The sequence below is a fragment of the Pyrus communis genome, chromosome 15, assembly GCF_041283825.1.
Source record: "Pyrus communis isolate YQ-2024b chromosome 15, ASM4128382v1, whole genome shotgun sequence".
NCBI lineage: Eukaryota > Viridiplantae > Streptophyta > Magnoliopsida > Rosales > Rosaceae > Pyrus > Pyrus communis.
Genome location: NC_142579.1, coordinates 35652501 through 35892500, shown reverse-complemented (window position 1 = coordinate 35892500; position 240000 = coordinate 35652501). Strand labels below are relative to the sequence as shown.

At 36.4% G+C, this 240000-nt stretch overlaps 19 protein-coding genes, 1 non-coding gene and 7 pseudogenes across 31 annotated transcripts in view; 16 read left to right on the top strand and 11 right to left on the bottom strand.

Moving 5' to 3' along the window:
- Positions 1 to 12393: 12393 nt before the first annotated feature.
- LOC137717690 (putative indole-3-pyruvate monooxygenase YUCCA4) lies at positions 12394 to 15403 on the bottom strand. Its single transcript, XM_068457134.2, has 4 exons — positions 14184 to 15403; positions 13799 to 14047; positions 13591 to 13713; positions 12394 to 12877 (listed from the first exon to the last, which is right to left on the bottom strand). The coding sequence occupies exons 1-4, from the start codon at positions 14823 to 14825 to the stop codon at positions 12656 to 12658; spliced, it is 1236 nt and encodes a 411-aa protein (XP_068313235.2). The 5' UTR covers positions 14826 to 15403; the 3' UTR covers positions 12394 to 12655.
- A 26682-nt stretch (positions 15404 to 42085) lies between these two features.
- Positions 42086 to 45101, bottom strand: LOC137717561 (cysteine-rich receptor-like protein kinase 29). Its single transcript, XM_088686605.1, is given in 9 exon segments — positions 42086 to 42503; positions 42657 to 42807; positions 42989 to 43128; positions 43130 to 43227; positions 43325 to 43535; positions 43620 to 43738; positions 43877 to 44005; positions 44278 to 45080; positions 45082 to 45101. Coding segments are annotated over 9 exon segments (1959 nt in total). The 3' UTR covers positions 42086 to 42215.
- A 5133-nt stretch (positions 45102 to 50234) lies between these two features.
- Positions 50235 to 50306, top strand: TRNAE-UUC (transfer RNA glutamic acid (anticodon UUC)). The gene has a single exon. It is a non-coding gene; the product is annotated as a tRNA-Glu (tRNA).
- Positions 50307 to 57736: 7430 nt separating this feature from the next.
- On the bottom strand, positions 57737 to 58471 carry LOC137719901 (protein CHLOROPLAST VESICULATION-like). Its single transcript, XM_088686594.1, has 2 exons — positions 58276 to 58471; positions 57737 to 58163 (listed from the first exon to the last, which is right to left on the bottom strand). The coding sequence occupies exons 1-2, from the start codon at positions 58377 to 58379 to the stop codon at positions 57818 to 57820; spliced, it is 450 nt and encodes a 149-aa protein (XP_088542720.1). The 5' UTR covers positions 58380 to 58471; the 3' UTR covers positions 57737 to 57817.
- A 1765-nt stretch (positions 58472 to 60236) lies between these two features.
- LOC137712736 (putative protein phosphatase 2C 22) lies at positions 60237 to 63170 on the top strand. The gene is made up of 4 exons (XM_068451886.2): positions 60237 to 60968; positions 61219 to 61425; positions 61668 to 61879; positions 62389 to 63170. The coding sequence occupies exons 1-4, from the start codon at positions 60816 to 60818 to the stop codon at positions 62951 to 62953; spliced, it is 1137 nt and encodes a 378-aa protein (XP_068307987.2). The 5' UTR covers positions 60237 to 60815; the 3' UTR covers positions 62954 to 63170.
- A 1171-nt stretch (positions 63171 to 64341) lies between these two features.
- On the bottom strand, positions 64342 to 72020 carry LOC137746617 (pleiotropic drug resistance protein 1-like). Of its 2 annotated transcripts, XM_068486628.2 has the most exons (23): positions 71444 to 72020; positions 70778 to 70898; positions 70566 to 70654; positions 70404 to 70488; positions 70149 to 70308; positions 69971 to 70047; positions 69772 to 69825; positions 69498 to 69588; positions 69129 to 69430; positions 68741 to 69022; positions 68200 to 68516; positions 67951 to 68111; positions 67757 to 67860; positions 67495 to 67651; positions 67211 to 67422; positions 66764 to 67096; positions 66326 to 66616; positions 66152 to 66235; positions 65933 to 66066; positions 65543 to 65770; positions 65263 to 65434; positions 64765 to 65019; positions 64342 to 64660 (listed from the first exon to the last, which is right to left on the bottom strand). In XM_068486628.2, the coding sequence occupies exons 1-23, from the start codon at positions 71749 to 71751 to the stop codon at positions 64403 to 64405; spliced, it is 4275 nt and encodes a 1424-aa protein (XP_068342729.2). In that variant the 5' UTR covers positions 71752 to 72020; the 3' UTR covers positions 64342 to 64402. The 2 variants fall into 2 exon arrangements, with proteins under 2 accessions (XP_068342729.2, XP_088542403.1); XM_088686277.1 differs by having other exon boundaries at positions 70566 to 70898; positions 71444 to 71872.
- Positions 72021 to 76892: 4872 nt separating this feature from the next.
- Positions 76893 to 84366, bottom strand: LOC137744887 (pleiotropic drug resistance protein 1-like). The gene is made up of 24 exons (XM_068484701.2): positions 83898 to 84366; positions 83500 to 83620; positions 83324 to 83412; positions 83153 to 83237; positions 82904 to 83063; positions 82735 to 82811; positions 82570 to 82623; positions 82381 to 82471; positions 81989 to 82290; positions 81596 to 81877; positions 81124 to 81440; positions 80877 to 81037; positions 80682 to 80785; positions 80455 to 80611; positions 80270 to 80377; positions 80021 to 80184; positions 79493 to 79825; positions 79105 to 79395; positions 78933 to 79016; positions 78681 to 78814; positions 78323 to 78550; positions 78060 to 78231; positions 77561 to 77815; positions 76893 to 77456 (listed from the first exon to the last, which is right to left on the bottom strand). The coding sequence occupies exons 1-24, from the start codon at positions 84224 to 84226 to the stop codon at positions 77199 to 77201; spliced, it is 4356 nt and encodes a 1451-aa protein (XP_068340802.2). The 5' UTR covers positions 84227 to 84366; the 3' UTR covers positions 76893 to 77198.
- Positions 84367 to 99323: 14957 nt separating this feature from the next.
- LOC137739833 (V-type proton ATPase subunit c''2) lies at positions 99324 to 101213 on the top strand. Its single transcript, XM_068479557.2, has 4 exons — positions 99324 to 99609; positions 99708 to 99785; positions 100534 to 100704; positions 100798 to 101213. The coding sequence occupies exons 1-4, from the start codon at positions 99479 to 99481 to the stop codon at positions 100961 to 100963; spliced, it is 546 nt and encodes a 181-aa protein (XP_068335658.2). The 5' UTR covers positions 99324 to 99478; the 3' UTR covers positions 100964 to 101213.
- A 15-nt stretch (positions 101214 to 101228) lies between these two features.
- On the bottom strand, positions 101229 to 103018 carry LOC137739826 (FAD/NAD(P)-binding oxidoreductase family protein). Its single transcript, XM_068479547.2, has 3 exons — positions 102659 to 103018; positions 102205 to 102509; positions 101229 to 102109 (listed from the first exon to the last, which is right to left on the bottom strand). Exons 1-3 carry the CDS (start codon positions 102938 to 102940, stop codon positions 101398 to 101400), a joined length of 1299 nt encoding a protein of 432 aa, XP_068335648.2. The 5' UTR covers positions 102941 to 103018; the 3' UTR covers positions 101229 to 101397.
- A 752-nt stretch (positions 103019 to 103770) lies between these two features.
- On the top strand, positions 103771 to 106370 carry LOC137708653 (Acyl-CoA N-acyltransferases (NAT) superfamily protein). The gene is made up of 3 exons (XM_068447777.2): positions 103771 to 104025; positions 105450 to 105572; positions 105946 to 106370. Exons 1-3 carry the CDS (start codon positions 103872 to 103874, stop codon positions 106155 to 106157), a joined length of 489 nt encoding a protein of 162 aa, XP_068303878.1. The 5' UTR covers positions 103771 to 103871; the 3' UTR covers positions 106158 to 106370.
- Positions 106371 to 110953: 4583 nt separating this feature from the next.
- Positions 110954 to 116600, top strand: LOC137740618 (DNAse I-like superfamily protein). Its single transcript, XM_068480459.2, has 15 exons — positions 110954 to 111196; positions 111282 to 111666; positions 111748 to 111914; positions 112062 to 112127; positions 112700 to 112752; positions 113123 to 113204; positions 113339 to 113385; positions 113585 to 113666; positions 113871 to 113963; positions 114064 to 114096; positions 114173 to 114261; positions 114351 to 115335; positions 115434 to 115519; positions 115736 to 115820; positions 116029 to 116600. Exons 1-15 carry the CDS (start codon positions 111110 to 111112, stop codon positions 116098 to 116100), a joined length of 2412 nt encoding a protein of 803 aa, XP_068336560.2. The 5' UTR covers positions 110954 to 111109; the 3' UTR covers positions 116101 to 116600.
- Positions 116601 to 118181: 1581 nt separating this feature from the next.
- Positions 118182 to 120589, top strand: LOC137744045 (3-ketoacyl-CoA synthase 11). Its single transcript, XM_068483910.2, has 2 exons — positions 118182 to 118357; positions 118527 to 120589. Exon 2 carries the CDS (start codon positions 118807 to 118809, stop codon positions 120352 to 120354), a length of 1548 nt encoding a protein of 515 aa, XP_068340011.2. The 5' UTR covers positions 118182 to 118357; positions 118527 to 118806; the 3' UTR covers positions 120355 to 120589.
- A 4947-nt stretch (positions 120590 to 125536) lies between these two features.
- LOC137712711 (putative histone H2A variant 3) lies at positions 125537 to 128029 on the bottom strand. The gene is made up of 2 exons (XM_068451849.2): positions 127478 to 128029; positions 125537 to 126058 (listed from the first exon to the last, which is right to left on the bottom strand). Exons 1-2 carry the CDS (start codon positions 127592 to 127594, stop codon positions 125762 to 125764), a joined length of 414 nt encoding a protein of 137 aa, XP_068307950.1. The 5' UTR covers positions 127595 to 128029; the 3' UTR covers positions 125537 to 125761.
- A 577-nt stretch (positions 128030 to 128606) lies between these two features.
- Positions 128607 to 132028, bottom strand: LOC137729061 (EG45-like domain containing protein). 2 transcript variants are annotated; one of them, XM_068467886.2, is made up of 4 exons: positions 131874 to 132028; positions 130798 to 130920; positions 130034 to 130334; positions 128607 to 128850 (listed from the first exon to the last, which is right to left on the bottom strand). In XM_068467886.2, exons 2-4 carry the CDS (start codon positions 130916 to 130918, stop codon positions 128844 to 128846), a joined length of 429 nt encoding a protein of 142 aa, XP_068323987.1. In that variant the 5' UTR covers positions 130919 to 130920; positions 131874 to 132028; the 3' UTR covers positions 128607 to 128843. The 2 variants fall into 2 exon arrangements, with proteins under 2 accessions (XP_068323987.1, XP_088541954.1); XM_088685828.1 differs by having other exon boundaries at positions 131749 to 131877.
- Positions 132029 to 134174: 2146 nt separating this feature from the next.
- DXPS3 (1-deoxy-D-xylulose 5-phosphate synthase 3) lies at positions 134175 to 139358 on the top strand. 3 transcript variants are annotated; one of them, XM_068477755.2, is made up of 10 exons: positions 134175 to 134666; positions 135408 to 135527; positions 135616 to 135780; positions 136012 to 136162; positions 136455 to 136723; positions 137058 to 137325; positions 137605 to 137897; positions 138000 to 138278; positions 138447 to 138731; positions 138864 to 139358. In XM_068477755.2, the coding sequence occupies exons 1-10, from the start codon at positions 134499 to 134501 to the stop codon at positions 139011 to 139013; spliced, it is 2148 nt and encodes a 715-aa protein (XP_068333856.2). In that variant the 5' UTR covers positions 134175 to 134498; the 3' UTR covers positions 139014 to 139358. The 3 variants fall into 3 exon arrangements, with proteins under 3 accessions (XP_068333856.2, XP_068333863.2, XP_088542292.1); XM_068477762.2 differs by having other exon boundaries at positions 134177 to 134666; positions 136464 to 136723; XM_088686166.1 differs by lacking the exon at positions 134175 to 134666 and having other exon boundaries at positions 135415 to 135527; positions 135611 to 135780.
- Positions 139359 to 151414: 12056 nt separating this feature from the next.
- On the top strand, positions 151415 to 155757 carry LOC137709728 (putative boron transporter 6). Of its 7 annotated transcripts, none has more exons than XM_088686466.1 (13): positions 151415 to 151725; positions 152254 to 152359; positions 152480 to 152562; positions 152683 to 152875; positions 152986 to 153124; positions 153213 to 153378; positions 153482 to 153648; positions 153771 to 153944; positions 154038 to 154256; positions 154329 to 154636; positions 154737 to 154992; positions 155073 to 155210; positions 155320 to 155757. In XM_088686466.1, exons 2-13 carry the CDS (start codon positions 152256 to 152258, stop codon positions 155347 to 155349), a joined length of 1977 nt encoding a protein of 658 aa, XP_088542592.1. In that variant the 5' UTR covers positions 151415 to 151725; positions 152254 to 152255; the 3' UTR covers positions 155350 to 155757. The 7 variants fall into 7 exon arrangements, with proteins under 7 accessions (XP_088542592.1, XP_068304816.1, XP_088542593.1 ...); XM_068448715.2 differs by having other exon boundaries at positions 152251 to 152359; XM_088686467.1 differs by having other exon boundaries at positions 151516 to 151725; positions 152251 to 152359; positions 152461 to 152562.
- A 57-nt stretch (positions 155758 to 155814) lies between these two features.
- Positions 155815 to 160607, bottom strand: LOC137716807 (potassium channel AKT1-like; annotated as a pseudogene). The gene is made up of 12 exons (XR_015957053.1): positions 160252 to 160607; positions 159444 to 159808; positions 159197 to 159254; positions 158770 to 159087; positions 158352 to 158597; positions 158118 to 158216; positions 157950 to 157982; positions 157669 to 157854; positions 157360 to 157554; positions 157168 to 157243; positions 156468 to 157046; positions 155815 to 156222 (listed from the first exon to the last, which is right to left on the bottom strand). The product of XR_015957053.1 is annotated as a potassium channel AKT1-like (transcript).
- A 17221-nt stretch (positions 160608 to 177828) lies between these two features.
- On the top strand, positions 177829 to 179146 carry LOC137733272 (UPF0481 protein At3g47200-like; annotated as a pseudogene).
- Positions 179147 to 202202: 23056 nt separating this feature from the next.
- On the bottom strand, positions 202203 to 202763 carry LOC137733360 (uncharacterized). The gene has a single exon (XM_088685050.1). The coding sequence runs from the start codon at positions 202761 to 202763 to the stop codon at positions 202203 to 202205; it is 561 nt and encodes a 186-aa protein (XP_088541176.1).
- A 1232-nt stretch (positions 202764 to 203995) lies between these two features.
- Positions 203996 to 205501, top strand: LOC137733453 (UPF0481 protein At3g47200-like; annotated as a pseudogene).
- Positions 205502 to 208344: 2843 nt separating this feature from the next.
- LOC137733540 (UPF0481 protein At3g47200-like) lies at positions 208345 to 209740 on the top strand (annotated as a pseudogene).
- Positions 209741 to 211930: 2190 nt separating this feature from the next.
- Positions 211931 to 213429, top strand: LOC137732910 (UPF0481 protein At3g47200-like; annotated as a pseudogene).
- A 2092-nt stretch (positions 213430 to 215521) lies between these two features.
- LOC137731776 (UPF0481 protein At3g47200-like) lies at positions 215522 to 216873 on the top strand (annotated as a pseudogene).
- Positions 216874 to 219090: 2217 nt separating this feature from the next.
- On the top strand, positions 219091 to 220369 carry LOC137731767 (UPF0481 protein At3g47200-like; annotated as a pseudogene).
- A 364-nt stretch (positions 220370 to 220733) lies between these two features.
- Positions 220734 to 221628, bottom strand: LOC148690933 (putative defensin-like protein 25). The gene is made up of 2 exons (XM_088685606.1): positions 221534 to 221628; positions 220734 to 221049 (listed from the first exon to the last, which is right to left on the bottom strand). Exons 1-2 carry the CDS (start codon positions 221592 to 221594, stop codon positions 220886 to 220888), a joined length of 225 nt encoding a protein of 74 aa, XP_088541732.1. The 5' UTR covers positions 221595 to 221628; the 3' UTR covers positions 220734 to 220885.
- Positions 221629 to 225182: 3554 nt separating this feature from the next.
- Positions 225183 to 226853, top strand: LOC137743328 (cytochrome b-c1 complex subunit 7-2, mitochondrial). The gene is made up of 4 exons (XM_068483201.2): positions 225183 to 225344; positions 225477 to 225634; positions 226067 to 226114; positions 226556 to 226853. Exons 1-4 carry the CDS (start codon positions 225251 to 225253, stop codon positions 226622 to 226624), a joined length of 369 nt encoding a protein of 122 aa, XP_068339302.1. The 5' UTR covers positions 225183 to 225250; the 3' UTR covers positions 226625 to 226853.
- An 8471-nt stretch (positions 226854 to 235324) lies between these two features.
- The window catches only part of LOC137738325 (BIIDXI-like protein At5g11420), a 4818-nt gene continuing 142 nt past the window's right edge, over positions 235325 to 240000 (top strand). The window contains exons 1-3 of the mRNA XM_068477966.2: positions 235325 to 235758; positions 237649 to 238146; positions 239281 to 240000. The exon at positions 239281 to 240000 is cut by the window's right edge and continues 142 nt beyond it. Of these exons, the coding sequence (XP_068334067.2) occupies positions 235686 to 235758; positions 237649 to 238146; positions 239281 to 239807 (1098 nt within the window). The 5' untranslated portion in view covers positions 235325 to 235685 and the 3' untranslated portion in view covers positions 239808 to 240000. The remainder of the gene's footprint in view (positions 235759 to 237648; positions 238147 to 239280) is intronic.

Genomic DNA, 240000 nt, shown 5'->3' with positions numbered 1-240000 from the left:
ACTTAAACTGCAGTCTAATGATTTATCTACATTTGTAAGTGAGAGGTTTTAAATTCGATTCTCACCAAAGGCCAATTTGAACCATATTTTTGCTAGCTCATTGTGAGGCTTAACTAACTCACTCACCTCTTAGCCCTTAAGGTAGATAATATCATTTGAACAAAAATAAAAATAAATATAAATTATATATTATGTTATGATGTTAAAAAATGCATTACATGTTATAAGATTAAAAATAATAAGTCATTCGAGAAATGGATTTTCCTAAGCTTTGATCATTTTGATTCTTCCTCCAAACTTTATAGATTTCTGTACACTGATCTCATCATGTTTGGTGGCTTGCCTAACTCTAACTTGATTATATATTAAGCTAAAAAATATTGGTGACCTCAAAAAATTGATGGTCATTGGGGTTAGAATATATTGCATATAATTGAAGATAATGGTAGCTTGATATTATCCAAATGGGTAATCCTAGATTCCAAGTTCCTAAACAACCTTATAATTTTCAATCTTGTGTCAAATCTCATGATTGAAGAGATATCTTCAAAAGCCTACATCTTTTAAGTATAAACGTGTATACGATTTTCTTAATAAAAATTCAAGTACTTTTTGAAAAAACACATATTAAGTGTTCTTTCAAAAAAAAGTAATGTTTTCATATTCATTTTTTCAAGCATATCTAAAAACGTTTTTATAGTCATAAAACACTTTTAACCATTTCAAAAACAGTCTAAAACCGGTCTTGTAGTAAAGACAAGTAATATATATATATATATATATATATATATATATATATATATTCAAAACACATATTAAGTGTTCTTTCAAAAAAAAGTAATGTTTTCATATTCATTTTTTCAAGCATATCTAAAAACGTTTTTATAGTCATAAAACACTTTTAACCATTTCAAAAACAGTCTAAAACCGGTCTTGTAGTAAAGACAAGTAATATATATATATATATAGACACACTAAAGAAGTCAGCTGCACTACTCAAACTTCAGTTTCAATCTACTTGTAAAATATATAAAAAGTAGGGGAAACAAAATGAGAAGGGCTTTGGATGAGATTGCAAGGTGGCTTTTGAATCAAGACATTCAATTGTTTGATAATATGATATAAGCCAATTACTTTTTAAAGGCTTCACGCATTAGATTTAGATCAGATGAACTTTAACTGAAAACTAATTAAGTTAAAATTTGACGTTTCAGAATCAATGTAAGACAGAAAGAAAAGGATAAGCACATGAACTTTTGGTACATTAACAGCATGCAAGACCAACTCATCTCATCTTATCTCATTCCATTAGTACCGTTTTGTTTTGACCTTTTTCATGGGACAAAGTAATTTTTGCAAATTTTCAAAGGTTTGAGAATGCTTCGTTGGATGTGTGAACACATAATAATAGATCAAATTAAGAGGAAAGTGGTATTGACACTCCAAAAATCGCATTATACACTCCTCATAAGTGTATTTTTCTTTCCTAATATAGAAAGTTTGGAGTGTAAAATGAGATTTTTAGAGTGCTAATAACAATTCCCAATTAAGAATGAAGATATCTTAAGCAAGAGTAAATTGTAGCAATGGTCCCTCAATTTTAATCTCTCAACTAAAAACTATTACCACTGGTCTCTCAACTCATCAAAACGTGCAACTATGATTATTTTCATCAACTCCGTTGGAACTTCCATTAAAATGAGTCACGAGCTATGCACGTGAGGCTAAATCAGTGAGCAAATATGAAAAATCAAATTAGAACAATTGTGTCAATGGTCCATCAACTTTAATTTAACTAGAGAAATGGTCCTCAACTTTAACCCAATTGGAGCAATAGTCCCTTAACTTTAACCCATTTTGATAGAATTTTGACAGAGTTGACGAAAATGACAATAGCTACATGTTTGATGAGTTGAGGGACCAATGGTAATGAATTTTTAGTTAAGGGACCATTGCTACAATTTACACTTAAAGCAAAGTAAGAGTAGCCGTCATTGAAGATAAAATACTATTAAAAAAAATAATAGTGATAAAGTTAATCCTCATGCATGTTTATGAAAGGGATGTGCTATACACACATCCCATTTTATTTCTCACACCCTTGATAATTTATGTCCGTTGATCTTCTTCAATTTATCCAATTCGATGGTCGAAAATTAAAAAAGTATGTGAGAAGTAAAATAGGGTGTGTGGATATCACATCCCTTATGAAATCTCTACGAAGGGAGGAATTACAAGATTGCTTTTCACGTCACTTGGAAAAACATTCATTGCAATTTATGTCTAGATTGCCCACATTATAAAATAAAATTTAAGAAAAAATACACTTTTTATGTTAAAAAAAAATAAAAAAAAATCAATATAAGGGAATTTGTGATTCAAGAGAGTCAAAAATAGAAAAGAAAAGGAATGAAAAGGGGATCGATAGTCTTATTTTTAATTTTTCAAGTATTGGATTACAGTGAGCACAAAAAAAAAAAACAATCATAATGTTCTGATGAATTGAAATAATTCTAATTTCATTTCTGAAATCTCCAACCATCTAGTTGTATTCTCAAAAACATAATTCAGTGAACAAAACCTGCTGCCCTTTTGATATAATTTATTGGGATATTCACATATAAACTCCCAACAACATCACATTTTAGAAAAAGTACTTCAAACTCAATACTAAAGGAACATCCAATTTACTTTGCAACACCAAACTAATTTCATATCACAAGTGGATACATGAGAGATTTTTTTTTCTAATTTGTCACTTGAAGTGTTTTTCTGTAAAGCATTGTTTCTCAAAGTGTTTTTCTAATTTATTTATTAATGTACGGAGAAGAAAAGGCTCAAACAAAAATATTATGAAGTTTTAACGAAACACTCATAAGATAGGGTATTTTCATTAGTTTTCCTAAGATATTACCGTAGTAATGTTAGCTATGTGCTTTGATACTTTGACAAAAGAAAACATGTGACTCAGCCAAGAAAAACACACCAAAGCAAACAGCTTCGGTTTATTCTCCTCGTCAAAAGAATTCAAACTTAGACTGCCAAAGAGAAAAGACTTCAATTATAGACTCGAAAAAAAGAACTATGAAGAAACTACCATTTTTGTTACAATGATCGATACATTTACATTACAGAGATGAAGAATAAATTAGTCATAAACTCGTATTTTAAGAGTATCAAACATAAAATTTTTTACTCACAAGTGAAAAGAACTACAACTAGACCTAAATAACGAGAAAACAACCTCCTATAATCTTATAGTATGACAAAATCGCCTCAATTCATTATGAACTTTCACTGGTTTTTTTTTTTTTTTAAGAAATGAATGGTTTTTACATATGAATCTTCTAATAACATTGCACTCTGAAAATATAACTCAAACTTATCAATAGAAACCAAAGAATTTTACAATAAAAAATCAATTAAAATATGACAAGTGCATCAAGTCTATAGATAAAGAATTTCTTTCTCCAATTCTTATTGAAATGGTTTTTCTTTTTTTCTTTTTTTAGAGTTTTTCATTTGTGGAGATCAAGGGCATGACCAAAAAAATAAAAAAATAAAAAACAAACAAACAAACAAACAAACTAGAAAGGCCCCAAGGGTGCTACAAAGTGCACACAACTTTGGATCCTTGCTGAAGAAAATAAAATGGCTGGTTGGGTCATCATTGGGTTTTGGGATAGCTGGGCTTTCAACCAAGCTTGTTGGCGGGCCCGAACAATTGAGCAATTTCCTTTTGAAATTTAGCCAATTTTTTGCCCTCGCATAGGTCCAAGAGACGACCAGAACCCGTCGTTTACAAATGACGTATCAAACAACCCTAATCACAAAAGCAAACAAAAGAACCCAAATACAAATAGAACAAGTACAGTCAACTACAAGTACACAAACACCTTATGTCTTTTAAATTCAAATTTGAATGTTTTAGCATATCCTCTTAGTAAAGATTAATATATAATATCGCTGGTAATAAAATAAAAAAACTCATAGAAATTGTTATTTCAGTTTGAAAATTGCTAGGAATACCATCTTTTCAGAACATATGTTATAAACCACATGATGTAGCGATTTATAGTTAGACTCTTTTTTTAATGGTTTAAAGAAAATTGAAAAGGAATTAGGTAAGTAGAATGATCATGATAAATTAGGTTTTTTTTTTTTTTTTTTTTTTTTTTTTTGGTCGAAGGAGTCGGAGACTCGGAATTCATTAAAGATAAAACATATTACAAAGCCAACCAACGGCCCAAGATAAAAACAGTGGGAGGCCCAATCCACACCGACAAAAGCCTAGAACAGCAAACAAACGATAAAAGCAGACACAATAGCCCCGCCCCCCCCCCCGGGGGGGAGGAGGGCCAAAGGACTGTGTAAATAACCCTTACTACGACGGAGGCCGCATAACACTTCACCCAAATTTTCCGGCATGCCGGTAAAACAAGGGGTAGTGGCTTAGAGATCTACATCCCAAATCGAGTCCAAAACTCGAAGATCAGATTTTTGGTAGGAATAAAGGGGAAGTAATGGAGAGGTTGAAGGTGGAGGTGCCAGGGGAAGGAAGGGGTAATCGGAGAAATGGATGTGAGAGAAAACGACTGAAGAATTGAAATTTGGGTTTGAAAAGAGGGCAAGATGGAGGAGGAAATGAAAGAAGAGCTGGTAAACGGCGAAGGACGCCGGAAAAATAGGTCTTGACCTCACAATCCGACAGCCATAGATAGTGGAAGGGCAGGTCATAAACATAATGAACGGAAAAGAGAAAGAAAAGGAAGAAGAGAAATGAGGACTGCTTGCCAGCCCCAACCAAAGGAAGGAGTCGGCGGCGAAGAGCGGGGGAATTTGGGTGATCTCTGCGAGAGAGAGATAGTGTGGGTATTTATTGCTAAAAGACTATCTTAAATATCAACTTGTAGCCAACTCATATTACATGACCATATTAGTACGATTTGTATTAGTATTATAATCAATCAAGCATGAGGATCCCAAGATCTCTCTGTGAGGATCTTGGAAATCATTATATTGTGTCCGTTAATCGTACATCGTATGATCAGTTTTCGTTAAGTATTGTTTATGTTTAATTTTAAATAAAATATTTTAAAATAATTTTTGACCGCACGATGTATGATAAATAGACACGATGTAAGAATCTTCAGAATCCTCGTTCATCAATCAATATGATACAATAGTATTTCACATAAAGAGTATAAGCTTAAACAAAAAGAATTAGGTAAGCCATTGGAGATCTGTCCCTTACCCCCATAACATTCCTTTGGTCGTCAGCAAAACAAGAAAAAGGGCAAAAGAGTAAAAAATCAGAGTACTGATATGCATAAAGTAATTAACAGAATTAACCATATCATAAAAAGTTGGAATAAATATGATATTGTTATGGTAGTATTATCCAAATACCCATTTTACTTTATCACACACACCCTTTTAATTTTAAGATCTTTGAATCGATAAATTGAAGAAGATTAATGAACAAAAATCAATAAAAATATATGGAAGGTGAAAAAAAAAATATGAATAGCATCACCTTATTGTTATTTCAATTTGTTAAAAGAGAATGAATTATTAGGGTATGACAAGGAACAAGTCAAGGAGGTTGGTCGCTGAGAGGTCCTTCTCTTCCAACGTTACGATGTGCATTCCCGTATAGCTCCTACTGTGTTCTTGTATATATCTGTAATGTGCGTGTCAGCTTGAGCTAAGCTGCTGCAAAAGCAACATGCCACTGAGATCAAGTGGGCCCCAATCCATCAAATGCAGAAGAGATTTCTCTCTGATATTTTGATCATCTGGGGAACTTTTTGTTTTTTTCGTGTGTATACGAAGACTTGATCATGGTACATATGAATACAGTACAGTATATATAGGTTAGTATATATATTGATTCTTAATTTTATAAGTTTTCTTAAATTAGACAAATTCAAAATCATTAAGACATTCATATATAATAAAAAGAGGGGATGAATAGGGCTTTGCAAAGATAAACAATTGGATTTGATTTTGATAATTTTGTAGATTATCTTTGAAAAAAAATACCTAAAAAATAAACAGTGATATTGTACTTAAAATATATTATACTTTAGACCCTGAAAAAAGTATGTTTAAAAATGTGTCACACATGTGTGTGTGTGTTCAGAAGTGAGAACAGTATAAATGGCATGGCAGAGCTTGAACATATTTGAAGATCTATAGCTTGTAGTTTGTTTTTGTGCTTACATATATACATATATATATATATACACAGTGGAAACTGTTGCATGGGGTAAGCTAATGGGGATGGCATGCATGCACAACCACCAGCTCCTGATTCAGTACATTTGCATGCCATGTAATGCCAACCTATACTTTCATAGATATGCCCAGCATCTAACTCTGAGTCGTCTTATTTACAACCCTAAATTTCCCATACCCAGAGCCTGCAAAATATACATACATATATATCTTGTATATATTTTTTTATACATGTGATATACATGGACCCGGTACCAAGTTCTGACATTACATTTGCATGTACATATATAGTACACATATATATACCTTTCGGTCTTACATATGTACAAGCCTCGTTTGGTGTTTAAGATTGGATTAAAATGAATAATTTACAATATTTAAGGTCTATTAGATGGAAGAAATGAAAAAATTGTATCTAAAGTGGAGGTAGAAGATGATGGATCACTAAGAGAACTTATCCATTTCAATTTAAGAAAAAGAAAGAAAAAAGAAGAAGATAGAATTAGAAAATAAGTTTCTTACATGTATTCAATCCCTTAAAAATGAAAAACAATTCACAACTACTTTCAATGTATCCAACCCTAAGTAAAAAACGTATGTGGCCATGTATTGTTACGAAGATATGTAGCAGGAAGGTTCTCTATGCATGACGTCCGGAGCACGGGGTCAGTCTCCCCGCCGGTTGCATTGTTACGTGCTAGTTTTATCGACAGGCAACGAGTTTCTCATGATTGTTTTGCTAGTTTTGATCCATTTCGCAACATGATGGTATGTTTAGGGTTATATAATTACTCATACATGTTAGGTTTTAGGGTTTAGTAATACAGTCCATTTTCAAACCCTAAGAGTAACCTAATCAATGAACGTATGTCGGAGGGGACTGGCCTAAAACACAGACAATATTTGTTCGGTTTTAAAGCTTTGTTATACTTTCGATCAAAAAAGAATTTAGTTTTATATTCCAAATCTCAGAGAGTCAAAAGTAACTTAATCAATGAATGCATGCAAGATGACTGATTTAAAAAAACTTTCATTGTTTGGATCGGTCGCTTATGTTTGCATAAACAAATTTAATTGTTAATACAATAGTTTTAAATATGTTTTTCACATGTATGAAACTAAAAGAATTATTTACATATATAAACAACTAACTGTAATATAATTCCATTCGCAAATTGTTCAATGAGAGAACAAGGTTCTTGCAATTTGCCAATCATCATGTGTAGAGACAATAAATTCTTCTTAGGTTTTTTTTTTTTTTTTTTCTTTCTTTTTCCAGAGGGTAAGTGAGGAGTAAAAAGGCCGAAGGGGTGGTGGGAGGGGTCTCATCAGGTGTGGAATGCAAAGCGGTAAGAAATGAATCTAACAAGAGATCAGATTCTGAGAGAGAGAGAATAGGAGGAGAGAGAGTGTGTGTTCAATCAACCATGCAATCTGCCTTTCAGTCCTGCTCTCTTTGCAGAATGGGCCAGTAGCAGTACAGAAGAGAGAGAGAGAGAGAGAGAGAGAGAGAGAGAGAGAGAGAGAGAGGAGCTAGAGAGAGAGAGGTAAGCATGACGTAAGTTTCTGTCACTGTAACGCGTGCATGGAAGCGTGTGAAGCGGATTTGGAATTCAATACACACAGAGCGCTAGGCGCTAGCTAGCTTTTAACTCTCTCCTTGGACCTTTTCTTTTCCATTCCCCGCCCCCTCCCCCCACACCCCCCCCCCCTCTCCCCCTCTCTCCCCCACAAAAATCTATATCTGTCTTTCACTCACCATGCATTGTCTTATATATGGCGGCAGGGAGAGAGTTAATGCAAAAATATAAATACTCCAAGCATTTTACATGTCGGAGTTTTTAAATATTGGATATTAATCAGTGTATGATTTGGCCATGTTTTAATGATTAAAATCCGAGAGTATATATACGTATTTGCTATTTTTTGTAATTTTATAATTGGAAAATGGCCATGCATGCATGGCTTACATCAGCAAGAGAGGAGAGAGGGGAGAAAGAGATGGATGGAAATGGAGGAGAGCTGTCATACTGGTTTTCTGAGAGCTTCGTACGATCATGTATATGCAATATGGGAAGAGGGGTCAGAGCCCCATCATTGTCTCAATTATCAGGTCCTGAGTAGTACGCGAGAGAGAGAGAGAGAGAGAGATTGTTAAATTGCAATATTTCCTTACCTCACCGACGTAATTACCTACACAGGCCTTTTACCTCTGCTGCGTATCCTATGTATTATCTTATTGATGCAAACTGCTGTGACTAAGGTCGTCTACTGCAACTTGCCTGACCTCATCGATCCTCACCAAAATATTACGTGTATTATTTCTCGAGAAGGAAAGTGGGAGGGTGGGTAAATGAATTAGGACGATTCCTTCCAATGTAATTTTTTACTTGATTAGGATTGTTGAATGTGAATTATTATTGTTACTCTAAAAATCTTATTTTACATTCTACATTTTTTATAATTAGTAAGAAATATAAATTTATTAGAAATGTGGAATAAGATTTTTGAAATGATAATAACAGTTCTTTTGTTGAATCCCTATTTAAAAGTGCATAATATTGTTCTCCGATCATGCTGATCAGCAAATTCAGTAATATGTTTTTAGTCCAACATATCAAGGTGCAAATCATGGAGATATGGACATGGAGACAACAGAAAAATATAAATGAAACACTTGATTAATTATGAAATATAAAATAGTCTCAAAACTCTCCGTCCTAGTATATCGTAGCTGCCAATATATGCCACAGGGGATTAGGGCTATCGTCACATATATCATGAATTCAAGGCAGATATTAAGGTAAGGAAAAGGATCATCAAAAGAGCAAGTCTGAATGTAATTTGCTCCTCCTAGACTGCTGGCACGTAACCTTTTCTTAGAAACAAAACGAGAAATCTTGATACTTTTGTAAAAATATTAGAATTTTAATCGATTTTATTCAACAGGCTACAGCTCCTATGAATTGCAGATATTATTGGAATTCTGGTTTGGAAGACCGAGGAGCTCCTTTGATGATGGGACTGTGATGCAAAGCTGGCAGCACAGGAAGCATGAAAATAGCTGCAGTATGTTTTGGTGTAATAAATTGTTATAAAAAAATAGCTGCAGAATTATCTGCAGGTAAACGAAAAGATTTTTTTTTTTCTGGTCCTCAAGAAAAGTTTTTTGAAATCTTCCAATTTTGTTTAAATGACCAACTGAAGGGGCACCCACTTCTTTTTACCACATTCAACATTCATGTATTGGGCAATTATTATGTCCACACTCCACAATTTATCAAATTAGTGGGCTTATTAACAGTTCAATTTTTTGAAAATAAAATTTTTTTATAAAGGTATTTCAGTCTTCTCTAACTGTAACCATATAATTCATCAGTATCAGAAATCGAACATAAAACGTGTTTTGTGAAGTACGGGCATGAATGCTACGTATAAGTGAAGCTAAAACATGTATTTGTCCTCCAAAGCCCTAAAACTTGAGGAAGTGATCTATGAAAGTAAAAGGGCAAATTTTTGTTTGGTGAAAGAGAAAATCGATCGAGCGAGTTATCATTCATTCAGTCACCAAACTTGTACTACACGTTTAGGGACTGCCAAAAATGGACAAAGGAGATATAAATATGAGAAAACGTGAATGAGAATTGTGGAAGTGTAGGTAAACAGAGAGTGGCATGCATTCCCACTACATGTTTGTAAGATGGATATGACCCTCGTTAATCAATGACAACACTTATTCAGTTCAGCATATGTAAACGGATCAATTTGACCTGCATTTAATATTCAAAACCCTAAAATCTATTTTTAATTCACTTAGTAATTAGGTTTAAAATCTAAATCATTGTTCTTATCTGCTTAGTTTCAAAATATGTCCGGATGGATAAGGTTTTCTTTTTCAATTCACTGCATTATTAGCTCAAACACTTTCCTTTCCCACTTGGGGTAAATTAGAATAGTACTATCATTTGTATTTATAAAAATGTAAAGCATCAACTAGCTATTTGTTGGGTGATTCTAAAGATTTCAAAACCGACTGGTAAGGTTCACCTTACGAATTAAGTTGGAAGAATGATCTTATGGCCACCCATTTTTCATAATTTTCCATCCACCTTACAACTAAAATACACAGAACAAACAATATTAAGGTGAATGAAAAAAAATATGATAGGTAGATTGACATAGTAGCACTCAAGTTAAAGTCTTGTTGATTTTTAAAAATTTTACAAATGAAGAGGATGTATTAGAAAATACAAAGAAATTCTTTACACATTTATAAACAAAACTAGATAATAGGAATATATTTATTTTAGGAAGGTGATTTTACTCAACTCTTTTTAGCTTCATTTACCGTAAACAACAGATAAAGTCAGACATAAATACGTGCGAGAGAGAAAGGGGTATGTATTTATCATGTCCCTTTCATTTACAATAAAATGTGCCTATTTCTAAACAACTACATTAGAGTTAGCCTAACAATAAACATTCAAATATAACAGCACGAGTGGCATATAACTTGTATGTTCATAGAAATTTATTAACAATCAAAGATGCATGACTAGTGAGTCGTGACATAACTTGTCTGCTAATAGAAATTTAAAAACTCAAAGATACATGATAAGTGACATAACTCCATCAGATTTTCTATGTCGTTTTAATAGAATTAAAAATGTAATTTCTAATTAGCTGAATGTTCGGCGTTTATGTGTAATAGAACAGTTGCATCTTGTTCAAAGTGGTAGATGTCAAAGTTGAAAAATCAAGCCAAAATATTATAGGTCACACATCATACATGTAAATGTAGCCAGTGTAGGAATTGGTGATTTAAATTAGGAAATTTTAACGAAAAACTCTCTAGATTGTTCACTTTAAAGAAAAACCATATTTTTACACTAAAAAGTCAATCCTAGTACTATTCACTTTACCTTTTATTTTATACTTATTGTTAAAACTCAAGGTGTTCAAATTATTTTCATTAATTTTTCTTTAAAATTAGGATATAGACACTTAAACATTAGTTGTATGGGTGGTGTGTAGAGTTCTTACTTATATGACGTGGCACGAAGCTAACAAGGATTACAAACATAAATCTTCATGAACAAATGTTTTTGGAATCTACTAAAGATAGGGATACCCAAAAAGTTGTTTGATTAATTTTGAATTGATGAGTTGCATTGGGAACCGAAAGGTTTTAAAACGACATAAATACAACATGGGGAAAGCTCAGTGCCCTTAGAAAGATTAAACAACGTAATTTTGGACAAAAATTGAAAAGCCCGATATTTATTACAAATTTTATTTTATGGTTTTGGAAGTTGAAACGATTTTAGATGACCTTAAACATGAAGGGCTCATCTCATAACCATGAGGTTTGTTCTGCTCACGATTCTCTTTAAAAAAGATATATTATACACCTAATTATGATACCAAAATATTTCTTGTTGCCTCTTATATCATGATATCAATTGAATCCAATATTCCTCAACTTTAATTTCTTCTTTTTCAAAAGTTGCAAAATTTATTTTCTTCATCTTTCTTCGTTGGAATTAACGCATATCTTGTCCTACATCACTAGACTAGAAAAAAAAAATTACAACAATTTTATGCATGGGCGATACAATTCCCTACTAGCTCTACACATTGTAATCTATGTTCCTCATTGAGCCATTATTCAGTTTCCTATTGTTTCCTTGATATTTGAACCTTGTCATCTTTGATTCAAATATGATTTCTTTAGTTTCATTGTTTAAAGTATTCAGAATCGAACACTAAATCGCATTGCAGCTTGTGATAAATTCAGACCGTTTGATTTACTTTTTTAGTGAAGACGTCATGACCTTAATAGTTGATGGATTTCCAAATTGCCATGAGATACCAAGTTTGATGTCCAAATTGCCATGCAGAAGTAAAATTTCATGCTATATTTTGTTGGCTCGGAAAAGGAGTAGTCCAACCTTTTCTTGGTTAAACTTAACAATTATCGAGTTAAGATCATGATTGGCCTGCATTCCAACTTTGGCTCCTCCATTGTCAAAACATTCACTTATTACCATATGGCAAAGTTCAAAGAAATTACGAAGGAGACGGAGACCGCATTGTCAAAACTAGCAAACCTTAACCGTTTGAAAGATAAGAATTTGCGTGAACAATGAATAATGGAGCTAAAAGTACCTTCTATTTCTGAAATTGTATGTACAAACTACAAAGCTAAGGAAGATACACGAGACGGAAAAGAAATCTAAGCCCCCAAGCAAAATTGTTACATATACAAACCCAAAAAGATTAAACAAAGCCTTGCTAACTAAGGTGAAATTAAAATCATTATCCCCTGTAAATACTCCTAATTCAGAGAACAATCTAACAACTCCCCTATTTTTTTTTTCTCCCCTTCATTTTATACAACTCAAATTTGTAGAGATTATTTTAGTAGGATAACATGGGAATTACAAGAATTATTATTCCTGCAGTCTTTGTTTGTCTTCCAAAGCTGAGTAATATCCTTGGCTATCGCAACAGCGTCAGAAGCCGTTCCAAGAAGCCCCTTTCTTGTGAATCCAACCGTGTAGAGTCCATCACTTCCTTTCCAGCAGTTGGGGAAGGGTGCTTTTGGCATCCCATCTTTGGTGAAAAAGTCACAACCCTAAGATACCAAAATTAAAAAAAATATATATATGTTAATATTTTCTGAATAGTAACCATCATACGTGAAAGCCCACAAGGGCATATAACTTGTAAACATACAAAAAGGTATAATACAAAAGGGAATGTAACTGCAGAAGAAAAGAGATTCTGCCATGTTATTGGATTCGGATGGATATACTCGTGCGTCCCTACTTCTTGTAGGGTAACAAGTGTATACATTCAATAAATACTATGTCACTAAATGTATACACTCGTATTGCTTCTCGTTTTTCATAGCGTATTAATGTATACATCCGGTGACACTATACTCGTGCGTCCCTACTTCTTGTAGGGTAACAAGTGTATACATTCAATAAATACTATGTCACTAAATGTATACACTCGTATTGCTTCTCGTTTTTCATAGCGTATTAATGTATACATCCGGTGACACTCGGGATTTTCTTGTAGAAGAGGCCAAACAAAAAGCCCAAGTATTTTTTCTGGGGTCAGAAACAAGAAAAACCCCAAATTGTTTTATTCTTTTTTTCCATGGAGAAAAGAAGGGGTTTGTAGGTATGTGGAACTATGTGGCCCATAGTTAGTTTCCCAAAAAAAATAAAAAAACTATGTGGCCTATAGTTTGTGAATATGTCCAAGAGAGAGAGTGACACGTGAGTGCATAATAAGATAGAAGTAAAAACTAAAAGAGGGCAAGCTGGTCATGTTTACCTTGAGCCACGTAGGCACATTGCTTTTGTACCCAGTTGCTAAGATTATAGAATCAAACTCCTTCTCCTGTCCATTCATAAATCTTGCTCCATTTCTTGTTATCTCCTTCACCCCTTCCATCACCTGCAAAAAAATCCCAACAATTTAGCCAAAACCCTACTCAAAAAATCCAAAAAAAATCATATAAAAAGGGGAAGCTTCCAAGTACCTTTATTTTGCCAGATTTAATTTGTGACAATGCTCCAACATCAAGAACTGGGGTTTTTCCAGTGACATTCTTGAGCTCAATAGGGCCAGTTTTGGGCCTTTTGAGCCCTAATTGGTCTGTGTTGCCTAGGATTAAATTGGCCACTAGCAATAGGACCCTGTCTACAAGCTTCAATGGCAGACATTTGAGAAGTGCCATTGCAATCCCAAATGTTGAGAACCCAAACATCTCTCTTGGTAAAACATGAACCTGTAAAATAAAACACCCTTAATTTAATCCATAGATTAACAAAACCCAGAAACCAAAACTAAAAATAAGTCAAGATTATATATATTTAGAGAGAGAGAGAGAGAGAGAGAGAGAGAGAGAGGAGAGAGAGGCTTACAGTGTTTCTAACAACCATATGAGGGATGGCATTGTATCTACAGAGGTCAAGGCTGACTTCCATGCCAGAATTTCCACACCCAACAACCAAAACCCTTTGGTTTCTGAAATCAGAGCCAGACTTGTACAGACTGGTGTGAAGAACAGGGCCTTGAAACTTATCCATCCCAACAATCTCCGGTACGACGGGCTCAGCATTCTCTCCTGTGGCAACAATGAGCCACTTGGAAATGTACTCTGAATCCTGAGTCTTCACCCTCCAAAACCCAGAAACGGAATCGAATTCCGCGGTCTGGACGGCCTGGTTGAACTTGGGGTGGATTGAGAAGTGGGAGGCATAGGACTCCATGTATGAAATGAACTGGGATTTTGTAGGGTACCTTGGGAAATCTTCAGGGAACCCCATGAGAGGAAGCTCACAGAATTGCTTGGGGAGGTGGAGTTTGAGACGGTCGTATGTTTTCTGCTGCCATAGAGAAGCTATGCAGTTGGATTTCTCGAGAATCAGAGAAGGGACGCCATTGTTGGAGAGGCAAGCTGCTGCTGCGAGGCCAGATGGTCCTGCGCCTACAATGATAGGGCCTTGAAGAATCCCGGAATTGGATTCTGGGTTTTCTTGTTGAGGTTTTTTGAACGAACCCATCTCGGAAAATCCCAAGAAAGTGAAAAGATTTAGATAGAGAGAGAGAGAGAGAGAGAGGGAGAGAGAAACCTTTGTGGGTTTCTTTTTACGTGCTCTGTTTAGAAGGGACTGTTAGGGTGGTGTTTCTTTCGCTCTGTTTTTCTGAGGAAAATCTTGGGGAGGTGGGAATGAATTTAAAGAGGCTGGTGGGGAGAGGGGCTTGTACTTTGAGCAAGTGGGAATGAAGGGTTTTATGGAGATTTTATAGGGAAGTCTCAATACAAAGCGAATCAGGAGCGTGAGGTTTCTGAGCGACTGATGAGGACTTTTAATGCATAGAAAACAGAGTAAGAAATGAAAAAAAAACAACAGAGTTATTATTAGAAGTGAGAGGTAGAGAGAGAAAGTGAGCAGAGAGATAGAGATAGCGAGAGAGAGGAGGAAGGAAGGGGGTTGGGGGAGGTAATGGAGGCGTGAAGGTTAAGGAAAGGATTTGGTTTTCTCTATCTCAAGGCTCTTTCTTCCTTCTCAGTTTTCTTCTGTGTGCAGAGTGGAGTTTTTGGGAGGATTAAGTAGTATTAGGAGGAGGAGGAGGAGGCAATGGGGTAAAAGGGGGAATGACATAAATATATTTATGTGGGATTTTAATGATTGAGGTCGTTATTTTTGGGAGGAATGGCACGTCCCACTCACACTTCACAACATTGGTTTAGTAATCTCTTTTAGGTACTTCTTGTGTGTTTCTTGTCTACATTCCTTTCACATTATAATGAAACTCATTTAGTTGTCAATGGGATTATACTACTTCTTCGACTATATGAGATTTGGATTGGATCAACTCGCTAGAATATTGTCTTAAAATGCAGTATGGAATTGGATATAATGAAAATTAAAATCGAGACAGACCAATTTCAATTCTATATCAAATATTACAGCAGTTTCAATCAATCTAACGAGGCTTAACGAGAGCGGACGATGTAAATGAATTTGGAACATTTGTCCCATGTGGTCTTAGGTACGGAACTCCAAGGCATGGACTTATCTAGGAATTGCTAGTGTTTCCTACTACAAATTGTGGAGTTCATCAATAGGCACTAGTTTTAGAGATTGTATGAGTGAAAGTTAACACAGAGTCATGGATTATTGAAAAGAGAATTGAACCATTCGACTATATGATTAAAAAATGGAAGACTCGCCGGAGGCGCTTGCCGTGAATCCTCCCAGGAGTAGGTGGGCCATATGGGAAGATATGCCGTTACGTGGATGCCATGTCAGCAGGGGAGTAGTTGTTGCACCGCAGGAAGCAGCGGTGAGAATTGTTGCTTCTGTCAACTGCCGTCCGTTGGAGTGCTATTGTCTTTCTCTTGCCACGTGGTGTAGTTGCTGCCGGCCTCTGCCGGGAAAATTAACAACTCGAATGGTATTTCAACATTTGATGTGGACTGCATTTTGCTATTTAATTTATGGAGTTTTAATAAAACACTTTTGGTATTGCTTACTTTTAATGATCACATTTATACATTTTTCTGTTACTATTCACTATACTTTTAAAAAAGACTTTTCATTATAAGGAAATTTTTTTTAAATTTTTCGTTAATTTTCCTTTTAATTTAAGTAACACTTTGTTCCGTGGATGAGTCCACCCTTCGATAATGATTTTTAAACCAAGTGCATTTGGGTCAAATATGATTTTTCAATGTACATTTGTGTACTTGTTCATCATTTTTTAGTACTTTCTTTGATATCACATTAATTATTGTTTCTTCGTTTTGATTTTTAGGTTTCAACTTTACCTTTCTACTGTAATGAATTTTTAATAAGATTACATCGTTTTTGCGTTGAAAAGATGTTATAATATCATTCTAAGTTTATAAATCTTTCAGGATTTTATTATATATATACATATATTTTTTTTTGGTCAAAATTTTCAACTTTTTTAATACATTAATAGTCGTCGACCAAAAAATATAAAAAACTTTAATAGTTGATCTTAAAATGTATATGATTTCTTGTAATACTTGCATTTTCTCTTAGGAATGAGCTCTCATTCGCAAATGTAATATATTTTAATAGTATAAATTTTATAATCGAAATTATTCTATTTCTTAATTTTTATTTAAAGCTCATCCTTACAAAAAAAAAAATCATTCAAATTCAAAATCGTTTACTAGTCCAAATGTATCAAATAAATGAACAATTTATATGAATATGTTATTTGATACCTACACTATTGATTTATTGGTACATGTACATCACTCAACTAGCTCCAATTCAAATGAATTTTTTGAAAGAAACTTTAAAGAGTTAAGTACAAAAAACTACTTCAACTATGGGTCAAATGACACTTTCATACCTCATCTTTTAAAATTGACAATGTCATACCTCATCTTACGAATTTGTGTCAATGTTATACCTTCCGTTAGCTTGGCCATTTATTTCTCAGTTAAATGTTGACGTGGCTTGATCCGGGACCCATTTTTATTAAAAAAATTAATAAAAAATTATTAAAAACAAAAAAAATCATTTAATATTATTTAAATATTAAAATAATAAAGAAAAGTTATTTAAAATAAAAAATAAAAAAAAAACCAACGTCAATTCGTCCCTTCCCCCCCCCCCCCTCTTTCCCTTCTCCCCATCTTCATCTTCTTCCCCTTTCTGCAACTACAACCCAGAAAAACAGAAGAGAAAAAAAAAAAAAAAAAAACCAATTTGTTTTCCCTGCTCCTCACCCCCTCTTCTCCCCACACCCACGCACCCAACCTCCCCACCTTCGCACCCCACCCTCTGCACCCAACCTCGCACCCACTACCTACAACCCAAAAAAAAAAAAAAAAAAAAAAACCCAGAAAAAAAACCCATTCTCCTGGGCGAGGAGAAAATGGGCGGCGGGGGCCCCGGGGGGGGGGGGGTGGGGTGGGGTGGGGGAATGGGTGTGGAGGGGAGAGGGTGGGTGCGAGGGGGTTGGACGAACTGGGTTTTTTTTTTTTTTTTTTCCTTCTCTCTTCTTCTTCTTTTGCAAGTTGGGTGGGTGGGTGAAGGGTTTCCCGTTGTGTTTTTTTTTTTTTTTTTTTTTTTTTCTTCTTTCTTCTTCTGCTTCCCTCCTCCTCTTCTTCTTCTTCTGCAGGTTAGGTGGGTAGAGGGGACGGGTTTGCTGCTGTTTTTTTTTTTTTTTTTTTCTTCTCTCTTCTTTTGCTTCCTCCTTCTTCTTCTTCTTCTTCTTCTTCTGCGGGTTAGGTGGGTGGGGGGGGGGGGTGGGGTTGGGTGGGAGGGGACGGGTTTGCTGCTGTTTTTTTTTCCCTTCTCTCTTCTTCTTCTTCTTCTGCAGGGGGGACGAACTGGGTTTCCCATTTTTTTTTTTTTTTTTTTTTTTTTCCTTCTTCTTCCTCCTCCTTTCTAGGTTTGCAGGGGGTTGGGTTTGTGGTGGGGGGGAGGGGGGATGAACTGGGTTTGGTTTGGTTTGGGTTTTTTTTTTTTTCTTCTCCTTCTTCTTTTCTGGGTTGCATGAAGATGATGGGGAAGAGAGAGGGGGGAGATGCACGAAAGGAGAGGGAAGATGATGGCTAATGTTTTTTATTTTTTTATGTACTTTTTTATTATTATTTTAATATTTAAATAATATTAAATGATTTTTTTTGTTTTTAATAAATTTTTTATTAATATTTTAATAAAAATGGGTCCCGGATCAAGCCACGTCAGCATTTAATTGAGAAATAAACGGCTAAACTAACGGAAGGTATAACATTGACACAAATTCGTAAGATAAGGTATGACATTGTCAATTTTAAAAGATGAGGTATGAAAGTGTCATTTGACTCATAGTTAAGGTAGTTTTTTGTACTTAACTCAACTTTAAATAATAATTTACAAATTGAATGGTTCCGATTATGATTATTTATTTATTTATTTATTAATATACGTTATTTGCAACTAGGGAATGACCATCAATACACTTGTTTATCTCTACACCCACTCCCCCATTTTCCCCGGTGAACCCAAAACACATCTCCTCGAGTCATCGACGGCCACCATCCTCCACTTTTTTATTTCTCTTTCTCCTCCCTCTTCTCTCTTTCCTCTTGAGCCGAATGGGAACTGCAATGCTTCGCAGGCTTCGCTGTCAACAATGACTTCGCTCTATGTTCCTCCGTTTACTCTCCTTTCCTCACTGATTCTCTCTCTTTCCCCGTCGGTTGGGACCCGTAGCTTCCATTTTCATACCCTCATTAGTCATTGCTTAAACCCCAAGCTTCCCATTTTTGACGTTTAATCCTACTTGTTTGATAATAAAAAGAAAATACTATTTCAAATTGACCCAATTACCTAATAGTAGGCACCGGAATAACTTAACCTCAAGAACAAGAAAGAGATGAGAGCTGCAATGGTCAACTGCGTTTAGGTTTGGATTCACCGGGAAAATGGGAAGTGGGTATAGAAATAAATGGTTGATGGCTTTTGTTTTCTAATATTTATTTTTTATATTTTCATTCACATAAGGGCAAATTTGGTAGTTTGTTAGGAAAGATTTATGAGTTGGGTGTGAAGATACATAAACTGGGTTCATATAAAATTTTCCTGATTATATGTATCATGTCAAATTTTTGTCACGTAAATGTAGCAAGCTTGTTTCTGGATCATACATAGAACCTGGAAAAGTTCAGGAGTTCCTCATACAGATAAAGATGTATGGAATGGAGCCAACAAATCCACAATAATTTACATTTTTTTAAATAATTATTAAAAGGAAGAGGAGGATTGGAAACTATAAGTCAATAAGTTAGGAAAAGAGGAGTTTCAAACTCATAACGCATATAGATAGAAACTCAACCCAACATCCTACCCACAAGAATAAACATTTTACATCATCTCTTTCGGAGGCCGAAAGATACACATGCTATGTTTTGTTCCCTATCCTCTTGCTCTTTTGCTGCCTACTATAGCATGCCAGCCCTTGGTAATCACAATTAAATTAATAGTTGACTAAAACTCTTTGTAATGTAGTTACTTTGATGTTATTATATTTTCATATATTTGGAATACTAAGATAGGGAGTTGGGGTAGCTGATATTTAGGTAGTTGTTCTTTTATCAATTAGTTGCCAATTGGCATACTGTTAACCTAGACAACTAAACTAAAACATCACGTAATAAGATAAGTAGAGGGAGATTTTATTAGCACTCTAAAAAAATCTTTTTGCACTCCTGAAAAATAAATTATTTTAGGTGCTTCTATATTTTCATCCAACATAAATGTTCTTACTATAAACAAAAATACGATCTTAATTTCTATATTTCATAATGAATGAAATGACCCAGATAAAATATCACTTCCTTTTTACTAAACCACGGGGAGCCTTGGAGTAGTTTACATGGCAAATTTAGTTGTCGTGGCTATATCTTTCTTAATTCTCCAGAGGCCTTCAAGTTGAGGACCTTCGTCAAATTCAATTTCTATGGTTAAACAAAACCTTGAGTGATTCTTCAATCAACCCAATTATTTTTCAGCACAAATATCTACTTACTCTTCAGCCAAAACCCCTTAACTCTTCAGCTACATTCTCAAAGCCCTCTTTTTTCAATGTAAATATTGCCTACAATCCCTAAGATCTAGATTTTTTACAGCTCTGACACCTTGTGGTTTGATTCGATTGATGTGTCATTCCAACCACCTTGATTTTCTCTCTGAGGCATATGTTTTGTACTAAGTCCAATCCCGATGCCAGTGATCTCGGTGGAGTTCTTAGCATTATGTTGTTCTTCATGGCCTGAATCTTGGTAAAGTTTTGCTACTTTGTTTACATTTTTCAGTCACTTTTCATTTTTAGTCATCTAGCTTGGCCCTTCGGCCTAGATTTTGCTTTTATAAATGTTTGTAATCTTGACTTTATTATGAAATGATTACACTCTGTTTCTCGCTTTATTTTCCATTTCACTTTCATTTACTTTTTAAGCAAGCACACACGAAGTTACATTGAACTTTAAGTCCGGTTCACTTGACGTACAAAAAAAAAAAAAAATTTAACCAAACCAATGTCTTACTCGGTCCACAATCATTTTGGTTAAGAAATTAGATTTATGCGCAACTTTCATGCTCACTAAAAACCTAAACACTGTCTATTGATAGCCTCCAACATTGGCACGCATATTCTCTCTTTCTCTTGAGTCTTGAGCCATCTCATGAGGCTGAGACTGAAAGCAACACTACGAGAAAATACATGTTGAACTCCGTCTTGACTCCGTCCAAGTTCTGACACCAACTAACTCTTGAAATCATTGAATGCAGTAATTACAATGTCCTCTTACTCATATTATGACGGTAAGAACAATAATCATTGAAATTTAATTTGGGTATAGAAACAATAAACACATGACAATTGCACTATCCTAGCTACCACCATATCTAATTAAGACAATGTTGATCTGTACTCGTCGAAAGCTACCAAGACACCAAAGGGACAACAAGAACGAAGCGTAATGCATTAGGGGTCAATGAGGATATAATATCCCAACGACCTCAATGCATGATGGTGTTTGGAAAAGAGGATCTAGGGAGCTAGAAATGGACTAAAAGGACATACACAATCTAGATTAGGCAAATAAAATCTAAGGCATATTTTTATTCTTCATGGAATATACACTTAGTTGGAGCGCAATTCAGCTCTAGGGCATGACCTACTATCTTTTCATATTAATTTGTAGTCTTTCTTCAACTTTTACACCTGTTGATTTCTAAAAGTTCCAGGTTTGGAAGGCAGCCTTGCTGCCACTCCATAATATTATACATGATTCTCCAAAAATGGCGACAAGTTGCTGACCTGAGGTGAATCCATATAAATATTAGTTCTTTAAGTTCGACCTAATCTTGTGGCCAGAAGGTTCAACCAAGATAAATTAATCATTACATAATCCAAACTACTCAAGGCTGATGAATGAAAATCTAATCACAATTTAACTTATTTTAAACCTTAATCTAATTATATAGAAACACTTTCTACATCATTAAGCATGAAATACATCTTGACGTTCCTGTAAAGTTAGATTCTTGTCTACAAAATTATGATGACAATTAAGAATCTATTATTAGAACTCTCATGACACTTATATTCTTGGTTCAAGAAAGTGCTTGAATTTTTTTTTATTTAAGTTGATATGTGAACATTTAATAGCTTTTATTTTCAAAATTATTCTATTTCATGACATGGCACTCCAGATATTGTCTTTAGACAACGTGTTGTGCTTAAATGAAATTATTCTACCAGATCAATAGACTATCGAACAATATAATTGCCATTTAAAGTCATGAGCACTGGTAAGAATTTGCAACTCTGACATATAAACTTTGTTGATTATACAGTTTAAATACATAGAAAGCAGCACGATCCCGTGTTTGATTTATTCTTAGAAAAGAGATAAGTTAAAAAAATAATTCAGAATGTATACAAATATACAAGTATTTTTGCGTTTTTGTTTTCTTCTGTGGTATATATGTTTTATGAAGAACGGATTGTAAATATAGGCATGGTGTTTATAAGTCGTGGATAAAATATTTCAATAGCTAGCAAATGTATCGATGTGTCATTTGTTGACATTATCAATACCAAATTTATTATGGATGTCGTGTAAAGAATTAGAACTATATTATATATGATAATAACTATAAAATCTTGGTAGGTTAGCTATAGGTGTTGCGGTCGTGTTGCATTTCAAAGCTCTCGATGACAACCCGTACACACCATGCATACACAAACTCATAAAACCTACTTTACAATAGATGGTCCCAGTACAAAGTTCAGAGGCCTTCCTTGTTAAGTTCATGCAATGACCATATCTCTGTCATTGAAGCATAAAATCCTGAGCAATTTAGATATAGGTCCCCCACACCGTACTACTCTCTCTGCTTGGCAGTCGGGGTTGGCAGCAAAGAATGCCGATGACGATCAACGAGCCCCACACTATACAGCTTTGAAACTTCAACGTTATAAGTTGATCATTTTTAGGACCAGTCCATGATCTGCAGCGCTCTCTTGATATGTATCATTCAATTTCTGGACAGCTCCTTCATGAGTTAATGAAGTTAATTTTGTAATAAACTTCTGGGGAAGTTGTTTTCAAAGGAACGTGCCTGCTTGCCCTTCACATGTCCCAATTCACGAAGTTGTAGAAGGAACTGTCAATTAGTTGATGAGGCACTTTTCCAGTTTCCATGAATATTAATTTTAGTTTGATAAGATTGTGTTTGAGGAAGATTGTTAAAGTAAATCTAATAAGAAACTTATTCAATTTCCAGGGACATTTGATATATTAACATTCTCTCTCGTATTCATCTTATATTTTGAGTCGTTTTCATTTGTTTATAGGAAAAATTATCTAGGTGGGTTAACATTCAGGCATCTAATTAACATATGAGGTTAGATATATATATATATATATATATATATGTATATGTATAATTGAGATTCACCATAAAATCAATTGATACTATAGGGAGTAACTCAACTACATAAGCACATGCAACGTCGTTTTTCTCCCAGTGCGGGATTCATATTTTCAATACGATCTAACACATGTGGCAAATTTTTATGCTTAATTAACAGGCTATTGTTAATCCGGAAGCAGACATGTCAACGACCTCGCATTGAACAAATACATAGAAAGGGATGAAATGCAAGGAACCCTTTCCTACACTGAAAATTATATTGCTTATAAAAGAAAATAACCTAGAGCTTTAAATGAAAATAAATAAGGAAATAATCTAATAGAATTAGGACCAAAGAATGCATGAAATTTTTATATTTCTATAAGTTTTGCTTATTTACATCAAAGGTAAAATGGGTAAACGAAACAGTCAGTAAACCTATGTCTGATAAAAATAAATAAAAAATAGACATAATTAATAGCAGGCTAAGTGTTTGAGTCGAAATCTAAATATAAAAAAATATCAAAGTATCGTACATATGCACAATATTTTGAAGAACATATATAAAATCTTTTGTTCTTGAAACAAGGTTTATTTGACTCTAACAGACATTCTGCATTCTATCTAGTGAAGAAAACAGGGAATTACCTTTATGGTTTGCTAATAACAATTTTGTTTTATAAAAAAAACAGAATTTAGATTTTTTTTTTTTTAAGAATTGGTTAATTCTTTTCTCTTATTTTTTGTTTAATTCAATTTGCATGCACGATAATGGAGTTATAATGGAGCAAATGTACTTGTGAAATCATCCTTTGCCTTAAATAGTCCCGGAGAACAAGAAGAATGCTAGTACGATATACTGTAGAAATTTTTTAGTGTATTGAAAACATGATTTAATAAGTTAAATATAATAATATAATTAGATAAAAAATTTTAAAAAATTCAAATAAATTATATTATTACATTTTATATGTAAGGCACTTAAAAATTTCCGGCATCGTGGGTGCCCGGAGTCAGGTTTGCGTCACGTGGGGTTAGTAACTTGGTAGTCCGGAGTCCCGTCCCAGACGGCAAAGCTGATGTCACGTGACCTATACTTACTGTCAGCCCTAGCACTCACGTGCCACTTGGACTGTAAAATCTCATATGCAAACGTTGGTCATCCCTGACCGAAAAGACAAAAACCACCCTGACACCATTGTGCACACTGATATGATAGCAGATTAGCAATGCCTCAGAGAAAACGTTAATGGCTGAAGTGACCTCCAGTGTGTATAAGGATCAGTGCGCTTTGATTTGATGGTGGAGGCCAGAATCGTCATTAAGTCTGTTCACCGACCCCGCCCCCCCCCCCCCCCCCCCTCCTCTCTCCCTCTTTTGGAAGGATTTGACTGAAGTTTTATATGCTTCAGCTTGGATCTTTGTGTGGAGCCACGCTTGAATCCGGTCCGTCTGATGGGTCTCGGTAGGTGCATCACACGGGGTCCAAAGTCAATCTGACGGTTGGGAGTTGATCAAGACGTACTATTGACTTGTAATTTTAACTGACAGATGCTTGATTGCTTTCGTTAATCAAACAGTCTCCAGTATTAATGAGATGGATTTTGGAGTTGGATTTCTTTTCTGTTACATGACATCAGGATGAATGAATATGACCTTTTCATTGAAAATGTAATGTAAGGTTGTGTATATTTATAATGCTACGAAACGTGAATAAAATTTACAAATTAAATGATATGTTAATGAACACGTTTATCAATGTTTAAGTAATAATTCAATTATCAATTTTTATGTTATTTAGTTTACAAAATTTTATCTACAAATTTAATATTCCAAGCATTACTCTTATTCTATTTCTGTTTTTTTACACAATAAATACATTTATATTATAAGGGACACGTACATAAATTTGTATTGAGCTGGCTATTCAAAAAATTTGAATATAAGCCATATATTAATGACAAATTTTTATTTTGGACTTAATCAATGATATATTTTTATTAATTAGACATAGGTCAATGATGAATACCACATAGGATTTAAGTCATTATAAATAGTTAGAATTTGACTATTCCATCATTCCATCATTCCCTCTCTCTTTCTCTTTTATAAATTTTATATGAGCTTAAGCTATTATAAATAGGGAACTTTAATGAAAAACTCTCAGTACTGTTTACTTTAACGAAAAACCACATTTTTACACTAAAAAGTCAATCATGGTACTATTAACTTTATCCTTTATTTTGTCCTTATCGTTAAAACTCAAAGTTTTTAAGCCCTTTTTATTAGTTTTCTTTTATAAATATGGATTTAGATAATCTCCGGATCAATTTGTGAAGATCCTCTGAGCCGATGGATCTTATCCTTTGATACAAATCCAATGGCCAAAATCTCTTATCCTTCCTTTTTTTCCCCTCAACTCTTCTCTTTCTCCCTCACTTCTAAGCTCTCAACCTCGAACCACCAACTCCTCAAATTCCAAATTAAATTCAACCCCACCTCAAAATCAACCATAACACTGCCACAACCCACAACCCACAACCACCAATTGCAAGTCCATCACCTTACCCTCTCTAAAATCAGCCCCACCACCACCACTTCCTTCAGTTGCAAGTTCCTTGACCTTAAAATCTCAGCTGATGTTAATGAAACAACAAAGAGAAGGGTCGTGCAAACCAATGTCTTTTGTTTGTAGAGATTTTTTCATAACTATGGAAGAACTAGAGTGAGAAAAATCTCAAAGATGAAGAAGAAGAAGAAGAAGGAGATGACAAATAAAAAACTAAAACAGTAAGGATAGTGAAAAAATAAATCAGACTTATAGCACAGGTGGCCTGCAATTGAATTTAAGGTTTGTTAACAACGGTGGAGTGTGGGGGTGCGAGGGAGAAATAAGAGTTGAGGGGGAAGAGAGGCGGGGGAAGAGGATTTGGCCGTTAGATTTCTATTCCTATAGAACTGATCTTGAGAAGATCTAAATCCAATAAATAGTTAGAATATGTATATTCTAACACTCTCTTTTGCCCTATGTTTACATGAAGGAGTTTACTCAAGTAAAAAAAAAAAAAAAAAAAAAAAAAAGGGAACCATGAAATGAACATTACATTGCAATGTTCGAATCCAAATGTAAAAAGCTGAACCAAGAAATGCAGTGTTCGAATCCAATTGTAATAAAAAAAAAAAAAAACAAAAAAGGAACCAGGAAACGGACACTGCATTACGTGTCTGAATCTAAATATAAAAAAAGGAGCTAGGAAACGAACATTGCATTACAGTGTTTGAATCTAAATGTAAAATCAGGAGTTGCATGAGGTGTGAAGTGTAGGAGACGTATGAGTAATGGAAGAAATATAATCAGGAAATGAAGACTGTAATGCAGCGTCTGAATCCAAAAGTGAAAAATAGAACCAGGAAATGGACACTGCATTGTAGTATCTGAATCCAAATGTACAAGGGAACATGTAGAAGGCGTGTGAGTGATGGAAAAAAATGAAACCAATAAACAAACACTGCAACTCAGTGTCTGAATCCAAATGTAAAAAATAAAATCAGGAAACAAACACTGCATTGCAATGTCTGATCTATATTGACTTATTCCAAATATAAAACTATAAGAAAAAAAGTGTTAATTGAAATGGATGCTAGTTGTACTTGTAAATTTTATAATTTTTGTTTATTTTAAATGCATTTAAGTATCACAATACATGATTGAACCATTTATAATTAACATAAATATTGTTGATTTATTGTTAATATTGTAACTTTTTATTGATTTTTCACAAAATCAACCATAATCCTAATCCTTATCCATCAAAACGCCGCCACCACCGAAACCGTTTCATCGACAACCACATGAGCATCTAGGGATGGTTCGGGATGGGATCCCGAACCGAAACTCATAACCCGAATCCCGAACCAATCTATTTCGGGATGAGATTCCAAAAATTGAAACCGAACCGAAAGTTTGGGATTCCCGAATTTTTTTTGGGATTTCAGTATAGTTTAGGATTGGCCATTTTTCGTGCAAAGATTTCCCACGACGCTGACATAGGTGGAGAATAAGGGAGGATGAGAGATTGAGAGATAAAGAATCAACAAGTTGAGTCGTGGTGGTTGCGCAACATGGTGGCTGTGCGACGTGGTAATGCAAATGTGGTGGTTGCGCCACGAAGTCATTTGGTGGTGGTGTGTGGTGGCTGCATTGGCTGGACGACGGAGAAATCAGAGAGAACTCAGATGAGGGAGGGAGGGAGGGAGAGAGAGAGAGAGAAAGAATATCAGGGTTATGTATGAAAGCCATGTTGGTTTTGTATTGTGAAGGCGAAGTTGTCTTTGCTTTATGTTTGAAAGTCAATATGCCTAGGGTCTAAGTTCTAGCAAAGAGGTGGAAGTCATTATGGCTTTAGACATAAATAGGTGGAAGTCATTATAGCTAATATGTGGGAAGCTTTATGGAAGTGAGATGATAGATGGGAGAGTTTGAAGACTATGAGGAAGTGAGGTGACAGAGAGTAACGAACGGTTGAGATTGAACCTCAACTAAATCCAATGGCCATTCTTAATTCAAATATATATAAAATTATATTAAAATATTGATCGGTTCGGTTCGAGAATACGAACGAGGCCATATGAGATCCCAATTCCATACCAAACTTTTAGGGATCAGGTATCAAATGGTTCAGAATTTTCTGTTTGGCAAGTTTTCAGTTTAGTTTCGAGATTATTTCGGTACGATTTGGGTTTTTTTGGGGTCCTAAGAGCATCTGTCCTAAGAAAACCAGCTCCGCGTTGAATTCGATGGAGGTATTGCAACAAAAAAATTGAACCCGCAATAGGGAAATTTCGCTACCAAAATCGTCACACCGGATAATAGCCATCAAATTAGAACCACCATTGCATGCCCTTGCAATTAGAATAACAAAAACAAAACAAAAAGAAGAAGGAATGAGCTAATGGGGCATCTAAAACACCCTCGTTTTAGGCAAAGTTGCAATATGCTTAGCCTCAATTTTTTAGGTGTGTTGGTCGGGTTCGGAGCAGTGGAGGGAGAGTTTAGATCTCGTGTCGCTCTTGACTTTGATCAACCAAGGAAGGGATGGAATGTGAAAAGGATGAGCAAATGAATAAGATAGAAAATGATAGATGTTGAGGGTTTAAGGATAGTGGTTGTAGGATGAGGATTAGGGTTGTCAAGGACACAATACGGTGAAAAACATTGAAAATCGACTAAGACCGCCGGCAAAATGGAAAAGGATGCCAAGGATAAAAGTCGTAACCTCACAATCCGACACCATAAGGCTTAAGCGGTGAAAGCGCAGGACACATGCATAGCTACAAGAGCATTAAAAAAAGGGGATTCCACCAACCTTAATAAAAGGAAGGAGTCGGCGACAAAGTGCAGGAAGTTTTGGTTTAGATTCTTCACGAGAGAGAAAAGGGGAAGCGGCTTGGGTTTGTGTTTCTTGTGTTGGAGTTTGAGATCCTCTTGTCCCACATTGGTCAATAGTATTTTTTCACAAGCCTTTATATAGGCTTATTCCCTTTTCTTAGTAATTAGAACTTGGACCATTTGGAAATAGATTGAAGGTTTGGGGCTTATGGTTGTGTGGATTAGGCTTGAATATAATATAACCTAAATACAATTAATATTAAGTTATTTTCGGATTAAGTTTTTTAATTAATTTTTAATTAAAAAACGTTTTGATTAAAAGACACAGCTATTAGAAAGAGTTGTGTGCTTTCAAATACACTGAACATGCATTTGAAAGGGTGTGAAACAACTTATATATTTACAATCACAGTATCCAAGTGAGAATCATCTTTTCTTCCTCCTTATCTTCTGTACAAAATTTCCAGAGAGTAAACACACAAAGCAATTCGCTAGAGTTCTATAATCCAGTGCGGGTTGTAGAATTTGGTAGTTGTATCCTGGTCGAGCAGACGTTGTAGAACCACAAGCACAAGAGTGGGACGAAAATACTGTTCGAAGGACATAGCTTTTACGCTAGCCTCTACCTTCTGTGATCAAGTTAGTATCATTGTATTTTTATATTAGTTTATGTATTTATTGTATAATTTCATTCTGCACATCAAGTATATTTGGTAAATAAAATATTAGAATTTCAAGTTCTGTTTATTTCTGTTATTTTTGTTTATTTCTGAATTGTTCTCCAACATATTGAAGAGTAGTACACATTCTAAACTCAACTCATGTACCATTGAATCGGCGAACAACCGAACCCTTGGGATTTTTTTCAACCCCTGGATATGATGAGTCAACATCGAGGTGCCAAATGACTCCATCGATAAGAGCTTTTGGGAGTCATCAGGCTGTTATCCCTGGGATCCGTCGAGCGAAAGCCCTTCCATATGGGACTCCAGGATCACTATGGTTAACTTTCGTCTTTATTTGACCAGTAGGTCTCACAATCAAGCAGGCTTATACCATTATGCTCAACAACAGAATCTTAGCTTGAGCCTACCTTTTCTACCTTGGCAAATGTAATAGCCATCATATCAACAGATATGTAAGTGTGACAAGCACAAGAAATAGAAAAACATAGCACCCAACACTCCAAAACCCAAATTAATTCTGAAATAGCTAAAAATTCAAGCATTTCATGATCCGAGACATGAGAAATCACAAGTCCGTTTAAATACTAGATAAATATTATGTGTTCTAGTATTGGGTGAAATTTCTTTCGATTGAAATAATTGTGTGAATTCACTAGGATCCTTTATAGAAAATTGCTTTATTATCCATTTTATGTAATTCTTTTTTCTTTATCAAAATTTTATTTAGAGTTTATTCACACCTATAGTAATTTAAGATGGACATCTATTGGTGGCACACAAGAATCCGGAAGCACATTGCATGTAATATATGGAAGGAGATCTTCTCCGGATCTCTTTCACCAAGGTCACCGGATCAAGTGATCCGGACCTTTGAAATTTCATCAAACGACAAAAAATTATTATAGCTTTTAAGGGATCAAAACAAGTGAGCCGTTGGATGAAATTTCAAAAGCTTGGATCACTTGATCTGTTAACCTTAGTGGAAGAGATCCGAAGAGAATCCCTTTCCATAATAAATCGATTCGATGATTTGATATGACAAAACTAATCATGCACAGAAACTGTATAACAATCAATTTAATTCAATACTATTAAATAAGTACTTCACTGCAAAACAAAATATTAATTTTACTAAACAAAAGACTACGGGCTTGTTAGTTGAGCAATTCATTTTTTTAGTTTTAGTTTCCATCTATGCTTGAAGATATGAGAAAAGTAAATCAGAGAAAAGATGAATGAAGTGACATGATGTAGGGAAAGAAACAAAAAAAAAAAAAAAAAAAAAATTTAGAAGTGAAGCCAACTTAGTAATAGAGTTCGTTTAAATGTGTTTTTAAAATGATTGAAATCGTTTTTTGTGAAAATATTTTTAGAAAGAATTCTTTGTAAAAATGTTATTAAATCCTGGAAAAATACTTAAGGTGCTTTTTGGAAGAAGCACTGTGACATACCACATCGCCTAGAGAAGTGATCCTTAAATGTATATTTTCATCCCTACCTAGCACGAGGCCTTTTGGGAGCTCACTGGCTTTGGGTTCCTTGGGAACTTCGAAGTTAAGCGAGTAGCGCATGAGAGCAATCCTATGATGGGTGACCCACTGGGAAGTTGCTCGTGAGTTCCCAAAAACAAAACCGTGAGGGCTTTGGTAAGCCCAAAGCGCACAATACCGTGCTACGGTGGTGGAGCGGGCCCAGGAAGTAATCCGTCCCGGGTGGGGATGTGACAATTTGGTATCAGAGCCTAACCCTGGTCGTGGTGTGCCGATGAGGACGTCGGGCCCCTAAGGGGGGTGGATTGTGACATCCCACATCGCCTAGAGGAGTGATCCTTAAATGTATATTTCCATCTCTACCTAGCACGAGGATTTTTGGGAGCTCACTGGCTTCGGGTTCCATGGGAACTTCGAAGTTAAGCGAGTAGCGCACGAGAGCAATCCCATGATGGGTGATCCACTGGGAAGTTGCTCGTGAGTTCCCAAAAACAAAACCGTGAGGGAATGGTAAGCCCAAAGCGGACAATATCGTGCTACGGTGGTGGAGCGGGCCCAGGAAGTAATCTACCCCCGGGCCGGGATGTGACAAACACATAATTGATGCTTCTTGTAGAAAGCACTTAAAATGTTTTTGGAACCAAAAATTATTTTCTCTAAAAGCACTTTCTATCATTTTAAAAACACATCAAAACAAGCCAATAGTATTCCTTAAAAAAACAAAAAAAAACTTAATAATAATATTTTATTTAAGTTTTCATTTTATGTACATTTTCTAATATTTATTTTACATCTCTCCTACCATCTTTCATTTACTCCTCTATATATGTTAGTCCTCTCGTGTATTCCACTTTATTTTCTGTATTTCTAAAATAAATCTGAGAAAAAAAAAAAAAAACTCCAAACAAATGTACATTGTTACTATTTCTATAACACCAAGGTAACATATTTCAAATTTTCAACTAGGGGTGTGATATTCACACACCCTTTTTTACTTCTCACACATTCTTTTAATTTTCAGCCGTCGTGTAATAACCCGTCTCTAATTTCACGAGTTCATTAATTTTAAAAGAGTGAATTGACGAAAATGCTCCTGGAGGCGAGATTTCTAACTTTCGTTGACCGTTAACTTTTTGTAAATTTTGCCAGGGACCCTTTTTAGCGTATTTTGACGCCCTGATTTCAAATGTGCACTAAGTTTTCCCAAATTTAATTGTTTTAGTGGAGTTTTACTAATGGTCTTAATATTATGCTTATGTGCGGTTACTATCAGAGACTCCGATTTTCCTAGTTCGAACGGCTACAACTTTGCAAGTATATGTGGGTGTGTCTTTTCTTTTATACAGTATATATATTATTTGAGTTTTCAGACATAGATTAATAATGCATTTTCTAAGTGATGCCATAATTAAATTGACGTTATAAGAATTGTCGCGTTGATGAAAATTGTGAGATTATTATGAATCCACGGGATGCATAGGTATGCATATTATTACGGATACCTATTCATATATACGGCAATAAATAGTATTATGTCGACGTGAATTATTGATTTACCGTTGTATGATTTTATTTACGTTATTTGCTCATCGTTGCTGCACCGGTGTTAGTACTTGCCCAGGCTAGGGCCAGTCTTTCACGTGTATGTTCACATCGCACCGTATGCTCATTTTGGATCTATTGTAGGTGTTAGTCATGTCCTAGATTGCTATAGGCAATTAGGACTCGTATGTGATGCACTTGGCACCAGTTCACGTGATTGTAGTACTAGAGCGTAAATCACTATTACACCCAGTCCTGTTCATGTCAGAATACCTCTGCATGAACTCATATGTCAGCATATGTCGATGAGCACTCAATATGATATGTTTGTTTATGTAAGATTATGTGACCGTCGAACGTTAGATGATTATTTACGAAATATATTGTGACATATTGAATTCTTGAGATATTGCAGGCTACGATAAATACTTTCATACTATACGTAGTATGTATATTTTGGAAACTATACTTGTTTTATAGCGAGAGGTTATTATGTTTTCGAAAAGGTTTTTACAAAACTTTACTTTTAGGCCCATTCACCCTTGTTTTTTGCCCCCTCCAGGTTTAGTAGCTGAGCTTTCTTGTCGACGATGACTTTTGGAAAATCTTGGTATAGGTGACTATCTTGGATGGTATAATTCTCATTCTACTTTTACTGTACTTTACTTATGTTCTGACATCACGTATGAAATGAGTTTGTTCCCGCTTACATGCGCACTCTTGCATTTTGTCACTTTTAGGTTTGAATTTATTCACATTTCCACATCACTACACTTTATGGCTTCGTCATCTTCCAGTGTTGGCCAGCACAGCTTGATTCGGAGTCCAGGTGGACCTTCCGGATCGGGGTGTGTCACGTCGGATTGGATGAATTGAAGAATATCAACGAACATAAATTAACAAGGAATGTGTGAGAAGTAAAAAGGAGTGTGTGAATAGCACACCCCTTTCAACTATTAAAGTTTTGAGTTCCCATAAAGCCAGGTGATTACATACGTATTGTACATAGGGGTGTGATATCCACACACCCCATTTTATTTCTCACACACCTTTTTAGTTTTTGGTCATCGGATCGGATGAATTGAAGAAGATCAACGGACATGAATTATCAAGGGGTGTGTGGAAGTAAAATGGGGTGTGTGGATAGCACACCCCTTGTACATAATGCAACGCGACGAAAAGAAGAATAGCCATCGTATTCTTGAAAGAAAAAAAAAAAAAAAGGAGAAAATCTCAAAGTTTAATTCTAATTTATTAAAAGATAACAAATTAAAGCCAAAAGGACCTATTCATAATCTAACTTAATTCTAGAGTTCATAGCAATCCTAACAAGAAATTAATGACTTTTTAGTTAAAATGGTCCCTGATATTTGCATAACTCCTCACTTTTGTCTCTGAGATTTGAAATCAATAGAATTGGTCATTGAGTTTGTACACCATCAATCATTTTGGTCATTCCTTGAAAAATCTCCATTAAATAAGAATAGAATGATCAAAATACCCTCAAATTTTGTCAAATCATTTTGGGCCATTGTTTATTAAATTGAGGGTATATTTGTCATTTTGATCCGTATTTAACATAATTTTGCATGGAATGACCAAAATGATTGATGGTTGACAATCTCAGAGACCACTTCTATAGATTTCAAATCTTAAGAACCAAAGTGATGTGTTATGCAAATATCAGGGACCATTTTGGCTAAAAAGTCGAAATTAATTAAACAAATAGCAAAATACTAAAAATGTCCTAAAATTTTAAAATCCCGTTTTGGGCTAGCAAATGATAGAATTCGGCCGAAAGGACCATATGTCATGGCAAAGTAATGTGTTTGACTCACGTTGCCGTTCTCTTCGAAATGACGGCTCATAAAACCAAATTGAATATTGTGTTGAAAAATAAAAAGGAAAGTATTTTAGGGATTTTATTTAATTAGTGATTTTATATAATTTGATTTGGTCTAGGTTTCATTGTCTTGTAGGCAAAGGATTGTATTGATTTATTTCCTCGTATTACTCCTTTGTAATCTTATAAATACCTCCTTATGGAAAAGAATAAAGGAATTAAAGTTGTATTCAAGTTTGTGAGATTGTTGAGAATTCTTATATTTGTCATAAACTCTTAATTTCAACTTGGTGTTAGAGCTGGTTGTCTCACGTGTGAAGTCAAACGGCCACATGCACTCTACGTCACCTCGTTATGTTGTTTATGTGTTAGGCTTGAAAGTTCGTTACATGAGGGGGCGTGTTGAGAATGAATTCCACATGAATGGAAGGAAAGATCATGCATGAGCTTATAAGTAAGATGGGTACTCCCCATATTACCAATTAATTTTATGGTAAAACCTTAACTTTCTTCGCACAAGAGTTTAAATATGCAATGCTTTGTTCGTTTGGCCCGATATGCGCCTTTCGACTTGATCATTAAACCGCCATTTGATCTACGTGAGAATATCACTAACTTCGACATGCATGGTATGAGAGTTGTTGTAACATAATACAATAATTTTTCGTCTCGTGTTTTATCAATCGACCTCATACTAAACATTGATTTTCTGTTGGATGCTTTAAGTTCAACAAATTCAATAGAGTGAAAAAATATTCTAACGAACAACATGAACAAATTTCATACGCCAATTTTGAATTTGTACGTAGTTTTAGCCTAGTAAGGAACCGATCTATTTTTGTTGAGTTAGAGTGAGTGGACAAAATCCAGTGTTCTTGGTTTTCATGTTCTTACTACCAATCATATATCCATCCGACGACAATAACTAAAAGCAAGTTGTAATGGACTGCGTTTGCCTCTAGATATCAGATAGGCTGCAAGTCCTGCAGCGTATAACCTTTGGTTCGTCAGGACGATCATGGCCGCGTGAATAATATTACTATACATCTACATGCGTTCCTCAAACCTTATGGACCCATCTCCACTGTTTTCCAAGCAAGAAAATCATGAGAGACTGACTTTAATATTATTGAAATGAGAGGAATATACTGTGTCTCTCTCTCTCTAGCTTTAGGGTTTGGGGAGTTGAAGGGCTATGCATCGTATGCCACAGAACTGTACAGTAGGTCCATAATTCCATCATTTAGATATTGGACACAGTAGGCCAGAATATTATATATCATTGCGCCTTCAGTTAATATCTATATATTCATCATGGCCCTCTCTTCTTGCAATCATCCATTTGCTAAACTGGGAACCTGGGATCTTGCTTTATAAGAAAGATCTACTGCATGTCTGCAACATGCATATGCATTGGAGGAGATTTGCTTTGCTTTATTAAGTCATTCTTACCAATTCCATTTTTGTGGAGAATCCTTTATGTGTATCGGAATCATGTATGATTATTTCATGTGTTATAATAAGGATGAGCGATAAAGTTGATACGTTTCACTTTTATATTATGTTTTTGTCTGCGGTACGTTTATTAATTAAAATAATATGTGTTAATTTCAATACAATAGTAATATTACATAGCCTTGTTATGGGAGAAATTTTTCATTGTGATCGGAACACGGGTGGTACACCACGTGTATTTATACAAGTGTTGGAAAACTTTATTTTTTAAGTTACTAACTTTTTAACACACACATCTCACAATTTATATAGTGACATGTGATGTACCACTCTGTGTTCCCGTCACAAAAAAAAAAAAATCTCTTTTGTTACAGATACACGCTTTTTATTTTTTTATTTTATATATATATATATATATATATATATATATATATATATATATGAAAACAGGAGATACAAAAGATACTTTCAAAAAGTAAATGAAAATTATTTGTGCTATCAAGATTGTCATCATGCAGTCAATGACTTTATACTAGGGGTGGGCAAACGGGCCCTGTGCCTACTAGTAGGGGAGGGTAATAGCAGTTCGGGGCGGGTACGGGGCGGGTACGAGGCGGGTCCATATTGTTTATATACAAAACGGGACGGGGCGGATCCAGTATTTTGAAAAATCGGGCCCCCGCCCCAAACCATATCTAATAAACAGGCCCAGCTCAGTGCCGTGCCACTCTAATCTCACACACACTCTCAAGTCTCACACTCAAATCTGACCCTGTCACTTTCTCGAAGACTCTCCCAGACTCTCCTCAGTCCTCCCTCTCGATCTCTCTCTCCTATAGTCCTCTCTTTTGATCTCTCCCTCCCATTCTCAGTCTCTTTTTTTGTTGAACTCTTATCCCTCTCGATTCTCAATCTCTTTCTTAGTCGAACTCGAGGGGACGAACAACGAAGTCAAACAACTTGAAACGACGAATTAGTCATCTCCTCCGTCTGATTGAGATTTGCATGGAAGCCGAGCTCTGCTGACGGTCGCATGGCAAAGATGATCAAGAAGGACAAGGACAACACCGCATCTCTCAATGGCCTCACGGAGAAAGAGATTGGTGTCTTCCATTGGTGCTATCTCTCTGGTTTGTTTCTTGATTTCAAGCTGTTTGTGGGGGATTCTAAGTAATTAAAAAAAGGGATCCAGAGAAGGAATTTGTTATTTTTTCTGATGCATGCAATCACTGCTTGGAGCTAAAGCTATGGTAAATTGTTAAATTTTGGATTTTGATCAATTGGGTTATATTGCAATGCAATCTTAGGAAATTAGTCATCTGGGATTATGGGTGTCTAAAATTCAATTTAAAAAAAAAAAAAAATTAAAAGTTTGTTGCTTTGAAGGTTTTTCCTAAGGAGATCAACTGGGTGTATAAACTATGATTGAATTTTGAGATTTTTACTGAATGGTTGTACAGGAAAATTTGATAGGGAGGGAATTGGAAATGTACCTGTGAGGCGTTGAGGACCTGGCCCGTTTCAAACAGGCTGGATTAGGTCCGGTTCCTCTTTCAATTTTTGCAGGATCCGCCCCGTCCCGCCCCGCCTCGTTGTATTTTCAAGCGGGTCCAGTCCGGTGCCTCCAATTTTAGGCCCAGTCCAGCTCGTGTCCACCCCTACTTTATACATATTGAGGTTGATTGAGTCATTGAGGTAGCGAGGGATGTGGGTTGAGGGTTAGAATGGGGTGGTGGCTTACAACATTTTTAATGGGAATGTTAAAAGATAAATGTCAAATGTTAATTTCATAGTTGACGTGGTAATGTCAGATTTTTTTCTTTAACTAATCGATATGTTTTTTTTGTTACAAATGATATTTGTATAACTCATTTTAAAAATAAATCAATTAAAATAAATTTTCAAGATCTATAATTGATGCATTAATGAGACTCACACAATAAAATAATTAAAAATTATTTGACATCACCTTTTCTTATATGTCAAATTTGACATATGAAAACGCATATGTCAATCCACATAGGATTGACATATCGGTTGAAACTTACTCCTACCTTCAAATTTACATGACATTTCACTTAGAATTTGACATCTTATTTAGAGATGATCTTAGAATTGATACATTTTCTCTAAATTAAGGTGGGCTACAACTCATGGGTTTCGTTGGTAGTTCCGTCCCCTGCATACGGTATAGGAGTACTAATAATAACCACCCTTAAAATCGCTCGTAGTTCCATCACCTGCTACACTCTTTAATGAAAACACTTTTTTTATCACATGAAATTCAAAATCTCTTTTCACGAGTACTTTCAAGGAGAATAATTTACATGCAATGTGAAAAGTGAAAGGTTCAGAATACTGTCGTCTTTGTGTTTCCGTTTTATATTAGTCTTTCTCATTTTAAGGTACATGTTAAACTCTGATGCATATAATCTAGCTTGCAATGAAGATAAAATGAATATGTTCTAGCTTGCAATGTTGTTAGTAATATCAATTTTGTAGCTCTTACTGAATCATATAAACCTTGCAAGAGGAAGTCATCGTCCGAAGTGGTAAATTACAAAGACCTTGATATATCAATTAATTGGGCAGCTAGATCTGAGTTGAAGCCATGAAAGAAACAAACCGAAGCCTAGCTACTACCTAAACCTCGTAATATTGTGTAATTTTTCTACAACAAAATGATAGGGATATGCATGCAGCTAGAGCTAGCTAGCCTATGAATGATATATTGGATGATCATGTTTATATTTCAGGAGTAGGATTTTTTTTCTCTCTTTTTTTTCCTCTCTTTCCCTCCCTTTCTATTTGAACGATCACGGTTAAACCATGTTAACATCTTATATTAATTTTTCTTAGAAAGAGAAAGACAAAAAAGAGAATGTGAGAATAGAAGATGGAAGGGGAGAGAATCCTAGTCTTATATTTCAACCCAATGCTGATGTGATCTCAAAGTTTTCTGCGTGGACTAGTGGCGCCTCTCCTTGTTCTTGCAATGGAATCGATCATTGCCTACTCTCTCTATCTCGAAAAATATTGAACCATCGCATGTGGTACCATAGACAAGTTTGGGCCAGCTCAAGCTTGCCCAACTGAACCCCAAGACAATTAAGACCCAAAAGTTGTTTGGTTTTTTAAGTTACAATAAAAAGTTTATTTGACTTATTACACATAAAAAGTCATTTCTCATTCAACGGTGATGAAACATTAATTGACCATACAAATGTTCTAACCTAATCAACACTTTTTGTACTCTTTATAACCACAAAATATCATGTTTAGAAGAATTCATTCGATTTGGTGACCAGAAAAGCATTTCTATAAATGTAATAGGTTGAAAATTAATTAAGGATTGGAAGTTTTACATCAAGCCTTAATCATTTAATTTAGGTATTTGATTGAAGTTGTCAACATTTGAATTTAGTATTGATTATGTTCCGAGTACCGTTATTGAGTTGTATGCGGATGCAAGTGGGTCCAGGTTGAGTTGCGCAAACTCAATTTTAACTCTCACAAAAAAGGATTTAAAAGATGTGGTTTTAGGTCACTAAATACGTTCATATTTCAGCATAAGTTAATAATCAATAAATGTTTACCCTTCATTTGTACCATAGAATCGACTCAAAGATCAAAACAACGAAAGAGTGAGCATAATTACTAAGAAAAGTTTCCATCAAAGCTAATTGAGTTTATGGCATTCATCTTGTTCATTTTACAGTGAATATATGGCTCCAGAATATATATGCGTGCATGAGCGGATCTATAGAGGAACCCGGTTGGTCCCAATAATTTTTTTTTTAAAGGACCTATGAGGACCTCTTGGTTCTCTTGGAAGGTGGTGGTGCGGAGGTGGTCGGGACCTCTTCGGTTCCATAGATGTGGAGAGGCTGATATGCAGAGAAGCTGTGATGTCGGTGGTGACGCCTTGCAACCATCGTTGTTTGTAGCAAATTTGCAGAGAAGCTGGGAAGAAGATGAGACGAGCTGCCCAATTTTTCTAACAAAACGACTGTGTTTTGCTTAATTAAAACGTTGCGTTTTATTAAATACACTCACTAAAATGTAAAAAGAAATAAAAATAGGGATGTAATATCCACACACCTTATTTTACTTGCCACACACCTTCTTAATGTTCGACCGTCGAATTGGATGAATTAAAGAAGATAAATGGACAGAAATTATCAAAAATGTGTGAAAAGTAAAATAAGATGTGTAGATAACACATCCCTAAAAATAGAACCCATATACTACAGTATTTCAAAAAGTGAGCCCACTCGTCGGTTTTTAGTTCTCCTTCTACTACAAACTCAGTCTCTCATACACCCTACTATGTTTCGGTTTTTAGTTCTCCTTCTACTACAAACTCAGTCTCTCATACACCCTACTATGTTTCAGACCAAAAGGAAAATTTGGTTGCCCACCCCTTCGGTTTTTAGTTCTGTTTCTGTCTCAAAAAGTCTTGGATTGTGTACATTAGGACCACTCGAAGTTAAAATTCTAAATCCGCCATTATATGTATGGGCACTTTTCTGAAAAATCTAATGTTTATAGGTTTGCTATGTTAGTTTTGGAGATATATGATGGTGAACAAAAGATTAGTTCTTTTCGCCACGCATGACGAGAATGATGATCCTCTAATCTATGTAAGCAAAATATTTGATACATATTAGTGAATGTGCAACCAAAGAATGAACTAAAAATCATCTATAATATTTATCTAGCCTATAGCCCATCATATAATATTTATCCTAATAAAAACCAATGAATAGGATCCAACTAAACAACTTACCAAATTAAGTTTGTGTGTCAGTTTTTATATTTTTAAGATCCCTAATGTACCCCCATCTAAACCAGTATGGAAAGTTCTTGTAATTTTGTTTTAATTGATCACGTGCATTGAATTTGGCAAGGTCTTGTAGCCATGAAATATGGTTCTAGATGGAGGAATTAATTTGGATTTTTTTTTTTTTTAAATTTTGACAATAAATTTCAATTGGAATATACCTAACTTAGTGCTTTTTTTTTTGATCGAACCTAACTTAGTGTTTAATTTCAACAATATCTATTGTTTAATTTTATGAAAATAATTTACCTAAGGGTATACTTACATGAAAATAATTTACCTACTATGAAAATAACTTACCTAACTTACCTACTATGAAAATAACTTACCTACTGTTTAATTGACCTATTTTTTCATTTTTTACAAAACTAATGTGCCTACATTTTAAATTTGTAACAAAATCAATTTACCTACTTCTTTTTATGGTATTAGTACACATAAATGCAGAATATATGTCCGTATATATTTGATCTAATTAGGTTTTGGATTGGAGGAGTTCACACAAAATTAAAATATATCAAACAAATTAAATGTCTTAAAGAAACGTATAAGAGATATAGTGGCATGATTTTGTAAATAAACACAAATTCATGGACATCTTTTATCCAACATGACATCGTATTCAAAATTTGGATTTTATTTAGAAGTTATAATATATGTGGGTTTTTATCTTAGAGTTTAACAGTTGCAAGGGCTTAAATCTAAAAATTCAAAAAAAAATTTCGGGGACATTAAACACAAATGATGCAGGCATGGAAAACTTGGAAAGGCAACTTCGAATCTAATCGATCCCACTTTAATTTGAGAACTGGTTCCTGGAGTGAAATAATGAGATGCATTCAAATTGGATTACTGTGTGTGCAACAAAATATTGGTGAAATCACGTACTTTTATAATACTCATGAGGTATATTTTCTGATTACTCTGTATATATTTAATTTTTTGTGATAAGTTTCATCTTTATTTTATGATGGTACTATGATGCCTCAAACATGAGCACGAGACAAGAGGTCATCTCTCTCATTAATTCGCTCTGGTGTGATTTAAAAACACTGTTTTTGGGTCAATGGAAGAGGAAGGGATATCCATTATCTATTTGTCCTTTACAGTTATCCTTGTTTTTGTTTGGTTTTAATATAAATTGAATTTTGTTAGGTGGTCTGCCAACAAGGATTGGGAAGTTTGCGAGCAGAGCAATGATTTTGGGTGGATACAGATAGCTGAACCAGTTACGAAACTCTATACAGAAGCCACTGATGGTTCTAGCATTGAAACCAAGGAGAGTGCCTTTGTTCGGCACCATCAAGATGGAGATCTTGGTTTTGGATCCAGCCAGGCTAAAGAGTTACTAGACCATTTAGAAAGTGTGCTAGCAAATGAACCAGTCTGCTGGTAGTGGTCAATACGTCGCAGATCAAGTGAAGCCACATATAGTGTCAGTAAAGGCGTGGCTGCAAAAAAGACCTTCACATCATGCACGTGGGGAAGCAGGCTGACTTAGTACTATCGAAGGAAGCCTCGGTTTTTTAAGAAAATTGTGGGACGAGGACGAGGAGATGTCGAAGTAGGACGAGGAGATGCCATCTCTAAGGAGTTGCATTGTTACGGGAAGACGAACTTTTGCAAGGAACTCTTCAGGCATTTGGAACCTACTCACAGAATGCATTACATCATTTAAAATAAAACGGATCAAAGTGGTGCTGAATTACACTGCAAACATCTCACAATGGAGTGCCCATCAACAAGCTCTAGCGAGGAGATAGTTCCGTAATTGAAACCTCATTTACTGATTGTTTGATAAAGCTGCTTCGATATTGATCTAACCCTTCAACTGCTGTCATGTCTGATCGAACCATAAAAAATGCTGGCTGTGAGGGTTCCGGAAGAGAAAGAGAGTTGCTAGTAAGCATAAGAATAACGGAAGCCATTGTCGGCCTATCAATATGGATGCATCTCAATATTTCACCTCTTGAACCAGCAATCCATGTAGGGTCTATTATATTCGAAGTTGTCTCTTCTCGCCAGTTTTTCCATACCTGCATAATTGGCGAATGAGCATATATATATATATATATACACACACACAAAATAAGACACTTTTTCCTTCATTTTTTGTGTATTTAACTGCAGCAATATAGTCCCAAATCTTTAAAGACACATGCAAATGCCTACTATTTTGTGGTACTTACATAGCTTAGAAGATCCTCCATATTGCCTTCATGGTGGAAAGAACTATTTTTCTGGCCAGTTACCATCTCCAAAACTAACACACAAAAGCTATAGACATCGGATTTAACTGAAAATTGTCCACGCATTACATATTCTGGAACCATATATCCGCTGCACATATATAAGAGAAGAAGGTCAATTTTACCTTGGATGGAAATGTTCACTATTCTTCTTAAGATTATCCTATTGCTTGTTCTTTACTTGTGTTGCATTTCATAGGAGCTTTCTTTACATGCACTTCAAAATTATAGGTACACTACCATAACATTGTATCTTTGAGTCTAATACTTACTAGGTTCCCACAATTCGATTGGTTTCGCCTTGCACTTGGTCAAGCACAAACAACCTTGCCAACCCAAAATCAGCAATTTTGGGGTTCATTTCTGCATCTAGCAATACGTTGCTAGCTTTTAGATCACGGTGAATAATTGCTGAGACGAGAATCTTCGTGAAGGTAAAGGAGCCCTCGTCCAATGCCTACTATAATTTTGTAGCGACTATCCCAATTCAAGTTTGCACGCTTGACTGCATCTACATATTCATGTAAAAATAAAATTATGCAATATTTGTGCTCATTTGTAGCACGAACTGCACACAAATAAACTTTTGAAGTAAAAGCAGACCTTACCAAATATGAATTTATCAAGGCTTCCATTAGGGACAAACTCATAGACAAGAAGCCTTTCATTTCCTTCCAGGCAAAAACCTAAGAGCCTAACCAAATTCCGATGTTGAAGCTTTGCCACTAACGAGACCTCGTTTTTAAATTCCAAGTCTCCTTGTGCAGAATCTCTAGAAAGCCTTTTCACTGCTATATCTTCATCACTCGCAAGCCTACCCTGCATTCAATCAATTTTTCAAGTTAACATATATCTCACTTTGGCGCACATCCAACATTATTATTCGTACAACAAGACATTCACATCCTTGTAAACGGCACCAAATCCACCTCGTCCAAGCTTATTTGCCTCGGAAAAGTTATTTGTGGCAACTCTAATGGAGTCAAAGTCGAATTGCAAGGCTTCTGCACTTGTAATTTGATCTGCATTTGTAATTTATTCTGCAAGCATTAGGAAATATTTAAGAAAACAAGTTTATTATTTGTTTTACATATTTGCATATAGGAGTTTTTATTTAGTGGATCAAGTAATTAAAGAAAAACTAATTATTCTGAATGTACCTTCAGTAAGTCCGTTCTTTCTCTTCTTCGCTCTCAGATACATGCAGATGGATATAACTAGTACCGAAGCTTCAGCAGTCGCCACAATAGGTATAATGATAACCCAAGGTGTATGAGTACTCTTCTTTCCTACAAAAACCCGAAATTCTCTGTTTCCGTGGCTGAAATTTCATTTAATTCAAACCTAGACTTCTTAAAAAGTAATAACAAGTAATATCTGATCTTCTATTGAAGTTGAGGACCCCCAACAGAATCTGCAGGTGGAATTAGAATTTTTCCTAATTTCCAGTTCACATCATTAACTAAACCACATATTTTGCTACCTTGAAAGTATACTATCAAATGACACACACACACACACACACACACACACACACACACACACACACACATATATATACCTGATGGTGGAGAAGTTGGGGCTGGTGCCAGTGATCCCGATGATCCGATCGCCGGATCAAAGAAGAGGTAAGCCTCATACCTTAAATTACAGCTAGGTTTAACAAACCTCACAGAATCCTTCCCATAAAAACTGTTATTAATAAACTCCAAACCACCCTTTAAGCAATGGTTGCAGTCCAAGGTGGACAAATCTGGAGTGCACTGCGCAAGGCCAAACATCGTCCGATTAGAATCTGTTACGCTTTTGTTTCCTACTGCATACTTCCTAAGCGAACCACCTCCCGAAGCTTCATTTGTTAGACTTTCCAACAGTGTCATGAGCTGTTGGTTGAACTCATCAACCACCAACGATGATGACGAAACGTTTTCTGAATTCGATTGATAAAAAGCAGGAAGAACTTCAAGGATTCCATATAACGTGCGGTTTGAGTAGCGCAACATGCAGTTTTCGTTCCATATAGTTGCCTCCATCTGATTAGGGCAACTCTGTGTGAGAATATTGGTAGAGTTACCAAGGCAAGCACTGCAAGCATCGGCTATAAGATCTCCTCTACAAAGTCCGATAGTGTAAACTTGGTCGGAGTTTTCACCGAAAGAGTAATTGTAGAAGTCATAGCCGTTGCTGTTGACATTGCTGAGGAGGAGAGAAGGCAGAAGACGATTGAGGTTGGTCTGGTAGACACTACTGTTGGTGTAGTTGCCTTTGTTGTAAGAACATGCCACACGTAGAAAAGGTTGCTGACGATCAAGGGATTGAGTACTGGTATTGGCGATTAGTAACAGAATTATGAGAGAGAAAAAATGGAGAGGTTGAGGAAATCATTGTATATTTGTCTTGTGTGAACCAATGGCTCTGCAAATTATGTATGAACATTATCTCCTACCATGTGCCTGGTGATTTGACCACTGTTTTGTTGTTTTTGATAATTATCAAATTTGTATCAATTAGTAGTGTGTTTTGCGACAAATTGCTAGTCAGAAATGTATGCGATGTTGAAAATTATTCTTTGGTTACCTTTGAAATTTCAGCTCGGAGAGAAAATAAGCTGAGGTAAAATGAAGTTAATTAAGCACATGTTTTGGATGTCTAATTAGCTCATAAACTTTGTAATTCTAGTTTTGATCTTATGATAAAAGAATAATTGGAGGGACGTAAAGTAGGCAGCGAGGATTGTAGATTTTGGCTCGTTTGTTCGCTTTGGGCTATGACCCGCCGTTTCAGAGAGAACCATGTGACGAACCAAACATTTACAATCTCAACCTCTCTCACTAGAACTCTTCTCTTCTTCTTCTACTCCCTATCCGCCCTCCACCTTCTCTTTCAAATCCATTTACAGTGGCTACAATGTAGCACCCCTTATTTTTTTCGCACGACAGCAGCCCCAATTATAGTATGAGAAACAGACCAAGCATCAGAACCATGGTAGATATACCCTCAAATGTGGTAGATATACCCTCGAATCTGCGGAGGAAGGACAAAAAGAAGTGAAAGAAAAAGTGGAGAAGAATTCATGGTAGGACTGTTCATCTTCTTTGCTCATGAAAAGAAATCATAGGGGGAGGGTTGGATTGTTGATGACATTTTGTATTTATACTTCCCACCCTCAAATCCATCAAAATCCTTCATTTATAAAAATCCTAGCAAATCTTTGGCATTCCCACTATACCTAGATTTGTATGGATTTTTTAAAATTTTAATTGACTACTCATGTATTTGGATGTATTCTTCAAATCACCTCAAATCATAATTTGACTACATCATGATTTTCAAATCTTTTAAAATCCTCTTTCAAACTCTTAATTGATTACACTCTGATTTTAAAGTCTATTAAAATACTATCAAATCCTAATTTGATTACAATCCCTTTAGTGCTTTGCCTTGACGTAGAGGCATTTTTGGGAAAATGTCGTTAATATACTAGCCCAAAAATGGAATTTCAAGATTTTAGGACCTTTAAGGTTTTTAGTTATGTTTAATTTGTTTCCTATTTGTATCCCCAGATAATCGAGGGTTAATAGACGCTATATAAGCAACTTATAGGGTGTTAGGATTGTAATCTTTAGTACCATTCAATAGTAAACTTTGAGGCTTTTCTAAATTACCCATATATTCTAGCTTAGGGTATTTCGTTCGATCGATTTCCTGTTCATTATGTCACGCTACATCAAATTTGGTCACAAGAGGTAAAAATTGAAATTCTCGAGACACCACTGTGACTCCACACTTCCATATCATACAAGTTGCTATATTTCAAAGCGCCCTCTTATTTTTTGTATAATAAGAACAATTTTGTTATGTTAAAGAAAAATAAAGTTGCTATTCTGTGGATGGCCTTTAAGAATAATATCGAATGAAGAATTTGATGGATGTTAATAGCCTAATAGGGAAAGGGAGATATTTAGAGGACAATTGATTCAGAAAAAAGAACATTATCGGAGTTGATTGCATATCATTTTATACTAAACAGGACGATGAAATTCTTACATAAATAACAATTTTTTCCCCATCTTGTGCGGTGATTATTTATGGCTTGAGGAGGAATAAGGGATAAAGAATGAAAGAACATCACCTAAAACAAAATTGGACCAAAATGGTGCTGATTTACAGCATTAGCACTTTACATATACAGTTTCCAACTTTCCATCATCAAGCACTAGCTAGCGGTAGTGGGGATCCAGTAACTGAAACCTTGTTTTTGCAGTGGTGGATTATCCTGGGGCATACAACCGCTTTCTCTTTTACCCACTTCGTCTCAATTCAAGCTCTTTTCCTCCTTGTAGTTGAATTTAGGGTAGATTATGTACCGGTTTTTTTTTTTTTTTTTTTGGGTCAAAGAAAATTTTATTACAAAAACCACATTTTATAACAAAGGCCCAACACACACTTTAACTACAACCAAAAAGGCCTAAAGCTAAAGGAAACAAAAACAGAAAGGCCTAAACTACACAGCTTCTGCCAAAAGCTTCCACCGCCATCTCCACCCTTTGAAATAGGTCTAACGGCCAATTCCCCTCCTCCGTCTAGTACGCCTCCATAGATGCTACCTCCAACGACAAGTTGCTACAAGAGCATAGCCATAAACAAGGGATAATCGGCAGCCAAGTGAGCGAAGCCAACTATCAGAATGAAGTTTGTGGATATCCACGAACGACATTGTCGAAACCAATAGATTACAAGGAGAAAGTGGTGGTGGTTGTACCACCCGAGTCGGAGCAACCGCCGAAACTTGACACACAATCTTAGAAAGAAAGATGGTTGACAATCGGATTGAAGAGTGTAACAACCCGTCCCGGGATTTACAGAACAAAAATGGTATTTTTGTATTTTCATTAAGTTTCGGGATATTTTCCTTTTAAAAATGATTTTTTGGGTCTTAATTGGTGAGCCCAAGAGGCCCACCTTCTGATTTATCCCCCGGTTCCCTTCCCTTTTCTTTTATTTTTCTGAAAAGTCTCTATCTCTCTTCTCTCTCGGTTTTCTCTTCTCTCTCATTCTCCCTCTGTGATCTCTCCTTTCTCTCTCTCTCTCGAAACCCTCTCACCCTCTGATCCACCCACACGCACACCCTTACTATCTACCTGCAACACCATCACCATCACCCTTGCGAACTAAGATTCAAAGAAAGAACACCACAAACTCTTCTCTTCCTTTCGGCCGGTACTGTTCATCATCTTCTCCGTCGTGTTTCATATTTTTTCGACATTGGTAAGCTTCTAGAAACCCTTGGGATGTGTTTTAGGGTTAGATCGAAACTTGTTTTAAGTTGTGTATACGTTTGAATCGCAGAAAATAGCTTGGAGTAGCTTTTCCAAATTTTCCTACGAGCACCGCCCTTTTCGAGAAAATTTCCCGCCAAACCATGGTGAGTTGGCCGGCGTGCAAGGTATCAATCTCTTCCTCTCACTGAGTACTACAACTTTCCTTTTTGTTTCACTCGATTTCGTTGAGTAACGATTAAGTTATGAGCCTTAGAAAATCAACCACTAAACCGGCCAAAAGGTGGTCTGAAATCCCCCCTCAACCTAGACCTTTGGGCACCCAAGCCCTTGGGCCAAGCCTTTAGGGCTAAACCCAAGCCTTAGGCCCAACTAAGGTTCCAAACCCATCAGAACCTAACTTCATTTTAAACCAAAACCTTGGCCTTTGTGACCCGAGCCCAATCCCTTTTAAAACCCAAACCCAAGTCCAAACCCTTTGACCCAACCTGGTCCTACCCAATACCCTTGACCCGGATGCGTTGACTTTGATCCGGTCTGACTGTTGACTCGGCCAACGTTGACTTTTTGGGTTTTCGTGCGGGACCCATCCTAGGCTAATTTCGACATCCTGAACCCATTTCCGATGTCTGTTTTCCCAAAATAAGTCGTTTGAGTAGAGTTTGACTAAATGTACCCTTTATGTGCTTAGAGGCAATTTATTATGGCGTTTTGTTTTTGGTAGTTTGCTTGGCTCTTCAGCGGCTAAGTATCTGTCAATGGACCCCTTTTAAAAATGCATTTTTTGATAGTAGAAATGAATACATGAAAAACATGATTTGATGACTATGTTTTATGAGATAACATGCTTATTGAGACTAGTTTGAATTATTACCATTTTTCCTATAACCTGTGTTCTTATAGAATATTTGATGGATGACGATATGATATTTATAACATGTTTAGAACACCTCTTGATAGTATAGATGATGAATGACTTTATAATATGAAGTTGCTTTTCAATATATATATGTTCAATGGTTTTATACTTACCTAGTGGTCCTTATTCCGTTACGGGACGAAGGGATAGATTCTGGTCCATCCCGGGCGACGGTTATGGTGTTGGCATAGGGCCTGAAGTGTTTTTCCTCTGGCTATTAGCACATCGACAGGGAGCCGGCATAGGACCTGAAGTGTATTTTCCTCTGACTGTCTGCTCAGAGACGGGGAGCCGGAATGGGGCCTGGGGGTTATCGGACGTTCACTAGTGATTATTATATATACAAGTTATGATTTGAGACATTGCACGGCATGCTAGGTTTCGAAAAATCTATGTTTATGATGATATATATGTGTTTTCATAAAACCTGGGAGTTAACACGTTGATAACTGTTTTATTATATATATATATCAACTTGGTCCACTTATGTTTGTTTTGTGCCCCCTTCAGGACTAAGAAACGAGGCATACAAGGGTTCAAGGCACTTCTGTATTGGTATCTTCGAGTCCTCTCGATGTAGGACCCATTCTTCTATTCATTCAATTTTATATTATTTCTTTTAGTGTTCTAGTTAGTTGTGTACTCTAAACACGTTCCTTAAATGCATATTCATTATTTTTTTTGTTTTTGTTTTTGTTTATATTTATAAGCCTTATCTACCCCTTATTTTCAGCATTTGCACTCAATAAATGGTTTTCGTCACCCTCGGGTGTCGGCTAGCACGTGCCTATTTTGGTATTCGGGGAATATCGGGATCGGGACGTGTCAAAGAGGCAGGGAAGAGGTATACCTTCAAGAGTAGAGTAACATGGGAGACCAGAGAGAAAATTGGGAAGAGATAACAGTAGAGGCAGGGAGAGAAGAAGGAAAAGAACAAAGAAAAGACACGACACGACAGCCAACCCTAGTCGAAGCTAGGGCTGATGCCACCAGAAAAACCCAAGATTGAAAAGCTTACAGGCAGTGAGAAATACTCTCAGAGAAGAGAGAAAGAACTCTCACCAAGGAGAGAATTAAAGCACGTGACTTTTGTTATGTACCGTTTGTTTGGATTGAAAAAAACCTCGTTTTCCCATTTTTTGATAGAGCAGCTCTCGTGATGCTCCAACCCAATGACCGACATGTCAAATCCATTCGTGAAAAATGCTAGTTGTGATATACTGGGAGTAAGAGAGAATTGCTAGCTAGCATGAGAATAAATGATGAAACGATAGTTGGGCCATCAGGTATATATTCTTACTTTATGCTCTTCTCTGTAAATCCGTTGTCGTCCAGCGGTTAGGATATCTGGCTTTCACCCAGGAGACCCGGGTTCGATTCCCGGCAACGGAACTTTTTTCTTTAACTTTTGCCTTTTGGCTTCTCGGTGTATCTGCCTCTTATTAAACAGAAACTAAAAGGCCAATTTTCGTGATCGTGTGGTTTAGATGTCATTTTTAATGTAATTTTTGTAGTGAAAAAGCTATTAATTACATACTTGTGATGAATTTCTTTGGCAATTGAGGTTCAAATTGTAAATACAAGAATTAAAAGGCTAATTTCGTGATCGATGTGGTTAGACATCATTTTTAACTTGTGATGAACTCCATTGGTAATTGAGATCCAAATTATAAATTTTGTTACTCGTTGATCACAATATGCACGTGAGTCTCACAACAATCGTTTAAACGAATATCTATCTTACTGCATAATAAAAAATACAAGGAAGAAAAAATTGAAGAAGAAAGATAATCATCATCATCATGTGACAAGGGATTTCAATCTCTCAACAATCGTGTCTAGTGTCAAGGGGGCTGCGGTATCCAACAGCATAGTCGACTTAGTCAACGACGCAATCGCCGTTAAAATCATTTACAACTTGAGATGTTTTTGAAAACCATAGCAATAAACAGTCACTTGGAATTATAAGTTTCTTGTCTCCAATACCTGATCATTCTTCTTTTATAAGTAGAGGTCTATCCATATTGTTCTCATTCTCAACCACTTACTTAACAATCTCATGTATAATACTCCAACGAAGGCTCCATCATGTGGTAATTAAACAGATATAATACAAGAATTACAGCAACCTTGCCCACCCGTTGAGCAAACGAGATATAATCCACCCTCTGGAGTGGCAATGAGATCCAAAATGAGATTTTTGGAGTATTACAGACCACTGATCGCACAACAGCAAGTGTGATATATCCGGTATTCCCTAATGCAAAAGATTCCGTGGCTAGTGCACAGCCTAGTGCAGGAACCAGGTATGCTGTGTTGAGTTTGATTCGTGGAGCGCCTGTGGCTATTGGAGTGCTTGTTTGGATTCTGGCATGACGACTATAAACCATTGAGGCTCAGGTATACTAGACGGTAGACTAACAGACACTTGAATATTTGAACTGTAATTGCTAGAGCGCTTATCACAGAGGTTTAATTAACAACTTTTTCACCACAAAGTTACGTTGAAAAAGTCCAAGAAAAAAATTTGGCCATATTGAAAATAAGATTGCATTTTTTTAATTTCAGTTCTTGTAGTAGTTAAGGCGGGATCTATCATCTATTGCAATTGAAGTTGTCTCTTCCCTCCAATCTTTCCATACCTGCACGATTTGTGAATGTACAGATATAAATTGTTCATACTTCCCCTAGCATTCAATTGCAGTATAATAGTCTATCACTTTTCATTCCCTCCACGATGGAAAGAGCTATTTTTCGTCCACGTTATTGTTTCCGCTACTAACACACCAAAGATGTAGATACATTAATGTTGGAGTTTATTCAACGAAATCCAACTTAAGTGTGGTCGATCACAGTCGTCACTTGAACCTGAGGTTAGGGTTTAAACTCATAATGCATTATGGATTCGTTGATCTGGTTAGTCTTTATTAGGTGTCTTGGATTGCAAGTAAAGTCTACAGAGATTCTTTCTGCTAAAAAAAAGTCTAAGGAGATTCTCAATTCTATACGGATATGATTCCTTACTTGTAGGCTATCTATTTGAGTTAAACAAAAAAAAGTGTGGGGGCTTCATGGTTTTTAAGTGTCTTCGGACTTTGTTTCATCTTGTTTTCACTTGTTCATAAATCATGCAGGCATGGAAAACTTGGAGGGAAGGGACAACTTCAAATTTTATGGATCCAACCTTGAGGACTGACTCAAATATTGAAGCAATGAGATGCATTATTCAGGTTGGATTGTTATGTTTGCAACACAATAAAGCTGATAGGCCACTTGATTTCAGTTATTCTCATGCTTAGTAGCAACTCCATCACTCTTCCGGTATCTTCGGAACCAACATTTTTTCCTAGTAGATCGAATATGCCCGCAACCATAGGATCAAATATTTCATCCTCAGTAAATGAGGTTTCAATTACGGAACTAGCTCCACGCTCGCACACATGCTCTGTAGAAAACCAATTTGGTTTCAACCAATTGTTTTGATTGATTGATTCAATAAGGTTTACAACTCATACTTATATACATGAGTATGTGCTAAACTAGGTAATTACATGTTGACTTATAAAAGCAGAAACCACATAATACAAAAATACTTCCCATATATGTACTATAGGACCAAATCCTCATCCTTGATTCTCGCAATCTTTAACACTCCCCCTCAAATTGGAGTGTATGTTGATTACACTCAACTTGCTAATTCAAACTGGGAGATACTTAGTGCTTTGGTGAATAAATCTGCCAATTGTTGTAGAGTTCGTACATGGGCAGTTTTGACAACACCTTCTTGTATCTTTTCTCGAACCAAATGACAATTGATTTCGATATGTTTCGTCCTCTCATGGAACACGGGGTTAGATGCAATATGAAGTGCAACTTGATTATCACAAAACAAAGTAACTGGTTGTGAATGATCAACATGGAGATCATTAAGCACATACCTCAACCAAGTTATCTCACAACATGTAGATGTCATAGCTCTATATTCTGCCTCCGCTGTTGATCTTGCTACTGTGGTTTGCTTCTTTATCCTTCAAGATATAAGTGAGTCTCGAAGCATGATGCAATAGCCCGAGACTAGCCTTCTTGTATCTTTGCATTTTGCCAAATCAAAGTCGCAATATGCTCTTAATTGAAGCGAGCTTGTGGAGTAAAACATGATGCCTTGCGCCGGTGTCCCCTTTATGTACCTCAAAACTTGATGTGCTGCATCTAAGTGCGGTAGTCTAGGCTTATCCATAAATTGACTCAAAATGTGGATAGAATAAACAAGGTCTGGTCGCGTTATTGTCAAGTAAATTAGACGACCAACAAGTCTTTTATATGTGGATGGGTCTTCCAGCAACTCACCATCTGTCTGCGTGAGTTCCAAGTTTTGATCCATAGGAAAACGAGCTGGTCTTGCTCCAAGAAAACCAGTGTCCTCCAATATATCTAAGGCATACTTTCGTTGTGACAATGATATGCCCTGGGATGACCTTGCAACTTCGATGCCCAGAAAATACGTCACCTTTCCTAGATCCTTGAGTTTGAATTTGCTAGCCAAAAATTCTTTTGTCTGAACAATAAACGGCAAATCATTACCTGCCAATATCACATCATCCACATATACTAGGATAGTAGTAAGACTTGTGCCTTTGGATTGGACGAACAAAGAATAGTCCGCATTGGATTGCCGGTAACTCGCGGCCTTGAGCGTAGAAAAAAGCTTAAGGAACTATTGTCTCGAAGCCTGTTTAAGTCCATAAAGAGATTTCTGAAGTTTACATACTCATGTCTCCCCCTTTCGTCCGTATCCTGATAGGAGTTGCATGTCAACATCTTCAAGTAAGTCGCCATGGAGGAAGCCGTTATTAACATCAAGTTGGTACAAATGCCAACCCCAAGATGCGGCAACAACAAGTAATAACCGAACCGTGACCAACTTAGCAACGGGAGCAAAGGTTTCTTTGTAATCAAGACCTTCGACTTGTGTATACCCCTTGGCGACCAAGAGTGCCTTGTAGTGTTCCACATAACCATCTAGATTAAGTTTGATTTTGTAGACCCATTTGCATCCAATTGGTTTCTTCCCGGGAGGGAGATGTTGGAGAGTCCATGTGTTGTTGGCTTCAAGAACATGAACCTTATCTCTCATGGCTTGGCACCATTTAGGATCCTGAATAGCCTACAAGTAACTTTGGGGTTCTTTGGCAATGGAAAAAGAGGTGGTAAAGGCACGGTGAGTGGGAGATAAACGATCATATGATAATGACTGAGATAGAGGGTGATAAGTATTACCTTTATGTGATCCAACGTTAAAAGTCGATGAATGAGGGGGACGAGAAGGCAACTTGACATCGACATTGAATTGTTTTAGGTATGAAAGTGGTCTAGTGGTTCGGGTGGAGGCGTGACTGGATGGTTGTGTCAGCATAGGTGGTGCATTGTCGAGACCAGGAAAAGGTGAAAGAGAGTTATTGGTATTTGGCTAGGCAAGTGGGGGCAATGGATTAGGTTCATTGATGGTATTGTCGGTAATTGGAAAGGTATCGTTGTGTTCTTCTATGGTGGTGGTTATGAATGGATCAGTTGACAGATCAAAAGAGAGATCAACCATGATACGTAGTTGTTGGAATGGTGATTGTGTGTTTAGATCAGAGTATGGTGCGGAAGATTGGATGAAAGGGAATGTATTTTCACGAAAGAGCATATCACGAGAGACAAAAAATTTTCGTGTGTTGAGATCATAAACTTCGTATCTTTTCTTGCCATAGAGGTAACCAATAAATATGCATGGTATGGATCGAGCATCAAATTTAGATGGATGGTGTACGTTCGTGGATGCAAAACATAGGTAGCCAAAAACTTTCAAATGGGAATATTTAGGTGGCTTGTGAAACAAAAGTTCATAAGGTGTTTTATCATGCAAGACTGGAGTGGGTGTACAGTTTATGAGATAGGCTGTTGTGAGGATGGCTTCACCCCATAAATTGGTAAGCATATTAGCTTGAATGAGCAGTGGCCTGGCAATGTTGAGAAGGTGATGGTGTTTGCACTTAGCCACCCCATTTTGTTTAGGGGGAGGGGGGTTCATGAAAAATGCCATTTGTCAAGTAGAATTCAATGAGGTTAAATTCTAGGCCATTGTCACTCCTAATTGTCTTCACTTTATGAGAAAACTGATTTTCAACAAGATTGATAAAACTGGTCAAATAATGACGTGTGTCAAATTTGTGCTTCATTAAGTAAATCCAAGTGCAATGAGTGTAATCATCAATGATTGTGAGGAAATATTATGCGCCAGTGAGTGAAGCAACACGAAACACACCCCCTAACAAAAAAAAAAAAAAAATATCCATATGGAGTAGTTCAAAAGGCATAATAGTTGAAATTTCTGAGATCTTGTTTGTTTGGCTAAAGGACACACAAAACAATTATTAGAAACACAAGAACTAATGTCATTATTAGGAAGTGAAGTATGTCGAAGGGCTTGGTTAGAGAGGTGCCCTAGGCATTGATGCCAAAGGTGTGGTGATGTTTTCTTGACAACATGATAGGTTGATGAGGTTGTTTTTCTATTAATGTCGTCCAAAAAATATAAGCCTTCTCGTTTAGTTTCCGTCCCAATCATTTTCCCCGAATGAAGGTCCTGAATCACACAAAAATAACTTAGAAAAATGGTGATACACAAAGACTGATATGCAAGTTTACTGATGGAAATTAGGTTGAGTTGGAATGTTGGGATGCAAAGAACATCATGTAAGACAAAATCTGTGGAAAATTTCATGGTTCATATATGTGTCACAGCGGTATAAGAACCATCTGGCAGTTTTACTGTCTTATTTCTAATAGACACAAAAGAGGCCAACAAGGTATGTGAGGAGATCATTCATAGAGGAAAGAAAATGCTTTACTTGAGAGATCATTCATAGAGGAGTTTTTACCAACGTTGTTCACCTTAGCTTTGTTGTTGTTGAGCATGGTCATGATTTGCTTGCATTGGTTAGGCGTGAAGGGAAAAGAGCTTGTCAATTCTTGCCTTTCAAGGTTACTTGAAACATTGTTACCTCTTGATCGCTCCTGTTTAGAATGACCCATTTGTTGTTCTGGATCGGCCCTCTTAAGTTCCCAACAATAATCCATTGTATGACTCTTCCAGCCACAATAATCACACTTTAAATGAGCACGACAATCCTCAGTGGTGTGATTTCTTTTGTTGCAGTGAGCACACTTTATATATGCATTCTTCTTGCGAGAGTCTGGTCCTTTTGTGGCAAAGGTAACAGCCTCCTGAACCGGTGCCTTTTCAGTAGTGGTGTTGTGCTACTTCTCATGTCTTAGCACAAGGGAATATACCTTGTTGACGGGGGAAAGTGGATCCATCAATAGAATCTGATCCTTCACTACACTGAATGTTTCATTAAGTCCCATGAGAAACTTAATGGCCTTTTGATTTTGCTGAAATGCCAAAACATGTTGCAAAGTGTTGTAGTCGCAATCTGGTAGGCTGATCACAACATCTCTCTCATCCCACAACGCCTTGAGTTTGGTGAAATAGGAACTTACAGTTATTGTTCCTTGAATGCAATCGTGAATTGCACTCTCAATATGGTACAACCACATATTGTTCGTTTGGGCAAAACGTTCTTTCAAGTCTTCCCAAACTTGGCATGCAAGGTCATAATAAATGACACTCGACTGAAGTTCTAATGATATTGAGTTCATCAACCATGTTTTAACCAAGCCGTTGCATCGATCCCATTGATGTAAGTCTGTTACAGCGACCTTCTGTTCTGGTTTTTTTAAGGTTCCATCAACGAAGTTTGTTTTTGGCCTTCAATGCACCGATCATCGCCCTACTCCATGTGTTGTAGTTATCTGGAGTGAGCGGCTGAGAAACGAGCATCATCCTCGGCTGATCATAATGATGCAGGTAATAAGAATGGTTAACATCATATGTGGTTGCCTCGGTTGAACCAGAGGGCTTGAGTTTGTCATTGTTCTTTGCCATGGTGAGCGGCTAGGGTTTGATATTTTCTTCGGTCTCAAGATTATCTCTCTGGTACCATGTAGAAAACCAATTTGGTTTCAACCAGTTGTTTTGATTGATTGATTCAATAAGGTTTACAACTCATATTTATATACACGAGTATATGCTAAACTAGGTAATTACATGTTGACTTATAAAAGTAGAAACCAAATAATACAGAAATACTTCCCATATATGTACTATAGGACCAAATCCTCATCCCTGATTCTCACAATCTTTAACATGCTCAATTAATACTTGAGCAGGATAAATGATCCCAAAGTGCATTTTTGGTAGTCATTCAATTGAAAAAGATGATAACAAGAGTCGAACTCTTTCACTTAGAGAAAATTATGAACTCGCGAGCTCGACGTGGCGGCAACATAACTATACGGAGAAGAGGAAGTGACAGTTTGTACTATATGATGACACTGAATTAAGACATAGTATTTCTGTCATGGTCTTCTGGAAAATATGTTCAAATGAAATGTTATTACGCTCCAGTGTATTTTACACACAAAAATATTTGGTCATCAGAGTTTGAATCTTGACCTACGACCTAACAGCTGAAAAATCCCTTGTAGTGAATGCGCATACAAAAACCATTTGAGGTCGTAGGCAAAATAGCTGACCCCTTGAGAGCCGCCTCTAATTCCTAATTATTTTTCTCTTTTTCGTGTTTTTGTTTTTTTCTTCCAAAAGACTTCCAAAATTTGTACTGCATGTACTGCTACACAATGTTGTACTGCGAAGTTTCCAATTTAGATCCAACAAGAAGAAGAATCCAACACATAATTAAAATGACTAAAATGCCTAGAAATAATTTGGTGATCTTCATTGATTCTGTATTTGGTTATACATATGGTGCATATACATGATGTATCAAAGTGCAAATCTACATAGCAAAGCAGTTGCCACCTTTTCTAACAACCATTTGAACCGCCGGAGCATCCTTAGAAAAACCGACGGCTTCCCATCTTCTTCGAGCGGACGGCCTTGGAAGATTCTCCGGCACGATGGTCTCCAGTGAGTTAGGGCTCCACTGTGGGCACATTCTTTTTTCACTCCATTTTGCGACCCTCTGGTCACTTGATGTTGCTATTTCCAACGGCAAAGGCATAACTTTAGCAATGGCCTCATGGGTTTGGTTACTTACTACGCTGCCCATTTCGAATCCGATCATGATGCAACTCATGCCTACAACACATCGTTTAGCCCATGATCCATGATCATTTTTGTTCCTACACGCAAATATTTGACATGATTAAACACCAAATGACCTCCTCATGCATAAATAACTTTCAATTGGTCATACAAATACGAGGCATGAGATTGGGGTTTGATTACACATACCATACAGGTACTTGATTTTGCTTTGAGGGCAAAGAAGGGCCTGAACCATGGTTTTGATTTGAAGGTGGCGGATTGAGGCAGCAGTTGAAGTTTGTAACAGTCATCTCTCTCTCTCTCTCTCTATGTCCTCTCTCTCTCTTCTCTCTCCTTCTCTCTCTCTCTTTTCTCTATTCCTTCTGAATTTTAACAATGAAAGAAGGAGAAGGAGCATGTATATATCGAAAGAGGAAGGTGGGTTTTGGTTAAACGAGATGGAGTAATTGGTAGTACCAGACAAATACCTCAAAGTGACCCTCCACGTGGGGTTGGACCCTCTATCACAAACCAATAGTTGCTTGCCGTCTATTTCTACCACGATTTTTCTCTTGGAGACGCGTGTAGGATTGAGTTTCCTGTTCATCAATTAGAGAGAGAATATACATATTGTCATACTCTTTTTCTGCAGATACACCCAAAAGAATCAACTAACTACTCATGCAAAGCCTCACTTTCAGCAGAAGCTGCCGACAATTAAGCCAGCGTACTCGGTAAACAAAGATCTAACATTTGAAACATTGAATTAGCGAGTACTAGGAAGCATCCAAAAAGTCTCATCGGAAGAGTCATTGGTATTTGGTTGGAGAGCTGAGTGCTCTACCTTATTTTGACTTTGAACCAATTACAGCAAATGCTACCAATTTAATTTCACTATCATATGACCCCAAATTTGTTTAATCTTTTCATCATTCATATTGTTAAAACAATCAACAAATTATACTAGTATTTTAATGTCTGCAAAAAAATCATGTCAAAAGCAAGGAGCTTCTGGCTAAAATAAACTTCAAGATTATGAATTCTAGTTTTTTTTATTTGGTCCTTGAAAGTTGATTTTTGCGAGATAAATTTTTAGTCATCAGTGCATCTTTTGCTCCAATTAGATTTGCTTATAGGGGCTTGTGTTTTATGTTCGTGTCTTACGATGAAGATGGTGTAGCCTCTTCTAATGCAATTAGTAACTTCGCAGGTGGTTTTGTGCATAGTCTCTATTGTAATGGTCACTATTTACTTCTTTTGCCTTTCTCTTTAAAGTGGATGCTTTCAAAGAATGTTGCCTTACTAGTTTTCTTGATCAGTAATGCTAGGGTGACTAAATATATGGACTAAATTTTGTAAACTAAATGACATAAAAGTTGATGATTGAGTTATTAATTAAATATTGATTAACGTACTTATTTTTTTATTAATAACACATTATTTAGTCTATAAATTTAATCTACATAACATTACTGATTAATTGTCAAATGGGTATTGTTATTGGTACTCGAAAAATCATATTTTACACTCCAAACTTTCTATATTTGGAAAGAAAAATACACTTATAAAGAATGTAGAATAAAATTTTTAAAGTGTCAATAACACTTCCCTTGTCAAATTAAAGTTTGTCAAATTCACGTGCTTATTTTGTTGTTTGTCGTGCTTGCCAGCCAACATATTTACCAACAATTGATAACTAAAAGTGGCGAAGTTGACCTTAATTTTTGCTTTTCAAGTACTTGAAAGCTCAAGGTAGGTATAACCACCTAAGGGTGGATTAGTAGTGATGAATTTGAGACTCGTATTTCATACAATACGTCTTATATCTGATTTTTTATACTGATGAATTGTACGATGATGACTAGTGAAAGGTTAAAATGCATCTGTGAATTTTTTTTGCTCTAAAAAATATAGACTGCCGTGTCAAAACTACCGAAATAACCCCTTTGTAAAGGACAGAAAAAATGCTCTGGTAGGTACACAGAATCTCACCAAAAATTAGGTAGTTATCAATAGGACGCCATGAATTCAACATCCTGACACATTAGTCCTTACCTTGCTGTTAATATTTCTTCACTTCTTTAATTAAATTACTTTAGATATTTATTTCTCAAAAATATCTAATTTTTCGAAAATGACCAAAGCATGTGACTTTATCAAACCCCAAAGTCAACAAAATGCAGTTGTTGCTCCGTGTACGACGCCGTTTCACCTCCCCCTAAGAAACCGACCAGTTAGATCTCAGCATTCAGCAGAAACCAGTGTCTTCGTGTAGATCGCCCAAAATCTCTCACAGTGCATCGCTTTCACTGCGATTTCGTCACTCTCTAAAACCCTAATTCTCTATCTTTCTCTAAAAACCTGTTCTTGTACTTACTTCCCAGAAAACAAAAATTCCATCCTTTTCAATGCCTGCACTTGCAAAACCCTAAATCCCCAAATCCAATTGTGAAACCAAATTGAATCCCTTTTCGTTTCCGAAACGGCAATTCTCATTGGATTCGACTGATTTGTCATCCCTTCAATAATCCCAAATCATTTCTCAACCAAAAACCTTTTTTTATTTTTTTATTTTTTTTTAAATTCAGCACAGACCCAGATTGCCATTTCAGCTAAAGCCCCAATCTTTCAGCAGAACAAAGTCAGTGACCGACTCAGTGAGTCGCATTCTGAGAAAATTTTCCGAATTTTGGAGACTTGAATTTTGGTGGGTTGGTGGGGGCAGAGGATGTTGATGGTTGAGAACTATGGAGGGGAGTAAAGTGGAGAATGGAAGCTCAAGCGAGGGTCGGCCTCCGAACCCTCTTTCGACCGCTGCGGCCTACTGGCAGTGTGGCTTTAGCCCCGCCGATGGCGTTCCAGTGCCGTGCAAGAAATCACTCGTTCGACACCCGTCTCTTGTATGTTTCATTCATTCCTCTGCTTCTGCATTTTTCCATTTGGGTTTCTTAGATGATTAGTGATTAATTGTATGTTTAAGCTGTTAATTATGTAGAAATGGCTTCTAGAATTTTGATTAATTAAGCTTACTTGCTATGAGTAGTTCTGTTTTTCGGAGTATTGAAGATCTGTTTTCGTAGCGATTAAATTGTCGAATATAAATTCTGTGGTCTTGGTGCAATTGTTGAATGTGTGAATGGGATTTTGCAGATGAAGACGAAAACAAAAGAGATCAAGGTTGAGCCGGGAGTTCAAGCAGAGGACTTTGAATCTAATTTCATTCCAATTGTCCGCTCCGGAGCATGGGCTGACATTGGGTCTCGTCCAAACATGGAAGATGTGTATGTCTGCGTGGACAATTTTATTGAAGATTATGGGCTCAAGGATCATACCGATGGCCCAAGCGCCTTCTATGGGGTATTTATCGTCTTTCCACATGTTCTTACGAGTTTCCTAACACATTGTGCAATAACATTCTACTCTGAATTGTTTAGTTTTCATTTGTTGACTATATGCCTCAGTTCTTTAGAGGTAGATTTTTGTGGTGGTTGTTGATATTAAAACATATGTTTGGAACAATAACTATATGTGTTGCACTTGCTAGCTAATATATCCTTAGAATTTCCTAATTGAACATTCCTACCGTATCGGTTGCTCAGGTGTTTGATGGACATGGAGGAAAGCATGCGGCTGATTTTGCTTCATCCCATCTGCCGAAGTTCATTTTGGAGAATGAAGACTTCCCTACAGATATTGAACGGGTTGTTACTTCAGCATTTCTGCATACTGACACTGCCTTTGAGGAAGCTTGCACCTTGGATGCCAAACTTGCTTCTGGTACCACTGCATTGACAGCTCTTCTCATTGGAAGGTTGGATTTTTTTTTTTCGTTTTCTCTACCTTGGAACTATTGATGCATGTATCATGACTGTTCAGACAGCCGACCCCGCTTAGTGGGATAAGGCTTGGTGGTGGTTGTTTGTTGTTTGTTTCCCTTTTTTTTTCCTTAAATGAATTGTTGTCTTGTTTCAATGTAGATCAATGACACTAAAAGCATAATTGGGTTGTTACCCTAAATTGTAATTGTTGGTCTACTGCCTTCTGAAGCAAGCTCGGACTTAATTAGAGTACTTGGAAAGTTTAGGCTGCCTAGTAATATTCTGTTGAGATTAGTTTCTTCTTATGGGTGTGGGTAACTATGATCCAGTTGACCTGTTTAGTGTTTACCTAAGGTCAAGCATACGTGTTTAGTTGATTTATTGTGGTTCGATCTGTGTCTTCTCTGGTTAACCCGTTTATGTATGTCCTGAAATATTTCAGATGTACCATGAGATGTGTGTCATTGATTAGTCGTATGTTGATCTTAGTTTCTATTGCTAGGTTGTTGGTGGTTGCAAATGCTGGAGATTGTCGAGCAGTGCTGTGCCGCCGTGGAAAAGCAATTGAAATGTCAAGAGATCACAAACCAATTTGCAGCAAAGAGAAGCAACGGATCGAGGCATCTGGAGGACATGTGTATGATGGTTACCTTAATGGGCAACTTAATGTTGCTCGTGCCTTGGGAGACTGGCATATGGAAGGGATGAAGGCCAGGGAGGGTGGGCCACTCAGTGCAGAGCCGGAACTTATGACCGCAAAGTTGACAGAGGAGGACGAATTCCTTATCATTGGTTGTGATGGGATCTGGGATGTGTTCAGGAGTCAAAATGCTGTGGATTTTGCTCGTCGGAGGCTTCAGGAGCACAATGACCCAGCCGCGTGTAGCAAGGATTTGGTTGATGAGGCTTTGAAGAGGAAGAGCGGGGACAACTTAGCTGCTGTCGTCGTCTGTTTCCAACCACAGCCTCCGCCTAATTTGATTGCTCCTCGCTCAAGAGTGCAGAGGAGTTTTTCGGCTGAAGGTTTGAGGGAGTTGCAGAGCTTCTTGAATGACTTGAAAACTTAAGATGATGTCGAATGCTTTACCCTTTTTCCCCTCTACATCATGTGTCTGTCTAATTGAAATTTTCCATTGTAGTTTTACTGAGATTTTCGAGTTCCAACTGTAATATATGCGGCGGCCAAGTCGGTAACCTAATTTGTTGTCCCTGTATAACTCTGATTTAACTCGTGTAGACAGTTCTTGATATGATTTTAAATAGTTGATGGGATTTACAGTGGAATTACTTGTTCATGACTTACCATCATTATTCTAATGGGCACCCACTTTCGAACGACATGATGATTGGTTATCTTGCACTTATATTGTTGCTTGTAAGCCTTTTTGAGAACAACTTAAATGGCATGTGGTGTACTCGTGCAAATGAAGCTAGGGCATACGGACAAAAACTTTCACATGTTTTCATTTAATTGCCACAGGAGGCTATTGTCGTGTAAGTTTTTCTCTTTGTTAAGCTGATTACATGCTTTTTGGAAATGCACCTATATAGTGGTAGAAATCGCTTTTGAAACCGTTTGGCCGAAAAATGTTTTTGGGTTCTAAAAGTGCTTTATAAAGCACTTACTAGGTGCTTCTTAAAGGACTTCCAAGTGCTTTGATTTTTTCAAATTTTTAATTGTTTGAGACATGAGGAATTTACCAAGTGGAAGTGTGTCCTATAAAAGCATTCTCAAATGGGATCTTACTATGTTAGTTTTCTCCTACGTGAGGGATATACAAAATCAAGCCTCCCATTATATGCACAAAATAAAATGGGAGTTGTTACCACTGTGTAATAAAATCATCGTGTACTCTTCTACGTATTTTTTCTTTTTCTTTTTTATTTTTTTTAATAAATTCAACAACCTAATAATATTTTTGAATAACAATGCTGCATGAATGGTACTCGGAGTGACGAACGCTCTCTGCTTGCTATCATCTGAAAAGAATCATAGGTATTTATTTGCATAACATTCTCAATTTTTTTTGGAATTACATGTTCTAATCGCATAATACTAAGAGCTACTTTTAGGCTTAATTGAATTAATAATCCTTGTGGTGATATGGTAGTTAGAAGATAGCACATGTGCAAAAAAAGTAGTCGGAAGATAGTTTCGGTGGTTTATTGGATTCATATCTTACATTTTTAACTGGAGAATAATTTAAATATACCTTGACTGAGAAGGCAGAGATGAACCCTAAACAACACAAAAATTCAAACACCAACCCCACAAACTCCTTTTCTATATCCAAACTAACTCCTTAAGTAGTCTTCCATAAGCCGGCATAGCTGGTTCACCCAAATTAAATGCGTCCTTTATGTCGACAAAAGTGTGAAGCAACCCCAAACCCTAAAACCAAGTACGTTAATTCCAGTCACCCATTAATTTGTAGGACATGTTCGTGGACTCTAGGCAAAACTAAAGATCATTAAGTCCTTCAATTTATTCACATGTACATGTATAAGGTTTGTTTTCATCTCTTCTGGAAGTTCAATGCCTTGATTGACAAGGCAAAGATGAATCCGAAGAGCACTGAAATCCCAACATGGACAATTGCAACAACACCTAGAAAGCCTTCTCTGTAGCCAAAATAATCCTTTATAAAATCTTCAACAGTTTCACCCGAATCAAGCGTATCCTTGATGCCTCCAAATTGTGAAGTAAGCAATCCGTACAAAGTCCACGACACCGGACACACCCAGTAGAACCATCTCCACCATATCGGAATTCTCTGTGCCACAAAAACCAACATATTGAGTCATGGTACGATATGTTCAATCAAATGAACAAGAATATGCAAGGTGATCATTTACAATGTGTTAAGGCGTTACTTACTGTTCTTGGAATGACGAATCCGGAAAAAACATTCCATAAGGGGTAGACGGCTGAGGAAGCTACAGCAGCAATGGTTGTGTTGGGAGTAATGCCCACAATCATCATACCATACAATGTGTAGTATAAGAAGGTGAAGTACATGAAGAAGAGATACCAAAGGAACTTGCTGACCGTCCAATCGAATCCGATCATGGTGTATACTATAAGCCCATAGATGATAGTTTGGAACAAAGTATATGGAAGCTCAATGATTATCTACAATAAAAGTTGGAATTAGTGTTGGATGATTAGAGATTGGAAAGGATCATCTGCCCTCCAGAAGGGATTTGCAGTTCCCTTCTCTCCTCCAGCACTACTCCCTTTATTTCTAGCCCTTTGGATTGAATAAATCAAACGAGATTCAAGGGACAGAAACAAGGGGAGGAGTACATAAGTAGAAAAACGGAAGTTTGGAAATCACTAGGCGAAAAGCAAGCTTCACCAAACTTGGTAACATACCTGTCCCAAGGCATATGGAAAAGCTGAGTACATTCCAGCAGCCCTTTCCCTGTAAAATACTATCCTTTCAATACCTACAACTGGCTGCACTGATGAGGCATTTTGTACCCCAATGAAGAGAACAGCAGAATACATAGAACCCATTGCATTAAGAACATCTTGTTGGTTATTCCTGCATTTCGCAAGAATTTCCCCCGTTTCAACACATTAGGTTTCATATTTCGTCACATACCTTACATATATAGAAATATCTCGAAAGTAATTAACACTATCTGTGTACCTTTTGGAGCCAAGACCCCAGAATATTGTCCCAAATACTAAAGCCATCATAGCAGTGTACAAAAGTCTCACTGCACTGTATGACGGGTTTCGCCAGTAAGACCAATGCTGTTTCCATAGGCAAGCTATACACTGGTTGAAGAACGACTGAGAATACTGTGTAGAAAAGTGCAAATCTCTTGAATTTGGTGGTGGAGTACTTAGTTCCTTGATCAAGACCTTATTGCTCCTAAACATTCGACACACGGTATTTGTAACTTGAACGTACGTGTAGCAAAAAAACATGATCGTTTGGCTTTCCATGAATTCAATTTCAATTCGTCACCCTTCAGTGTTTAATAATACACTAGAAGCTGATAAATAAAAGTTCAAACTTATACGGAAATCCTACCTGTATAGTTCCGAGTTCTTATATATGTCACTGAAACTAACCCCGAGAGCCTCTTCTTGTCCTGCAGAAGTAACCTCCAACATCCAAGTTGCAGGATTGTGACTGTCCCGTAATTTAGATACTCCACTAATTCCCTTGATGAAATAAAACTTTTTTATGTTAGCAGTTGAGCAGAACATTTTCAGATGGTATAGTTACTGAGTATGTATTAAGCCTAACCTCAAAATAGTTGATCAAGTCGGAAGATTGGTGGCCTAAGGGCCCAACATATATTTCCTCGCCTCCTCGTTTCAAAAGAAACAGCTGCAATGTGGGATAGTGAATTTCTCAGTTCTTTTTACACCAAGCAACATACTCAACTTGTATAATCCTAAGCATAAAAAGGTATCTAACCTCATCGAAAGCATCAAATATGTCAATGCTTGGCTGGTGAATGGTGCAGACTACAGTTCGCCCAGTGTCCACCGTATTCCTCACTGTTCTCATTACAATTGCTGCTGCCCTGGCATCAAGGCCAGAGGTTGGCTCATCCATAAATATTATGGAGGGGTTGGCAACAAGCTCTACTGCAATTGTTAGCCTTTTACGCTGCTCAGTTGAAAGACCATTCACTCCGGGCAATCCAACAAGTGCTTCCTTTATTGAGGTCAGTTCCACAAGCTCCATAACTTCCTCAATGAACATCTACAACCAATAAGCTAATTTATGGTTAATGATTTGACTTGATAGAAAGAAAATTAATGAAAATTATGTGCAACCTAGCTTTTGGTTGACATTGATTATATCATCTGTCTCAAGCCCCAATAAGAAAAACATAGTTTGAAAGTATACCTTTCTGGTTGGGGAATCAACCTCTGGTGGTAACCGGAGCCATGCTGAATAAACCAAAGCCTCATAAACCGTGACATGAGGAGAGTGTATATCTGTTTGTTCACAATATCCGGATATGCGAGCAAATGTTTCTTGATTTTTTGGATATCCAGATATGTTGATGTTTCCCTCGATATATCCACCTGTTTTCCTTCCGGCCAAGACATCCATTAGAGTAGTCTTTCCTGCACCACTAACACCCATTAGGGCTGTTAGGACACCAGGCCGAAAGGCACCACTCACACCCTTCAGAAGTTCTAGTCGATTCTCAGTTATGCCTTCAGCTTTCATTTCCTGCAAGAATGCATAGCAAGTATGTAAATGCATTCCACACTAGAAGAAACGAGCAAGCACTTCAATAAATATGCCCCTCATCATCAGCAACCTTTACAAAAACAGAAAAGATACCTGTGGCATGTCAACTGCATATCTGATTTCATTAAATGTAATTGAGAGGGGTTCAAAAGGAAGAACCATTCCTCGCTTCCTGGTACGATTGGCAGACATATTCTCTTGACTTTCATTTCTTGTCAATGAAAGCTCGGTGGTGTCTCCAGTTTTCTTGGCAAGTTTCTTTGCCAAGGCTTCTTTGGACATTACTGCCTGAGGCTTGTCAATGGCTACAGGAAATTTAGTGTGATTGTTAGAACATTTCCAATGATGAGAAGAAAAATGTCAAAGTTGGTACTTACGATCAAGATACTGAAGTGCCAAGGTGAAAAGGAAGTTGAATAAAAGAATAAATCCAAGTAAAGCTACTACTCCAAGCCAGTACCAGCGCGCTTCTGGTAGTACCCCTCGAGACTTCATGACCAGAACTCCTAATGGTTCTGTGGAGTTGGCAGGAACCTATAATCCAAATGTTGTACACACGTACATTTTAGCTAACATTTTTCGTTGTTAATTTTTTTCTCATGTACTAACCCTTCATCTCAGTAAAAAAATGATGCTTACATGTCTCCAACTTTTTCCAAGAAATTCGTTGATGGCCAAGGCATTCATTCCATATGTCATCGGTGAGAGCCAATACCCCCACAACAACCATTTCTTCATATTGTCTGGTAACAAGAGGGGCATTTTTTACCATCAAATCTAAAAGAAGTTAACAAAAAAGAAATGATAACGATGCATCTGTATAAATGATTCACCTCGAGATAAGATAAAGCCACCTAGAACGAAAACAAAAACTAAAGCAGCAGACCCAAATGTGTTTGCAACAATTGGGCTCCTGCCTATTGCCGCTATCAATCGGAACAGTCCATTTGCCATCTGGCTAATACACAGCAGTAAAAGGAACTGTTTGAAGAACCTGATATTACAAACTTTCATCAGTTCCATAACAAATGGTTTCGAGGCCAAAATTTTAAAACTAATTTCTACTATGTTATGTTTTTCACCTTCCAATGCTCGGATCATAGCCTATAACGTAGTAAGTAACGGTCACCCAAATAGAAACCTCCACAATGGTCAAAGGGATCCTTATCAGACAATTCGGTAAAGCATATGCCCAAGCAGGAAAGAACAGAAGATCCCTTTGCTTGAAATACACAGGAAGTCTCATTACAGTCATAGCAAGTTCTGAGTACCCATTGAACATAATGATCATCATTGTGAAAAACAAAGATCCCATGTAAATGCCACCATCTTCCACACTACCTCGGTGCATCTCAGTACGTAAGAATAATGTCATTGTTACCAAAGCCATTAAACTAAACTGAAACCAAAATCAAAACCAGAGTTCAAATTAGCTGATTGCAGGTTGACAATCCAAATTTTCATTTGGCATTTATAGAATTACGAACAATTTTTTTTAAAAGCAATATGATAAGTCATATTTTGAATTCCGGCTGTTCTTCTAAAGCAATACGAGAATTCACGTTGTGATTTTTAGGCTTAAGTCTAAAGTGAATGTCCAACACATGCTCATACTCTACTTACCTGGATCATTTTGAAAATGTAGATAAACGAGTTCCTCTTCATAAGTAAAATTTGTCTAGACATACAAGCTTTGTAAAGTTCCTTCTTGCTAACTCCATACTTCTTAGTTGTTAAAGATGCAGGGTTGCCTTTAGACTTGTCAAACGGAATGGCAAGCTCATCGCCAAGTTCTCTACCGATGTGAAATGACTGCAATGCTTCAGCAAATTCATCGGAAGTTACAAAGCTATAAGGCTTCTCTTTCTGAGCCCAGTATTGCTCTTGATCTTTCCTTGATGTCACCTATAATAAACACAACAAAAAATAAAAGTTGTAATTATCAAGTCTGATCTTCCTGCAGAAATTAAATAAGTAAACGGGAAGATATGTCATAGTACGACTAACTTACTTCTTGTAGGAAATCAGCAACTCCTTTCCTCTCTGGACATTTGAATCCCATGTGTCCAAAGAATTCAAGCACATTCTCACGAGGGCCTTGATACACAATGTGGCCATCTGAGAGGAGAATTATGTCATCAAAGAGATCATAAGTTTCTGGTGCTGGCTGCAAGAGAGAGATTAGAGCAGTTCCATTGAGGATGTGGATGGATTGTCTGAGTGAATTTACTATGTGATATGTAGTCGAACTGTCCAAGCCGGTAGATATTTCATCCATGAAAAGTGCTTTTGCTGGTCCAACCAGCATCTCCCCTGCAGTTTCAGGATTTAGAAATTGGTAGGGACGAATTTGTGGTCTCTTCTAGAACTACAAACCTACCTGTGGTGAGTCTCTTTTTTTGTCCACCAGAGATACCTCGTCTCATGTGATCCCCTACCATGGTGTCAGCACAAATGTCGAGCCCCAGAACCTGCAAAACTTGATTAGCAAAAACAGAAGGAATACAGTAAAGAGACCACATTTTTATGACCGTATGATGCAACCAGTCGATCTGTACTTCTTACATCATGCGGTCATTGAGTGGTAAAAGAAACGCGGTCCTTCTAGCTAATAATTTTTTCACAATGCATTAATGTAGAAGAATGGTGGGTACCTTGATTATGTAATCTGTAACTACATTGGTTTCCTGTCCTTCCAGTGCTGCTGCCTGTAAAATACAAGCAACACCGGAAAATAAATTTTCCTTTTAAAAATAGGTGCGTAATTGCTGATATAAATGAATTATAAGGAGAAACATTTACAAGGAAAGTGGTAAAATTTTCTTTCCTCCAGTACTCTTCCGTTTCTCATACCTTCATGTAAACATCAAGATCAGGATCCGGCTTAATGTTTTCGGCCTTCTCTCTCCTTGATAATTCTACCAGCACTTCTGAAAGTGTTTCCAACGCAAATGAACTTTGATTTTCATGAAATATACTTCAAACTAATCAATAAGTTAGACATGTAAAATTTCACTGTATTTTAACTGACCATAACGTGGCCCGACCCCTTGACATCTTGCTGAAAAAGCCATCGTTTCTCTCACTGTCAATTCCGGTATGTGTAGATCATGTTGACTAATATAAGCTGATGTTCTCTCTGGTATAAACTCTTCCATCCCATGTCCGTTGTATGTAACTCTCCCCGAAAGCTACAAGTTATTACAAACAATTACGTGAAGCCATAACACAAAAGTTAACGCTATATAGTAAGTTGATTAGATAGAAGTAAATGTAATATGCTTACTTTTAGATCTTTACCAAGTTTTCCGGCCAGTGCCAATAGTAATGTGGTCTTTCCAGAGCCCGGGGGGCCTAAAAGTAGTGTCATTCTGCGCAAATTAGACCATAAATTTGAGAACTACCGTAAGTTAAATATTTGCATCAGTAATATTGCCTAATTAATTACCTTTTTGGCTTGATAATTCCACTAACATCATTGAGGATTGGTAATTGTTGCTTTCGACTTGGAAGAATATGGAGATAATTCAACAACAACTTCAGAGAGGAAAAAAAAATGTGATGCACAAGAGAAAGTTGAATTGCTACGTACAAAATCAAACTGCACAAATTTGTAAATAAAAAAACCAATATAAATGTTTGATTCAAAAGTTGAATTACCTCTAACATATTAATGGAGAAGTTGAACATTGTAGGCAATGCCCTACCGCCAACATAAGCCTCTGCTTCAACATTTAAATGCTCGAACCGGACTTCAGTTGTCGGATATTCAAGTCCAACTCTGAGTGTAAATTTTGGAAAACAGGGAAACCAGCTCCAAATAAGTTATGAGTTTCTTCTAGGGCCATTCAGCAAGGGTCCCAGGCGCGACCGCCCACAGGGGTCCCCAAAAAAATTTAAATGTAATATCGACACACCAGTTCAAGAAATACTAAATGACGAACTATTTTTCCAAACATACTGAACACAAAATGATCTCTATACGCTCCACCAATATCACCGATATTGTTCCAACTTAATCATTTATTACTAGGTGTTTAGCACAAAAAGGTCTCGGTGTTATTAGTTGTGGGATCTCCCATGTTTTATTTGTAAATTATTTTGCATGGGACCGATGTAAGATCATATTCTCCAACACAAAATTATCAACCAATTCATGAACAAGTTAATGAAAAAGAAAAAGTCAAATGCAGATGTAAGTTAAACCAGTTGGTCGGTATTTAACCCTTGCTATCAGTTCAAATGATTTTCTCTATAAACTGTAAGTTATTGTAGTTTAGAATATTTTCTTCTAAAAAAAAGTGAGAAAAAGTCGAATTGATATACCTGTTCATGCGATCCTTGAGCTTCAACAAGAACTTCTCATTATCTTCCTCTGCAATCTTCACCAGTCTCTCCAACAAGTTCTTCCTTTCTAGTAATCCCAGATTCGTCACATCAATCTCTCTAGCTTTGCCCTCCTCTTCCGCAAGCAGACCTCGCCGCGTGCGTAAATACGTAGGCAGTCTCTCGATAGCAGCCCATGTCAGAGACTCTTCATCATCTTCTTCGTGACGAGAAGACATGGAGAAAACCTCCATGGAAGTGTTTCTCCACATGTCAAAGCTGCTACGTCCACTCCCAGGATTGCTCATTGTCCCTTCACTTCAACTACTGCACTAATTTCTTATCATATAAAATCAAATTCCAAACACAGCCCACCAAGTTTTCCCACACTCACATGCAAAATAAAATTGTATTTCGTGGACTTCAGAGTTGAATAGCTGAGATATTAATTGAAATGGCTTTCAGGGTTTATGAACGGACACAGAGATGACCAAACGCATGTGTCATACCAGCTATCTCATTCCCTTCGGTGGGTATGGGAGTTTGATACATAATATTTATACGAACTTCAAACTAGAAGTGAGACTTTGGACTTATATTTTATTCTTTTATAATGCAACGATAAAATTATTATAAATTAAAAAAAAAAAAAGGTGGCAGAATAATTTACTTTGTCAAACTCATTATACATGAGAGATTTGAAACTTTGAATCTAATATTTCTCATTTATAAGTTAAGAAGGATATAACTAGATCGTAGCACTAACTGATACATATTATACTTGAAGCATGTATATACAAATAATAGTGCAACATTTCCTAATTAAAAAAAAAAAAAAAACTTTAGTCTTAAAAAGAAAAAAAAAAACGTTAGTCTTACGCTTATGCCAATTTGATACGTAATTTACATTTTACCGTGTGTGAAATTTTTGTCACACTATCTTTTGATGTTTAACTATTCATTGCATATTGTAATTTATATTGTTTTCCGATATAAGAATCTTGTATTCTTTAAGAATACTCTGATTTACAGTCAAGAGATATAGCAGAACATTGTGATTTGCAAGCAAGGACAGTAGAGTAAGAAGCCTTGTTTCTTTAATTAGCGTGCATATTGAACCGTCCAGGAACTCAAAATTATGTGCCACCGATTGCACAGATTTAAGTAATAGAGTTTACGATCAAAACGAAAAGAAACTGCCCCAGATCAGATCTGCAGGAGTTTCCTTACACAGCAAACAAAAATCAATGATCATTTGCTTAATTAATTAAGAGGTGAAACTACAGGATTGTTTATTGAATCAAACATGCTAATTCCAAGACTTATCATCCTCACCGTCTCCTGTTATTATGCAATTAATGAACAAATTGATTTGATGAAATAATTCTTTCAACGTGGTATGAATCTGTTGCTTAATATCCCAGCTAGATTTGATCAATTTCTAAAATGATGAGGAGTGAGACTCTGAGAGTTCCATTATAAATGTAATCTTTCAACAAAATAGCACAAGCACGATTAATCGGTATATATATATATATATATTTTTTTCCAATTAATTATGTCATCACTTAGCACCAGCTACAATGTCAACCCCTTGTTAATAAGGTCATTTCTAATCACGAAGGCTAAACGTAGCTCTCTAAAAATTAATATATAAAGATGACGTTAAAGATAAAAAATTTCATCTCCAACCATGAGGGCTATATTTTATTACTTTTTTGGATCAAACTTAGTCTGCCATAAGACTACATGACAAACTTAGTCTGATTCTTTTAAGTTGATTTCCTTTACCCTTTGGTTAGAGACAGATTTTATCAATTTTATTACTAAATATGGCATCTAGCTCTTCATTGGAGATGACCTAAGCTCCGGGAGATTCTTTGTGGTGCTTGCTTGCTGGTGGGGCTTCCATGATAAAATGCTTTCAGAACGTGATGATGCGAGGCCAGATCAAAATCAGTGAAACACTAATCCTATGTGATAGAAAAAAGAATGTACAATTTCCAGTACAAATTTCTTACATTTTCTCTTACACTACATGTAATTTTGCTACGAAAACTAATAATTTCAGCCATAAATTAATTCCTTCTATCTCAATATTTTGCCGGCTTTTGCAAATATTTAAGCAATCATCCATGTCCGTTGGCATTGGAACTTGAAACATACACATCGTTGTGAAGAAATTTTTAGTTGTAACAGAAAATACAAGCGGTACATCACGTGTTTTAAGGAAATTTTTCCAAGTACCTATCACACATGCTGACTTGGAATTCCTCACTAATAAGCATCTGACACCTATCCTTCTACTTCTTAAGTTACACTAAAATACCCATTTTACCCTTATGTTCATTTCACTAAATAATTAAATAATTAAATAATTAAAAAAAAATTGAAGTTGTAGGGTGAGCTCCAGCGCTTTCCTGCAAATCGAAAATACCCATTTCCCCATCGCCCATCCCCATCCCCCATCCCCCATCCCTCCACGGCTCCACCGGTCCACCCATCCTGCCCTTCCGCATCACCTCTCTCCCTATCTCTTTCTTTCTCTCTCTCTTCCCCTTTTTATTTCTTCTCTTTCCTGCTCCAGAGTAAGAACAAAAAAGATGTCAGCGAACTCCGGCTGGTAGATCGAGATTGACGACAGCAGATCTGAGTTGGAGTCGCCGCCGACAATCTCTGGGTTCCATTTAGAGGTAAGAGCGGAAGAGAGAGGGGAAAGGAAAAATCACCGACCGGTGATGGAGGTGGGTGCGGGTGGTTCGGCGTCGTCATGCTCGGCAGCCTCTGATGTCATTTTGAGTTTATTTTAAAATAATTGTCAGTTTTTAAATTTAAAAGAATAAAATATACAGATGTCAAATGTTCGTTAGTGGAATTCTAGGTCAGCGCATATGTGACAGGTACCTGGAAATATTTCTCTGTCGTTTTGGTTTTTAAATTATTTACAGTTTTGGTAAACGATTTTTTTATTTAAAAAAAAGAGTTAGCCCTAACGAGAATTACGAATAATGTTACCAACCCCGCAGTGGTAAACGTCCTCTGATCGACTGTAAAACGTCACTGCTTACTACTGTGTTCTTTGATGGAGACGTCATTGCTTACTTCATAATTCATATCACAAAAATACATTTCCTTCCACTTTCATTGGAGAAAATTGCGTTGGACCGTCCATTTCTTACTTGAATATTCGTTGTTTTTGTAAGAAAAAAAAATCTCATGACTATTTAGGCAACTAACATATAGCTCATAATTCCGTAGTTGAAACAAACTTCTAAAAAATATAGATAAAAAAAATTTCCCCATGCTAGTACTGAAAATTATGCATACATACAATCCACAGAACAATTAGATATATATAATAATAAATGATAGAACATTAATGTCGTAAGCAGTGACAAATGAAATACGTGATTTTTTTTTTTTTTTTTTCATCGTAGGGGAAGATCATGAGGCTCAAACATTGTTTTTGAAGAGATTAAAATATAGGAAATTTTAGTTCAACCCATTGTTTTATTTTTGCGGCTAATTTAAAAAATATTTTTAATAGAATTTCAACTTTACCATTAAATAAATAAAAAGATTTTAGAAAAAAAAATAGAATTTGTAGGTTGGCCATAGCCACCATCGAGTAAAACAGAGGGGAAAAGAGGTTTTCACCACAGCACCTCTCTATTTTCTTCGACAAGTGCAATCGAAGCTCCGACGACCATAAATGCTCTCTTTTCTCTTTTTTTGTTTCCTTATACGAACTTAGATTCAATCAATCGGAAAAGAGAGAAAGGAGGTTCGTATTCTTTTCAAGGTATGAGAAAAGAGAGGAAGAGAAAGAGAAGGAAATGAATGAATGAAGATATCAGTTCTTGACAAACTCATGGAAATTTTTTGTCGACGTTTGGTTTGGGTTCGCTGAACATAATAGAGAGGTGTACTGGTGTGGTGTGTTTAAGGTTATTCGGTGAAGAGATAAAAATATGACTCTATTTTTTTTTAATTATTTAAGGGAAATATGGGGATTTATTGCAAAAAAAAAATTGTTTGATTGGGTGTAGAAATAAACAAATGTATCCAAATAAAATTTCCCATAAAAATATTTGTTACAAAAATAATAACGTTACAATAATAATGTTTTTACCAAAAAAAATAATGTTTAGTCACCATTCGAGCTAGCTCATATGCGTAGTATCAACATCAATTTACTTCCTTGCCCTACATTAATTCCCTCTGAAAATTTTCAGTGAACACTTTTCTCTTATGACAATCATGTTCAAACAATACATTAGGTCATCTCCAACCAAAAGCATTTGGCCAACATTAGCCCTAAAGTTGGATACGACAGTCTCCAACCAAAGGGCATTTTGTAAATGGGCGTATTTTGGGGGTTGTCGGCCCAACTCAACCTTTAATATAAAGGGCTACGTTGTTTGAGGCCCGCCCTATAGGCCCGATCCATATGAACCCAAGAAGGCTCGGTCGGGCCCGCATAGGCCCAACTTGAGAGCCCATTTTAGATCCCAATTTACATAAATATACTCAAAATAAAAAGTCACTACTCACTTTGGCCCAAACTCTTTTTTTTTTTAAGTAAGGCCATTTTAGCTCGGCCCATGTGACCCAGACAGGCCCATTTGGCCTATAAAAGACCAGTTGTGAGCTGGGTCCGGGCCTTAAAATTTTGGAAAAGCCCGGTCTGGCCCAAGCTCATAAAATTTAGATCAAATTGGCCTGACCCGACCCATTAACAAACCCTCGTCGTAAGTGTGCATTATGTAATTTCTAAATGATTACTACTTCTCTCTCATTGTTCTCTTTTAACCACTCATTCCACATATTTTCTCTTCTTGGACTAACTGCGTCAAAACCAAGGAACTACCAACGATCACGAATTTGACGATGTCTCTGGACAATTTGTCGATCGATCCAGTTACAAAAGTTACTATCCGCAACCTCCTTCTACACACCCATGTATTCTATTTGGACATTCATTGACTAAATTAAATTTTAAATTCGCACAAGGGGTTATTAGTCTTATATTCCAACATAACATGCTAATTCTTTGTTCCAACACACCATGCTATATTCTTTATTCCAACACCTCATGCATAGCATATAGGTTCGATGGATCCTTGTAAGTTCTAACATCCAGTAGGTAGTGATTATTAATAATCCATGATAAGTCTTCTGGAATTAAACTTATCATTCATTATCCATCATTTTCAATTTTCTCTTTTAATATAGCATCTGACTGCCAACATACTTAAAATCTTATTCATCCAGAATAAAACAAAAAGGGGTACAAAATGTTGTCGTTTTTAGGACATCATAAAACTTTATTGATTTAGGAAGTAAATTCACGCTTCTTTTTTCTCTTTTTACACTCCTCCATTTTAATTTCCTGTACTCATTTGATTTATTCAATCCATAAACAAACAAAAATACATGAAGGAGCACATAGAGAGAAAAAGAAGAGTACGGCAATTACTACTCCTAATTTATAGGTTGAACATACTATTACACATAGCTGAGATACAACACCTTAGATATTGGCCCAAAGATGTATATAATATATATTAAACAAAAACGAAATTTACATGTTAAATGAAAATAAAATTAAAAATTTAAGATCAAACTCCATACCTATGGAATAGGCTTTGGCATAGTTCCTAACATACATATTATGCACAGGATCTTGGAACTTCAGCAAAACCAAGGACCCGAAGCGATGGTATTTGCTTTTTCCGTTTTCCACAATTTCCTCTCATCTCTTTTGGAAATTAAATACCTTGATTGAGAAGGCAAAAGTGAATCCAAAGAGCACACAAATGCCTACATGCACAGCTGCAACTGCACCCAAAAAGTCCCGTCTGTACCCAAAGTAATCCCTCACAAAGTGTTCCACACTTTCACCTGTATCAAACTTGTCTTTTATGTCTCCAAACTGCGAAGCAACCAATCCGTACAACGTGTATGAAACTGGGCATATCCAATAGTACCATCTCCACCATATTGGCATTCTCTGTGATACAAAGATAGTCAGTACATTGTTTATCCTCCGTCGTGATACAACGGGGAAGTTTTTTAAACAAAAACCAGAGGTGCATAAGAATTATAGGAACTTACTGTTCTTGGAACGATGAATCCTGAGAAGAGATTCCATATTGCATAGAAGGCAGACGAGACTATGGCAGCAATGTTGTGATTGGGAGTCACGGCAACGGTCATCATACCATAGAATGTGAAGTATAAGAAAGTGAAGTACATGAAGAAGAGATACCAAAGGAACTTGCTGACTGTCCAATCAAATCCGATCATGGTGTATACAATAACTCCGTATATGATTGTCTGAACAAAAATATACGGGAGCTCAATCACTACCTGCAAATCATTGGAACTTGGTGAGGTACCATCATGGTCGAGTTCAACACAAACTAATAAGGTTCATGTTTATACAACTTCCTGGGTAAGAGTAACCAAGTAGAGACTGAAACGTGCTTAGATAAATTGTTTTTTTTTTTCTTTTTTTGTTCTCTCTGAATTTTGTGTACATTTCAGTAAAGAAGAATCACAGTTTGATTGGATCATCTACCCTTTAGAAAGGCAACCTTATTGAGTGAAATACCTGTCCAAAGGCATATGGCAATGCCGAGTACATTCCAGCCGCCCTTTCTCTGTAAAAGACTGTCCTCTCAATAGCCACAACCGGCTGTACTGATGCGGCATTTTGTACCCCAATGAAGAGAACAGCAGCATACATGGAACCCATTGCATTGAAAAGATCTTGTCGGCTTGTCCTGCATTTTCAAATAATTATTGTCAAATTAAGGAGTAAATTTTTTCATTTTCACACTACGTTGTATGTTTCAAACTCGGGGTGCCATTCACCTTTTCGAGCCCAGATCCCAAAATATTGTTCCGAACATTAAAGCTATGAAAGTTGTGAACAAGAGTCTCACTGCACTGTATGGCGGGTTTCGCCAGTATGATAAATGTTGTTTCCATAGACAGGCCATACACTGGCTGAAGAAAGACTGAGAGTACTGAGTAGGGAAGTACAAGTCTTTTGAACCTGCTGGAGGAGTGCTTAGCTCCTTGATCATGGCTTTGTTTCTCCTGAACAATTCAAGATGTTATTAGTAGTTGCAAAACCAAGTGTACTTAAACTGAACTAGAGATTTCTTCAACTTCCAGGTTTTAGGAGCATTTAGAATTTGTATTAGAAACTTCAGTGGTGGAACCCTACCCATATAGTTCTGAGTTCCTATATATTTCGGTGAAGTTAACACCAATACTTGCTTCTTGTGCTGCTGCAGTAATCTCTAGCATCCAAGTTGCAGGATTGTAACCATCCTTAATTTTGGGAACTCCAGCAATATCCTTTGATGAAACAAAAATCATGTCAGTAATTACAATTAGATATGACAAAGTTTGCGAGAGTGGGAATTTGTAAACATGTTAAATATATATATTGGCAACATGCTTCTATGAGCCTTACCTCAAAGTACTTGATCAAATGGGAAGAATGGCGACCTAAAGGACCGACATATATTTCTTCACCTCCTCTTTTCAAAAGAAACAGCTGCAGTGAGGCATTGAATTGCTCAGTTCTGGTAATATTAAGTAGCACATTCAAATTTTATAATTGTACAGTTTAAAGAGTGTCTCACTTCATCGAAAGCATCAAATATGTCAATGCTTGGCTGATGGATGGTGCAGACTACAGTTCGCCCGGTGTCCACTGTATTCCTCACCGTTCTCATTACAATTGCAGCTGCCCTGGCATCAAGGCCAGAGGTTGGCTCGTCCATAAATATTATGGATGGATTGGCAACAAGCTCTACTGCAATTGTTAGCCTTTTACGCTGCTCAGTTGAGAGACCATTCACTCCAGGCAATCCAACAAGTGCTTCCCTTATCGAGATCAGTTCAACAAGCTCCATGACTTCCTCAATAAACATCTGCAAACAATTTTATCATCAGATTTATAGCAAACAACTTGACCGAGCAGACCACACTAAAATGACATATATGCAACCTTTCTGTTATATACTTTACCCTTCTGGTTGTGGAATCAACCTCAGGAGGCAACCGGAGGGATGCAGAGTAAGCCAAAGACTCATAAACTGTAACATGAGGAGAGTGTATATCGGTTTGCTCACAATATCCTGATATGCGAGCAAATGTTTCTTGCTTCTTTGGGTACCCAGATATTGTGATGTTTCCTTCGATATATCCACCCGTTTTCCTCCCTGCCAACACATCCATTAGAGTAGTCTTTCCAGCGCCACTAATACCCATTAGAGCTGTTAAGACTCCCGGCCTAAAAGCACCGGTCACACCCTTCAGAAGTTGTAGTCGATCCTCAGTTACCCCTTGAGTTTTCATTTCCTGCAACCATGTTATAAATGGAAGGTTAAAGATGCAATCAGGGCTACTTACAGAGAAGTAAAGAGTAACATTGTTAACTGAGTCTCAAAAAAAAATCATGAATAACCAAAAACAAAAGAAGCATTTTTTTTCAGAAAAGCTCTTCAAGCCTGAAATCTCAAGCATTGTTTTCTCTTACATAAAACTGAAAAATACCTGGGGCATGTCAACGGCATATTTGATTTCATCAAAAGTAATCCAAAGGGGTTCAAAAGGCAGAACCATTCCTCGCTTCTTGTTTCCATTGACTTCAGAAATGCTGCCCACTCTCGCAGACAGTGTTCTGGATGATACACTTCTTCGACTTTCATTCCTTGAGTCTGCGTTGTTAACCAAGAAATCATGTTACAGATTTAAATAGGCAAGCTACAAGGGAGACATAATCTTGGGAACTTTTCAACCCACCAGAAGAGTTCTTTCCTCTTGATGATAGCTCAACGGAATCTCCAGCTTTCTCGGCAAGTTTCTCAGCCAAGGCCTCTTTGGATAGTACTGCTTGAGGCTTCCCAAATGCTGCAACAATGTTGTTTGGGTCATTAGAAATCCTGTTCATATGGAAACTCCAAAAACGTATGTGCATAGACACTTACGGTTAAGAAACTTCAAGGCCAAAGTGTAGAAGAAATTGAATAGGAAAATATAACCGATTGTAGCTCCTACTCCAAGCCAGTACCAATACGGTTCTAAGAAAACCCCATGAGACTTCAAGATCATGATTCCTAACGATTCTGTTGAATTAGGAGGAACCTATAACACAAATATATCAGCTAATGTTTACAAAATTAAATCACAAAATATTTTAGTTATTTCTGCTTACTTGGCTCCAACTGTCTCCGAGAAATTCATTGACAGCTATAGCGTTTTGGCCGTACATCATCGGTGAGGCCCAATAACCCCATACCCACCACTTCATCACATTATCTGATTCAAAAGGACATGTTTAAAACCATCAGCCAAAAGAAATATGATTCTTTTTTTTTGTTAGATTATATTGTTTTCGTGCATGGTTCACCTCGAGACAAGACAAAGCCACCCAAAACAAGTACTGCAACCAAAGCGAAAGAACCGAATGTGTTTGCAACAATTATATTCCTCCCTAATGCTCCCATGAATCGGAAGAGTCCTGATGCCATCTGGTTGAGCAATAGGAGTAAAAGATATTGCTTGAGAAACCTGCCATTGAGAGTTGTCATCAGATTCTGGGACCAAATCTGAATTATAAATAGGAAATGTAGTGTGTAAGGTGTTTTCTTTCTCACCTTTCGAAATTTGGATCAAAACCGATTACATAGTATGTCATGATCACCCAAACGGCAACTTCTACGAAGCTGATAGGGATCTTAAGGATCCATGTCGGTAAAGAGTATGCCCAAGCAGGATAGAACAGAAGGTCCCTTTGCTTGAAAAATACAGGAAGTTTCATGATAGTCATGGCAAGCTCTGAGAACCCATTAAACATAATCATGACCACTGCGAAGAACATAGCACCCATGAAAATACCCCCATCGTCAACTGTATTCTTGTGCAAGTTAGTCCGGCAAAATAGCGTCATTGATATAAAAGCCATTAGAGTGAGCTGAGACCAAAAACCACAAGAAATTAATATGCCTAGTACTCATTGAGTTTCACCAAACAACTCTGCTTTCCATATGGAGTTTGCACTTATTTCATATTATTTTCCAGCAGATTACAAATACAGTGTAATTAAAATTTACATTAAGTACCACTTACCTGAGTCATTTTGAAAATGTAGACGAACGAATTCCTCTTCATAAGCAAGAATTCTCTATCAATGCAAGCTTTAAGCAATTCCTTCTTGCTAACACCATACTTCTGAGTTGTCAAAGCTGTGGGGTGACCCATGGACTTTTCAAATGGAGTAGCAAGCTCATCGCCAAGTTTTCGACCAGTATGAAATGACTGAAATGCTTCAGCAAATTCCTTGGAAGATATAAAACCATACGGCTCTTCTTTATCCGCCCAGTACTGCTCCTGATCTTTCTTTGATGTTACCTATAATGCAGCAGGCAAGCGAAAAATACTGAAAGGTTAGGAACTTAGGAGAAAGTGACCTCTCTGAAGAACGAAAAAGTAGTAAGACAACAATCAGAGTGCAAATTATACTTCTTGTAAGAAGTCAGCTACTCCTTTCCTCTCTGGACATTTGAATCCCATGTGCTCAAAGAACTCAAGCACATTTTCACGGGGACCTTGGTACACAATTTGTCCATCAGACAGAAGAATTATGTCATCAAATAAGTCGTAGGTTTCTGGTGCCGGTTGTAGAAGAGAGATAACAGCAGTTCCACTGAGGATGTGGATAGATTCTCTGAGTGATTTCACTATCTGAAATGTTGTTGAACTGTCTAAACCGGTTGATATCTCATCCATAAAAAGCGCTCTTGCCGGCCCAACCAGCATCTCCCCTGCAGTTATGGATCAGAATTTTTAATAACCAATAGCCAAAGAAAGTGCGTCTAGCATTAGTTACGACTGAAAGAGAATCGATGTTTTACCTGTTGTGAGTCGCTTCTTTTGTCCGCCAGAAATACCTCGTACCATTTCATCCCCCACCATGATGTCCGAGCAAACCTCGAGTCCCAAAATCTGCAAAGCTTTTGTTATCATCTGAAAGAAAAAATGGTCCCAAAATCTAATATATTTTCTCAGCTTTGAGCTTAAACTTAGAAGGAAAAAGAATCAACCTTGAGTATATAATCTGTAACTACATTGGTCTCCTGTCCTTGCAGTGATGCTGCCTACAAAAGTTGAAAAGCATTTCAAAATATTGAAAACGGCTTTTTATACCAGCACTTTTGCATTATCTGAAATATGTTATTAACAGAAAGTTCTGTGCATATTAAGTTTACCTTCATGTAGATATCTAGATCAGGATCTGGTATAATGTTCGCTTCCTTTTCTCTCCTTGATAATTCTGCCAACATTTCTGAAAAGATTCCAAATGAAAATTTTGATTCAGATTCATGAGAATTCTTCAGTTCAAACACAAAAGTCAAATTTCTTGGGGTTTCAACTCACCATAACGTGGTCCGACCCCTTGACATCTTGCCGAAAAAGCCAGTGTTTCTCTCACTGTCATTTCGCCTATGTGGAGATCATGCTGACTAATATAAGCCGAGGTCCTCTCCGGCACAAACTCTTCCATCCCATGTCCGTTATACTCAACTCTCCCAGAAAACTACAAGTTTATGAACAATTTATTGAATCATGAGGTGAAACAACTATATTAAAAGGGTTGCTTACAGAATTGGAATCTTATATCCTTACTTTTAGATCTTTAGCAAGTTTTCCAGCCAAAGCCAATAGTAATGTGGTTTTTCCAGAGCTTGGGGGTCCTAAAAGCAGTGTCATTCTGCAGAAGCCGAATCCGAAAAATTAGAAGTGGACAGTTAAAAGGTGTGTGATGATTTACACCAGTACTTAGTTCAAGCCAGTTACCTTCTAGGCTTGATAATTCCACTAACATCGGCAAGGATCGGTAACGGATGCTTTCTACTTGCAAGAACGTGAACAAAATTCAGGCATCCCTTCAAACAGAAAATGTATTGGGCATTAAGTTTCAAAACTATAAATTGTTGAAGTTGCATAATTTAAAAGGTGAAATCGTTGATCACCTCCAAAATATTAGCCAAAAAATTGAATATTGTAGGTAAAGCCCTGCCTCCCACATAAGCTTCTGCTTCGACATTTAAATGCTCAAAACGCACTTCAATTGTTGGAATATCAAGTCCAACGCTGAGACAAACCAAACAACAAACATAAAATTTTCAAAACAAAATCTGACCACAAATTTCTTCAGAAAAGCTAAAAATATGAAAACCTATTGCACAAAAGTCCCATCTTGTTTCTTTTCTTCTGAAAAGACGATATTCAAAACTACTCTGATTCACAGGAACATATTTCAACTTGGGTGCGAGGGTGCATATACACTACCTTGACCAACTGGCCGTCTACGATCCCCATTTCTTTTCTTGAATTTCACAATACAAGTTAATTAAGATGCAAAACTTACCGATTAATCCGGTCCTTGAGCTTCAACAAGAACTTCTCATTATCTTCATCTGCAGTTTTCACCAGCCTCTCCAACACATTCTTTCTTTCAAGCAACCCAAGATTCTTGATATCAATCTCTCTTCCTTTGCCTTCTTCCTCAGTGAGAATGCCGCGCTGAATGCGCAAATAAGTAGGCAGCTTCTCAATGGCTGCCCATTTCAGAGCTTCTTCATCATCGGCATCGTGTGAAGACTTGGAGAAAACATCCATGGTGCTGTTTCTCCAAATATTTGAACTGCTCAAACGAGCACTACTCACTCTAAATATGTCACCATTACCATTATCCATTTTTTACTCCTTTTTATTTTCACTTCCCAATACAATCAAGCACAACAACCCACAAGGCCTTGTGTAAATCTCATGCAAACAAACACGTAGTCGTGGATTTCTGAGAAGAAAGCAGCTCGGTATCCCGGATGGGACTGAATATTTATGGATGAACAGGCTGCAGAGTTAACATTAATAATGCATGAGGCAGGTCCGTGTTTCTGTGTTCCCGCATTGAGAGGATTTTGTGGGGGTTTTCTGAATTTTTGAGTATGAAGCGAGAGAAGGCTATTTATACACAAACTAAATTAATAGTCAACTTGTATAGTACTGTATATTGTTGTTGAAATATGATGTAAGGGCACATATCATATATACATGGCTCAACTTGAAATAAAAATGAAAAAGAAACTAGAAGTTATGAAAATATTATCCAATAAAATGGGTGGAAGTTACTATAGTTGTATTTCGGTTGTGAAAAATTATTATGAGTGACTGTAATACATGTATGCTATTTTCACAGTGGGATTCTCATATATATACAAGCAATATTTTACATGGAATTATCTAAATTACGAGAAGTGAGATTCAAACTTGAGTACAGATGAAAGTGAACGTTGTTCTAATCAACTTGGCTAACTCATAGATGAACAATGCGTTTCTTTTGAGAACCTTCACAATGGAGTTTTAAAATCATTAATGAAGTGGCATTTTACTTGAGCTGTCCAAGAATCCAAAATCCAAATAATATATATGACTTGCCGACAATTTTAATTGTCAATGAGAACTAGTAACAAAAAATCAATAGATAAGGAAGAAGAAAGATTCTGTCCAGAAGAAAAATAAATTAGAAATGATTGTGCGCCAAGTATTGTTTCTTCGCCACGCTAACTCCGAGACAACACTAAATAGAATAAGTTTTAATGTCAACTTAGGCCCTGGTTAGAGATTGTAAATCTTATGCCACCATACAAAGCTTGTATAATTTAAGGACTTCTAAATAAAAGAATATTTTAAATTAAAGGATTAACTGTGTATTGGGTTTGTTTATAGGATCCCTAAGATTGGATTAGTAATATGGCACATGCAGTCTGGTAATCTAATCCTTGAAATAAGCATATTTTCTCACAAGAAAAGAAGAAGACGAAGAAGAAGAATGTTGTACTTTTTAGTAAACAGACCCTTTTGTTTAACCTATAAGATATGATTTTTTTTTTGGGCGGGTAATTCATAATATTTAGCCATTATTTCTTGGCAGACTAGTCCTTTAACAAAAGCTTTTGGCAGTCTTCTAGTTTCCAGGAAAGAGACCTATTTCTTGGAAAACAATCAAAATTTGAGCATCGCCAAGGCATGCTTCGATCCACACATCAAGCTGAAAAAAGGTGTGGCATATTAGGATTTAACCACATCAAAGGGATGAGGAAGTTAACACAAATTTTGTGTCATGTAATTTCCATAAAATCCGATTGACGAAAAGAAAAGAAAAAATTAACACATATATGAATGTCCCTTAATTATTAAGATTGGGTAATATGGATTAAAGGGTGAGGTAGAGTGACAAAGTTGACATCTTTCTAGAAGTACTAGCTACTTAAATTTTTATGTCAAGGTAGCATATAATAGATTAGCAAATAGCACCATATATAGTAAATTCGCATATAATACATGTATTTTATATATATATATATATATATATGTACATGTTTTTTAAAAAAACTTATGTTTTTAGTACACGTTTGAATGATTCGTTAAATTGCACCTTTTTTTTAAACTCCAACATGTGATCCACGTACTTACGTATTTTTCACGTTTAGTACATGTTATATATTTAGACGTATTTATCAATAATACACATAAATTTTACGTATTCAATAGGCATTTTTAACATATTATTTAAAAAATAAAAGTAATAAATATCTTTAATAAAAGTATTAAAATTTAATGAAAATGGCCAAATTATCCAAAGCATATTTTAACAAAGTTGCCTAATAATGTACGTACTTAATGTTCACGCTATACCCGTTCCATATTTTATTAACTATGAATAACACTTACTTTAAATTACATCATAATGAAATTCATTCCTCGTATTGCCATTTTAACTTATTAAGACTAGAAAAAGTCATGAGTTGTGAAAGTCAAAAAAATTGGAAAGAATGTTTGAGAATGAGATCAAGTTGATCAACCATTCTAGTCCCCTAATCAAACTAAAACTTGATTTTTGTGATATTGGTTTACAAATTTTAATGGGAGAGTTTATGTGTTAATTAGTGAATGCAAGACATGTTAGAAATCAAAATAGTTCAAATACTCATGTGCTATAAAATACAGAGAAAACTATGAATAATTCTACTGTATCGAGATACTCCCCCTTTTAGAGAAAAATAAATAAATAAAACAAAACACCTCCTCCATCTTTTTGAAAAAAGGAGAAAAATATAACAGGAAGTCAAAAGAAATCATGAGAAATGAATTAAAATATCTCATTGTCAACCATTAATTTAGATCAAAATTTAGCTGGACGTTGGTATGGAGTATGCAGATCAAGGGTTCGGATCCTCCTAGCAAGAGAATCTAAATCTTGGAAGATCTTGCCTTTTCATGCACTGCATGTTTTCATGTGGCTATCAATTTACACAAAATAAATAGAACACTTATTTTAAAAATAAAAATAAAAAATTAAACAAATATATCATGATTTTGGCGCCAAATAGTCTATGATGGTTTCTTTGATTCTTTGGCATACGTTAAAAACTTACTGGACATAAGAAGTAGTTGGTATTTATGCCTACATGTGTAAACGGAGCGAATGATATAGCAGTAGAAAAATGTTAACTTGTGAATTCCAATGATAGTGAAGTGGGAGACTCGAACCTAGGATTTCAGGTACGCTTAGGACAATTTTAATGAGTGATCCAAGATAATTTGCAATTTGTATTTTATAAATTTTTATTGTCAGGAAAATTTTTTCATTGAGCGCATCTCCAATGGAAGATAGAAAATGTCTTTAAATTTTGAAATTTACATTTTACATTTTTAGTTGGGTAAAAAATACTCAAATGACGAAATGTAAAATATTCATCTTCATCGGATATATATAAAATTTATATCTTTTTTAAATCTTTAAGATTTAAAAACTCCTAAACTTTAAATCCTAAATTCATGCAGGTTGACACTCGATTGGAGCAAAGATACTATTTTGCTTTCTAAGGGATTTCCAACCTTCATCACCATTTTCTTGAACAGTTCCAATTCCTCGACAACTTTATTGTGTGCATTATTTTTTCGGGTATGTTATTGTTTGAAGTAAATGAACAGAGAACGGTCGCTTTAATTAAAGCTTTTGTTTAGCGATTCCTTGAGCAACACTTGACGTTATTGCTTACAACTCAACGTTTTTCCATTGCTTCATAGCCACCAAAAAAAAATGTTTTCCCGTTTCTTAATAAATAAATAAAAGACTAATTAAGCATTTTATAAATTTTCAAACTCATAACAAAAGTCAAGATTCAAGAAGAAACTCCGTAGCCCTATTGGTTATTGATTTTTATCTAAGCATTTTTAAATGTATGAGTTTGGAGCCTACTGACTGAAAATTTTGTGCAAATCCTTCCATCAAATAAACGTTATGGCAATATTGTAGCATAATTGTACTGTGGGCACGAATAGAAAATTGTGATCATGAGATGTTATGGTAATTTTTTTTTAGGTAACCCGTGCCTTGAAAATTTTCTAGTTGCACCTCTACTAAATGGATTCATTTTCTTCAAAATTAGTTATGCATGTGAACCGCATTTTGCAAACATTTAGACTAATATATGTCTTTATTAATTTATAATAACATTTTGTCAAAAGAAAAGAAAATGAACAATCTTTTTATATTACAGCTTTTCTCTAGTCGACAATTTTAGTTTTTTTTTTTTTTCTTTTTGGGAAGTGTTATAGGCACTCCAAAATTTTCATTCTACACTCCTCGCAAGTGTATTTTTCTTTCTAAATATAGAAAGTTTGGAGTGTAGAATGAAAATTTTGAAGTGCCAATAACAATTCGTTTTTTTTTTTTTTTTTGACAAACGATAGCATTAGTGGGTTAAATTGTTAGTTGTTAGGGGAGAGAGGGATCAGAGGGATCAAAGGGGATCAAACCGCAGCAGAGTACATAGGTATGATTGTTTTCTACCACTGAAGTAAAGTGCCATCTACACATTGTGAGTTAAAAAAAAAATAAAATAAAATAAAATTTTGTGTGTAACCCTAAAAAAGCTTCAAATCAAAACCTTGATATGGATAAAAATAAATAAATTTAAAAATAAATAAATTTAAAAATAAATAAATAAAAAAATAAAAAGATAAAACACTGAAGCTAAACATGAACTTTAAATGCCTCTATATCCAGCTCTTGTAAAAGATCCGACCAAACTCAGCATCAAGATTTTAATTATTTTCTTTACAGTAAGCATCAAGATTAATTGGATCTGTATGATTCATATGTACCATGTGTACAAAATCCCCACACATCCGGAGAAGATATGTCGGTCCATATAGTCAAGCATTTTTTTTTCCTTCTTATTAATATTAATCTATATTGTATGTTATATAGAGTATAATATGAAAATTAGCTAGCTATTTCTTGGTACATGCACCTAAGTGGAAGTTGAGTGAGGCACAAAATTTGCTGGTAACAAATTCTTTAGTTTTATTAAACCAACTCCAAAATCTCAGACCACCTTGTCATCATCTACTCTCTCTCTCTCTGTGTTGCCAATCGTCTTTGTCTCATAATCTGCAAGATATGATCATATATACGCACTGTTTTTCTCGAATCTTTTCTTGACATTATCATTTTAAACCAGTTTAAAACTCATAAGCTGCATAGGAATTCTCAATCATTTGATCAGTTGTATCTTTTACCTCATATTTGGTGTACGGATATTGAGAAACTAAACTTGATAAAGTTTCCTGTGTTTATGTTATTGAATGGATATATAACAGATACGTTGCAGAGTTTTACAACTTTATTTATTAAAAATTCAATTATTTATTCACTTAGGCATCTTATTTTCTGATCTTTTTGCTAAGCTTGTTACAGAAAATGGATCGTGTTGGGGTGGCAACGATCAGATATTTTTCTTTTATAATCGAATCACAAATTTCGTTTCACCGCCAAAGGCCTAATAGCAGAATTGTAAAAAAAAAAAAAAAAAAAAAAAACAACCCTAGTTATACATGCATATCACAAATGTATCAGCAATGTGACATCTGTGTCAATTATACAATGGTATTTAGAGAGAAACTTGCATACAACATTATATACTTGACACGAGATGTCACGATAACAGTATACTCATGTCATGAAAGTCATTCTCCTTCTGCATTGATCCATATGAGTTTGATTACTGCATATAGGAAACAAAAACATTGAGATTTCTATAACAATATTGCCATATTGGTGTGAATCTAAATAAAGTGGTCCATAGTATTAGTACTACGGCCGTCATAGTGGTGTGAATTAGAGCAGTTTCACCCCACTAAGGCAATAATTAGCCTCTTAATTGGATAGAGGCAATTTAGTAATTGTCCGAGTACATCGCCACTTCGTAAATAAATTGCCCGCACAATTCGATATTAAAAAATTATTTTTTTAAAATATTTAATAAATAAACAATTAAAAATCTACTCTTATTTTGTTATTTATATACATATATATATATATATATATATATATTTTATTTTTGTCAAATGATAAATTTTGTTAGATTAGTCATCAATGGGGTTCGAATTCACGCTGTCATGCAAGGACTCAACACCTTTCCACCATTGTGGTAAAGTGCCGGTGCTTGCTATTATTTATATTTTTTTACTTTTCGAGAATAATCTCTAGGTTCCTCCGATGCCTTCCTTTCTCTCTCTCCCTCTATCTTCATTACCCTCTCTTCCTCTCCATTTTTTTCTCCGCTCCTCTCCCACTTCCTCTCTTTTTGCCCATTTCTCTCTCTCTCTCTCGATCCCGCCTCTACCCGTCATCCTCTCTCTCGATCCTGCCTCCACAAATTTGGGTTTCAGATCTGGATTTAGAGTTTTGGGTCTGTAACTCAACCTTTCCACAACTGCTCCATCCGCTCTGTTCATCTTATTTGGGTTTTCTAGAGAAAAGTTAGTAGCATATGAGTTTCTGGAGAGGAGTGGGAGAGAAACATGGATGAAAGTGTTTTGGACGTGGCTAATGTCAACATAACATCAGACCACTCGAGTACAAGGTCAGGCGGTTCTTGCTCGGTTACTAGGTCAGGGGGAGTTGGGCCCACCGAATAGCCCCACTGATTTAGGTGGGCTAGAGCTGTTTTTGTTGGGTAGGGGGAATCACCTAATTGCCCTTGCAATTGGGAGGGGTGGAGTTGCTACCTCTCACTTACCAGTGAAGAGGAATATTACTAGATCGTAGTACTAAATGACTTAAATATGACATTATAGTAAATAAATAAGAATGATTTGATGTGAGTTCTAACTAGTAGTTGTAAGACTTGTCTATTTTCATTCTTCCCGATTTTATAATTAGTTATTCTCTTTTCTCTCGCTCAAATGGTTGGCCATTTATCATTTAGGAGTCAAATTCATGTATTTAACATAGGGGTGTGATATCCACACACCTCTTTTTACTTCTCATACACTTTTTTTATTTCGATCGTCGGACCGGATGAATTGGATAAGATCAAAGAACATAAATTAATAAGAAGTGTGTGAGAAGTAAAAAAATGTGTGTAGATAGCACACCTCTTTAATATATTGCACTCAAGTCAACTAAAAAATAAAAATAAAAATATATTTAAGAACAGAATTATGTAACCAATTGTGTTTGATAATTCCTATATAAATTGAAAGCAAAGTCAATTCTCCAATCCACTCCTAAGACCATCCACATTGGTTTAGGATAGTTTAACTAATATATATACACGAGTTCGGCACCTTGAATTGATTCTTATGACATTATTGCTACAGTGGTACAACTTTGGTGGACGTGAGTTCTATCTATTAGTTGTGGAACTTATCTACTGTTTTTTTGTTCACACTCTACTATTGGTTTCTGTTCTCTCTCAAAAAAGTTTGTCCTTTATTGATTAAAAATTAAACTCATGAGTCAAATATATTAAACTCAAGAATTGATCACTTTCATTTAACTCAATCTTTTAGCCCTTTTCAAAAATTTTGATCCGTATAAAATAATGGAATCAAATTCAAACTTTTTATCCCACTTCAAAAATTTGATTCCTATAAATTACAAAAGCTTAACTCCTATAAAATATTGAAATCAAATTCAAAATTTCAATCTACAACGCAAAATCGAACAAGATAATGATCAAACTTCAAACACAAAACTCAAGCTTGTCTCACTGGAAAAATGACTACTCCGACAATACTCAATTTATAACACTTGGTGCCTCACAAGACGCAATGCGAACATGATCTCATAAGGGGGTAGAAGAGCCAAGAGGAAGGCATTTTATGCTCAAAGTACAATTCTCACGTTTAACTATACCATTTTGTTAAGGTGAATAAGGAATGGCAGTTAAGTGATTAATATAATGTTAGAAAAGAATCACCAATTGGTGATTCTTGCATTCAACTATACCATTATTTTTAAATTTTACTACGTTCATTGCTTAATCACAGAATTTAGCCCACGAATTATGGGCTCTGCTTAAAACTCAAGACCTAAACCCTAATCCTACGACACTCTAAGGACATTCTGAAACCTTAAATTTCAAAATCAACCACAGAGCACAATCATAAAAAGAATAAGTTTGAGAGCAAGATGGGGTTAATTTCCACACCTCCCCGTTTAGTTAGGCACAACGTACAATAAAATTCGTAGCTTATCCTAAAGGATAGTGCTTGTTGGATTAGGATTCTTTCCCCTCCTCTTTCCATCCCCTTCTATCCCCTCCTCTCACATTCTCTATTTTGTCTTTCTATTTCTATAAAAAAATTAATATAAGATGTTGACATGCCTTAACCATGACCTTTCAAATAGGTGGGGAGGAAATGAGAGGGAAAAAAAGAGGGGAGAGAATCCTACTCCGTACTTGTTTCTCTCATATGGGGGACTTAGCTCCCTCAACTTATGATGACGAACATTCCAAACATCATAACTGGAACAGTTCATTTTCTTATCATCATCTAAAAATCATATATGCAAATAATTATTATTCAATTTGGAGATTTTTAGCCATTCATACGTTGTGCATAAACAAATAGATGGTTCATCATAAGGATGTTACTTATTATCAAAACATTTGATTGGTTTAACACGTATATATGACTAAACAATATCCAAATTGAATTTGTGCGGATATAATTTTTAGATATGATAAAGAGAATGAATGGTTTCAATTGATGTTCGAACGGTAAGTGGAATGACAAGTTCTCCATAGAAGACACAAGCATTATCCTACCTAAAATATTTAGTTGGACTTATACTTTTGTTAAAATTATGTTCCAATCCTTGGTGGTGACATTTCCTGATTGAAATCTTGTGTCTTTTAAACTTTAAATGAAGTCCTTTGATTTATTTCCACATCAGTGTTTTATATTATTATATTATCAACAAGAATTTAATTGAGTGTTTAACTCTTCTCTTTCAGGCAACTAAATATGTTTTTAATACAATCAAATTCTTAAATCTTTGATGTTTAACTTTTTAATCCTTGGTGTTTATCTTTTTAATCCAATTAAATTCTTAAATATTTTGTATTTTTTTTAATCTACCGAAAAACTTAAATAAGTGGGAAAAATATTTTTTATATTATTTACCCATATGTAAGTGGTCACAATATTTTTATTTATAAGTGGTTACAATATTTTATTTTTTATATTATGTACCCATATTACTTACTCATATGTTTTTTGTCATAGATTGTGCTCATATGCCAATAAATTAGTTTCGGCACATTACTATATGTACTTGCAGAGAATGTATATGTGTGTGTGTGTGTGTGTGTGTGTGTGTGTGTGTGTAATATACATATACATGGGCACATTTGTTTTACATTTTAATAATATGTATGCAGAATATTATTTTAAAATTATATTGTTTAATTGCTTTTTTTATTCATTTAATCAATCGAAATTTAGGGAAATATTTTCATTTTTATTATAGTCCATTACATGTAGGATTTAAATGTCATAACATCTTAAGCTTAATTGCTGACATGGAAATACAATAATATTTATATAGTAACGTGTACAAAGTCAAAAGATTTTGATAAAAAATTAAAAATCAATAAGGTTTTAGTTAAAGAGTATTAATGGTTAGGAATCGCATTCAAAGTCTCTTTTTCTTTAAACAAAGTACTTTTCTTTAAAAACTATTTGCTAACTGGTGTTTAATCTTAATTCTTTATAAGTTGAGATTTCCTTCGGCAGTGACTGACTGATGAAGATAAAGTACTCAAGGCTCATGTTTGATACAAAGGCCCTCTAGTGCTAGCAAAATGATCATTAACTACAACTTATGTGATTAATACTATATACTTCTGCAAATTAATATACACGACAAACCATGGAATCTTCCTCTCGTGAAAATGTTAGTTGTTTTACACAACCTGCATTATGCTCATGAGTTATCATGCATGGCACAACAGTACCGAAATCAAGACTTTAATATAGATATTGAATTCGTTAGTCATTAGCCGAAAGATAATTTATCATTGTTGTCGTTGACGTGATTGTTTGTTCGTGATTAGAGACATTGTTAAAGGTTCAATTAGAGCCTCATTAAGTAAGTTTTCGACTTATTTAGAGCTCATTTATTCTTGCTGGAGGCCTGACTAACTGGACTACTTAGCCAGGTGGGTGTTTGTTTTATAAACAGAATTTGATCGATTCAATGAATCAGTATATTCCATGCTAAGTGCTAACTGCCATTTAATTTGAGGTAATCGGTACGTTTAAGTGTTTAATTAAGGCTCTTAGCCATAGAAATAGACTACTCAACATCAACATCAACATGACGGCGCTTCTAAACAAAATTGGCCACCATAACAATCAATGGCAGAGCCAGAAAATATTTTATGGGTGGGCTAGCTAAAAAAATTACCCTAAAATCAATTTTTTTGGTTTTTGCTACATACGTATTCTATGCAAAAATTTAAGTTTAACTTTTGTATTTATATACTTAAAATTTGCCTGGCAGAAACTCAATAATTAAGCTTCGCAATTGCAAACTAACAAAATTACAATGAATCATCAAATTTCACATATATTTAGATTTAAACACAAGAAGAAGATAGAAAACTTGATATCTCAATTAAAATCACACAACTAGATCAAAGCAAAACACTGAAAGTAGAAGTAAAGACAATATTAAAAAATTGGTTGAAACTAATATAAACTCCACTACTATTTCAAAGCAGAATAATCTTGAACAAAATGACATCACAATTTTCGTGGTAATTTTTATATTTTTAGTTATGCTAAATACTCACTGGGCTAGTTTCATTAAAAATAATTCTTCTTACACATTTTTTTTTGTCTATTATATCTACACACTAAAGTATATATAATACATATTGCTACAAATCCTCCCTGGGCTACAGCCCACCGTAGCCCTTAATGTGGCTACGCCATTGATAACAATGACATTGATGAATACATAGAAAGCTGCTATTAGAACATCTCCAAAGGAGATAATTGCAAAGTTAAATTTGCTATGTAACGTACAATGGAGGTAGTAACCAATTAGAAAAGTAAAGAGTTATCAATTGAGAGTTGAAAATTGGGTCTGCCATATAATTATTCAAAGTATTGTTTAATAAAGAGTTTTAAAAAACACTTTTGAAGAAAAAATTTGATAAGTAACTCTTAATAGTCCTACTATGACCCCTTTTTTTTTTTGTATTTTTTTTGTATTTTTTTGAATTACTTACTCTTTGGCAGGTCATTTATATATATGGAGCTGGAACCCAGAAAATATAACAAATTAGCAAATAAACAATCTTACTGAGCTGCTAACTAATGACTATACCTTTCTGGTTCATATATATAGTTAAAGTTCTTGTATTAGATTTAGCAAGATGTTTTGATAAAACAAGAGATTATGTAAGATGTAAGATAAATAAAAAGAATAATGTCTGCAACTGTGTGTTATAGCTAGGTCAAATGAGATTGTCCGCCTCTCTCTGCACATGAATATGATAATTACTCTCTTTGTAGATTAAAGTAGTTTAAAATATCAGTTTGTCAATAAAAACTCAAACCTAGCTAGTACTCATGATATTGCTCTTCAAGTCTGCAGTTAAAGTTTTTCCACCCCTAGCTATATTTATATTTTTTTGTCGAACACCTCAAGCCATATTATAAGATCAGCCTTTAAAAAAAATATTTAGGTCAATTAATCTATATAGGTCAGTCTATTTAACACTTTGGCTCATGTCTTATTCATTTGTCTTTGAATCTATAAGGTGTAAATTAAGTTCAGAAATTTGGAGAGAAGAGGGCATATTCAAAAATTCCAAATTCGAAACAAGTAGATGCTCCATCAACTGCAACACCAACAAGAATAATTATGCTGTGTTTGGAGAAGTGGCACATCATAGTTGCAGTTGCAGGTGCTGTCTGCATCTCTCGTTCGAAATATTAGTAATTTGACAACACTCTTTGTATAATGTGTCATACACAATGGAAAGAGAATCTATCTCTTTTACCAAATTCTTTCAATCATTTAATCTGAGCTCTTGAAATTTAATCTAACGGTTACAAACAAAGGGTCTCTTTAACAGTTATAATAATTTTAACCATTAGATCAAATTTTAAAGACTCGGATTAAATGATTGGAAGAATTTAATGAAAGAGATCCGAAGAGAATCTCTTTCCATATATAATCTAATTCCCTTTTGGACTAGGGGCATTAACTCATTAATTAAGTTTATTTTTTGTATGGACTTTTGCTTTCTATATACTATTTCCTTTCTAGCCCTAAAAGTGCATGTATATGGCCGGACGATTGGTGAACCGAATGCCTCAATACTTTTGACCTTTTTTTGTTTAATAACATTCGTTCATAAAATTTGAACTTTAAGCATTATCTAATATAACCGAAACAAAATGTTATTAGATTGTTTAGATCAACTGAATAATTGCGTTTTGACCCCCATTTTAAGGTATATAGTTAAGTCATACAAAAATTAAGCAAGAGAGAAATCAAGGCAACCAAAAAAATTATATACTAGAAATCCAACAATCGAAACCTTATTTTTGTAACAAAAAATATAAATAAATCCTAGTTTAATATACAAATACACTGAATGTAGGCTGCTGTGGTTTAGATATATAATATAACACGTCATGGTCTGGGAGCTTCTGCTAAAGATTGGATGAAGGAAAACACAATCATCTTTGGAAATATGGAAGACAACAATGAATTGTGCGGTGGTGTATTATATTTCTCTGGCGACTTTTGAAAAATAGTGTATGCTTTCCATTCTACGAGTATCCTGTGACATGTTTAATTTCTAGGAGCAGGTAAAATAATATATGTCCTAACTGCAGTTCCTAATTTTGTAGCAAAATCAAAATGTGTCCATTTTTCATGGGTTAACTTATACGGCTTGTCCCAACCTTTATGATCATAAGCATCTTATGTAGAGGAGTATTTGGATGCACTCAGAAACCCAGTCTCGTAGTATTACTATTATACTTAAATTTTTGGTGTACTACAAAATCAAAGAAGCATACATAAGTTTAAATAGTTGGACTGCCTGTCACAAACATGTATATACCATTTGAGACTCAGATGTATTGTAGTAACCACTAAATTAAATTTTGATCATGGATTATCACTTTTTGCTACAATATGTATTGGGATTGTACTTAAAGACTAGCAGTTAGCCAGTGTTTATCGGGAAACAATTGGAACCATTGTATTAAACCTAGTTAGGGTTATTTCACATCCATCAAGATAGTCAGAGAGATGTGTAAAATAAGATTGTCTTCACACATTTTTATAGCCTGATCACGTGGAAGCGTAACCAGTACCACCCCACTTAGCTCACCATCTTCTGGTTTTGCCGAAAGAATCCAAACTTGCCCTAATATGAACACCGGCTCAATATAACATAACACATGAATTGGTGCAATCACATCTTAAAAAATGGCCGAAAAAGGGTCCACGGCCTCTAAGCTCGAACAAATGAGATTGCAACCGTTCATCAAGGACGGAGATTGGTCGTCGTTACATTCAAGCCATTCTATCAAATCCATGCTTCCCTAGTATCCATTTTTGCCCCCACTTCACTTACAGAACTTGCAGCTTGTGAAAAATTCTCTTTTTGGAAACCGCCTAGATGAACCTTGTTACAAACCATGCAATTTCCAAAGAAGCCTTTATTTGACCTCAAAACCTTTCTCATATCCATGCATATGGACATGTTAACAAGCCCATCTCTCGTTCCTTTCACGTTGCTAATACAGATCCACAACACCCCAGCAAGGACCTCAAACGGTGTTGGGCTTGATTTGTCAGTTGCACCAATGGGCTGGCTGGGCCATGGCCATACAAGCCCGAACCATATCGTCCGAAAAAGCAAGAGCAATAGTTCTGTGTTTTGTGCGGTGAAATGACTTGTTGATGGAGGTTGTGTAGTGGTTGATCAGGGCGGCATAGGGCTTTTGGTTCGGCCTTCTGTTTCCAGGCCCCCGCGATGCAACGGGTGGGAGAATATTGGATGCATGATCTTGCCGAAGAACATCGTGCCAGCCCAAGCTTTGAAGAACATGGTTGCACAAGTTTGATCTGCAGGGAGATGAGCGCAACTCAGCCCAATTGCTAATCCACCATCCTCAAACTCCGTAAGCTATACAAAAGAAAAAGGCACAATGTCGCAAAATGTTAATATGAGAAAATGATATGTTGCTCAACTATGAATCTGAACAACGATGTACCTAGCAAGAAACCGGTCATACTGATATTCAATTAGAGTACTGCATAGTATGTCAAATTGTTTACTAAGAGCATATTTCTATGTTACGAGGAGAAAATCTTAAACGTAACCAGTTGTATACAACTACGAATCTATCTCTCATCACGTGATTAATTTATATGTTGCAAAAGATATAGACATAATTGTGTACAAACAGAGATAATGATGCAGCGGAGTACTAACATGATTACCTGAACATAAAATGTGGACCAAAAATAAGGTTTATGGTACATTTCCTCCCAATAAACAAGCATAAGCTCCTTTTCCCTATCCACATTTTTTAACCATTCCTCCAAACTCCCTCTTGCCTTACCTTCAATCATTCTCACGCCCGCATCATTGCACTTTATCATCCACTGCTCTTTGTCATTCTTCTGCAACCGGGCCGTCATTATCTGATAATTTGTGAGCGCTACCGTCAGGGACTCTCTAAGCTTCGTTGTGATTTCACAAGGCTCCCTTGGCAGCTTGGTTGATGGATAGTACAACACCATTCTAAGGTGGTTCTCCTCCATGTGGCGGTCATGAACCAATAGAGGGTAGGTTTTTCCGGCTTGGATGGGCTTCGTGCTCACCACTGTTCGCTTGCAGATGAATTCTATGTCTCTATACGGGACAAAGGAAGGGATATAACTTAGCGATGGATTGACGCCTTGACGTAGTGAAAGTCATTAATTCAAGCTTGATTATTCCTAAACTTAATGTGAGTTTTTCTTTCGAATACTACTATAAAAGCACACAGAGTCCACTAACTCTCTAATACATGAGGGTTGTTCATGCAATGATAAAGTTCATCTTAATTAGAGTGTGTCTCAGCAAGTGTATCAATTTTGTTTGCTTAAACAACATTATTGTTTTTTATTTCTCTTTTCACTTGCTTCCCACTTCTTAGCCTTGAATTCGTCCTCGAACATCAAATGAAATGTGAATAACTCAGTCCTATCAAATATGTAGTGTTCACTAAGATTTTCAGGAATTACATTGACGTTGGTAAGTTAATGCATTAAACTTCCTAATAATATCTTAGTTGTTTAGAAGCCCAATTGTAAGTCCATTGGCCCTGCAGACCCAAACCCAAAACACAGCCCAACTGAAGGCCTCAAATGTCGACAACACAAGTAACCAGAAGAAAAAACACGCGCGCATCCTGCGCGTGCTAAACAATAATCTCCATCCTCCACATCTCACGAAATTTCTCGCATCAATCACGAATCAGATCAGAAACCCTCCCTCTATCAACTCCCTTCCCCAAATCCTCATCCCCAATTTCACACATCAAGGATTAGGGTTTCTGAAAATGTCAGGTGCAGCAATAGCGGTGGGTTACTCGAGCTCCTGGGCACGCGCCCTCGTCCAGATCTCTCCCTACACATTCTCCGCTATCGGTATCGCCGTCGCCATCGGCGTCTCCGTCCTCGGTGCCGCCTGGTTCTCCCCCTTTCCTTATTCCCCCTTCATTTGTTTATTAAAGTTATAATCTTTGGGTTAATTAGTTACTAAATTGTGTAAGTTTTTGTGGCAATTAGGGGGATTTATATTACTGGGAGCAGTTTGATCGGTGCAGCAATCAAGGCCCCTCGTATCACTTCTAAGAATCTCATTAGGTAATGAAATTTCTGAAATTTACTCCCTTTTTTTTATTACATATTCATTTAATTTTAGCATCTGCTTTTGGTTTTGGATTCATAACGCAAACATATAGTGAATGTAAATACTAGAAATTGGGATTATGTTCATGATTTGGAGTAGCATCCCAGTAATTGAATTCAATAGCGGATTAAATTTCTTAATTGAAAATAGGTCGTATTGTTATTCGCAATCACACTGATTATAACTAGCTCGGTTAATTGATTGATTGATTGATTGATATATGGAGAATTGTGTTATCTATTTAAACACTCCCGAAAACTGTTTCTTCACACCTATGTGGGAGATTTTCTTATCTTTGACGATGCACCTTGAATTTTCAACTTTAACGTAACTCTGCTGATTATAAATTCTTAAGTGTGTGATTAAGATGATGATGTTTTGGGACTGACTTGGACTGGATTGGTTGTCTCAGTGTTATCTTTTTTGAACGAAAGTTCTTAATAGATAGATGGATCGTATTGCTATTGGCAATCAGACTTAAAACTAGCTTGGTTAATTGATTGATGGATGGACAATTGTGCCATCTATTAAAACACTCCTGAAAACTGTTTCTTAACACCATTGTAGGAAATTTGCTTATCGAAATGATGCACCTTGAATTTTCCAACTTTAACGTAGCACTGCTGGTTGTAAATGCTCGAGTGTGACATTACAATGATGTGTTTTGGGACTGACTTGGACTGGATGCATTTTCTCTTGCAGTGTTATTTTTTGTGAAGCTGTTGCTATATATGGTGTTATTGTTGCAATTATTCTACAAACAAAGTTGGAGAATGTTCCAACATCAAAGATGCATGCACCTGAGTCTCTTAGAGCTGGATATGCAATCTTCGCCTCTGGGATAATCGTGGGCTTTGCAAACCTTGTCTGCGGGTTGATATCTTTAGCCTTCTTTTTCACATTTCTTTTAGAATTTCAAAAAGGTCCTATGGCTCTTACCATACAATGATTTTGTTTCTGAGGCAGGTTATGCGTGGGAATTATTGGAAGCAGCTGTGCATTATCCGATGCCCAAAACTCCTCACTTTTCGTGAAGATCCTTGTGATCGAAATCTTTGGCAGCGCACTTGGATTGTTTGGAGTGATTGTGGGAATCATAATGTCAGCTCAAGCTACATGGCCTTCGAAATGATGATGCGTTGCTTAGTAAAACTTGGCATCACATAACGACAATGTTACGTGTAATATGTTCTTTTCACCATTAGGAATGTTAAGCTGCTGTGGAAATATTATTTTTCCGTATTGTATCAATCTTAGGTTGTATTTAATCCGATGGGAATGAGTTGTGCGAGAGATGTATAAGGATGAGTTAAGCATTTCCTCAATCATGGTGGTAGACAATATTATCTTAGTTTTGAATGAATAACAGAATCATTTTTTCATATGCATCGTCGATGTCGGTTTATAAACAGCTTTGATTTGAATGCTCATTATTGTGTACAAATAGTCGGAGTTCAAACTTTTAATCTTGCTTATACAAAGATCGAACAACAATACTCAAAACAGAGATGCTTTATTGGCTACAGAACCGGAAAGACGATGCGTCTTGACGATTATCTGGTTGAATTAAAGTAGTATGGATGGAACATCCCTGAAAAAGGGCATGAATTTCTGCTGCAGCTCTTGGCACTCCTCTGGATTAGCAATCTTGGGGTTGAAAAGCTGTCTATCAGGTAGAACAAGGCCTTGTTTAATCCGACCCATTCTCCTTGCGTGCAGGACTTGTTTGGACACGACTGGTAACCGAATCGACTGATATTCTTCGAGAGCTGATTGCAAATCTTCTGCTCCCCACTTCTTCAAGCATTGCCCTAGCACCGCAGCATCTACTACCGACATTGTCGTGCTTCTTAGGGCATGAGGAGTTGTGGGGTGAGCTGCATCTCCAACTAGTACAACATTGTCCCTGTAGATTTGTTCTAAAGGATCACTGTCATATATGGCATTGATGAAAGGCTCTTTTGTTTCTTTGATCACTCTCACAAACTCTGGAAGCCACATTTTCTCTGCTTCTTGGTGCATACTCTGGATCATGTCGCTGCTCGCTTTCATGGTCATCGAGTTATGCTTCAGATCAGGCTCAGGTTGGTGGACATACCAAATCCAATTCAGCCTTCGGTTCAGAAGCTCGTATAGCACGGTGTGCGTCCCCGAACCTAAGCCAAAGTACAAGCATTTCCCAAGCTCAGGGTATTCCTTTCGGATGCCGGTTAAGGTTTCTGAACTCTCATTTCCAGTAAAATCAAGCACCCCTCTCCATGCGCAGTAACCCGAATACCTAACAAAACATACACAATATCATGATATCACAACACACAAGAAGCTCAAAACATGAAAATTTTCATGAAAAAGTTGACACTTGACATAACAAACCTCAGTTTATGGTCAGGGACAAAACTGTGGCGGATCGAAGAGAGACATCCATCCGCCGCAACGAGCAAATCACCGATGATTTCGATGATTTCATTGGTCCGATGGGATGAAGCCTTCACTATAACTGAAGACTTGTCACTGGAAATGGAGAAAGATAGGAAATGGTGACCCCAAAGAAACAGGTTTGGCGGTAGTGCATTGTACAGAAGGGCATGCAGGTCAGCCCAATGTGCTGCTCTGCAGTTGAAGTCCTCGTCTCTAGTCAGCGTACATTTCACCTTATTCTCACCATCAATTGCATCATTCTACACAACACCATAAAAAATCCACGCTCCTTAGAAAACTGAAGAAATCACAGTTTGACACGTGTGTATAATCATTTTGCATATGCGTCAGAAGTATTCGATTTCGATTTACAATCCAACGATATAGAATAGAGAACTGTTACTTGTACCTGATCAATTGTAAGCGGCAGAGTGGCCTTGTGGAGAAGGTCAGGGTCTTTAATCCATGACTGGATGAGTCTGAGAGAGAGAGGGTCAAGGCCAAGTCCAGCCCCAGTTGGGCTTCCAGTTGGGGGAGCATATGATTTCTCCACCACCAAAACATCCCACCCCGCTAATATGAGCGAGTGGGCGCATGATAACCCTGCTATGCTCCCTCCCACAATTACTGCCTTGGGTTTTTTCTTCAGACTCGTCTCTCTCCTCCTCTCCCTCGCTCTCTCTCTACCCATAGGTCAAGAGAGTCCTCTTACTTCTTTTTTGGTGAATTGAAGAAAGTTGGGTGGCGACTAAAAGACAATAGGACCACTACAAGATAATCATATTGGTTTCTCTAAAATACTAACAATGTTGTACGACCCAACATAATTTTTTTTTGTTTGGCAGCCATTAAACTGTAAAAAAATTATCAGAATACAATTGATTAATTAAATAATTTTATTTTTAGTCGCTTTTTTTACTAAAAGTATTTATAGAATAATATATCTAAGCTACGTATTAATGAAACACTATTTATCATCCAAAATTTTATGAAATTACTACTCTAATCCTCTCATCGAAGCTAAACAAAATTAAAAACACGGCGACTTAATAATTACATATCACTCCAAATTTTTTTTTTTTACACGAACCTCACAGGCAAGCAAACGTAACATATCCTATTTAAAAAATAATGGAGGAGGTTTTTCCTTAAACCCAGGTTTCCCACTTCAAAACCACCCCCTTAACCCCTTCTTCAAAGTTCCACGCTCAAATTTCTTTTTTTCAATTTTTTATTTTATTTTAAGAAGTGATATAAATATTTTCATAACAAATAATAAACAAATTTAAATTACACACGTATAACCTCTGCGCTTATACGGTTTGAATAAATCAGCCAATGTTTTGAGAAAATCATTTCGTATATTTGAGGAGCCAAGCATTCATAGTCTAATTAACCACATTTCTTATTAATGGGCCTACATCTAAAGGTTTTACCAATTGTGATGTGACCCAAACCATCAAACTATTACCTCCATGACCCGACCCGGACCACATACCTCTCCCACAAAAACCCAAAGATGCAATGTCCGTACAATATTCCAAACCGTCCCCCTTCCCCTCTCTTCCCCTTCTCTCTCTCTCTGCTCGTCTTCTCTGTCAAGCAAAACTCTCCGTGGAGAAATGGGGGCTGGGCGCGAGGTCCAAAGCTCGCTGGACGGACTGCGGGACAAGAACGTGATGCAGCTGAAGAAACTCAACACTGCCCTCTTCCCAGTCCGCTACAACGACAAGTACTACGCCGATGCCCTCGCTTCCGGCGATTTCACCAAGCTAGGTTGAGCTTCGATTCTGAGTCTTTATCATTTTTGAATTATATTTTCTGGGTTTTGTTTAATTTTGCATAATATTTCTGGGCTTTGTTTATTTTTGCTTAATATTTTCTGGGTTTTGCTTAATTATGCATATTGTTTTGTGGGGTTTGCTTATTTTGTGTTACAAATGTAGGTTCTTTATTCAAATGCCCTGAAATCTCATCTGGCTATTGGTTATTTTGTGAAAGATTTGATGGGATATAGTAATTTGAGCTTGTAATTATGTTCTACTTCTAATTACTGTTCTGTGAATATTTTGTGGTTTGTTCGTTCTGGGTATTTCGTAATCTTCGTTGTTGTTTGTTTGCTTCTGGTTATCCGAAAATGGAACTTGTTTATGGCTTGCGCTGAGAAATATTGGATGTTAGCTCTTTGCATTTTGAAATGCTGATTTCACTCACTCAGATAGACTTTTGAAGAGTGTTGATAACACAAATCTACTAGCTTACTCTCTATTTTTCTAATAGCTTACTCAGGGGTTTGGGACCTTCAAGTAAACTGGGGATGGAAAGTTATTATTATGTCAGGGATTTGGGTAGTTTTAGTTATGGTAGTAATGCTTGGTTCAATAGTTATGTGTCTTAAGTCAATTGTTTCTGTTTGTTGGTGTTCTAAAAAAACCGTGAGGAACTATGTATTTTTGAAGATAAATGACGAGGTTCTGGTGCAGCATTAGTGAGGTAGTTGAGTGATCAGCTATCCCCTGAATCTATATCAGTTCCTCAATAACAAAAGGGTAGTGCTATTCACACACCCCTTTTTACCTCCTACATATCCTTGTTAATTTTTGTCCATTGATCTTCTTCAATTCGTACGATCGAACGGCCGGAAATTGAGTGGGGTGTGTGAGAGGTAAAAATGGGTGTGTGGATAGCACCACCCAAACAAAATTAGATGTCTTCTTTGATGAGTTATGTTTATTTTTATAACCTACTTCCCCAGTAAAATTTTGTAGTGCTAGTTCTTTTAATAAGTCGGCATGATTTTGGGAGGACTGATGTTGTATGTCTTATTAGACGTGCAAAGAGGGTCATTAAGAATGAAGAACTTGGTCGGACATTAGCTTGAGCATTTTCAAAGGTATCCTGTTATGAATTGGATGTGCCGTATGCTATTGTGTGAGGACCAATGTGAGACTATTGTTTAAGTTTAACAAGCTTATTCACCGAGCAATGATAGTCCACTTCTTACAGTATCTCGTTGAAGGTGCATATATGGTCTAGAAAGCTAGATCGATAATTATACCTGGTACATGTAAACAAAATTGCAAACCTTTCCTGTGTAGGTATACCCTTAGCACTCGTGTCTAAGTTGAAGTTGACTACATGCCAAATTGACAAACATTATGAAAGAGGAAAGTTTAATTCCTGCTATTATTTTTGTACAGCATATTTCAGTGATATATGTGTTGGTGCAATTGCATGCCGGCTTGAGAAAAAGGAAAATGGAGCTGTCCGCGTGTACATCATGACATTGGGAGTTTTAGCACCATACCGTGGGCTAGGCATTGGTAAGCAAGCACTGTTCTTCGTATTATAAATTTGGTATGGCAGGGGGGAGTCTGTTTGAGAAACCACCAAGTCATGCTTATTGGTTACAACCGTGGTAAACCATGCTTTGGTCAAGTTTACCTTCTGGATACGACCATGCTTTGGTCAAGTTTACCTTCTGGATACGACCATGCTTTGGTCGAGTTTACCTTCTGGATACGACTTGTTATATATACAGTGAATTGTTATTTAAATGTCTAATAGAATTAAGATTAAGGTGTCAAGAAAAAGTCCTCATACTTTTTGGTGGTACTGTCTTACGGCAAAATATTTGCTTAATCTGGATAATAACAACCGCATAGTTTTCTTATCTAAGTTGTGGGATTTTTGCAGGTAAAAAACTGTTGAACCATTCTCTTGATCTGTGCGCCAAGCAAAATATTTCAGAAATATACTTGCATGTTCAGACAAACAATGAGGACGCCATAAACTTCTACAAGAAATTTGGGTTCGAAATCACGGAAACCATCCAGAATTATTACACGAACATCACCCCTCCAGACTGCTACGTTCTTACCAAGTATATCACTCAGACAAAGAAATAAATGTCAAAGCTATCAAATGGGGAAGTTGTTACATTAAATTTTGATCTTTTGTTATTTCTAAATTATGCTAGATGATGTCTGGTTGTTAGAGTTATGAACTTGCTAAAATTTGTTCGGAAGCTAAGTTATGTGACTGTTCATCTGCTGTATTTCTGGAGAAATGACTGTCGTTTGTTGATCGGATTAGCTTATGATCATTTGAAAGTTTTCAAATTTATCAGGACCAAGGGTTTTCGGCACTTCAGCAAAAATGAGGAGAAATGGTGGAATTTTGGAAAGGTGGACAATTTAGTAAAATAAATTTGAAACTTTAGAGATTATTCTTGTAATCTAGGAAAACTCATGTGACTTGGATGAAAACACGACAAACCTTTAAAGAGTGTAACAAAAAGGTAAAATAAAAGGGTAGTGCTATTTACATTTATTTTTACCTTCCACACATATTTGTTAATATTTGTCCGTTAATGATCTTCAATTCATTCGATATGACGGTCGAAAATTAAGAGAAGTGTGCGAGAAGTAAAAATGGGTGTGGATAACACCATCAAAATAAAACAAACCAAGACATTTGTCACACCTTTCACAAATTAGCTTTTGGCCTATTGTATTGTTTGTGGTTAAGAGCATTTTCACTTACAGCCGAGACGTGAAGTTTGAATCCTCCCACCCTCTCAAAACCTAAACCTAAAATTCTCAGTGAACTCGTCCCAACATCCCACTAAATGCTCCTTTGAACCATTTAACCATATATGCTTACTACTTTCGTTTTTTTCTTGGCTAAAAAACCATCATATATTATTATTTTGACATATTTTTCTTATGAGTTCTTTCATATAATATTCAGAACATCTCACTACGTGCCTAATTCCTTGGAAAGAGATCATTTCCGGGTCTCTTCCTCCAAAGTCCACGGATTAAGTGATCCGGACCTTTAGCCAAAAACAGAGAAGTTAGTAAAAAAATTTAAATGCTATAATAATTTTTTACCGTTGAATTAAATTTTAAGGGTCCGGATCACTTGATCAGTGAGTTTTGGAGAAAGATCCGGAAAGAATTTTTTTCCTAATTCCTTGACTAGCTAATCATGACATGTGGGCGCATTAACCAATCAAATTTGTTGCTTTGAGATTACCCTTTTTTTTTTTTTTTTTTTTTTTAATGCACCTAGCATCGCCCATTCCTACCAACCAAATGGACCATGCACCCTCTTTAATTAATTAGCTGTGTGTTGAATTTTAAGTTCCCTTTGTTATATATGGTAAAAGTTCTGGCTGTCCCTCCCACCCTAAACCTTAAACACTCAACTATCCCAACACATCTGAATAATTTTTCATAAACTCATTTATGTGGCGAGAAATGCTGGAAAGACTATATATTTAAACTATATTTTGTAAACGTTGATCTAGAGTTTAATTTTTAAACTAGAAAAAAATGATGTCAATCAATATTTTTTGCTTTAGGTCAAGTGATGAGTATATTTTAGCACGTGATATTATATCGATATTAGTTGAAGGGGAAAACTTCGCAAGCGATGATGAGTAAAGTTTGGCATGTCCTTTGCTCCGTAGCCACAACCCCATGCTAGGTGTAAATCATCGCCATACTGAACTAGTCTGCGTGTGAAAGAGTGTAGGTGCTGCACTATATATAAGTACATAACAAATACTCATTTGGGACACAAGAAACAACTGCTCTCTAGAATTCTCTCTCTCCCCCCTCTGATCTTGTACCTATGCTTCGTTTCATTCTTCATTTCTGCAGAATATGTGAGTATATTATCACTCGCCATGGATCGATCCTGAGTTTACTACTCCCGCTATCCTCTTGTTCTACTTGTAATCATCTCTAATTCCTCAAATATCTCTCTTGATTCTGATTTCTGTGTTCTTCTTCTTCAAGACCAGTGAAAAGGAAGTCCATGAACCAACAAAACATTAGTTCATGGTGAATAACACTCTTTTCATTTGCCATCAGTTTCATGATTCTTTATTTTTTTTACTTGTTTTGAAAGGAAAACAGGGAGGAAAAATTGGAACGAGTCTGGTGGGACACTACGTTGAGCCTTATTCAAATTCAGCAGAAGACACAGTTCTACAACTCGAGTTTGGTTGGTTAATTAGTGAGAAGTCTTAGATATATTTTTCGTGTTATATAACCGGAAGAAGTATCGCTTATGTTGTACTTGGGCGTCACTCTTGTATAGAATAACATGTTTTCTTTAGAAATCAACAAAACGTTTTCCCCAAGTTTAATGATGTTGTATTGTTTCTTATCAGGTGCATGGAACCATTAGTATATGGGGAGTAGCCGAAGAGTACGAGAGACTTAGCCAAGGAAAGACTGCCCACTTTCACTAAGGAAGAGAAGAAGCTGATAAGGTCGGGTCCTTCGATTTTATTGGCATCAACTACTATGCTGCAAAGTACATGGAAAGGATGCCAGTTAAATCTTGCGGTATGGTAGTTGATGCCAATAAAATCGAAAAACCCCTTTATCAGCTTCTTCTCTTCCTCGATGAAAGTCGGGAGCCCTTCCTTGGCTAAGTCTCTCATACTCTTCGGCTACTCCCCATATACTAACGGTTCCATGTACCTGATAAGTAACAGTACAACATAAAAACATGGAGAAAACGTTTCGTTGATTTCTAAAGAAAGCAATCTGCAAGATTCAATACGTGACAGACAAAACTATTGTTGAGACTCTTGAGCATTCACCAATAGTGTATATACATAGATGTACTGTTGTGTTTTCACTTGTTACAGAATATGAGATGAAATTTGTGTACGCCGGTGATTATCCTTCGCTCATTGGATTTGACAAAGAAATCCAAACGGGTGATGAAACGTCGTTATTAATCATATGATCTAACGGTGTTCTCATATTTGTAGCTCTAGAAAATGATTGTTGCCAAAGACACTAGAAGATGATTGCACTTACAACTTTATGAAAATCAGACGAGCAACAACTCGAAGATGATTGTGTTAAACTCTTTCATTTTGAATTTTTGGTTATCAATTTAACAAATCCTTATTACTTTTAAACCATTTCCTAGTTTCCATTGCTCGAGATAACTCGAACCCTCTCAAAAACAACTCGAGCCTTCTCAAGAACAACTCGAGCTCATCTCAAATGATTGTTAGTGTTATATTTGCTTGATGTTGTACTCGATGGATGTCGAGATGGCCTAGAGTTGTTCGCAAAGGGGCTTGAGTAGTTATTCTCGAGGGATAGTCTAGGGTAATGGGAACCAAACAATGAAGTTAAATGCAATTGGGGTGGTTAAGGCCTTAATCTTTTAAAACAATTAAAATAATTACCTCAATTTTTAAAAATTGAACATCTGTTAGATCACTCCAAATACTAAAAGTGATTTTCACTTGTCATCAACTTTAAAATCCATAAGTCAAATCCTTTTAGCCAAGTTAAACTCTAAGTTTCCTTGGCTAAAAGGGGTCAAGTTAAGGATTTAAGGCTTCGCAAATGACTTGCCAGACTCAATGGCCTCATCCAACCAACTAATTTAATACCCTGCTTAATTACAAGAATGTGCTACCAAATGTAGCCATAGATGAATTAAGAGTTAAATTGTCTCATCCCGGCCCGGGCTCCCATCATATCCCGGGCTCAACTTCACCGTAGCACAATATTGTCCGCTTTGGGCCCCTACCATACCCTCACGGTTTTGTTCTTGTGTGAGTTCCCAGAAACAAAACCGTGAGGGTATGGTAGGGGCCCAAAGCGGACAATATCATGCTACGGTGGAGTCGAGCCCGGGATGTGGTGGGGACCTGGGCCGGGATGTGACATAAACCCACTTCAATATTTGGGCATGTAATACCTAAAATTAGTGACTTAACATATGTCTAATTTTAACTATTTTAAAAAATTGAGACCAATTTAGAATCACCTTCTAATGTTGTACTTAACATAAAATAGAAAGAAAAAAAAAAGTAACTAATGAAATCAAAACAAAATTCAATTAAATAGGAATGGATGAGCGAGGGTAAGAGTGATTTTCTGTCGGATTAGATCGGAAGCAAGTATTCCAATGCCAATTAAAAAAAAAGTTTTGGAATGAAATATTAGTTTCAATTTCGAAATATTGGATTATTGGAATTTATCTAAAATTTCAGAATCGGTTTTATCTCAAAATTTTTGTGAACATACTTTGGATCTCGTACATTTTGCAAGACTTTGAAAACTTTTATGTTTTTACCATTCAATATTTTATTGGAATTTTGCGAAATATGCAGGATCTTTCATGAGTGTATAACACAAAATTATGAGTAATGTTAGGAATGTAAAAATTTTAAACTAAATTTGTTATGTGTCATTAATAAAAAAATAAATACATTAATCAATGCTTAAGTAATATGATCATCAACAACAGATTTGAATCCTCGTTGGATCCCCTTCCTTGGGATATAGGGATTAAAGAACACAGACCGTTGATAAAAAATCGTGCGGCCACAATTTTTTCCTTTTTTATATTTTTCACGCAAAACGATGGTGCTTTACGTTTAAAAATATAAAAAGCATTTAATTGGTACCGCACGATTTTTGATCAACGGTCCGGTTTTGTTGATCCCTAGGATCCTCATAGAGGGGATCCGGCGAGGATCCAAATCCATCAACAACTACATCATTTAGTTTAAAATTTAATTTCCTTAGCATCATTTTAAAATTATGTTAGACAACATTTTTAAATATTAATAGTATGATATATACAAAATACGAAAAAATCAAATCTAAATATGAGAAGAATATGATAAAACAAGTTTAATAAAATTCCAATCGGACGGGTACATCCAAAAACCTTCGAAATTGTTCACTCGAGAAAAAATTTTCGATTCGAACTGAAATTTGTAATCCAAGTTTTTCCCCAGCCACGTGTGGGTCCCGCCGATGTTTGTGACTAGGGACCCGGTTACTGCCATCCGGATTCCGTCAAAATGAGACACGCTCCTCCTCCTTCCCTCCAATTCCTCGCCGCTGCCGCCACCAACTCCGCCGTCACCACCATGTCTTCGCGCCCTCCTGTACTCTCTCTCTCTCTCTCTCTCTCTCTTTAATTTCAAAAATGGCTCTGAAACTTTCAACTAACCAGTGCTCTCTCTTTCACAGTACCGAGGTGGGCGAAACCCATGGCAGAGAGGCTTCTCCAACCGCCCCTACTCAGGTGGCGGTAGGAACAACTACGTCACCGGAGACTCCCACTTCCGCTCAGTCCGCGACGCCAATCTAGGGTCCCGGCAAGGTGATTCCGGACCCTTCCCCAACCAAACCTCCTATCGTCGGACTCCGCCGCCGTCTTTCGATGTCAACCACTTCCGCGGTCCTCCGCAGCTCGATCACAATCAACCGTACCGGCCGAATCAGCAATTTCGGCCTCCCCATCAGTTTCGCCCCCCTCAGCAGTTTCGGCCGCCGCAGCAATTCCGGCCTCGGCCGAAACCCTTGGACTATCGGAACTGGGAATTTGCCAAAACGACACCGTCCCCTAATTGTGGTAATCGACCATAATCACAAATTAATCGAAGGTTATTTGGTTTAAGCTTAGTTTTTGAATTTATGGTTTTCGTGTTGGCAGAGAGGTTTACTGTGTTGTCATATAATATACTAGCCGATTACTTGGCTAACGATCACCGGAGTAAGCTATACTATCACATACCTCATCATATGATGGACTGGCTGTGGAGAAAGCGAAATTTGATATTCGAGCTCGGGCTGTGGTCACCCGACATAATGTGCCTTCAGGTGTTGGTTTTTATGTGCAGCGTTCGACAACATTCCGTTAATTTTGTATAGTTCAGTGAGAATATCGAATGTTGGGGCGGTTGTGTTTGAAATATCTTTAATTTGTGCTTTGCTTTTTGATGCACTTGACTGACGTTTTGATTGCAGGAAGTTGATAAATTTGAGGACCTTGAGGAGGAGTTGAAGCTTAAGGGGTACATCGGCATTTGGAAGGTGTGCTTAAAAATGCTTATGTTGCTGCTTTGCTAACGCAAGGACATCCATATCATATGTTAAGATTTCCCTCTTTACATTTTTGGTATTATATAGAGGCTCGACACCTTTTTGAGCATCAATAGAAAATATTTTTAGTGCAGTGGACTAGATAGATTAGAAACAAAGATTTTTGAACAAGAACTGTCCAGAAAAAGTGAGGGTTTTACGGAGATTGGTAGATGGATAAATCCATATAGGTGGTTTATATTGTGCAAGGAATACCATTAACAGTTATTACTTCAAATTGGCTCATAAAAATAACTATAAGAGGATGCATGTTGCCCTTAATTCTACCAAATAAGAGAGGGTGCATGATATTAGGAGAAGGATGCCATTTTTCGTGTTGTCCTTGCGTGCAGATAAATTTTCTAGTAGTAAAGGCCAGGAAAAGAGATTAATTGGGCTAACTTTCAGCAACTCAAAAAGTTCTCTGTTTGATAAAGTCAGTTCATCAAGTTGTTTATTTGCCAAAAAAAAAAAAATAGTTGTTCATTGATGGTGGAACTGTAACAATGTTTTGGTTTGTACAGATGAGGACTGGCAATCCAGTTGATGGATGTGCAATTTTTTGGAGATCGTCAAGGTAGAATATGTCTAGTTTTTACTTTTTAGATATCCCCTTGATGTATGAACACTGAGCAGTCATTCATCCAATTTACCATGCTGCTATTGCTCCGGGAGAAGTTTATTTACTTACTATGAATCATCAGTATAGGTCAATATGCGCCTGTACTAGCTAAAAATAAAAAGTAGTTCGCGCTGATATTTCTATCCTTATCTTATCCTATTCTTTGATTTAAGCCTTTTTTGCACGGCTTTAAGTATTTTGTTCGGGATTTCTTTGTTACTACTTTGTTTTAACATGTATTCATCTTTTCAGACTTAACCTGCTGGTATCTTATGTGCTGAGCAAATTGATTTGGTACTGATCTCTACCTTAATTGCCTTTATAGATTCAAGTTGGTCCATGAGGAATCCATCGAGTTCAATAAGCTTGGACTTCGGGATAATGTTGCTCAAATATGCGTGCTGGAGGTACTCGGAATATTTATATCTTGAAACTTCCATGTAATAACCAGCACTATTTCTGATTGTTCAAAATCGGTTTGTCATTTTTTCTTTTGTTTGATATGCTTTCATACAAATATTATTAGTTTCTTTGTTAACAGTCAATACGTCAGAATAGCACCAAAAATATTGCAGCTCTACCAACAAGGTAAATTAAGAATCTTTAAAGAACTTACCTTCATTCATGATATACACTCACGCACGCACACACCCCACACACATGCTGTCATTAGGATGCCTCATACAGGTTTGATTAATATTTGGATGAACCTACTAGTTTTAACAGTAGAAGACAGTTCTGTCTTTTCTATTAAGATTTTATAACTGAATTGCTTTCATATCTGTAGCTCAACAGGTACTAATAAAGTTGTCATTTGTAACATTCATGTGCTTTACAACCCTAGACGGGGAGAAATTAAGCTTGGCCAGGTAGTGGACCATTGTAGTCTCTCTCTCTCTTTCTCTCTCTCTCTGTATATACATCGACCAGCGATAAAAAGTGTTTGGCCGATATATGGAACTAACTGCTTGAGTGGTGTGGAATCCATCACAAACTTTAACTTCTGTGATGCTCAAGTTTTCATTCAACCAGAAACTTCAAATCACATTTTCCTGTATCTTTCCTTTGAACAGGTCAGGGTTCTTCTGGATAGGGCTCATGCTGTTTCCAAAATCTGGAATGATGCTCCAATTGTTCTTTGTGGGGATTTCAATTGTACACCTAAGGTTTGCGTATACCACTTGAAGGATATTTATTGCAGCATTGGAGTTCTCTTTTTTGTTTTAATGTGGCCGTAACACTTATTTATTTATTTATTTTTGTCAGAGTCCGTTATACAACTTTATTTCAGAACAGAAGGTAAGCTCATTTCTTCTCAATTTTGGACCTCCTTGCAGTTGTAAATTACAAATATATCTTGCATCATACTTTGCAGTTAGATTTGTCTGGAGTTGACAGAGATAAGGTATCTGGACAAGCTTCAGCTCAAATTTATGCACCAAGGTCATATGATCGTAATTATGGGTAAGGCTTGTAGGAGGTGACTAGTGGGGACAATTATATTTGAGAGTACCGCTTGTATTTTGATTTGAAAACGTGACAAAATATTGTAGGGCTGGACCTGCTAGTCATATAGCTCAAGGTCCACCAATTGTAGATGGGAGGGAAGCTGGATTGAACTCGGGCAATCTGTCATTGGATATCCAGAACCCAAATAATCCAGAAAGTAGTGCAGAGAGTGTTCCATTAGCGAACAACTTGTCTCAGCCTCAAAGTACTGACACTCCAGACGTTTTCGATAAGTCTTGCCCCAATGTGCATTTTGGAAAAGATGACGGTTCCAAAGATGTTGATGTGAACCAAGAAACTAAGCAGAACTCTTTAGATGTCTCTGAGGTTGAAACTGGATCAGCATTCCATGTGACTGAGATGGGATACGAAGAAAAAGTGGATTTCACCTCTAATTCAAATCATGGATTATCGAGCGGACATTTGTATTCAGATGTTTGCCTAGAGAAAGAAAGGTTGAACTGTGATATCCATAAACATTTCTCTACGAGGGACAATGATTCTATTAGGGAAGGGACTGATCCAGATTCTGTGGTTCCTATCGACTCAGAAGTTCCTTTGTCTAAGCTATCTAACCAGGCTTCCATTACCGATGATACCAAAGTCTCTTCATTGGAAAACTTAGGGCATATGTCTTCTGATCCAGTTTCTGGTGTCGAGGGGGAAAGCCCTTCAGACTCACATCAAGTGGACTTATCATGTCCATCTGCTAGTGCTGACCTTGAATTGCAGAAAAATATGGAAAGTTTATCTCTTAATGTGCTAGATGAAGCCATTCCGGCAGATGAAAATACAGCTGAAGATGATAAAACGTTTATATCTGCATTACACGATATGGAAGATGCCTTTCCATCTGATTTTACTTCAGTTACTCCCAACTCAGCATTTTTGGCATCACCCAATGCGGAGAGAACCTATTATGATCCATCACTATGGACTCCGATGGAAATAGAAACTGCCACAGGCAATGCGGAACACACTCTTTTGGAACATCCTCTGAAGCTTAAGAGCACATATACTGAAGTTGAGGTAGGCATATTGTCTAATATCCTGATCGAACGTTATTTAGAGCATTGCTGTTTGATCTGCAAATTGGCCATTTACTCTTTTTAGTATCATCTTTGCAGGATTGTTCTGGCACCAGAGATTCAAGTGGGGAGCCCCAGGTGACCAGTTATAATAAATTATTCTTGGGCACGGTTGATTACATCTGGTAAATTTTCTATGGTTCTGATTTTCCATGTGCATTTCTTGTCATCCTATTCTTCTTATCAGATTTTGAGTCGAGAACTCGTTTAGTAATTACATATCTGTTTTAATAAAGTTCGTGTACCACTCTATTGTCTGACAATTTACTTTCTTATTCTGAGCCCGCGGAATAGGTTGAGACCTATTGTTGCTTCTTATAATTTTCTTTTTTTAATACCAGGCGTTCCGAAGGTCTGCAGACTGTCAGGGTGCTTGCTCCTATTCCAAAGCAAGCTATGCAGTGGACTTCAGGGTTCCCAACCAAGGTACGGGTTTTCCACCAAACATTATACAGAGAACGATATCTATTTACTAGTTTAGGGAAAGCAAAAGGGAATGAATTAAAATTACGATTATAAGAGTAGACTTTTCAACTGAAGCAATATATAATAAACGACATGGATTAATCCTGGTTGAATGAAAGAACTGGAGAGACATATTTGTGAGGTTTAATTTTTCGGGACGGTTTTGCAGAAATGGGGTAGTGATCATATTGCATTGGCTTCTGAGTTGTCATTCATCAACAATTCTGACCAATCATCATAAGAGCAACACAGAAGTCCGCCGCAGTATAGCCCTCGACATCAGGGGATTGCAATCGGAGAAATTGCGGGAACGGTTGTCAAACTCGTTGAGCTTCTAGTCACAGGTTCTGCAGCAACCTCCTGTATATACTTTTGATCTGCATGGTACTCAGTTCTACAGTTGCTATCTAGGAAATTAGAATTGAACCGTCTGGCACTCGTCACTCGTCACTCGTCACCTGTATCAACGGTTCGGATGAGAGAAGGGTGAAATTTGGTGTCAATTGTTTTCAAATTCACCTCACCTCACCGGCTCACCCCAAAAATTGGTTATGCCCGTCACATTAGACACGAGGAAGAAAATAATTTTTACCGTTTATGTGAAAATTCTTAACTCCGCCCTTAATGGTTGCTATTTTTTATTCCAAGTTCATTTGTAAAAGTTTGAAAGTAGGGCAATTAGCTAAATAATTCACTTTGACATTTGGTTGATAAGATTAACGAATTCAAATATTGACGAGATATCGATGATGTATTGTCCATATATTAACGATACAACGATGATATAACGGCAACATGCTAAAAACGGATCATTTAAGCAACCAAATTTCAAAAGTGGATCATGAGCAAAAAAGCCTTGAAAGTATTCGTACTTTGAAATTGTTCATATTTTCCTTCGAATACGTTCTTGCTTTTTAAAAAGAGACTTGCATGTAACGGGTGAGGTTCTAAAGTTCTAAATTAATAACTCATGACATTGTATTATCAAATGAAAACGTTACGCTACTAGTCTACCGTCGACGTGTGGTAAAAAAATAGGGTGGTCGTTGTATATCGTAAAAAGTACAACAATCGTTCGATGACAGAGACTTTTACCAGTTCACCATGAAGTGATAACCAGGGTTTGGTTTTGTTCTTCTTTTTCTTGGCCAAATTCGGGTTTTGCTTCGATCTACCATACAACAAGGAATTTGGTTAAAAACACGAAAAATATCCAAGAAAAAGGGAGAGATTTTGATCATAATTTAGTAACAATCCATACTCAAAAGTCAAAAACACCTAAAATCTCTCTTACCTATATATTGTACTTTAGAATATAAATATAAGCAAAATGATGGGACTAAAGTACGAGATCACGTTATGTTATCAATTTATTTATGTATTAACGTGTATTTATATTTTAGTAAAATAATGATTCAATTTAGCCAGACAATCATAGCACATGTATTTATTTATTTAATATTATAATTTGTATCCTTAACATATCGGTTGTGTGAGGCTTATAATATATTATATTCAAGAACACTATAGAAATTTTATTACAAAAATATGAATTGGTAACAACACGTTGCCGTGTGACAAACATGTTCGAAAACTTATCAATGATATATTAGTATACATCAGTGTATCGGTGTATATAGTCATACCATGCACCAAGACCTTTTATCAATAAACTTAATTCATTAAATCTTTGACCTTAATCATGCTCGAACGCATATCATCTCGTGATGTGACATTTCTTGTGAGCAGGCCTAGTTCTTGGCAAATGTTAACAGGTCAAGCCGTCGAAGTAGTTTGCACTTGGTAACCTATTTGTGTTTGGTAACCTATCCTATTTGTATTTGGTAACCTATCTCGTGAACACATATTTTCTGTTTGTTTAAAGTCTCACTCTACTTCTTTACTTATATATTTACTAGTATATAGGCACATATAAAGTGCGTGAATTTTTTTTTTTTTTTGTTTTTAAAATAGAAGGAGAGAGGAAGAGAGTGATAGAGAATGTGGGAGAGAGAAGTTTTTTTTTTTTATTATTTTTTTTTTTTTAAAAATTAGAGATATGTTAGGATTGCATGTAGGTGAGGTTTTGAAAAAAAACAGCAAAATTTCGTTGTGTGAAATTACATTTCTGCCCCATATTTCTTATTTATGTTATGTTTTAATTAAAAAGTTAAACTGGTAATTTTATAGGATTTTAGTTGATAATGAATGTTTTATTAATTGGTAGACATTTATTTATTATTATTATTATTATTTAATTTTATTTAAAAATTTAAGCTTTCAAGAAACATTTAACTGTGTGATTCTGAATCATAATATTTTAGTTGCAAACCAACGAGTCAACCCAAACACAAGACACGCAACAGCATTTGAAAATCATTTTCTTTGTCCCGACTCTGCCTCCTCGCTCATAAACTCACGTGACTCGAAAAGCAGAAGAAACCATTTGGTTTTCTCAGGCAAAAATCCGACATTTCTCATCAGATTTGCAATTTCAGGTCAGTTTTCTCATCTGGGTTTTCTCAGAATTCAATTTTCTCATCTGGGTCGCATGCAATGCTTTCAATCTATACGTTTGTAGCTTCATCTTTTGTATAAATTGTCAAAAAATGCCTGCTTTTTGTACAGAATCATAAAAAAGGTACGTGCTTTCTGGTTATTTTGCAGGGGTTTTTAGGTCCTTTGAGCTGCAGTTGCTGTTTTCTGTCGTTAAATTTCTTGTAAGATTGATAATCCAGAGAAAATCTAATTCCTGAAACCCCCAAATATACCAGAATGTCCCTAGGAAAATCCTGTCCCTAGAATCTTTGATTCCTCTACCCGAAATCGCATTCTGTAACCCGAAATGTTGTTTGAATTCGGTTTTGAGGAAAGAGGATTCATACTTCTTTGACACTACTGTTCTATTGAGATCAGGGGTCAGGTATCTCTTCGAATTTTCGGAAAAATGTCACCTTCCAATCTAAACACACCTTTAATCCCTTCAGCATCGGTGTCCTCGGCCTCATTGAAGCTTCCCGATTTCAAACAGTCCGTGAAATTGAAGTATGTAAAGCTCGGATACCACTACCTTATCACCCATGGAATGTACCTGTTTTTATCACCTCTTTTTGTTCTCACCGTGGCACAGCTGTCTACATTCTCACTCCAAGACCTCCATGACCTTTGGGATCACCTCAGGTTCAATCTCATATCCGTTGTCCTTTGCTCGACTCTTTTGGTCTTCTTATTGACCCTTTATTTCTTTTCTCGTCCATGGCCTGTTTACCTTGTTGATTTCTCGTGCTATAAGCCGGAGGATGCGCGCAAAGTCACGAGGCAGATATTCATGAACTGTTCCCATTCGATAGGAACATTCACTGAGGAAAACCTCGCGTTTCAACGCAAAATTCTTGAGAGGTCGGGTCTTGGGGAGTCAACCTACCTACCTGAAGCTGTTATACGGGTGCCTCCCAATCCATGTATGGCAGAGGCGAGAAAAGAAGCTGAGATGGTAATGTTTGGTGCCCTTGATCAGCTATTTGAAAAAACTCACATTAAACCGAAAGATATTGGTATTTTGATTGTGAATTGTAGCTTGTTTAATCCAACACCGTCTTTGTCAGCTATGATTATCAATCATTACAGGCTGCGAGGGAATATTATTAGTTATAACCTTGGTGGGATGGGATGTAGTGCCGGTTTGATCTCAATTGATCTTGCTAAAGATCTTCTTCGAGTCCACCCGAATACCTATGCTTTGGTCATTAGCATGGAAAACATCACATTGAATTGGTATTTCGGGAATGATAGATCGATGCTTGTCTCAAACTGCTTGTTTAGAATGGGAGGAGCTGCAATTTTGCTTTCGAACAAATGGTCAGACAGACGTCGATCCAAGTATCAGTTGGTGCACACTGTTCGGACCCACAAAGGTTCGGATGACAAGTGCTTCTCTTGTGTTACCCAACAAGAGGATTTCGCGGGGAAAATTGGAGTTTCTTTGTCAAAGGATCTCATGGCGGTTGCTGGGGATGCTTTGAAGACCAACATCACTACCTTGGGTCCTCTTGTGTTACCTATGTCCGAACAGTTGCTCTTCTTTGCCACGCTTGTTGGGAGAAAACTTTTGAAGATGAAAGTGAAGCCTTACATCCCGGATTTCAAGTTGGCTTTTGAGCATTTCTGCATTCATGCCGGAGGAAGAGCTGTGCTAGATGAATTGGAGAAAAACTTGCAGCTTTCGGACCACCACATGGAGCCTTCGAGAATGACACTTCACAGATTTGGCAACACTTCAAGTAGCTCTCTTTGGTACGAACTTGCGTATACAGAAGCCAAGGGGAGGATGAAGAAAGGAGACCGAACTTGGCAGATAGCATTTGGGTCCGGGTTCAAGTGCAACAGTGCAGTTTGGAAGGCTTTGAGAACTGTGAATCCAGCAGAGGAGAAGAATCCATGGATGGATGAGATCCACCAGTTCCCGGTGGATGTTCCAAAGGTCTCAGCTCTCTGATTCCCGTCGACTTTTCCCTCTTCCTCAAGAAATCTGTTAGGGTAGTTGGTTTTCTTGTTCCAGATCGTTTTCTATGTATTTCATCATGTTTTCTCAAGTATGGTATTTGTTTTTTTGTAGTGAAGTGTTTGGCTTTAGTTATGAGACGGATGCCATTAGACTGGTGATTTACAGTGGGATCTTTGACTTAATTAATGTGCTTGTGTCCTTAAGTAATGGAGATTTGGGTTTGTAATCGTTTTAAGTAATTTGACAAAATTACCTTCAAAATATCTCTTTTTGAATTCATTTTTTTGAAGCAGACAAGTTCAACAAAAGCTATACATCATCGACATCTCTCCGGTACAACTCTATCACTTGATCCTCATCCAATACCACAAAAGGAAAACGCGTATGATTTTAGCGAAATGACACAAATGTAAAGTTGGTTATTTTTTCTGAAAATAATAAAAGCCTCATTAACTCTCCCTCCTTCCAATCATCTTAGAAATTTGAGCTCCAAGCCATATATGTTAGACAAATAAGGAATATGGTTGGAGTCCTTGTGTAATTGTATATAATATTATTATTGGAAGAATAAGCCGTCCTACAGCCGTCAAGCCGTCCTACCTTGTCCTACCTACACACTAGCCGTCCTACAGCCGTCAAGCCGTCCTACAGCCGTCCTACCTTGTCCTACCTACACACTAGGACGGCTACCTTGTCCTACCTACACATTTGTATCATGTATATATATCCTTGTAATCTTGTAGAGAAAAATTAATGAGAAAAAGCATTCTCTTCCATATTTTCCACAAAGCATTCTCTTCCATATTTTCTACATCACAAAGCATTTTCTTCCATATTTTCTACATGGTATACAGAGCAGGTTTATAACCCTAGCCCTAATTTTTTTTTTCGGCAGCTTTCTCTGCCGTTCCCATGGCTGTTCGTGGCCCGTCCCGTCCCTCCTCTGCTCGTCCTCCCCTCCACTGCACCTACTGCAATTTTGATTATCATACCCGAGACACCTGCCATAAACTTCATGGCTATCCCGTTGGCCATCCCCTCCATGGCCAACCATGGCGACCACCGTGCCGTGCCACTGCTTCCAGTTCTTCCCGCAGCCATGCACCTTCCAGTCCTCCCCGGCAGCCACGGTTTTCTGCTTCCCGGCCCCATAATTTCACCCAGGCCCATCACGTGCAAGGCACCCAGGCCCCCGCCTCCTCTTCTACTCCAGCGACCCACCAAGTGCACGGGGCCCAGCCCACTTTGCATGACTTGCAGCTTGCCATGCCTGACCTCTCTACCGAGCAGCACTCCCGTGTTCTAGCTGCTCTACGTGACACCACCACCCCTCCTCAGGCCAATGCCGTTCTCACTACTGATTTTGCCCAAGGTTTGTTACCTGTCACCTCTCGTCATGGTCAATGGATTCTTGACAGTGGTGCTACGGATCATATTACTTCTTCCGCTTCATGTTTGGTTAATCGTTCTCCTTCACATTTGCCGCCTGTTTCTTTGCCTAGTGGTGCTTTCGCTCCCATTACTTTTACCGGCACTCTTCCTTTAAATTCATCAGTTACTTTGAAGGATGTTTTATGTGTCCCTAATTTCCGAGTGGACCTTTTATCGGTTGGTAAACTTACAGATGGATTATCGTGTTCCATAACCTTTTTTCCTTCTTGGTGTGTTTTGCAGGACTTGGTTTCGAAGGCGATGATTGGTGTGGATAAGCGACGTGGCGATCTGTATTACCTTGTGGCCCTTATCTCTTCTCTCCCCACCCGTCAACCTCTCTGCAACATTATTACCATCCCCTCTTCCCTCTGGCATAGGCGTCTTGGTCACCCCTCCTCCACTCGTTTGCAAGCTTTAGCATCTAGCTCTCTTAATTGTACTTTTGATTCTAGTCATATTTGTGATGTTTGTCCGTTGGCAAAACAAACTCGTCAACCTTTTCTTTTGAGTTCAATTTCATCAACTTTCCCTTTTGCTTTAATTCATTGTGATATTTGGGGCCCGAATTGTCAATCTTCTCTTTCTGGTGCTCATTATTTCTTAACCATTGTGGATGATTTTTCTCGCTTTACGTGGGTCTTCCTCATGAAACATAAATCCGACACTCAACAATTAATTAAGGATTTTTTTGCTTATGTCACTACCCAATTCCGCACTACCATCCAATGCATTCGTACTGACAATGGTGGTGAATTTTTATCTCTTCGTAGTTTTTTCTCTGATCATGGGGTGCTTTTACAAACTTCTTGTATTTATACCCCCCAACAAAATGGCGTTGTTGAAAGAAAACATCGTCATCTTCTTGAAACCGCTCGCGCCCTTCGTTTTCAATCCCATCTTCCTATCAAGTTTTGGGGGGAATGTGTTCTTACCGCTACTTATCTCATCAATCGTCTCCCTACCCGTCTTCTCCATCATAAATCCCCATTTGAGGTTCTCTTTTCGAAAACCCCATCTTATGACCACTTCCGCGTCTTTGGTTGTCTGGCATATGCCACCTCTGTCACTCCCACCACCAAATTTTCCCCTCGGGCTCATCGTTGCATTTTTCTCGGTTATCCTCATGGACAAAAGGCCTATACCCTTTACGATCTCGACAATCACTGCATTTTCACTAGTCGAGACGTCATCTTTCACGAAACTACTTTCCCTTATGCCGTTTCTCACCCTCCTATCCCATCCTCTTCGCCTACCCTACCCATACCACCCCCTCTGGACTTTACATATAACCCACCACCTTCCTCCCCTTCCACGCCTCCCACAGATTCCCTTGCTGCCCCATTACCCGTTCCTCCCCATGCCCCTGCCCTCTTGGCATCCCCTCCTTCCCCCCCCCCGCTACTTCCTTACCTTTCACCCTTTTACCCACGGACATCCCTACCCCCCCCCACTACCTACTAATCCTCCCCTTCCCCGCTCCTCTTCCCGTGCCCATAAACCTCCATCCTATTTAAAAGACTACGTTTGCTCGCAGGTGATTCTGCCATCCCACCCATCTTCGACTTCGCAACCCGGTTCTACACAAGGTACGCGATATCCACTTTGTAATTTTCTCTCTTATCACCGTTACTCTCCCAGACATTTTTCTTACATTAACTCTGTCAGTCGGACTGTGGAGCCTTCCTCCTTTGCCGAGGCTGCCACTGACCCCAATTGGCAACGTGCTATGACTGAGGAGCTTCAAGCTTTACATGCTAATGGTACTTGGACTTTAACTTCCTTGCCCCCTGGCAAAATTCCCATTGGTTGTAAGTGGGTGTACAAACTCAAGCACAATTCCGACGGCTCTATTGACCGCTACAAAGCTCGTTTGGTTGCTAAAGGCTTCGCTCAGGCTGAAGGTATTGATTATCATGACACTTTTTCTCCTACTGCTAAGATGATTACGGTGTGTTGTCTTCTTGCTCTTGCTGTTAGTCAGTCTTGGTCTCTTCATCAGCTTGATGTTAATAATGCTTTCTTACATGGTGACTTACATGAAGAAATCTATATGTCTCCTCCTCCTGGTCTTCGACGACAGGGGGAGAATCTTGTGTGTCGCCTTCACAAGTCACTTTATGGTCTTAAGCAGGCTTCTCGCCAATGGTTTGCCAAATTCACTAGTGCCATCATTTCTGCAGGTTTTCAACAATCCAAAGCTGACTATTCATTGTTCACTAAAAAGTCTGGTATTTCTTTCACAGCTTTGCTCATTTATGTGGATGATATTGTGATTACATGCAATGATGCTAGTGCCATTAATTCTCTGAAGTCTTTTCTCCGTGATCATTTTCGGATAAAAGACCTTGGTGATTTAAAATATTTTTTGGGTATTGAGGTTTCTCGTTCCAAACAAGGGATTTATATTTCTCAACGCAAGTATGCATTAGAGATTCTCAAGGACTATGATTTTTTGGGAGCACGACCCATTGCTTTTCCTATGGATGACACAAAATTATCTGATAAAGGAGAACTTCTCAAGGATCCTGAAAAGTATCGACGATTAGTAGGTCGGTTAATATATCTCACTATCACTCGGCCGGATATCACCTATTCTGTGCATGTTCTAAGCCGTTTTATGCACGAGCCAAGGATATCTCATATGGATGCTGCGCTTCGTATTGTTCGTTATTTGAAGGCTACTCCAGGTCAAGGTTTATTATTTCGTTCTGACAACCAGACCAAGTTAACTGCGTTTTGTGATTCTGATTGGGCAGGTTGCCCTATCACTTGCCGTTCGACTACTGGGTATTGTGTATTCTTGGGCGGTTCTTTGATTTCTTGGCGGACGAAACGACAAAAAACCGTTTCGCTCTCTTCAGCAGAGACGAAATATAGGGCCATGGCAGGTGCTTGTTGCGAGATAGTTTGGCTTTGTTTTTTGTTGAAGGATTTGAACATTCCTTTGGATGGTCCTTCCATTTTATTTTGTGATAATCAAGCAGCGTTACATATAGTTGCCAATCCTGTTTTTCATGAACGAACTCATCACATTGAGATGAATTGTCACTTTATACGAGATAAGATTGTAGATGGCACAATAGAGACCAAGCATGTGGGTACGGCACAACAGTTGGCAGACTTGTTTACCAAACCTCTTGGGAAAGAAAAGTTTTCAGGTATGTTACGCAAGTTGGGAGTTCTTGACATCCACTCTCCAACTTGAGGGGGAGTGTTAGACAAATAAGGAATATGGTTGGAGTCCTTGTGTAATTGTATATAATATTATTATTGGAAGAATAAGCCGTCCTACAGCCGTCAAGCCGTCCTACAGCCGTCCTACCTTGTCCTACCTACACACTAGCCGTCCTACAGCCGTCCTACCTTGTCCTACCTACACACTAGGACGGCTACCTTGTCCTCTACAGCCATCCTACCTTGTCCTACCTACACACTAGGACGGCTACCTTGTCCTACCTACACATTTGTATCATGTATATATATCCTTGTAATCTTGTAGAGAAAAATTAATGAGAAAAAACATTCTCTTCCATATTTTCCACAAAACATTCTCTTCCATATTTTCTACAATATATACATGATTTAACTCTTTGTTTGATTCAGTACAACAATATTGACCTAAAACATAGCTAAAAAAACACTAATGAGGGAGATATACGCTAAACACTCAATGGTATAGATCTGCTCGATGAAATGTCTCATAAAAAAACATTCGGAAAAAAAGTTAAGTTGAAGCCGGTTTACAAAAGCTCAGAACCTCAACTTAAGGACACTGGATATTACAGTTCAGAGTGGTTCCACTACAGAAGAAAAGAATGGAAAAAATACATTCTCTGATTGTTCCAAATCGAACAGTCTGTCAATCCGCAAAGGACATTATCAATGAACAAAATGAATCTCGAAATGTACAGAGGAGTTCCATTTTTCCACGAGGAGTTGACAAAAGCGCGAACCCACAAGGGTACTAGTCCTTGGTGGACTTGTTGATGAGAGATTTGTGAATGTGAGGGATCACGCCACCACCGGCTATTGTACCCTTGATCAGGGTGTCGAGTTCTTCATCACCCCGAATTGCAAGCTGCAAGTGCCTGGGTGTAATACGCTTCACCTTTAAATCTTTGCTTGCATTGCCTGCCAGCTCCAAGACTTCTGCGGTTAGGTATTCCAAGATAGCGGCAGAGTACACAGCAGCTGTTGCACCAACTCTTCCATTCGCTTGAACCCTTGTCTTCAAGAGACGGTGAATTCGACCAACAGGGAACTGCAGGAATATGCATTCATGAATGAGCAACAGGAATACAATGGGTATATTGTATACCAAGAAACCAAATAAAATCCACTGTTAACCGGAACACTTTAAGAACTATAAAAACATCTAAAAAAGAAAATAAATCATCAACACGTGGGCAAATGTCCATGATATACTCACGCCTCGAAGAATTTCATGAGCCTACTTGAACCCAAATAATCATCTAATCGTATTGTAGTCATTAATCATTAAATGAAAGAATGCAAACTGCCATCTGCCATTGGAGAACAAGGAGAAAGAACAGCCCTCTCAACGACTATTTATGCATCTCAACCAGGGTCTGAAACTATCTATTACCACACTAATAGCCTCAGCAAAATAAGATTGAAATCGTTCGCAAAAACAATTTATGGGACTCTTCCCTTAACATAACTATATAGGCAGACCTTTAAAGGCAGATTCCAAGCAAGTAGTCACAATTTATTAGGTTCTGTTCCATTAGGTATTATGCCAACAGCTCTGCCTGCTGTCATGCCTCACCAGCACATTACGACATCGAAGCAAATTACAGGAAAGTAAGAAACAACACAATGGACCAATGTTCCAATTGTTGAGATCAACAATACGAGGACCTTTCTATTCGGTGAGAAATTTCACCTTATCAAGTTGGAAGAACCTATCTTGAACTCATTGTAGGACTACAAATTTCTGAAACAACTGCATTACATGCCATGTTGCTTAACAGAAAACTAAACTAACTCCAAGAAAGAGTACTGTAAATTGTCCAGTAAATTGTCCGTGAGACATCTCAACGCACAAAACGATCGAACGAAAAAACAAGCTTCAGACAGACAATCCATATTCCGAAGAAGACAGCATATATCTTAAATCGTTATACCAAAAGACTGCATAGCTCATTCCCCGTAACAACGTGGATTATGAAGAACGGAGAACATTTGATGTTTATCTGCCCACACTTGATATTCGGTGTATTCTAAACTAAAGAAAGAGCACTACTTTAACACCAAATAAACAAATCATATTTGATCACAATTAACCATGTATCCCATCAAGCACACTTAGCAGAGGTCTTTGAACTAGTGAGCTCTAAAATTAAGAAAATCTCCATGACCCATATATAAAATCTCAATTAATTTAGATTTTCCGATCCAAAATTCAAATTCTAAGGAATGAAACAAAATGGCTATCAAACGCCCCTAAAGTAACAATGCAAAACACACACACAAAAAAAAAAAAAAAAAAAAAAGAAAAAAAAAGGGGTCTTTACAGGCAAAACCCATGAATCAAAACGCAGAAAGATTTAAAATTCACCAAAAATAAAGAACCGTACCGCCTAAAATTCGATAAAAGGAAATTTAGCCACGAAGAAAAAACGAAAAAAGAATGAAAGAAATCGAAGTGAAAACGCACCTGAAGGCCAGCACGAGAGGAACGAGAGATGGGTTTCTTCTTGTCCTTGTCTTTATCCTTGTTGATTGCTGCGGGGCCTTTCCCCATTATCAAACCCTTTGCTCCTTTACCCGACATTTTCTCGGGAAAATTGAATCCAACTGAGAAAATCGCCAAAGTTTTGCTTTCGACTCGGCGAAACGCAACCGCAGAGAGAATTTGCAGAGGGGCGTCCAGAAAGGTCGGATCTTTCTTGGTTTGGAGAGAGAGAATATTTATCGTTAGGCGTTGCCGCTTAAATACCCGCCGAATTTTTTGTTAATTACGGAAGAAACCACTTTGCTTGCTGGTTCTTTAGCTTGATTGTATTTGGATTTGGATTGGGTCTTTTGTCTTTTGGAAGTTATGTTACGTTGGTTAATTCGAGTTTCAAAATATCCACCAGTATCCCCAGCCAACAGAATCCTCTCCGGATTCTTTTGATAAGGATTATGAGAATCCGTGAATTGTATTTTTTGATCGTACATCGTATAGTTAGTTTTTATAAAATATTTTTTGTGTTTAATTTTAAATAAAAATATTTAAAATGATATTTAACTGCACAATTTACGATAAATAGATACAATTCATGAAATTCCGAAATTCTCACAAAAGAATCCGGTGAGGATCAGATTCTAACCCCAATGCGACCGATGCATATAAATTATGGATTGCATTTTTGTTGCCAGCCAAGTAATTAAATATCGTTAAGTTATTTTAAATTTTGAGATTTGTATATTAGATAAATTTAATCAAACGATAATCAATAGATTAGTGAGACATACTACCAAAGGATTTATAAAATAAAAAAAAATGTAAATTAGGTGTTTAAGATGAATAGTTTACATTCCTTCATTGGAAGTTTTTCGGGCAACTAAAAATGTAAAATACACATCTCAAATTTTCAAGGCATTTTATCTTTCATTGGAGATGCTCTAAAATTGACTTAATCCATCTATAGTGCATAAGAGTTAAAAGTTAAAAATTTAAAAATCAAATTTGATTATGTTTGCGTTGAAAATGTTAAAACATACACCACCACATTCGGAGTCAAATATGATTTTGTAACGGTTGACTTTTTGCATGTTAGATTGGAGATAGCTTTTGACGATTATAGTGTAACCTCTCTTTTTCTTGTAATTTAGGTGCTACATGTCAACGTCATAATGTAATACCATTTCAAGTGAAGGTAAAGAATGTCAACGTCATAATGTAATACCATTTCAAGTGAAGGTAAAGAATGCAAAATAAATTATTGATAGATAATTTCATGGCATCTAATAATAATTTTATTACTACAAATGGCGTCCATGTTTTTTTTAAAGATACCGTAGAATTTCCCCTTCAGTTAAATCCTGCAATGGAAAAATTACACTTTGATCATTAATTACTGTCATGAATAAACACAAAACCAAACTAAATGACAAGAGAAAAGTGATATAAATGGCAAAATTGCCAAGGGATAGAAAATTGAAAAGTGATATATATATGACAGCAGCTTTAAAATCACCTACTAATTTTCCTATGAGTAATACTACAGATACCAATTATTTAGATCAAATTTTGTAAATCATATGATCAGATTGTTGATAATTAAATTAGTACTTAAATATTGATTATGTGATTTTTATTACACTAATAATGTTGGTTGTTACAACGCGGACATCTTGTTACATTTGAATTATGTAATATATAATTAATTAACCTGAGAGTAGGCGCAAAGCAAATAATAGAAGGATCTAATGATAATAATCATTTTCTCCAATTTGTATATGACAAAATTATCCAAGTCTTCAGACTCTCTAGAAACACACTATTAGAAGTAAAGTTCAACTCCACACTAACCACAAGATGTAAAGTGTACCCACACGCAAACCAACCAAACCAAATGACTTTCCATCCTCAAAGTTTCTAGAAAATCAAGGGATTCCGTCCAAATGGAAAATTTTGAATTGATCGTTAACTTTCACCAAGAAATTCAAACCCAATCTCTCTCTCTCTCTCTCTTTCTCTCTCTTCCATGGCAGCGGATCACAATTATAATTCTCACTTTGTTAGTTTTGTGAATCGATATATCAATTTGACTGCAATTTGATCAGGGTTAAGAACTCCAGATTTGTTATAACTAACCCAATTTTATATTACTACAAGTAAGGTATTGGCACCTACATTGACTTAGAACTTGGTGACTCGATCTATTAACCGTGATCACACAAACAGAAGGGCATGAAGAGAGTATGGAAATGAGAGGACAGACAATCCACCTCCCTGGACAAAACTAAGCTGCAAAAGATACTACATATCAGGCATGGATTACGACTGATCTTTATATTCTTGTGCCTTCTACAACAATTAATTAGGTCCTCAACAGACCACCTACTCGTTTCCCTACTAATTAATCCCCTGTCTAATTACCATAATTACGTATTCAAAACAAGCTCACGGCCCCAAACGAAAGTCATAAAGTTAAATGTCAATGGTGGTACAAAGAAAAAGGCAGAAAAGAATATAAGATCATGAGATGCGTTCACTACTTACTGTTGAAATTCGATGTTAACGAATGTAGCGGAAGAGTTGGCGATTGCAGCAAATGCAGTAGTAGAGAGAACTATGGTAGCATCACTTCTTGAAGGTCGGGACACCGAAGAGAGTGCACGATCCACAACCTTTACCTGAATCGTGTTCCCTGGAACGCAGGTTCCTCGCACGGGAGCACTTATGCACCTCACCTGATATTGTCTTCCACAAGCTGCACCGTTGTCCCAAATTCCCTCGCCAACGGACGCGAACAGATTGCCTGGAGGAAACTGTCCCTGGTCGCTTCCACCGCAGGCGGTAGCTGTATGCATGGAAGGTATTAATTAGTATCGATATGTTAACAAAGACAAAATTGTTATTTTAGACACGGAAATTTGATAGACTATCTAACTTAGCATTGTATTTAGGATCCACTGTATAAGAGAGTGAATAAGCTTTTGTATATGTATGTGTTAATAACATTACTCTAATAGAATCGTCGAGGGTCTAAATTCTGAAAGTAATGAAATGCTAAAGAGAGTATCTCAAAAATTATGAGCAAATGAACTTATGGATATCTGAAAACCATTTTTTTAGCCAAATTTTTTGATGATACAAAAATTCCAGATTATGGCTGCATATGTTGTCGGGTAAACATTATTTGCCCGAAGGAATTTGAGTAGTCATCGGGCAAACATTCGTGCGACGACCTTATTTTGCCCTACGAAATTCTTTCGTATAGTTTCTTTTGTAGCGTATAAGAGTAAAACTCATGCAGAACTTACGTAAATAAGGGGGCCTGTACTGAGCAGCAGTGCCAACATCAGCCTGAGAGGAATGCATGAGCGCTGCTGAGAAGAAGAAGAACAGAAGCAGGTATGGAAGAGAACTCTGAGGCTTAGACATTCCTGATCAATAAATTAAGGAAAACTAATGTGAGGGGACTAGTTAAATATAAGACATAATTATTATAAATTAACAATATTATATGTTCTGGTGTGAATAATGCTGCTTACGTAGGGAAAGAGATCATTTCCGGATCTCTTCCACCGAGATCACTGGATCAAGTGATTCGGGTTTTTGAAATTTTATCTAACGCCCCCTGTTTTGGGCCCTTAAAAATTATAATAATTTTTTACCGTTAGATGAAATTTCAAAGGTCCGTATCATTTGATCCGATGGTCTTAGTGAAAGAGATCCGGAAATGATCTCTTTCCCTTAGATAGTTAATCGCAAATTATTGTTTTTATATAGTAATTTGAAGGGACTCATTCAAAGTCAAAAGTTTTGAAAATTAGATTAATTTGTTTGTGTAGTTTTTTTGTTAGCTCAGCGTAGGACACCAGAAAATAAAGGTTTGGAGTTCAGTTTGAACATGTATAACCTGGTTAAGCAAGTAAATACAACAGAAAGTGAAAACACAAACACTGGTAAAAACAAAAATGGCAGAAAGCAAGAAATACTGATTGGTTAATGATTAAAATCGAATTAGTTTCAACTAATTAGTTTGCTATAGTACTTGAGGAGGGCAGAGAAGGACCAGAGTTTAATGGTTTGGTTGGGATTAATTATAAATAAAAAAGTGCAGCAAGTAGGATTTTTAACTTTACTGTTGTTAACCTTCTGCGGAAGAGTCCAAGAGGTGAGACAAGAACCCAATCTCAGGCTCTCAATCACATAAAAATAATACTAGAAAATTAGAAATCTCAGCCATCCATCCCCTACTCACTACTTACTCAACATTGAGGGATTTGTAGAGAGGGAGAAAGACGTCGTGGCAATGGTGAACTGGTGTACCGGTTTTATTGTAATCTCTCTCGTAAAGAGGATGCCTATATGTAAAAGATGGTGGTAGCATTACCTGGTAAGTATGCGATCAGCGATAAGAATAGGGCACTGAAGAATGATCGAGTGCAGAACAAATTAACAAAACTGGTCGACTAATAAAATTAGAAGATGGAGGACGGAAATACATATGTATCATCGTGATATGATCATATATACTTGTTGCCGACAAGCAAAGGCAATTCATTTGAATTCCACATGAAACGTCAAACGTTTCCCTTGCAAGGGAGTTAAACATGGACGTTAAGTTTCCCCATTAAAACGTAACTTACTCATTAATTCCTTTCTAATTTGTACGCGTCTAAATCCAAATCCAGTTCTCCATATTTTATGTCCCTCACTTATTAATAACGCTTGTATTGTAAAAATATATATAGAGATATTTTCTCCCGATATAACAAATGGACTTAATTTTTTATAGAGATAATTTCTACGCAAGCAATTGCTGATGTCCTGAGCACCGCTATGGATGGTTCGCTGCTGGGATTAATTGCCTATGACATCAAGAGTCTATCTGTAACTGTGACATACGTAAGGTTTAGTTATATGCCACGTCTTTGTGATGGTGTTGACAGTATTTAGCAAAGTTTGCTCTTTTAATTAGTTAGCAACGATTAGTTTGGTTTGAAAATTCTCCTGATATCATGTTCTCGTACAAAAGTCATTTACCTAAGCGAGCTCATCTTAATAAAGCTATCATTTCTATTCCAAAAATTTTTACTCTTCGTGTTAATTCAACCAGACACCATACAATCCTTCTCACTCATTTAAATGAAGAAATGTCTCCTAACTCTAAACTTCTTCCTTCTAATTCAAAATTTTATATTCTACCATGAAAGATATCAAATACTATGAAATAGACATTTTACATTACGTGCATACTAATCAAACGACTTATATCTAACACAAAGCACTATTACAAACGAACAAAAAACTAACAAGAACGGTTTGTTTCCAACATACTTACCTCTAACGATGGAACATCATTGATATAATTGTGTCCCAAATTCACAATCAAATTTAACCAAAAGAACACATAAATTAGGGCTGGAAATTTTTCCCAAAAATCCCAAACCAAACCAAAAAAATCCCGATCCCATACCGAAAATTCGCAAACCAATAATATTGAAATTTTTGGATCTATACCGAACTAATCCCGAACCTTTTGGTATGGGAATTGGAATTACATATTCAATGGTTCGGGAATCCCGAACCGAACCAATGTGTATATTTATTTTGGTTGCATGCATGTTCATGTTGAATTTAAGCAATTTGAAAGTAGACTGTATTAAAAATAGAAGTATGAAATTAAGTAGTTTGGAAATTTCAAATTGATAATAGGTAAAAATCCTAAATTTCAATTGATAACAAAATTTTAAGCCAAAGGCCCAAATTTTATCCTACAACCCAAAACTCTCAAATTTATGCCCAAAAGCCGAAAAGCCCAAAACCCAAAACGCAATCCCGATCCATCTTGAAATACCCAAAACATTTCGAGAATCCTGAAAATTGGGAATAACGAAATTTTGGTTTGGGATTGGTGGATTGGTCTTCAAATTCTCATCCTGAAAATTTTTGGTTTGAGATTCGGGATCCATTTTCGATTTGGGATCCCATACCGAACCACCCCTACATAAATATTCCCAACTCCTAGTTAGTTGACAAAACACTAAAAATTGTATTTAGATTAATAAAACCAACGTCCACATCAGCAATAACAATAAAAGAGGACAACATTAGTGTTTTTCAACGGAAATACAAATTCTTATGTAGTATAACATAAATTAGCAGTAAAGATGGTGACTGTCAAATTTGACAACAACTTCAACTCTATTTTTAATGAATTAATAAACACTTTTTATCATTTTATTAAGTTTTTTGTTCTAAAAATATTTATTATAATTATGAAAAGAATAATAATAAATAATTGACATATAAGAACAAAACTTTAACAATACCAAATATACCGGCTTTTAAATTTAAACTTTATGTTTAAAATTTGATATTTCCTTTAGAGTTGCTCTAAGTTGTCATGAAATCTTTAGAGTAATGGGATTAAGTTGCTGGAGGGGCAATTAATTATTATTAATTGAAAACCTTTCTAATTTTTTAGGATTTGTGGTGTATTTTTGCCACTACTATACTATTGCCTATAACGTATAAGTTTGAAATTTTTTTTTATTTTTTTATTTTTCTTTTTAAAAACGAACACATAAACCTTAAAATTTAAATTTACATGTAATAATAAATATTTATTCCTTATATTTTGGACTTTTCCACCACGTGGTACAAATATTCCATATGTTTTGGACTTTTCCAGAAAGATACTCTCCAAACATATGCTTCTTGCGTCTCCTCCGAATCCTCTGTTCACTTCTTGTTGATTTTTACTTCTACTCCACTAGCTTCTTCTTCTTCTTCTTTTTCCGTCCCCGCCCTGTTCTTCTACAACTTTTCTCGCGTCTCATGTGTCGCATTCCGACAATGTTTACCCTTCAAAATCCCTTCTTTATACAAACTCAGCCCTTAGATGCTTTGAATTTGGGTAGCTGGGTTTGAGTTTTTCTGCAAGTGAGCTCTCGGATTCAGCTCGTTTCTTGAAATTCATTGAATTTGGGTAACTGGATTTGCTTTTTTTCAGATGGGTGCTGCTTCTGTTGGGTACCCTTTTGGAATCACATCCCATTGCCATGGAAAGTTTGGGGCTTTTCCTCGCAAAGCGGGGTTCTTTGGCTCTAATTTCTCACTGCATGTGGAATTTCCAGGACATAAATTGTACCCAAGTTCCGTTTTTGCCCCTGCATCCAAGGTAATCTCAGTCGCCTCCCTTCTTATCTAGTTTACATGCTGCAGAAACTGAGGATTAAAAAGGAAGAAAAAAGGTTAGAAATTGGAGACTGTATTTGTGGTTGCAGAATAAGCAAATCTATGATTTGTTTGAATTGTTAAATTTTGTGTAAATTTGTAAGGTGCTTGTAAATTTATTGATTTTGTTAATTAGAGATTTTTCTTGAGTTGAGTGAGTGGAAATTTATTTTTTTATTATCATTATTTTTAATCTGTCACTAATTTTTAAATTTTTTTTTTTAAAAAAATAGAAAATTGGTTTATTGGTGAATGAGAACTTGTTTCTAGGATGCTGAGAGACAGATACGGCAAAGTAGTGATTAATACTAAGTAGTTTGAAATGGTTTGGAGTTAAAATGGCAATTCTAAAGTATTGATTGCCCGAAAACCTGAATCTTATTATCACAATTATTATCAAGTGTTTTGATCTCAGCCACCTCACAGTTTATCGTCAATTCTTGTGCAAACATTATAAAACATTGTGCCAAAAACATGAGGTGACAGACAGTCTATGGAGAGTCCCATTAGCATTTCTCTTGCTTTTTAGGTTAATTTAAAGTCTAGATCATGAGGCATATGATTTCGTATTTTCACACTAAGCACATACACAGGTTGATCTGAATTGATGAATCTATTAAAAAGATGGAATTTTATTTTGTCCGCAGTTACATAGGCAGCAATGTGTGTTGTTTTCTCGGTGCAGGAATTTGCAAGTCGGATATGTTCTCTACCTGACGATGATGAGTGGTTCTTGGAAGAAGTCTTAACTCCAATTCTTGATTCAGTTGAAAATCCTATCCACCTGAAGAACTTGTCTGTTGAAGTTAGTTCCGAGGCATTTAAATACTTATCTTTGTGTGCTTACACTTCAGTTCCCAACTTCTTTACTCATCGCAGAACGATCAGTGCAGGAACTGAAACAGTTATCTGATGAAATCCGTTCAGAGTTATCATCTATAATGTTGAGAACACGAAAGTCTTTCAGAGCCAGTTTGGCAGTGGTGGAGTTGACGATTGCAATACACCGTGTTTTTCATGCTCCCGTGGACAAGATAATTTGGGATGTCGTGGAACAAGTAAGATCACAAATACATACCTTTCTCTTTGTAGTAATGGCTAATTCTAAGAGTGGCGGTTGAGGTTATGGATAACTTTTGATACTGTTTACATTAGGCTGTACATAGTTCATACCAGAAAGAACACATATAAACAGAACGCAAAGAAATCATTCATGGGTAGTTTCGCTGCACATTTATACATTGTCATTGTATGATATAAATTTTGAAAGTTTTCTCTTATTCTGGCAGACATATGCACATAAAATACTTACAGGAAGGCGGGGCCTCGTACATACAGCTCGACGAAATAATGGTTTTTCTAGTCTCTCATCTCGACCTGAGAGTGAATATGATCCATTCGGGCCAGCGCATGGGTGCAGTAGCGTTTCTGCTGGACTGGGTAATGTCTACTTCCAGTATGCTTCTTTTTTATTTCTCCTGTGATGAAATCGCAGTCTTCGGAAAAAGTTCATGTTTTTATTCAACATAATTTGCAACACCCTTCTCTGGATATTTGTAACCGTATATGCTGCCTTAGAGATGATGGCATTTATGCAGCTAGTAATAGTAATATGGTCTTTCCTCTGAGCGTTATTTATTATGATGTAAGAGCAATTGTTTCAAGTTTGGCCAGCTAAATTGGATTTAAAACAGTATTATTTTCAACTGGACTGCTATTATAATATTTACAGGCATGGCAGTTGCACGGGATATTAAGGGAAAGCGGGAACGTATTGTTTCAGTCATCAGCAATGGGACAACGATGGCCGGTCAGGTCTATGAGGCAATGGGTAATGCAGGTTATTTGGACTCAAATATGGTAGTTATTTTAAATGACAGCCGGCACTCTTTACACCCAAAGACTGAGGAGGGCCCGAAGACAGCTATTAGTGCTCTGTCGAGTACCCTAAGCAAGCTCCAGTCAAGTAAATCCTTTCGGAGGTTTAGAGAAGTTGCTAAGGTATTTCCGTGGGTTTTATTATCCTACCTCTAGGACTGGAAGATTTCGAGACATTAAAATTTGTTCAAGTATTTTCTTAGAACTTAGATATATTGGATTTGTTAATGAGAGATATCTGTATGGAAGAATTTATACAACTTTCGGCAATATTTTAGACAATCTGAGTATAGAAAATTTATTCGGTTTTGTGTGGCATTCATCTGAGAGGACATAGTGGGCTCTGGGTATTTGGAGAATATCAAACATTTTCTGTTGCTATGAGTATTATCAAGATTTTTGTGCCTTGTGCCTTTTGTTCTATGAAGTATTTATTTTTCTTCCCCCTTTTTTTCAGGGTGTTACTAAAAGAATTGGAGGAGGCATGCATGAATTGGCAGCTAAAGTTGATGAGTATGCACGTGGTATGGTCGGTCCACTAGGATCAACTCTTTTCGAAGAGCTCGGATTGTATTACATTGGCCCTGTTGACGGACACAATATTGAAGACTTGATTTGTGTTCTACAAGAAGTGGCATCTCTGAATTCAATGGGTCCTGTTTTGGTTCATGTGCTAACGGAAGAAAATCGGGAAGGTGAAAACAACCCAAAGAGTGGGGTACAAGGTATGTTACCCTCTCATCTCATCCTCTGATGTTCATTTCATATTCTGTGCAAAATTCTGCTGTAAATTTAAGGATTCATGAGTTGAATTGCAAGTGGGCAAACTCAGCCCAATATACTTTGGTTTTATATATGTCGTTTGAGGCTTGGCCTTCGTTCAGGCCTTTAGCGAGTATAAGAAGTTGCCGACTACAAAGATCATTTCTCATTTGGCAGAGGATGAAAAGCCATGTGTAATTTGGTCCGACATTTATGTTATTTTACACTTCCCAAACCTGCAGGTTTGAGTAATTCAGATGATTTACCATCCAAAATTCGCCATAGAACTTATAGCGACTGCTTTGTGGAGGCTTTAGTGATGGAGGCAGAGGAGGACAAAGATATTGTGACTGTTCATGCAGGAATGCATATGGAAACAGCATTTCAACTGTTTCGTGAAAGATTTCCTGACAAATTTTTTGATGTGGGAATGGCTGAGCAACATGCAGTTACTTTTTCTGCTGGTTTGGCATGTGGAGGACTAAAGCCATTTTGCATTATCCCGTCTGCATTTCTACAAAGAGCTTATGATCAGGTAGTAATTATATTTTAATTAATTGTGGAATAAATAATTTAATGATATAATAACAATATGATGATAATGTCTCTGAAGTTTATCTTCTCGTGGCCTGTTTAGGTAATTCATGACGTAGATCGGCAAAGAACTCCAGTGCGTTTTGTCATTACAAGTGCAGGGTTGGTAGGATCTGATGGTCCCATGCAGTGTGGAGCATTTGATATAACATTTATGTCATGCTTACCAAACATGATCGTCATGGCACCATCTGATGAGAATGAGCTTGCCAACATGGTGGCCACTGCAGCGCACATCGATGATCATCCAGTTTGCTTCCGATATCCAAGGGGCGCCATTGTTGGGATGGACCATTCCGTATGCAGTGGAACCCCCATTGAGGTAATTCTGCTTCACTTCTTAAAAATAAGTAATTTACTGTCATTAATCATTACGGATAAGTATATAAACTTGGTACATTTAATAGAGAGGGATTTAACTTCTTATGCGTTTAATTTTGGCTTCTTTGCGCCACTGCGTTTAATTTGACTTCTTTGTGCTGCTGAGCAGATTGGAAAAGGGAAAATTCTTGCGGAGGGGAAAGATGTGGCATTGCTTGGATACGGATCAATGGTTCAGAACTGCCTTAAGGCTCGGTCTCTTCTTTCAACGCTGGGCATTGATGTAACAGTTGCTGATGCAAGGTTCTGCAAGCCCTTAGATGTCAAGCTTCTTAGGCAGCTTTGTCGGAACCATTCATATCTGATCACGGTTGAGGAAGGATCTATTGGAGGATTTGGATCCCATGTTGCACAGTTCATTTGTCTCGACGGACAGCTTGATGGAAACATCAAGGTAATCTTTTTTTTTTTTTTTTTTTTTTTTTTTTTTTTTTTTTTTTCCAGTTCAATGTTGATTGTCAATGGCACATTATATGTTCACACATTGTTCCTCATTTTGTTTCTCTGCCTGAAATCGACATTCCAGTGGCGACCAATTTTTTTACCGGACAACTACATTGAGCATGCATCCCCAAATGAGCAGCTAGCTATTGCTGGACTAACTGGACACCACATAGCAGCAACGGCGTTAACTCTGCTTGGCCGAACTCGTGAAGCCCTTCACTTAATGTGCTAGGCATCTGCTATTCTCTGCCCCTTCACCGAGGCTACATTTCTGAGCGGAAAAATGAATACAGATCAAAGCTCAAGTAGCATTAATTCGACCGAAACGCACCGAAAATATAACCGTATCAATTTGTATAGAGGGTGCTTGCATGCAAGTATATGATCATTAATTTACAGCAGCACAATGGAAATTTTAAAAGTTAAAAGTTCTTCCGCCCTGCTAAATATTTTAACCAGAAATTTAAATTATTTAATACCATGTTGTTATATATAGTGCAGTAAATTAAAGATTTGAATTTACTTATTAACATATCTGAGGGAATATGATGGTGAAACGTTTTGGGTGTTACCGTAACATGTGGTGTTATCAGTCTATTCTTCATCCAATTTTATTTTATAACATGTTGATTAGGGTACCGAAGATATTCCACTTAAACTCGATAACGACCAATCCCTCTTATAACATGTGGGCACAATGAGGATGTTTCACTTAAACTCGTCGATAAACAAGCTTATAACACGTGGATTAGTGTACATTGAAGATGTTCCACTTGATCTCTATCGGTAAAAGCCATTTCTAGTAACAATATCACAGAATATAGGTCAAAGAAACTTAAGAAAGTGTGATCAAATTGTCCCAAAAAGAGCTATTTTAGTCGCTTTTTTTTTACAAAGGAGGAATCGAAATGAGCGATTCACAAGCATTTTAAGAGTTCCATGAATGTGGTAACGTCTGCCTGCCATTATGTATTGGTAAAGAAGGTAGACCCAACACGTGTCATGCTTTTATTTTTATGAAAATATGACGTTAGTTCTTGAAATTCAATTTTTTTTACTTAAAATCCAACATAATTTGATTTTGGCTTAAATGTCAAAATTGTCTTGTGTTTTGGTAATTAGGTCATCATGTTTATCTCCGTTAGCCAAATAAGGACATTCCATCCAATTTCTACTAAGAATTTCATAATTCATTATAGACTTATTCAAAAACTATCTATTTGATTTAAAAATAAATTAAAAATAAAATTAAAAGAAAAATTAGTCTGTTCCCAACTCCCCGACCTCTGCCTTAACGTTCTCTCCTCTCCCTATTTTCTTGCCTCACTCTCTCTATGTTCTATGTCACAACCTTAATAATTTTTCAAATTAGAAGTTTATCTCTTATATGTGTCATTCTTCATTGATTTGTTTTTTCTGTAAATTTAAATTTAAATAAAGAGAATGGGTAATATATGACTCTATCAATTGTGGTCTGTTTCTCGATTACATAGTTGAAAGTGAGGTGGTCGATCGGGGTTAATTTTCTTGAGACTACAATGATGGAATTCGTGCGTACCAAGGGGGGTCGAGGTGGATTTATTGACACTTCGTCGAGTTGCCTGCGTGTGTGGCTAAGGTAGGGGTTCGGGTCAGGACAAGACATATGGCATGGTGGGTTTGTTTAAATTTCATTTTGAAATTATATTTCTTTCTATTTTAATTGAAAATAATTTTCTATAATAGGTTATAATATTTTTATGAATTTTTTAATAGAGATTGAATAGAATGTTCTTAATTGGTTAAAGGAGAAAAACATGAGGACAAAATTGGCCAAATAACTATAACACATGGGTCATTTTGACATTTAAGCCCTTAATTTTCTGACTACAATCCAGTGATTAGGCTTCACCTAGGAAAATTTCTTAATTAAGTTTGACTTTACACAATTTGTATTTTTTAGATGCCTAAAATACTCATAATTACTTATTTGTTATCTACAATTAATTATATGGAAATTATGTGAATTAATGTCATCAAATATTTTTCAAACTATGCAAATTGAAACATGAAATTAACGATTCTGGAAGAAAAATATATAAAAAAAAAATGTAAAAGGGGGGTATTAATGCTATTGTCTCTTCGCATAAAGTTTTGGGCTGTTTTATTAGCACCCCACATACCTCACATACTTAAAACACCCCACATGTACTTTTTAAACTAAAAATTATCTTAATACACTTCACTTACCAACCGAAACTACCATCACACCCACACATTTCATACACCCCGCACAACCCACACCAAAATCTACCTAGAGTCTTCATTATTTCCTAAAAATAAATTTAAATCCTTTGTCTTCAGCACACAAACAGTGCGCATGGTTCTATTGCTTCAAGGTTTTTGTCAATTTAGGGGAATTAAGCTCTAAATGTGAATTTGATTTTAAACTTATAAATAGCTACTTTGCTGGTTTTTGTTAAATAAGAAATCATGAAAGGGCTAGTTGATTTTGCTATTGCTGTGCCCATGCAGATTCTCGGTTCTGCAATCATGCTTGAATGAAATTGCACCACAAACCATCCTAAGAAATAAACAGCAAACATGCTTGAACATTTTTAGCAAAAGAAAAAAAAAAAAAAAACCACTACTAAACTATCTCAAAGAAGATTTGAATATTTCAGAGTACTCCATCTCTTATGTTGTAGAATCCTTAACATTTTTGATAATTAAAAAAAAAAAAAAAAATCACGGCAATGTTGTGAGTGTAGGCGTACGCAAAATTATATATAATTTATGGGTGGTTAGGGTCTTTTTTAAATGATTTGGGGTGTAGGAAGTAAATAATTGTTTTGCATTACTTTTTAGGGTTTAAATAGTTATTTTATACAAGTTATTTAACAATAAATATTAAGTGAGATGTATTCAATAATTAATGAGGTACTAATAAAAAAATCCTAAAATTTAAGCTAGTATTAGTAAGACTAATTTACCTACCCATGCATATTACTCATAGCCTTCCACATCTATACCATTTCATTGATGTTTTTCCATAGAATATTGTAATACCTTTGTATAGAAAAGGTATCCAAGCGAGAATTCAAAATAGAAGTAAATTTTATACTTTAGTGCACCTACTTAGAATACTGTAAAACAATTTTCACACTTACATATATAATAAGGAGTAGGTAAATTATTTTAGTTTACCTACTTACAAATATAATAAGGACTAAGTAAATTCCTTTAGTAGGTAAATTAATTTATATGAAAAACAATTTTATTAAACAATATTGAATGAAGAAGAATACTATTAGATCGTAATACTAAGTGGTTGTCGTATGAATTTTTTGAAACCATTAATTTGTCTCACCTCAACTATGTTAAGTTTTCTATCTAAAAGAATGCTATTTTAGACCCTTGACCTCATTTTTCACAAGTTTTTTCATTTATTTATTTATTTATTATTTTAGTAGAAAGATATATGTACACTTGGGGTGGGCAATAAATTGGTTTTCAACTTTTGACTTCCTTTTTATAAGTTCTATACTTATCTTTTGGTACGAAAAAACATGTCATGTGTGTTTCATAAACTTATGATGAACTACTAAAAAATTACATTAAGATCACTAACATGGAGCAAGTGATTCTTTACCACAGTGGTGGAAATGTGTTGAGCCCTTGGATGACGGTAGAGTTCAAATCCCGTCAATGACTAATCTAACATCTAATATAACAAAATCCATCGTTTGACAAAAAAAAAAAAAAAAAAAAAAAGAATCAGTAACATGGAGTTTAACTAATTACAAGCTTTGAGAATTCAACGTAGTCAATCATATTCATTAAAAAAAGGAGAGTTGAAATGTCCAAAATAAACCATGAAAATAAGTTAGGTGCTTTGCAAATGGCTAATTTTGAATAAAATTTTTAACAGAGTTAGAGTGAGATGACATATCACATCCCGGCCCGGGGCGGATCACTTCCCGGGCCCGCTCCACCACCGTAGCACGATATTGTCCGCTTTGGGCTTACCATTCCCTCACGGTTTTGTTTTTGGGAACTCACGAGCAACTTCCCAGTGGGTCACCCATCATGGGATTGCTCTAGCCCCCTTCTCACTTAACTTCGGAGTTCCTACGGAATCCGAAGCCAGTGAGCTCCCAAAAGGCCTCGTGCTAGGTAGGGATTGGAATATACATTTAAGGATCACTCCCCTGGGCGATGTGGGATGTCACAATCCACCCCTCTTAGGGGCCCGACGTCCTCATCGGCACATTTCCGGCCAGGGATTGGCTCTGATACCAATTTATCACATCCCGGCCCGGGACGGATCACTTCCCGGGCCCGCTCCACCACCGTAGCACGATATTGTCCGCTTTGGGCTTACCATTCCCTCACGGTTTTGTTTTTGGGAACTCACGAGCAACTTCCCAGTGGGTCACCCATCATGGGATTGCTCTAACCCCCTTCTCGCTTAACTTCGGAGTTCCTACGGAATCCGAAGCCAGTGAGCTCCCAAAAGGCCTCATGCTAGGTAGGGATTGGAATATACATTTAAGGATCACTCCCCTGGGCGATGTGGGATGTCACAAGACAAACTAATGATTTTCAAATTTGATACAACAAATCGCTTAAAAATTTTAATCTTATAACAAATTAAAAAAATAAATATAAATTCATATGACATTTCAAAAAAAAATTCATATTGTACATGGCAGTATGTTGGGAAAATTAGAAAACAAATACCGAGAAAACGTTAGCATCATTAGTTTGCTTTTAATGCCTTGATTGGAGCCAATTCATGTGTGGGTAAGAAACTGTTTAGAAGGAATGTGGCATAAGTTGTAAACCGCCACTTAAGAATTAATTTTTTTGGTTTACCAATAAAAATAAATCTTACACGGCGGTTTATTTGAATTTTGAATTTTTGTTGGATGTTCATACACAAGTGAGTTGTAAGAGCCTATCTGTAATGAACTCTTTATGTTTCTAACTTTTTTATCCTTAACAGTAGGTTGGTTATACGTACAACTGAAATGAAAATCAAGTGTTTTGAAGTTCAAAATTGTTGAATCTCGTCTAAGTCATCATTTGTCCATACTATATCAGAGCATAAGTGGTTTTTTATTTATTTATTTTTTATTTATTTTTATGCAACGATATATATACCCTAAGGGGTGAGTGAATAAATTGGTATCAAACTTATCATTCACGAAAGTCGAACCTAAGACCTCTCACTTAACACTGAAGAAGACTACTACTAGATTGTAATACTAGTGGTCTGGGCCTCATTTAACAGCTTGCATTAAGGGACTCAATAGTATTAATAATATGGACCCAGTTGTTTGGTGCCCTTATACCAATTTAATACACTTCACATCCGCGTACTTATCCTCTCCAAAACGTTGGTACAATTAATCCGCAGGAAACAAGCCAATAGAAACACGCTCGCTCGCTCTCTCTATCCTTTTCTTGCGAATATGGCTTGGACTTCGTTCGCAAATCTCCTTCCCTCTCTCACCTCTCGTGGTTTCCGTTGTTCAGTCAATGTCTTAACCCCAAATATTAGTTAGGATTAGTCATGCTTGACTATGTAGTCAGTAGACTTAGTACTATCCAATGCATATATTAGTCCATTCGATTGAAATAGCCAGTACAATTTCGACGTACCAAACGAAGTCTAAGTGGCATATCATAGCATATGTTTATTTATCAATTTGTATAAGGGGTGGGGGAATATAAAGTCTTTTTTGGTATCATTGCACCATAGCCTTGTCCATTGGTTGCAGTTGCATCCTTTGATATAAACCATCCCTTCCCACTTAAATTAATTACCGAAAATGCTGTTGAACATCTAACACTAATCAAGTATATTCTTCAAAAATTAGGTTAAGTGAGTGACACATCCACCATGACTGATTACTAAATTAAGCAATACACCTGAAAAATCTAGGACCACAAGATTCCGAAACCAATTACTATTAGGAATTGGATTAAAATATAGTAGTTCCACTTTGTATAAGTTAGGGAGCATTATTGTGTCTGATAATGAATTTGAATCACACATTTTAATCAAGGTTCTAAAAAACGTTAGGTGCTAATCAGGCAGTTAGGTGGGTGCCTAGGCGGATTTATGTAAATTTATTATATATCTTGTAAATAAGTGCCTATTTACACTTAATAAAAACTATACTTGTATGGATAATAAAAGAATGACAAAATGCAAAAATAGAAGTAGAAGAATACACAAAGTACATCCATCCAACAAGTTCAACATTTAAAAAACAATAAGCATATAATCATAACGAGGAGTATTCTTGGATGATAGACTAAATTCTTCTTGTTCATGATCCTTGCATTGGATTTGACATAGACTAAACTATTTAACGTTGTTGTATCTAGTTTATTTATTTATTTATTTATTTTTGTATTTATCCCTTCAAAAGTTCTTCAATTCATTTCACAATTGGATGAACTTGTAGTCAATCCATCCTTTGCAAATTAGGTACACCATTTCCATAAGTATAACATAAAAAAGCACACAATTAAAAAAAAAAAAAAAACAAACAAATCCGCCTAGGACCGCCTAGCTCCAGACTTATTTTTTGAAACGATTTGCCCTAAATCGTGGCGGGTCTTCATCGCCTAGTGTCACATCTCGGCCCGGGCCCCCACCACATCCCGGGCTTGACTCCACTGTAGCACGATATTGTTAGCTTTGGGCCACCCATCTTGGGATTGCTCTCGCACAAACTCGCTTAACTTCGAAGTTCCGATGGAACCCGAAGCCAGTGAGCTCCTAAAAGGCCTCGTGTTATATGGAGGTGGGCATGTACATATAAGGCAAATCACCCCCTCTCCGTTGGTCGATGTGGGATGTTACAATCCACCCCTATTAGGGGCCTGATGTCCTCGTCGTCACACTTGCACCACACGACAGAGTAGCTCTAATACCAAATTGTCACCTCTCGGCCCGAGCCCCCACCATATCCAGGGTTCGACTCCACCGTAGCACGATATTGTCCGCTTTGGGCCCCGACCATGCCCTCACGGTTTTGTTTCTGGGAACTCACACGAAAACTTCTCAGTGGATCACCCATCTTGAGATTGCTCTCGCACGAACTCGCTTAACTTCGGAGTTCCGATGGAACCCGAAGCCAGTGAGCTCCCAAAAGGCCTCGTGCTATATGGAGGTGGGCATGTACATATAAGGCACATCACCCCCTCTCCGTTGATCGATGTGGGATGTTACACCTAGTGCCTAGGCCGATTTTTAGAACACTAATTCTAATAGAAATCTACTTGTTCACTAGCTTAAATTCACAATTTAACGAAACTGTAAATATATGAACCATGTACTAAATAAATATTGGTTGACAATCTCCAAACAACGTAACGTAACACAAGTTGTCAGTTGGGTAGAAAAAATCTTTGTAGATTGCCATGCTTATATTGCTCATACAGTCAGTAAAAATAAATTCAAAACACCAACTCAGATTAGCTCACCCACATGGCCATGATCCCAACTCAACCGATTCACAACCCATTACTTCAATTGCAAATCTCCTAGGTCTAGACTTCTAATCTCTTATAAATATAATTATTCAAGTTATTGTAAAATCATTGTATCATGACATGAATCTAAATCACACACTCAAACCTAAATCTGTTTGATCATTAAATTTGACAAACGGTTGATTTGCCAAATATAAAAATAATAGTTAAATTGGAAACAATAGTAGTTAGACGTAACACAAGTTGTGCCAATCGAGTAGGCACTTATAGAATTTCCATCCATCAAAAGAAGACAAAGGCAAGAGTAAGGGCAGGAAAATTGCCCAAAACACACTAAATGGGAACCGGATCCCCTCTGGACCTAAAGGAACTGAGTTCAAGGTTCAAATGATCCGGGTCATTGAAATTTTGATCCAACGGCTACAAACATGGGGCCCTCTAAAAGTTATAATAATTGTAACCGTTGGATCAAATTTCAATGGTCCGGATCATTTGATTCTTGGGCTTAGTTCCTTTGGGTCCGGAGGAGATCCGGTTCCCACTAAATGCGGCTCTAGTTGCCCAAAAAGCAGAAGGCAATTGATGGGCTCCACCAAGCTTGTTGGAGTGCCCAACCTTTCTTTGCCAGGCCTTGCGCTCGCTGGCATGAGGCAATGTCAGCCTGACGTCATCGAGCAGACATGGGGGCCCGCCACCAAAAAGCACAAAAGAGCCCAACGACTCTCTTCAATTGAGCGTTTGAGCTGTTGTATTTACAACAATTTGATGGTTTGGACCATTCGATTTTCAACGGTAAACAAATACTGAAATTTGATCGTTGCGCCACATGGCATAATCTAATGGATCTGATTTTCAAAGAGTATGAAGATCAACAACAAGTATTAATCCAGCGAAAAAAATTAAAAAAAATAGAAAAAGTGAGTTTTATTTATTTATTTAATAAATACGCAACCAACTTCTTTGTTCCCTACACCACGACTTGTTATTCAAAGCACATCCCGAAACGAGCAATTTCTATCGAATAGTTGCAAACATCTACTTAATGCAAGTGAAGAATAAGGCTAACAAAGCATAAAAAATTAAATTTTTTTTTTTTAATAGCAATCATTATTGTCATTGTTTAACGAGTAAAGTTGCACAAAGATAATTACTTTCTAGAATGACTAATAAGAATTATCTTACCCTTGTCCTTGCTCTTGCAATTCTCAAACGAGTGGAATTAAGTCAGTAAACTGAACCCAAAAGACTAGCTCAGCCACATGGCAATGAGTCATGACTCAACCGATTTGCTGAGTCATGAGGCAAAGCTGTGTGACATGTTTAGTGGCGAATATCAGCCCCATGGGCTGTGTTTTCTTTTTGGTAATAATAACAGATTTCATATGTGAAAGCGTCACAGGCTGCAGATTGTTCGGTAGAAAGCAAAGAAAAGGACAAAAGCCCCGTTACTCAAACCGTGATTATTTAAGCAGATGAATGAGTGACAAGAAAGTACTCGGTGCGATCGTCACACTAACTAATAAATAGAAAGGTTGGAGCCACGAATCAATGAATGTGATATAATATAAGCAGTGAGAATGCTTTATGTGTGTGGGCGGACTGGACATGTGGTCCCGACCAAAATTTTTCCAGAGAACAAATTTAAAAGTTATATAGCACTCAATCACACATGTATGTTAGCTATTAATTTGACTGCCACAACTATTTAATCTTTTATTTTGGATATCAATAATTTATTTTTCGTACCATTCATATCAATATTATCATATTTTTAATTTAGGCTCACCTCAAAATTATTGAATCCAACTACACTATGTATTTTTGTTGATCCTCTTGTTTATATTGATTTCTTTTTTATAGGGGTGTTGAAAGTGAACTTGCATGTTTATATCAATCATCACACTCACTGAGTGGTTGCCATTTCTTGTATAAAGTTAAAGGTGAGCCGTGCTATATTTGGAGCATTGAGGCTTTGTCACTAGCTAGGATGTCTATACTTAAGAAAAGGAAAGGCACTGAATGTAATAGAATAATATAATGAAGAGATTTGTTGAGGTTTTATGTTCTACTTTGAGTATTGTGATTATTAACATTTTTCGTTACAAATTTTCTCTAACAATATTTGTTGTTTTGCGAATTATAAATAAATTAACAAGTTTTAGAACTGAATGATTTCTTATAGATGTGACTTCTAAAGACTAAAACATAGACGGTTTCAACAATAAAACTGCATTCTAGGGTAGCCTTGCGAATGATTGATCACCTTCACACTACCATCAATTTGGTGAACGTATGCCAGTTCAAAAATTACTTAGTAGTAGACAAGCTAGCACGGCCTATTTATCTCCAATCCCAGTGTTGTTGTTTTAGGTTCTTCATCGGCTCTTTTCACTCCCTCTACCTCCAACTTTTTTCACATAATTAGAACATGAAATAGATCCATTGTATTGTACCATATTGTGTGGTCGACGCTCGGACACGACAACTTTGTTCACGTAATTGGCAGCTTTCCTATCTCTCTCTCTCTCTCTCTCTCAGACGATAGTTTTAGAAAGGATGCGTTTCCATTTTTTGTGAAATAATTTCCTCCTTAATATTAAAAGAAACTCTTTTACCATAGATGGTGTATTCATGACAAAGTATACTACTATGCTATCAAACTTTTTCACCAAATTTGATGAACTAAATGAGCAAATCCGATCATATACTAGCGTATCATCTTATTCATAAATTTAGCCGATGTAATTATCCTAGCACAAAAATATTAACATATCATTTATGAACAAATTGAGTTTGGCCTAATACCATTTTCTTAAGTAAAAAAATTCTACAATTCAAACGGCAAGAAAAAAAAAAAAAATCCTAGCCGTAAGAGAAAAAAAGAACTTTTCGTTGTTGATTTCAGCTTTTGTTCTTAGGATCGGCGGTAATCTTTCTTGATCCTTCTTTTTCTTCTTCATGTTTTTAGTAGGTGGCTGTCTTGCTTTGTCGAGGAGAGTCTTTGTGGTTGTGATTGTGGTCACTCTCTCTTTCAAAAAGGAGAGCTTTTGCAGTGGTTTTGACTTACTGCTCAACCTCAGATCTTACAACAATAACTTTTGTTCAAATCAAAGGTGGTGATTTTGTGATTTGTGCGCATGGCAATGAATGACAACTTTTGTGATTTGTGATTTTTGCAGAGGAAGCTCAGTGTTTGTTGGAAGTGATTTATAGCAGGAGAGTGACAACTTTTTTGTTGTTGTTGTTGTGGTTTTGTTGTTCGTTTGCCTGAAAAAGGACTATGAGGACATCTTCGTTATGTCTCATAACAAGGCTTCTTTGACGAATGAGCTTTCTTTTGCAAGTTCATCAATGCAGTCTCTTGTCCTTGTGAGCGTATCTTTTGTTTGGTTCAATATGATTATGTGAGGTTATGTTTTGTATTATATTTTTGGTGCATCTGTAATCATGAAATTATACTCCTGATAAAAAATAAAAAAATTGTACCAAAAATAAAACACAAATCTCAATACAGTTGTAGAGTTGTTATAAGTAACAGCTCGTTAAAAATCCAAAACTTTCCTATATTGACATCATTTTTTCTTCTTTTGTTGGGCATTTAAAGTGATTTATTATTCCAATTAAAACTTCCTATATAAAAAAAAATGTAAGTAGGTTAGTGTAGGGTTTAATATCATAAATACTTCTTGAGATTTTTTGTGTTTTCACAAAATTCAAGGGGCCATGTGAAAAATTTAACGGTGTTACATCCCGGCCCGGGGCGGATCACTTTCTGAGCCCGCTCCACCACCGTAGCACAATATTGTCCGTTTTGGGCTTACCATTCCCTCACGGTTTTGTTTTTGGAACTCACGAGCAACTTCCCAGTGGGTCACCTATCATGAGATTGCTCTAGCCCTCTTCTCGCTTAACTTCAAAATTCCTACGGAACCCGAAGCCAGTGAGCTCTCAAAAGGCCTCGTGCTAGGTAGAGATGGGAATATACATATAAGGATCACTCCCCTAGGCGATGTGGGATGTCACAATCCACCCCCCTTAGGGGCCCGACGTCCTCGTCGACACACACGCGACCAGGGTTAGGCTCTGATACCAATTGTCACATCCCGGCCTGGGGTGGATCACTTCCCGGGCTCGCTCCACCACCGTAGCACGATATTGTCCGCTTTGGGCTTACCATTCCCTCACGGTTTTGTTTTTGGGAACTCACGAGCAACTTCCCACTGGGTCATCCATCATGGGATTGCTCTAGCTCCCTTCTCGCTTAACTTCAGAGTTCCTACGAAACCTGAAGCCAGTGAGCTCCAAAAAGGCCTCGTGCTAGGTAGAGATGAAAATATACATATAAGGATCACTCCCCTGAACGATGTGAGATGTCACAAACGGGGTGTTAGTGTAATTTTTAGAACATAAAAGATTTTTTGTGAAAATACGAAAAACCTTAAGGAGTATTTGTAATATCAACCGGTTACAATAGAGCCATAATTTAATGTGTCTTGTTTCTCTAAAGTAACACAAACATTTAAGATGAGATGACTCGGCTATTAGTACTATAATATCGTTCTTTATTAACAATCTTAAATTCGACTCTCAAAAAATTATAAGATTGATACAAATTATTAGCCAACTTCCTCACCCGAAGTCGGTGTACAGTGTACACAGTTAACTCAAATCCTAGGACGCGTGAGACATCCACAACAAAAAGCGAAAACGAAACAAAGGGAACTGCCTTCTCTACCCTCTCACTTCCTATACATTCTCATTCTCTTTTATTTATGTGGTCATGATTAAGTTACGTCAACATTTTATATTACTATTATTTTTTATCTTATTATTTTTATAAAAAAATCAATATAAAATTTTAATTAAGTTTAACCATGACTGCACAAAATAGAAGAATATGAGAATATGAAAAATGAAAAGGCTGAGAAGCCGGGTCGACACGTGAGACAGCAAAAGTACAGAACACACAGACAAAATGTCGAATGTAAATTAAATTGCATAAACAACGAATCAGGAGCTCCGAACTCGTCGGTCCTCAGCCAATTAGGTTTCCCCACGTACTCGCACCCTACAACTTTAGACCGGGCCCCGCGGAACCCTCCGGCGTCTGATATTTAAGTGTGATGCGCTGCTTCTCCCTCCGCAATTCTCTCCCGCTGCATCGGAGGAGAAACCAGACAGGTTGTTGTTCTGAGGGGTAGAGAGAGAAACAACAACGGGAGGGGTAGAGAGAGAGAGAGAGAGAGAGAGAAATAAACAGATAACAGGCTAATAATAAAAACGAAAATTTAAGAGAGATTGAGCGGTAGAAGGGCGAGATTGTCCCTGACCCCTAATCAGAGTCTGTGACCTCCGGCAACCTCCCCTGCCGGAATAACTCTCTCTTCCGGCGCCTGTCGCTTCCGGCATTCCTTGTCTTTTATCATATCCTCTTCATCGGTTGTAGGACTCGGGTTTGTGGGCCCCACCATTCCCTCTTGTTTCATGTTCACATTGTTTTTTTCTTCCCATGCATGCATTTGCTTAATTTCGCATGATCAACTCATCATTTGCATTCCAATCCCATGTTGTTTTTGTTGTTGATTTTGATGTTTGTGTTTGTATTATGAAAGGAGAGAAGATTTTTTTTTTTTTTTTTTTTATTTTTTATTTTTACCGCATACCAATATACAATCTGCAATGTGTATTTATTAACGCTAAATTAATATTTTAGATACCATATGATATTAGTGAATCCAATTGTCCTTTATACCAGCCTTACTCTTTATCCAACACTTTTGAAGCTTATTTGGAAATTCATTTTTTTGTTTTCTTTGACATCATCATTTATCCTCGCCTTCCTCTTTATACAATATACTTTGGAAGGTGATTTTGGAAGTTCTCTTTTTTGTTTTCTTTCACATTTGTGTCTCTCTCACACGCACTATAACAATTTGACTGGCCATTACTTGTTACTTACCAATCAAACAAACTTGCAGCAGAAATGGAGAACATCAGAAGTCCATTCAAGGGAATAATCCAAGATGTCAAAGGAAGAGCAGCATGCTACAAGGAAGATTGGATTGGAGGACTTTGTTCCGGTGTCAGGTAAAAATTCTGTAATTTCATAAGTTTATTGCCCCGTCTGGCAACCATTTTAGTTTTAGTTTTTAGTTCGAGTTTTTTATTTTCCATTTCGTTTGGTTCAGTCTTTTCCATGCATTGCAGGATATTGGCTCCAACTTTCTACATTTTTTTCGCCTCCGCACTTCCGGTCATTGCCTTTGGGGAGCAATTGAGTAGGGATACAGGTATAACATTTGCTGATAAGAACTCAATAATATAGCATTATGTGTTTATAATTTTTGGTTTTCTAGCTAGTTGAGGTTTTTAATGGAGGGAGCTTGAAATTTATGTTTGTGTGATTGTAGATGGAACCCTAAGCACAGTGGAGACATTGGCTTCTACTGCTTTATGCGGTATCATCCAATCACTATTCGGCGGGCAGCCTTTGCTGGTCTTAGGAGTTGCAGAACCAACCGTCATAATGTATAACTATCTGTACACCTTCAGTAAAGGACGGCCGGAGTTGGGGACCAAGCTCTTTCTAGCCTGGACTGGTTGGTACGTGAACAGCTGTCCTTATATATTTTTCCAAGATTTTCGATGTGCCCTTTCGCTATGTGTCCGGAAATAGATTTTTGATCTCTTGTTTGCTTACTCTTATGTCACAGGGTTTGTGTCTGGACAGCATTATTGCTGATTCTTCTGGCCATTTTCAATGCATGTACCATCGTTACTAGATTTACTAGGATTGCCGGGGAACTTTTCGGGATGTTGATCTCGGTTCTTTTTATCCAAGAGGCCATCAAGGTTTGTGGCGTTGAGTTTCTTGGAAAAACAGAACTAGTTTCGGATCTTTTGAGTTGACTTTAACCCCAAGTAAATGCTTATTTGGCAGGGAGTGATTTCTGAGTTCAGTATTCCGAAAGGTGAAGATCCAAAGCTTGAGGAGTTTCAATTCCAATGGCTCTATGCCAACGGGTTGTTAGCAGTGATTTTCTGCTTCGGTCTGACTTTCACTGCCCTTAAGAGCAGAAAAGCGAGATTATGGTGGTATGGCTCAGGTAATGAATTCGAAGGTTGCAATTCGATCATTTTGTGAAAGATCAATGTACTTAAATGGTTTTGGTTATACTTATCCTGTCCTTTTTTGGGCGATGGACGCAGGATGGCTCCGAAGTTTTATTGCTGATTACGGGGTTCCTCTTATGGTCTTGGTGTGGACAGCACTGTCTTATGCTTTACCTGGTAAAGTTCCACATGGAGTTCCTAGGAGGCTTGTTTGTCCGTTGCCCTGGGACTCTAAATCGCTCTACCATTGGACAGTCGTCAAGGTATTATTAGATTTAGCGCACATCTGGTAATCATTTCGTTTTTAGTTTTTGCCTTTGACCTTTAGCTGGAATCAAAGGCTTGATACAGGAATAATAATCCATTTCCCATGTTTAAATTGCAGGATATGCCAAATGTCCCTGTCATGTATATTTTTGCTGCCTTCATACCGGCTGTGATGATAGCAGGTCTGTACTTTTTTGATCACAGTGTAGCTTCACAGCTTGCACAACAGAAGGAGTTTAATCTTCAGAAACCATCTGCATACCACTATGACATGTTTCTCTTGGGAATAACAGTATGTTTTCCAACTTCAAATCTTCTTTTCCTTTTCCTTTTTGTTTGTAATCTATATGTTTATAACTCTGCTGCTACATTTTCAATGCTGCAGACATTGGTTTGTGGGTTGCTTGGACTTCCTCCTTCAAATGGGGTTCTTCCGCAGTCCCCCATGCACACTAAGAGTCTTGCTGTTCTAAGGCGTCAGGTGATCCGAAAGAAGATGGTAAAGAGTGCCAAGGAATGCATGAAACTAAATGCAACCAACTCTGAGATGTTTGGAAGGATGGAAGCTGTGTTCATAGAAATGGACGGCGGATCTCCTCCACATGTAAGTGCTCAAAGCTTTCCTCCGTCATTTGTTCTATTCCATTGTCTAATCATAGTTTTTCTTTCCTTGCAGTCCAAGGAGTTGGAGAACTTAAGGGAGGCTGTGATGAAATCTGATGATGGAGGAGATTTGAAGGGCAAATTTGATCCAGAGAAACACATTGATGCTCATTTGCCTGTTCGGGTTAATGAGCAAAGAGTGAGTAACCTGCTGCAGTCACTCCTTGTGGGAGGCTCAGTATTCGCAATCTTCGTAATAAAAAAGATTCCTACCTCAGTTCTTTGGGGATACTTTGCCTACATGGCGATTGATAGTCTCCCAGGTAATCAGTTCTGGGAGAGGCTCTTGCTACTCTTCATCAGCCCTAAACGACGTTACAAGTAAGTCATTCTAAAAGTTTCAATAAATTGCCATGAATGTTTATGTAGTAGCTTATCAGGATCTCGATTCATCTGCTAATTCTGTCATTTTCTTGGACAGGGTTTTGGAAGCTTCTCATGCTTCGTTCGTGGAGTTAGTACCGTTCAAGTACATAGTTGCATTTACACTCTTCCAACTCGTATACTTCCTGATATGTTTCGGGGTGACATGGATACCTATAGCCGGAATATTGTTCCCACTGCCATTCTTCCTTCTCATCAGCATAAGGGAACATCTGCTACCTAAGTTCTTTCATCCTGCCCATCTTCAAGAACTTGATTCTTGTGAGTGGGAAGAAGTTTCCGGTGCTCCACATGTAAGTCTCTTTTACCTTCTTCTGGCTTGTATGAATGTGTTTAAAGGATTCCAATTCATGGCATTGAAATGTGTGAGCAGGAAAAAGTACCACCCGAACCTGGAAACGATGATGGCACAGATGATTTCTATGATGCTGAGATATTGGATGAGATGACAACAAGCAGAGGAGAGTTGAAGCTCAGAACCAGCTTCAGTAGTGAAGAAAGGTTTTCACATGTAAGAAAAAAACCCAATTCATTTCATCCGTCTTTATTTTAATCACTTTTCGATTATTTTACACTTTTCCAATCAGTTCAATGATGCATTTCAACGCAAATTTGTGCAGGTGCACCCCGAAGATGTTGCCCGAATTTGACGATACAGTCTATTACGATCAGAGTATAGATAGATTGACACCTGAGCTTGTCCTTGTCATGATATGATTGATCTCCTCAGCAGGGATTGTTAAATTACAGAAAAGAAGACTAAGGATTATGCCTAGCTTGGAAAACAAGTAATATATCGAGAAAATCATATGCGGATTCCGCGATGTTTTTTGGGCAAATTAAGGGACAAAGGGTAGGGAAGAGAAGGGGGATATGTAAAAGTTAACTGGAAGAGTTAAGGGGGATTCAGGAGCAGTTGTAACTCTTGTAAAATTTCACCGAGGAATGTAATTTTTTCCCTTTTTCTTTTAGATTTTCACTTTTTTATCGGTTTTCAATTTTTACAAAATCTTGTAGTTAAAAATCATCAATCAGATAAGGTGAAATCATTTATATTATCATCTTGTTTTTTCTTTATGTTTGGGATTCCCTATTTAAATTTCCTTCAAGTGAACTGAACCTGGAGAATTTTTTTTTTCAAATGATTGTATACTAAATTATTAATATTTTTTGTTACATAATTATGATAATAATTATAGACATGCCAACTGGGGTATAATTTTCTGGCCTTCTGCATCATTATTTCTCAGAATCACCAGCAAGAACAAGATGATCACCGTCTCTAACAAGCTCTACATCTTCAAGTTCAGCTCCGTCTTTGGTTAAAACTTTGGTGGCTGTAAACTGGAATTTCTTGGCACCAAGGTCAAGTAGTTGTTGAAGGGAGTCAGGCAGAAGCACAAGCTTTGCAGCAGTTTTGCCTTTTTTCGGGCAGCTAAGTGTCACTCTGGCCGGATAGCTGTTCCTACTCGTGCTCCTTGCCAAACTGCCTGTAGATGCAACAATGTCTCTATCTTTCTGACCTGCAAGTTTTCAAATTCACCTTGTCAAAACGGTTCATCAAGTAGTGTTCGAAAAATTCAAGGTATGGTAAAAGGCCTCCATTTCTAGTAGGTCGAGTAATGATGCACTCGGGGCATTTTTACTCATGATTTTCTGGGGATCCCTATGAAACAGTATGTGAGTGCTTTTCGAATAGAAAAGTTAGAACAGGAAATTATAGCATCTTACTAAGAATTTACAGAGAAAATTGAAGATATATGCTTACCAGTATTAGTATTGGCAGCTGACATGAAACCAAACAGTGAATTGCGAAAGATTTTATCCATTCTACGAGTATTTTCTGATGTCATATCTGAGTAAGATGGCCTGCCATCCCATGCGTAGGGAGGTAATGTAGGCTCACTCCTGAACTTCCCAGGGCGTGATAGTATCAGATCCTTTGGCATAGGAACAACAGTTGGTTTCTTACTCTCCCATTTGTGCTGAAACAGTTCCATTATTTCTTCGTGTCCCTGATGCTCTGCCAAAGCCCTAGGAGTCCATCCATAGCTATCCCGCTTGTCAGCCTCAGCTCCTTGTTCCAAGAGGAACTTAACTATCTCTACATTTCCTTCACATACTGCCGTGTGAAGCGCTGTAGTCCCATTGCTCTTGGGCACTGTTACATCACCGTTATACGTGACAATGTCTTTAAGCAGCTCCAAGTTGTTTTGCTCAACAGCAGCACAAGCAAAATTTCCCACATTGCCAGAATTTATCTTTGCTCCGTTGTCTAAGAGAAGTTTAATCAAAGACTCATGCTTCCCTGATATTGCTTCCCATATAGGAACATTTCCTTCCGAATCTGCATGCAAAGAAATGAACAATTGGTTCAGCGTAATGTTCTCACACCACTTTTCAGATAAAAGTTCACCTAAATAGAAGCATAGCACACCAGACTGTCTGACAAGAGAACACGTCCGTACCTTGTATATTGGGATCTGCTTCATACTCTAGGAGTAAAAGGGCGCAGTGTTCATTTCCATTAGATGCTGCAATGTGCTGTTGAAACAAAAAAGAAAAAAACACACACAAAATAAGCACCAAAGTCGCAAATTCAAAGGGTATTGGGGACAAAATCATGTCTGTTTGTGCATATAAAGATAGGGTATGCGCACCATAGCTGTTCGTCCAGTATTGTCCATCTCGTTTGGATCTGAACCCCTCCTGAGCAACTGATGCAGCAACAAATCATCACCTCTCTGTGCAGCAAAGCATAAACTAAGAGGCAGATCCATTTTACCGCTAGCCAGCACATGCTCTATGTCCCTCAAAATTCCTTCTGCCAGCGGATTCTTCATTTCTTTCAAATGCTGCATCAACAAAATATATGCACATGCATAAGAAAGACTGCAAAAAACTGTTATCGAAATGCTGATTCCCAAATATTAAAGACTACCAAAAAATGATTAAAGTAACTTACATACCTTAAGAAAATTGTTCATGATTATCGTTCCATCTCCAACATTTGCTTGAACAAGATTTAAGAAAGCTGTACGGTTCAAACGCAGAAGCTGGGAGAGTCCTTTCGTCCTAACTGTGACCATTTGAGGCCTGTAACAAAGCACACCTATTTCACCAACAATGTCTCCTGTCTTTGCTTCATGAACAACCTGCAGTCATTCAACAAGAAGTCCATTAGTCATAGACAAAGCACCAAGTTTATGTTTTAGAAGACACGTTGAACAAAGATTATCCTTAAACTTGCCGGTGTTGCTCCATTCCTATGCATAATAAGTTCCTGTTAGCAAGTTGCAAGAATCAGAAGCTAGTTTTCCAAATAAAAAGAAACCGAAGAGTAAAAGAAAGGCAATAGGTGCCTTGTGATTCAAGCGCAAAGAGTGAGTCGTGTGAATGCTGTGTTTCTGATTCGTACCACAGAGCCAGTAACCACGATATACATGTCAGTGGGTGCTTCATTCTGCAAGATTACATCTTCTTTTGGAGGAAAATATTCAGCCTTCATCTCGGAGACCTTAAAATTCAACCATGAAAATAGAAGTTAAACAAAATTGGCTTCTTACATATAAGATTGCAGGAGAAACTAGAATGACATTGCGGTGTATCAAGCACTGCCAATTAGTACGAAATAGTGTAACTTAATAATTACCAATTGGAAAAGGAGGTCTCTTGATACACCCTGGAACAAGTAGACACTATCAACAAGTGGATAGAAGAGATAGTGAGAGATGCTAGATCGAATGGCTTTAGGGAGTGCATCGAGAGCTTCTTGCTGCTGCAGCCCTTCTGAATTTGTTCTGTACTTCAAACACAAATGAGCAAGCATCTGCTCGTGCAGGTGATCAGGTATTTGGTTCCTATGTGCAAAACTTGTCGCAGCTTGAATACTATCTCTCTACAGTCCAAAAAACAAGCCCAAAAAAAGAGGAAACCAAAACATGAAAACCACTAATACTTGCATACTTGTCAGAACAATGAAGTTAATATCTACAATTCTTAAGTTAAAATTTACATAATTTAGTAGTAAGAATTATAATGTTAGTGTGAAAACAAAGAATTGAACTTACAAATTGTCTAGTTCGAGCAGTTCCATGGACAATCAAGTTGGTCATGTTTCCGATTAGGTAAGCTTGCAACCCAACATTGAAGAGCATATAGAAGATATTGAATGTCATCTCCTGTGAATTTACAGGATGAAAATCACCATAGCCTGTGGTTGTTAGGGTGATTATGGACCAGTACATTGAGGTCACGTACTGGTCCCATAAACTCAATTGTTGAAAGTTTTCTACGATAAGCCCAAACCATGTCCTTCTTGGGTTAGGATAATGCGCAGCAAGGAAATAGAAGAAGCAGCCGGCGCAATGAACTGTGAGGAGAGTAACCTATAAGCACATCAAAAGCCTGATGATCATGATTATACACATCAGTTATATTAGACAATCACCTCTCTCTATAAAAAAAATGACTAGATATTAGTCGAAAAGTACTCACGAAAATAAGTTTGCAATATCGAACCCAAAAGTAGCTATAGTTCCTGTCCTTCTCCAATCTAGAATATCAGAGAAAATGATCAGATCCTGTAATGAACATGAAAAATATAATCTGCATTGCCTTTGGATTAAGCTGACTTCGAACATGCATAAATTAACCAATGATGAATTCAGTTCAGAATTCATAAATAAATGCATATACATAATAAGACTGCTGTGAAGGGAACTTCCATTTATGTAATTTGTACCTGGAAATCATTGCACTGAATCTTCGGAGACGCCAAAAGCGGAGGATATTGAAGTATCCATAAGTCTCCAGAGGAGGAGGCAGAACACGCTGAGCAAGTTCCCAAGGGATTGTGGAGATGATGTCAAGGGCCAGCCAGGTTTTGGCATATCTCAGAGCAATGATCTTGTGGTTGTCAATGAGGAGATAAGTATTTTATCAAGGTAGGCTACAAAGAATGTCAATACAATGTCGATAGCGAAAAGTGCATTGACAACATTATCAGCTATGGCAAGAGGTCCTTTTGCTCTGTCCAAGAATCCAAATTCAAAGGGACACACCCAAGCAGTGTAGAAAACCAGCAATATAAGAAATGACTGCCAAAGTCTGCAAATTAATTAAAAACCAAAACGAAATGTTATACTCGAATTATGTTTTCTTTTTTTTTGGTAGGACGATGTTCTAATTTGAGAAGTGATCAAACTCAGGTGCAAAGTACACAACTTGACTAACTGACTTAACTCATATCGTGCAATTATTAATAAAACCAATAATGGAGCTACAATTAGAAAATTAAAGTCCCCAAAACAAAAAAACCCTTGAACGATTGAAACATCATTAAAAGAAGAACCAAACTGGGCAATAAATTCTAGTTTGTGATCTTATGCCGCCATACATGTGCACAAACAGCACCAAAGATATTCAAATACATTCTAAATTTAAAACTTGCCACAAGCATTTCATATCGAATCAAAATAAATCACCCCAATTGAGAACACGCAAAACCAACCAGAAAAAATCGACAAATTTCTAGAGAGATTGATTATCACTTGTAATAATAATTAAATGGGGAGATGATAAAGCGGCGGAGCTTGTGTTTGGGACGGTTTCGAGCAGTGGCGCCAAGAGACGGCAAAATGCCATTACTGAGGCTAAACTGGCTGGCATGGCTGCTGTCGTCCCTCGACATTTGTTCCGCCTTCTCCTGTTCTACTCCGCCATACCCCTGCCCGCATACTAACATCGACATTGACGTTGACCCCTTCCTCATCATTACCACTCCGATCAGCAGTCATCATCTTCCATGTTTCTCTCTCTAGGAACTCACTTTTCCTCTGTCTTTCTCACTCTCTCTAAGATTTAACGCAAAAGTTCTCCTCCTTGGTGTCAGCAATGTTGGACAAAAGTGAAGACCCACCACCGGAAGAAAAAGAGAAGCAAAGGAAGGAAGCAGCTAGCTCTCTCTCCCTGCCCCTCTCTCTCTCTCTCGCTTTCTCTGTGATTTGTATTCTCTCCCGGACGTTACGTGAAGGGAGAGACTCTTGTGTGTTGTGTTGTAGTGTGTACAAACGTTACACTACGCCGGCTCAAGGACCAAGGGCCAACTTTGATGATGTGGTGCATGAAACAGTGTGAGACAAAAACTAACTACTCAACCCTAATTAGGAATTTTCAAATTCATATCCTAATTATTATTATTAGACTATTCCTTAGTACTAACAGTAATTAAGGATTGAATCTAAACTAATCCATCGTACATTTAGTGATTTACATACCACTACTATGTTTCACATGCACGTTTCTTTGTCATTATCTATAACGATGAGTAATTTTTTGATGTGAACGCTATAGTGCCACATGTATTATATGTAATATTATGACATAATTATGTCGTCAATCTATATTATAACACGTGGCTTAATAACGTTATATGACCTCTCAATTGAAGCTCCACATCTAAGCTTTAATTTGATAACAACTAAGAACTTTTAGAAAGAAAACCTTAACATCTTAGTTTTAGATATATGGAGAGACAGTGAACGAATGGTCCTCTCATCAATATGGAGTTTATGTGTAAACAAATTACATGCCAACTGCCAGGTAAAACATATATTCTTTATAGTTACCCTAGTTAGGGCCTGCGCTTTGCCACCTATTTCTTAATGGGTAGTGCTATCTACACATTAATTTTTACTTCTCACAAACTCCTCTCAATTTTCGACTGTCGAATTGAATGAATTAAAGAAGATCAATGACAGAAAATTAACATGGCTGTGTAAAAGGTAAAAATGAATGTGTGGATAGTACTATTCTTCTTAAAAACTCTTATACAATTGGCACATTTTCATGCTATTTCATACTTTGTGGTACAATTTGTGGCCCCCTTATTTTGGTTCACCCTTATTTTGGTTCACCCTTATTTTGGTTCATGGTTTCAGCCGTGGCTTCGTGCTAATTTTTCAAAAAAAAAAAAAAAAAAAAAATGTTGCCAAAACATATGAGTACACGAAATGTAGTTGACCCTTCCAAGGCCAGATAATGCTTGTAAATTTTATGAATTTTGATTTAGTTTGCGGATAATCAAGCACCGAGAAGAAATTCATACAAAAACGACTTATATATTTAACAAAGATCTCCATAATTTTAAAATCTTATTTACTTTCATATACATGTGTATTTATTTTATTTTTTCTGAAATATATTCATTTACGGTCAAGATTATGATTATTTGCATGAATTAGTAATATTACGTGGCGATATAATCATCACACTAAAAAAAAAAAAAATTCTTATATGCGATTGGAGAAGCATATAAATAATACATATGCGGAAGGAATAAGAATCTGAATTTTGAATGTGAACCAATGCAACAATGGTATGTCAATTTCACCGTTCTTTTTGGTTTAAAGCATCGATCGTCTATAAATTGGAGTCCATCAATTTGTCGTTAGACAGGTTCTCTACAGGGTTAATTTTAATTACATTCAGTGATCTTACATGAGCCAGGCAGACATCGAATATGAACAATTTCAAATAAGAAATTGGATTTAAGTTTAGATTAACAGATCTAAAGAATGGTTGATTTTCAATTCAAGTACTCAAGAGAAAACACATAGAATCCAAACAAGTGGTTTGGTCTGAAAGAGAAGAATGTGAATACGTCTTGGTGGTTTGAAAGTGTAAAAAAATAAAAAAATAAAGTAACAAGATCATCAGCCTTTGGTTCATCTTGTGTTAGTGTTTCAAAGGCCGTCGTTTGGAAATTTTTTTGTTAACAATAAACAAATGAAAGCCCAAAATGACGTAATTTAATTTGTTAAAAAATGACATAATCTTATACTTGCATAAAACCAGCATCTAAGCGATAATTACCAAGTAGAATATTAGTCCAGCGATGTTTCTCCTCTCAAAATTAGAAATGATAACAAGTTCGAATGCTTCACCCGGTCACATCTTGTGGATTAGAAAACAAAATGAGTAATTAAAAAATTATAGATTGCAAGAGTGAGACACAGTAATAATTTGATTGCGTGGTGGCAAAGTGTAAGGATGGAAATCTTTCTCGTTCTTCTGGCTTTATGTTGCTTTGGTGCAGTTCGGTTACGAGACAGGGCCACCACAGAAAGGACTTCTTTGTTAGTTCCTTAGTAGGTCTTTGTGCATATTTACTATAAGTTTAGTTTCATTGCCTGAACTTTTTTATTAGTTTTCCTCATTCTTTAGCTGAAGTTCGCGTTGCATGGGTCATCCTTTTTGTAATGTTTGTTACATTTTTTGTTAAAAATGATCACATGCCTTGCATATGACCTTTTGCTGTCTCTAAGAAATCTCACGTGTTATAGGATGGAGAACTCGAAAAGTTATGAGCAATAGTTTCGACAGGGAATTGAGAGCTCAATTCCTAGGGTTTTAGAAATTTGAATAAGAAATTCACTGTGGGATTATTTATTGATTGGGAATGCACTTTCGTGATTGATTATTCACATGGCAACAACCATTCGGTGGCCTAGAGACCATCCGAAATACAGTAAGCCCTCTTTTTGTTTTTTTGTTTTTTTGTTTTTTTAACAAATGACATTATCTACACTAAAGAGAGTGAGGGAGTGGATTAAGCCTCACACTGGGCTAGCTATAATAATGTGGTTCGAATTCACTTTTGGCGAGAATCAAACCTAAGACCTCTCACTTACAAGTGAAGAGGAATGTCTAGATCATATTACTAAGTGAAGGGGGTGAGGGAGTGGATTATATCTCATAAATCCTCTTTTTTTTTTTTTTTTTTTATTTTAATTTTCCCATCTACAGGGAGAGGGAAACAAGAGGTAAAGGTATAACAAAAGGGAAAGGCAAACAAGAACACAAAAACCAGCGCGTGTGCTTTAAATTTGAATTTGGGATGTATTGATGACCATAGAAGAATTTGTTATGTATGTGATGTCTAGGTTTCAACTGAGAAGACAAAAGGATCCCGTCTTCGATTGCAAAATGTAAGGGAGTAGGGAGATAATTAATCTTCACATCCACCTTTATAAGAAAGAAAAAACAATGGAAACCATGATGGGGATAAAGGCATGATCAAGGGGATCACTGCTGTTGTTTTTGGGACTTTATTTTTGTAACATGAATCATGTCTTGTGTGGTTGTAGAATTGGCACCCCATTTTGTGGGGTAAACTTTGTATTTTGGTAAGGGTGGTACTTTTGATGAAGTTGTTATGTTATTTGATACTTTTGGTGATCTTATTTTAGTACTAATATATTATTATTATTATTATTATTACTATTAGCATTTGCCTACACATTTTGTGTGTATAAACACATTTTTTTAGAAAATGAGAAGTAGAGAGGAAGAGAGAGAGAGAGAGAGAAAACGTGGGGGAGTGGGAGGTAGGTTTTTGTTTTTGGTTTTTTTTTTTTTTTTTTAATTTTAAACATTAGAGATATTTTAACATCACCTTTAGGTGAGGTTTCAATAAAAACAGTAAAATTTGGACCTATGAAATTACATTATTGCCCATCATTTTTTTTTGTGTGATAAAAGATTAAGTTGTCATTTCACCTTCATTTGGTTGACAAAGAAGGTTTCATTAATTAATAGAGATTATTATTATTATTATTATTATTAAACTCAATAATTGTTGAGTTGTGCAGGTATCAACAACTAGCTAGATTATAGATCAATAAAAGACAAGACTCCTTAATTTGAAGGCAACACTAAGTTGCTAACTCACATGATAAGCAATTAAATTATACAAGAAAATTACATATCCCTGTTGCACTTTTTTTTTCAGAGGGGGTGTTAAAAAGACCATTATACCCTTAGATTTAAGGGAAAAGATAATAGATTATAAAAAATGAAGGGATTTCAAAGCCCAAAATTGCAGAAGTTGTGACTTGAAGTCGCTCATGCCATTGAGACATGCCAGTCCCCAACCTAGGTTTGACATGTCTTTTTCTTTCCAAAACTTGGCCGCCCCCTCCTTGTCTTGTGCAGTCATGAGGGCTATATGATCCCATGCCACCGAGAGACAAAGACCTTTAGAATGGAGACCTTTCAGCATATGAAATTCATATTAAACAGGAAAATTTTCAGATGATAGTTAGAAGTAGATATTGCATCATTTTAAGAATATGATTACTCTAAAATAGGATGACATAAGGTTTTAAAAGACGTTAGGTTCTAGTCAAGCGATGGGTTGGGACCTAACACTTAAGCGGCTAGGCGGGAGCCTAGGCGAATTTAAGTAAATTTATTATATATCACGTAAATTAGTGTTTGCATATACTTAAAAAAGAACATAATTGCATTGAGATACATAAACTGCAAAATAATGACATATAGCTTATGAAGCAATATAACATAATGAAAATGTGATATCCCATCCCCAAAATTATTATTTTATTTTATTCTTGACGTATTTCGAAGTTTTGATTGGAACTAGTTCGTTAATTCTCCAAATTTGAGAGAAACAAAGTGAGGGGTACTTTAGTCATTTCCAATTTTCTCGACCTTTTCGGTCAACTCTTGAATTTGTTAGGTAGAGTTCGATTCCATGAGCGTGTAGGCATAAACGGATCTTATTTCCGAGTCAGAACGGAGAAGTTGGAGCCGTTTGAAGTTGGTGGCATTTTGGTAATTTTACCAAAATGCTATAAATGGGAGTAAAACCTCCAGAAAAGGGGGAGGTTTTCTGAAAAAAAAATGCTGCTACTAACCCGTTTTATAGGAGATTTGGACCCGTTAATCCAAAAACTTAACCCGCTTATATCTTCTTCATCCGAGCTCCGTTTTGGGTGATCTTGATGTCCATGGAAAGCTCTTGACGAACCCTACATCTCTGTGGTGTTAGATTTCCCAATTTATTTTCCATCTTTGCAGTTCGAACTCACAAAGCCCATGACTTTTCCGGCAGTTTTATCATTTTTTCCAGTGATTCCGGCAACCATTTCCTTCGAGTGAGGTATGAAACTTCATCTACTCTTTGTAATCTTCAAGTTGGTATGCTTAGTTTGTGCTTTCGTATTCATTTTAGAGTTGGGTGTTTAGAACCCTAGAAATCCGATTTTCTCAGATGAATTTGGACGTTTCCGGTTAGAATTTATCATCGGCCTAGTTGTGAAAAGTGTTTCCCTCGTTAAGCTCTAGCTACCATGTAAATTTGAGCTCATCTACTTAATGTTGAAAATTTGGGGTTTCTAAACCCTCCATCTTGACTATCACCACGTGTGGCGGTGCGTGGGATCGTTCACGAGTATTTTCTAGATTCCAAATAACTTCTAGTGACCCTGTAAACCTATTTCTAGCTCGGTTTCCCAAAATTCAATTGTTTGGTGTGGTGATCAATTTGGACCGCCACTTGTTTGTGTGATTGACGACAATCCGACTGTTGGATCATAATGAAATTTTAGTATGTTATTCTCGAAGCATAATGTGGACTTTGAGAAGTTATGAATCATAAATCTGATGTGCGGATCGATGTGGACCGCATCGTTGATCGAGAGTTGAATTGTGGTCAACATGTCTCGAAATGTTCTAAATAATAAAATTAGTACTATGGGAGACTTAAGTGAAGTCTAGTGGGCCTACATTGGTTAGAGAGTGACTTGAATATATGTGATATCGTTATTACCTTGATTTCTTATATTGGTATCATGTGTGAATATGACTTGATTCTATAATGTGATTTCTATTGAAATGTGATTTTATATATATATATATATATATATATATATATATATATATATATATATATATATATATATATTTAGCCATAGACCTATGTTCATTAAACATGATTCGGCTTGTGTACTGATGATGATCGTGATATGTGATTTGACGTGCATATTCGAAGGGTGGTTGATTTGCATAGATTGTATGATATGATGAAATGTGAGTGACTCTAATATATGTGAATATGAAATGGTTTTATAATTATGTTTCCTATAAATTGTTAATTTTATATTTAACCATCGATGTAGTTATATGAAGTGGGATTTGACGTGCATATTGGAAATATGGTTTGTTTGGTATGATTGGCTTGATTTATGAAAGGTAAGGGCTAGTAGTGGACCGTTAACCATTGTCATGGGGTTTGTTGCTTCGAAACATGTGTCAACGTTTGTGTCATTATTTCATTCTTGTTTCGCTGAGTTTTTGTGACTTGAGTAACTTGATTCATGGGTTGTTTCATTGATTGGTTGTTATGCATTGTGCTCCACGATTCCGTTGAGTGATGGTCCAGAATCGTATCGTGGTTTGGATTCCGTTGAGTGATGGTCCGGAATCGTTTCTTGGTTTGGATTCTGTTGAGTGATGGTCCGGAATCCCTCTTACTCCGTGATTCCGTTGAGTGATGGTCCGGGATTTCATTGAGTTTATATTGAGATAGCTTCAAAGATGTAGACTTCGGCCGAATTGTGTCGCTCTGACCTTACTTTTCATTGTGTGTACGAGAATATGGTTGTGAGATGTTGTGATTGTTTCAGACGAACCGTTGGATGTTTGGGTGACTCCCTCGAAGTTTTCAAAAGTTTGGTATTGATTTCTTATGAATGATTTATATTCAAGGTTTATAAATTGTGATTGATGGTTGGTTTCATTATTGTATCACATGCTTATATTATTGTCACTCACCCGAGCCTCGTAGTTTATCTGAGTGACTGATTTGCCAGTGCACCAATCCCATAATGTAGACATTGACTTTACAGATGACAGGTCTAGGTAGATTACGAGAAATCGCTTGATAATTTGGTTTCGTTGAGTGGTCTGGAACCTGATGTTGTTGGATTCCGTTGAGTGGTCTGGAATCCTTGCTATTGTTCATTTCGTAAGGTGATCTTAGAATCCTAAATTCGAGTAGATGGGAATTACCCACAATAGATATTGTGAAAATAAATTAGAATTACCATGTTTATTACTCATAATCCAAGTAGGGAATTATAAAGTTTCTTGGTTAATTCGTGAAATGTTTTGTTATCGCATTGCTTGATGAACGTAATTATATGCTAAGATTGAACATCTTGATTCACGAATTGATTAATTGATGGGATTGTGGAGTGACGTTGGATATGAGTGTTGTGATTTTGATTATTTTAGTTGATTAATATTTCTGGAGAATAATATTGTGCTTTGTTAATTCTTTAATATGTTACAGGCTATGAATTGTGATTTTATGTGGGAAACGTGATGATTTATGTGATGGATGAAGTGGAAATGTTATTCGTCATGTTGGATTATTATGTTGGATATCATTGTTATTATGATTAGACTTGTTGATAAATATGGCGAGAGAATATGATTGTGTTTTGTTGTTTGTTCTTTGAAATATTGCATGATATGCATTGTGGTATTACGTTGGGACATAACGACTTATGTAATGAATGTTCGAGTGTAGTGAAGTAATAAACTATGAATGACTTGATCCCTATTTAGGGTACGTAGGCAGTCTAACGAAGATGTTAGATGCGGCCATAAAGTCTACAAAGAATAATTGTGCAGTCGGATCTTAAGTTATGTTTTACCTTTTTCCGGAGGCGGGGTATGTTAGAGATGAATTTTTGGTGACGTCACATGTCGATCCTGGACGTATGTCGGGATCGGGGCGTGACAGAAAACATGAAGAATAAACATATAAAGTGTGTTCATCTAAGTATTTAACAAGTTTCTTACAATCTATTAAAAAAAATGCAAAATGAAAGTTATCTATTTTCTGTTTAAGTGAGAGTTATAACCTCGGCAGGTGCCTAAGCAAGTTTAGGCTCCCTTTCTTAATTTTCAAACGCCTAGGCATTAATCAAGACGGTGAGGCAGCGCTAAGGGGGAATTTTTAGAACAGTTTAATCCATGACCAGACTTCTGAGGTATTCGTATTCCGGTTCGTCTTACTCTTGCCCTGAAAAATATGGTCCCACACCACATATATAAACGAGAAGCATATTAAAACTTCTATCAAACACTCAAGAAACCGATAACTTGATGTCTTATGACATGAGGCGTCACTCCGAATTTGGCCCAAACTAAACCCGAGAATGTGGCTTTTTCCAAACACTTTTAAGAGCAAAAAGTAACTATTACAAAGTCTCAAAAACAGAACATAAAACAATTTTATTACCATTTCTTACAAATAAACCTCAAAATGAAACTACAAAGGTTCCAAAATCCGGAACAAAGGTACAAAAACATCCATTGTACATGGTGTTGTCAAAACAGCTACAAAAACATATAACGTCTTTCAAAATGAACCTAAGTCTTCTACAACCCTTCATATACACCGAAATATGTCAACTTCTCGCTCAAACTGATTTGAAGAGGAAGCGAAAAAAGAGTGAGCTACAAAGCTCAGTAAGCAACATTATTTGAAATGAAATGATTCGAATGCATAATTAAATGAGTTTGGTTCAAGAGCTGTAGTAGAATCAACACAAGAATTCAATGAATAAATAACAATGCAAATAGCTTTTGTAATTCCTCATTAGTGAATCCAATGAGGCAATATTTTCATGGTGATTACATGGCCTTACATCAATGATATATTGTAGATACAACCTTGTTGATTTGTTTTCAACAACCTCCTCCAACGATCCAGTTTATTAGAGATTGGATATCATTAGACTAACTAATCATATGCGTCTGTTTATATTAAAGATATATTGTAATTAAATATTGTATTTGTCTAATCTAGAAAGGCCATTCCGTGTATTGTGCAGGGATCACGGCTTTATAGGGTTAGAATCATGATTTGACATTACCACTTGTATTTGTGTATATATATATGGGCTACATAGCCTCTGATTAATATAGAAAAGCATTCAGCCATAACATTCCTTCATATATTTTTCCATTTATCAATCCCAGGAACTACCTAGCTCTTTATTATTTTGGTATCATCACAGGCTCTTCGATCCCCTTCATCAAACCCTAGCAAAAATACAAACACCATGACAGATAGCCAAACATCCAATCCCAACAAAAACAATTCCAGCAACCCGAGTATGGAATTATCAAATCCATACTATGTTCATCCTTCAGATCACCCTGGCCATGTGCTTGTTTCTGAAAAACTGAATGGGACTAATTATTCTTCCTGGAGCAAGTCTATGCTTCATGCCCTACGAGCCAAAAATAATATTGGGTTCATTGATGGATCCATCACACCCCCTTCAGAAGACGAAAAACCAGGTGACTATGCCTTATGGGCACAATGCAACAGCATGATACTATCATGGATTTCAAATTCAGTAGAGTCTCATCTCTCTAAAGGCGTTGTCCATGCCCAATTTGCGTACAAGATTTGGGAGGATTTCAAGCATCAATTTTCACAGCAAAACACACCAACAATTTACCAAATCCATAAACAGATTACTTCTCTATCCCAAGGCTCCATGACGGTCTCAACGTACTTTACAGAACTCAAGCATCTCTGGACTCAACTCGATGCATATGAAGACCCCATCATCTGCAACCTGATGGAGAAGCATCATGAGCAGCGAGAAAAATACCGACTTATGCAATTTCTTATGGGCCTCAACGATGTTCATGACACTGTTCGCACCACCATTCTCATGATGACACCATTGCCCAATATTCATCAAGCTTATTCATTCGTCAGCAATCATGAACAACAACGCCAGTTGTCTTCGGAACAACACAACCAATTGCCATCCGACAATTTTTCTCTTGCTGTCGTGGCACAAACTCGCTCTGATCAGCGCTGCACTCATTGCAACCGCGAGGGACACACCATCGACAATTGTCGCACTCTAAAATACCATTGCAGTTTTTGTGACAAAAGAGGACATACAGAGGACAGGTGCAAAATTAAGAATGGAACATGGGTGCCCAATCCCAATGGAGGCCATGGCAACAAAACTGGTCGAAAACAACGACCTCAAGGAGGCTCTTTTTCCCGTCCTGCTGCCCATGCAGCAGAAACAACTTCAAGCCCTCAAAGGCCATCCATGCCGCAGCCAACACATCCTCCTGCATCTTCCAATCCGTTGAGTGCACTCTCTGCGGATCAAATTCAACAGTTAACTCATGCGCTCTCTTTGCTTTCTTCTGGTAATGGGAACACTTATGCAAACGCTGCAGGTCCGAATTCTTTTTCTATTAATTCCATTAATTCTGTGTTTACTAAGCCATGGATCTTGGATAGCGGAGCTACTGATCATATTGTTTCTGATTCCACTTTATTTTCTAACACCAAACCTCCATCTTTACCCGTTGTTAATTTGCCCACTGGTTCTTCAATCCCAATCACTTGCACTGGTACAATACCATTTAATTCTGATATTACTTTAACCGATGTCTTGTGTGTTCCGTCTTTTAATCTCAATCTCATGTCCGCTAGCAAAGTCACTGACTCTCTCAATTATTGTGCCATTTTGTTTCCCACCTTTTGTGTTTTGCAGGACTTGGCTTCAGGGAAGATGATTGGTTCGGGTAAGATGCGTGGTGGTCTTTACTACATGTCACCTATCCATCGGACACCTACCTCTCATCACGTCTCTCATCCTTCCAATTTATGGCACCAACGACTCGGACATCCATCCCCTTCTCGTCTTAAATTAGCTTCTTCTTTATTACTTTCTAGTGCTATTTCCCTTGACAATAATTGTAGTGTCTGTCCTTTAGCTAAACAGACCAGACTTCCATTTCCTTTAAGTTCAACATCAACTCATACCCCGTTTGTTTTATTACATTGTGACATATGGGGTCCTTACAAAATTCCCACTCACTCTGGGTCTCGTTTCTTCCTTACAATTGTGGATGATTTTAGCCGATGTACTTGGGTTTTTTTAATGTCTAAAAAATCTGAGACACAAAATCTCTTAAAGTCTTTTATCACTTTTGCTCACACTCAATTCCATGCTACAGTTCAAACCATTAGAGTAGACAATGGGTCTGAATTCCTCTCCATGAGAGATTATTTTCAATCTAACGGCATTGAACTTCAACGCACTTGTGTTTACACTCCCCAACAGAATGGGGTCGTTGAACACAAACATCGCCATATTCTTACAGTGGCCCGTGCTTTACGCTTTCAATCCAACATACCCCTCATCTTTTGGGGCGATTGTGTACTCACTGCCGTCTATCTCATCAACCGTTTACCTTCACCCCTCCTCTCCAACAAATCACCCTTTGAACTATTGTACAACCGTCCCCCATCCCTTGAACATCTCAGAGTTTTTGGATGTCTCAGTTATGCTACTGTTGTCCATCCTACCCATAAATTTGAACCTAGAGCTCACCGCTGTGTTTTTGTTGGCTATCCCACCTGCCACAAAGGATATAAACTTTACAACTTGGAAACTAACCAATTTTTTATCAGCCGCGATGTCAAATTTCATGAAACTTCATTTCCATTTTCTAATATTTCCTCTCCTGATTCTCATATTCCTACCACTAACCCCCTAAATACGGACCCCACTTCTCTTTTCCCCATTTCTCCTTTAACCCCACCTCTTCATGAATCTGACACCATCACCGATCACACCCCCTTAACTCCACATGGTGCTGACCCCACCCTTGTCCCTCCACCGGCCGACACTCCTACTCCACATATCCCAAATCTTTCTCCTCTCCCAAACATCATTCCCCAACCCGTGCCTACATCTCCTCCATTACTACATGTCCCCACCCCTCCTGAACCCCCCGCACCTTCTCCTAACCCTCTCACTGGATCTCATACCGACCCTACACTTCCCATCTCTTCCCCACCTCCTTTTCCTTCTCTCCGGCAGTCCACTCGTCCCACACAGCCACCGGCATGGACTAAAGATTACCACATGTCCAACCAGGTCCATCACTCTTCTCTGGCACCACGTTCTGCGCAAGGTACCCGTTATCCCATCTCTGATTTTCTTTCCAACTCTCATTTCTCCTCTACCCATTGTTCTTTTTTAGCTAACATTACAGGTCCATCTGAGCCCACCACCTATGCTGAAGCTATCCTTAATCCAAATTGGCAACAAGCTATGCAAACAGAATTAGATGCTTTACATCATAATCACACTTGGGACTTGGTTCCTCTTCCTGCTGGTCATAAACCTATCGGCTCAAAATGGGTTTTCAAAAAGAAATACAAGTCTGACGGTTCTCTTGATCGTTACAAGGCTCGTGTTGTTGCAAAAGGATACACACAGGTTGAGGGACTTGATTACCAGGAAACATTTTCACCCACTGCCAAACTCACAACTCTGCGTTGTCTCCTTACCGTTGCTGCTGCCCACACTTGGTTCATTCACCAGTTAGACGTTCAAAATGCTTTTCTTCATGGCACTCTCCATGAAGAGGTCTACATGGATCCCCCTCCGGGTCTTCGCCGACAGGGGGAGACGCTTGTATGTCGGCTCAACAAGTCTCTTTACGGACTCAAACAGGCATCCAGAACTTGGTTCACTACCTTCTCGGATGCTATTCAGAACGCCGGATATCGTCAATCGAAAGCAGATTATTCTTTGTTCACCAAGGTCCGAGGTACTTCAATCACTGTCATTCTTATTTATGTGGATGATATACTTATCACAGGAAATAATATCCAAGAGATGGAACAACTCAAAGCATTTCTTCTCAAACGCTTCCGCATCAAAGACCTTGGTGATCTAAAGTATTTTCTGGGTATTGAGTTTGCACGCTCAGAAAAGGGAATTTTTATGTCACAAAGAAAATATGCACTTGATATTTTACAAGACTCAGGGTTACTCGGTGCACGACCAGATTCTTTTCCGATGGAACAAAACTTGGCACTCACATCCACAGATGGAGCATTGTTGAATGACCCAACTAAATACAGAAGGTTAGTTGGGAGATTGATATACCTCACTGTTACTAGACCGGACATCGTTTATCCTGTTCGTACTTTGAGCCAATTTATGCACGAGCCACGGAAACCGCATTGGGATGCAGCTATGCGAATCCTTAAATATATCAAAGGAACTCCTGGTCAAGGTTTACTATTTTCTGCCAACAATAATCTAGACTTGAAAGCCTTTTGTGATTCTGACTGGGGACGGTGTCGTACTACGAGAAGATCAGTTACGGGATATTGCGTTTTTCTTGGCAATTCACTCATTTCGTGGAAGTCCAAGAAGCAAGATAATGTGTCCAGATCATCAGCTGAGGCAGAATACCGTGCTATGGCAAACACTTGCCTGGAAATAACTTGGCTGCGTTACATATTACAAGATTTACGAGTTCCCCAGAAAACTCCTGCTTCATTGTTTTGTGATAATCAGGCAGCCTTGTACATCGCAGCAAATCCTGTTTTTCACGAACGTACCAAGCATATTGAGATAGATTGTCATATAGTTCGAGAGAAATTACAAGCTGGTATAGTTCGTCCTACGTATGTGCCTACGCTTTTTCAGTTAGCTGATATATTCACGAAGGCTTTAGGGAAGGATCAATTTGTGAAGCTGCGAGACAAGTTGGGCGTTCATAATCTTCACTCTCCAACTTGAGGGGGAGTATTAAAGATATATTGTAATTAAATATTGTATTTGTCTAATCTAGAAAGGCCATTCCGTGTATTGTGCAGGGATCAGGGCTTTATAGAAAGGCCATTCCGTGTATTGTGCAGGGATCACGGCTTTATAGGGTTAGAATCATGATTTGACATTACCACTTGTATTTGTGTATATATATATGGGCTACATAGCCTCTGATTAATATAGAAAAGCATTCAGCCATAACATTCCTTCATATATTTTTCCATTTATCAATCCCAGGAACTACCTAGCTCTTTATTATTTGTTTACCTTGTATATTCTTATGGAGCCCCTTGTGAGCAACTATGAAATCGTCAAAAATATGCACTTAAGGGTCTATTCTCCTACGATCACACAACCTTGTTGGAAGGCAAATCTTTCTTTTATTTCGTTTTTATGTTTGGAAAAATAGATACATCCACTTTTCTGCTTTAATGATACTCATTTAAATTTAAATGCTTTAAATATGTTTTAAGAATATGCGGAGATTTCTTGCTCATATTGCAGATCACCTCCACACCCAAAGGTAAGTAACTATTCGATGCTCCCGGCCCCTCTATGAATTAAAATATGGTTTAAGAATATTATTAACTTTCTCGCCAGTATATAAGAGTGCCCTGCTATATGATAATATATAACTTGCAAACCTCAAATTCTACCAACTGTGGAGGTCTTGAACTTCTGGTAAGCTTTTCTTGCACATATTTATTTATTATTAAAGTCTTGATTTTGTAAAAACACAAAGACTTTTTAGACGATGTTATAAGGTATATTATTATTTGTTTCGACTATGAAATTCATGTAAGCTAAAATTTGAACCAGGAAAGGAAGACAATAATTGGATTTCAAGTAATTGTGAATCGTTTACTGCCAGGAGATAATTTAGGTAAAATTTAATTTAAATTGTGCTTTTGTATCAATTACATGATTTAGATTGTTTTCGAACTCTCAAGTACAAATATAGGAATTTTCGTTGTGAGTTTATGCGGTTTGTCTTCTTGCTTCTGCTTTTTTTTTTTTTTTTTTTTTTGGTGTGTGTATACATAGATCCTCATGTTTTATGTTAGCCAATCTTATACAATCTATTAAAGGACCGTTAAACCTGACGTGCACCTTGCACGCAAGAGGATAAAAATGTAATGCCATGAACCTCGACAACTCCGTCTTTGGTAATAATTTAAATCCTTTGTTCATTTTGAGAATTATAATCCTAAAAATTATGGTGCAGCTGGATTTGCAATCCAGCAGATAGATGTTTGCAAGACTATCTATCACGAAATAATTTTGAGGCTTCGTCATCGATCATCTGATCTTACGTGCATTTAATGAGTTTACAGGGAATTACATTTTTGTCTCACTTTTAACGGATAGTATAGGATTAGCTAATGGAGATAAACACGGGAACCAAATTGATTTTGGATGTAGATTGAATAAATTCCCTTTTATGATTTGATTTGAATTGATGTGTCCATATCATTTAGTTTAAGATAATTTTAGAATTGGGGTTTTTGGGATTTTATTCAAATTCCCTTTTACTTTTGTTTCGTTTCGTTTGAATTCACTGCCTACTTGTACAAAACGGATTACAACAATAATAGTGTTGTCACTTTGATGCATTATCTACATTTGTACTGAATAAAAATTGCCTTCCCCTCACATGTTAAATAAGTGGAAAGTTGGGCTTCCATTTGTCCTTATGTTGACAACCACCCAATCAAGAAGTAAGAATTTGTTCATGTCTACTATGTTATCGTACTAGCTAGCCTTCATCTTCTGACATCAAAATGCAATTCGTGAGTTGGGGTGTTCAATTGTATTAGCCAGGCCATTTCCTAAATCAAATTGATACAACATTCATTTTGTTTGCCGTCAAGATGCGTGGTGCATAACATTAGTACTATGGATTGTAGGTAGCTACTTGAATCACGACATTAATTTAATATGGCCCATTAAACACGTTCTGCAAAATCATATTGAAGAAAAAATGGTTATATATAGGCAGCCTATCATTGTGCTATCGTCAAAGAAAATTTAATTTTCGTCGATCAGAGGAGAGCAAGTAATATGCATTGAGTTTTCTTAGTCGTCTAAAAGAGGCAAGTTATCCGTACAAACTTGTTTGTTTTCAATTAACCACTTTGGCCTAATATATGGATGGTATCAAGTTATTTTCATTAGTTTTCTTTATTTTAAATTGTCACATCCCGGCCCGGGCGGGACCACTTCCCTAGCCCGACTCCACGACCGTAGCACGATATTGTCCGCTTTGGGCCCCGACCACGCCCTCACGGTTTTGTTTTTGGGAACTCACACGAGAACTTCCCGATGGGTCACCCATCCTGGGAATGCTCTCGCGCGCTACTCGCCTAAAAATTATGTGCAACTGGATTTGCAATCGAGCAGATAGATGTCACAAGACTATTAGGAGCAAAACTATTTTGAGGCTTCGTAGTTGATCATTTGATTTCACGTGCATTTAATGAGTTTAGATGGAATTACATTTTTGTCTCACTTTTAACGGATTGTATAGGATTAGCTAATGGAGATAATCACGAGGACCAATTTGGTCAAATTGAGAACATTGATGCCAAATTGACCGATAAAATAAAACACCAATACCATTGTACGTAACATTTAAGCAAAAAAAAAAATACAAAATCGTTTACTATTTTCCTTTGATTTTGGATGTAGATTGAATAAATTCCCTTTTATGCTTTGATTTGAATTGATGTATGCATATAATTTAGTTTAAGATAATTTCAGAATTGGAGTTTTTGGGGTTTTATTCAATCTCCCCTTTACTTTTGTTTCGTTTGAATTCACTGCCTACTTCTATAAAATGGATTACAACAATAAATGTGTTGTCACTTTGATGCATTAGTTGAACTGATTGAATGGCTATCGGTTAACTTTATCTACGTTTGTACTGAAAATTGTCTTCCCTTCACATGTTAATAAGTTGAAAGTTGGGCTTCCATTTGTCCTTGTGTTGATAACAACCCCTCCAGAAATAAGAATTTGTTCATGTCTACTATGTTCTCGCACTAGCTATAGCCTTCATCTTCTGACATCAAATTGCAATTTTTGATTTGGGGTTTTCAATTCTATTAAGCCAAGTCATTTCCTAAATCATATTGATCGAACATTCGTTTTGTTTGCTGTCATGATGCGTACGTGGTGCACAACGTTACTATGGATTGTTGGAGTTTTACAATTTTATGAAATTGATAGCTTGATTCAGTTACGGTGTGAATAAGAATGATTTTTACGCAAGTTTTTGTCAAGTTAATACAAATTTGTAAAAGAAAATTATTTGATAGCTAGCCTTTGAACAATGCCAATGCAACGAGAATTACGTGTATGATTATGTTTTCATCATAAGATGTTCGCAAACTCCCCGAAGGATATGAAGTTGCTTGAACGGTATGGAATTTTCGAAAAACACCCAAGAGAAAAAAAAAAAAAAAAAAAAATTCCACTTCATCTATCAGAGGATCAAAATGATCTGCAGTCATATTTTCTAACGTTCAGCTCCAAAGGAAAACCGCAACACCTCAAAAGGCATCTGACGGGGTTTTTTTTGTTTCTTACTAAAGTTTGCTCCAAGTATCTTAGTTGAATGAAAGATTTGAATCAATGCAGATAACGATCTCAGGAGGTAAAATGGAAGGAGTCCATGCAGCTCCACATGACATAGAAAACCCCAAGGATCCATTACAAGAGGAGTTGGATAACTTGTCACCCCTGTCCCCTTTGCGGTGTATCTAGAGTTCCCAAGCGACTGCGATGGGTAAATGAGGAGGCATATACACCTCAAGTAGTCTCTATAGGCCCACTTCACCATGGCAAGGAACATTTAAAAGCCATGGAAGAGCACAAAAAAAGGTACCTGCGAGTTTTTCTAAGGCGAACTGGGGTAAGCTTCTCTGATTATATACAAATGATAGAGGAGAAAGAGGGAAGGTTGCGAGGTTGTTATGCAGAACCCATTGAGTTTGGCAGTGATGAATTTGTAAGAATTGTTTTAGTGGATGTCGCCTTCGTCATTGAGTTCTTATTGTGGAACTATTCCTCGGATTATCGACAGAATGAAGATGATTACATATTTAACAAGCCTCAGATGTTGTGCGATGTGCGTCCGGACTTGCGGTTGCTTGAAAATCAGCTGCCCTTCTTCATTCTTCAGGATCTTTTCAAAAAACTTTTTCCTTCTTCACATCAGCTGCCGTCGTTTCTTGAAATTTCCTACTATTATTTCGGAAGCGAAATCAATAGCAAGGGAAAAGAAAAGAAACTTAAACAAATATGTTCTTCTGGAGAAGAAGTACAACACTTTGTTGATCTGATAAGAATTCTATACCTACCGGTGGAACCAAAACCTGAAGAGGGACTTAACAGCATAGCCGTACCCAACGTGACAGAGCTAGTCCAGGCTGGAGTCCAGCTTAGGGTACGAACAGACAGCAGCGATTTATTTGACATAAAATTCTCGGATGGGATCCTCGAAATTCCCAAGTTAAAAATATCGGATAGCACAGAGGCCAGATACAGAAATCTCGTTGCTTTTGAACAATGCCATGCCATAAAGGAGGATTACGTAACTAATTATAATCTCCTCATGAAGCGTCTCGCGAAAACCCCAAAGGATGTGGAATTACTTGTTGAGAATGAAATTGTTGAAAATTGGCTAGGTGATAATTGGCTAGGTGATACCAAGAAGATATCTACTTTGTTTGATAACCTTGGCAATGGCGTCGTGGTTGCCAGCCTCTATTTTGCCACTCTTCGTGAAGGTCTGAACAACTACTGCAGAACTCGCAGGCACAAATGGATGGCAAATTTGAAGCAAGATTATTTTAACACGCCTTGGTCCATTATTTCTGTTGTTGCTGCTATTATTCTCCTCATACTCACTCTCATACAAACAGCATGCTCTATTAAATCTGTCCTTTAAGCATCAACGACCGCAAGTCTCTCCTTCGACGTATCCTCCGCATCTTTAGAAGTCTAGTCTAGTCTTTGAGAGAGCACATAGTTTGCATTAGCAGTCTCAGGTTTCCTTGAAGTGAGTGTAACAGATGTTCCAACAAATAAAGAATTGAAGAGTGTGATTTTATATTTGATAGGGGAGCAGTGTCTACTTGTAATGACTTTCATTCAAGTATGTGTTGTAAATAAAGGGAAGTGTATCTCCTCTAAACTTCTCTATTTTCTGGCCTTAGATTCATTAAATGGTGAGGAAATCACTTTCCTAAATTAACGCGTACATAGCTTCTATAATGTTGTACCAATTTGATGTTCATGGACCTATGCTCATGTCTTTGTATGTCTAAAGGAAAAGAAGGGTAACTGTATTGTGTTAACTACATTTTTCACTCAGAAAATCTGACAATTTTACATTATAATTTACTTTGGGACCCGAACACAACTTTTCTTTGGCATAAATCTAATCATGTTTGTTTTTTTTTTTTTTTTTTTTTTTTTTTTTTTGCCACAAGAACTTAAGATTTCCATTAAAATGTTGCTTTAGGCATCACTCGCAAGGATATGGAATTGCTTGTTCAAAAATGTAATTGTTGAAACTCAATGCTTGACAGGGACGAGGTTAACAAACCTTATTAATCCGAGGAAGTAATTGTTCCGAAGAAATCTCTTTACTGATCTTAATAAAGACATCAATGCATAACGCAGAAGTGGAAGGCAATGTCGAAACAATTCTCTTTCAATCTCCATGCTCTCTACTTATTATTGTTGCGGTTGCTGCAGTCCTCGTGATCACTTCCATTCAAACAGTGTGTCTAATCTCTTTCTTTCGGATAATGGATTGTATACAAACTTATGAACTGGAGGTTTTGTAAAATTGAGAAGAAGGTTGTTTCACATCAATTTGCATACCCAGAAACGCTTGGGTTGCATATATTTATAACCAATGTACAGATTACATTCAGGGTTTGAAAACCCTATTTACATGGTAGGTTTGAAATTCAAATATACAAACAGAAAGCTTAAAGACGTTGACAAAGTCCTAAGCCTATCCAACTCCAAAGAGATAAGAGTTTGAAACCAAAAACAACACTTCAAACTAAGTAATACAAACAGACTAACGACTTGGTCTAACAGATTGTACTTTGTTCATAACCAAGGAAACTGACCGACCATGAAAATGGTAACTGTTCATCATTTTCTATTTACAGCACTTGACATTTGCAGATGACCAATTTCACATATTCAAGCAATCATCAGTCTGTTGTCGAGTGATCGATGTTAGGAACTCCTAGAACTTACCGAGTTAAACTCATCATAGTTGCTGCAACAACTTCTCCAATTCTTGCTAGTTCTCCACAACAACCCCGACTTCGATGAATTCTTCATGATCAATGAATCACAAAATAGCCTCTGATATTTGAACTCGAATTGTAAGACAATCGTTGCTTAAACATGTATCCCGTGTACAAAAAATGAGTTTCCTCTATATATGTAACCACTCTAGCCTCAGCCCCCACACACTGCTGTTTCCCATACAAACTTGAAAAGCCCAAGAGCCCTGGGGTCGAAACCATATCCTCCTCGTTTGTTCAAAAAAAAAAAAAACAACTTTGAAAATCACTCTCACTCTCTATTGCAGAAAGAAGAAGGAAAAAAAAAAAAAAAAAACCTTAACATATGAAACCACAACCATGTTTTGATTGAATAAAATTATTTTAATGAATGGAAGATGAAATCGACATTTCGGAAGCTTCATAAAAGGTAAGACTTCATATTTTTCATTATTTTAGTGATTTCAGCAACATCGGCATGCTTATAGCAGTAAACAACCTTACTAATTAACATGAAATTATGAGACTTGATTGTGACAATGCTTATTAATATGACAGGAGATAAAAAAAGCTGAAGATAAACTTGGCCTTTAATTCTGGATTACCAATGCACCACCAAATTGGGAAAAATATTATTTCAGATTTCGTTCTATTCTTGATTTGAGGTTCGAATAAAAACTTTGAAACAAGACAGTACACATCGGGAATTCGTAGTAGATCAATGTGAAAGGTTCCCAAATCATAATACAACGTTAATCATTCAATAGAATTCAAGCATAATTGTTAGAAAGCACATTAATCATTAATTGGTTTGTACAACAAAGATTTAGTAATCATAAATCGAGAAAGATTGAAAAAAAAAAGATGAGCAAAGAATCCAACAAAGACGAGAAAATTTTAATCAGTTCATTGGGCAAATTTACTTGTACAGAGCCAGCGAATTGAAACGGTAGCCGTACTTAATGCTTTGAGGTCTGGATTTCCCACGCCATACCACACCAACAAAGAGCAGGGAAATGAGTGTTGTTAGGCTATTGGTATAAGAAGAAGAGTTTATTTGGTTCGATAATAACAATGCAATGTTGCTTCTCTAATCAGCATTTGGTGCGGCGTGGAAGAAGAAGAATTGTGACTGGTTCTTGCTGGAGAAAGGGGTGAGCCAAATAAAAATTGTGACAATTGGTCCCGATTTATTTAATGGGTTTTACGGAACGGAAGGTTATTCTCGTCATTTCACTTTGGTTTAAAAAATGTGTTTGAAAGGGGTTTGTTTTTGCCTTTTGGTGTTAAAATGGTGGGCCCTTGTTAAAATGGTGTGCCCAAGGGCCCACCCATGATATCTGTCCCCGGTTCCCCTCTCCCTTTTCTGCCACGTGGCAGTTCCTCCCATCTCCCTATCTCTTCTCACCTCTCACGAGTCCGCTCTCTCTCATCTCTCTCGCTGAACTCTCCCCCTCGCCGTGCCCTCATCCACACGAACGACACACTCACACCAACCTTCGAACCCACGGTCCACAGACACCACCACCTGGACTCCCTCCTCTCTATCGCCTTCCCGATCTCGCACTCTCTCTCTCTCTCTCTCGGCGCTGTGCACAGTCGCGGTGCACGAGTTTCTCCGACAAGGTAAATCGACATTACCTCTTGTTTCTGCTTGATAGGGTTAATTAGGGTGTTTAGGTTTAGTTTGAGACACCTTTGGAGTGGTTTTGAACGCAGATTAAACTCGGAGGACTATATTCCCAGTTTTCTGGGGACACTCCGTGGCTTGCTAGCCATTTTCTGGTCGTCTCCGACGCCAACGCCACCCCAATTTGGCTTTTGAATGGTGATTTTTGGTTATGTTTCGAGCTCCGTCGGAGCTAGGGAAGTTCCCGGCCGTGTTCCGGCCTTCTTCTTCTTGAGGTCCGGCGATCTGCGAAACCCAGGCCCTTCAAACATCGGGCCTTCGGCCCGCTACACCTCTGAGCCCAAACCCTTTCCTAACCCAAACCTAAACCCTTTGGATTGAGGCCCTTGGGCCATTCAAATAGGGCCTTCGGCCCATAAACCTAAAACCCCTAAACCCAAACCCTTTTTACCCCAAAACCCTTTAGGTCTTAGGAAACCAGCCCAGGCCTTGGGCCTAGGACCCTTCGGCCCAAACCTAAAGAGAGATCTGGCCCACTCCAGTTGGAACCTTCCAAGGATATTCCTGGAACATTCTCAAGAAATTTTTCTGAAATATACTCTGGAATATTTCCGTATTGATTTTTTCGAAATTTACCTAGGACCGTTTTTAGGTTAATTCGACGTTTTGAATCCGTTTTTTATGTCCGTTTTCCCATATTCAATCGTTTGAATAGAGTTTTATTAATTGGACTCTTTAAATGCTTAGGTGCATTTATTGTGGCGTTTCAGTTGTCGCTAGTTTGCATAGCTCTTTAATGGCGGAGTATCTGTGAGTAGATCCTTTCTAAAATGTATGTTTTAATAGTAGAAATGCATACATGAAAGACATGATTTAATGATCACGTTTTAGATAACGTTTTGTGAGTAAATTAAAGATTTTAATTTACTTTTTAACATATATGAGTGAATATGATGGTGAAACATATTACTCTTAGCCTTCCACATCCATACCGTTTCATTGATGTTTTTCCATAGAATATTGTAATACTTTTGTATAGGAAAGGAATCCAAGCGAGAATTCAAAATACAAGTAAATTTTATACTTTGGTGCACCCACTTAGAATACTGTAAAACAATTTTCACACTTACATATATAATAAGGAGTAGGTAAATTATTTTAGTTTACCTACTTACATATATAATAAGGAGTAAGTAAATTCCTTTAATAGGTAAATTAATTTATATGAAAAACGATTCCATTAAACAATATTGAATGAAGATGAATACTATTAGACCGTAGTATTAAGTAGTTGTCGTAAGAATTTTTTGAAACCATTAATTTGTCTCACCTTAACCATGTTAAATTTTCTATCTAAAAGAATGTTATTTTAGACTTTTGACTTCATTTTTCACAAGTTTTTTCATTTATTTATATATTATTTTAGTACAAAGATATATGTACACTTGGGGTGGGTGATAAATTGGTTTTCAGCTTTTGACTGCCTTTTTATAAGTTTCTATACTTATCTTTTGGTACAGAAAAACATGTCAAACATGGAGCAAGTGGCCTTTTATCACAGTAATGGAAAGGTGTTGAGTCCTTGGATGACGTCGTGAGTTTAAATCCCGTCGATGACTAATCTAACAAAATATATCGTTTGACAAAAAAAAAAAAAAAAAAAAAAAAAAAAAAAAAAAAAAAGATCACTAACAAGGAGTTTAACTAATTACAAGCTTTGAGAATTCAACGTGGTTAATCCTATTCATTAAAAAAGTGGAGTTGAAATGTCCAAAATAAACCATGAAAATAAGTTAGGTGCCTTGCAAATGACTTATTTTGAATGAAAAACTTAACAGAGTTAGGGTGAAATAACAAACTAATGATTTTTGAACTTGATATGACAAATTGCTTAAAATTTTAGTCTTATAACAAATTAAAAATATGGGTATAAATTCATATGACATTTTAAAAAAAATTCATGTTGTATATGGCAATGCATTAGTATGTTGGGAAAATTAAAAAACAAATACTGAAAAAACGTTAGCATCATTAGTTTGCTTTTAATGCCTTGATTGGAGCCAATTCATGTGTGGGTAAGAAACAGTTTAGAAGGAATGTGGCATAAGTTGTAAACCGCCACATAAGAACTAAATTTTTTGGTTTACCAAAACAAAAAATTCTTACATGACGGTTTATTTGAATTTTGAATTTTTGTTGGATGTTCATACATGAGTTGTCAGAGCCTATTTGTAATGAACTCTTTATCTTTCTAACTTTTTTATCCTTAACAGTAGGTTGGTTATACCTACAACCGGAATGAAACGCAAGCGTTTCGAAATTCAAAATTGCTGAATCTTGTCTAAGTCATCATTTGTCCAAACTATATCACAGCATATGTGGGTTTTCTTTTGGTTTTTTTTTTTTTTTTTTTATATACCACGATATATTTACAATAAGCGGTGGGTGAATAAATTGGTATCAAACTTATCATTTGCGAAAGTCGAACCTAAGATCTCTCACTTAACAATGAGGAGGACTACTACTAGACTGTAATATTAGTGGTATGGGCCTCATTTGACAACTTGCATAAGGGACTGGATAATATTAATAATACGGACCCGGTTGTTTGGTGGCTTTATGTGTGAAACAGCAACCAGATAAAACAATTCGGCCCCACCAATTTAATACACCTCACACCCACTTACTTATCCTCTCCAAAACGTTGGTACAATTAATCAGTAGGAAACAAGTCAATAGAAACACGCTCGCTTGCTCTCTCTATCCTTCTTTTGCGAATCTGGCTTGGACATCGTTCGCAAATCTCCTTCCCTCTCTTTCCCCATCCCTCTCTCACCTCTCGCGGTCTCCATTGTTCAATCAGTGTCTCAATCCCAAATATTAGTTAGGATTAGTCACGTTTTACTATGTAGTCAGTAGGCTCATTACTATCCAATGCATATATTAGTCCATTCGATTGAAATAGCCAGTACAATTTCGACGTACCAAATGAAGTTTAAGTGCATATATTTATTTATCAATTTGTATAAGGGGTGGGGGAATATAAAGTCTTTTTGGGTATCATTGCACCATAGCCTAGTCCATTGGCTGCAGTTGCATCCTTTGATATAAACCACCCCTTCCCACTTAAATTAAATTACCCAAAATGCTGTAGAACATCTAACACTAAACAAGTATATTCTTCAAAATTTAGGTTAAGTGAGTGACACATCCACCATGACTGATTACTATATTAAGCAATACACCTGAAAAATCTAGGACCACAAGATTCCGAAACCAATTTCTATTAGGAATTGGATTAAAATATAGTAGTTCCACTTTGTATCAGTTAGGGAGTGTTATTGTGTCTGATTATGAATTCGAACTACACATTCTAATAAAAATCTACTTGTTCATTGGCTTAAGTTCACAATTTAACAAAACTGTAAATATATGAACCATGTACTAAACAAATATTGGTTAAGTTGAGACAATATCCTAGCAACGTAACACAAGCTGTCAGTTAGGTAGAAAAAGTCTTTGTAGATTGCCATGCTTATATTGCTCATACAGTCAGTAAAAAGTAAATTCAAAACACCAACTCAGCTCACCTCACCCACATGGCCATGGTCACAACTCAACCGATTCACAACCCATTACTTCAACTGCAAATCTCCTAGGTCTGGACTTCTAATCTCTTAGGAGTTGTAAATTAAATATAATTATTCAAGTTATTGTAAAATCATTGTATCATGACATGAATCTAAATCACACTCAAACCTAAATCTGTTTAATCATTAAATTTGACAAACGGTTGATTCAAGTTGCCAAATATAAAAATATTAGTTAAAGCAGTTAGACGCAGCACAAGTTTGTGCCAATCGAGTAGGCACTTAAATTTCCATCCATCCAAAGAAGACAAAGGCAAGGGTAAGGACAAGAAAATTGCCCAACCTGATGCATCTGATTTTCAAAGAACATGAAGATCAACAACCAGTATTAATTCAACGAAAAAAATATAAAATATAAAATAAAAAGATGAGTTTATTTATTTATTTAATAAATATGCAACCAAATTCTTTGTTCCCTACACCACAACTCGTTATTCAAAGCACATTTTGGAACAAGCAATCTCTATCGAATAGGTGCAAACATCTATTTAATGCAGGTGGAGAATAAGGCTAACAAAGCATAAAAAATTAAAAAATATATTTTTTAAGAGAATTATTATTAGCACTTCAAAAATCTTATCATTTACAAGTGTATTTTTTTTTTCTAATTATAGAAAGTTTAGAATGGCAAATGACAATAACTTTTCAAAATGAATAATAAGAATTGCCTTGTCCTTGCCCTTACTCTTGCAATTCTCAAACGAGTGGAATTGTTCTTAGAGTCAGTAAACTGGGAAAGAGATCATCTCCGGATCTCTTCCACCAAGAGCACCGGATCAAGTGATTCGAGCCTTTGAAATTTCATCCAACGACCAAAAATTATTATAGCTTTTAAGGGATAAAAACAAATGGGCAGTTGAATGAAATTTCAAAGGCCCAGATCACTTAATCCAATGACCTTGGTGGAAGAGATCCGAAGAAGATCTCTATCTATTAAACTGAATCCAAAAGACTAGCTCAGCCACGTGGCAATTAGTCATGACTCAACCGATTTGCTGAGTTATGAGGCAAAGCTGTGTGACATGTTTAGTGGCGAATATCAGCCCTATGGGCCGTGTTTTCTTTTTGGTAATATAATAACAGATTTCATAAGTGAAAGCCCCGTTACTCAAGCCGTGATTATTTAAGCCGGTGAATGAGCGACAAGAAAGTACTCAGTGCGACCGTCACACTAACTCATAAATAGAAAGGTTGGAGTCATGACTCAGTAAGAGCATTCCCACCGTTGGGTTTGGCTCGGGGGACAGGCTCGAAAACAAGGGCCCGAGGGCCGGTGGGAGGGCTCCAGCGTGGGCTAGCCCGATGGAAGGTGGAGACCCGAGCTCCGGGCCCGTGGGGGATTGCCAGCCCGAGAGCCCGAGGTGGGCGTGACGTCAGGCTGACGCCAGGGTGGCGTCAGCACAATATTTAATTTTTTTTGTGTCAGGCGCGTGCACCCCACCCGCGCGTGGGGGCGCGTCGTCGACACAAAAATCAGAAGAAAAAAAAAGTTGTCAGTTACCGTTGGGAAGCCACGTGGCTTCCCACGGTGCGTTAGATCTCAACGGTCACTTAATTTGGACCGTTCGATCTCAACGATAAAAAAAAAAAAAAAAAATTAAGTCAGATTTAATATCCACCGTTCGATCTGAGATCAACGGTGGATATTAAAATGCTTTATAAATAAAAAAATAAATGAAAAAATATTTTTAAAAATCTGAAAAGTTACCGTTGTGACACGTGGCACAATCTAGAGTGTTGGAATTCAAATTTTTTTATATACAACGGCAGAGATTAATTAATTGAATAAAAATTGTAAAAAATTAAAAAAAATTAAAAAAAAAATCTGAAAAAAATTGTAAAAAAAATTGTTTTTACTTTTCTATAAATACCTTCTCATTATCATCTACCTTACACAACAATTTCATATTTTCTCAACTACTTTCAATCACATTCCTTTCTTTGTCTCAAAGTTTGAATCCATTTTTTTTCAACAAAATGATCACTGGTGCAGGTACAAATTGGTCGCTTATTGAAGATGTTGCGTTGTGTACTAGCTGGGTTGAAGTTACTCATAGTTCGCTTACGGGTAATGAGATGCAGTTGCGAGAAATGTGGAGTCTTATTCATACCAATTTTCTTGAGAAAATTGGTGGGAAAAGAACCAAAGAATCGATGTCCAGTTGTTGGAAATTACTTAGCCAATCGTTTAGTACGTGGAGAGACGCCTTAGCACAAGCTAGTAGTAATATTCGAAGTGGGGAAAATTACTCGGATCAGGTAACAATATATTATTTATTTGATACCCAAATTTACATTATAATTATTTGTTTGTATTATTTATTTGTTACGTACAAAATTTATTATTTATTGTTTGTATTATTTATTTGTTACATACAAAATTTATTATTTATTGTTTGTATTATTTATTTGTTACGTACAAAATTTATTATTTATTGTTTGTATTATTTATTTGTTACCGTCATAATTTATTATTTATTGTTTGTATTATTTATTTGTTATTTATTATTTATTATTTGTATTATTTATTTGTTACCTACATAATTTATTATTTATGGTTTGTATTATTTATTTGTTACCGACTTACATTATAATTATGTTGTTTGTATTATTTATTTGTTACTTATTTTCATTATAATTATTTATTTGTATTATTTATTTGTTACTTATTTTTATTGTGTAGGAACTTCAAGCACAAGCTTGGTACGCTGCCAAAACCAAAAGCAAAAATAAATCATTCAACCGGTGGGAATGTTGGAATATTGTCAAAGATTGTCCTAAATTTAGAGTTGTGCCAGTCGGTCCAGAAGTGCACATGAACAACACCCCTCTACACTCTACCCCCGATCATGTTCATGAAGATGATGCAGAAGAAGTGCCCGAAACGCCCCTCCCTGAACAAGCGTCGGGTTCCACCCGTTATCCAATTAGGCCTGAAGGTAAGAAGGCTTCAAAGAGAAAAGGGGGTGCTTCCAAGAATGATTATGCAAAGTTCATGGAAGAACTTACTCGCCAAGGTGAATTGACTTTGGCGAGAGAAATGGCGAAAGATGAGGCTGATAAGGCTAGAGAGGCAGCAAAAGCAGCAGCTGTTGAGAGAGAATTTTATGCTAATGAGAGAGAAAGAGAGCTACTTAGGCAAGAAAGGGAACATGTTAGAGAAGAAAGACGGGCTCAACAAGATCGTGAGATTATGAACATGTCTTTAGAAGGGAAGTCTCCAAATTCTAAATTTTTTTGGAAGTCAGAGAAAGCGGACGTGGTGCGAAGGAGGCGTGCAAGAGAAACGATAGCAAGCCAAGGTGGTTCTAGCACCACAAGAGAAGATCATCCTAGCACCACAAATTGGTTAAGTGATGATGAATAGAGTACTTTTTGTAATCGGAGCCCATAATTTTCCAATCACTTTGGGTTGTAATTTATTATTTATTGTTTGTATTATTTATGTTGTTTCCAATTTCTTGAATATTTATTCAAATTAATTTGGTAAGTTATTTATACTAAGAATTACCCTCTGCCTCCTTGCTTTCCTCACAACATGAAAATTATTAACAAACCCTCTGCCTCCTTGCTTTATGCCAATTGTGATTTATTATTGTTTAAGCCCACTCTAATATTTTCTTTTATTGAAAAAAAAAGTGATTTTCTACTTGTATAAAATAATTAAAAGTCCATGACCATCGTTCTAATTATTTTCTTTTTTACATAGATTAAAACCCACACGAAGTGTGACTCTGTTTTCTTCTTATAGTACATATACTAAGAATTACATAAACATAAACATAAAAAAATTACATAAACATACTAAGAATTACATAAACATAAACATAAAAAATTACATAAACATACCAAATAATAAAACACACCAAATAAAATAACATAAACATACCAAATTCAAAAAAACACACTAAATGAACTTAATTATCTTCAGCTTGTTTCAATGCCCACTGGTGTTCTATCAAGTCAATTTGTCGGGCATTGTGCATGTCTGGCATTTGAAATGCAGTATATCGTTGAATGAGCCTTTCATTGTAATGTCCATCCCTTTGTAATGGCTCATGTTGCACAGGCTCATCGGTGGCGTCATGAGCACAATATATACGTGTTCTTGAATTGTTCATCGGGTCTGGCTCATATTCATCAACAACTTCATAATCGTACTCATCTTCCACAATCATGTTGTGAAGAATGATGCACGTCATCATGATGGATCGAAGCGACTCTACATCAAACAATCTGGCAGCACCCTTGACAATCGCCCAGCGAGCTTGGAGGATACCGAAACAACGCTCCACATCCTTCCTGCACCCCTCTTGACAGCTTGCAAAGTGTTTTTCCTTTGCACTCCGCGGACGTGGCACTGTTTTGACAAATGTTGACCATCGCGGGTAGCTGCCGTCAGCTAGGTAGTATGGCCTGTCGTACATACGTCCGTTGACCTCATACGTAACTTTTGGTGCCTTTCCTTGCAGGACATCGTTGAACACTGGGGATTGGGCAAGGACGTTGATGTCATTTTGAGCTCCCGGGACCCCGAAAAAGGCGTGCCAAATCCATGTATCAAAAGATGCCACCGCCTCCAGAATGATACTTTTTCCTCCTTTTCTGTCCCCGTAAGCGCCTTGCCATGCACTTGGACAGTTTTTCCACGTCCAGTGTATACAATCAATGCTTCCAATCATCCCAGGAAAGTCACGCATCTCCGCCTTCTTCAACAGCTGCTCCAAGTCTATGTGTGTAGGTTTGCGGAGGTACTCAGCGGTGTACATAGATTCGATTGCTCCGCAAAACCTCATCAGGGACTCAAGAATGGTTGATTTCCCCATCCTCATTATCTCATCCACTTGGTCTGCAGATGCTCCATATGCAAGCATCCGCAAGGCAGCAATAATCTTTTGCTCAGGCAGTAGACCCATAGCACCAAAAGCATCTTTTTTTTTGCACAAAATAAGAATCATGGTTGCAAACAGCAATCATGACTTTGTTGAACAAATGTCGTTCCATTCTAAAACGACGTCTAAAGTACGTATCAGGGAATGTACTATTAGGAACAAAATAATCATCCAAGAGTTCCATACCTCGTCGTTGCCTGCTTCTATCAAGGTTTCCGGAACGGCTGGGCCTGCAGATCTAAGCCGCAGCTTGGATGACTCGACGGGAATGTGAGGCTCTGCCCTTTCTTACTTCGTAATCTCTCATTTGACGCTCCTCATCCTCTTCCCTCTCATTTGTTACCCCCTAGTGATTGAACATTGCTTCTGATTCGTTAAACAATTCTTCCTCTTCCTGATTGAATTCCCACATCATCCTTGAGGAAGAAGAAGAAGACATTGAAAGAAAGAAACAGAAACTATGAATAATGATACAGATTTTTGTGAATAAGGAAGCAGAAATTATGAATAATGATAGAGATCTTGAGAATTTTGGTGTGAGATTTGTGAGGATTGATGGTGGATTATATAGAGGATTCAGAAAGGATTAGGTTATGCATAATGCCACGTGGCATGCCGTCATTCGTTACAAATCTGATGGAAATCTATCCTCAAAGATTGTGAACAGATTATGACACGTGGCATGCCGTCATTCGTTAAAAATCTGATGGAAATCTATCCTCAAAGATTTTGAACAGATTATGACACGTGGCGCAACGTGATTGGTTAATAATCTTATCAGAAATCCATCACCAATAATTGTATTATTTTGTATTATTTAATAATACTTCAAATAATGACACGTGGCGCAACGAGAACGATTAAAAATCTTATCCAATATTACAATTAAAATTATTTTGTATTATTTTATAAATAAAAAAAAATACTAATATTTTATTGCCTATTGCCAGGGCTATTGAATTGTAACGGTGGAGATGCAAATTCTATTGCCAGGGCTATTTACTGTTCATTAAGGGCAATTACTGTTCATCAGGTGGATTGAATAGTGCATTGCCAGGGGGAGGGCTCCAACGCTGGAGTTGCTAAGTGACGGGGCCGGCCCTAAGGATAGCCCAACTAGACGTCCGTCTAAGGCCCTCATTTCAGAAGGGTTCTAAAAAAAATTTATATCCTGTAATTAACATATAAATACAAAAAAAAAAAAGTAAAAATTATCATAATTCATTTGTTAGTGCAGTGGAAATGTTGACTTCATTTTTCTTTGGGGTGTTGAGTTCGAAACACGATTTTTCTTGTTTTTCAAATTTATTGTTACTTTTAGTCATAATTCATTTTTATATCCTTTTAGTCACTAGATTTTTCATAATTCATTTTTATATTCATTTTTATATCCTTTTTATATTCTTTTAGTCACTAGATTTATCATAATTCATTTTTATATCCTTTTAGTCACTAGATTTTTCTTGTTTTTCAAATTTATTGTCAATCCATCTGTCCAACAACCAAATCATCTGTCTAAATGCATATAAAGTTAGTGGCGAAGCCACGTGAGGGCAAGGAGTGGCGGCCGCCATTCCCCTCGTCGGAAAAACAAGGCTAGAGCGCTGGCCAGCCCCTCCCCTCCTGCTGCTGCAACGCTGCTGCTCTTCATCTCTTTCGGTGTTGTCTCTGTCTGCTTCTGCTCTGCGCGCAGCAAAGCTGCATTCAAATTTTTCATCAAAACGCGACCTCGTTGAAAATCGCCACTGAGAGTGAGAATTCCGACCGATTTTTTGAACCTGTTGCGCTGCTGGGTTTTGATATCAAGGGAAGACGACAATCAAATTTTGTTTAGAACCCAACAACATCGTTTACATTATTATATGCTTTGAGTATAAAACTCAATATTCCTTTAATGAAACGGTGTGGTTTGGCTCCTTTATTTTCATTTTTACTTTTTAATTCTATTGTTGTGGTTTCTTTTCCAACCGCAGTACCCGTGCACAATTAAAATTATCTTCCCTCTGTCTCATTTGTTTAAACTTTTAGACTTAAGAAAAACAAAAGGTTGTCATTCGGTATTACGGTTTGGTGATATTCATTTTCACTTGGAAGTGAGAGGTCTTGGGTTCAAATTTTGTACATAGCGAATCTGATACCAAATTAGATTGTTCATCATGTGGCTTAGCCGAACTCCCCCTCCATTAGGTTGTTCATCGTGTGGCTTAGCAGAACTCCCTGTTCCCTTTAGTGTAAAAATATCGATGTACTCATAAAAAAAAAAAAAAACAAAAACAAAATGTTGATGTTTGTTATTGTTCTTTTTTAATTCTTATTATTATTTCTAGTATTTAAAATTATTTTATCTTTTTTTCTTTTAATTCTTGAGAAATAATGACTGCAGAACTTGTTTCATATATACAAAAAGTTTTGTGGGGAAAGGTATTAGTGTTCATATTATGCGAGAAATGTTTTTGTTTTTATTGAAAGAAATGTTTATATAGGGAGAGATGTACAACAATTGTGTGATAGTTTGGTTGTTTATATTGAAAGATGATTTTGCATTTATTGATTATGAGTTTATTATGTGATATCATGATATGAAACTTTGCCGATAACAATTACAACTAGTTTGTATCGATAAATTATGAACAACATTAATATTGTTTACTATCTAAAAGAAATTCATTGTCTAATTTTTTTTTCCAGAATCTATTTCGCTTTAAAATTCCGCCCCTCCCCTCGAAAATTCATGGCTTCGTCACTGTATAAAATTATAAAACTCAAGTCTCTTTGCAATCTTTTTTCTTTCTAATTCTCATTCTCTCCATTTCTATCGAATGTTTAAACTAACTTCTCTTTCTTTCCATTTCTATTGAATGTTTAAACCAATTATCATATGGTCTTAAAGATTGTACTTTAAGGTAATCAAAACTTTGAATTTTATATTTTTCTTTTCAATAACTTTTTATTCAATGGATTATTTTAATATTCAATTCGTTAGTGTGACGTTGATTTTAGAAGGAAAAAAAAACACAAGAGAAACAATTGGCGTTGAATTTATTATATTCGTCAATCAAGTTTTATTGTTATTTACTCTCTTGATCATCAAGTTTTATTGTTCTTCACTCTCAATCTTAAACTCTTGATTGCAAACATTTAGTATATTTGTGTCTAAAAACATGAATCGTGTAATGTTTAAATAATGTTTGTACATTTATCTTCTTTTGATATTAATTTTTAATGATTTTTATGTGAAAATAAAACTTTTTATGTATTTAGCAATTTTTTTTATACAAAAAACCGGAGATCAAAGAATTTTAGGACCCCGCTTCGAAGGCCTCCAAATTCTCAGAGCTGACCCTGGTAAGCGAGATATAATATAAGCAATGAGAATGCTTTATATGTGTGTGAGCGGATTGGACAGGTGGTCCCGACCGAAGTTTTTCTAGAAAATAGCTTTAAAGGCTACATAGCACTTAATGACACTGGTATGTTAGCAGTTAATATAACTTCCGCAAGTATTTAGTCTTTTATTTTGAATATTAATCATTCATTTAATTTAGGCTCACGTCAAAATATTGAATCCAACTACAATATGTATTTTTGTTGATTCTCTTGTTTATGATTTCTTTTTTATAGGGGTGTCGAAAGTGAACTTGCATGTTCATATCAATCGTCAGACCCACTGAGTGGTTGCCATTTCTTATATAAAGTTAAAGCTGAGCAGTGCTATATTTAGAGCATTGAGGCTTTGTCACTAGCTAGGATGGCCATATTTAAGAAAAAGAAAGGCACTGAATGTAATAGGATAATATAATGATGAGACTTGTTGAGGTTTTATGTTCTACTTCGAGTATTGTGATTATTAACATTTTTCGTTACAAATTTCCTCTAACAATATTTGTTGTTTTACAAATTTTAAGTAAGTTAACAAGTTTTAGAACTGAATGACTTCTTGTAAATGTGACTTCTAAAGACTAAAACATAGATGGTTTCAACAATAAAACTGCATTCTAGGGTAGTCCTGCAAATGATTGAACACCTTCACACAACCACCAATTTGGTGTACATATGCCAGTTCAAAAATTACTTGGTAGTAAACAAGCTAGCACTGCGTATTTATCTCCAATCCCAGTGTCGTTTTAGATTCTTCATCGGCTCTTTTCACTCCCTCTACCTCCAACTTTTTCCACATATTTGGAACACGAAATAGATTCATTGTACCATATTGTGTGGTCGACACTTGGACACGACAACTTTGTTCACGTAATTGGCAGCTTTCCTATCTTCTCTCTCTCTTTTAGACGATAGTTTAAGAAAGGATGTGTTTCCATTTTTGTGAAATAATGTCCTCCTTAACATTAAAAGAAACTCTTTTTAACATAGATAGTGCACTCATGACCAAGTATACTACAATGTTATCGAACTTTTTCACCAACTTTGATGAACTAAATGAGCAAATCCGAACATATACTAACATATCATCTTATTCGTAAATTTAGCCGATGTAATTATCCTAGCACAAAAAAATTAACACATCATTTATGAACAAATTGAGTTTGGCCTAATATCCCTTTTCTTAAGTATAAAAATTCTACAATTCAAACGGCAAGAAAAAAAAAATCCTAGCCGTTAAAGAGAAATTTTTTTTTTTTTTGTTGTTGTTGCTTTCAGCTTTTGTTCTTAGGATCGGCAGCAATCCTTTTTTTTTTTTTCTTTTTTTTCATTCTTTTAGTAAGGTAGCTCTCTCGTTTTGTCAAGGAGAGCCCTTGTGGTTGTGATTGTGGTCACTCTCTCTTTCAGAGCTCTTTTTCAGAGAGGAGAGCTTTTGTAGCAGTTTTGACTTACTGCTCAAACCTGAATCTTAGAGCGACAACTTTTGTTCAAATCAAAGGTGGTGATTTTGTGATTTGTGCGCTTGGCAATGAATATGCGGAGGTAGCTCAATGTTTGTTGGAGGTGACTCATAGCAGGAGAGTGAAATTTTGTTGTTGTTGTTGTTGTGGTTTCGTTGTTTGTTTACCTGACAAAGGACTATGAGGACATCTTCGTTATGTCTCATAATAGAGCTTCTTTGCCGAATGAGTTGTCCTTTGCAAGTTTATCAATGCAAGCTTTTGTCCTCATGAGCGTATCTTTCTGTTTGGTTCAATGTGATTATGTGAGGTTATGTTTTGTATTATATTTCTAGTGCATTTGTAATCATGAGATTATACTCTTGATAAAAAAAAATATTAAAATTGTACCAAAAATAAAACACAAATCTCAATACAGTTGTAGAAGAAAAACTTGTGTGGGGCTTGGCTTGCCACTAGATTTTGCTGAGTAGCACTAATCCTCTCAACACTCACCAAGTGGCAAGTCTTAAATATAATCTTTATCAGTTAGAGTAAATTGTAGCTATGGTCCCTTAACTTTAACTCAATTGGAGCGATGGTCCCTAAACTAAAAATTTATTATCATTGGTCCCTCAACTTTAATTCAACTGGAGAAAAGGTCCTTAACTTTAACCCAATTGTAGCAATGGTTCTTCCAACATAACTCGTTTTGACAAAAATTTTGACGTAGTTGACGAAAATGACCATAATTACACACTTTGATGAGTTGAGAGACCCTAATTGTATAAATGGTCATTCCAACATAACTTATTTTGACAAAATTTTGACGAAATTGATGAAAAGGATTATAGCTACACATTTTGATAAGTTGAGGGACCAATGGTAATGGATTTTTAGTTGAGGGACCATTGCTACAATTTACTCTTTTTATATTTAAGACTATCATAATTATTTTTTCCACTAATTAATATACACCATGAGATCAATCTAATGGTTAACTTTTACCTATTTTCCCCTTTTTTTTCTTCCCTAATATTCCCTCGTGTGTGTTTTGCCGAACTCTTCACTTTCTCTGATCTCCCACTTCTTCCTCTCTCCCATTTTTTCCTCTGGCTTTTCTTAAAAGAAATTCTGAACCCTAAAAAAAAAAATCACTTTCTCCAACTTTTATCATGGGAAGCAATTAAGAATCTATAAGTATTTTTATTTATTTATACAATAGTTGATTTGATCATGTGAACCTAACATAAGTAACCCATATATATACAGGCATATTAGGGTTAATAGGTCAGTCTAATTTTTTATTTGTTTTAGTTCATATGTTAGTCTAATATTAGGGTTCATATGTTACCCATTAGTCCCAATTCCTCCACTCTTGGTTGGATCAAGAGCTCTGCACGTTAAAGAAAGCATGGCCTGCGCAGTTTAAAGCAGTAGCATCTGATAGCGTGATACATAGAAATCATCATTTAGCAACTGAACAAAGTGTGCATATCCCTACACTTTAAGCTGCCTTACTTCAGCAAGTGAATAAAGATGGGGAAATGAACAAAAAAATGGCCAGAGAGAAAGAAGTGAAGAGTCCAGCAAAACACAAACGGATGGAATATTTGGGAAGAAAAAAGGGGAAAATAATAAAAAGTTAACCATTTTAATTAGTAAGAAAAATAATTATGAGAATCTTAAATATAAAATAATGATAAAAGTTTTAGATGAGTTTTGAGTGGATCGTAGTGACACTCAATAAAGTTTAGTGGCAAGCCAAGACTTACACAAGTTTTTCTCCAAATCTTCATAGGTTTGTGTTACTTGCAAGGTAAGAATCCATCGTGACTAATAAAAATAAAGGTATAAGGCCAAGAGTGAGGACATAATTCTCATACACCTGAGCTCTTTTTTCTCTCATCTTCTTTCTCTCACCCATTTTTGAAATAGTCTTGTGTCCTCTCTCTCACCTACTTACGAAATAGTTTCACAAAATGTTATCAATATGATGTGTCTCTGGAAACCCCTCTAAAGCTTTTCACCATTTTCATCAGCATTCAAGTAATTCTATACCCTCATCTATTTGCTTTCAATTTAATTTATGTCATGAATACTATGATTACGGTTTTGCGTAATATGTATGTTAGTTGTTGATGAATATGTGTGGGTATTTAAAATGAAAATAAAAATGAAGGGATTCCAAAGCCCGAAATCGCAGAAGCCATGACTTGAAGCCACGCTAGCCGTTGAGACGTGCCAGTCCCCATGCCAGGATGCATGATTTTTACGTAAGTTTTTGTCAGGTTAATACAAATTTGGAAAAGAAAATTATTTGATAGCTAGCCTTTGAACAATGCCAATGCATCGAGAATTATGTGTATGATTATGTTTTCTATCATAAGATGTTTCGCAAACTCCCCGAAAGATGTGAAGTTGCTCCAATAGTATGGAATTTTCAAAAAAACACCCAAGAAAAAAATAAAATAAAATAAAATAGTTACCACTTCATCCATCAGAGGATCAAAATGATCTGCAGTCCAGCTCCAAAGGAAAACAACAACACCACCGAAGGCATCTGGCGGGGTTTTTTATTCTTTCAAAAGTTTCCTACATTGTGATTGTTTGTTGCAGGCTTCGGACCCCGCGGAGGAGCCAATGCATTTGGAAGAAATTGAATCAGTAGTAGTGGAAAGTGAGGCTGAAATTAAAAGTGAAGGAGATGGTGAAGAATATGATGTAAGTGATTCTCACCTCCCCAACCAAAGGTAAGTAACCATTCGATGCTCCCGGCCCCTCTATGAATTAAAATATGGTTCAAGAATATAATTAACTTTCTCACCATTATATAAGAGTGCCTGTGTCACTATATGATTATATATAACTTGCAAGCCTCAAATTCTGCCAACAGAGGAAGTCTTGAATTTATTGTAAGCTTTTCTTGCACATATTTGTTTATTAGTAAAGTCTTGATTATATGGAAAACTAGGACTTTAGACGATGTTATAAGGTATAATTATTTGTTTAGACTATTAAATTCATGCATGATAAAAATTGAACAAGTAAAGAAAGACAAGAATTGGATTTCAAATCATTGTGAATCGCTCGTCGTCAAGAGATGACTTGGGTGAGATTTAATTTAAATTGTGTTTGTGCAACAATTACATGACTTGGATAGTTTTCGAAGTTTCAAATACAAATATAGGAATTTTCTTTGTGAGTTTGTGGGGCTTGTCTTCTTGCTTCTGCGCTTTTTTTTTTTTTTTTTTTTTTTTTTTTTTTTGTTGTTTTAACGTCTATACATGGATCCTCTAACTTCAGTCTGGCAGAGAAGAATTGCATAACAATTCAATTATGTTATAAGAAGTTGATGAATTAGTTTCTCTTTAAAAAGGCTTAAATGTCAAAATGGTCCTTGTGTTTCATCTTATCGGTCAATGTGTCTCCATGTTTATCTCTGTTAACCATTTCTAAACAATTTGTTAAACACGGGGACCAATTTGGCCAAATTGAAAATACAGGGACCAAATTGACCGATAGAGTGAACACATGGACCAATTTAACATTTAAGCCAAAAAAATATACAAAATCGTTTTACTATTTTCCTTAGATTTTAGATGTAGATTGAATAAATTCCCTTTGATGCTTTGGTTTGAATTGTTGTGTTCATATCATTTGAGTTTAAGGTAATTTTAGAATTGGGGTTTTATTCAAATTGCTTTTTAACTTTGTTTTGTTTGAATTCACTGCCTACTTCTGCAAAATGGATTACAATAATAATCGTGTTGTCACTTTGATGCATTAGTTGAATTGATTTGAATGGCTATCGGTTAACTTTATCAACATTTTTATTGAAAATTACCTTCCCCTCACATGTTAGTAAGTTGACATTTGGGATTCCATTTGTCCTTATGTTGACATCAACCCTCTCCATAAATAAGAATTTGTTCATGCCTACTACGTTCTGGCACAAGCTAAAGCCTTCATCTTCTGACATCAAATTGCAATTTGTGAGTTGGGATTTTCAATTCTATTAAGCCAAGTCCATTCCTAAATCATATTGATAGAACATTCGTATTGTTTGCTGTCATGATGCGTGGTGCATAACATTACTATGGATTGTTGGAATTTTACAATTTTATGGAATTGATACGGTGTGAATAAGAATGATTTTTACACAAGTTTTTTGTCAAGTTAATACACCCAAGAGAAAAAAAAAGTTTCCACTTCATCTATCAGAGGATCAGAATGATCTGCAGTCATATTTTCTAACATTCAGCTCCATAGGAAAACCACACCACCTCCGAATGCATTTGGCGGGGTTTTTTTGTTCTCACAAAGGTTTGCTCCATGTGATTGTTTGTTGCAGGCTTCGGACCCCGTGGAGGAGCCAATGGATTTGAAAGAAATTGAATCAGTAGGAAATGGTGAAGAATTTGATGTAAGTGATTCTTATCTCCTAGACAGTAAACATAGTAGGGTTTCGGAGCACTTCAAACTGTAGGCGGGTTCATATGAATATTTAGTAGCAATATTCTGTTAGACTTAATTAACTAAACAAGATTAAACATGAATCACAATCTAATAAGAGCCAACCAATATTGTCTATGAGATAACTTAAGAAGAATGGCATACCTGCAGAAGTCCCTGAACTAGAAACCATGGTGCTGAACTTTCAGTGAACCTTCTCTTCTCTCACAGATGATCAAGAACTCGACTTGCAAATAGGTTTAAGCCTTAATATGAGTGTGTGTTCTGTGAGAAGAGAGGCCACCATATATATACATATAGTCTTTTCCGTAACAGATAGTATTCCCTATTAAAATCCCTATAGGAAACAAATACTTGTTTCCTTGTTCCATAAGAACTAATCTCAATGCTACACAAAATCCTTCTTTGTCAAGGATCAGCATTCCTCTTATTAACAAGACTTTTCTATCAAACTGAATACATATAGCGGATCCCAAAACTACTCTACCACAAACTCATATTCTTACATTCTCCCACTTGAGTATGAGAACAGTTTCAAGTACTCAACTTATTCAATTGTTTTTAGATAGAAGTGATCACTAAGTCTGTTAACAAAAGTACCCAATCACAACCAATTCATATACATCTCAAAATGTAGAACTCTGTAACTTTATTGCAACCATAATGCAAAACATCTTTCAAGAATTACATACATTCAATCTATATCTTTAACATTGTGAACTTGATGATCAATATCAGCAAATAAGTAAAGTAGCATGAAACAGTTCTTGGATCCAGTTTCTTCTTATTTGGATTATAAATTCGAGCCTCAGCTTTACATCCCCAAACATGAAAATGATCAAAGCTAGGCTTTCTTTCACTTCAGATTTTGAAATGTGTTGATGAAACTGCTTTACAAGGAACTCGATTCAATATATAAGTTGTTGTCTTCAATGCGTCTCCCCATAGAAATCTAGGTAGTTTTGACCTTTTCATCATACTCCTTACCATTCCAATCAAGGTTTTATTTCTCCTCTCTAAAACTTCATTTTGTTATGGTGTTCCAAGTGTGGTGTATTAAGCCACCAGCCAAAGTACTCTCCTCCTCTATCCGATCTAACAATCTTAATGATCTTTCCTAATTGTTTTTCTACTTCAGTTTTATAAATTTTGAAACAATCAAGGACATATGACTTCTCACTAATTAAATAAGTGTAACAAAATCTTGAGAAGTCGTCAAAGAAGTTAACAAAATAAGAGTTAGCACATATGGTTTTAGTTGGAAAATGACCACAAATGTCAGTGTGTATAATTTCCAGCAAATCATGACCTCTTTTAGCATCCAATTTCCTAAAATTTGTCATTTTTCCCTTGACACAATTCAATTCAGGAATTAACTTAACTTTGGACAACTTTAAAACTCTTTCTTTGAATATGTGTCCTAACCTTTTGTGCCAAAGTATGAAGGAATCATCATTGCAGTGCATCCTCGTAGTGCTTATGTTTAAAACATGTTGGTTATTAGACTCCAAAGTACAATTTAAACACCACAAGTTGTCACTCAAGTATGCAGTTCCCAAAACACAATCTTGGCGGTTCTTTTCAAAAAAAATTAAACACTCAACATCACCTAGAAAAGCAAAACCATTTTTGGCAATTTTAGAAGCAAAGATCAAATTCATGCTCATCTTTGCCACATAAAGCACATCATTTAATTTTATTATAAAACCAGAAGACAATCTTAAGCTTACCATTCCAATAGCTTCTACTGCAACCTTAGTTCCTTCACCTACAAAGACATTATAGTTCTTAAAACCAGTTTGTTTTGATGTCATAAAACCCTCTAAAGAATTTGTAATGTGGACTGAGCAACCAGTATCAAACCACCAAGACTTCACAGGAATTTCAATCAAATTTGACTCAACACAAACATTAACTTGTTCTACACCCTTACTTTTAAGATAGTCCTAGAAAACTAGACAATCTTTCCTTAAGTGTCCTTTAGTTTTGCGAAAAAAAACATCTAAGTTTAGCAATATTTTTCGTTTTAACCCTAAGATTTTTAGATCCCTTAATAGAGTCATTTACTTTAGCAAATGGAATTCTTACTAGAGTGTCCAAAGAATGAATTGATTGCCTTTTTCCCCATTATCAGGTTGCACAAAATTCACCATTTCTGCATCATTTCCGCTTTCTTGCTTTTGTCTAGTCCCTTCTTGAACACATTGTGCTATTAGCTCATCAACATCTCAGTTATTGTCTTGAGTATTATAAGACACCTTTAACTGAGTGTATCTGCTTGGAAAAGCTTGAAGGATCATAAATACCAGTTGTATCTCACCAATGTTGACATCTAGAGAATTCAACTTCTCAGCTACATCAGTTATTCTCATGGTGTGGTCTCTGATGGAACTAGTGCCTTCAATTTTGTATGTGGTAAGCATTGCCATGTATTGACTGATTTCTGCCTTTTGAGACTCTTTGAACTTCTTCTCAATTGCTTTCAAATAGTCAATAGCCAATTCATGCTTCTTGATCCCACCTCGAACAGTATCAATCATGGCACTTTCAAGTATGAAAAGTGCCACTTTGTTAGCTCTGACCCATCTCTCTGCATCAGCTTTCTCAGCCCTAGTGCTTTGATCAGTCAAAACTGGCTTGGGAGTGTCAAGTGCTATGTCAAATTCATTAAGTGTCAACAAGAGTCCAATCTCTCGTCTCCACTTCTTGCAGTTGCTTCCCCCTGTGAGAATGGGAATGTAAGCCAAGTTCATAGTTCTTAATGATATTGCAGATGATGTAGAAGTCATAAAATCACAAATATGAACTTATTAGTTCCTGATTTCATTTCAACATCCTTTTGCACATCATGACTTTAATCACAAACTCATACATATAGTCTTAACAACAATTTGTTGATAAGCATATGTAGAATAAATGATATAACAAGAACTCAGTCAACATGTTGCAGTAATCATGTATCCTCAGACACCGGATGAATTAATCATACATGTTATATATAATGAATAGATTCAAAAGTTATCAAAGTTAAATCAAAATCCAAAATTGTATTCAAAACCGATATCTCTAATATGTTTCTCACTGCAGCAATTCTCTGTGGCAATTTATTAATACAAACTTCAGCAGCAAAGCATATTAATATGCACTAAAACATACACAGGTAATTTGAGAAAATCAAAAGCGATCAACATGCCTTTTAATCACTGATTTCAAATTCACGAAGAGAACATCGGAAGCGATTTAGAATTTGAAAACAGAAGGTTTTATTACTTAAAGGAAAAACCCAGATCGTTGTTCATGAGGAGAATTAAAACTAACTCTAATCTGGGAAAACCCTCATTCGGCAATGGTTTAGGGGCTCCAACGGTTAAGTTTTCAGTTTAATCTTATAAAGCTGTTATTTGGTCGTTTTCCACCGCCGCCGATTCTCCATAAGGCCAAGATTTATTTTATTATTATTATTATTAGAATGAAAACACAAACGTTTGATCTCTACAGATTGAACTCGTATTTATATGTCTTGTGGCTCTGATACCACATGTTAGACTTAATTAACTAAACAAGATTAAACATGAAGCACAATCTAATAAGAACCAACCAATATTGTCTATGAGATAACTTAAGAAGAATGGCATACCTGCAGAAGTCCCTGAACTAGAAGCCATGGTGCTGAACTTTCAGTGAACCTTCTCTTCTCTAGCAGATGACCAAGAACTCGACTTACAAATAGGTTTAAGTCCCAATATGAGCTTGTGTTCTGTGAGAAGAAAGGCCACCATATATATACATGTAGTCTTTTCCATAACAGATAGGATTCCCTATTAAAATCCCTGTAGGAAACAAGTACTTGTTTCTTTGTTCCACAAGAACTAATCTCAATGCTATACAAACATTCTTTGTCAAGGATTAGCATTCCTCTTATTAACAAGACTTTTCTATCAAACTGAATACATATAGCCGGTCCCAATACTACGTACTCTACCTCATATTCTTACATATATTCGAATCAATGCAGATAACGATCTCAGGAGGTAAAATGGAAGGCGTCCATGAAGCTCCACATGACATAGAAAACCCCAAGGATCCATTACAAGAGGAGCTGGATAACTTGTCAACCCTGTCCCCTTTACGGTGTATCTATAGAGTTCCCAAGCGACTGCGGCGGGTACATGAGAAAGCATATACACCTCAAGTAGTCTCTATTGGCCCACTTCACCGTGGCAAGGAACATTTAAAAGCCATGGAAGAGCACAAAAAATGGTACCTGCGACATTTTCTAAGCCGAACCAGGGAAAGGGTAAGCTTTTCTGATTATATACAAATGATAAAGGACCAAGAGGGAAGGTTGCGAGGTTCTTATGCAGAACCCATTGAGTTTGGCAGTGATCAATTTGTAAGAATTGTTTTAGTGGATGCCGCCTTCGTCATTGAGTTCTTATTGAGGTGCCGTGACTCAAATTGTGAAGGTGATGATTACATATTTAACAACCCTATGATGAGATGGGATGTGCTTCCAGATTTGCGGTTGCTTGAAAATCAGCTGCCATTCTTCATTCTTCAGGTTCTTTTTAACACACTTTCTTCTTCTGCACATCCACGGCCTTCGTTACTTGAAATTTCCTACTCCTTTTTCGAAAGCCAAATTGTTAGAAAGGGAAAAGAAGAGGGTTTTAATGAAATATGCTATACTGAAGAAGTACAACATTTTGTTGATCTGATAAGAATTCTATACCGACCGTTCAAATCACAAACTAGAAGGGAACTTAAAACCACAGCCGTACCCAATGCGGCAGAGCTACTCCAGGCTGGAGTCAAGTTTACGGTCGGAAGAGGCAGCAATTTATTTGACATTAAATTCTCGGATGGCATCCTCAAAATTCCGACGTTAATAGTAGCCGATACCACAGATCTGACACTCAGAAATCTCCTTGCTTTTGAACAATGCCATTAGAGAGAGGAGGATTGCCTAACTAGTTATGTTTTCCTCATGAAGCGTCTCGCGAAAACCCCAAAGGATGTGGAATTGCTTGTTGAGCATGGAATTATTGAAAATTGGCTAGGCAGTACCAAGAAGATATCTACTTTGCTTCATGACCTTGGCACTGGGATGATACTTGACTACTACTGTTATGCCCCTCTTTGTGAAGATCTGAACAGCTACTGCGGAAAACGCAGGCACAAATGGATGGCGAATTTGAGACAAAATTATTTTAACACGCCTTGGTCCATTATTTCTGTTGTTGCAGCTGTTATTCTCCTCATACTCACTTTCATACAAACTGTGTGCACTGTTATATCTGCTGCTTAAGCATAAACGACCGCAAGTCTCTACTTCTCCGGAGGATCCACAAGTCTCTGCTTCTTCGGAGGATCCGCAAGTCTCTCCTTTGCCGTATCCTCCGTACCCTTAGAAGTCTAGCCCAGTCTTTGAGACGGTACAGAGTTTGCATTAGCAATCTCAGGTTTCCTTGAAGTGAGTGTAATAGATGTTCCAACAAAATAAAGGTTTGAAGAGTGTGATTTTATATTTGGTAGGGAAGTGGCTACTTGTAATGATTTTCATTGAAGTATGTGATTTCCGCAGGCCTTTTTTTCATCTGCATTTTTATATTTTCGGACGTTAGATTCAATAAACCTTGTATTTTTAAAACCAAAGCAATATTATTCAACAAATTAATGTGTTACACATATGCATGTTGGAGATGAAACTCCAAACAAGGAACAACCTCCTCCATCACATGCTAACAATTTTTATTCAAAATATGATATGAAATAAATCAATATCCTAGTGTTGAAAAAAGCTCAACAGTAGCAATGGCATACAGGACCAGAGCTAATATTTTTGCAGAAACCTCCTTTTTCACAATCTGCAATGCAGAATTCCCAGCACTTTCCATTTTTTTTTTTACCAGGCGCACATTCTCCTAGCTCGGGGTGATTATTACAGCACCTTGAAGCTTGAGCAATTGAAATCTTGCAAACTGAAATCACAATCAAATTACTAATTAATTAAAAATGATTAATTATTGAAAAAACATGGAAAATGCAAGGAAGTGACACGAGCAAATAAAAACAAAAATTAAAAAAAAATATATATTAGAAGTCAATTACTGCAAAATTTAGTACTATTGATAAAATATTAGGCAAATAAACTAAAAAAAAAACATGCCAAAAGCTTGCATGGATGTTTAGACCATATAAAACTGAAATATATAGTAGGTTATGTGTTTGTTTAGAAGTGTTTTTAAAATAATTGAAAGCGTTTTTTGTGAAAATATTTTTAGAACCAATCCTTAGTAAAAATGCAAGTAAATCATGAAAAAACACTTAAAGTGTTTCCTAAAAGAAGCGTATAACTAGTGCTTCTTACAGAAAACACTTTAAATGCTTATGAAACCAAAATTTTTTTTTTCTCTAGAAACGTTTTTTAGTTATTTTAAAAGCACATCTAAACGAGTCTTATTTTGATCATAGAAAGCAAAAAGGCTACCCAAAAATAAATATGATTCAAGATAATTGAAACGGACCTGTGGAGCTTGACAAAAGCACCAACACAACACAAGGAGGAAAGATGTGATTGTATACTTACTCATCTTTTCTTTTTAAATTTTCACTTCTCTTGTGTTTTGATCTTTCACTTGTTGCGTTGAAAGGTTTGGAGAATTTGTAAGATCCCATATCGTCCATGGGTGAGGATCATGTAAGTCTTATATGTATATTCTCATCTCTACCTAGTACAAGACCTTTTGGGAGCTCACTGGCTTCGAGTTCCATGGGAACTCCGAAGTTAAGCGAGTTCGCGCCAGAGCAATCCCAAGATAGGTGACCTATTGGGAAGTTGCTCGTGAGTTCCTAGAAACAAAACCATGAGGGCTTGGTCAGGGTCCAAAGCAGACAATATCGTGCTACGGTGGAGTCGAGCTCGGGATGTGGTGGGGGCCCTGGTTGGGATGTGATAATTTGGTATCAGAGCCAATCCTTGGCTGGAAGTGTGCCGACGAGGACGTCGGACCCCTAAGAGGGGTGGATTGTAAGATCCCACATCACCCAAGGGTGAGGTTCCTGTAAGCCTTACATATATATATATATATATATATATATATATATATATATATATATTCTCATCTCTACCTAGCACGAGGTCTTTTGAGAGCTTACCGGCTTCGGGTTCCATAGGAACTCCGAAGTTAAGCGAGTTCGTGAGAGAGCAATTCTAGGATGGGTGACCCACTGGGAAGTTGCTCGTGAGTTCTCAGAAACAAAACCATGAGGACGTGGTCGAGGTCCAAAGTGGACAATATCGTACTACGATGGAGTCGAGCCCTGGATGTGGTGGGACCGGGTTGGGATGTGATAGAATGTGTAATTTATAGAGACTCGAAGACAATAATGATATTTGGGTATTAAAGCATAATTAAAATTGTGAGTCCAAGAAATAGGAAAGTCTGATCGTTGGTACATATATAGGTTATGAATATAGCAACGTATCCAGCCATTGTATTTTATTGGAAATAAATCCCAATATTTGGAGATATTATTTGAAACAGTACACGCACAAGATCATCAAAAAAATTTTGAACAAGGTTACGAATGTATCAATAATTCCAATCATTTATTTTTCTTGGAAATAAATCCAACCATTTAAAGACATTATTTGAAACAATACATGCACGAAGGTTTTCATGATCAACAAAGTTATTTTATTTCATTTTTTCCGAAAAATGAGGACAGCTGGTGGCAAATCACGGTTATCCATCCCTTTCGGACCTGTAGAGGTTCTGGGGAATTTCATCCTGCCCTTAGCCATGATCATGCAGACTCTAATATGTGTACCAAAATGTACATACCGAAATGCATGTATATGTTTGTATCGATGAATTAATGTACCTATATGTTTGTATCAAAGGATATACCAAAATATTCAAATGTATTAATGTACCTAAATGAAGAACATACAAAATTGTTATCGGACTATATATTATAAAAAAAAATTAGTTGCCTAAATGTAGACATTAAAATATATTATGATAAATGAAATGAAAAAATTAAATTTAAATGTAATTAATACATTAAAATAGGAATTAAAAGATAATTAAAACATCAAAATATAACTAATAAATGAGATGATTAGATGTACTAAGGACTAAAATTGGATTTTAATCTTACACAAGATTATAGTCTAAAACTCATCTTTTTTAAGGATTAAAATGAAGTTCATTTCAATATTTAGTTGCAATATTCCACAAGAACTCCGAAGGCGTCTGGCGGGGTTTTTTTTGTTTCTTTCTTACGTCTGCTCCAAGTATCTTAATTGAATGTGTGCCTAATGAAATATTTGAATCAATGCAGATAACGATCTCAGGCGGTAAAATGGAAGGAGTCCATGAAGCTCCACATGACATAGAAAACCCCAAGGATCCATTACAAGAGAAGTCGGATAACTTGTCACCCCTGTCCTCTTTGCGGTGTATCTATAGAGTTCCTAAGCGACTGCGGCGGGTAAATGAGAAAGCATATACACCTCAAGTAGTCTCTATAGGCCCACTTCACCATGGCAAGGAACATTTAAAAGCCATGGAAGAGCACAAAAAAAGGTACCTGCGACATTTTCTAAGCCGAACGATTGAAAGGGTAAGCTTCTCTGATTATATACAAATGATAAAGGACAAAGAGGGAAGGTTGCGAGGTTCTTATGCAGAACCCATTGAGTTTGGCAGTGATCAATTTGTAAGAATTGTTTTAGTGGATGCCGCCTTCATCATTGAGTTCTTATTGAGGTGCCGTGACTCAGATTGTGAAGGTTATGATTACAAATTTAACAACCCTATGATGAGATGGGATGTGCTTCCAGATTTGCGGTTGCTTGAAAATCAGCTGCCATTCTTCATTCTTCAGGTTCTTTTTGACACACTTTCTTCTCCTGCACATCTGCGGCCTTCGTTACTTGAAATTTCCTACACCTTTTTGGTAAGCCAAATTGTTAGAAAGGGAAAAGAAGAGGATTCCTACGAAATATGTTCTACTGAAGTACAAGTACAACATTTTGTTGATCTTATAAGAATTCTACACCCACCGTTGAAATAAAAAACTAGAAGGGAACTTAAAACCACAGCGGTACCCAACGCAGCAGAGCTACTCCAGGCTGGAGTCAAATTTGAGGTAGGAAAAGGCACCAATTTATTTGACATAAAATTCTCGGATGGCATCCTTGAAATTCCGACGTTAATAGTAGCCGATAACACAGATCTGACACTCAGAAATCTCCCTGCTTTTGAACAATGCCATAAGAGAGAGGAGGATTGCCTAAATAGTTATGTTTTCCTCATGAAGCGTCTCGCGAAAACCCCAAAGGATGTGGAATTGCTTGTTGAGCATGGAATTATTGTTAATTGGCTAGGTAGTACCAAGAAGATATCTACTTTGCTTCATGGCCTTGGCACTGGGCCGGATGATGGTTGACTACTACTGTTATGCCCCTCTTTGTGAAGATCTGAACAGCTACTGCGGAAAACGCAGGCACAAATGGATGGCAAATTTGAGACAAAATTATTTTAACACGCCTTGGTCCATTATTTCGGTTGTTGCAGCTGTTATTCTCCTCGTACTCACTTTCATACAAACTGTGTGCACTGTTATATTTTGTTGCTTAAGCATGAACGACCGCAAGTCTCTCCTTCTCCGAAAGATCCACAAGTCTCTGCTTCTCCGGAGGATCCATAAGTCTCTCCTTTGCCGTATCCTCCGTACCCTTAGAAGTCTAGCCTAGTCTTTGAGACGGTACAGATTTTGCATTAGCAATCTCAGGTTTCCTTGAAGTGAGTGTAATAGATGTTCCAACAAAATAAAGGTTTGAAGAGTGTGATTTTATATTTGATAGGGAAGTGGCTACTCGTAATGATTTTTCATTGAAGTATGTGTTGTAAATAAAATGAAGTGATTTCTGCGTGCCTTTTGCTAATCTGCACTTTTATATTTTCGGGTGTTTGTAGATTCAATAAACCTTTTATTTTTAAAACCAAAGCAATATTATTCCACAATTAATGTGTTACACATATGCATGTTGGAGATGAAACTCCAAACAAGGAACAACCTCCTCCATCACATGCTCACAATTTTTATTCAAAATATAATATGAGAGAAATCAATATCCTTGTGTTGAAAAAAGCTCAACAGTAGCAATGGCATACAGGACCAGAGCTAATATGTTTGCAGAAACCTCCTTTCTCACAATCTGTAATGCAGAATTCCTGGCACTTTCCATTTTCACATTTTCCTTGCTCGGGGTGATTATTACAGCACTTTGAAGCTTGAGCAATTGAAATCTTGCAAACTGAAATCACAATCAAATTACTAATTAATTATTGAAAAAGCATGGAAAATGCAAGGAAGTGACCCGAGCAAATAAAAACCAAAATTAAAAAATATATATATTAGAAATCAATTACTGCAAAACCTAGTACTGTTGATAAAATATTAGGAAAATAAACTAAAAAAAAAAACCCATGCCAAAAGCTTGCATAGATGTTTAGACCATATGAAACTGAAATATATAGTAGGTTTTGTGCTTGTTTGGAAGTGCCTTTAAAATAATTGAAAGCGTTTTTTGTGAAAATATTTTGAGAACCAATCCTTAGTAAAAATACAAGTAAATCATGAAAAAACACTTTTAAGTGCTTTTGAGACCAATTTTTTTTTCTTCTCTAAAAACGCTTCTAATCATTTTAAAAGCACTCTAAACGAATCTTATTTTAGTCATAGAAAGCAAAAAGGCTACCCAAAAATAAATATGATTCAAGATAATTGAAACAGACCTGTGGAGCTTGACAAAAGCACCAACACAAGGAGGAAAGATGTGATTGTAAACTTATTCATCTTTTCTTTGTAAATTTTCACTTCTCTTGTGTATTTGCTCTTTCACTTGTTGCGTTGAAAGGTTTGAAAGAATGTGTAATTCATAGAGACTCGAAGACAAGAATGATCTTTGGGTATTAAAGCATAATTAAAATTACGAGTCCAAGAAATAGGAAAGTCTGATCGTTGGTACGTATATAGGTTATGAACATAGCAACGTATCAAGCCATTGTATTTTATTGGAAATAAATCCCAAGATTTGGAGATATTATTTGAAACAGTACACGCAGAAGATCATCAAAACAATTTTTAACAAGGTTACGAATGTATCAATAATTCCAATCATTTATTTTTCTTGGAAATAAATCCAACCATTTAATGACATTATTTGAAACAATAAATGCACGAAGGTTTTCATGATCAACAAAATTATTTTATTTTATTTTTTCCAAAAAAGGAGGACAACTGGTGGCAAATCACAGTTATCCATCCCTTCCAGATCCGTAGAGTCTATGGGGAATTTCACCCTGCCCTTGGCCATGGTCATGCAGACTCAAATGTGTGTACAAAAATGTACATACCGAAATGCATGTATATGTTTGTATCGATGAATTAATGTACCTATATGTTTGTATCAAGGGATATACCGAAATATTCAAATGTATTAATGTACCTAAATGAAGAACATACAAAATTGTTATCGGACTATATATTATAAAAAAAAATTAGTTGCCTAAATGTAGACATTAAAATATATTATGATAAATGAAATGAAAATTAAATTTAAATGTAATTAATACATTAAAATAGGAATTAAAAGATAATTAAAACACCAAAATACAACTAATAAATGAGATGATTAGATCTACTAAGGACTAAAATTGGATTTTAATCTTACACAAGATTATAGTCTAAAACTCATCTTTTTTAAGGAGTAAAATGAAGTTTTCTATTTCAATATTTAGTTGCAATATTCCACAAGAACTCCGAAGGCGTCTGGCGGGGTTCTTTTTGTTTCTTTCTTACGTCTGCTCCAAGTATCTTAATTGAATGTGTGCCTAATGAAATATTTGAATCAATGCAGATAACGATCTCAGGCGGTAAAATGGAAGGAGTCCATGAAGCTCCACATGACATAGAAAACCCCAAGGATCCATTACAAAAGAAGTTGGATAACTTGTCACCCCTGTCCTCTTTGCGGTGTATCTATAGAGTTCCTAAGCGACTGCGAAGGGTAAATGAGAAAGCATATACACCTCAAGTAGTCTCTATAGGCCCACTTCACCATGGCAAGGAACATTTAAAAGCAATGGAAGAGCACAAAAAAAGGTACCTGCGACATTTTCTAAACCGAACGAGGGAACGAGTAAGCTTCTCTGATTATATACAAATGATAGGGGACAAAGAGGGAAGGTTGCGAGGTTCTTATCCAGAACCCATTGAGTTTGGCAGTGATCAATTTGTAAGAATTGTTTTAGTGGATGCCGCCTTCATCATTGAGTTCTTATTGATGTGCCGTGACTCAAATTGTGAAGGTTATGATTACATATTTAACAACCCTATGATGAGATGGGATGTGCTTCCAGATTTGCGGTTGCTTGAAAATCAGCTGCCATTCTTCATTCTTCAGGTTCTTTTTGACACACTTTCTTCTCCTGCACATCTGCGGCCTTCGTTACTTGAAATTTCCTACACCTTTTTTGTAAGCCAAATTGTTAGAAAGGGAAAAGAAGTGGATTCGTACGAAATATGTTCTACTGAAGTACAAGTACAACATTTTGTTGATCTTATAAGAATTCTACACCCACCGTTGAAATAAAAAACTAGAAGGGAACTTAAAACCACAGCGGTACCCAACGCAGCAGAGCTACTCCAGGCTGGAGTCAAATTTGAGGTAGGAAAAGGCACCAATTTATTTGACATAAAATTCTCGGATGGCATCCTTGAAATTCCGACGTTAATAGTAGCCGATAACACAGATCTGACACTCAGAAATCTCCCTGCTTTTGAACAATGCCATAAGAGAGAGGAGGATTGCCTAACTAGTTATGTTTTCCTCATGAAGCGTCTCGCGAAAACCCCCAAAGGATGTGGAATTGCTTGTTGAGCATGGAATTATTGTTAATTGGCTAGGTAGTACCAAGAGGATATCTACTTTGCTTCATGACCTTGGCACTGGGCCGGATGATGGTTGACTACTACTGTTATGCCCCTCTTTGTGAAGATCTGAACAGCTACTGCGGAAAACGCAGGCACAAATGGATGGCAAATTTGATACAAAATTATTTTAACACGCCTTGGTCCATTATTTCTGTTGTTGCAGCTGTTATTCTCCTCATACTCACTTTCATACAAACTGTGTGCACTGTTATATCTGTTGCTTAAGCATGAACGACCGCAAGTCTCTCCTTCTCCGAAAGATCCACAAGTCTCTGCTTCTCCGGAGGATCCATAAGTCTCTCCTTTGCCGTATCCTCCGTACCCTTAGAAGTCTAGCTTAGTCTTTGAGATGGTACAGATTTTGCATTAGCAATCTCAGGTTTCCTTGAAGTGAGTGTAATAGATGTTCCAACAAAATAAAGGTTTGAAGAGTGTGATTTTATATTTGATAGGGAAGTGGCTACTCGTAATGATTTTTCATTGAAGTATGTGTTGTAAATAAAATGAAGTGATTTCTGCAAGCCTTTTTCTGATCTGCACTTTTATATTTTTGGATGTTTGTAGATTCAATAAACCTTGTATTTTTAAAACCAAAGCAATATTATTCCACAATTAATGTGTTACACATATGCATGTTGGAGATGAAACTCCAAACAAGGAACAACCTCCTCCATCACATGCTCACAATTTTTATTCAAAATATAATATGAGATAAATCAATATCCTTGTGTTGAAAAAAGCTCAACAGTAGCAATGGCATACAGGACCAGAGCTAATATGTTTGCAGAAACCTCCTTTCTCGCAATCTGTAATGCAGAATTCATGGCACTTTCCATCTTCACATTTTCCTTGCTCGGGGTGATTATTACAGCACTTTGAAGCTTGAGCAATTGAAATCTTGCAAACTGAAATCACAATCAAATTACTAATTAATTATTGAAAAAGCATGGAAAATGCAAGGAAGTGACCCGAGCAAAAAAAAACGAAAATTAAAATATATATATTAGAAATCAATTACTGCAAAACCTAGTACTATTGATAAAATATTAGGAAAATAAACTAAAAAAAAAACCCATGCCAAAAGCTTGCATAGATGTTTAGACCATATGAAACTGAAATATATAGTAGGTTTTGTGCTTGTGTGGTTGGAAGTGCTTTTAAAATAATTGAAAGTTTTTTTGTAAAAATATTTTGAGAACCAATCTTAGTAAAAATACAAGTAAATCATGAAAAAACACTTTTAAGTGCTTTTGAGACCAATTTTTTTTTCTTCTCTAAAAACGCTTCTAATCATTTTAAAAGCACTCTAAACGAGTCTTATTTTAGTCATAGAAAGCAAAAAGGCTACCCAAAAATAAATATGATTCAAGATAATTGAAACAGACCTGTGGAGCTTGACAAAAGCACCAACACAAGGAGGAAAGATGTGATTGTAAACTTATTCATCTTTTCTTTGTAAATTTTCACTTCTCTTGTGTATTTGCTCTTTCACTTGTTGCGTTGAAAGGTTTGAGAGAATGTGTAATTTATAGAGACTCGAAGACAAGAATGATCTTTGGGTATTAAAGCATAATTAAAATTGCGAGTCCAAGAAATAGGAAAGTCTGATCGTTGGTACGTATATAGGTTATGAACATAGCAACGTATCCAGCCATTGTATTTTATTGGAAATAAATCCCAAGATTTGGAGATATTATTTGAAACAGTACACGCAGAAGATCATCAAAACAATTTTGAACAAGGTTACGAATGTATCAATAATTCCAATCATTTATTTTTCTTGGAAATAAATCCAACCATTTAATGACATTATTTGAAACAATAAATGCACGAAGGTTTTCATGATCAACAAAATTATTTTATTTTATTTTATCCTAAAAATGAGGACAACTGGTGGCAAGTCACAGTTATCCATCCCTTCCAGATCCGTAGAGGCTATGGGGAATTTCACCCTGCCCTTGGCCATGGTCATGCAGACTCAAATGTGTGTACCAAAATGTACATACCGAAATGCATGTATATGTTTGTATCGATGAATTAATATACCTATATGTTTGTATCGAGGGATATACCGAAATATTCAAATGTATTAATGTACCTAAATGAAGAACATACGAAATTGTTATCAGACTAGATATTATAAAAAAAAAAAAAAATTAGTTGCCTAAATGTAGACATTAAAATATATTATGATAAATGAAATGAAAATTAAATTTAAATGTAATTAATACATTAAAATAGGAATTAAAAGATAATTAAAACACCAAAATATAACTAATAAATGAGATGATTAGATGTACTAAGGACTAAAATTGAATTTTAATCTTACACAAGATTATAGTCTAAAACTCATCTTTTTTAAAGATTAAAATGAAGTTTTCTATTTCAATATTTAGTTGCAATATTCCACAAGAACTCCGAAGGCGTCTGGCGGGGTTCTTTTTGTTTCTTTCTTACGTCTGCTCCAAGTATCTTAATTGAATGCGTGCCTAATGAAATATTTGAATCAATGCAGATATCGATCTCAGGCGGTAAAATGGAAGGAGTCCATGAAGCTCCACATGACATAGAAAACCCCAAGGATCCATTACAAAAGAAGTTGGATAACTTGTCACCCCTGTCCTCTTTGCGGTGTGTCTATAGAGTTCCTAAGCGACTGCAAAGGGTAAATGAGAAAGCATATACACCTCAAGTAGTCTCTATAGGCCCACTTCACCATGGCAAGGAACATTTAAAAGCCATGGAAGAGCACAAAAAAAGGTACCTGCGACATTTTCTAAACCGGACGAGGGAAAGAGTAAGCTTCTCTGATTATATACAAATGATAGGGGACAAAGAGGGAAGGTTGCGAGGTTCTTATGCAGAACCCATTGAGTTTGGCAGTGATCAATTTGTAAGAATTGTTTTAGTGGATGCCGCCTTCATCATTGAGTTCTTATTGAGGTGCCGTGACTCAAATTGTGAAGGTTATGATTACATATTTAACAACCCTAAGATGAGATGGGATGTACTTCCAGATTTGCGGTTGCTTGAAAATCAGCTGCCATTCTTCATTCTTCAGGTTCTTTTTGACACACTTTCTTCTCCTGCACATCCGCGGCCTTCGTTACTTGAAATTTCCTACTCCTTTTTTGTAAGCCAAATTGTTAGAAAGGGAAAAGAAGTGGATTCTTACGAAATATGTTCTACTGAAGTACAAGTACAACATTTTGTTGATCTTATAAGAATTCTACACCCACCGCTGAAATAAAAAACTAGAAGGGAACTTAAAACCACAGCGGTACCCAACGCAGCAGAGCTACTCCAGGCTGGAGTCAAATTTGAGGTAGGAAAAGGCACCAATTTATTTGACATAAAATTCTCGGATGGCATCCTTGAAATTCCGACGTTAATAGTAGTCGATAACACATATCTGACACTCAGAAATCTCCTTGCTTTTGAACAATGCCATAAGAGAGAGGAGGATTGCCTAACTAGTTATGTTTTCCTCATGAAGCGTCTCGCGAAAACCCCAAAGGATGTGGAATTGCTTGTTGAGCATGGAATTATTGTTAATTGGCTAGGTAGTACCAAGAAGATATCTACTTTGCTTCATGACCTTGGCACTGGGCCGGATGATGGTTGAATACTACTGTTATGCCCCTCTTTGTGAAGATCTGAACAGCTACTACGGAAAACGCAGGCACAAATGGATGGCAAATTTGATACGAAATTATTTGAACACGCATTGGTCCATTATTTCTGTTGTTGCAGCTGTTATTCTCCTCATACTCACTTTCATACAAACTGTGTGCACTGTTATATCTGTTGCTTAAGCATGAACGACCGCAAGTCTCTCCTTCTCCGGGGGATCCACAAGTCTCTGCTTCTCCGGAGGATCCATAAGTCTCTCCTTTGCCGTATCCTCCGTACCCTTAGAAGTCTAGCTTAGTCTTTGAGACGGTACAGATTTTGCATTAGCAATCTCAGGTTTCCTTGAAGTGAGTGTAATAGATGTTCCAACAAAATAAAGGTTTGTAGAGTGTGATTTTATATTTGATAGGGAAGTGGCTACTCGTAATGATTTTTCATTGAAGTATGTGTTGTAAATAAAATGAAGTGATTTCTGCATGCCTTTTTCTAATCTGTACTTTTATATTTTCGGGTGTTTGTAGATTCAATAAACCTTGTATTTTTAAAACCAAAGCAATATTATTCCACAATTAATGTGTTACACATATGCATGTTGGAGATGAAACTCCAAACAAGGAACAACCTCCTCCATCACATGCTCACAATTTTTATTCAAAATATAATATGAGATAAATCAATATCCTTGTGTTGAAAAAAGCTCAACAGTAGCAATGGCATACAGGACCAGAGCTAATATGTTTGCAGAAACCTCCTTTCTCGCAATCTGTAATGCAGAAATCATGGCACTTTCCATTTTCACATTTTCCTTGCTCGGGGTGATTATTACAGCACTTTGAAGCTTGAGCAATTGAAATCTTGCAAACTGAAATCACAATCAAATTACTAATTAATTATTGAAAAAGCATGGAAAATGCAAGGAAGTGACCCGAGCAAATAAAAACCAAAATTAAATAAATATATATATTAGAATTCAATTACTGCAAAACCTAGTACTATTGATCAAATATTAGGAAATTAAACTGAAAAAAAACCCATGCCAAAAGCTTGCATGGATGTTTAGACCATATGAAACTGAAATATATTGTAGGTTATGTGCTTGTTTGAAAGTGCTTTTAAAATAATTGAAAGCATTTTTTATGAAAATATTTTGAGAACCAATCCTTAGTAAAAATGCAAGTAAATCATGAAAAAACATTTTTAAGTGGTTTTGAGACCAATTTTTTTTTTCTCTAAAAACGCTTCTAATCATTTTAAAAGCACTCTAAACGAGTCTTATTTTAGTCCTAGAAAGCCAAAAGGCTACCCAAAAATAAATATGATTCAAGATAATTGAAACAGACCTGTGGAGCTTGACAAAAGCACCAACACAAGGAGGAAAGATGTGATTGTAAACTTATTCATCTTTTCTTTGTAAATTTTCACTTCTCTTGTGTATTTGCTCTTTCACTTGTTGCGTTGAAAGGTTTGAGAGAATGTGTAATTTATAGACTCGAAGACAAGAATGATCTTTGGGTATTAAAGCATAATTAAAATTGCGAGTCCAAGAAATAGGAAAGTCTGATCGTTGGTACGTATATAGGTTATGAACATAGCAACGTATCCAGCCATTGTATTTTATTGGAAATAAATCCCAAGATTTGGAGATATTATTTGAAACAGTACACGCAGAAGATCATCAAAACAATTTTTAACAAGGTTACGAATGTATCAATAATTCCAATCATTTATTTTTCTTGGAAATAAATCCAACCATTTAATGACATTATTTGAAACAATAAATGCACGAAGGTTTTCATGATCAACAAAATTATTTTATTTTATTTTTTCCTAAAAATGGCAAGTCACAGTTATTCATCCCTTCCAGATCCGTAGAGGCTATGGGGAATTTCACCCTGTCCTTGGCCATGGTCATGCAGACTCAAATGTGTGTACCAAAATGTACATACCGAAATGCATGTATATGTTTGTATCGATGAATTAATGTATCTATATGTTTGTATCGAGGGATATACCAAAATATTCAAATGTATTAATGTACCTAAATGAAGAACATACAAAATTGTTATCGGACTATATATGATAAAAAAAAAAATTAGTTGCCTAAATGTAGACATTATAATATATTATGATAAATGAAATGAAAATTAAATTTAAATGTAATTAATACATTAAAATAGGAATTAAAAGATAATTAAAACACCAAAATATAACTAATAAATGAGATGATTAGATGTACTAAGGACTAAAATTGAATTTTAATCTTACACAAGATTATAGTCTAAAACCCTTCTTTTTTAAGGATTAAAATGAAGTTTTCTATTTCAATATTTAGTTGCAATATTCCACAAGAACTCCGAAGGCGTCTGGCGGGGTTCTTTTTGTTTCTTTCTTACGTCTGCTCCAAGTATCTTAATTGAATGCGTGCCTAATGAAATATTTGAATCAATGCAGATAACGATCTCAGGCGGTAAAATGGAAGGAGTCCATGATGCTCCACATGACATAGAAAACCCCAAGGATCCATTACAAAAGAAGTTGGATAACTTGTCACCCCTGTCCTCTTTGCGGTGTGTCTATAGAGTTCCTAAGCGACTGCGAAGGGTAAATGAGAAAGCATATACACCTCAAGTAGTCTCTATAGGCCCACTTCACCATGGCAAGGAACATTTAAAAGCCATGGAAGAGCACAAAAAAAGGTACCTGCGACATTTTCTAAACCGGACGAGGGAAAGAGTAAGCTTCTCTGATTATATACAAATGATAGGGGACAAAGAGGGAAGGTTGCGAGGTTCTTATGCAGAACCCATTGAGTTTGGCAGTGATCAATTTGTAAGAATTGTTTTAGTGGATGCCGCCTTCATCATTGAGTTCTTATTGAGGTGCCGTGACTCAAATTGTGAAGGTTATGATTACATATTTAACAACCCTAAGATGAGATGGGATGTGCTTCCAGATTTGCGGTTGCTTGAAAATCAGCTGCCATTCTTCATTCTTCAGGTTCTTTTTGACACACTTTCTTCTCCTGCACATCCGTGGCCTTCGTTACTTGAAATTTCCTACTCCTTTTTTGTAGGCCAAATTGTTAGAAAGGGAAAAGAAGTGGATTCTTACGAAATATGTTCTACTGAAGTAGAAGTACAACATTTTGTTGATCTTATAAGAATTCTACACCCACCGCTGAAATCAAAAACTAGAAGGGAACTTAAAACCACAGCGGTACCCAACGCAGCAGAGCTACTCCAGGCTGGAGTCAAATTTGAGGTAGGAAAAGGCACCAATTTATTTGACATAAAATTCTCGGATGGCATCCTTGAAATTCGGACGTTAATAGTAGCCGATAACACAGATCTGACACTCAGAAATCTCCTTGCTTTTGAACAACTCCATAAGAGAGAGGAGGATTGCCTAACTAGTTATGTTTTCCTCATGAAGCGTCTCGCGAAAACCCCAAAGGATGTGGAATTGCTTGTTGAGCATGGAATTATTGTTAATTGGCTAGGTAGTACCAAGAAGATATCTACTTTGCTTCATGACCTTGGCACTGGGCCGGATGATGGTTGAATACTACTGTTATGCCCCTCTTTGTGAAGATCTGAACAGCTACTGCGGAAAACGCAGGCACAAATGGATGGCAAATTTGATACGAAATTATTTGAACACGCATTGGTCCATTATTTCTGTTGTTGCAGCTGTTATTCTCCTCATACTCACTTTCATACAAACTGTGTGCACTGTTTTATCTGTTGCTTAAGCATGAACGACCGCAAGTCTCTCCTTCTCCGGAGGATCCACAAGTCTCTGCTTCTCCAGAGGATCCATAAGTCTCTCCTTTGCCGTATCCTCCGTACCCTTAGAAGTCTAGCTTAGTCTTTGAGACGGTACAGATTTTGCATTAGCAATCTCAGGTTTCCTTGAAGTGAGTGTAATAGATGTTCCAACAAAATAAAGGTTTGTAGAGTGTGATTTTATATTTGATAGGGAAGTGGCTACTTGTAATGATTTTTCATTGAAGTATGTGTTGTAAATAAAATGAAGTGATTTCTGCATGCTTTTTTCTAATCTGTACTTTTATATTTTCGGGTGTTTGTAGATTCAATAAACCTTGTATTTTTAAAACCAAAGCAATATTATTCCACAATTAATGTGTTACACATATGCATGTTGGAGATGAAACTCCAAACAAGGAACAACCTCCTCCATCACATGCTCACAATTTTTATTCAAAATATAATATGAGATAAATCAATATCCTTGTGTTGAAAAAAGCTCAACAGTAGCAATGGCATACAGGACCAGAGCTAATATGTTTGCAGAAACCTCCTTTCTCGCAATCTGTAATGCAGAATTCATGGCACTTTCCATTTTCACATTTTCCTTGCTCGGGGTGATTATTACAGCACTTTGAAGCTTGAGCAATTGAAATCTTGCAAACTGAAATCACAATCAAATTACTAATTAATTATTGAAAAAGCATGGAAAATGCAAGGAAGTGACCCGAGCAAATAAAAACCAAAATTAAATAAATATATATATTAGAATTCAATTACTGCAAAACCTAGTACTATTGATAAAATATTAGGAAAATAAACTGAAAAAAAAACCCATGCCAAAAGCTTGCATGGATGTTTAGACCATATGAAACTGAAATATATAGTAGGTTAGGTGCTTGTTTGGAAGTGCTTTTAAAATAATTGAAAGCGTTTTTTGTGAAAATATTTTGAGAATCATTCATTAGTAAAAATGCAAGTAAATCATGAAAAAACACTTTTAAGTGCTTTTGAGACCAATTTTTTTTTTTCTTCTCTAAAAACGCTTCTAGTCATTTTAAAAGCACATCTAAACGAGTCTTATTTTATTCATAGAAAGCAAAAAGGCTACCCAAAAATAAATATGATTCAAGATAATTGAAACAGACCTGTGGAGCTTGACAAAAGCACCAACACAAGGAGGAAAGATGTGATTGTGAACTTATTCATCTTTTCTTTGTAAATTTTCACTTCTCTTGTGTATTTGCTCTTTGACTTGTTGCGTTGAAAGGTTTGAGAGACTGTGTAATTTATAGAGACTCGAAGACAAGAATGATCTTTGGGTATTAAAGCATAATTAAAATTGCGAGTCCAAGAAATAGGAAAGTCTGATCGTTGGTACATATACAGGTTATGAATATAGCAACGTATCCAGCCATTGTATTTTATTGGAAATAAATCCCAAGATTTGGAGATATTATTTGAAACAGTACACGCACATGATCATCATAACAATTTTGAACAAGGTTACGAATGTATCAATAATTCCAATCATTTATTTTTCTTGGAAATAAATCCAACCATTTAAAGACATTATTTGAAACAATAAATGCACGAAGGTTTTCATGATCAACAAAATTATTTTATTTTATTTTTTCCTAAAAAAGAGGACAACAGGTGGCAAATCACAGTTATCTATCCCTTCCAGACCCGTAGAGGCGATGGGGAATTTCACCCTACCCTTGGCTAGGGACAAGAAGACTCATCAACTCAGAGTATCAAACATGGCACCTCCCACATTTTTTTGTTTATTGAGGAGCTGCAGTCCACGCCCTTACCACTGGACCACTTACTGTGGTTGTGATCAACAAAATTATTTGGTTGACAAAAATAAAAATAAAAAGTATGCGTCTCTCTGTTTTTAAATGGAAAAAAAATGAGAATTTTAAATACTCCTATCCTAGCATAAAATATCGAACTCAAGTTTAGGCTGAAACAGTGAGCATTACATAAAATGCTAGGATGGGAGTATTTAAAAGTATCTACGTTTCAACAAAAAATTTATTTTTTGCTTAAAAAAAAAAAAAAAATTTAAATACTCCCATCCTAGCACAAAATTTTAAATACTCCCCTATTCTTGTCCATTCCGTTTCATTGATGACACTTTTACGTAACGGTAATCGGAATAAGGAAAGGGAATTGAATTCCGATTACGGAGTATTCCAGTGTTTACTAAATATTAAGGAATCAAAAAAGTGGTGGACCCACACGAAACAAGGAATCTCATTCCTGAAATTGGAGGAACAGGATTCCCTAGTTTTGTGAGGTATTTGAATTCCCTGAGGGTAAGGGAATCGGAAATGCATCTTTTATTCCTATTATGCCCTCACTTGTTTTTTATTATCCTAACATTGCCCTTCATTTGACACTCATTATGTCATTTTTAATAAATAAATAAAACCTATTTATATAGATAATTTTATTTTATAAATTTAATTAAGAATTTAATTTAATTAATTAGTATGAAAATAATTTATTTATGTAAGGGCAATTTAGTCATCAACTTAGTTTTCATTCCGATTGAAATGAATTAATAAACAACTTATATGGACTCATCATCATTCTTGCCATCTTTTAATAAATAAATAAAACCTATTTATATATGCTTATATAGATGAATTTTATTATATAAATTTAATTAAGAATTGAATTTAATTAATTAGTATGAAAATAATTTATTTATGTAAGGGCAATATAGTAATCAACCTAGTTTTCATTCTGATTGAAGTGAATTAGTAAACAATTTTTATGAAATCAACATCATTCCTACTCCGATTCCAGACGTTTTTAGTAAACAACTTCAACAAGAATTTGATTCTGATTCAACCTCATTTCAATTCCTCCTCAATCCGATTCCCCCTCAATCCAATTCTTCTCAATTTGATTATGAATTAGTAAACGCGCCATAAAACTCTAACCCTAGGAATGGCTGCCTAAACCTTACTCCCTCCAACAAAAGCCTTTTCTCTTTTAAACCCAGACTTTCTTGTTTTTTGCCTTAAATTTTTATTACAACGTTACATTCAAATTCTATGCAAATTAGTCAAGTGCTCTCAATCAAAGGTAAATACGACTCTTTGTCTTTCTAGGGCCCATTTGTTTGACTGGATTAGGGGGGGACTGGATTGGACTAGACTATAGTCCCTTGTTTGGTTTGCACCAGGATTAGATTTAATGAGCTTAGGTCGGACTCACTCGGATTATTCACCTCGCTACGAGTTCTTAACAAGGATCCCCAAAAACTATGGGATTGCTAATCCTGGCTCCCTCTTCTGCAAGTAGGGTCGCTCAAACCGGCATGAGCAACATCAGCCCTCCCTTCTCCACTGACCAAACCAGAAACGACTGTCGCTGATCTCCGTCGTCCGGTAAATCTAGCGCCCTTTTGGCATCTAGGTTGGTGATTTAGGGTTTTTTGCCATCTGGGTTGACCCGAACGACGACAAAAACGGGTCTCATGGTGACCCAGATTCTTCCGCCAACAACAAGATTGAAAACTTTAGCAAGAGTGCAGTGACTTTGAGTGATTTTTCTTGACCAAACTATGATTTTCCCAGAAAATACAAGTACCAAATCTGAAGAAAAAAGAAATACAAAGAGAGCGATGGGAGAGCATAGAGGTGAAGCGAGAGAGAAAAAAAAAAAAAGAGGAGTGAGACATTACCTATGGGTCTCTCAAAGATGCAAGAACAAACTCACAGAGGACATCGTATTACTCCTGTGTTTTTTGTTTTTGGAAGAACCAAAACATGCAAGAAAGCAACCCTTGATTTCGATATCTCTCTCTTTCCCTCCTGTGGGTCTCTCAAAGATTGTGTCTTTCTGCAAAACATGACCTCAAAAAAAAAAGGTGGGGCAAAAATGAGGAGAAAAGGGAAATAGGATGAATAGGCGGAGAGACAAAAATGGGGAAAAAGGGAAAGGGAGATGGAGAGGTGGAGTGAAAAATGAAGGTTACAGATATTGGAGAAGGATGATTCTAGAAAAAAAAAAAAAAAAAAAAAAAAAAAAAAAAAAAAAAAAAAAAAAAAAAAGAGGAAAAAGATAAAGTAATAATAAAATATTAATTAATATATATTAAATTAATATAAAATAATATAATATTGCAATATTGCTTCTTAATCCGACACTGCATCAAACGCTTCACTAAATCAGTCCAACTTAGTCCCTAAAGCTAGTCCAATTCGAAACAGTCCAGTGCAACAAACGCACCCCTATAGTACATTTCCTCAAGCAAGTTTATACATAAACCTCTGCATTACAACGACTCATCTGAGTGCAACGAAATGATTTTTTTGTTATCCTTGGAACTTGGAAGTGTACAAACATGAATAGAAGAATGGATAAAGAAAATTTGAAAATCTGACGGAGGGAACATAATTGGCTATTTTTTAAAACTAAAATGGAAGATTGGCTAAAAGCAAAATTCAATGAGATAATTGGCTACTTTTATCTCCTTTTAATTTTGGGAGTTGTAATTAGCACTTTAAAATTTTCATTCTGCACTACTCACAAGTGCATTTTTCTTTTTAATTATAAAAAATTTGGAGTGACAAATGAGATTTTTGAAATATTAATAACAATTTCCTTAATTTTTTTTTGTTTTATCTTATTCTATAGGGCCTCCGTTTTCTAGAGATCTACATCCCAACATCAAAATAACTTTAATTTGGTGGCCCAAAAATAACGACCCGATTCAGAAGCCCTTTCCTCTCACGGTGCCCCGATTTAAAACGACGTGTCGGCTCTGGAGTCATCATAGCCATAGCCACCAACAACATCTCAACCATTATTTCAGAAACTGTCTTGAGAGAGAGAAGGCAAAAATGGCGTCGTTGCTGAAATCTTTGGTGGATCCAAGGACGAACTGGTTCGCCCGCCAGCACATGAAGGCCGTCTCCCAGCGCCTCCGCCATTACGGTACACCTCCTCTTTCACAAACCCTAATCTCTCTCTCTGTATGTATATGTATCTCGGTGTATGTATAGGCCGATTTGGTTTGGTTTGATTTGATTTGATTTGATTTGTGCTAAAATTGGTAATGGAAATTAGGGCTTCGATACGACGATCTGTACGATCCCTACTACGATTTGGACATCAAGGAGGCTCTGAGTCGTCTGCCGAGGGAGATTGTGGACGCTCGTAACCAGCGTCTCAAGCGCGCCATGGACCTCTCCATGAAGCACGAGTACCTCCCCGACCATCTTCAGGTGCCTTTTGCTCTTACCTCTTTTCATTTCCGTATCACTTTGCTTTCCAAATCTAATCCCTGATTTAATTCATAGGGATTTTTGGTGTGTGGAATTTGACTGCAATTTTGCAGTTTTATGATTGATATTGGATTAGTACGACTGAGAAATTAATCATGAATGATATAATGTGAATTGGAAACAAAGATTGTGCCTTTCTAATTCATATGTTATACAATTCTACAAGATTTTTTGTGAAATCGTAGTAGTATGTGTAGAATGTTGCGTTTGAATGTGTTGTGCGGTGCATATTGTAGCAAAATATTGAGTTTGAATATGTTGTTCGTATTGTTGGCTCCCGTATTCAGCATATTGTAACCACCAAGTTCAGCATATATTTATATAATATTAAAATGGCATCGTAAACACTTGCCTTTGTTTTGCTATTTGCAGGCACAGCAAACACCATTCAGGAGCTACCTTCAGGAAATGCTGACTCTGGTAAGCAACGTTCATTTTCTTCTTTACTACAGTTATTTCTTGGGTGTTTCAGTTTGTGTTTGTGTCATCAACCATGAAGCTTCTATATACCAACCGTGTTTGAGTTTTTAACTAAAACATAGAAGATTTCCATTGACTGATTATGTTTTAAAACAGTTTATGGGAAGATATGTTTACATGTAAGGTTTTTTGGAATTTGTTTATTGCTAATTTGCTACATGTGTGTAATTTGGCGATGGGAAAGACGTCAATTTCCCTTTTGTTATGGTTTCTGTTCTCTGGCAATCCCTGAACAGAAGATATAGAATAACCAATATAGAGAAGAGCGTGAGGCTTTGGATGTTCTACTGAATTAGAAAAAAGAATCTATGATTTTGCACATGTATGACATGTTGGGTGCATAATTTGTCATTAACTGCTAAATTATGCTTATGTTTGCAGGTGAAGAAGGAAAGAGCAGAGCGTGAGGCTTTGGGAGCTTTGCCACTCTATCAGCGCACCATTCCATAAGCATGCTATTGCCTCTTTTAACTATTTTTTTGTTGGAATGAATCTTGGGATGAAATGATAGCATTGTTTCTGGTATATGTTTCCACACCTAAATGGAGATTGTGTTCTGTTCTAGAAGCTTTTCCAAATTGTTGCCATTTGAGAATCGAAATTGGAACTTCCTTGATTTTTATCATTTTCTGGAAGTCTGTTTTCCAATAATAATGTGCGATCGAACTTTCAACTTTAATACGTTTGATTGCAATAAGCTGCTTTCTCTACAAGTGTTCTTGAATTCTTTCTATGCTGCTTGTTGGTTACCTTCTATTCATGTTCCGAGCAAAATCTCTATGATTGGATCAAAAATCGACTTGAGTTCTGCAATTTCTCACAGTACTTGTGTTTTGGATCTTTATGGGCACCCAGAATGGTTGCCTAGCTTTTGTTGTCCTATATTATGTGTGTAGCCTGTACAAATATGTTCTTGCAAGGTTATTGTTGGCTATGAAATGCAGTGGAAGGACGACTTCCATGGCACAGGGTCATGATGTTGGTATACTTGTGTTATGTAAGTTGCTCTGTACTAAAGCGGTTGTGAAATGTGGATGTGGATGTGGAGTCCTTAAAAATTTATAGTTTAAAACTGTGCAATACATTTACTTTAATTTGCCAAGAATGATAGTTTTGTTATTATGTATTTTATTCTCAGTTACATTTTTCTTATTATATTTTCGTCATTTCGGTTTGTAAATTGTATAATATTAGATGTTTTCAGCACACTGGAAACTCTTCGACCGTGGGCCTAAGCATACCTACGATTTATTTGGACTTGGTGAAACAAAAGTTCGCTTCACGGCCTTTCAGCTATGGTTGGGCATGATTTGAATTTTGGTTCAGTATGGTTTTAGGGTAAAACTGAAAATGAAATTAAAATTTATTTAGGTTTGGTGCGGTTTTGGGTTAAGAATCGAAATGGAACCAAATTAATTGGTTTTGGTTCAGTTTGGTTTCACACGGTTTTGGTTTATGTTTGTGCCCCTCTTGCAGCAAATCACTACTTTGAGGCACTACTTTGGTTTTCATCTCATGCAATTCATAAAAAAAATTTGATGTTTCAAGTCACTACTTTGGTTTTGGTCTCATGCAATTCAACAAAAAAATTTTGGTGTTTCAAGTTGCTACTTTGAAATTTTGAATCGTTCAAGAGACCATTGAGCTCGTGGAAGAGCTTGAGACGGCATTCAAGCTTGAGAACGTGATTCTTGTGAAGTCCTTGTGAAAGTGAAACTAATGGATGATAAGTCATTGAATGTTGTGAACTAGAAGCTTAAGAATGTTCTAGAGCTTCTTGTTGTGGTTGTGGATTAAGTTTAAGAGTAAGAGAGGCGATGCTTGAATTCAAATTGGTCAATTGTACACAATACAAAACCATAAACAATATAAACTACATTAGTTGTTAAATACTTAAAAAATAAAGTAGTTTTCACTTTTCTATTTTCAATTTTCAATTTTTTATTAGTTTTCATTTTTTTTTAAATTGAAAAAAAATGTACCAAACATGTTTCAGCTTACAATTTTTTTTTTTTTTTTAAAAAAAAGTGAAAACAAAAAACTGAAAATGAAATAGTTATAAAAGATCTCTTAGTGATGCATATAAATGCAATTTGATTTAATCAAGTTGGCTAAAGCACAATGTCTTTCTTTGCGCTCTTCCCCCAAAGTATAGGTTTAGAAGTGTGATTTCTCAATGAATCAGATCAGAATCCAGGGTTTCCAATTCTAACATTAGGACTTTTAGGAATGGAAATTGCCTCAAAGCCAAGGCAAGGCAAAGGGCCGGTGACTGGGAAGTTCGGTTTGTGTTTGGGTGTCCAGCAATGTCCCTCTCACCTCCTGCAGAACTATGCTACGTCTCCAAAAGACTGACCATGGTCAGTCTATGGATTAAAGGAATTTCTTATCGAAAAAAATTTGATTGATTTAAAGCGACTAGGTGCTTTAGCCGATTGGAGGAGAATGAGCTCGGTATTAAAGATCCTTCATATATTATTTAAGAGCATCTAGAAAGAGATGCAAATTGAGATTTTAAAACCAGATATAGAACTTTATATTTCTATGAGACATGTAAATTTGGAATTTCTGCCATCAGAGAGGTTTATGGCTGAGAAAGAAAATAAAAATGTCCATTTTGAGGCATTTTACATCTTTTATTGAAGATGCTCTAACGAGGAACGTTCAAATGGTAGCGTGTTTTATTTGTTCCTACATTTATGAGCTCATTTTAAAATAATTAAACACATAAATTAATTACAGTTAATTTTTTTTAAAAACGTCATATAAATTTGGATGGGATGATACGTAACACAATTATAGCATTACGAAGGATGAGCAGAAACGTTAATAATTGGTCTAGTGGAAAAAGTGAAGTTCAAGATCATAAATTTAAATGTGGATAAACAACAAAGAAGGGGATGATCGACCTCCGTCATGTGCATGTATTGTAATTTTAGGTGGCTCCTGTACTGGAAAACCTAGATGGGCAAAATGTTGCTTTTCACCTACAGATGTGACCTGATGCGATGCATGATTCAGTGAGTTCAGTCTTCACTGTCAATCAAAATTCTCATCTCTTTTCAACAAAATTGATCTACGTCCAATCATATATCATGCAATCATATATGCATTCCTCTCCGTAAATAAGTCCATCTGCCGACACCCTTTCTTGTTCCTAACTGAACATGCATGTTACCTAATTTCAATTGGTATACAGTATACTTGTTTTCAAATTTATTATTCACATTCATGAATCCATGAAAATTTTAGTGAAATTGTCTGCATATGTTAGCAATGTTGGTGATGTGATGGTTGTGGGGAACTGGTGTAAGTCGTATGTACGATTCATTAGCCAAAATAATTTAGTAGCGGGTCTCATTTGTTTGTGCATGTATGAGATCATTTAATTTTTTTTTATTCACGACAAATAAGAAATTGTTACATCAATAAGTAATTAAAGCTTGACAAAAATCTTTGTGACGCTGGTATTATTGTTTAAAAATTATCACAATAATTGTAAAACAGAAATGCATCGGATTATCTGCTCATCCTAAATTTTAATTTGACACAATCATTGTGGAAAATGAAAAACTAGTGTATCTATACATGCAATTGTAAACAATCGTACGCGCACGAATTGGAATTTACTACCGAGCATTCCATGTACCATGAGCCCCATGGTTTAAACCATCTTCCACATTGTCTCCCTAAGATTATGATTCTTCCCCAGGATCTCTCTCTCTCTCTCTCTCTCTCTCTCTCCCTCCCCTAAAAGGATTAAGAACCCAAACACACGAACCCGTGTATCAAGAAAATTGGGAGGTCAAATTATTATTCAAATCATTGAACAAAAAGTTGGGTTGAGTTACATCAGAAAGCTTATAATTATTAGTTGAAAACAAACCATCTGAGATTGAGATATGCTATCCAATCTTGAAGATTCACTTCATATGTAAAGTTGCTTTAGGTGAATTAAATTCAGGATAGGCAGTATATTTCATGTCCCTTTTCTTCAATTGCTGGATATATGCATGAGTGCTGACGGTGTCACCCGAGAGTGGCATGCAAATAGAAAAATACTAGATTCTAACGTACCCATGTAATCTTTCGGTTTATATTTTCTTATATATCACCTCAATAATATAAATGTCAACTTGTGATTTGGAGAGTGGTGCCAAAACGGTTCCTGCAAATAATCGCATAGCTTAGTTAGCTTGATGAGTTGCATGGTACTTATCAAAAGGTACATAATTTCTTTGTAATCGCATAGCTTAATTCGATCTCCACTAATGTCCTCCCCCCTAATATATAGTTATATGACTCACTTGCGCTACCGTTTGTAAAATAAATAAATAAAATTATAAAATATATATATTTCCCCTCTAGTTTAAGTTTTAAAGTTTGCTGTTTGCAAAAGAAGTGATCTATACATCATTATCTTATCTTGAGACAACTTAATTAAATGCTGCCACATGGAGAGTACAGCCACCGATCTGTCCAATTAAAGCGTATAGGTTAGCATGTCATTTTCCATGTATAGCTAAAGAAAGTGCAGCTATTTGGTTCGAAGTTGATTTCAGAAACAAGCTCAAGATCAAACCATCCATCATCCATGGTTTTCATTATCTGAAAACCATAACAATTGTTTTTCAAATTTTGTGGTATTATCCGAATGAGTGGTGGCTTTCATTGGATAAAGCATAATATATGCTCGTATATATGAAATTCCTTCATGTCAATATTGGTAATGCAACTGTGAATTCGTTTCTCCAAATTTTTGCCACAATATTACGTTTGTATTGAGCCTATATATCCAACTTGGAAAGAGATCTAGATGGCATATATGCGTCGTTAATGTTATCATAATATAACGTGCATGGCACTTCAACTTCACGTGCAAGTGTGCAACCATGCATGAACCCTAAAAGTCGAGCTTCGTTTTCTTGCGCTATTTCCTGGCTTGATTTCCAAATTATACATGAAATTTACTCAAAGATTATTGCAAAGAGTTATTAGGTACTGAATAGTTGTAATCAAGGAGAAAAACTTATATAGAAACAGGTTAACTGTCATTGTAATGTCTCAATCTAAATTCTAATGACATGTTATTATGCTAAATTTTGAGAAGTATTATTGGCACTTCAAAAATCTCATTTTACACTCCTCACAAATGCATTTTTCTTTTCAAACATAGAAAATTTGAAATGTAAAATAAGATTTTTTTAATACAAATAACAATTTTCTAAATTCTTCTTTATATAATATAATATTACTGAACTAAAACGTTGTGCAGCGATGAATTCATGCAAACGGCTGAGGTCTGACAAATTTGACGACGACACTTAATCATGCATGCATTTGGTCCCGTTTCCAAAAGACATAGGAACAGTCGTTTTGGGAAAAGAAAAGGGAGGCAGATTATCTGACCTTTCACTTTTCGTGCTATTTAGTGTCTTTCTGTTTTGTGTGCTTACGGTTAAGTTACGTTAACATTTTATATTATTTTTTTATTAAAATAATAAGATAAAAATAAATAGTAATATAAAATATTAACCTGGCTTAATCGTAATCACATAAATAGAAAAACACGAGAAAGCAAGGAAAGTGGGAGGACAAAGATTCTGCCTCCAAAGAAAAGGGGTGCTTGTTTTCTTGTGGTGGGAATTGGAAAGGGGAGAAAATGGTGATGCTGTATATTTCATGTCAATCGGTTTTGGCATTTTATCCAAGGGTTGAAATTCTTTGGCTACTTCAATGCTTGTCGCATATCTAAGAATATAACCAAATTTTTTTGAATGAGATTTTTGGAACCATTAAGTATTCTAGTTCATGTTGGATATATGTCAATAATTTATGATATAATTATACATGTTAATAAATAATAAATACGAATAAAAAAATTAACAGAGTATGGACAAAACAAAAATATAAAGCAGACAACTTGAAGATTAAGGCTTGCGTACTGCAATGTCCTTGAAACAGAAATTTCGTCCCTACTCAGTGCTTGTAGTTCTATGGGCGTCTGCTTCACCAGGATTCAACGATCAAGTTAGAATTCCAGCACCAGAAAACTTAACTACTAGCGAATTTCTGTGTGATTCTCTCAATGAGAAGGTTTAGGAATGTAGAAGAATAATTTGATATTTTATGTGTTCTAAATGTCATGCAGATGAATGTATATATAGTGGGATTATGTATGTTCGCAATAGGTATGAGAATGAGATGTGACTGTTATGAGACATCTCTTCAGAGGGGTGATGTGCTCTCTGCGTTTTTCCATTGGCTTCGGTTGTAACATCCCACATCGCTCAGAGGAGTGGATTCCATAAGCCTTATATGTATATTCTCATCTCTACTTAACACGAGGCCTTTTAGGAGCTCATTAGCTTTGGGTTCCATCGAAACTCCGAAATTAAACGAGTAGCGTGCGAGAGCAATCCCATGATGGGTGACACACTGAGAAGTTCTCATGTGAGTTCCCAGAAACAAAACCGTGAGGGCATGGTCGGGGCCCAAAGTGGACAATATTGTGCTACGGTAGAGTCAAGCCCGGGTTGTGGTGGGTGCCCGGGATGGGATGTGACATTAGTCAAATGTGTCTGTTAAAAAATAATTTAATTAAATTCGAAATTAATTAAAAATAATTAATTAAATAATTTAATTTTCAAAGCCCAAGAGCCAAGACCCAAGGTTGAGCCCAATTCATTCTCAAATGTATATTACCCCAATCACTATCTATAAGAGACTAAACCTTATAAAGTGAGAAAACATTTTAGGAATGGCCAATGTGAGACAATGAAATTTCTATTCAAAATTTCCAACAGTTCCAAGTTCGCATTGTGTAATTATTGGCTAATCTTCCCTGTTGTGATTGTTCAGAAATTTAAGGATATCTAATCTAAGTTTAAAAATATCATCATTTGCATTAAGCAGCAATTGGAATAAAGACGGTCACATCTTTCTTTGATGAGAAAAATTTTTCTATCACATCTTAATTTATACACTAATTATACAGTTTAATTAAATTAAGATAATTTCATGTGTTGTGGCTTTTCGATCTCATGAGAAAACACACATTTCTATCACCAATTGTATACAACTAATTTCTTTTAAAAAAAATTCCCTATGGACTTGCCATTTAATAATTACCTTCCTAAGTTTTCTCTTTTCTACGACTCCTTATAACTTCTACATTAAAATATATACATACCCTTTATCCAAAGGGATACCCATAAAATGATTTGTTTATCCATGTACAAATACTAAGAGAAATTAATATTGATTTAGATGGTACATGGTAGGTGGTCAATCGTAGCTTTGGGCCAGTGAGTATTGAGAAGAGTCCAAAAAGTAAAGGGACAGGTCCCTAGACTCCGGCCTACGCTGGTCGTCCACATGCAGCCGATCTTGGGGTTTGAGGCTCAGGATCAAAACCGGTCCACTTCGTACCCTTTTATTTTTAATAATTTTTTTTTAAATGGTAAAAAAAGGCCCACATATTTTTGTTATGTCAAGCCCAGAACCCGGCCAGAAACATGGGGTGCTGCGATCCTACACAAATTCAGATTACGATCAATTCAGATTTTTCGGGATGAAAATATGGGTCCCCCCAACAAACCACCCCCAATCACTGTCCCTACATTCCTCGTGATGTGTTTTTTCGGGTTAGGGGTACTTTGGTCTTTTGAACCTTGAACCTTTGTAATTTTAATGGATATCAAGGGAAAGTGATATTCTTTGGATTTCTTCCACTAAATTCATCATATCAATCAATTTGGATTTTTAAAATTTAATTCAACGGTTAAATTTATTATAATTTAAAAGAAGCCTCATGTTTTTAACCGTTAGATCAAATTTCAAATATCTGGATTAATTGATGGGATGAATTTGATAAAAAGGATATGGAGATGATCCTTTCTGATATTAAGCATGTCCAATTCAAATCCTTTATTTAATGGATATTTTGCTTAATGGTCTTTTCAAATAAAAATGTTAATTTACTATATTTTAGCATATGTTACCACATTACTCATGAGAAGTATGCATGCCCATCTTAAGATGCTCAATTTTATTCAATCCGTTCATAATTGTATCGTCATGAGCTACAAAATAATAATTTCATTTATTTTCAATGCAAAAAGGGTTGTAAAGTGATAAAAATATTTCTTTGTTTGTATATGAGCTTCGAAGTTCAATTCTCCAATCTCTTAATATATATGAAAAAACAAACATACAACTCCTCATATGAAATGTACAAATAAATGAAAAAAAGTATCCTTTTTTTTTTTCTTCATATGACAGTAACCTTACGATTTTATTATCCCTGTTTAGCTGGTTGTATCATATTTGTATTTGTATAAAAAAAAAAGAAAAAAAAGATGAACTTGCTAACTACATATCGGTTTCATGTTGTCTTAAAAAATTATTACTCGACTCTCGAACTATCACTTTCAAATCTTCATTAGTACATCTTATTTTGTTATTAAGATTTAAATCAAATTAGTAATATGTTAATAGAACATAATGAGCTAATTAAGAAGTGAGCATTATAAGACTGTGTGGCTGCCTCTCTTGAGCTCATTTCTCTCATAAGACCTCACCGGCAAGAATACTAGTGTACGAAACAAACATTAATAAATGGCATGTGCTTTGGCCTCAGTGCCTCACCAAATAATATAAGGTCAAATATGTCATTAACACTTAAAACATTCCCCACTTATTGTCAAATTCCATTCACTGAAGTACATTATTATCACACCATGGTTAATTGTTTAACAAACTTCATTTCCATTTCTAAAAGACAGAATTGTACATTCCTTAGTTAATCGAGCCAATTGGTTGAAACAACGCGACCATTTCTTATCACATACATTTGAATTGGCTCCTATAAAGTTAGAGTACTTCACGACACGTTCGAAATTGTTTCTGTAAAAAAAAAAAAAACACTCATGCTCATACGTACTTCATAAAAAAAAATTTAGATTACAGTTTTACGACTTAGAAACATTTTTTATTTTTTTTATCAAACAGAAACAAAAAAAAAATTTGATTGTTGGAAAACACCGTCCCTTTCGAACGTTATCTCAAACATATCCAAGAATACCACTTTTTAACGTGAACTTGGATTGCAAACATGTATTCAAATGTGCGAGGATACAAGGGTGTCGTGGGCATGCATGCTTCGCAGCAGCCAAGGTCGAACGAAACCATGTGACCTTAAACAGCTTTTGTCTTCAGGTTCAAATCCGCCACAATACATACAGATTCGGATCGCATGTCGACACATTCACTTCACCCCTTATTAAAAAACAAAAGAACTCAAGCCCAAACACGTCATTTCACAGGCAGCGAGAAGATGGTCAGAAATTCGAATGGCAAACTCGTTATATTCGGTAAACCTAAGGGCAACTTTGGACGCTAACATGCATATAAACCCTTCCTCTCTCCCACTTTCCTTCCACGCTGCATTGCTCACCAGCGTACACCTCAAAAATTTGCAGAAAGAGTTTGAATTTGATTGATCAAAATTATGAGAGGGGTAGCCGTTTTGTTGTCGGTGCTGTTGTTTGCCACTTGCCACTCAGCCTTCTCCCTCATCGATGGTAAGCTTTTTATATCACGCTAATTAATTAACACAAATATATTTTCATTTTATTATTTATTCAAGCATTTTTATTTAGTCTTTTTTAGCTCTTCATCTTGCTCCCTAGGTCTTTGGCCTTTATGCTTCATACTTTACTTCAATGGTTGCCGTAGATCTTGCTAGTATAGTTGATGAAATTGGAGTAATATTTCTTGAAATTTGGTCGAAATTAAATTTTCGTACGTATTGATCTCTAAACTTGTTACAAAATGAAGCAAATGGTTTTTTTTTATAAAAATTATCTTCAAAATAAATGAGTTTTAAGAACAGATAAGCGACGAAAATTGTAATAGGTTATTTAAAATGATCGTCACTTTACATTATGATGCATTTAGAGACGAGTTCTCACAGATTATTACTTCCAGCGATCAAAGCTTCAATTGACCTAAAATTCAGGAACTACTACACAAATTTTATCAGTATATCACCTTTTACTAGCTTAATTTGTCAAGGTTATGTATGAAATTTGTGTGAAAAGACCAAAATAGCCTCATACTTAAGCATAGGTTCATCTCTTGGATACATGGGTGGAGGGTCTTCTTCGTCTACTCATGGTCATAGAGGAAGAAGGGTGACCGGAATTGAGGTTTCTGGTCACCTAAGTTTTTTCAGCAGTTTTCTATTTTTCGAAAATTTTGAATTCCTTGAGGGGTAAATTTGTCATTTAGGTCTGACCAATCTCATCTCATTTTCTGAGTTGTGACTGCATCTGTTGCCTTCTCCAGAGGGTTTTTTTGGATTAAATAATAATAGGAGGGTTAAATTTACAAATTAAATGATATATTATCAATAAAAATAAATACATTTATCAACATTTAAGTAATAAACCAATCATAAATTTTTCAAAATTTAAACTCTAAATTAAACCTACTCTTTTTGGATTTCCTTATCCCGTCAGATCTTTAAGAGTAAATGTTTGGATGGTTGTGATTAATATTATTCTGTGGCGGTACCAAACTATTTACTAGCTTCGCAGAGTGTCAGAAATCTCACATGGGTGCCTAAATTTATTTTGAAAAGCTGATTGATAACTACTAGTCATTATATAAGTAAATTTTGAGAGTTTTAACCAAAAAAAAAAAATATGCGGTACTATTTATTTTTAATAAAAAATTATATTTTTATATTAAAAAATCAAATCTAATACTATTTATTTTACTATTTATTTTATACTTATCATTAAAATTTAAAATTTTTAAATATTTTTCATTAATTTTCTTTAAATTTAATGAATAAAAGATTTCAATTGTCAAATTTTTAACTAAAGCATTTCTCAACAGTATAATAACAAGCGGTAACACCTATCTTCCATCCCATTTAAAAATATCTTCACAAGCGCACTACAATCCACTACATTTGTATAACATCAAATTTTTTACCATTTACAGTAAAAAGGCCAGTTCATTTTCAACCATGCATAACTTGGTCTAGAAGTACAATTATTGTTTAGTTAATTATCATCTCATAAGATAAAGCAAGCATCTGAATTAAAAGGGTTTGTAACTGAATAGGCTAAAAGTATTTCTTCTTTGAAAAATGTCATAATTTTGTGACCAACAAGATTTTCTACGTTCGTTTGATTATGATTTGATCATATAGTTTCATGTACACACATTACTCATTACTTATATGTCACATAGATCACATTCTTGTACCATTTTTTATGTTTGTTCGCGAAGTAGGCCATGCCCACTTACTTTTACACATCAATTGCAGTTTAACATGTGTATATGCCTTTTCTATTTTGTAATTTTATTAAGTTAATTCTGCATATCTGTCGAGTTGTTATTAATGATTATTGTGATAAAAATTTATTCCTTTCCTAAAACAATGTCATACACTAATGCAGGTTACTTAGAAAATGGCAATTTTGAGCTACCCCCTAAGCCCTCAGACATAAAGGGTTCAGAAGTGATCGGCCGATATGCCATACCAAAGTGGGAGATTTCTGGGTTTGTGGAATACATTAAGTCAGGCCAAAAGCAAGGGGACATGTTGCTGGTTGTCCCCGAGGGAGCCTACGCAGTTAGGCTCGGAAATGAGGCCTCGATTAAGCAGAGCATTAAAGTGACTAAGGGGTTGTACTACTCAATCACTTTTAGTGCAGCGAGGACTTGTGCTCAAGAGGAACGTTTGAACGTTTCTGTGGCACCGGACTCTGGAGTGCTGCCCATCCAAACAGTGTATAGCAGCAACGGGTGGGATTCATATGCTTGGGCGTTTCAGGCGGATTATGAAACAGTTGAGCTTGTTTTGCATAACCCGGGAGTTGAGGAGGATCCGGCTTGCGGGCCTCTGATCGATTCGGTCGCCATCCGAACTTTGTACCCTCCTCGAGCAACCAACAGTAAGTTCTCTTATCAGATACCTAACATGTTATATTTAAATTGACAGTCTGATGATATAACACGATCACATTATGATTTTGATACTGTAATTGCTTAATATAGGTGACCTAGTTACATACAATGTGATATTCTGATGTCTATCTTAAGATAAAAATGGGGTCCTCCTATGAGGAAGGACCACACATTTTGTATAGCTGTATGGAGCAACTGTTTCACCTCCATTAGAAAAGCTAAATAATTCAGGGCTGTGGGTGCAATTATTGGATGACAAATATACTTTTTGGGTCCCTCTGCCTAGGTTTTTGACGTGCGTGACATCAATAGTAAAATTTTTAATACTACAGAAACTATAGTGGTTCCTGGAGGAGAGAACAAATAGATCAATTTAGGTAAGTCTCTGCTATTCTCAATAATTCCATAGATCTCATATTTCCGTGTAATTTCTCAGTCATGTCCCATAGACAATGCTCCTTTATTAGTTGGCTCTAATCATGAGTCTGGGGCTATAAGTTGAGAAAAACTTGTGTACAAGCAGTTTGTCGATCATGTCACTTGTAGGACAGTTTTTACAAAAGTATGAAATTCCATAATTTGGTCTCACTCGACCGTATATCTCATTGATTTGGGGTGAAAGTTGTGCTAATTAGGCGACACTACCAAAGTTTTCGTTGTATAAATTGAGGCTATTAATTTAAACTTGATAAAAACATGAATGGTTAGTTCATATGGATTGTTTATTTGTACAAGTCTCACAATAAAGTGTACACATATACACATCAATTGTTGGTGTTGAAAGAAAATCTCATCAATATACGCTCGTGCAGTGCCTAATTTTTAGGCCACATTGTCTTGGACATCACAACTTGCCATGACCTTCTTTCCCATTCTGTATTAAAATTGTAGGGTATATCATGTCTCTCCCCTTCGTACATTGATGCATGCATAATTGAAGTATACCAAATTGAAACTTTATGGTAACGCTTTATTGTCGGACTTACTGAAAGCTTAGGATAACATTTTGTTGTTAGAATGTTACCATATTGTGAATTTATGTTATAGGTACATTACATGTAAAATCAACTTAATTATCTAGATTTACGTCGATAATTGCCTAATTCTATACCCTAATGCAGAGAACTTGTTAAAAAACGCTGGATTTGAAGAAGGACCATACGTGTTCCCCAACGCATCTTGGGGAGTCTTGATCCCACCAAACATAGAAGATGATCACTCCCCATTACCAGGCTGGATGGTGGAGTCCCTCAAAGCAGTGAAGTACATAGACTCAGACCACTTCTCAGTCCCGGAAGGCAAAAGAGCGGTCGAACTTGTGGCCGGAAAAGAAAGCGCGATCGCCCAAGTCGTTCGAACCATCCCCGGCAAGACCTATGTGCTCTCATTCTCCGTAGGAGATGCAAGCAACTCATGCGAAGGCTCTATGATTGTGGAGGCATTTGCAGACAAGAACACGGTGAAAGTGCCTTACGAGTCCAAAGGCAAAGGCGGGTACAAGCGGGCGGTGCTCAAATTCGTGGCGGCTTCAACCCGGACACGTGTCATGTTTCTAAGCACATATTACACCATGAGGAGTGATGACTTCTCTTCTCTGTGTGGACCTGTGGTTGATGACGTGAAGCTGTTGAGCCTTCGGAAACCCTAGACAGTGAGGGCAAATTTGGTAAATGCAAATTGGGTTGGAGCTAGGGTTTGAATTCAGTTTATGAACGTGAGGAAATGAGGCCATATATTTATGATATACAATGAGGTCGCTTAATTTGGATTATATTATGAAGATGATGATGAACTTTTGGTTCATTTTATGAGTGCTTTTTAAAGAAGAGAAGAGGCGGGAT

Coding starts and splice junctions, on each gene's coding strand:
- LOC137717690 (XM_068457134.2), bottom strand. CDS start 14,825: ATGGGTTCGTTCAAAAAACCTCAACAAGAAAACCCAGAATCCAATTCC. Junction 14,048..14,183: donor ATATGGTTGTTAGAAACACT/GTAAGCCTCTCT, acceptor TTTATTTTACAG/GTTCATGTTTTACCAAGAGA. Junction 13,714..13,798: donor TTAAATCTGGCAAAATAAAG/GTACTTGGAAGC, acceptor ATTTTTTTGCAG/GTGATGGAAGGGGTGAAGGA.
- LOC137719901 (XM_088686594.1), bottom strand. CDS start 58,379: ATGACTGTTACAAACTTCAACTGCTGCCTCAATCCGCCACCTTCAAAT. Junction 58,164..58,275: donor CAAAATCAAGTACCTGTATG/GTATGTGTAATC, acceptor ATTTGCGTGTAG/GAACAAAAATGATCATGGAT.
- LOC137712736 (XM_068451886.2), top strand. CDS start 60,816: ATGGAGGGGAGTAAAGTGGAGAATGGAAGCTCAAGCGAGGGTCGGCCT. Junction 61,426..61,667: donor GCCCAAGCGCCTTCTATGGG/GTATTTATCGTC, acceptor TCGGTTGCTCAG/GTGTTTGATGGACATGGAGG. Junction 61,880..62,388: donor ACAGCTCTTCTCATTGGAAG/GTTGGATTTTTT, acceptor TTCTATTGCTAG/GTTGTTGGTGGTTGCAAATG.
- LOC137746617 (XM_088686277.1), bottom strand. CDS start 71,751: ATGAGCAATCCTGGGAGTGGACGTAGCAGCTTTGACATGTGGAGAAAC. Junction 67,652..67,756: donor TTGGAAAAAGTTGGAGACAT/GTAAGCATCATT, acceptor TTTGGATTATAG/GTTCCTGCCAACTCCACAGA. Junction 67,097..67,210: donor ATGCAGTTGACATGCCACAG/GTATCTTTTCTG, acceptor GCATTCTTGCAG/GAAATGAAAGCTGAAGGCAT.
- LOC137744887 (XM_068484701.2), bottom strand. CDS start 84,226: ATGGATAATGGTAATGGTGACATATTTAGAGTGAGTAGTGCTCGTTTG. Junction 78,232..78,322: donor TGGGATCTGGGCTCGAAAAG/GTGAATGGCACC, acceptor TTGAAAATGCAG/GACAAGCCGACAAGATCTTT. Junction 77,457..77,560: donor GATTCATCGTTCCAAGAACA/GTAAGTTCCTAT, acceptor TTTGTATCACAG/AGAATGCCAATATGGTGGAG.
- LOC137739833 (XM_068479557.2), top strand. CDS start 99,479: ATGTCAGGTGCAGCAATAGCGGTGGGTTACTCGAGCTCCTGGGCACGC. Junction 99,610..99,707: donor TCCGTCCTCGGTGCCGCCTG/GTTCTCCCCCTT, acceptor TGTGGCAATTAG/GGGGATTTATATTACTGGGA. Junction 99,786..100,533: donor ACTTCTAAGAATCTCATTAG/GTAATGAAATTT, acceptor TTTCTCTTGCAG/TGTTATTTTTTGTGAAGCTG.
- LOC137739826 (XM_068479547.2), bottom strand. CDS start 102,940: ATGGGTAGAGAGAGAGCGAGGGAGAGGAGGAGAGAGACGAGTCTGAAG. Junction 102,510..102,658: donor TGCCGCTTACAATTGATCAG/GTACAAGTAACA, acceptor GGTGTTGTGTAG/AATGATGCAATTGATGGTGA. Junction 102,110..102,204: donor GTCCCTGACCATAAACTGAG/GTTTGTTATGTC, acceptor ATGTTTTGTTAG/GTATTCGGGTTACTGCGCAT.
- LOC137708653 (XM_068447777.2), top strand. CDS start 103,872: ATGGGGGCTGGGCGCGAGGTCCAAAGCTCGCTGGACGGACTGCGGGAC. Junction 104,026..105,449: donor CGGCGATTTCACCAAGCTAG/GTTGAGCTTCGA, acceptor ATTTTTGTACAG/CATATTTCAGTGATATATGT. Junction 105,573..105,945: donor ATACCGTGGGCTAGGCATTG/GTAAGCAAGCAC, acceptor GGATTTTTGCAG/GTAAAAAACTGTTGAACCAT.
- LOC137740618 (XM_068480459.2), top strand. CDS start 111,110: ATGAGACACGCTCCTCCTCCTTCCCTCCAATTCCTCGCCGCTGCCGCC. Junction 111,197..111,281: donor CCATGTCTTCGCGCCCTCCT/GTACTCTCTCTC, acceptor TCTCTTTCACAG/TACCGAGGTGGGCGAAACCC. Junction 115,520..115,735: donor GGCACGGTTGATTACATCTG/GTAAATTTTCTA, acceptor TTTTAATACCAG/GCGTTCCGAAGGTCTGCAGA.
- LOC137744045 (XM_068483910.2), top strand. CDS start 118,807: ATGTCACCTTCCAATCTAAACACACCTTTAATCCCTTCAGCATCGGTG.
- LOC137712711 (XM_068451849.2), bottom strand. CDS start 127,594: ATGTCGGGTAAAGGAGCAAAGGGTTTGATAATGGGGAAAGGCCCCGCA. Junction 126,059..127,477: donor CCTCTCGTGCTGGCCTTCAG/GTGCGTTTTCAC, acceptor ATATTCCTGCAG/TTCCCTGTTGGTCGAATTCA.
- LOC137729061 (XM_088685828.1), bottom strand. Junction 130,335..130,797: donor GTACAGGCCCCCTTATTTAC/GTAAGTTCTGCA, acceptor CCATGCATACAG/CTACCGCCTGCGGTGGAAGC.
- DXPS3 (XM_068477755.2), top strand. CDS start 134,499: ATGGGTGCTGCTTCTGTTGGGTACCCTTTTGGAATCACATCCCATTGC. Junction 134,667..135,407: donor TTTTTGCCCCTGCATCCAAG/GTAATCTCAGTC, acceptor TTCTCGGTGCAG/GAATTTGCAAGTCGGATATG. Junction 135,528..135,615: donor TGAAGAACTTGTCTGTTGAA/GTTAGTTCCGAG, acceptor CGATCAGTGCAG/GAACTGAAACAGTTATCTGA.
- LOC137709728 (XM_088686463.1), top strand. CDS start 152,256: ATGGAGAACATCAGAAGTCCATTCAAGGGAATAATCCAAGATGTCAAA. Junction 153,125..153,212: donor TTATCCAAGAGGCCATCAAG/GTTTGTGGCGTT, acceptor CTTATTTGGCAG/GGAGTGATTTCTGAGTTCAG. Junction 153,379..153,481: donor ATTATGGTGGTATGGCTCAG/GTAATGAATTCG, acceptor CGATGGACGCAG/GATGGCTCCGAAGTTTTATT.
- LOC137733360 (XM_088685050.1), bottom strand. CDS start 202,763: ATGACTTCTACATCATCTGCAATATCATTAAGAACTATGAACTTGGCT.
- LOC148690933 (XM_088685606.1), bottom strand. CDS start 221,594: ATGAATAAGTTCACAATCACATCTTTCCTCCTTGTGTTGGTGCTTTTG. Junction 221,050..221,533: donor GCTTTTGTCAAGCTCCACAG/GTCTGTTTCAAT, acceptor TTGTGATTTCAG/TTTGCAAGATTTCAATTGCT.
- LOC137743328 (XM_068483201.2), top strand. CDS start 225,251: ATGGCGTCGTTGCTGAAATCTTTGGTGGATCCAAGGACGAACTGGTTC. Junction 225,345..225,476: donor CCAGCGCCTCCGCCATTACG/GTACACCTCCTC, acceptor AATGGAAATTAG/GGCTTCGATACGACGATCTG. Junction 226,115..226,555: donor TTCAGGAAATGCTGACTCTG/GTAAGCAACGTT, acceptor TTATGTTTGCAG/GTGAAGAAGGAAAGAGCAGA.